The following is a 288358-nucleotide window of genomic DNA, read 5'->3' on the forward strand; positions in this document are numbered from 1 at the left end:
TTTGCAACACCAGCATACTTCTTTGCAAACAAGCTCCTGTGAACAGTACTAGAAAATGCAATTAAAGATGTTGGAACTGTAGCTGAAACAAATCAAAGTTATTCAAATGAATAGTTACAATCTACTTTTTTTGAAACATGTTTTTTGCAGCACACATTAGCTTGCAGCTCTTATGCTGCTATGGGCAAACTGGAATTAAAAATATGGACATTTTCAACTACTAAGATGAAAGAGCAATCCCAATGGAGTATGAATCACACATACTTCAGGAACTATAAGAGCAAATAGGACGAGGTATCCTTACCTGGTATGATTGCTACAACTCCATTGAATTTCCACAGTTTATTCAGAAAGTAGGACCAAGGCAAGAGAAAATTATCAGCTATTGGAAAAGTCAAGGCAGTAACCAGTGTAATGTGAAATCAGTGATTCCACAAATCTGCCTGTAGTGATAAACACAGTTTTAATGCAACTTTACAACTCCTTCCAGCAGCTGAGCTATGCTGCATGACTCACATGACCTGTTTACTAAGAACTAAATCTTCAGGTTATGAAATGCTGAGCAATTTGATGGGACACATTCTTTTAAAAGTTATTGATGAAATTATACGTGTGTATAGCTAGTACACAAGTGAACACTACATTGCATCCTACCCAACAGTGGCTCTGAAACTGAATATATATATGAAAATCATAGAAGTCGTCTGGAGGTTTTCTTAGGAGGTAAAGACTATGGTTGCTTGAACAGTACCAAATGATTACCCACACATGCATACTGCTAAATAGGACTCTTTAACTTTGATAAGACAGCTACAGATGCACTTGAAAAGGTTTTGTGGCAATAGATAGAAAGGGAACTTTGTATGCACTTATATTTATGAAGAATAAAAGTTTCTTCTGCAAGTGGCAGTTACAAATGTAGTCCATGCCTCATAATTACTTAATAGGGTTCCTTTTTCATACATCTCCTCCTGCAATTTTCCTCAATTCCCACTTTTTATAAACTAATTTATTATTACTAATTCATGTTCTTGTGTCATACACTGAGCCCAGTCCCATTTCTCTGAACAGCAGAAGTCATATGTTGAAAAGAACCTTCACAATACGTGTTACCCATGCTTGAAGGCACAAAATGTAAGGAATAAGAGGGACTAAATTGACTTGAAGGGGAAAGTAAAAACTGCATACTGAAAATAAATATTGCATTTACCTTGCTCTGGGAACAAGCTGGAGGGAAGTGAATATCAATCCTGTACACAACAGATGTAAAAATCTGGAAAACTAGATGATAGTGCAGCCTACTACATCCTGAGCTGGAAATGGAGCTCCCTGTTCTGTCCTGAAAGTATTTGACTGTTCACAATGATCAAACTGGAGAAACTTTTGGAGAAAACATTGCCCTAGTGGTGAAATCAGAATGTAGTCTCTGTAAGAGGAGCATGTTGTTCATATACAGTGGTAGCAAAATCTGAAGGTGAGGTTAAGTCTGTTTGGTCTTTTGTCAGAACATTCTTCAGGCTGGCATTAGGATACGTACAGCCTTAATGACCTATAAAATGTTTGGAGATTATTTTTTTTTTTAGTAAGATGTATTTACAGTGGAAAGGCCATTGATAAGTTAAATTCAGCCACCATGGGATCTGAGAGGTATCAAAGAGCCTCCCCAATATATGCTGATGTGCTGCTGTGGTGGACAAGATCAGCTCCTCTCAAGGAGTCAGACTTAGAATGTTTCCTACAAATCAGCTTTTTTAGATGGTCAAAAGTCTTTCAAAGTCTCCTTCCCCACAGGTTTTATATGTGATTGATTTGGGATGAAACTTAGTGAATTTTTAATTCAGTTTTTGAGAAATTAAAAAATGATGAGGAAAATCAACATCTCTATCACTATTAAATCACATGGTCACCTTTGATCAAAGCTAATGTTCTTGTTTTGGTATCAGGTAGGCTGAAACTTGTTGAAAGAAACTGTGAATATAAATCAAATTAAAATTCCACACCAAATACCTTCATTTTTCATGAAATAAAGATTAAAAAATGCTGGGCAAATAGTGTCTATCAGCTTAAAGATGTCACCCAGAGTAAAAGATACATCCATTTGTCCCCCTGTAAGAATTTTATAAAGAATGATGATTTTATAACCAAAGACACATTGCCCTAAACAGAAATGGGTCAGCTGCTCTGCTGCAAATTGGAGAGCTCCAACAGAGATCTCAGAATTTCCCCTGATAAATGTTAAAGCCAGCTCAAAAGAGTCTCTACCAAAGAGTTGGGAGATGTGCACATTGAGGGCTGGAAAATACAGAATAATTAGAAGTCATTTCCAAATACTGAGACCCAAGGTCACCTGTGTGTTAGTCTTCAATACCACAGCAAATGGCTTTGGGTTATCTTAATGCTGGTACTTTTAGTCCACTTGGCTTTCTGAACATACTGCTGTGGTGGTTGAGCAGAATACTAGACTTGTTAAAAAAAAAAATTAAATTGATTCACCTCAAGTATCTAATTTTTCAAGGGTTACTATAAATCCATTAGGATTATGCTGATAATCGCTTGCAGGTGATGCAAATGGAAAATAAAGGCAGGCTCTTATAGAAAAGACTTGCATTAAAAGGACTGAGAATAAACATTGCATCAGACATCTTAGATGTGTTCTGGAAAAATCATGCAGAACAGTAGATTAATGACTTAAAATGAGCTTAATTAATTATTAGGCAGTAGGCTTCAGGAAGGCTCCTATCTCTGAACGGAATATAAATCATAAGAAAACTAGATGCAGGGTCAGCATCATACTGAGAAAGAAAACTAGAATTCATTTATACACAGACAAAAATTGAAAAGGCATTGCTCAGTATCATCATTTCCTTCACGGGGGAAAACAACATAGAGTTAAAGGTGCACAAAAAAAATGAAGCTTAACAATAAAAATGGCAGTAACTCAAGGCTGAAATATTTGCAAAATCTCCCTAGCAGACTATGGCCTCTGTTTCCACAGCTCACATAACAACAGAGAGATGAAAACAAGCACAAATAGAAGAAATGAAAGCTGAGACAAGAATCAAGAAACAAGTTCTTCTTGGCTGATGCTAAGGCCAGACTATTGGGTCAGACAGCTTGCACTGAAACTGTCACTTTGTCATCGATCCTCAGCAGTGCCAGGCTTAGCTGCTAATTGTGGCTATGAAGACATACCTTGCATGTCTGGTTAAGCTGCATACTGTCAGGTGGTGTCCTTAGACTCCGTGGGTCACCTGTCTACCATACAACTGGTGAGTCTGTCAGTGGTTTCAAAGTAATTTTTTGGGGGAAAAAAATGTCAATAAACTAAAAGTGACTCTATTCAAAGCCTGCGAATCCAACCCAAGATTGCCCATCTTGAGAAATAGTTACACACAACTATGAACAACTCAGGGAAGCAGAATTTCTTCTTTAAGCAGTTTGACCAACACAGGAGAAATCAACTCTGAATGCACCGTTAATATCCATCTTTCACCACCGACTCCCCATTCCTGAGCAAGATAACAGAGCTAAATCCTTAATTTCATAGTAAAGTAAAACTATGATGATGTGTATTCCCTTTCATTTCTCATAGGTTTTGTCTGTGCTTAAAGGATTGGCGAGCATATGTGTGGGTGTGTCCCCCTGCTATTTTCTAGGCAGAAGTGAACTCCAGCTGCCTATGCTTCTCTTTGGGCAGATGTGAGACAGCTCCAAAACAGAAGCCATGTTGTTGTGGTTGGTGCAGAGCCCAGGCTATTATATTCCCAAGCACATTTATTCCCAGGCTAACTGCAGCTATATGCTTTCTTCTTTAGAGCAGGCTCGCATCATGTCACTTGCAGGACAGACTGAAAGAAATCATGATTTCCTGTGAAAAAACAGTATTGGCTGTCTGCACAAAAAAACAGAAAAAAATACACCCTTATAAAGACTAAAATCTTACTACAGACAGTCAACAGGGAAAGAAAGTCCTATCGCTAATGTAGGTTATTCTGTTTCGTGTTTAAGTTTGCCTCCTGGCAGCATTACAGCAAGCAAGCCTGGCTTCAGGGGACTTACCCTCAGGGATGGCTGTAGGCAAGCAAGATCAGCACAGCTGTAGTAGGCCCCATGCTCAGTAGGACCCTGGGCTACACACCCTTTCATGTGAGCCCAAGCTTTGGAGGGCTCTGAATTTAGCAAACACTACAAGCCCAGCCCTGACACACATCCCCTTGCTAATTATGGTAAGCGCTCCTCACATGACATACATGCACTGACAGATACCTATTATATCTGTTCAAATGTACTCTAAAAGGCAAATCACATTTATGTCTGTCTGCATGTCCCAGCTTAGGCAGAACAAAGTGAATAAATAATACATAGCATTCAGGGTTAGAGCACAGCTGCTGGGACTTCCCAGGTCTTGTCTGCTGGCTCTTCCTACAGAGCCAGCCAACCCATCTGATTGTAGCGCATGTACTGTGGACATGTTTTATGAATGATGTTTTGTTTGCTTCTCCATCATCAAACCTTGGCAGACTACAATTACCTGCCAGACACAAAGTCCTTTGACTACTGTGAAAGGCTCCAGGAAATAATGTTCAGTGCAGTTCAAACAAAGGCTTTCCACATTGGCCTCTTCTGCCCTTTCTTTAGGTGGCTGTTTACCTACCTATCTACCTACCACCAACCTTCCTTTGTCTCTCTTTCCAGTGCAACCTTTCTTCACAGTAAATCTCTGACAGTGGAAATAATGAAATGAAGTGCATTTGTGTGTTCACACATATTAATGTAATAATTTCAGTTTTGATGCTTGGCTTTTGGACTTTATGAAACAAAATGCCAAAAGGGTGGCAGCTAAAGAGGCAAGAACCTCTTGGATATAAGAGAATGCAAATTTGAACATAGTGCACAGTCCTTATGGAGGAAACCAAGAGAAGTGCTGCTTCATTGCAGCACAAAGCATCCCATGGACTACTGGGGCACATAGGGTATGAGGCCAACAAACTGCCTGTAAGCTGCACTCACTATCAGCACTGGGAATAATTTCCTGTTCAAAGTACTCCACAACCAACTTTCCTATCCAAAGTACTCCAAAACCAAACGTATTTCTGCTTGCGTGTAAAATAGAACTATTGTGGGGAGAATTGTGTTTGTCTGCATGCAAAACACAGCTAATAGAAGGTGGGGGTCATATTTCTTGTTCACAAAGGAAAATAAAATGCTTTTTCATCAAAATCAAAATGCTCTGCAAGAATATTTTCCAGTGAACTATAACCTGTATATTCTCTCATGTCCAGAGCAGAATTTTTGCCAAACGAAGGGAGGAAAGGAACCCTACAGGAGCTTCTCCAACCAGAGAAGCAGAAAATGACAGCACAGCCCATCCAGCATGAGCTCCCTGAGACTGGGAAGATTCCCCAAGTACATACCTACTAGACATGAACTGCCTTCTTACTGAAAAATTTATGTTGGACTGAGAAAGGACAAAGAAGACAAAGCTTAAGTTTTGCAAGATGGAAAAACTGTTTCCAAGCCAGCTCAAGTTCAGGCTAGCGCAATTCCAGCTCCCAGGAGTAAGTTCATCCATTTGCAGGGGCTGCTTGACCATAGCTCTAACTTTGGACAGATATTTGAAAGCAACAATATTGCACTGCCTTTTGTTACTTGCTCTTTCCCTCCAAATATTCAGGGCTCAAGAGGAGAGACAAGACCTTCCATGACTAACCTAATCCTACCTTTGGCTTTATCTGAGCGTGTTGCCTCAATACAATAATTTTCCCTCCCTAATAAGATACATCAATCGGAGTATGCATGTTTCCAGTGGTGGGGAAAGGTCTTTTCTCTGGCTATAAACCCTGATCACAGAAACCACTGGGGCTTGTCCTGAATATAAAAATGAAGACCCCAAACTTCAGTTATAATTAACTCCAAACATCAGTTATTATTAACTCCAGCTTTTGGTTAAGGAGAATAAATATATGTATTTTTGTATTCCTTTCATGATGCTGCCTGGTATGTAACAGCAAAATAATTGCCATAAATATATTTGTATTGGTTTAGTTCTACAGTACGGTAGTTTTGCCAACTGGATAGCTTAAATCTTGATCTTCATATAAGATACATTATGTCAAGCTTGCCATCTGCAAAGTTACAGTGAAATATTTTTAGTATAATAATGAGGGCAGGCTGGAGATCCTGGTCTAATCCATTTAGTCTCCAGTCTAATTCAGAGAATCAAAAAATGGTCATACACATCTTTGTGATTCCCTGATCTTTGCTCATTACACAGCAGGCTGGACCCAATTTTCGACTTAAAGGAACTTCAATACTTTTACTGTACAGCTGACTGCTAAGAGACCATTCCAGCACCTCAGGAGGGAGTGTAGTAGAACAGCAACTCAGATACTGTCTCTTTTCTGTAGGTGCACACAAGGAATCCTGAAAGAGAAGGTTTAAAGCAGCTTCAACATTATTTTGGGGTCTTAAAGAGGGTTAAAAGCAGCTGTCTTGCATGTAATTCCTGCTCTTAATATGCATGCTGCTGTTGTCCTTTTTCTGTGTGTGTGGTGATTTCCAAAGGACTAATAGTGATGAGATGTGTTTCTAGACAGCCCTTGGTTTTGTAGCCTTTGTAGCCTGGAAACATCTTGACAAACACGGTCTTATCTCAGCCAGCCAGGCGGCCCCTGACCCTGCATCAGCACAGAGCTGAGGTGCAGCAGCCACCATACATCCTGCAAATGCCACCAGCTGCCATGAGCCAACTTCATTCTTCACACAGCCACACAGTAGAGATGGAATGTATAACCCAGGCCATAGACAGCCCCATGCTAGTTCTACTACCCACTGTAGGCAGGTGATATCCTAAAAGGGTTACTATGCTTTAAGCACATGAATTGCCATTCCTGCTGGAGCTGGGGCCTGAGGGATGCAAGGATGCTTTGAACAAGATGAAGGAGTTGCTCATACTCAGCTTGATGAAGAACAACTTCTTCAGTTCAAGTGAACAGCCAATTCCTGAGTATTGAAGGCATACGTTTTTCTGACTACCAAAAGCAATGCACAGTAGCCACTTTCTGAAATACAGTGACATTTGAAACAAAGCACAACAGAGTGATTGCACTCCGATTATCACTGACTGTGAGACTCAGTTGCCACACCAAGTATGTCCCTGGATGAAGTGCTACCCCTTTCCCTCAGTTTGAAATCCCTCTTTAAATGCAGCAGGGAGCAGTAGGGGTCCTTCTATTTGCTTGGCAGGTGAGGGTGGGTGGTTCTTAAAAAAAAAAAAAAAAAAAAAAGGAAAGGAAAAAAGAAGGAAAAAAGGAAAAAGCCTCTAGTTAACAGTTCTCAGTAAATCAATGTCAGAGCGTGGGACAGCATTTCATGCTGAGTGCCAGCAGCCCTGGCAGGCTAGGCAGGGAGGCCAGGCCCAGATCGATGCAGGGGGTGGGAAAAGATCAGGCCAGGCTGGGCAGATGATTGGCCAGTCCTGCTTCTTCCCTTTGCTTTGCTTGGGCTTTCACTTAGACATCTCTAATATACTAACCAACCATGCACAAAAACCTCTTATCCAAGGTTAATTTAGTCCTTTCAGACGAAGTTAGTTGGCTTGTATACAGCTACAGGAGAGATTTCCCCTCTGACTGTGAACATTCGCTCTGCTGAGAGGAGTTAGGCTAAATCATGCAAGCGCTGACAGCCGTCAACATTTTTCCATAGTCTCCTTAAGTGCCCTAAAAGTCATTTAACTTCTCCACAGTTCACTTAGGAGGGAGGAATCACAGCGTGTCTGCATGCGGGTCAAGGATCAGGGAGCTCCCTGACCATCACAGGATGGGTGCCCACAGATAGCACCAAATGGCTATGCTAGAGCTGCAGGGTTTTCTCTCTTCTCTCCTGGTCTATGCCTGGGAAACAAGAATTCATGTAAAGCCTGCTTTGGAAAAAGCTACTGCTCCACAGCAAGCTGCCCATAGGAGAGAGTATAACAGTAGAATCAGGATGTGACATGTACAATCCCCAAACCAAAAATCCTTATGTGTGATATATCCTCTGAGATATCTTTGGCAACAGAGGATGTTTATGTGAGTTTCAAAGAAGCTGTTAATTTGCTAGATCTTGTTAATTTCTGATGCACATCAAACTCTGTCCCTACACAGGAATGCCTGGATTCCTTACAAGTTAAATCATTGAAACAGTGGCCACACTTAGCTACTCTGGTTGTCCCTCACAATATGGACTTGTACTTGCAGGTGCAGCTTTTCAGCACTTCGGTTGATACTGGTTTGGAGTCGCCTTTCCCTCCCAAGTACAGTGTGCAGAGTGTGTGGCTGTTCTCACTAATAATATCAGTGGCCCTGATCTGCTCAGGCTTCAACATACTTCCAGTCATTCTTGGCAGCTGCAATCATGTCTGGATTACTTCAAAGTGTGTTAACTTCCTTGCTTAACTTAAAGCAAACACTGTGTAACCCCTTTGGCAATTCTAGGGAAATGTATGGAATGCTACAAAAACTGTGAATAGCACTATAGTTAAGAAGAAAAGGCAACAATGTAAGGTTAACTATCATGGGTGAGAATGAAGATAATCTCAGTTTTCACAATCTATATCAAAACACCAATAATCTTCCCATCTTCATTCTCTGAACTAGAGTTACTTTCCAGGTTCCTTAGGGATTAGAGGAACTACCACAGCCAGGAAATTCTTCAGGACGTTACAATAAATATCCCTACATATCTTCTAATCTAATATAACACACATAATGTGATGAAAAAGAACAAGCAAAATCCTGTCCATGAAACCTCAGTATAGTTGTGGACTTCTGGACACTGTGGACCAGGCATGAGAAGTATTTGAGAGGGATGAAGCAGTAACGTAGGAAATCTCATTCTTCAGAGCAGCAATTTCTGTTGCTCACTGTTCTTACTATAGTATCATAGAAGTTGTACTGAAACCAAATCTACAGAGCTTTCATTTCAAATCACTGACCATAAGCCACCTTTTGTCAAAAGTGGTTCAAAGCTTTGCACACTCTTGATGCAACAAAACTCAGCTTTGCTAGCACACCCTAAAGGTCTTAGGCCACCCTAAGGATGTAATAACTACCAATGAGTAGAGTTATTCATGAGTGAGACACAGCCAAAGCAGGGGAAGGATGCGCCAAATTTCCTATACTCTGAGGGGCATTTGAAAGTCATTTTTCTGCTGTGAAAACACCACAGATCACACTTCAGGCAGGAAAGTTAATCAGGCCATGGTACTGCATGGAAGTCACCATGCTGGGAGCAGGCTACTAGTATGACTCAAAGATAATGATGAATTATTTTGACTACTATATTTAAGTAGTTGGCCAAGTTCAGATCAGTTGAAATGCCAGAGAACAAGCACTCTGGCTGGTCACAAATGACACCCCACACTCTAGGCCTTCACACTGCCATCACGATCACTTCTGCCAGATGGATGCAGAAGGCCAACACTCAGCTGTATTTTCTACTTGAAATTATCTTATACAGCTGCAGAAGGGAAACTACAGGTCAAGCTAAGCAAAGGCATTTCCTTTCCTTTTTGAGACCAGTGATGACTACGCAGTCAGAACATACACATTTAAAATTCCCTGTTAAATAGTCTTTTGCTCATCCAGCCAGAAGCCTCTCAATCTGACATCATAAGGCATGGCTGCAGGGCATGTTTTCCTGTCATAATGGGAAGATTAGAGATGAAAGAGGGCAATACAGAGAAAAATTTGATGTAATGAGGATGAATTTGCTCTGTAAGCTGAGTGATTAGGAGAGATATCTACAAGTGAAACATAGAGACTAGATTTTTTTTTTTTCTTTTGACCAACTGAGCAAATGAGATACAAAAAGTAGGAGACAGGCAGTGACAAAGCAAGACGCATGAGCTTTACAAGAAAGAAGGCCTAGCTTTCCAACTCTTTGCTCACCTGGCACAGTGGAGAGCTGGGAGCACCACCGATCTGAGCTCTGTTTATGCTTCCCACCCCTTCTGCACAAATACTTGAAATAGAGCAGAAGGAGACTGAGCACTAACCTTTCAGACACTGATCAAACTTCATATTCCACAGCCTTGCCTCTGTGCCCTTTTGACTGTGCCTTAGGGAATGCCTCTCCCTGTTCACTCTTCTGTTGTCATGTGAGTAGCCGCTGGACTCAGCTGGTTCATTTAAGTAAATCTTCCTTGCTAGAAAACACATTGCACCTTATTGTTATTCTTGAGATGCTCACATAGACATTGTGTCACTTCTGCAATTACACACCTAAGTAGTTAAGAAGCCTAAATGAGCAGATTGTTCACTGTTATTCTTTTTATAAATCTTTTTATTTCAGTAGTTTTCTTTTTAGTAAGATGATAATATGTGATCTTACTCTAATACAGTACAAGATGCATACTAGGAGAAGCAGTTTATTGACTGTTGTTTTAATAAATATTTTTATTGAGTTGATTTATATTAAAACATTCTCTTCTACCAGCTGGGGAAAAAGAAAAAAAGAAAAAGAAAAAAAAAAGAGAAAAAAAAAAAAAGGTTTCTAGAATGGCTTGTCAACTGCAACAGACATAATAATAGCCATCACATTCACAGCAGTGCCTTCAAGCAATTGCAAATGAAGATGATGTTTTACAAAACAGTACATATTACAAAACATGAAATTGCATCATGTTTAAGGTATTCTGCATACAGTATATGTTAGTGAAGTGAAAGGGCACATCTGTGCTGTACTTACTCAGATGACTGGATGACTGTTTTATTCACTGGATGATGGCAATTTATTCATTGATTTCTGGACCCCAGATTTCCTAGAAGATATCAGATATCTGATTGATGTTAAAACAGTTGGACTTTGTATTTGAATCTCATTGTTTGTAGCTGTTTAAAAACCATAACTGAATGGTAAGCAAATGAAAGAGAACAGCAAAATAGAAATAATATGTCAAATAGCATTCCCTTCTCTCTGATCTCTTAGAGGGAATAACATGCACATATTTACTCACAGGAGGTTTCCCACATACTAAATTGAAGCTTGCTTGCTCTTTGCAGATATTCAAGTTGAAGTCTGGACATAAGGTGAGGATGTTACAAGGGAAGGCTGTAAATAGTATATGTCTGGCTGCGTGATAAGCAGGCTGCCAGAACCTGAAAGAGAGAGAGAAAGAGGGAAGGGAAGGGAAGGGAAGGGAAGGGAAGGGAAGGGAAGGGAAGGGAAGGGAAGGGAAGGGAAGGGAAGGGAAGGGAAGGGAAGGGAAGGGAAGGGAAGGGAAGGGAAGGGAAGGGAAGGGAAGGGAAGGGAAGGGAAGGGAAGGGAAGGGAAGGGAAGGGGAAAATAGAGGTGGCAGAGGGAAATCCATTCTTTCATTTCCATTTGTTACCTGAATCTCAGGGAAGTGGGGAGATTTTCCTTCCTTCCTAAGCTAAGAGCAAGAGAGTTGATTGGTATAATGTTTAGCAAATAGAAGTGCAATACACCACTCTCACACTCTCTAGCATGACAGTAGACAGCATACCAACGTCTTTTCCCTGTTTCACTCACAAACCTGTGGACCTTGAGGTAGCTTTAGTCACTATGCCAGGGTCCTCCACACAGTCTGCTTGATTTCCATATGCGAGTGTCACCGCCCCAGGGACCATACCCAACCATCTACCCTTGCAGCTGGAGAAGGAGTGCTCCCAATGAAAATCACACTTCTCAGGCTTCTTCATTCAGGGTAAAAAAACCCATAGAATACAAAACCCTGCCCAGAAACATGAGAAGATGCCACTTGCCCTCTGATATCCTCTGCTTAACAGATTGCATAGCCTTAATGACATTGAGCTCAGTGGGACAACGCAGAGGGATACATCAAAGCACCATTGGTGCTCTGTAAAATGAAATTAAGATAGGTTCCCTCTTGCTCTCATCACAACATGCAGCCTTTGTAAGCAATCTGCTAAAGCCCACATATCAGAATGTGTCTGGAAATTTTAAAAACAGGAATGAATACTCCCAGCTTTCCTTTCTGTACCTCAGCCTCCAAATATAACAAAGAGAGAAGTATATTGAACAGATATTTAGAGCCAAAAAAGAAAAGTTCACTTCTACTAGCATTCACATATTTTTCTATGCAGAATATTCATTTCATTGTTGCAGAAAGCATCAATGTTTTCTCAAGTTATTTTACTCTTCTCTCCCTTGGGAAAGGAACGTGTAGATATCACAGCTTTTCCACACCAGAATAGTTAGTGATGGAAATATTAACGGTAGAGGAAATAATGTTTCTCTTGAAATATCTCACAATATTATATTTACCTTTGCCTGACGGACTCCACAGAAAATACTATTTATGTTCAAGTAAACTAAGCCAAAATAGAATTTTTCTGGCCTATGTGGTTAAGTCCATCTCAAAGCCATAGAGGATTGTTTCTATTAAGAGGATAGAAGAATGGTATCAATCAGATAATTGTTCTGGAAAACACAGTGCTTCTACCACAGTCTTCCTTCTACTGTGCCAAAACAACCCGTCCAGCACCAGTGTATTTCCAAATATACTCACAGCTGAACAAACACAGAAGAAAACAAGGGGATGCAGGGTATTGCAAGTCATCCCACATCACTCCCATACAGGCCAGTCACGGTGTGGGTGGGCTGCAGAGAGGAGCCCCTGGGACAGCAGTGGGCCTTGGTAGGCTGCTCAGTAGGCACCTGTCTGTTAACCAGATGCTTGTAAGGTTTTCACCATAAGAAGTGGAGAAAAACAAAAAGTCCTCCACCTTATTGCTGATAGATCATCAAAAGTCACAGGATTAAGCAACCACTGCTCTGTTGCCAGTGATGGCTATTGCTTTATTTCCTTCACAATATAGGAATGAGTGTTTAAACTTCTGCTGACAGAAACCCCTGTGGTGCTCTGCTCCCACCTCTGTTTGTAGGTAGATTGTTAGCAGTATGGCCCAGGTCACCGTTGGCAGCACTGAGTCTTGAAAACCACCAAGGACAGAGATTCCACAGTTTCTCTGGCTGCCAAATTCCAGTGTCACACATGCTCCTTGTGAGGACAGTCAACACTTACTGATTTCTTCTTTACATTGAGCAGAAGAAGGGGTGATCACTCTGCTTGGAGCACCATGATTTGCCTCTTCCTGCCACTGCACATTCCCAGTGACCCCTGCTCAGACCTTCCAAAATGGGGAAGGCAGGATGGCACCCCCTCCTCTCCTCTCCTCAATACATCTGTGGGCAGGGCCAGCCCACACAGCAACAGCAATGGGTGCCCTGCAGCTGCACAGTTGTGATCTTGTGAATGCATTTGCAAGAGAGAAAAAAAAAAAAAAGTTGGCATTTGAGAAGGAAGAGTGTGGTAAAAGCCATAATTTGGCTGGGATTAAAGAAACCACTGGAAGTTCCTTAGTTTTAAATGTTGCACAGATGTCAACTATACTTGTTCCTACTGTCTTTAATTTAATGTCTGGAATATTGTGGTAATGTAATTCAGATGACATATGACTGGGAAACAGCCAGACCAACAGATTTGTGAAATTTTCTTTTTATGTTTAGATTTAATAAAAAAAAGATTTCTCATGTGTGGCTTTTCTACACAGTGGTGTAAGAGAATGAATGCTCTCAAAATCTATGAAAATATCAGTGCAGTGCACTTCAAAATGCCTGCAGCCAGGCTGGGGGGGCTGGGATGCCTTGCAGCACTGGTGGCAGCTGCCATTTGACAGGCTTTTCCAGCTCAGAGCACCATAGCTCTCTCCCTTTCCACTAAGAAGAAGAGGCAAATGCAGATATGATTCTCATTTTCTTCAGCCCATCAACCCCTTTTTGTCAGGCATCCAGGTGCAGAAGCCAGCACACCCACACTTAACTCAGGGAAACAAATAAACACTTTGAGCAACTGTACTTAGGTTCTTGGTCCAATGACACAGGCCAGTTGACAAGTGGCCAGGGCCATGTATATCTCACTAGGTGGCATTCAGATCTGTCCATGAAGTATTTCTACAAACAGGATCCAAAATCATCTTGATCTCATAGAGATCCAAGATATTAGGTCGCTTTACATATTATTATACCAAAAGAGCTTCAGAAATTAACAAATAAAGATATATGTTAAAGATCAAATGTTCCCATCTTGCTCTTGTTACGAAACTCCTGGGTCGCCAGAGAGGAGAGCTCAGCATTGCCCCTTGGATTCCTTTGTGAGGCGCTGCAGTCTACCATGAGACTGGGGGAGTTTTGTTCAGGAATTAGTAAGATTCTGCAATAAATTATTTCCTTAAAATTTTCTCACTCTGCGTGTAAGTGAATCACTTTGGAATTTATTTGCATTTGTTGCATTATGCAACTGCAGTAATCCAAACTTCTCCTCAGAAAACACATTAGAGTCATGTTTAAGTGTAACAAAAAGGGTGAACCGTGGTCTCCTGTCTCTTGATGCCTTCACTAGCTTTCCAAGTTAACTGCTTTTTCATGTATTTTAAATATGAGTTTACTTTTGAAATATTGCCAAATTCTCATCTTTGACTATAAAAGGAAAATAACTGTAATAAATATGGACCAAAATTTAGCTACCAAAGGAAAACTACAGCAATCTATATGCATCTTTTTACTGATATCTTTTAAATGAATACAACCAACACAATAGCCTCAGCAGCTTGGAGATCAAAACTGTTACTTCAAGGAATTTATCCCTTCTCCATTTTACTGTATGTCTACAAACACGTGTGTTTTTGTCACTCAAAATGCTGACTGTGGTTTAATTCTAAGCATTCGAATGCCATTCTCTTTTTCCTCAGAGGCACGGATGCAACTGAAGAAAAACATTGAATTTCTGGAGGGAGGCCAAGCTAGAGAGCAGCAGTGTAGGATATACACTACCTCCATTGACATCAGATCTGGAAGCAGATCAGATGTGAATGGAAGACCCTCAATGAGTCAGGTTTGCATGTAAACTTTCACCATGCCTGGATTAGCTCCAAAAGCTGATGTGATATCAATGAAAGCACCACACTGCACACACACTAAGATACTCTTGCTGCAAAATCAGATCAGATCATTTTTTGTTCAAGGATTAAAATTCAGTCAAACTGTTGTATTGCTTGTTGTTTTTTGTTTGTTTGTTTTTTTTAAATAGACTCACTGAAACTTCATTAAAGGACTGTTACACAAAACAATCAGAACACAGGAATGCCTAGTTAAAGGGCACACTGTGACTGTTTATAGACATCTCAAAAGAAGAGAGAGAGATTTTGGAATCTGCAGATTTTACCTTTTCACGTTTGACAAACATTTACTTTCAACAGAGGCCTTCTGCTATTATCTTTCATTTCCTATTGGCAGTTTGGGGTGTTTTTATCCCTTGGTTGCTGATCGATGGATTTATAAGCTCCTGAAGTCCAGGACAATTAGAACAATTAGATTAGAATGATCTTGGGATTGGAACATTTAGAGTGAACAAAACAGTAATTCCTTCAATTATAAATTTGTAGGTTATCAAACAATCCTCTCCTTTTTAGTGCATGTTTACCTTTGTTTTCTGAAATGTATATTTTACAGTTACATCCCTGCAGATCTCCCTTCCGATTCTCTCAACAGGTTTTTGAAAAAGAATAAACCGAACGGAGAACACAGAAAGAAGCAAAAGCAGACCAATTCCCATTAATAAAACACCAGCTTGTCTTTTTCGGATGTCATGTTCTACATGCCAAAGCAAAGTATATACATAGGTCACTCCTAAAGTAATGCTTCCTATTTTTGTCCATGCAAATTACAACAGATAAAAGAATACAATACCACTGTTTTATAGATTACATTCTCAGCTACAAAACACTGTTCTTCAGCATAGTCACACCATGAGCTATGCATCTTCACCAGCCATGAACAAGAGCCTGCATCCTCAGCTCATAAACATCTTTACCAGTGGAGACCCACTGTAGCTGTCACCACTGCTGAAACGCAGCACCCACCACCACCTCACTGTGCTCACATCCACAGTGTCATCTCCATAAATGTTCAGCAAGTGTTGATAAATGTCAGTGGGTGCAATGTTAGAATGAATAGAGAAATTCAGTGACACACCTTTGTTTTATTCAGGCTTCCAAGTCAGACACCTTTCTGTCAGACTGTTCCTTTGCTGCCATCTGCCTCATGCCAATAAAATGTTAATGGAATACCGGTGGGAAATTTCAGCCTCTATAGCCATACCACCAACATCTGCCTCTGACGTCATGGGCCAATACAGTAAATGGGAGGCACAACTTTCAGAGCAGGCCCTATAAGTGTTGCCAGATTCTCAATTCTACTGAAAGGTTAGAGCTCTGACATGTTATAACCTTGTAATCTCAGGACTTTCTACTTGCTGATTTCTTTCTGTTTCTGCTGAGCAGGAAGATAAAAAATATGAATCCATTCTCATTTTAGTGGGTAGGTCTAAAGGTGCTCATATCATTTAGAAGTCAGTCCCTGCTGTGTAGCCCCATCCTAACCCACTGTGTTCATATCTTTCTGGGTCTCTAAAATACCATTTCTTCAAGTACCGCAAACTCAATACTTGCTTTTTTGTATGCTGTGCAGTCAGTTACATAACATCAAAGTATTGCAAGAAATTTTACATTCCACGGCATCAATTCAAAATTAAAAAATTATTTTGCTACCTTCACAAGAACCTACTACAATTTGAATGTGTTTTATCTGAGGTACTCTTGCAGCTAGTAGGTTTGATGTGAACAAACTGGATAAACTCATTTGGCTGTAGGCCAGGGCAGCAGTTAGTTGGTGAACACTAACAGTGCCTGTGTAATTTTGGAAGAGCTCTCTCCATCACTGCTTACAGTTATTAATGCCACAGTGTCAAAGCTCTTAGGCTTACAAATAATTAGCAGGTCAAGCATTGTATTGTGCATACAAGACATTGGAAACTGCAGGAAGGTAAGAGAAACACAGGTCTTTCATTGTGGCCAGAAAGCTCATACGTTACTCTTCTCCCTCTTCTCTCTTTCCAAGTAAATAAGATGGCTACATCATAACCCCTCTACTCTTTTCGCTAGATCCCAGCTACGGAGTTGCCTTTAAAGCTGCCTGATGCCTACGCTGAAAGCAAAGTAGAAGCCCTGAGATGTAGGATTTATTGCATCTCTTTTAGGTGGTGTTGTGTTTTGTTGGTTTTTTTTGTTTTGTTTTGTTTTGTTTATTGTTGATGGTTTTTTTTTGCTGTGGACAAGAATGTATTAACAAATGGAAATGAATACTGTCCTCAGTAGTAGATACTCAGTACCAAGTTCATCCTTTGTTCATTCTATGGCTATGAAACAATACACTCCTGCAAATCAGAAATATGCTAAATGTTAGCTATAGTCATGTTCTTAGGACCATACATATGTAAACTGGTTCCCCAGTTCTGTTGGAACAGCTCAGAAAACCCCTACTTCAAACAGGCTTTCTCTTCTGAGACCACAGTTGGGCCCTTTGCTTTTCCCAGCTCGTGAATATGCCAAGTTTCTTCTTCCCATCCATCTTTCAACTCCTGTTCTACTCTTATGCATGGACAATAGGAATCACTCCTGATGCACCAGATGCATCCAGCCTTCCCTTTCACTCCTTGAGAGGAAACCTTATATGCTTTTCTCACCGGGATTGTTGGGAAGGCTTTTAATGGTGCCTGGAGTTCCAAATTCAGTGCAAATGCCCTGTTTTACCCTTACTGCCTTGGCAAAATTCATCTTGCTGTTTTGGTTTTTTTTTTGTTTTGGTTTGTTGTTGGTTTTTTTGCACTGCAGCAGAGATGGAATCTGACACTAGAGTATTTGCATGTGTGAACTTTTTAGGTAAATGCCAGCTTGACTCATTCTGTAATTAAAACTTGTCAGAGGGAGATCCCAGTTATATATCTGAGCAGCACTACTGTTTAAGGGACAAGAATAAGCAATTTATCTTAATTTGAGATGGCGAGGAAACGAGTGAGAAAGACTAATAGCACTTTGGTTTCCTCTGTGCAGTGCAAAAAGAAAATAGAAACTGAACCTCTGAGTTATTGTTTGTGTAAGCATATTAAAAATATATCAGAATTGAGTCAAGGTTTTATCTCAGCAGTACATTTTTGTGCATTAACCCCCTCATTTTATGCACTGCAGGCTATATGATGTCTCCTTTGTTGTGCAGGAGCACAGGGAAAGGGTAATCTCTTTTTCCTTCTTAATGTGCAGGAGACATAGTTTAAATCCAAGTACAGGAATAAACAACCACTGCTGCTTAACATATTAATGACACAGAGAGGAATTCTTGTTAATAAAAGTCAAGGACTTTTCTAGAGCACCAAAAGCTTTCTTGCACCCACACTCTGGAAATACCCAGCATTTCAAAGCAATAATGCTGTGAGCTTTAAGCTATCAAGTGCTGTGTATGTCCGCTACATGCAAGAGGCTGGCAAGCATGTAAAAACTTTTTGGATTTGGCAGCTTTAGAGTAGGTGTAACTCTAAGAGATGGTACTGAAACACATATTTATTTTGGTGTAGCTACTTGCCTGCCTAAGAATATCGAACTGTTCTTTTGTCTCATGACCCATCGGCTGTAACATGAGGGGAAAAAAAAAAAAAAAAGAAAAAAAAAAGTATTGAAGGCAAATTTTTCTTTTTCTCTCCACAATTAGAATTAGAGTATCTCCACTGAGACCCACAAGCTGTTCTTGATTAGAACTTATGTAAATAAAAAGATTTGACCCCTGGAATCAGACACAACAGAGTTAATCTGCCAAAGATAAAAGGATAATCTTATTCTTTTGTATTACTTTTAAAGTCATATGAAATAGTTTAACAACTGTTATACAATCCCTTCCATTTGAGCTCTCATAGTTTCCAGTTTCACCCTCTGTGCTGATCGTATGCTTTGTGTACATCATCCTGATGTTATCCTCAGTTCTTTTATCCCAGAAAATACCCATAAAGGTGTATGTAGTCTACTTTGTAGGTTTTTCTGAAGACTGTGCCCTTTTCAGAATACATCACAACCTTGCTGTCTCCAATTCAAATGCTCTGTCACATTTTTCACGTCTCTCCAGAGACTCCTCTTCATCTCATTTTTCTTTCAGGGCAGCAGCTGTTGGACTCCTCCTTTGAGGCTGTCAGCAATGTTCAAAGACCAAACAGAATGCACAGAATCCTCTGAACTAGATTTCCAGTTTTCTGTTGGACTCTTGACCTATTGGTCTTCTCAGTCTTAAGGGTCAGTTACCACAAGGACTAGCTCTTACCTTGTGACTTGATATTGGCCCTACTGTAGGCAAGCTACTCTTTGTCACTATTCTTGCCAAGTACACAAAAGCTGATGACTTCATGCTGCTCCTCACCACATCACTGGCCCCCTTTTATCCCAAATACACAACTCTACCCACCTGCACTTGTGTCCAGCGCAGTGGGGTCTGACCATGGCAGGCCAAAACCTCAGGACTCACCATCAAGAGATGCCACACACTGACACCTGTTGTATTAGTAAGTAAGGGTGGAAGAAAGAAAGATTCAGCTTTGTCATATAAAGTTTCCATTTTAGACCTAACATCTAACCTAAGGCCCAATTTAATGAACGAGTAAATTTACCGAAGCATTTTGACATCAGGAAAACCACTTAGGTACCACTTAAGTAAATACTCACCTTCATTGGTGCTTGTTTATGGGAGGAAGGCACTACTCCTGGCTGCAGTGGATGTCCAAAGTCCAGCTCATCACTGCAAAGAATTTGATCCACAAGCAGCCAACAACATTTCCCCTAATTGAGTTGCTTGTACTTCATATAACACCATATAAAAATACATCCAAATATTACCAAGTGCTGCAATTTAAGAAGTCATGAGATAGTTGCAGAAACAATTTAAATGCCAGTTTGCTCAAGCACTGTACTTAATCAACAAGTCATCCAAACACGTGTGTCATTTAACAAATGGATTTTCACAGGTGAAGCAGTATTAGCAAACTTGTAAATGATACTGATGATACCACTGATGATGGTAACATCCTTTGGATTTTCATATGTGAAAGTAACATAGGGTGGTTAAGTGATTACTTCCAAATGGAGGTTTGTGAACACCTACTAAGATGGTTGGGCTGCAATACCAATTGTTGTTATGAGGGATTTCTGGTGAATTCTTCCCCTCCCTCCCCTCAACCCCCACCCCCACAAAAAAAAAAAAAAAAAAAAAGGGAAAAAAAAGAGAGAGAAAGGAGATGGATCCAGACAGCAGCCCTTATAAACACAGTTTAAACAATGTGATTTCACAGTTGCTTAAAAGTCACAGAGCAGCTGCGTTGAAATTGTAAAATCTGCAGTTTTATTATGCCAATGACTTTCTATTGGCCTCAGTCATAAAACAACATACTCGTCACTGAAGTTCTCTGCTAAACAAAAAACACATCCAGACTGACTGAAAATCAAACTCAGACAAGCAAAAAACAATTTGGCCTTCATCTAGCTGGGCTTGATTCGTCCAATAATAAACAATCTTATTTTTCCTCTTTACTGCTACTCCTACCGATAATAGTGATAATAATACTGAAACCTTATTCCCAGTGGAGAAAATAAAGCACTGAAAAGTAACTGTTGCTGAGAGGAATTCACAAATAGTACTTCATCCTCCTGCGGGAGGTAATGGCATGCTGAAATCTTCCTGACTTTTTTCTATTACAGCCTTTGTACAAATTTCAAATTTGCCAACTGCAGAAGAGGATCTGCTGAGGAGGTTTCTCTCCAGCAGAGAAGGAACGCATGTCCCAGTCGTTCACTACTGCTTGGGAATTCAGGCAACAGCTTTCAAACAAATTATTGCTTCTAGAGTAATAACTATTTTTAGCCCCCATATTCAGTGCTGCATCTGTACACTTAGAGGGTACATTAAGGTCTAGTGTACTGTATACTTCAGGCAGAATAAAAGAGGGTTCTAAATATAGCACTTACTTGAACACAAAATAGATGTTTCAGATAATACTTCAGGCACTGAAACTACTACAATACCATACTGCTCATAGGTATAATGTCAAAACATCAGGGGCAACAGCCCTTTTGACAATTTTTGCAATGGCAGGCAACATTTTAATCACATTCATCGAAACAGGGATATAGGTAGGAATATTGCCCTTTGCTCACTTAATGATAATGTTCAATATCTGATTTCTTCATGCTTTTTAAACTCAGTTTTCTAATACTGAATGTCATTTTCTCATGCTTTGTAATCTCTCACAAAAGAGAAGTGCCAAATATTCAAAGGATGGCATGCCAGGATACATGGGGGTACAAAATCTTGAAAAGACTATAAACAATCTAATATAAACAGTATCAAGTTGTACCTGTATACCTATGTCTATTAATTTTGCATTTATAGTGGTATTTATCAGTCACGTGACAGGATAAAAGATAACATGGTATGCCATGGCTAGGAGCAGGGTATCAAATAATGAATCAGCAAGAATCCTCAGAAGACATTCTGATTATCCAGATACATTTATTAGACTTAATTTAATCTTTCATTATGGTTACCTTTAGACTCAGTGAATATTAATCTTCTGAAAGCATAAACAAAATTTATCTCTGTGGACTGATGACTCATCTCTTGGACTATGTAGAAATTCAGTTACTATTATATTTTATTTTTGTTACAACTAAAGCTAATGTAAAGTATATCATTTAACCTTAGGACTTGTATTAATTTCATTGAACTAAAAACATAGACTGTAGTCATTTAGTACACTACCTACGTACACAAGCATAAAACTGAATCTAGATTTCTCTGCATGAGACTGCTCAATTTTTAGGGTTAGTAGCCAGTTGAACTGGAAGGAGCCTTCCATACCTCTCAGAGACAGCATTTCAGAATGGTTGCAGACTCGGTCTGATCCTCTTGAAGTACTTCTCATTTTCTATTTGGATGGAATGGCTAATAGATGAATTCATTCAGGTCAACAGGTACTATTCAGCCTTCTATCTGCACACATCCTTACTCTCCCACTGAAAAACTTGCGCAAGAGAGTGAGAACATCATCCAAGTCCCTACCTTGGGACCCAAGAGGGCCAATGAGGAGTTATACACCTCCAAGTATCATAAACCTGAACTGTGAAAAAACTGACAGATAACAAAACTGACAGATAACAAAATTGACTTTTTAAATATCTGATGCAAGGTCTTTCAGAGTTCCCAAGCAGTTACAGCCTCCTAGAGTTGTTTCATGTATGTGAAAACTCAGCTACGAATGCACTGATTCTCCGAAAATTAGTGACTTACGTATTTCTTAACAAAGCCAGAGATTCAAATACAAAAGAAGGCATCTGGGGACAAATGGTGGCTGGGTGTACCTCATGTCCCTTCATGCAATCTCTGTACAGCTGGAGAATGAAGTGTTCTCAAGGAGTGCTGGGTGATTCCTGGAAATCTGAAATAAATCATCCTGAAGGTGATTCAGAGCTGTCCAATGTTGGAAATTGATGCTTCATCGCATTGAATTATGAACACTCCAATAGAAAATGAAAGTCCTAATTTGAATACCCAAGCTCTCACATCCTGTATTTACATTTCTTATGTACGTAAATTCTCTTGAACAAAAATACCAAGCCCAGGTTACACAGATTGTGATAAAAGTCATATGTTCACCCCATCGGTTTTGTAAACTGTAATCTTCCAAAAATTCTGGATGGTAAAATGTTGTCAATTATGACAACAATAAAAATAAAAACTAATTTTCAGAAAAACTTGATTTTCTGAAATTTCCACAACTTTATCAGAAATACTGCATAACTTCCCATCCTTAAAAGACAGACATCTTTACCAAAACATGCTGTCAGATTCATTTTGATTGTTTCTTCCCTAAAATGTAACAATTCACAGAACTAATCTTTCTCCTGTATTTTATTTTCAGTAATCAAAGAAAGGAAAACATCACTCACAGCTGTACTGAGAAGCAGAATGTTGCAAAACACAATGCATGATCTTTGTTTTCTTTAACTGATTCTAATCACAGCTACATTGCAAATCCCTCCTTGTCAGAAAGAATGTAAAATTTGGTCAGTTCTGGAGTTCTAGCAAACCTGAACACTGACCTTGCACATCCTTTCTTTCCCTTTTTGAAGCCTCATGAACTTAATTTGAGTGTGTTTCAAGGATCAGTCTGAAGCAGTGTTTTTGAACTCAGCTGGGTCATAGGAACTTTCTCAGCACTCTATTCTAATTTGCAGGTTTGCTATAATAAAAGCCCCAAATATATTGCTACTGTCTAGACATTTTATCTGAAACAAGTGTCCTTTGTAGTCTCAGAGGACTTTTCTATTTTATTTCCAGTAAATCAAAGTCTGTGAAGAGCTTTGGTTCTTATTAAGATGTACCCTTCACAGTCCAGCGGTTGCCAACGGAGGCAAGTCATTGACAGTTCATTTACATATAAGTGATGACTTCCATCAGGTAGTTGGCTCAAAAATGCAATGGACATTTAGAGCATATCCAATATTTCTTGTTCTTTGATGAGCATCAAGTGCCAATTTATATATAGAAACTGACTATTGGAAAGCAAAGGCTTCTTTTCATTGACCTTACACTGTCTTTTGCAGACATATTGCAACAAGTTCATTCCCCTAAAAATAAAGAAGTCTATACTAAGAAATAGCAAAACAACTATGAGATTAATAGGAAAACATCTTCCCATATGTGTTGATAGTATGAGTTCCTGTGCTGCTAAGCAATCACTGGGGCAAGATGTGAGGTCCCAGGGGGCATTAACCCCACAGTACCACAGGGCAATACAGAGGTATGGGGCTGCTGCTCTCTCAAGCAGCTGAAGGAACAGTTGCACTGTCAGGCTAGTAGCCCCAGGGTGGAAGGAGCAGGAAGGCAGTGCATTCAAGCATAACCTGGATGTCACCTTTGTACCAAATGCCGATGTAATCATAGCAGATATGAATATAGATTGACACTAGACAGGTGACCGGGCTGCTGTGGAATGCAGCTGGCTAAGGCAAATGCAAAAGGGAGTTCAGTCATTGATACAACCTTATGTTTACGTGATATGGGCTACTAAAAGAATGGAGGAACCATTGGTGACCCACATCCCTATGCTTAGCAGTGGTAACGGATCTTGGATGTGCACCCTCTGCCCAGACAGAATGCACATTACCACTCAGGTAATAAAAGCTACTTTACTTTTTGTGCTCACTACTGGAAAGTTATCCACAAAGTCAAGAACAAAGCACAGGAATTTTTAGAAAATAATAGAAATGTAATACAAATAATAGAACAATCTACTTAATAATAGAAAATAAAAGTAGAAATAATAGAAAAGCAAATATATACATCTTTCCAAAGCCAGGAGCAGGCAAAGGTACCTTCCTTATAGAAGATGGTTGGGGCCAGAGTGATGCAGTAGCATCTACTCAGAATATTAGTATCTCTTACATTTACGTTCAAGACATAAAGAAGCAGAAAAGATGAATCTTTCCAGTCACCCTACTATTTCCACTGAGAGAAAGCCAAAAGAATCCATACAGAAGCATCAGCAAGTGCTGGATTTTCTCTTATCCAAGTTTTTCACTGCCTCCAAGCCTCCCACAAAGCTATAGCAAGAGTTGTGCATATGCAACATGCCTATGCCTTCAGACTACATGAAGTAGGAGGGTGGTTACCTGATAACCTAGCTGGTCATTTCAATTTCAGAAATTATAATTGATTACTTTCCTTCTGCCGGATGTTTCAGCACCATGTTTGGGCTGAAGAGGCAGGAACAGTTGGTGATGGACAGCTAAACTCCTAAATGGAGTCAGCTGGCAGTGGTTAAACACTTCTCCTGGAGCAGCATGTCTGTTTTAGAGGTCGCCATTGCTTCTCACCTCCAGGCGGGCTGCATGCTGAACAAGCTGCTGGTGTGTCTGTGAGGCAATGGAGAAAAAAACCTCTATGAAAATAATAATGAGTTTCTTGCATCAATTGTTGGCTGTGCTTACAGGGCAAAAAAAACAAGCACTACCTTTCCTCCTTGATTCTTCTCTCCACATTACACAACAGATTTATGACAGTGTCAAGAACAAATGTACTACTGCATCCACTGAGAAAAATCAGACATGAAATTGTTTTTTTAGGCCCCAAATTCTGAAATACTTCCTGACTTCTTAGCAAACAAGCTGCCTCTCCTGTTACTGAAAGATGGATAGTATAAAGCCCCATCCCTTATAAATTTGAAAGACAAATAGCCTATTAAAAAAGCAACAATATAATGTTCTGTAAAGATTACCAGTTGGTACAATTTTACATTTTTATTTTCAGTTGTCTAAGTCATGATGCTTTAATATTTGAATTCACTGTGCACACTGCACACTAATTCACCCTATCAAGTGCAAACTGGTAAAAAATTATGCAACATGCTTGATTTTCACATTTATTATGTTTTAGTTGAGGACATCTTCAACGTGAAGGAGCTCTGTGTCCTGCTTGTTCTCAGATGCAATATTCTTTCCCTGTGAGAGAATGTGTCAACTCTGGAGCTTGATCTCTTAAGACTTCACCACCTTTTCATGTAGAAATACCATCAATTCTAATCAGAGAGGTGTGTTTCATTCTGCTCTCTTATTGAAGAAGACACTAATGCAGCTGACACTTGAAAATCAGGCCTTTTTGATTTTCGACGAGGAAATACTGCAATTAAAAACAAACAACAACAAAAAGCCCTTAGAAGTTTGTTAACCAAGGCCAATATTTCAACTTCAAAACAACGAATACCAACATCAACAAAAACTTAGAATAATTTTTCATCTTGTTTCATGGAGATGAAACTCTCATTCTAAATAAACAAATCATTAACTGGATTGACTTGACTTCCCCCTGTTCATAGATCCAGGCCGTATTCGTAAGACAAACTCAGTGTTCAAGTGTGTCCAAGAAAGACATGTTATTACTATATTTATTTCCTACTTTCATTTTCCAGTTACTGGAACTCCTCAGTCAGTAACTTTGCAGGCAATATAAAGAAGTGTTTTCCATTTTGTTCAAGTTTTGGCCTTGCTGTAATACACAATTTTTAAACTTGTTTGAAGAATTGCTAACACAGTTTCTCAGTAAAATGTTGCATTTTTTGAACAAGAAGACGTTGTTTCAGATATTTAAAACACTAACCTCACAAAAAGGTAAAGAACATTGTTTAAAATCTTATGAAGCAAAATACTGGAAAGGAAGATAATTACCACATGGTCCTATAACTCCAGGAATCTTCCTCTTTTATATTTTTCTGCCCTGAAACGGGCCATGTTTTGCTGTGAAGAAGAGGTCTGTGAGAGCTAGTTTAAGACATCATAGCATCATTGGAAGAGACCTCAGTGACTATCCAGTTCTAACTCCCCTGCCACATCAGAATTGTCAAACACTAAATCAGGCACCAGATAGGTCACTCACTGCCCCACCCAACTTATGCTCCTCATCCTAACCAGGTCAAGAAAGAAAAACATCACCAGCACACAATAAAATTAGATTTCCTGGCACCCATCAAAAAAGAAAAATGGGGCCAAACATGCACCAGACAATGATACCTACAGAAGGATCTAACAGTTCACACAGAAATTCTTACGTACTGACACACCGATTCCACAAAGCAAGACACTCTATGGTCATCTTAATGTTCTCTGGAGATACTCACCTAAAATGCAAGAACTTAAGGGAGGCACTATGGAGTCAGGTATGATTGCATTAGCCAAAACGGGACATGCCAAGAATAGCAAAACATGTGTTTTTACAACTAAAAGGAAAGTTCATCATAAGGAGAGGACAAATACTACTATCTGTACTGCATTTGTATAACATCTCCTTACCAACCTGGCTTGTTGCAGAAAAATGCTTCACACAGTAAATACTCATTTGAAAATAGGACCAGCACCCTGAGAGCTGTGTTTTTGGTATGTGTTTTGGCTTGCTCTAAAGTAAAATGAAATAGCATATATTAACTTTAAAATGGCACATATTTGGCACTGTTTTGATGAATAGGAGTTTACCATGTGGCTATTACTTTCTACATAAAATAGACTATTCAAAAGAAATAACAAGAGCAGGATGCTTTCTAATATGTTCCAAAAGTAGAGAAAACAAACACAAACACACAGACAGACAAACAAACAAACAAAGGACTTTGTTCTGCAAATAGTTTCACATGTGAGAAAACAGCACTTTGCTGCCTCCATGTCCATTCTTCTTTTTGCAGGGAGGAAGACTGATTCACAGAATCACAGAATCATAGGGGTTGGAAGGGACCTCCAGAGATCACTGAGTCCAACCCCCACTTCTGACAAGACTAGGATTAATGCCATCTCAGTAACAGATAGGCAAATGACTTCCACAGAGATAAAACAACTTATTTTCTTTTAAAACTACATATTATTAATACCTCAGATGATTGCAAAGAGGCATACAGACAAGCATAAACACATACCCCACTTTTTGTGCATTATCTAGCACCACGCTACTGTAAAAAGTTATGTCAACAAGACAGTCCCACAAATCACTCTTTTGCTGACAGTGCTCTTGCAGGGTGTGATTACCAAGAGGAGGACATTGTGAAATAGGCTAGGGGCTAGGTGGGAAAGGAAGATCTGTTTTAAAAAGGATTCTTTCCTGCATTGCTCCAGTCAAAACAGCCATCGCTGTTTTGGCCAGCATGTTACTCGTGCTGTGCCTCCACCTCCAGAACATTCCTTATGATCCCTGTTAAAAGGTTATTTGTACCTTCAGCATTCAGATTGAACAATGCAAGTCCTCAACTGGAAAATGAAATTGGAATTGCTGGAGAATAATTACAAAGAGTATAGAAAGCAACAATTGCCAAGAACATATTACGATTTCAAAGTCTAACCAAGCCTCTCCTCCATCAGTAGTGAAAACAAGGAGACAGGAGGAGAATAACAACAGAAGGGATAAAAAGGAGAAGCAGCTGTAAGAAATAAGCAGAAAGCTCCAGAATGGAAACTCTCTTGGCAGGATCTGTGGAAAATAGACCATATCCATAGACTAATTATATAAAATCCATTACCAAATAAAGATTTATATAATACACATATTTAAGCTATAGCTTCTCTGCTTCAGTAAAGAAAAAAATGGACATTTGATTGTTCAGAGAACAGTCCAAATAGGAAGAGTCAATCTAAATTCATTTAAAAAATTTTCTTCTTCTGCATGTGATACATTTGGTCTCTTTGCATATGAAGGAGACTGTCTCATCTAAACTCTCCTTGTTGGATAAAGTACATGTGGTTTCTTAAAGCCTCAGCACTGTGATGACACCAGAAGTGAGAATGAGTAGTGGAAGTACACAAAACAAAATTAGGAATATCCCATAAAATAAACAACCCAAAACCAGAGTGCTAAATTTGTTTACAACAAAACCTGACCATAGAAAGTATTCTCATAATTACTCCTCAAGACACTTGAAGATACCTATAAAGCAGAGAAGTAAAAATCTGCTATAAGCCAGATCTCCATAGTTATCTGGTGCTACCCAAAAATTAACTTGCTGTATAAGTATATTGTAAAGCAGAAGAAGCCACTTTACAACATCTTAATGACATGTTGTGATGAGGTACTGACTTCTGTGGGCCAGCCTAAAACAGATCATTTAGCTGAAGAGCTTTTGATTTGCTCATCTCTGCAACTGTTCATGGCTTTTCATAAACATTTCAAACACACTTTGCAAATGTGTTAGTGAACTTACCTTGGTTGTTTGAGTTAGCTTTTTTCATCTTGAAAGATAGAATAGTATGCAACAATTTTGCAACTGTTATCTACTAATGTCTAAAAACTGCAGGAAAAAAGAATGCGTATCTCTAAATATCAAAAGTACAGCAGCAAATATAAATGTTACACCCATCAGCATCAGAGACACGGCAGCCTAATTCCCACTAAACAAATATGCCTTGAACTGACTAAAGACAGAATTGCATGACTTTGTCACGAAGCTGGCAAAAACTCTGAGAACTGCAAGATTTAGTCACAGAGGTAAGATGGAAAACTACAAATGATGCTGATGAAAGAGCACTCTTAGGTAGTATCACAAATACAGATAATCAGCTTTTGTAAAGCCAGCTACCAAAACCTGCTAAAATCAAAGGTAAAATCAAGCATGACCTTGTGCACTGAAAAGTAAAGGGAAAACGGACAGTTTCCATCCTTCTGTGAAAGTGAGGCTATAGGCTGAAATCTTGAGTGACTTTTCTCCTATGGGCCCTAGGAAACTAGTTTTAGTTTGAATGAACTATACTTAAGTTACCTTTCAGTTTTAGAGGCGCATAAGTCACCTTGTCTGTCCAGATGGATGCTACTGCATCAGTTTACTGTTGCTAGTTATTAGAAGTTATAGCAATTAAAAAAGACTGTGAAGACATGACATTTTATTTTTCAACCACTTGTGCCTCTCTAAGGACTTAAGACTGTAACTATTTTGATTACAAAAAGAACAATTTTTGTTTTCTTCTTCTTTTCTTACATCTTTCTATTTTCACTTCAGCTTTTTCCAGAAGTAATAGAGCTGTAAAAACAGTTTTATGCAGGCTGAAGTTAGCAGCAATCTTGTAAAGTAGATTTCTGTTGAAGAAAATTCATTAAAAGCAAAGACAACAGCTTGACTTTCAGATCACACGCAGAGTTACAGGGCTGGCATGTAAAGAAAAGAGTCATATTGTTATTGGATATGGAATTCTCTAGGAGATAAGAAATATGGAAACCTGTAATGAAATTTTTGGTCAGTCTCCTGAGTGTAACTATTAATCAAATATTCTGCTGCTTCACACCCTGGTTTGCAACTTACAGTTACACAGAGGCAGACTTCCCTACTCAAATAAAAAGCAGGAGGTACAGAGGGACTGCAACAACATGAAAAACAAAGAACTCCAGCAGAGAGAGAGGTGAGCATTAGAAAACCTGGGACATTTTTTTCTACGTTTGGTGGCTATATTTGCAGTTTTATAGGGAGGGCTGGGAGGAGTGGGCTGTCTCTCGCTCACCAGGAATGCCATTCCTCTACAAAAGGTCAGAGGAAGGGATGCTGGCCCATGGTTAAGTATCCTTGCCTTGCCTTCAGGGCAGCACCAATGACAAAATATTCAGGATTGTGGCTGTCTCCAACAAAACAGGTTTATCTATCTAAGCACGTCTTTTTAAATTGGAAAATCCAATATAACAGCATTTGGAGAAAGGAAACTGGAGGTAACTGAGTCTCTGAAAGCTCCCAAGGGACAAACACACTCACTTTAAAGGAAATCTGTACTTAATACTATAAGCCCATTTCAAATTTACAAAGTGTGGCTTATACAGTGTATAATCACTGCTATATGCAGTTTTTATACATGCATACAGTATAATGTGTAATGTAATGTCACAAGATCCTCTTAAAACACATGCAGTTGCATAGCAGCTCTCTTACTGTCTAATTCCCTGAAAGGGCCCAGTGGCTCCTTTACAACAAGATTGCATTATGATACAACAGCATGGAACTACTGGTGTCTCAAATCATGTGTTATTATTTCAAATCTAGAAGGACATAAGCTTGGAGAATGTCATTTCTAAAGGAGTAGAAGTAACAAAAGAAACAAACAGTAAAAGACACAAATGTTTTTGAAACATAGCCAATGTACAAACTTTTCTCTACATATAAAATAAGAAACTGCTTCATCATGTCTCTATTAGAGCTTCTCTGTATCAGCTACCATATATTCATGCTGGTAAGGGATTGTGTTCTGTGCATTATGGATGGTTAAATATTTCTCAAAAGTTAATCCTCTTTGAAATTTATTAAGTAGTTAAACTAAAATTCTATTAACCTTAATGGGATTTACACAAGGGAATTCACACATAACATGGATGCAACAGTAATGCTTAAAACTGTTGCCAGGAAAAGAAGACAAGCTTAGGGCAGCTAAAGCCATCACATTTTCTATTTATGTAGTCCTTCACAAGGGTAATCCTCTGCATATTAAGGAGAGAAGAAAATGCAACAGACTGGTTAGTATTTAAGCTTCTCAGATGCCAATAGAGATAGCTTCACTTGCCAATAAAAGGTGGTCTTATTGCTGTGGGACTAATAAACACTGGTAGAAGGATGGGCAGGCATGATCTTTGGTTTTCTTATGAGTCCTGAAAGTGCTATTGCTCACATTTTCTACTGTATGATGCTGTATACGTATAATTACATATATACATTACTATTGGAATACATTCCCTGTAATATTATTATTATATGTAATTTAATGAATACAAATACATATTCTTCTTGTACAAGCTATTCCTCAAAAACAAGCTGAAGTAAAACTCCTCAGATTTTTCTCCAGAGATCATCCATCTTTATGGTTTCCAGCATAAAATTAATTGTTCTGTTGCCTCTAAATCATCTAGTTAACATGTCAGAGATAGTTGACCTCATTTGGGAATGCTGAGTGAGCTCTGTGTATGTGTTTCTGAATTCAATAGTCCTTTTCCAAGAAGAAATTTATCTAGTGTAAATCTCCAAAACGTAAGACTGATGAAGAGCTGAGATTTCAAGAGGAAGCAGCTAGGAGGTCCTAAGTTTCAAAAGGGACCACTTCAAGGTAGGAACATCAGAGTGTGGGATGCACAGAAAAGCATGGGGACCCTGACATTTGGGTCACTGTGCTGTGCCAAGGAGGAGAGGCATTTAGAAAAGATTCTACCACAGCTTCTCCCAGCTGGGAGAAGCGACAGAAGAATCTGGAGAGCATTTTGGCTCCCACAGTTACAACTGCAGGACTCTATCAGCTTCCAGGCTTCATGGAATCAAACACAGCACCTGCAGCAAGCAGTTATATCTGCTGAGGATGGCCACCATTTAAAAGAAACCTCCACCTTTGTGGTGGCTTCATGGGTTCCAGCTGGCATCTTAGACACATTTGGGTGACCCAGGTCACGGAAAGGTGGAATTACTCCTAATGTGGTTATCCTGATACAAAAACAGCAGCCTGAAACAAAGCAACTGAAATTGTGCTGCAATACAAAGTAGCTTGTATTTTAAGAATAAGCCATACTATAATGAGCTTGGATGTACTGACAACTTACAGCCTAAAATCATGAAAAAGAATGACTTTTTTATTTATTCTACCTTCCATTTATTATGAATTAAATATTCAAAATTTAAAAACTTTCTCATGCTGTTAGCATTTTGCCCTTCTCTGACAATGCAATCCTGATACACTCACACTAGCATAAAGCTTTCTAATTTGGATTTAAAGCTAAGAGTCTTGTTTGTTATTCCACTCATGTCTATCTGCCCAGAACTGTTTTGAAGAAAGCTATTTTAAAGCCAGTAAAGATGACTTCCTCTCCGAGAAGCATAATCTGCTGTGGCAACATTCTTCATTAGGTAAGATAAACTACGCAAAAATCTGAAAATGAAATTAGACATTGCAGAGATGAATTTAAGGGTAACTAACTTCTGAACATAGAGATAATTCAATTCTGGTCTTACAGTAAGCTTTCTCATGCATAGACTCGAAGCCAAGCTACATACTCTGAATCTAAGCCTGGTTCCTTTCTTGCTAGGTGGGTAGAGTGCTCATTTGCAAGGGCATTTTGGTGCATTCTCCTTTCCATCACATAATTGTAACAACAGAAGTGGGACAGAAAATGATTCATCTCTACATATGTGTGTCTGGAGTCTTGAAATGCTGATTAACTTTGGTCACAGCAACTGATCTCACCAGCAAAAGAACAGTAAGAAAATCCTGAGCTAATCTTGATAACACATCTGAGATTAGATTGAATAGGTACCCAAACCTTCATTTGATTAATCCAGCATAAAATCTTATTTTTAATAAGCCCACCAAACGTAACAGAGCCTTTCCTCAGTATTTAAAACCACAGCATCAGGCTCATAGCAGCTTGCCAGTGGTGACCTGTCAGCACAGGAGCATTTCAACACGAACTGTAACAGAGATAGGATTGAGCACAAACCCACTAATGGTTTCAGTGCTGTCCCTCAGTGTAAACCATGGCAGCCTCTCAGCAGAGCACAATGCACTTGCTGATGTGTTAAACTGCATGGGCAGGGCAAATGCTTGTGCAGTGAATAAGTTTTCCATTTGTAGATACTCTGACAGATGAGAATCCATATTCCCACCTAAGAAGAGTCTGCCTAAGAACAGTTTATTTTCCAATTCCTCAGTTATCTTCATATATATGTATATATATATTTGTATTCATATTTTTAAATATATATCTGTGCATGCAACATCTGCATATGCATACACACATACATATATATAAGCATATATAGAATCTTTTCATGTTTGTACCTACATTATCCTCATATACACAATTAAATAATTATAAGCTTCACTTATTATCTAAAGTATTAGTTATAAGTTTTGATAGATTTAATTACATCTCTTCTTAAATAAATTCATGAAAGTATTTTTATATATCATTGCTATTAATCTTAGTTGAATATTCAGCCTTAATTAAATTAATATTTAACAGACTTCTGCAATCTGTCCAAGTATTTTTGCTGCAGAACAATTTCTTTCTACTGCAGCAGTTGAAGCAGGCATTTCTTGAAGTTTGAAAAGCTAACAAAATTACACAACAGAATATTAGATCATGTCCTTATAAATCATACCTGAAACATACAAACATACCCACATATCTGGGAAGTTCTTAATGCTGATATCTCTATCTTGTAAATAATCCTTATTCAATCTTTAGTCAAACGTCAATAACTCAACAAAGCTTATAATGTTCTCAAAAATCACAGAATCACCAAGGTTGGAAAAGACCCACACGGTCACCCGGTCCAACCATCCACCCATCACCACTAGTTATCTCTGAACTATGTCCCTCAACATTTCAACATTTTCCATCAGGATGAGTCAGGTGATGAAACACAAGTGCTGAAATAAAGACACGAAGACAAGAATTTTAGAGATAACACATACCATAATGCATTTTTTTTCTATTTTGCCAACACCTATTTTTCAATAATTCAATTCAATATATATTTATATCTAGATGCAAAAAATTTCTCATTAGATAAAAGCCAGCATATTGCAGGCAACAGAAACACCTTTTGTCCTGTAATGACTTATTATTTTACCAGTGTGTATGAATTTTGGAAAAACAGCACTACAGTTTTCTGTCAAAATGGGTTCCATCCAGACCCACATGCTGATTTATGTCCAGTTTGCTTAAGCAGTCTCTGACCTAATCCATACACCAAGTGTATGTCCCTATAATGGTGCCTTGTAGACAATCCCTTGCTTACAGGCAAATTTGGGGTTCCTCTCATTCACATCACACTCAATGCCTGCAGAAGAGTGAAGCAGCACAGCTATGTCTCTTAGCTGTTGCAGCCCTCTCTCTGCTTAAGCCGAGTCAACAGTCCCAAAGCTTCTAGTTCCAAAGACTTTGCCTCATCTAGGTCTCATCCAAAAGAGATGTCTTGCTGCCATATTTCAGAGCTCTATGCTGTTCACAGTAATCACTGAATCTTTGAAATAAAACCTCCTAATGCCCATCTGCGGCAAGCATTTGCTGTTTACATAGCCATTAGCCAATCTTTCCAGAAGATTTCTTTCTAGTATGCCATTTTTTTACTTAGGTTACAAGTGCAAAAAACAGAGGCCTGCAGTAATATGTTTTAATAGGCAAAAACTCAAACATGAAGTCACAGACAATTTTTTTCAGATGTGCTTTCACTATAGTCGTAGGGCAACAGAAAAAGCAATCTTTTTCTGCTTTCACAGTTAGACTTAGTTTAAATTTTCTTATTCTCAGTCTGATTTCTACATTGAAAGATTTAATCAAGAATTACATAGTTAACACAGCTTTGCAGATCTTTGGTCGACTGATTCACACTTCCTTTAGTCCTATGACAAATGAGTAGAAAAAAAGATTTTACAGTGTCCCTGTCCAACCCCTCCATGCACTGCATGCAGTGTTCACACCAGCTTTAGTAAAACTGCTATTTAAGAACAGTCAAAAGGTCAGAGCCTATCGCAACCAAATGTATCAAAGAAATATGCAAATTTTTCCTTGTTCCATATTCTTCTCAGCCTCCCACTGCAATTATTAAATTACAGGGTATTAACGGAAACTAAATAAAGCATGCTGAAAAGATTAATTCTGAAGATGCAAAATTCAAATGCCAGATAGAGAGCATGCAATTAGGTTCTTAAATAATTCTTACCACATTTCATGCTAATATTAGTTCTTCCAAAAAACAATAGAAAACTGCAATATTCCCAGAGACATTCCATTGAGACAGCACAGTTAGGCACAGAGAATGAATCTTGGTGAATTTTCATCTTCTGATGTTATGTACAAATAGCATTTATCTCCAGCTACAATAGTAAAAATCATTTTGCTCTCTAGACAGAATTAATATTTATATGATGATACTGAGAAAAAAAAAATGTGGTTTTGTTTTCTGAACCAATGCAATAGCAAAGGCGATGCTGTTCTGCTCAGATTTTTCAGAGCTCAAATTAGCACAAACTTTTACTTAATTGGGTTCATCAAGTAAGTATGCAGCAATGAGCATTAGTCTCTCCTCATTGCTTTTTAAAATCTTTTTGTCTATCCAGATACCATAGTCTTACAGATTTTAATGGTCTTAATGAAGAAAAACAGCACTGTTATTCAATTTGAGTCAAGAAGATCTCCATTGAGAATGACAATGTCTCCATTCACAATGCTATTGTTAGAGGTAGTACCATCCTTTTTATTTTAAACCTCGTTATCCTTATCCAGGAGTTTTTAACTTGCCAGTAATTTTTCTTCCTTGAAACTGAGGCACGTAAAGTTGATTGGCTGGATGGTCAGTCAGTCAGTCAGTCATTCTGTCTGTTATCTACATGTATAATCTATACTCCTGGCAACACACACTGCTGACTGGCATAATAATCCATTCAATGAGATATGTCTGAGTATCACTTTATACAGCTCAAAATGACCGCTTTTTTAAAAAGTGGAGCTTGCCAAATAATTTATCTAGACAAATTCACTTTGTGTTCCTAGTGACAAAGTAACCTCATTGAATATTTGCAGGACTAAATATTTAAATATTGGCTGCTGATTGCTTACGGCTTTTTGCATGTACTAAATCTCCAGGACATAAATCTCACACAGAATAGGTAGATATAATGACACTGTCACAACTTAAGAGGACTTCTGTTATTATTATTATTATTACTTTTAATTATTTTTAATTGAAGATAAGTGAACAAGGGGCTAAATCTTCATGTTGAGATTGCCATGTTTGATCAAGAAAGCTAATTTTACATTGGTCTCCTTGCTTTTGTTGAGTGAAAGCCATAGCATTCAGAACTTGAGTAATACCTTTCACAGATCATCTTCCTTTAGAGGAAGTTCTTGCAGGCAGCAATAGGAAATAAACTTTTTACTGTAGCAGGTCTGTGCACCCTCTCTGTAGGCATAAACATGCTATTCCCCTCTTTTCATGGTAGAATTGCCCTGATCTCAAAGACAGGGGATCCTCTGTGATTGCAGATGCCTGATTACTTCCCCCAAAAGACACAGCACATCTACAACACAGCTCAGCTTCCCACACTCCCACAGGATTTAGTTCAGCTAACCCAAACAGCCCATCTGCCATTCATGTGATTGGAATGAAAAGATTTTTTACTTTCACAAATCTGATCTCTCTGTTGTTGCTCCTACATACTAATGGTGCTAAAACAGCTGCCTTGGATTTAAATCTCTTTTTCTTCCATGCACTCTAATGGTAAATTTAAAAGTGATTTTCTACTTTCTAAGTGATGTGATCCAAACCAGGAGTTGAACATAACCTTAAGTCAGCATGACAAAAAATATTTGCTGTATGGTACAGAGTTTGCAATAACATAAACAAAGAACTGTCTCGATCAACAATAAAATTTGGGTGTTATCTGAGCATCTTTAGCCATGAAAGTTGCAGAGGAGACATCATTATATTGAGAGTAAAATCACTGCTTTATAAAAACTGGACCAACTGCTTGGAAAAATTGGAAGGTGAGAGGAACAGATGGTTCACTCTCAGATCAGGAAAGACTGAAGGGAGATAGCAGGACTGAGAGCAAGCGAAAAATTAATATCTGAACACTCCTTCCCTTTTCTTCTTTTCCTTCCCCTCCTCTTCTTTCCAAGGAACTAAGTGATGAAAGTTTGAAATAACTAATTTCACTGTAAAAGAAACTGATAGAGCATCAGGAGCTGGAGAAAAAGTTCTTAGCCCTTGAAAAACTGCATTCATGGAGCCATGCCTGAGTGCAAAGTGAGTGAAAATCAATCTCTGGAAGGAAACAATTACACATCAATTAAAGCTCTATCTCTGCTCTGGACCTAACATCAAAGGTCAAATTAGATACAGATTTATGTATTCTCCATTTAAGATGCACATGTCATTGAGATTTAAATAATCTCTTCCCCGAGAAGCATTCTAAATACCAGATAGCAAATACATCAGCTGCTTCAGTATGTTTCAGTACACATAGCCGTGTGCTAACATCTATGAAGACAGATGATTTAATTTTCTAATCGTAAACTTTTAATGCTTTTTCTTGGTCAAAAAGGTGACCATTTTAAGACCACCATTGGAGAAGTGAAAGTTTCCTGTTTGCTAGCTGGCAGTATAGTCAGAATACAATTTGAGCTCTCTAGCTATGTCATCATCTGTCAGCTACTTACATGTTCTGTTAAGTTAGAAGGTGGACCCAAACTGAGTTGGGCAAAACCATATCTGCTTCCAGATATCAAGCTGGTATTTCCTGGAAAGATAATGCCTCACCTGTTCACTGTAGTCCTTGGAGCTGCCAATAGTGCATACAGACACTATTTTCAGGATAACCAAAAGAAAACAGACTAGTGAATATTAAAACTTTGCCACTGCATTTCTAACTTTAGCATGTTAGTCAAGACGGTTAACATTTTTGTTAAATATCATACTTGCTAGAGACTATTCAAGGGAGCAAATGCAGCACAGGATAAGTCCAGCAGCAATGACTCTAGGGAAAAAAAAAATGCCTCAAATAATTGAAATCCTGTCTTCTTAATATTTTTACTAGAAACTCACTAATGCTTAGGACATTCTTTTATTATGGACAGTGTCTTATTAATCTGCATGCCTATTAATCTCAGGGCCTGGCTTTATGTGATGTAGCAATGTAAATAACTACAGGTGTGCAGCTTCCTACATTTCTATGTACAATTTGTCACATGCACCAGATATTACTGAGTCATCATCAGGAACTCAACCAATCGGATCACTAAGATCATTGGTTCAAGCTCCATACTACAAATAATATCTTCTGAAATATCCTTCCTGTTGATAAAGTAAGGAGTTTGCTAAGCAACAGCTTCAGCATTTCTTCTTGTGATTGAAGGCCTGATAAAAGCTACAAACAGCAGAAACTGGGATGTAGAAGATATTCAGAAAACTAATCCCCTTTATGCTCAAAATCTTCATTGGCATCAAGTAAAACAGACAAAGGTAATGTTTTGCCTATAGTATCTAAAAGCAAACACAAGTAGATATTTCAGCAGGATTACAGTATGTAGCCTTCACTTATTTCAAACACAAGTTATTCACTAAATATTCTGTAAATTTTTAAACAATTTAATTATCAAACATTACAGGAAAACAACATAAACATTTATGAAAAGCGGTACACTAAGCAGTTAGAGCAGGCAAAAAGAATATAAATGTGTAATAATAAACAGTAAATGTGTTTCAAGAGCCAAGAAAGTCAGATTTAAAGAATTTCTAGTTTTATGAAACATAACTGACTTGTAGGATTTTAGAAATCCTGCCAATGGATTTCACATTCTAAAGATTGCAAGCATGAATCATAGATTTGACTACTGATTTTTTTTTTTAATTTTACACATAAAGCTGTATTTGTGTTCAGTTAATTAAAAGACTGTTTTTAAAAACAAAAAGCACCTCAGGTACATCATGCAAGTCTCACTTTATGTTAAAATTGCAGGAAAATAACAAGCTATCTACTTAAACATATATAGGAAGGGGAAATGGTAATTGTAATTAAAACAACAACAACAACAAAATAATGTTATTCAGATTGACCATTCTGAATATTGTGGTCTTCATCTGTAACATTAAAATTTTTATTTCCAATGCATTTGATCTTCGAATTGTTCTGACGTAATTCCCACAAGAAATGCAGTTCTTGCTGTGGAATTCCAAAGCTTTTAAGTTACTAAAATTGTAAGTCTGTGTATATTTGCTATACATGTAATACAGAGCACTTATCTCTTTGAGGCAATTATGGTCCCCTGAAGTCAAAGTTTTATTGCAACCACTGAAGTCAAACCTAAGAGACTTTTAGCATTTGCTGAGGATTTTCTTCTGCTCTCTACCTTAGACTGAGAAAAATGTTAGCAAATGAGTTGAATCACTGATTGTATACCTATGCCATTAAACACCAAAATTTTGACTTGAAATTTCCTTTTGCATGTATTCTTTTAGCACAGAGACTAAAGTATTAGATGATCTTCCTATTCTACTCATTCTTCAATAAGAACTGCACACATTCTTTTATTTTCTATGAATTATGAAATCCTCATTCAAGTGGACTCTCAAAGTGCAGGTAAGATATATGATGAAATATAATTATTATTAAGTATTTCTAATGCATAGGGCAAATCCTTCCTGTTCTGGAAATTAACTTAATGCTATATTTCTGAAACTGCAAACCACCTATCCTCATCTATTTTCAAGCAAAAATTATTTTCACTTATTTTTTTATAGCACAAATTTCTGCCTCTAACTTTTGGGACACAAAATATCTCCAGAGCACTTGCAAAGTTGGACAAATATTTATTGTTCTGCCATGAATTCATCAGCAATTTTTCCCAGAAATTTTAATTCCTAGTTTAAGAGCAGAATTCTGGTTAGGTTCATACTAGAATTATTTACAATCGCTTTGTAAGATCCTAGCAGCCATTTAATATACCTTTGGGTTTATAAACTCTCTAACAAAGGGTATCTTGATTCTGTATTGCAATTAAGACTCATGTTCTTAGCCTACCAGGACACATAAGTAAGACAAACTCCACTGTAACCGCAAATAAATATTTCTTTGCGATACTATCTCATTTTAACTCCTTAGAAAGGATTATATCTTGTGTCATGATAAGCAGCTAATGACAATCCAGTAATAAATATTATTTATGATAAGACCAAATGTTTTTGGCTGCTGTCTTTGATATTTCCAAAATGTGTGTTGGTTCACAATGAAAGTGACAGGTTGATTCTTTTTTTTTTTTCTCATCTATTTTGAAAGGTTTGAAATTTGTATTTCAAATACATTGAAGGAAATCTGAGACTAACAAGTATCACTGAAAAATAGTGACATCTTTCACTCAGAAGCTGCAGAAAGAAAGGATGATGACTACTGCAGTAAAAAATAAAAACATTTCCCAAATCCATTTCTGCTCTTTGCCTACTATTCAGTGCAATATAATAAATATTAATAGTTATATATCTACAATGATATATGCCTATATGTGTACATATTCAATTCTATTTCTCATAATAAAATTACCTGTAAAACTTGTTTTTAACACATTACATTGCACTTGTTTTCAAAACCTGAAAGAGAAGTCCTGTACTAAAATTAGTCCTTGCAATCTATAGTGAATTATGCCTTACATTTGTGATATATCAGTTTAATTCAGTAGACGCAGAACAGTTTAGAAATTATCCTGTATCTGCATTTCATGGATTCTGTATTATCCTAACATACTTCAAAATGGTTCAAGCTTGTATTTGAGGACACATCACCAAAATAATTTGAATACACCGTGTCATATTTTTGTAATTCTATCTCAGGCTTCTCTCTGCATCTTTTAAGCAGACTTTCAGATAACCATAATGCAAAGACTATTTGGAAGTCAATATGTAGTTATCATGCACTGTTGTTTGTGTTTCAGGGGGTCTACTTGATCTAGTCAGGAGACAGAAATAGAACCTTGAGATTTAATTGACTAGTCACAAACATACATACAGGTCAAACAGATTTTAAACTCTGACTCTGAAATGTGATAGATGAGATTTTTGAAAGCTGAAACCACTCCTATAATCTCTTAAAAACAAAATTACACCAGAGTTGGCTTTTTTAAAAGTTACTAGATGTATTTCATTATTAAATGATCAACAACCCAAATGCCACATTAAAAATACAGAATCATATATAAAATGGGCTGTAAAGGATCTGACATCTCTTTTGCCTTCTTCTAAAGAAATTTTAAATAATCTCTCTTATTTTTCTTTCTTTCTTTCTTTCTTTCTTTCTTTCTTTCTTTCTTTCTTTCTTTCTTTCTTTCTTTCTTTCTTTCTTTCTTTCTTTCTTTCTTTCTTTCTTTTTTTTCATGAAATAAAAAAAATATATATATTTTTCTCTGAGGAGTCAAGCTGTTATTTTCAGGATTTTTAAAGAATTTTTAGGCTGAATTTTACTTCAGATTCTTTTGATAACTAACAGAGCTACATATTTGCCACACAGCATAACAGCTACAATTATCACCTTAAACGAGACACAAGAAGCCACATATTATGTACAGCTACAGACGCTTATGTTGATGAGTAGCTTTCCTGCCCTGTTGCATACCCTGTAAGTATCTGCAAAACAAAAGGCCTTGCAGAGTAATGCTTGATCTTTCATTTGTGAGGCCGAGGGCTGAATTCCCACATGGTTTTTACAGACAGCTTTACAGTTCCCCAAACTATAGCAACATATACTGCCAGACTAAGGCAGTGGAAGAAAAAGCTTTGCAGAAATGCAAAGAAAAAAAATATAAACATATAGTGGATGTTGCTTGCCTAGCCCACTGGGCATATATTGTTGGTCACAGCATGGATCTAACACTGTGGGGTATGTTTACAGAATGGAATATGGGGAACTACCCTCACAAACAATCGTGAGAACAGTGTATTCATTCTTATGTGAAATGTATTGAAAATTGACCCTGTTGGGATGTAAATGAGGAACTGGATTGTTGTGGAAATTCTAGTCGTTCATGTGCTTTTTAGATGTTGAGTTTTCTTTTAAAGCGATCAAAAGTGTCTTTGAGTCACAACAGTCAAAGATGGCAGAGACCACATATTGCTCTAATTCTGTTCCTCATGACATCTTGCAGAGATTAATGTTAGAAAGATATTAATAGAACTTTTTGTTCCTTTACCCCAAACTGACACCATATGAAAAGCTTGCCATGATAGCTTTTCAGTATCATCTCTTTATTTTCGAAGCTATACCATGTAAATTAAACTGGGAAAATCACATCAAAGCTAAAAGAAAGAGCTAATATGCACTACATACAGACATTTAAACACCTGTCATATTCCCCCTTTCTCAGGTAGTTGAATAATCATTCTACCCTCTGAATGACTAGTGCTTCAGCCTTCCATTTTGCCTTCCTTCCTCGCTGTTTCTGTCCCATGGAACTGCTGAGTCCATGTTTGCAAAACTTCTTAAGTACAGGATAGGAGTGAACACAATATTGCAGCGCTCCTAATTGGTAAGATATGATCCTTTCAGGGCCTTCTTATCACATTTTTGTCTAGCAGTGAAAGGAGTTCAAAAATCTGAATATTGCCAGGAAAGCATCCCTAGCAGAGACTCCTTACACTCATAATAACATTAGCAATGATTAAACAGGCTGCTCTGTTTGGAAGGGACTGATCTGAAATACCACTGAAGGGTCCCACTGACTCCTTGAGGCTGTGTAGGTAAACACTAGGTTTCTAAATCAGTTTTTCAAGGACAAGACTTTCTTCAAAAACCTTTTACAATCTTACTTGAGCCACTCACATTAACCACACTAAGCCCACCAGTATGCTATCAATATTGATATTTTGAAGTTATATTTAAGAAGAAAGCACAGTAATGTTAATTTTTTGTGGTATTGTTTCCTTATTGCAATAAAACTTTGCAAAAATTTTACTTTGCTAAAAATAAACAGCCAAGCAAATAAACAAACAAAAACAATGCAACAACAACTAAAAACCACCACGATGTCTTTGTTTCATAGAGGAATAAGACTTTTGTAGCAGATAAAGTAAAAAAAGAACTGTCCTTCCTTTAAAGGAAATATTGTACCGCAATATTGGCCGCAAAGAGAAAAGCTGACTTTATGTCACCATTAACAGTATTACATTGCTTAGTATTTAATTCAAATTGTTCACAAAGCAAAATGAAAGTAATGCTCAATCATCCATACCATTATTTAAATAAGGAGCTTCTTTCCACCTAAAAGCAATTCAGAATAGTGAGTTTGAAATATTATCCAATTCTCATATATTGAAATTGGGATATACGGAAAGCTGAAATGCTTGAAAAACTTACTGCAGTGACAAAATTGAATTTGAATTAAACCTTGATGCTGTGACTTTTTAATCAGTGAAGCAATCTGAATACAAAAGCTGGCAAATAAATTGAGTGGGAAGATGCATTTTTATATAGTTTTTTTTTCCAGGGGGAAATGAGTATTATCTTCCATTTTCCCGTTAAAAAATACAGTAAAGATTACTCATCCTTTAAAGAGATGTTAGCACACTACTTACTGGAAATGTAGGAGCAATAGTAGTTGATATAAGTGCAGAAATGTTATGAAAACATGCTTTGTATATCAATGATGCGAACAAAACTATTGCATTTCAGAAAGGGTTTTAAAGCTTAATTTCTGCTTATTTATTTAATCATATGTAGAATTTTTATACTTAGATTAGAAATTCACAGCACACTGCACTAGAATCTGTAATTTACATATGTAGCGTAAATATATACCTATGGGAACTTCCATATTTGAATTTAATACAATCACAGTTCAGGGATTATTTCTCTCAGATTAGATTTTTTCCAGTGAGCAAAAGCCCTGCGTACAGATGAGTTGGGAACTGGGTGAAGTGGGTGTTCACTGCTTCTCAGTAACCTGCCAAGAGACTGACATATCTCAGAGGACACAGAAACAGACCCAGTAAGCAAAAAGGAGTATATGAATCTTACAGTGTTTATGAGCATTAATGGTAAAACAATAAATTTGCAGTGCTATCCAGAACTAAAACACTTATTGGTAGAGGAGTCTCTGAGCTGCAGAAAGTCTTCCTTCAATAGACTAATCTCAAGGCAACTACTGCATCTCTCTTGTCAACCACTTTAATAACTGCTGTAACTCAAGAAGATGTAATACACTGGTCATAAAGCAAAAACGCCCTCCAGAGGTAGATCTTACCATATAGATCATAATCTCATTGAAAGATCTATTTCTGTCTCTTCTACTATTCTTGACTGCATTATAACCAAAATCTGAAAGAACAATATGCTACCAAGGAACTGAATGAGCACTTCAAAAGAGAAGCCGTTATCTAGAACACTGATTAACCTGAGAACATTTAAATACTTCAGGTCATGACAGACTAATAATCTCACACAAACGGCATCTGTCTCCAAGTCTCAACCAGCTTTTCTGTATTAAAATCAATGAATTTATAGCAGACAGGGATAGGGCTCAAAGAAAGTATAATTTAGCATTTTTCAATGCCAGTTCAAGGGTTAATGAAACAACGAAAATGGGAAAAGCTTTTGTAAGTTTGCCTTAAAAATACTTGTAAAGGTTAAAATAAATCCTATGTTTCATTCTTAATCTAAGCTTTACAGCTATTAGAGTCATGAATTATTAAGAAAACAGAGTCATAGAAAATCATTTAGTTTAAGAACAGATCCTGCTTGAGGTTTGAGAGACTAAAAATTTTTCTAATTATAAATTTGGGGTTGTTTGTTTGTTTGTTTGCTTTGTTTTTAATAATATTTTTTTCACAGCAGTTGTCATGGAGAACCTTTTGATAAATTTGACAGGAGAAAGAGACCATCTTGTTAAAACATCAAGGATGAGCACAACTGTTTTAATTCCAATTCAACGCTCCTTTTCCAGTGCAAGAACACAGAACTTTGTCCAGGTAAGGGGTGGCTCACATTCATCTCCTCCTGCACTTATTTCTTCTTTCCACCCATCTTCTGATTTCATACACAGTCTGAAAATAAACTGTGCGTGTAGAGCTGGAAACTTTTCCTGTCAGAGCTCTTAAATTCCACTGATCTGTGCAACATACAGAGTGCTGACTTTGGGTCAAAACCCCAGGAATAGGTTCAGAGCCTAAAGATACCACAGGAATGCATAGGAAGAACCAAGAAGACCTGGCCTTCAGTTTCTAACATATAGCTTGGCTTCTGTTACTTATAAAACTAAGGGGAAAGGCCATAATAAGTCTGAAACATAGATATTTCCTATATGGAATTTTAGTCTGATAATTTCTCTGACTCCAAGCCTGTTATGAAGCAAACTCTCCTTATTCTAAGATTAAGGAACCAAAAATAAACAGCCTGCTACATAACTCTTAGTGCTGTGGGGGGTTTTTAATTGTGATGATTTTTTTTTTTCTTTGGCTGTCCTCTTGTTCACACAATTCCTGATTGCAGTCATTGACCCTTTCTCACTTACCTCTCAGTCACATAACACTCTGAGGCACTCTAAGTTTATCTACCTGCTTGGACTTTACAGTGCGGTACAACCTTAACACTAGCATAGACCAGAGGTTCTCTCTAATATTTCCATCTCCCGCCTTCTACACGAGCATCATGGATTCTTACTGCACATCTCGGTTCATTTACTCATGAATGTCTGCCTGCCTTCTTTGCCTTCAGAGGCAAAAACAGCAGAAAATCAGCTTTGTCCTGAATTCAGACCTTCAAAAAGATGACAACTGAACATGCTTTTTATAACATTGATACACAGAAAAAATACTGCAAATTAAGTGTGATGCTGGGTTGCTGAATTAGCAGATTTTGTGTTGGAAACTCCTGAAAATCAGGGATTTTACTTGGTGATGCATAAGATACAACATTATTATGCCTTTCACTATGTTCACAACCTTCTGAGAGGCTGAAATTTTTACCTGATTTCTTGGATCCACCTCTTCCATCTATGAGAGGGTGCAGCCATGGTAGTGGCACTGTAATTATATTCTTCACTTTTGCACCAAGAGGAGGAAACAATGTGAAAGCCATTTCAACTGCTTGATGCTTTTTGATGTTTCTTACAGAAGCAGCAGAAGCTAAAGAAGAGAAAAAGGATAACAATCAACATATTTTCTCTGATAGTTATATGCAATTGACACCCACATTAGTAACTCCTATAGCTAGATTTCTTTTTATTACTTTGAACATATCAGCATAATATGTGGACTTCTGCAAGACAAAATGTTGAGACGTATGCAGATTTATTGGCTGTGCAGCTACTGGATATGATTAAAAGCCAGGAGAAAGATGCCAGTTTGGAAATATACAATTAACTACTGTCTAATACCTCAGCTAGTTCAATACACAGATATATTCTGACACTCACTAAATAATACGGCTCAATCTTTACTGAGTAGAGCCTAGTGACAAGCACAACAAAAATTCTCACAGGCATGCAAATCTTAATGGAAAATGTTTATTGATCATAAACTGTAGCACACCTTAAGTTAGACCAGAAAAGACATGGCAAAAAGCAATACCAACTAACAGTACCCTAGTAAAAAACAGAAAGAGATAAGATTTCATAGATTCCTATCTCTGTTTTGACATTGATCCTCAACAATCCTACAAGTGTGTCTTGTCCATGTACTCGACAATGCATTCAAGAGGTATGAGTCCTCATGAGATAAAGGAGCTCATGTAAGGAGGGCTCACTTTCTTGGAAACTGTAGCCTCATTCCTGCTTGCAGGGACAGCTAAAACAATGCAGATTTATGAATATTGTCTTTTTTGTAGCAACAATTAGTATAGCCTCCCTAGAAGCTTGTTTGAGTGTGGAGGAGGAGTTAGTTTTCCTTCTGGTTAACACCAAATGTAACTTATTTCCAGGATGCAGATGCTGATGCTCAGTTAGAACACCTTTCATATCTTTCAGAAAAGTACAATGAGCCAAATGTCTCATAGTATGGTATTGTTAACAGTCCTGGTTATTAACCATTTGAGCCATATCTGAAGCTGCATCTGTACATGAAGGGATCTATATTACAACAAATTTCAAGGCCAACTCAGCACTGAACTTTCCGTGTTTTTCTGTTACAGTTCAATAAAATCACTTTGTGTTACATTCGTTTCCATATAAAATAAAGTGAATGTCACATTTTTTTTGACATACCATTTTTATTTAACACCTTTTTTTCTATATCCATTAGTTTAAAAAGTTATAACAAGGCAAATCATCTATCAAAATGAAAAATGCTGTACTCCTTGTGCAAGGAAAGGGGAGTCTAAATAGAATGTCCCTGCTCTGAAATTAATGGGACTATTTTACATTTAATATTTTCTTTTAAGGTGTTATGTATGCACTCCAAGATCATTAATGAAGAAGTACAGAATCACAGTTTACAGTTGAAGGGCAAAACTGCCAAAAAAGCATTTCAGAGTCATGTCATTGAGTGATACAATGGAGAAAAATAAATGCAAGGATCATTGATCTCTGATATCATAATTAAACATCCAGAACTCATGACAGAAAGAAAGGATAATAAAGTCCATTAAAACTTGACTTGAACATAAGCTGCAGGACTAATCAAGCAGATATACTAGGGAAAGCTCAAGTTTATAAAAAAAAATAAACCTTTCCTTTTAATTAACAGCATCTTAAAACTAGATTTTCTGTTACAATTTTGGCTTTAAATAAGACTGTTTTTTGTCTATAAAGATAATTCATCCATGCCAGATGAATTCACCCATGCCAGATGAACCAGTCAATTCACCTGTTGGTTTTGTGACATTTTACATTTCTGTCCCCTAGAACCACTACAGCAGTTCAGCTATCCATCCATCATAAATCTGGTTCTCACTTGCCATCCAAACAATACACACATTCTTGGCCTTTTATCTAAAATATCTGATAGAATAGATTTACCACGGCTTTCTTAAGCAATACAGTTACTGACTTTTTAATGAGTAATACTGTCACTGCAACAAAAGAAAATTCACAGAAATCAGAAGGAAATCATCCTAGTGAGCTAATGGATGTGGTGGTTATTCTTTAGAACAAACGGAGAACAGCCAAAGTTCCAGAGCTGGGAAATGACAAACCATACTACCTACCTTCAAGGGATGAAAAATACCACCAGCCTAATAGGGAATTACTGAACAGAGAATTCAAATTTAAGTTGCCTAGTTAGCTAGTGAATTGGTTAAATTCCAGACTATTGCAAAAGTATACTGAAAAGTGAGTAATAGCACAATTAGCAACTGGGAAAGATGCATCCCTATGATATAAATATTGTTGAACGCAGGCATCCTGCTTAGTTCTATGCTACCATTCAACCCAACATACAACCAGTCTGCCATAGACACTTCCATTTGTGCCAACAGTTACAATAGACAAATTTTATCAGACTTCAATATGAAGAATCCTCTAATTGTTTCCCAGTACTTGGGCAGAAAAACTTTATTTTGGCAATGCCCCTTCATACCATTCATTTTTCAACACTGGACTGAATTTGTCAAATAGTAAGCTATAAATTACATGCAGAGCATACTAAAAAGGACATGCCACATACAACAAGATGGAACATAGGTCTAACACACTCTTATAAGAATATTCTGATGTAGAGCTTGAGTCTACAAATTCATCAGTTATTAAAAAAAATGTTTAAGAAACAACTGCCAGGTTTTAATTTATAGTGTTTTAAGAAGGTCATTTCCCTGCCAGTTGCTAAAATTTTCTCATTTTGAAAATCATGTGATAATAAGAGTTTCCTCTTTTTTTTTTTCCCCAAAGGATGTGAAAACTAGAAACCAGCTAACACAGAAACTCTTAGAACAGGCAGGGTTATTGAGAAAGACACACACAGAATGTTTCCCTTTTCAATGTAGCCCTGAAGTACTTTGATAAACAGTGAGCTATTCTTTTCTGGAAGACATCATTAAGTTCCAGACAACAAATATATATATATATTGCATATATATATATAAATCATATTCTACAGGATGGGGAAATGCATATAGCATATAATTTTGCAAACTGCTGGAGGAAACATTTCTGTGCTTCTTAAAAGCAACTGAGGCACGAGAAAGGTCACAAACAAGAAGAATCACAGATACAGCTAAGTTACTGATGAGTACAAATTCAATTAGAATACCTTATGCCGATGCTAACTAGACATCTTTTACTCCATACTACAAACAGAGAGTGAGCATTATCTTCGCAAGAACTAAAGCATTCACTCTGTAATTCTATGCAATAAAATTGCTGCTCACTGCTGGAATCAGGTCTGTATCATCTGCCTATGAAAGTCACATCAGCATGTTTTACTTATTTTTTTCCTTACTACTATTCAGAAATTTCTAAGTTGTTAGGATTCATCTTGAAAACATCACTTTTTAGGTCTTGGGTACTCAAAGAAAATAGCTGAAAATTGTAAAGGTCATCCACTGTCATGACTTATTTTTAATATTAGAGAATAATAGTAATAATAATAATAATTCTTGTTAACATAAGAGAAAATAAAAATCTAGATTGTTTGAAGATGATTGGAATGACCAAAAATGCAATAAAGAAAAGAACATATGCTTGGTTTGTCTACCATTACGACTGTTCGCCTTTTGAAAAATGCAATGAAGTATTCGTAAAAATGTACCTATTGTTCCTTGCTTCTTTTAGTTTCATTGTTTTCTCATTTTACTTTTGTTTAAAACATTATATCTTTGATATTAGAAAATACAGTATTTCTCTCTTTCTTTTGAACTATGATTGCAATTCAATATAGGGTACTGCTATTTTTCACTAATTGCTGCAGTTATTCAACGTGAAATTGGTTTCAGAGGTGAGAAAGTAATCCATATCTGATACCTCACACAGCATATCACATGCCAGCTACCACTTTGTTAGACTGGCCCTCTACTGGTATCTGTCTAACATCAACAAAACAGCATGCTTCAGCCTCTACTGCCATACCACCAACTCTGACATAATTGGACAACATAATAAAATCGGATGCACTATTTTTGGAGCAGCCCATTCATTTAGAATACAGTCACAGGATGAAGGGCCCAAACCCGACAATTTCCAGTTAGGATTTAAACAAAAATCCAAAAATATCCACAGAATTCATGTAGTCCAGCTGCAAATTGTAATAATTAATGATTTTAAAAAAGGAGGGAATGTGGGGGGTGTTAGACTCACACTCAAAATGTGGGGTGTTTTTTTTCCTTACAAAATTACACTTTAAGTCTTTAAATCTTAAACAATGATTGAGCTTCCATTCAATGTGAAATGCCAGGCGCAACTCTAAAATACATTTTCATGTTCCATACAATGAGATAGTTAGAACAGATATACAAAATGACTCTAAATGGATTGTTCTTTTGAAGCTGTGTTAGAACAAACTCTACATTTATTTTCATCAACACTGCAGACTTGTCTCATTATCCAGATTCATATTTGTTTTCCAGAGGATTTCAATTGTAAGAATTTGGTAGCTAGCTCTCAAAATAGAAGAAGTGCATTCATTACTCATTTAATATAGATATATGACAGCCTGAGGTGCAATAAAGCTTGTAGTGCTTACAGTTTAGGATTGCTGTATTAATAATAGATAGCAGACTTATAAGTTTGATATATGTATTTTCTCAGATGTCTCTCAAACAAAATTTTATATGTATATAATATATATACAAAATTATAAACAAAATTATATATATGTATGTAAAAACTGTATTCAGATGTGATTGCAAAAAGTTGCAAATTCAAGTAGTTAAGCATTACAGTCCCTTTTGCATGTGCTCTATGATATGGTCCTTGATTTCATGATCGACATGAGCCCTGTTAATTTCACTGTATCAGGATCACAGTGTTCACCTTTTGAGATATTTTGTTTTCTCCATTTTCAGTGCATTATTCCAGCACTTGATTACCCCATAGTACTCAGATTCTGAACCGAAGATGGAATTAGTGATTTCATTATGAGCTTTTTGACAGGACTCATCATGAGAGTTATCAAATGTTCCTAGATGCTATCAGATTTACTTTTGCAAGGAACCAAGGGAGGAACAGGTTTTATTTATGATCTTTTTAGTACTTAGTAGCTAAGGCACATAGGATCAGACTTTTCACAGCTAAGTAGGTACCCAAAAATGCATGAAAGAGCATAATCATTTTCCCTAATGTGCTAAAACACTGCATTTCCAGTAGGGAGGTTCTTCTGAAATTTCTTCTACAAGACTATCCACATCACTAGCCATGCAAATACATTTTAAAATCTGATCAAAACAGAATATAGAGTATCCATAAATTGCAGGCTTCCAATCTTAGACATGTCGTACCTCATTTTCAGAGAGTTTTGCATTCTATTTGCTTTAAACACAAGCTTTAAGCTGCAGCAGAAATCTAAGTTCTCAGTCCTCAGCATTTTTGCAAATCAGTCATCAAGATCCCAAGTTAGGCATCCAAAAATACCAAATACCTCTGCAAACACTTTTACATAAATGAACCATCAGCAAAATGAAACTCTTGTGAAGCTGCTGTGGGCAAAATTCAAATGCCTTAAACTAGGTATCTGCATAACTTTTAACTTGTGCACAAAAAATAGAGGAGTCTTAATGGCAGTCTTCTTCACCATCAACACTGAATCTCTTGCATATTGAATGGGGCGGCAATTTCATGCAAGTATGTACATGATTGCGCAATGGAAATCCATGATGTCTACATGTAGAGGCCAATTTGCAAATCCAGTGCAACTGATATGTACATTACAAATCACTTGACTTTGCAGATCCAACAGGGTTACTCTAATGTTTTGAGGAGTTATTTTTATGTTTTTGTTCTGTTTTTCCTAGTAGATGCATAACATTTAAGATATTAGAGAGCACAAACAGAAGAGAGGGAAAAAAAAACACAATAAAACAAGAATGTGCAGCTGGCCATTATAATGGTTGCTACAAGAAGGTGGAATTCATGGCCTTGCCTTTTTGTCAGACATAATCAAATCAATTTTAAGGCTCCCACAGTCTTATGAATAAAACTGCCCATAAGCACCAACAAAATTCAATTCTCTATCTAAACAGATAGTGCTTTCTTAAGATGATCAAAAAATATCTGTTTTTTTCTTCTCCTGCTTTCTGTTCTTCAGCATGTACAAGTTATTCTGAAATGAAGTCGTATCTGTAGTAGTGATATAAAGTCAATAGAGCTACATCCATACACGGAACCTAATCTAACATACAATATTTACACTAAGTCTATTGTCTATTTTTGTCTACTCCTGAACAGATCACCTCACCTATCATATAAATTCTTACACTATATCAGACACGAGCTAGCTGGCTTTCTACAATTATATAACTGGCAATAATGAAGTGTATTTCCACTAGCACTTGTAATTATTACAATAAATCATCAATTGTCATATAGGAGGGCTATACAAAACTTGAAAGACATTAGAGGACATTTTTCTTCCTATAAAAGTATTTACTTATCACATCCACTGCAGACATAAATGTACAGGGGAAAAAAAATAAATGAAAAGTCATTGTCAAAAGTAATACACACTCTTGAATGCTCTAATAAATTTCCAGTGTACTGGAAGGACACTTCAGTTGTTGGCTAACACAGAAACAGAGCATAATGATAAGTATATCTTCACCAATACTGAAATATGTGTAAGGACAATAAAACTATATATATTCTTTTGTTCAATATCTTTGACAGTGAACTATCATTTAGAAATAATACATAATAGCTCTATAATGTGTAACGTATAATTATGTAAATAATTAGTATAATCTTGAGATGAGATGAGGGCTATTAGTGGTAGTGGATACTCTGAACCTTGAACATTTAGTCAAAAAGACCAGTGACATCCAATCAAACTTCTTTAAAATGAATTGCAACAAACAATGGCAACACAGCTGCTATTAGAATTATAATTGAGTTTAGGAGGGAAACAGCAGCTGAATGCAACGTAGATAATTAAGGAGCAAGCTTTTGTTAACACTATCAGTAGGGTCATGATTCTGCAGATTGTGAACTTATTATGTCTGAAGAAACTAATCTATTTTTATAACAGAGGTATATTTCTGCTTTTTATGCCAATAAAGTATATTCTGGCTACAAGATAGCTGATCACTTATTTATTTCAAGTACCCATTTAGAGAAATGGTAAGCATTTACAAAACCTAAGATTACCATGGAAACCTTATTCTTTAAAGCTGAGGATTATGGGAACAACTGATTGTACAATTGGGATGAGTAAATAACAAACCTCTGAGTATGACAAAGACCATAGCTAGTAAATTATATTAAATAATTACTCTTTTCTAGGCTACCAGACATTTTACTTCATCACAGCATTGAAAGGGAAGCTATATACATCATGTGAGTGAATAATGAAAACATTCAGAAATACAACACTTAGGCTATGCAGGCATGAACTGCATAAATACATGTACTTGTGGACTTAGAATACTTAAGATGTAGCCCTGGGACTGGGCTTTACAAGTATGATCTAAAATTTCTATTTCCTGTTGTGTGTTGACTAATCTTGAAACAAAAATTGTCCGTGTAAACAAGACAAACAAACAAGAAACACCAAAGTCACAAGCTTGCAGCTAGGCAGTAGTCAGGCAATGCAAGATGCTTGACCACTGATAACCATGAGTCAGGGTTCCAATAATGGAAAAGAGATCGTTAAATTGCCAACAACATTACATCCTCTTAGCAATATTGCTGCTATAATCTCATGTTACCATAATAACTGGTACTATTTAAACAAACTAAAGAGCACAGGTCCGCCAAGTATATTATTATCATCACCATTCCCCTTTAACTCATGTAGCACTGACTCAAGATCTTTGGCTTAAGACAATCCTGCTCATAACATAGGTCATTTCATTGGCAAATCTAAATTTGTTAGGTACAAATGAGTAATCCTGCTTTGGAATCTCATTGACCTCAATGTGTAAATAAAGCAAGGAAAATGTGTCTGACTGGCAGCAAGCCACGACTGTGCTGTGTGCAGTAAAAACACTAATATGTCAAAAGTGATTGTAAAAATATGCTTTGATATTCTGACCTACTGAAAGTTCTAATTTTGACCTACAATCTACTATAACAGTCTAATAAAAATATTTGTAAAATATTTTAACATTATCAATTATTTGCTGGTGGCTAAGCTATTTGCATTTTTTCTATTCCTAATTCTGAATATTCTGAATGTCACTTGAATTTGTAAAAAAGTAAACAAAAGCTTGTCCTAATTTCCACCTGTTTTAACTCTGTTTCTTTGGGAATTCCAAGATAGAGAAAGCTTTATTTGGTCATTATTACAACAGAATTCAAGTATGCTTCAGTTAAGATTCAATACTGGTATTACTTCAGTTCCTTTTAAGGGAATCTGGAAAAGAAAAAGTATCAGCCAAAAATAAAAATTAAAAAAAAATTCCTTCTGCTCATATGCACAGCATGTTCTCACGTCTTTACCTGTAATTCTGGAAAACTTCTTTGAAATGGACATTTTTTTCTAAATTATCTTCAAAAGCATTCTGTATATTAAAGCTAAAGTGCAGCCAAATGAAGAAACCACCAACACATAATCTTAGGAGTCCCGTACTTTGTAAATACAAGGAAGTGTGAAAATAATGAATGGACTAGCAGTTCCTTTCTGAACATTTCAGAGAATCAGTGTGATTCAGAAATGAATGAGGAAGCAGCATATCAAACATGAAACTAGTATTTCTCCAGTAGTCAATAATAAATATATATATATAACATATTTTTATGGAATACTTGAAGGCTTTCCCTGACATGACTAGATTTCTTTAAGAAAACAGCATTGGCAACCATTGTGCATTGTCCATACAAGGCAAGATGTGTTATTCTAATCAGCCACTGTAGCATCATGGCACAATTTGCACAGTAGCTTAAGGGATTTGTGGACAGTATATTCATTTAGCAAGAAAATGCTTCTACTAATTTAAAGACTACTTTTATGATTGTGTATGTTGCTATGATCAACATTAAAGATAATGATGCAAAGCAGCAATCAACCTAGACCTGCACTTCTTTCACAGTCTTTAGATACTGTCCTAATGTAATTCTAATATATCTGAGCACGTGACCTGCCTTGAGATAAATTTACTTTTTTGAGATATTTACTGCAAAACAACTGACCCATTGTTAAATACAGAAGCTTTCTTAATGCAGTTTGACAAGATGACTTTTCAGCTGAAATATATTTTCTCCTCCATTCTCCCTGAACAGAAGTTAACACTCATCTCGGATTGATCAACAGGTCACATATGCACTTACTTTTTCTCTCTAAAAGCTTTCTTTCCATAGGGATGTTTTTGCTACCCCATAAAGCAAATGATTAAGAATAAAGCCTGTAAGCTGAACCTTCCTAATTGTTGTGCCGCTCTGCCACTGAGCCCATGAGGTAAAGCACATTTGGATGAATGCAATTTAGAAAATGACTTTGTGTGAAAGCCTTACAGTACACAACTGAAATTCATTATGTAATGATGTCTAGTATAGTACAATAATATTTGGCACTTCTTTATCACTATTATTTTTAAGCACTTCATGAATATTTATTATGCAACTAAAATGTCTCCCCAGAAGTAGAACAATGTCTACTGTAAATAATAGTATGTTGTTTTGTTATGCAATCTATAACTAAATAGATAATTTATAATTTAATAGGAACTACTAATGACCTTGAATTTCATCTGAACTCTTATCCTAACTTCAACTGCAAGGAGCTTAAGCCTGGAAACTCAAACACAAGCAACTCCCATGAGATGAGGCAGATAAGATTTGAGAATCTGAAGTGAAATGATTTCATGAAATGTATTAAAAAACAGGAATGTCACTGTGACTCCCATTCCTCTTTCTTTTTCTCCAATGGAAAAATTATGTGACAATTTAAAAGTTATTTTTCATTTATTTATGTCTGCTGTGCTTCACATGTTTGATATTGAGACAAGGTTAATGACAGGCAGATTGCATTTGGAATTGAAAGTGGAGATGCTTAAGGTGGTTCCTAGATCCTGTGGGTATACAGTAGATAGTGCCAGAATATACAGTAGATTAAATGATGCTTATCAGAAGTAAATGTTTGCTAATTTTACCTGTCTGTGCAAAGAGACTGGGTTCAAAACACAAGGAATGCAATGTCTGCATTTCATATGTACTAGCTGCTCAAATTCAAGGTCAAATCCTATACTACTTATTAGAGGAAAGACTCCCAGGTAGTTGATTAATGTTTTGACTGTGGTACTATGTTAGATTTTACATTATGCAATGATTATATATGAGCCATCACTGAAGGCTTATATAGGATCAAAGATGCTTGGCTGATTTCTTTATTGCCTTTACAATGCTTCCATGTTAAAATATTTCTAAAAACCTTAGCTGTAATTAAAGACAGAACCAATGGTTACCTACTAATAAAAAATCACTGCAAGATTTGGTTTACATCCTCTATTTTGTTAGGGATTCCTAAAATGAACTTATGCTAGAAAGAAAAATAAGAAAGAAAACCTGTAAACACAAGTAAAATGTCTGAGTAAGCCACAAACAAACCATACTCAGAGTTTGTTGCTATTAGTGACTTCTTGTATTAATGTTTGTAAAATCACCTTCACCAGATTCTCCATGCTTCCGTGTTCTAGTAGTTGAATAGGCATAAACATATGGCTGAATTCAATAGTGTGAGACTATAACAATTAATATGTAGAGGCTGGCCAAAAAGAACTTCCTCAATATTTTTCCCTCTCATGATGGAGAACTAGGCTATCAACTCCAGGCAATTTATTTATGTCTGAAAGCTCACAGAAGGCTTGATTCACTATGTGAGCATGGCCAAGTGCAATGCGTATATCCGTTAGGAAACATATCGTCCTAGGAACCCATTGCAGTTGAAAGAATTAACTGCTCTGTTGTAGAGCTTCATAAACTTGTTTGTTATTACTTCTGCTGCACAGAGCCCCAAATGTCCAGCACAATTTCTTTCTGACTATATTGTCTGCTAGCAAGTAGAAATTTCTGTTACTGAATGGGTCTTGTTTTTTCCTCTATATAATAATCTGCTTAAAACAATATGCTGGGAGTGTTAGGCATTTATTTACCATGGTGGGTTAATCTCATCTAGGGAGGTATAGAAACTCAATCATGAGTGCTACAGTATATAAAGCTAATTGCCAGGATAAAACCAAATGAATAATTACTTAACTTCAGAATGAGGCCTGGGGGAATTTTTCTTTAATAAAGGTTTAATTCACCAGTGATAATGAATGCAATCTCACATACTACTGAACAACACCATTAGCATAATGGCTAAGATACAAAAAGCATAATTAGACCTAAACAGAAATGTTAATTACAGCCATGAAGCTACCAAACAAAAAAGGAGTCTTCCTTTACCTGTGAAATGTGTAGCTAAAGTAATCCCTGTGAATGGGTTATCAATTCTGCTCCAATGACTGACAGGCAGAAATTAAAAAATGAAGCTTCCTTCGCCATTTGATTCCAGAGAGGACTGTGATTCACATAAGAGAATTAGAGTACAGGTGAGGGTAGTAAAATTCTGCACCTCTACTCATAAAGCTTAAAAATTACACTCCCATGCATCTGAACACTACACAACAATTCCTTTTCACAAAAAGGCAGGCTCATCAGATCTGGTCAGGAATATCAGATTTCTTCCAAGCATATTTGCTACCCCCAGACGTGCCTACCGTGCACAGCACTGTGTAGCTGTACAAGGAAGTGTGGCAAGCCTGCTGGCTAGGCAGCTGCTGAGAAGTTTACTGATAACAAGCAGCTTCATTTCCGGCACTAAAAACAACAATAACAAAAGCTCTTTGTACACAAAAATTTGCACAAACTCTTATATCTTGCTTAAATGAAATCTGTGAGATGCCCTCATGGAAGAGCACTCTTTTGTGCCATTTCTGAAGTACATTTCTTTCATCTCATGCTGCACAAATATTAAATTCACAGATTCAAAGAACTCAAAAGTTATAAAATATGAGAACTAATTTTGCATTTTTTCCCCTTGCAAGAACTTATTCAATGTACGAAATGGACACTGACTGAATGGGGAGCTATTCAGATTTTCTTTTATCTTCATCCTTCTGTGTTTGATTCCAGGCCTTATTTAGCACACATCATCAAAACCCTGCACTGCATACAAAATTACTTATTTCTTCATGGGCTTTTTGGTGGTTTTTTCAGCTTTTTTTTTTTTTTTTTTTTTTTTTTATGGAGCTCTCAGCTCTCACTATAATTAATCTATCCTCACAACACCTCTAAGAAATCATATAATTGAAGCAGAGGGAGATGAAGGCCACACCACTAAATATTCAATAACTTGTGTGCCTGCTTTGATTTGACTTTGCTATTCAAGGTGGGGGAAAGCCATTGTTTGTGCTTCTGTTTACATATTTCAAACATAGAATCTGTTTACAGGTACTTTACATATGAGCTTATTTCTTGTTTATGGACATATTAATCTTTCTTTTTAAAATCTGTGAAAACTCTAACTGAAGAGATCTGCTGATGATTCCAGTAGAAAGTGGTGCTGAAACTACAAGAAAAACTTACTGTGTTTTCTAATTTCATTATAAATTGGAGAACTTGGGGTCAGATTTTGGAAAAACAATTCTACTGTTCATATAATACCACTGCCATTGAATCTAATGAAGGATGTCATTTGTTGAAACCTAGCCCAAGTTCACAAGCTTAGCAGGGAACAATCATGCCCTACAGTGGAATGAACCAGTGGGTGTCCTGAGAATGTGGACTGACAGGTATCTACAGCAAGAGCTGAACACTGAGTGGTGAATATGGCCGCTTTCTCGTAAGATGTCCTGAAGAGGGATTAGTAAAAGTGATCTCTGTTCTATAACAGGTAAGTGATGAAGGCATTGATGTTAAAGCACTGGCTAAGCCACTCTAAGGGGAGGAGGCTTAAAGTTCATCTGTTTAAATAGATCTCTCACCACCTGGCCATGATATGATACTACTTTTCCTGTTTGATCTGGGCAACTTTAATAAACAACATTCAAGACTCAAGATATAACTGGAAAAAAAAAAAACAAAACAAACAAAGAAAAAAGCGAAACAAGAAACAAAAACAAAGAAAAAAACAAATCCCAGATCTACTATATGACTTTCTTAAGCAGTAAATAGGATATCCTTCTGGGTGATAAGAAGCCTGGGCTCTGATTCTGTTTAAGTACATTACCTCATGACTATTTAACATGAAATAAATAGGAACAATTATTAGGGTATCAGAAACCAAGTGCTTCTTCTTCCCAGGGCCCGATTCTTAGCTCAAGATAGGACTTCTGCACACCCTGGATCTCTTTCTTTAGTCTAGTGACTAGTAGAGCCCTTTCTGACCATCAGAACAATTAAAACAGTTAATAGAGTCCAGTCCAACCCACTCAGCCAGCATACATTGTAGTGACTAAGAGATTAATGTGAGAGGCTGGAAACATACATTTGAATCTTTTCAGGCTAGATAAAGTGCTAGAACTTTAAATATTCAGGCAAAAACAAACAAACAAACAAACAAAGAAGCATACTGACTTGATAAAAAGAAAAAAGTCATTCACCATAAGAACAGTCAAAGAGAAGAACAACCAGCTGAAGAAGGTTGTGTAGATTCCATTCTTTCTGATTTTCATGATTATATTCCATTAACTCTTGAGCAACCAATTCTGATTTCACAGTTAAGCCTTCTTTCAGCAGAAGGTGGAATCAGAGATCTCCTGATGTTCATTGCAACTTGAATTATTCTACGCAACCACAGGAAAAGTGGGTAGTAACCTTCTTCATCAGCTACTCTGGAAAATTCAGCAGTTGAAGCCATGCCCTGTGAGGACCCCATCTTGCAGTAGACTGTGAATACTTATCAGATAGAGTCTTTCCATCTCACCTATCTGTCTGATTACAGGTGATGTCCATGTATAGTTGTAACAGATTTTTATTCTATTATTTTATGTCTGCAATTCTGGTATTAAAAACACATTAGCCTTACTAGAGAGTAAGCATATTTAAAAGGTTTGAGTTTGTGTTTTGTTGTCTTTTTTTTACCATTTAGAAAAGATTACTTTTTAGTCTTGCACAGAAATGACCTATTTGGCTGTACTGCCCACTCCATCAGAATGCTATGCAACTTAAACAGATTTCAATTCACTCTGCTTAAATTATGATGCACAAAGCTAAACAATTTTTTCATATGAATTTGTCGTTCATGCAAAGTAAGGTTTTCTGAAAAAAAAAAAAAAAAAAAAAAAAAAGCCATAAAACTAACAAAAAAGAACAAAGGAACAGCTGTAAGTCAAGAGTTCTTATGCCAAAACACTGTTCAGCTGGGTTCCACATTCATTTCTATCCTCCACATCATACTGATTATAAACTTAGATGCAGATCTAATGTTTTCATTTAATCCATTTTTTTCCATATTTTAAATTCATTGTATTTAGTGAACATTCAGTTTGAAACATGCAATATCAAAAGAAACCCCAACAGATGCAGGGAATTTGAATAATCAGGTCCTCATAATCCCCAAACTTCAATCTAGTGAAGTCTCCATGGGATCATTTTAAACGTGCAAAGGAAACAAATGACCAAATTACTCTAAACAATTGTGAGATAACAGATGAAATAAGCCATATGATTAAAATATTGATACTTACATTACAGTGGTACCTTGAGTCCCCCATGGAAATATCAGCCTTATTGTGCCAGGCATTGTACAATCACACAATGGTCTACTGTCCAGGAGAATTACAATCAAAAACCTGATGAACTACCATGTTGTAACATCAGGTCAGAGATAGTCAATTTAGAGTGCTGGGAAGTCCATTTTTTCTCTGGCTACTGCTATGTGTCAGAATTACACACATTAGTGGATACTGTACGTTGCTACTCAATTTTAGGGGAGATTTTTTTTATACAGTATGGACATTCACAAATTCATAGGTTGGGCTGATGTCCTCTAAGACACATCTGTGCTCCACAGATTGAGAACAAATGAAAAACAAAAAATGAAGAATGTAGTATACACTCACAAAATTCATCTTTATGCTGAGAATGCAAGGCTCATTTCATGTATTATTGAAATATAGCGACTGACTAAACATAAGAAGTCCAAAGAGCTAAGAAAAGATTTCTTCTGAAAAACAATGTAGCCTAAAAAACAGAGGCATAAACTAAAAGTTGTCATCTAATTTAAGGTTTCAATTCCATTTTTTGATATACTGGATGACATACATGCTTATGCGCTATTGAAGATACAGCACTGGAAAATCAATAGCTAAATGTCTGCAAACATCCATACCAATGCTGTGAACTTAAGTGACATCTTGAAAGTGGCATACTTAGTTGTCTTCTTTTGACTTTTTTATCCATGGGCTTTAAGGTGTTCCCAGTGCTACATCTGTTATAACTGTAGAATCAAATTTGAATATTTTGTGCAACAGCAATTCTTATTTTATCTATGTACCTTTTTCAAAAAGAAAATTCTTCACAGTGAACTGGGTGGAAAAGAGAAAGGCTTTGCTACATGACAATGGATATGATCCTGACTATTCCAAAGTATTAAATCTGGCTAAGGAAAGACTGTTTTATTAAAATGCAGCAATATTTTGCATCCCAGCGTTTCGCTATCAGCTTTACAAGTTAGAATAGCAACTGCAGGTTCATTCAAACCAGATTTGAACAAAAAGTTATCTGCGTAGTGCACATGTCCTTGTCTGCATCCATTTCACAGACAAAAAATACCAAAGTTTTCAGAACAATACCCAATAATAAACCGTGCTCCTTACTTATCATGATTTCTTTACGCATTATTTATTTTAATTTGATGTTGAGGCACATCCAATGACTGATTACAGGGCATGGTCAGTTCTTTCACAATGCAACTTGTAACTCTCGTTTTGGCTGAGTAAGAAACCGAACAGCTAATTTCTTTACTTTCTACCTGTGAATTTCTTTACCTTTCTACCTGGATTGATGTTTAATCAAGTCAGGTCATTTCCATTATTTTCCCTCAACATACCAAACATTTCCATTCATACAATATATTTATCTATTACTTAGCATTTATCAACACTTTTTTGAGGTGTGATTTAAAAGGGAGAGTTGGATGGTAAGCATTTTTGGCTCTGAATTATTTATTAACAACCAAGAACAGGAAAGTATTTTTCATCTCTGTATTTATACTGTTTCGCAAATCACTCTCCTTGACAGGGTATAAAGCACATCTGAAAATCAAGCAGATTCCTAAATATCAATTTATTAGACTAAACTTAGGCTCTTGAATCTGAATTGCATTTACCTACAGGTTCTCAACCTCAAATTCACCCTTTGTATCAGGGAGCACAGTTTCTCTGGCATCCCTTTTACCACCAGTGAATAAATTTATTCAGTCTTGAGAATGCACTTTACCGCCTGTCAACAACATTTTTTGGCTGTGATTTGTTTATAACGAAGCTTTACCAACCTCCACTAATTTGCATGAGAGGCCAACCTTTTCTTAAAACAACCAAAGGCTTTACAATTAGTTGCTGCTAGTTTGTTTCTTTTCAGCAATGCATCTTGCCTCTATGCTGATTGCTGGGCTTTGGAAATAGACTGAACATGTATTTATTGACTAATCAAAAATACAGTAAAAGTAGAAAGACACAGCAATATTTAAAATCTAGCTGATTACCCTTTGGTGGCAGATGACTAACAGCTTACCTCAGCAAAGCAAAAATTGCTGCCAAAGGTTTCTTCATAGAAATAATCCTTATTTATTATCCAAGTTCACAGCTGTATACACTGCAGGCAGTAAGTAAAATCACTTAAAAAGCACGATGCTAAAAAACTAAACCCCAAGCTTACGTGACTGTGATGCTTATTAAAGGTCCAAACCTTCCTCATTAAAGCCAACAGGAGGTGTTCTGCCAATGATTTCAGTAGTAAAGGAAATTATCTCAGGGAAAATATTCAAACAAATTCATGAAGTTGCATTCTGCTCATTAGCAGTAAATGTGCGATTCTCCCTGGCACGAACAAGAAAAGTGCTAAACAACTCCTAAGAATTCTTAGGTTACTCAATAGTCTCCTCTCTTGAAATAACAGGACAACAATAAAAGACCCCTCTTACACACACACACCCCAGCTGATATCTAGTACATTTTCAGGGAGAAAAAAAAAAAAAAAAAAAAAGTAAAAAATAGTGCTTTTATACAGCTGTTGTAATAGCTTGATGGACTAAATCAACAATCTATACATTGAACATTATTTTAATAAGACCTATTAAAATCTCACTTATTAAAAAATAATCACAATTCAGTTTGTTGAATTGTATGAAATAAGACCAGAAGGAAAAAGTAATATTCACTATGCAATTCAGCCATTTAACACTGTTTGCCTGGAGGGAAGAACACAGAGAAATAGCCTACTATATACCACACCTTCTCCCCATGCAGTTTTTATTTGTCCTTCCTGTGCAGCAGTCTGCAGTATTTTCATATACACTGCTGGAGTCAGATATGAATCCATACAAGGTTAGGTGACAAAATATCAACCAGTGATTTGAACCGGATTGAAACAAGGTAGGATCAAAGAGATTCTACCCATCTCCTCTCACATCACTACCACAGAAAATAACTATTTTAGAAAAAAAATAAAAAAAAAATTAAAAAATTAAAAAATCTGATCCCACTTTTATTGATACTGGGTTTGGAATGGACATTGCAGAGGACCCCCCTGGAAGGCCCTTGATGAGCAATTGCCCCTCTACTCCGCTCACTGTCTCAGCCATCACTTCGTGACATCTAAGCCAAAGCATGAAAGCCAGGAACCCTGATGAGTAGCATCCCTGCACCCTGCACAGGGCCTGTACTCCTGTCAGGACTGGAAAGGGGATTCTTCCATTGCAGATCCATCCACTGGGGCCACTGAGAAGGAAAAGAAAGAAAAGCTGAAGTGCCTTGATGAACAAGCAAGTCTCTGACATGAACTGAAGGACTTAAAAGTTAACAGGCTAAGTACGGAAAAAAACCTTAGAATAAAGAGACAGACAAAGTTGTCTAAGATGGCACCCTGAGGTTAAGCCTAGTGAGAACACAAGTGCCTCAGTGCCTTAAGATCACAAAGCAGGAGCAGGTTGGGCTATAGTTGGTGACCCAGTCCACTCAGTAGTCCCCACAAATGAGCTTGCTGACAAAGTACCAGGCAGCAATTCCAGCTCTGCTCCCAGAAGCATGGTGAGAGCAGTGTTATATCTGGACTAATTAGTCACATCTCTCAGCAAGGCTAATTAGGATATGCACATGTGCTGACATGGTGATACTGTCTTGGATCAATAGCTGGTACAGGCAATACTATGAACCATACCTCATCACAAGGCAGAAGCAGCACCCGAAGTAACACAAAGACCAGCCATTTAAAATCTTACAGGTTCCAGTTAACACTACAAACTGTCCTCAGAAAACTACAAAAAAGTGCAGGTTGTGAATGAGAGGTGCTAGATATTCATGAGGAAAACGTGCCATGCAAGTATCACCACCAAAGGAAACCAGTTTATGATGCTTTTGTTTCTAATACTGGCAACTCATCCACAAACCCTCTGTGCAACTAGAATTAGGCAGAGGAATGATGGATTGGTATAAATGTGTGTTATCCTATGCTTACCTATGCCATATCAGCCCAATAATTCAGAAATAAAGAACAAGCTCCCAGCAAAAACCCCTTGATGTTATACCAAAGAACTGATTGGGATCCTTGAGACAGTTGAAGGCTCACACTTTTAAGTGTTATTTCTTTTTATTTTTCCAAGTTGCAAAAGTTTCTATCTTTACTTTCTTGTAGTGATCTCCCTTTCCTTCTCTGTCAGTTCAGTTCTCCTTCCTACAGGTTATCCAGTACAGGTTTTCTTTTAGCCTAGGTTTTCTGCTCTCTTTAATACACAATACACCCACATTTGTAATGGTCACAGTGTCACAGGCATACAACCCCAAATGTTCCACAGTAGCAGCTGCTAAATGCTGTTCAGAGATTCATAGACAGTTTTCAGACCTTCTGGTCATGCCTCTGATGAATCACAAACCTCTTTAGTTTCTTGCACAGGAAACCACTAACAAACCCAGCAAGCCACCGTACTTGCCTACACAGAGGGAGTATACTTCCAGAACAGTGGAAAGGCTAGGAATTTTTAACCTTTTCAATTCCACTTACAATCATTTTGCTTATACTTTTGGCAGTTGTACACCCCCATTGTAGCATACACAATTTGTGTACTCAGTCTTACTGTCACTGAATATACAACAGCTAGCTCAGTTAGAGAACACTTTTTATCCTACAGTAAGCATACAGAAAAAAACTATGCCACAAATTCCTGAAGGGGAAAACCATAATTCTTGAAATCATTCTGAGATGAAAATATGAGAGTTTTTTCAGTAAATTCTACAGAAGAAAACATCTACATAGTAGCTCTAGTGCTTAACAAGCATATGCATTTCAAGTACATATGCTTTCTTAAAACATGGTTATAAACAAAAGGACGCTAGGAGAGCAAATTCATATTTGCTTATTATGTTATTCTAAATGATGTGATCTTTCCAAATAGAAGCAATGGAATAATTAAACTAATTTTCCAGAATTTTTCTAGTATATTCAATTACAGATTTTAATTATTTTGGAGAAATAGTTCAGTGTTAATGAAAGACACGGTAGTTAGAATCATGGCAGAGTATGGGTTTCATGTTTCTGCATTCCATAAACCTTATTAGAAAATGTAAATCAAATATTTGATGAATACTAAGAGCCTATTGGGACATTAGAATGAATATTACCATTGTGACTCTGAGAGTCAGGTTGAAGTATAACAGAAGTCAGTTAAGGTAAGTGGATTTCAGTGCCAAAGGGAACATTAGCTGTTTTAAAGAGGCCTCTGGAGTATTATCCAGCATTAAATAAGGAGGAGAAAAAAAATGAAAAAGGTGTTTAAATAACACTCAGTCTGTGACACAAACCAACAAAAGAATTTCAAAGTTTCAGTTGTTACCTCATATAAGTTTGCCTATTATCACATGTTGATAAAGATTCACTGAGGACATCTTAGCAGTGGAGAACACAGAAGACATATGGATGTTAATAATTTAATTTCGCCATTAATGATATCTTTGCCAGTGCTTCTGGCTGTGTTTTGTATTTTAAAATGTTTTGTATTTCACATTCTGTAAAAGCATCCAAATCTACTGTGCTCCAAAAAAAGGCATTTTGATAGCATAAAAGTTTATATAGTTTACAGTAATTAAGCCAATTTCACATATTTCTTACACTATGTGCTGTTTTTTAAATTGTGGAAGCTAAAATTTATTCTTTCTAGGACATGGCATGCATTAGGAAGTGTTAAATGGAAAACACAGATGAAATATATTTCCTAAGGCAACAAAGAGATATATATGTTATACAAGTTATTCCATCTCAGGTTGTCACCAAAACACCATGACACATTACTTCCTGTGAACACTTAAGATAAGATCCACCTCAACAGTATATTCATCAGAAGGGATGGAAAATATACACCAGCTGAAAAAGTAAAGCCACTGTGTGCTTCAATACCTCCTAGTTGGGGTATATATATAAATATTATCTGTATACTTGGTTTGAAAAAATAATTATATGCTTTCAAGTGTGTTTAGGTCATGTGCATGTGTGAAGTCTGAAGATGAGTTAGGAATCTGTCTGTGTTTGGCAGGTGCTAGATTACAAATGGTGATCCTCCAAAGCTTAATGAAATATCTATCTATAAAGATGTCAGATGATACACTACTATGCAAAGTTTTCACTACTCACATGAAATGTCATTTGGGTGGTATTTCTTGTGAAATTTTAATTATGTACTAGCTGAACTCAGAAGAATAATTTCTTATTGTTCCAAATTGAATTTTGTACTTTTCTGTACCAAAAAGTTAATTTACTTACTACATTCATATTCAGGCAGGTATCTCCATTTTCTACATCTTCCTCTTCCCTTGTTATTTCTATATTTATATCTGTAGCCATTATATATCATAAACTGTTATATTAAGATATCAATGACAATGTATTTAGTAACAGAAAATATGTGATTACATTTCCTCTGCATGAAAAACTGCTTCAACTATACCATATTCAAGTGAAAGAAAGACACAGTGTAATAAGCACTTTTGTTCCTAGTAGTTTCACAAAAGGCAAAGCCCCAGTTGACCCAGAGTCTAAACTTTGAGGAGTAGCACAACAAAATCTGAACACAGATCTATGAGCTTTTGAAAATCCCAGTCCTTCTGTGTACAAATGTTCCATTTGGACATGGAGATCTAAATTTAGATGACACAATTTCAAATGTTTAGATGTCTTAACAGAAAAGACACAATTAAGCCTGTTAAATTCATGCAACGACAGCAGAGTTGTTCTCAGTGTTTCCCCTACAATAGGATTTTTCTTTCTTATTCCTTACTAGAAATAAATTTTTCAAAGAAAGCTGTTCTGAAACTGCCAATAAAATGACTGTCAAAGTACCTTTTCACAACATATTGAACCTTTTTTCTTGACTTAGAAATAATAAAGAAATTGAAAAATCTGTGCAAAATATCAGCATTTTCCATAGACTTCACTGCAATTTACCCTAAGCAAAACTACATAATAAAAAACTCTTTTTTGTTGTTGTTGTTTTTAAACACACCAAAGACACAAATAATAATTTCAAAATCTTTTTTTCTAAACCTAGTCCATTTTTTTTTTATTCAGTACATATAAAACAATAAAAACTCTTTTGATAACTGTATCTATTGTACTAACACAAGCTTAAGTTTTACAGTGATCTATCATGATTAATATCATCAACTGTTTTTAAAAACTGACCTAAGTTTTTCTTAACTACTCCTAAATATTTAACTCGCTGTGACAGTAGTATGCCAGTGCTTGAATGAGAGATATCCATATTTCTCTGAACCTAAAGCCAAACCAAATTACTTCAGTGATAAGCTTAATTTGAATTAGTACTTCTGTTGTTGTCATTGACCTCCAGATTAAATCCTGCAAGTAAGGGCCTGTTTTTATATTTAAAAGAAAATACAATTTGAAATATCTAGAAAGAGTTATAGATATTTCAACCACTACTACATTAAATTGGCATATCAAGCTAATTGCATGTTCTTGGATAAGAAACTAGAAAACTTAGAGAAACAAATTATTTATTTTTATGTTTCTATTGAAATATATATTAAGAGAGAAATGCAGAAGTCCACTTTTTTATCTTACACTTCACTTCTTTCTCTAGAGAAGTCTGTTAATGGGTATTACACAAATATTACACAAAATCATTTTGCTTTAGAATTATTTTTTGCCTTTGAAGAGTGAGTGGTTTTCTAAAGGGTTATTCTTAAAAAACAAACAAACAAAACAAAACATATCCATATCAATCATATGACTTCAGGATTATGCCAGCTAACGTGAGTTGGCTGTAAACCCAAAAAATGGTTTACAGGACTATGCAATGGGGCATTTTATAATAAGAAAACATTTTTAATCAAATAACCTACATAGTGGCAGAAACAAAAGGCTAGTTTTGGAGACAAAAACTGAAGAAAATACTGCAAATTAAGTGGCAAGCAGATGACAGCACAGAATAATCATCCTGAGATCATTATTTTTATGTATGTGTTTGGAGGTGAGATCTAAGTGCCAGTGTGCATGAGTTTCTATATGAAACGCACCTATATTAGATGCACCTTTGAAAATACAACAATTTAGCAACTACAGACGAAAGGAGCTGTTCTCAGACAATTTTAAATAATTCAGGTCAAATTTACATCACACTTCCAATATAAGATAAGAAACAATATAAACTCTTATTTACTAATATACACTTACCTATAATAAAGTAGCATTGGAAAAATTGTTTTGCTTTGAAAATATGGATAAAAATAATGAGAGAAAAAAAAAAAGAGAAACTCATATTCTATATATTAATTCTTAAACTGGATATTAGAATTATTCTCCTTTTGTAATTATTAAATGAGATGTTTGATTACATTCACTTCCTTGTCTAAAGATACTGCCGAATGAATGCAGCAATTATTCAGATTTATTCCAAAAATTATTCCTGTTCACTGTATGTAACTCTTCTGCTCCTTTTCAAGATATACTACAGAAATATATTTTTGCATATTCTGCATACCATTAAACATATCCACACACGTTTATATAGGCATTCTACTATGCATATACTAAAATATAATATGAATACTATAATATACTAATACATTTTAATGGGGTGATAGTTTAGTCAGTTTGTACAATCCATCTCCTAACAAACAGCAGAATGTTCAGAGAACATCTGAAATCTAATATATATTTCAAGGATAGTGCTATGATCTATCTTCCCACGTTTTAGTGGGGAACAAACTTTCTTAAACCATGTAAAAGACATAGTTTTAGCAATAAATGATGAAGAATTAATGTCTCTCCCATATACCATTATTCCGTGCTAGAATTTTTGAAATTCCTAATCTTTAGGATCATATTTTCTAGTAATTCTTTTCTTTTTTAATTAAAGATCAAAAAATCCTACTCAAAATGTTGTTTAATTGTTACCCGTCAAAACTGAGATTAATTACAAAGTGACATCTCAGAGAGATCTGTCCTGAGTTTGGTTCTGTTCAGTATTTCAGTATTTTCATTAACAACTACTAAGGGTAATAGAATAGACACTAATAATGCTTGTAGATGACACCACACTAGAAGCAGTAACAAGCACTTTACAGGAGAGCACTGAAACTCAAAGTGATCTTGATAAATTGGAGAAAAGAGCAGAATCAATAAGACAAAATTCAATACAGACAAGTGCAAAGCACTAAACTTGGAAAGAATAATCAAGTGCTCAAAAATGGGGAAAACTCTCTAGGCAGCAGTAAAGGCTGTTAAGGAAGATGACAACGGGAATAGCAATTAACAAAGCAATTGCAAAGAGAGAAAATGTCATCCAATCTTATTTTATCAGGTACACTGCCATTCAGGCACATGAGGTGATGAAACTGCTCCATCAGAATTGATACTATTGCAAGAAATATATTAACAAACTAAGTCTTAAATATTAAAGTAAAAATGCAAATTTGCTGCAGTGACATCAGTGAAAACTTCCAGGTGGAAAAATACATTGTTTGATAAGAGTGTCTTTCTGGGCTTGAAACAGGCCAAAGTGCTATGATAGCACATGGGCAACTCAATCAAGTCACTCTATTGCAGTGCAGAGCAAGAAAAAAAAAAAAAACCCTAAGCTTCAGTTGAGAGGTAAAGCCCAATAAGTTTGTGATTAAGCACTTACTATGGAAAATGCTGGCCCATAGGAAGTCCCTCTTCCTTCATCTCTAGTTTGTTTGTCCCAGGAACAGTCAGACCAGCATGAGCACTGCTCTGTGTTCAATAACTGGCTATAAGGTGATGAATAACTACTGCAATTGCACTATACTTTCCACACATAACCTACCACTGAATTCACAGTGAAAGGTATCAGTGGGTATCACGTCTGGGGGTGGAGGCTGGCACAGAAAACAAGTAAAATGTGAGTATTGTCTATATCAGCATAGTGAATTTTATCATTCAAATTTTAAAATTTCCCAACTTTTGTTAAAACAAATTTGGAAATGCATCATTATTCATACTGTTTATTTGTATTAGGATAGTGCTCTGGAGCCCTAGTCACAGAGTACAGTCAATCTGAAGTATCAGATTTTAATACAGGTGGAACAAAAAGGTAGTCCAAGATTCTATGACTTGGACATATAAGAGACAGTCATGAGGATACAAGACAGCATTAGTTTGGATACCAGGTAGCAGTATCAGCATACTACTGTTCTCAAATGTTCTGCAGAAATTGCAGGAGAAAAAACTTTAAGAAGAAATTTTGTTTCTCTGGTAGTTGCATTGTTGTTCCAAAGTAGGCTTTTTAGAATAATTCTAAATTCAATGCAAAAAGTGAACAGACATGAAAAAAACACTTTACAGTAGCTAAATAGATCATTAGTTTTATTTAGGTCTCAACTTCATTATCAAGGCATCTAAATAAATCCATAATGATGGACTATTGTTACTGTAAGAAATAAATAACATTTGAATCTTGTTAAAACAAGGCTGGTAGCTGGCCTAGGGTACTCTGGGCTGTGTGGGTAACCCAAACTGAATTTTCTGTTCTAATCTCCCAATTCAGGAGGAGCATAATGATGATATGCTAACAGAAAAATCAAGTTCTGAAAATTAAGTTCTTAAGCACAAAATTTGCCACCTTCTGAAAAAAAAAAGGGTATACAGATTTTATTTCCTTTTGCCACAGCTGATGATGAGGAAACCACATCTTCAAGGTCTAAAGGGACCATTAGGTGCAATTTTTGTTTAAGCCTTGATCCTGCAACCACTACATAAAAAAATCTAAAGTTTTACAATAGCATTTTATAATGCTTTTTATTAATGCATCTGTTCATTATCACTAATTCACTCAAAGCATTCTTCCACTGTGGAATTTCAATTTCTTGATGTTATGTTTGACTTAAATGGCCATAATAGTAGCATATGTCTGTCTCAGGGCTCATTACCAGAAAACTGTGGTAAACATTATTGAAAAAAATAAAATGAAAGAAACGCCAATGTATTATGTTCTGCCAGATCCACAAGGGCTGTTACGACTCTGCTCCTATCACAGTATTCATGAGTTTTTATTGCTTGTCCTGTAAGATTTTGTTTAATGAGAAATAAACAGGTTTAGGAGGCTATTTCCCATCAGTGATTCAGGAAGCATATTTTTCTTCAGAATGTGTACAATACTCGACATGCAAGGGTCCCATTCTATCAATAACACCTTTCTGGCATCATTGTAAAATAAACTGCTATTAGGTGCTGATTATTTTTAACAATTTATTCATAAGATGTCACAAATACGAATCACAGTGGGAAACAGTTGAGAGGGAAAATAACAGCAGAGTGCATTCAGCAAAGTTTCAGTGTCACATAGTGCCATTTCTGAGCTGAACCTCCAAACACAAGAGATTTCCAGAAGCTCCATTAACAGGCAGTAGTTATCATGGATTGGCCAAGTGGGACCAAAAAATGACAAAGTCTCAGCATGAGTCAAGCTCTAAACCAAAGGTTGTGCTGAGGGAGGTCTGAGGTTGCTCTGCTATCTTGTAGCAACCTTATGCAAGGAAGCATTCCCCAAAGACCTCCTCTCTGTCTGCTGATTGAAAAGGAATGGGCATTGACTTTAATGAAGACATAAGACTTTGACACATCTGTTAAAGCTCATTGTTTTGCACTGTCATTAGTTCTTTCAAATACAGTCAGATACAATCTGCAATCTAAAAGTGCCTGTAAAAAGCTTACCTTCTGCTATATGTAAGTTCAAAGAGTATTTGCCAATTAACCATAGAATTATAGAATAGTTTGGGTTGGAAGAGACCTTTAAGATCATTTAGTTACAGCCCCTCTACTATAGGGAGGGACACCTCCCTCTATATCAGGTTGCTCACAGCCCCATCCAGCCTGGCTTTTAATGCTTCCAGGGAAGGGGGCATCCACAACTTCACTGGGCAACCTATTCCAGTGTCTCACCACCCTCACAGTAAAGAATGACTTCCTAATCTAGTTTAAACCTACACACTTCCAGCTTAAAACAATTTGCCCTCATCCTGTCACTATCTGCATTTATTGAAAGTTCTTCCACAGCTTTCATGTAGGCCCCCTTTAGATACTGGAAGGCCACTATAATGCCTCCTGTGAGCCTTCTCCTCTCCAGGCTGAAGAGCTCCAGCCATCTCAGCTTGCCAGTTTCAGTACTCTGGTAACATACATACATATACATATATACACATTCTTTAATTCAGAGCTGGTTTACTTCGTTCCTGTAAACACAGAACTATCAGCCACAATACAAAGCTGATATAAACTATGGTGGCTCGCAGACAATGATTCAAATTCAAGAAGAATATGTGGTATTTCATATCCTTAGCCTAAACACTGAATGCTTTGTATAAACACATGACTAGTTATCAAGATCATAAATATGAAGTGTAAAACTCTGGCTTTTAGTACGGGCTGCTTAGAAGGGCCAATTGCAGAGAAAATCCTTACTGTGTTTGTATTTTATTTGAAAACACACCAATGATCAGGATGCTGCAACTGTGAACAGCTTGCTTCTAACAAAAGGTAGCAGGATCAGCTATCAAGTATGTACCTGACAGACATACTAGTTGAGTATTAATAGCAGTAACACCAGTAACCACAGAATACATTAAAAAAAGAAGATACTGCTGTAGGACTCCTCAGCAAATCTATAGGCAGAATGACTAGAAGACTCAGTATGCAATCTAAATGCTTGCAATGCTTTACTGAATTCCATGTAAAAATTTACCTGACCAGAATATATAGTCAGAGGAAAAAAAAAATGTAAGCTTTCTACTACAGGAAAAATGTCTGTAAATATATATCAGGAATATTCAGTATGATTTCAATGGATACTTCAAATACAAGGCCAAAAATAGACTAGTTAATTATTTTGTTCAAACAAAAAAGCACAGTGGTGTGGGGGTGAGGTTTTCTCTCATCAGAATGAAGCAGCAGAACAAACTGGTTTTAAATATGACAAAATATCATCACTATCTGTATATGAAATCTAAAAAGCACTGCATTATGATGTTAGTTTTAAATGGCCTTTTCTTGAAACTGGGAACTAAACCTCACCACTGATCTAAAACCATTCAATTAATAATCCTGGTCAGTTTCTCAGTGAGCAATGTGCTAGCTAATAACCAAGCCACTCTTCCTCCCACTGCAGAAAGGAAGATATATACAGAAACATCTAGAGAACCATCTTCAATGAAATTAATTTGACCAAAAGAAAACTCAGTTTCTCCTTCAGAAGCTGAAAAGCAAATAGTAAATCACAAACTTGTTTTTCTGTACAAGTCTGTATTCCGCGTCTGCAAGTCCACTCCAGGTACCAGTGCCTTCTTTAGTTCCTAAAAGTGTCATCATTATTGTCATTATGGTCAAATTGTACTAGTTTTTCTTACATTAAGTAGCTATGCAAAACAGTATGTCTAGTGGACATACATATGTTATTTCATTTTATTTTTTTCTCTATTCCACCTGGTATTTTTAATTCACATTGCAGGTATTTTACAATGGATAGTCATCTTTCCTATTCTTATGTTTCTAAATAATAATAACTATTTGTATTTCCCTACAAATATTCTTGCTTTATTCCAATATTTTTTACTATCTTCAGTTTCTAACTTTTACAAAAAATAAACTGTTTCAAATAGGCAGATCCATACTAAATCTGATTTGTAGTTATGTGGGAGTGATGTAATTAAAACTATCATGAGAACACGTAAAATAAAAAGTCTCAAGCTTTTACTGCCTTAATTACTGTTAGCCAAAGATAGTACTCATCTTTTCATTACTGGAAACGGAAAGGTGACAGGACATTTAACAATGAGATATATATGGAGAAAGAAAAAAGAGGGAAGGGAGGGGAGGGAGAAAGGAGAAAATTTAAAAAAAAAAAAAAAAGAGAGAGATACAAAAATTTTAAAGAGAAGATTTGAATTATTTTATACTTCCTGTGTTCACAGTAAATAGCCTCAAGTCAAGGGCATCTTTTCCTCTTTTATAAGTTTCACTGCATCTGCAGCATGGCCATATAAGACACAATCAACACCCCAAAAGCTCCGAACAGTTATTACTAGTAGTTCTCTCCAACACCCTGCCCACACACATACACACCTTATCTTTCCATTCCTAAATAGGCAGTTTGATGGTATTAGATGCTCTGTACAGGCACAGGAGACAGTTGCATCAAATCCATATTAAGAAATTCAAAACACTCAGCCAATTGCAGTCTCTTTCCTAAGGCAATTTAGCAAGGTTATACTCTGTTAATAACTTATCTTCAGAAATAATGACATTTGTATTATAAAATTGAAAAAGAGAGGGCACTTTATAGATAAGTGCCATTTATTCAAAATGCTTTCATGTTAGAAACCATTTTATGGGTGCCCTTTAGACACTAGCACATCTCTACATTTCAGCAATTATTCATCATTTACACATCCATAATTTCAGAGGGTTTAAAACTTGACATGAATAAGAAGCTCATACCCTGCTTCAAATGGGTGAACCAGTCTTGATAACACCTCATATCTAAGAGATTCTAAATAAATTAAATAATGAGTGGGGAAGCATGAACCTTTCCTGGTCTGACTGTTAACACAGCATAAAGTAGCAATAGTCTCCCAAATCTAGGATATAAGACAGAAATCTGTCTTACAGACACAAAATCTCCTGTTACCATAGTGATGGGGACTGAACAAATGACTAAAAATACCTGGTCTTATTCACACTGTCTTAGGAATGTGACCTAAATGACATATAATACATGATTTTCCTTCATAAATTAATTGCATTTACTAGGAGCCAACACTGAGAAGCAGCATAACGTGCAAGTACATGTGGTCAGACACTCAGAGAGATCACCTTCATCTCAAAGATGCAGCCTGAACTTTGAGATACCTAGAAGACAGCAATATATATATAATATATGTACATCATAAGAAGAAAACCTGTGTAGGTCATTAACAAAGCAAAGGCACCAATTAAACATGGATTTCTCTCACTAAAGGAAGTTGTATTTCAAAAGCATTCTTTCAAAAAGCTGATATATGGAATTAATTGTAACATCCAAAGACCACCATCTGCAAGAACGTCCCAGTTGAGGTGGATGTCAATCTTAAGACACAGAAGTAATATAAACCTATGTTTAGGTCATTTGGGTTCACAGCACCTACGTAAGTCATTATAAAACAAAAGCATGCTGCCATAGAGGAGAAATGGGTAATGGCATCTCTCATCTCACCCTGTGAGGTTCTCAAAGAGGCTGCCTCTATAAGTCTTACCCAGGAGATGCTAATCTGCAATAAGAGCAGAGTATTGCAGGTTTCCCAACTGACTGCCCCAGGAAGGAGAAAAAAACAGAAGGAAGATGAAACTCTAGCTTTATTTGAAGGGCTTGATTAATTACTTCTCTTTTATTTTCTATTTTTAAAGGGCAACATTCTCCCTTCTGTTTACAGTACATTATACCTTAACTCATGACATATTATGCTATTTACATTAATCTATTCATTTGTGAACATTTTTAAAATTTAATTGTTCTGTGCTGCTTAAGAGTGATGGAAAGCAAGTACAACTGGCATTACAAAGCAGGGAATAAGGCAAGTCTTTTTCCTGGAGGCTCCTGCAAATGCAGACCTGTTACAAAATTTCTCTACATTCTCTTACAACATTTCAAGATAGTATGGAATTGTAGTCCAGTGTTCTTAGACACAATGCAATTCAACAAAATGTACTTTATTTCAAGTATAAAGATAAAATGATTCCTTTCCAAAAAGAACATCACCTATGCTTTTAACAGCAGTAGCTTCATTACGCAATGAAAACAAATGACCCAAAGTCTACACTTGCATTTGAACTTTTTGTACCATTACAAAGCATTTTTAAATAACTACTTGCCTGGAAAGACCAGCTGAAAGATCTGTTGTATTTTGCTGGCAGGTATAAAATATCCACAGTCTCTAAAAAATTCAGGTAGATGATCTCTGTCCAGATTTTGGCCAAACTGTCTCTTGGAAAACATTGCTTCATAAACTAAGAAGAGAAAATTCCATCAAATATGTATTTACAATATGCTATTAGGCACCAATTTTTCTAGAAATATTTTCCTTAGGATCAAGGTAATCCATTTGATAAACTAAGTATGGAAACATAGGCCTATGTGGAGATCTGATGATTGGGTAGCTTGCTGCTAGCTGAATTTTGCAGTAAAGTGAAACTCACATTACCCTTACCAAACACCAAGGGGAACAGATAGGTTGAAAGAATTCTCTCCCCATATAAGAATCTCTCAGCAGGGAAAACTGATTAGTTAGTCCCTGCAAAACTGGGCTCATAGAAAGAGGCTGAAGCAAGCAGACAGAGTGGTTCATACTCTTTTTTTTTTTTTTTTTTTTTTGGCAAACATGCTTAACCTACCTAAAATACTATATTATATATATTATGTTATATACTATCTAACAATACTAAATTGTTGCCCCTAAAATTAAATGCAGGTGAAAAAATTCCCATTGTAAGACGTTGCCTCTAGTAAAGTCATAATATAGATGCCTGAAGATGCCTTGCCAAGGACAATTAGAAAAAAAACAGAGACATTTACATTAATTTTTTTTTAACAAATTTAATATATTTAAAAATATAGCTTAGACATATACATAAATTCAGAAATAGGTACTGTGTGGTTAGTTTGCACTGCTCAGGGAGAATAAAGTATGAATTAGAAATGGAAATCCTTAATCATCTATACCTTGAGGTCCACAGCTGATCTACCTAGCCCACATATTTTTTTCAGAATTGGTGCAAAAAACCTTCCTCCCTGAGAGAGGAAGGATATCTGTCTAGCTAATTTACTATCTATTAATGGAACCAATAACTTTCCTGTAAGGGTTAACAGTAATAGATCAAATTACATTCTATGCTACGTGTGAGCATCTATAATGTCTGCTTCTGTCTTCATCAAAGAAGAGCAAATTAATGTCACTTTAGCATTCCAGAAAAACAGGATCTGCCTTTTAAGTCAGACTTTGCACTCTAATTTTTGAAGACCATAATCACAAAATGACAACAAAAGAAAATATACTGAGCTGCAATATCCTGTAATATCTACAAAGATGCTTTGAAGGAATAACGTTACGAATTCCTGTTAAAAGCACCAGTGACAACCATTGAAGAGCATTTCATCACAATACGAAGAACAGTACGAATTTTTCAGTCAGCCAACATCACCCAGTGTGTTACGAACTATTAAACCTGGAAAAAAGATCCACATTTCAGGAGGATATAGACTACAGCCTAGGAATTAGTTTTGCTTATTTTTTTCATAACATAGGAGGGGGAAAAAACTCATTAATGTATACAGTATGTAAAGTATGTACATACATATTTCATATGTGGTGATAGGAATACAAGACCTGGTTATGGAATTTTGAAGTAAACACTGAGACTATGTCATCAACCTCCAGAAGCTATTTTTTCCAAAAATACATTAATTACACGATTTGCATCAGGACTGCATTCAGAGGGAACTCAAAACCTACCCACAGAATATGTTCAAATTAAGTATTAAAATCCTCCTTCTCTGTGCTCAAATGTAAAACTTTATGGATGTTGACTCAAAGGAGTTAGTGAAAATTGGAATCAAAATTTAAGCAATTAATACATTTCATGCTCAAAAGGTGTAGGAATCAATCAGAATCAACTTTCAGTTTTTAATGGGTAATATATTTTTGTTTCTCTGTAATGTTTATTTAGAGTAGAGAAAACTAGAGCAGCACATCTAAGTTCAGTGTGAAGTGTTGCTTTGACACATAGTTGAAAATTCAAACTAATTTTTGTTTTCTCAGCTTTTTCCTACCAGCAAAGCTATTCTCTACTGTAAGCTCTCATCTAATCTTAAATCTCCCCTGTAATGCAGCATCCACATCTTCTTCTGGAAGAGAAATTTGAAGGGCAACAGATTACTTAAAAAGGAAATTTAGATTTTATTTTGCAATCTAAACAGTTTTTTCTTTGCTTTAATATCTTCCCAATTCCTTTGGGTAATAAGAATGACATAAATATTAATATTCAAAGAATGCAGAAGGCAGTGAGCAGAGCATCTGGAAACAGGCAGCTTTGGTATTAGTTAAGTATTTCTTTTTCTTTCAACATCATTTTGCTTACTTATCATGAGAACCATAAAAAAAAAGCAGCCTTCAAGCTAGTGACACTTATGCTCCTCCCAGTCAATGAAGTTGTGTCTGTCTATGAGTTTTGTAACATGCAGCTGAACTATAACATGTATCCTTCCCTATTACACTTGCTTGACTGTACAGGAAAGTCATCAGTCAGAAGAAACAAAAACAAGTGTAAAATTAGTCTAATAAAATTTTCTATACATAGATTGCTCCAAAAAAATCTGTGAAGGTACTTTCTTTTCAAGTCTCCCTAAACATACAGGTTATTTGTTTCTTTGTAGGAGAGAATATGAGTACTATTCATTTTCCACATGATCCTTAAAAAATAACATCAATAATACTAGGGAAGGCATAATAGTCAGAATGAATGAAAAGAGTTAAGCATTAAGACAAGTAAGATGGTACTCAGTTTTGCACTTTCTCATATACTATGTCATCAGAAATCCTCCTTCTTGACATTACATGATATTGCCCATCACTTAACAGTTAGTAGTCTGAGACCCACATCATGTTGACACAACAATAATAATTATTAATTTCTTTATGAAGTGACGGGGAGAGTCTCTTTATTCAAACTAAATTCTACAATTCTGAAGTACTAGAATGACATCTTAGAAATGCAGCTGTCCATTAGGGGAAATGAAATCTGCCTTGCACCATTTAAAAATGATTGTGTTGTGGAATATTACTTAAGAAATGCCAGACAACTGGAATTACGATAAAGGTAATTTTGTGTTAAATGCAATTACTTACATTTTTTCTTGTCCATCCACTCCTCTAATTCAAAATAACGAAGTGGCGTAGACAGATCCAAAACACCAGCTCGACTTCTAATGCGTGCCATCATGTTACGGTAGCACTTTACTGCCACTAGTAAGGATAGACCATGACTTGCTGACTGTAATTAAAGATATATTTCACCTTCATTACTGTAAGAAACAAGGAAAAAATGACTAAAAAAAACAAACAGATGAGGAGATGGAACCAAGAGGTGTGCAGCATATAAGAAAATCTTAAAAGAAAACAAGAATAAATTCCAATCCACGGTGCTGATACAAAATAGTAGATTCCAGAGCTGATTAAACTATTGGATAAAACTATTTTTGGATAAACACATTTTATTCCAAATTACAGAATTAGGTCAGGAACTGTGTGAAATAGAAAATACTATCTGCAGAGCCTGGATGGAAGAACAAGGTTCTGTATCTCAGCAGAGGAAAAGTGGAACGGTGAACTTGGCAAGGTGAGAAACTTTATGTTTGACATTTGTTTTTTGATTAAAAGTATGTCACAGGAGGAAAAATACATATTTGCCTCCTGCAGCCCAGAAGTAGATATCAACACATGGAGTTTTACCTCATTGTTAATTATATCAGCAGAAAAACCTACTTCTCCTCCTGTATATGAAGTGAAGGAATATTTTTAAAGGTTGATGATTACCAAATAATATGACCTGATTTTTACCACCTATTTTAGGATTCTGGAAAACTAATAAAATAGATAGTTAATGAATGACTCGGTTCCTACTTGACCCACTTACTTCAATGAGATACAAGTTTTCTTATGGCATGCTTCTCATACAAGGGGCTTAGACATCACTAGAAAAATGATATCTTAACTGAAGTTGCTCACCCTCCACAAGCACCCAACCTGCAATATGCATAAGCTCTTCTAACTTGATATGAACTCTGAGACTGAAATCTGAAGTGTGTATTATGGCATCATTTCTCAGGAAATGACATTTCATTTAACAATACTTGTTGAAAAACAAGAACAGTAACTACACTGTAGAATCCATATTTTTTGTTCAGTAGTTCAAGCATAAAATGGAGCTGGAGGAAGAAGAGTGCAATAACAATCTGCTATCCATAGCTTGTTTACCTTAAAAACTGCAAGCGCTTCAATTAACAATACAATACACATGTATAACAAGAGTATTTAAAAGCAAAAGGATCATAGGTCACACAAGCTATTCTCTTCTAAAAATAATAGAGAGAATTTTTACAGCCAAGTGATAGAAACAGTTTCCAGTAGAGAACTATCACTGAATTAGCTTTGACCTTGAATGTGCAGAACAGCAATGGTAGACAAACTAGCTAAGCAGAGTTGTTTATTTTTTTTTCCATTGCCAAACAGTAATAATTCTTACACTACTAGAATTTAAGCAGTATGTGGATTAAACAATCAAAACATTACCTTGATCTTTATTCTTTTATATGCCCTACGTACAAGCCACCCTCTCACATATCTTTGAATGCAAATGACTGCTTCAAGCTCTTCTCTATTGATAGGATGCTTTCTACTATCACAAACAGCTTCAGATATTTCTGGGTGAGTTACATTCTTCTTTAGCTTCTTTGGGGCTTGAAGGGAAAGGCATTTATCACTAGAAATTAAAGCAGAGAAAATTTATTCTTCAGTTTGGTAGAAAAATGTTTGAACTATGAATCAAAATTCTAGTACACAAATTTCAGTTTGCACTTAAAATAATTACAAAATCACACACAAACTGTTCATTTACATGAATAGCTTGAAAAGACTGAAAAGAAACCAATGGTGATTTACCATTTACAATTACAGAATAACCATTCAAATCTACTTAACAAATGTTTTGTTACAGATATATAGATCTGCCGAATTCCCATGCTTTTCTCAATAAAGATTACGTTACTATTTTATACATCTTTAATATTTTCCATTCTCATTCAATCACAAAGCATTTTCCATCCCACCCAGGACCATGCAAAAATCATACCTAATGTGAAAAGCAATTTTGATTTTTTTAGATATATGTATATATATATTTCTTACAATGGACATAGTATCTCTAGTAGATAGACATTCTGAAACCATTAAGTATCTCAAGTATCCCTTCTATCTGAATGCTAACTTTCATAGCCTTTATTAATGTGTCAGGAAATTAGACAGGAAATTTTCCATTAAATTAAACAAACAAACAAACAAACAAAACATTTTACAAGTACATGGAAATGTATTGAAGTCAATCCTTTTCAGAAGAACATACAAAGAAAGGCTGTATTGGAGTTCTTCCTTTCAAAATAAGACAGCAGAAACACCAGAGCCAACAAGATATTCAATAACCTGAACTGTATATGTTTCTGTTGTGGAAAAACTAATAAAAAATCATTTTTAAACCCAGAAATATATAAATTTTGTCTTAATTATAAAAAATTTTTAAAAATACAACATAAAATGCACTCTCTGAAGTGGTTAATCAAAGCACTAGATTTTGCATTTGAAGCTGTTTAACTGACAGAAATGCAAACTGAAATATAGCTGAGGATTTTATTTTATTTTATTTTTTCCATCTAACACATTTAGAGCTTTCTTTTTCTCTCAAGTAAATAGTAATTTTTATAGTTAAGGTCATGAATGAGTAACTATATGTTGTAAAGTCAGTTGCAGTTTTACTCACTACATCCAGATTATGCCAAGACTAAACCAATCTGCTTGAAATATACTTTGATATGAAAATGTTTTTTGATGCCTTGTCTTAATTAAGCAAGGTGTTAATCAGATAAAAATGCTTGAGATTTGGAGATCTGAGCACTACTCAAAGTCTTGTGATTTTACTTGCTTGACTGGATTTTTATTTTGTTGTGATAATCATTTTTTGAAGATGAAATAGATTAGATTATGAATTTCAAACTAGGTATTTTCTGGTGTTCTACAGCACTTTCTCCTTCTAGCCAAGAGCCTGCAAGACTTTTAATCAGGCCATCTTTTTATAATTAAAAAGTATCATTTGCACTTATTCATCATTTCAGTTTGTGCCACAAAGAAAAATCTGTCCCATAAATCTTGATCTCTCCACTGGCTAAAAAATCTTCAGGTATTTCATATAACTTCCCAGTACAGGACCACAGTCTCACCACTCACAACCTGATATACCCTCGGTATCTTCTCACATGAACAAAAAATTCACCTATTAGCTTAACTCATCTCTATACCGACAGTATTGATTATTTTTCTCAGAACTTATAACAGAGAAAAACATTTCAACTTGCTTGCAGGGTTTTAAAGAAATTGCAGTTTCTTGAATTGCACAGGGGATGCCATGAGAGGACTCATCTCCATGGTCAATTCTAGACAGGTCTAGCCAGTTTGCAGGTAATGCTTATTTACTGTATCAAGCATTAGGATATCCAAGGACTACATTGCAGAACCAATCAGATCCACTGTCTTCAAAGGCCAGGGACATCATTATGTCAGATGCACATGAAGGGAAGTACCTGATTTACTAGATATATGCACATAAAGAATGCACACAATGTTTCTATTGTTGGTTTTTTTTTTCCTTTTTTTCCCCCAATTTTTAGAAAAAGGTTATCAGAGACGATTATCTACACGAGAGAGAACAAATATAAATTGATGCTTTTTTTAGGAAAACATGTTTCAGAACAATTCTGAGTCTGCGACTACTTAATCATTTTAATACCATAATAACAAAAAAATATGGAAGATATGGACAAGCGCTTGTTTGAAATATCAAGCATACAATCAAGTCTTCACTTAGGTACAGCAGCTGCCTGCACTACAAATGTCTCTGTAAAATCAAATTCATTCTGCAGAACTGATGGCAATGCATTGACTGGATCTTCCTACTGAATTATGGATGTGGCAATTTTTCTATCATCTCACAATTTAATTTCATGCAATTTACATATGCTGATTAATAGTGCAGTGTAAAGATGTATTTAATATAATCTGGCACTGGTGTATAAATAATGTCTTGTATTGGTACTTTGTACTTTTCTTAAAGCTTACCTTCAGTTAATGCTGTATACACTTTACACCGTCATGCATATTAAATTCTCACATGCTTAATACCATTTCTATCAGTTACACTACCTCTAAATGAGTTCTTATATGACCAAATTCGTTGTTTTGTTGGAAGATAATAGCTAGAAGGGGGGGGGGGTCGGGGGGGGAGGAGGGAAATGTGTTTTTTTTAATAGTGTTTAGAACATTCTAGGTCAGAACAAATACCAAGCATGATGTTTGAAGAGGAATTTCTATCAAACCATCAATTTCTCTACATTAATATATATTTCCATCACTTATAAATTGCAGTTCAGATATTGCTACTAATTAGTTTTGGCTGATACTGGAGTATTTTGTATGCCCCATTTATAAAAGCTGTTTGCCCATCTGTTAATAGGTTGGAAGTGATTAAAGGACACTTATTTTGGCTGTTGCAAAGGCCAAATCATTTTAAAGCTGCAAATATGTGACAAAATCATCTAAAGGTTTGCCAAGTTCAGGACCTGATTTTCCTAAAGATTTGTGGTGTCTGCTTCTTCCCCCTCCTGCTTGAATTACCTTTGAGTCTTCAGTATACAAATATGAATTTTCAGCCTAGTAATGATAGGCCACACCTGTTTACTGTCTGAGTACCTATGCCTTCTCTTGCCTATTGTTACATCAGTGTGAATAAAATAGCAGGAAAATGAGATATAGGTGAATTCAAGTAATATCAGAGGAAAGAAAAGACAAAAAAAAAAAAGTAAAAAATTGTATAAAAACTACAGTCATGTCTCTGAGGTGGCAATTAAAAGCAAACAAATATCTCTAATAACAAGAAAATGGTGTGCATCATTTTTATGAGACAATTGAAGCCTTCAGTTTGACCTTTGGAAGATTATTTCAGTCACATATTTAACAAACAATTATATGAATAAGACTCATGCAAATAGCTGGAATAACTCTTGCATGCAATTTACATCCTATGGCCTAACTGAAGGTAAATTTCACATACTAAACTACATCCTGCTTTTCCTCCACATAATAACTTGATGCTTTAAAGTATCAGGGTAGAACTCATGCTGACCCTTATTCCAGGAGAAAAGTAACAATGGAGATGTGAAAAGAGTTTTCAAATAGATATTCTAACACTGGTTGGTCTGAAATTCCCTGAATAACTTATTCTTTAACTGGCTTTCAAATGTAATATCAAAGGGAAAAGACCAGTTACTAACTCTAGACTTACTTCATCTGCAAAATTAATTTTATAAATGAGCAACATGAAGTGCTACCGATGTACATTAAAGACACACCACCTTTATTGTATTTCTCTAATGGAAAATCTGTCAAGCACTTTCTTTAATGATTATATGTCTTAAAAATTCAACAAATGAAAGGATTATCGCTGAAATCATATTAATCGGCAGAGGATTAACAGCCTACTGTTGAAAGACTTCATGAACTGCAATAGGAGACGATCTAACATAAAAAAATGCGAAGAGCTCTACACACAAATCGTGCAGAAAGACTGTAGAGGCTGAAGCAGAAAAAGCGAAAAAGGATTGAAACAAAGACTGCTTATGTGAATAAAATCTTTCAGTATCAAAAATAAAACAAAACTGTAAGAAACATGCTAGACACTGTAACATCCTCACACCACCTGTGTACAGCTTACTCATTTCCATTCCAAGATTTTGTAGCCAATTATCCGATCACTCTCACTTGTAATTTCAATCACATTTAGATACATTAGCTGAAATGGTTTCCAAGAATGAAACACATTGTTATTGACCATTCTGGATCTAATGAAAGATGGAGAATGAAGCCTTGATTTCCTCCTGGTACAGCTTTATGTAATGGTTAGGAAGAATTCACAAAAACCGTTAACTGTACACAGCACAGCATTAAAAATCTGGGCTCATAGAAACACGGTTCCACTTTTCCTGTCTGTAGAACTATAATGAAATTGTGGACAGGCATTTCCTGTTACACAATGGCCAGAGTTAATCTCATCAAACCTAATAAAGCAGCTATCTACATTCATTAAAACACTTAAGAATGTATTTTAGCTTTAGTGCAATTTTAGTATATGCCTGAAGTTAGGCACATACTTAAAATGACATGCTGAACTGGAATGGAGGCAACTGAACGCTTACCTGAGCTAAAGTTAAAATTAAGCATATGCTTAAGTGTTTTGCTGAATACAGATGTAATGCTGAATGGGAGCCCAGTGATTACTCACAAGTGTTGGTATGTTCTTAATCCAGAAATTGTCACTATACAAATAAAATCTAAAGATATGCATATACATAATCAATGTACGGCTGAGTAGAATTTTGATGACCAACTAATTACAATTCTTGCAGACATAAATAGGCAAGATTATGAAACACTGCTTAGATTCAAAGACATATCTCGAATTATTCACTCAGGATGTTCACAGAAAACAAAATAAGACAGTAAAACAAAACGAATGCAAAAAGAGAAGCTGTGATGACAGACACAACAGCTTTAACTTTCAGTTGAAGACAGTTTTCAACATTAGTAAGCTCAATTTAGTTGATCTTATTGCTTGGTAATAGAATTTGCCCAGTATTCTGAGGACATAGTGATATTTAAAAAAAAGACCTGGTTCATCAGACCTTGTGAACCAGACCCAGAACTGTCATCCTGAGGTTTTGCAACTTAATGACCTTGAAAATCTATATATTCTATTGGAAATAATGTAAAAGCATGACTAAGATCCATTCATGCTTCCTATTCCTTTGTCAGTTTCAACATTAACTTCAGTAAGAAAAAACACTGGAAAATACATTTGAAAACAAATCAGTTTTAACAAAAGATTAATAGGAAAAAAAGCACCTCAATTTTTTCCTTTCTAGTTTACCACCCAGTGCAGCACATTTCTTTTTCTTGGTTTGGAAGCCTATCTGGAAAGATAGAAGAGAAGAAAGATCTGGTGAATTAGATGATAGGTACTGCTTATCTACCTTTGTTTCTAATTCTATCTTTGTCTCATTTAAACAATATGAAAGCACAAAATACAGAATGTTTTTCCTCATAGAACCACTTGTGTAGATGAGTTTGGTTAATATTTGTTGGCTAGCTTTTAAAAAGGATACATCCCCTAGTAAAAGAAAAAACCAGCATATTATGGAATAACGTTACTATAACCCATCTCAGTTGTCCTTCTCTCACATGAAATATGGCTTTTCTCATATACATTTTCATGCTGTATTTACTGATGATGAATATCATATACTGTTTTTACAGCCCATTGATTCAGTATCATGAGATGTAACTAAAAGATAACTGAGCAGCAGTAAAATCTTAAAAGCAAGGGAAAGGCTGATAAAAACTAATGATCTCTGCCAATCTCACACTTTACCTTTCAGACACCTTTTTTAGGACAGTCTGATTGGCATACAATATGTTAGGATATGCATGCATATAGTATATAGACTATATATATAGTTTTATCAGACCCATTTACTTGTTTGGAAACCCAGCATACACATATGAAGTGTATGATGGCAGGTAGTCTGCCTTTTAGTTGCTGTTGTGTAAAATCAATACAACATCTAATAAAGCCACCATCAATGATTTAATATGAAGATGAAGCTAAACTTCCTGTGCAATTGAGATGTGAACTGATAATTTTATATAGTCTGAGTGTTAACACCAGCAGCTTAGGAGAAAATAGAAGAAAAAAAGTGGACACAGAAGTGAGATACACTTTCTATTTGCACAAGAAATTCAGGAGCCATTCTACAAAAATGAATTTCTGGGCAAAGGTCCAACAATAAAGTGATTCAGAGCAAAATACATACTTGATGACTTTCTAAGTTGCTTCAAATATATCTTAGTAATTAACATTATATTTGCCTAATGCTACAAGACATCACCAGATATTCTTGGGTTCTCCAGCTGCACTTATTGATATGTAATGCTGACAAAGGAAATTTATATACTACTGAACACATGATAAGGATTTACCAGGAGCAGATCTCTAAATATATCTGATAGTAAAAAAATCAAGTATCAAACATATGTAAACACTGCTTAATACAAAAGTGGACAGTTTAAACGATAACCTTTGATCTGCAGTCTGCTACCTACAAAACCTAATGAAGCGGGGAGAAAGCTATTTATCACCTTACTTTCTTAAGTATTCTTTTTAAAGTATGATATATCTTACATTACTTTCTTAAAGTAAGTTGGCCACTTAGTTTGGAGTACGCACCCTTTTAACAGTAAGGAAAATCATGTCATCAATCCCTGAAAAGTAGAAGGTGAAAAATATACACAGATTTGCAATCTGCACTTGCCATGAGATTTGATACACTGCTATAACAAAGGAATCAAATGGCTTTATCTTCTCAAAATCTTCCACAAAAGACAGTGCAGTGAAGCATGTGTTTGAATCGAAGTGAGCTGTTCTCACTTCACATTTTGATGAGTCTCTTGCCAATTAGTTCAGCCTCCTGCCTCCCAGTTGCAGAAGGAATTTAATTGGCTATTGCAGCAGTCTGTACTCTGATAAGGTTGCTGAGTGGAGAGAAAAAGAAAGCTAGTTTCACTTGGAGACCACAAATAGTGTTTTCCTTCCACAATCCTCTGTTGGTGCTGGTCCACCTTCTCAGTGTGCAAACATCCTTCAACCATTACTCCCCCTAGATTTCCTATTTCTTCGTGGGGCCATCCAAAATTTCACAGTTCCTTTCCTTTACTCCCCAGACTATCTCCAGTCTCCAGTATGTGATTGTTGCAAGAGGTTGAGCACCACAAAATCATGTACTCCTCCCTCTTCCCAGTGGGAGAGAGGAGGGAATTAAAATTAAAAAATTAAAATAATAGTAATCATAAAGTAGAACTTGTGTGGTGAGATAAACTATTTACTAAGATAAAGAAAAGGTAAAACTGTTATGAATATATATATATATATATATATATGAACATATAAAAACAAAGAATGCACAAGCAATTTCTCACCACCCACCAACTGATGCCCAGCTATCCCCCCAGTGCGCAAAGAGAACAAGATGAACTCCTGCTCCCTTCAGAACTCATTCTGCATGACGTCATATAGTATGGGATAAACCTTGGGCAAGTTTAAATTAGCTGTCCTCATACCGTGCCCTCCCAGCTCTTTGGGCCCTTCACTGAGAATGGCCTTAGCTCTACATAGCACTGCTTAGCAGCAAACATCAGTTTTTGCTGCAAACATCAATCATTTTTCTCCTAACAAACCAAAACTTAACATCATACCAGACACTGAAGAAAAAAATTCCACCCCAGCTGAAACTGAGACAGTGGCCCAGCAGCTTTTGCATACTTTTATCTGAGGCTGCCTCCCTTCCTTGAATTCAAAGTTTTATTCTGCCTTAGACAAGTGTGGCCTGCAATAAAGACCTTGCTTCCACTTCACAAGCCACCTGTTATCTTCTTCACCAACCTGCCAACTTCTCTGTTGCTTCCCGGTCCCGCTGCTCCCCAGCCCACTGTTCCATCTGCACAGCAGGAATTCGGAGATAAACTTACCAAGTGTTAGAAGTCTCAGCTTTGTCTCAAAGCTGATGCTGTTTTGTGAACAGAATAATTATTCTGGAATAAAAGTAACTTTTATTTACAAACAACGTCTACATGGAAACCTACTCCAGAACTGGAGTAGCAAACTAATTTATTTGACTGAAGCTCTGCTTGTCTTCTTCCTCTTTTACATGGAGATGATGAACTATTTCTAAATATTTACAGTTTTCTTAGTAGAACAGGATAGATATGGACATAATTATTTAATTAAATACAGGGTAATCATTAGCCCAGATAGTTACTAATTGCAGTAAAAATCAAGAGGCAACAGAGAAATACAGACACGTGATGTATCATGAGGAAATAAATAATGATTTTGATTGTCATGATACAGAACTATCACAGTTCAAGAAGAATTTATTTGTTGTAACTATTGAACAGACAGTATGCTTAAGATTAATCTTTAGAATGAAGAGAAAGTACATTAAAGAGGTTGTTTTGGACTACCTACAAAGAGTTTCTGCTAAGCCTACCAGTTAGCACAGGAAAAACACCTACAGCCACATGCTGGATCATTAAATCATTTATCAATAGAAACAGAAATAATTCATCAATAGAAATAATAGAAGCTGATCACTCTATTTTAAATCAGAGATCATAGAGCAGAAAAGGATGTTTCACATTTTATTCAGTTCAGATTACTATGATATCCTGTCTAAACTGGTGAAATTGAACTATGGAACCACTCTGCATGATAAGCAGTAGAACTCTTTGTCATCCATGAATTGCAATTCAGGAAAAGCTAATTCACAGCTAGCTTTGAAAGAGCTTCAGATTTAAATAACTGTCTCTTATTTTAGGTTGAGTGCAATACTGTAGTAAAGTAAAAATCACAAGCAATCCAAGCTATCTCAGTACTTAAGACATCACTGTTATATTCTGCCCCTACCTAAAGAAAACAAATCAGCAATTAAAAAACAGATATTCTGGTGTGATAATACCTTATCTATAACCCTTTCTAACCCTTTCTTCCTCAAATACCTTTTTGGAAAAGATTTTATCAAGAATATCTTAAAGTTTAATGAACAACTCTTACTGGTTTTATTTATCAGAGATACACTTTAAAGAAACAACAAATGCTTGTATATATACAAGCAGAGCTTCAGGCACTTTCAGAGCACTCTCACTGTTTTACCCAGATTCATAGGACATGGTGATCTATGTTGCCTCATTAAACAAAATACAGTCAGACATGCAAATATTCTGAAACATCTTCTTTCATGTGAAATGTTGAGTAACAAACATGTCTATGCATGACGTGCTTTCTACACTTTCTTCCTCACTTCTCGTCTACATTTTAATAGCTTTTCCTCTTGCTAGATTAGGTACTATAGCTGATTTTATCACAAATAAATGCCTTGAAGCATGTAAGTGTACTTGGTAACTCACCTACCAGAAATACAAATATTGTAAATAGGAAAAAGACTAGATGTTAAAAATAATTGAAAGGATGTCCTTCAGAATCAGCTATAAGAACAGCCTAATCGCACTGGCAATAAAGACCTATCATCAAAGGCTCTTTGGAGGAGATATCCTAGCTATGTTATCTACCCAAAAAGAGTACCATCATGTCTTTGGATCATATGCTCACTGCAGGTTCACTCGTGACATCAGAAAATTTCAAGATTTTGTAGCTTAGTTTTGTTCTGCGGTAAAACAAAATCAAGATTGTCTAAGTGCAGGGGCTATGGATTCACTTAAGTTGCTGGAAAGTCATACAAAACAGAATGTCCTGAATGAAGCAGCACAGTGACTTTCAACTTCAGCCTACCCAAATAAACCCTTTGCAAGTTTGGTTTCAAGAGTGAGTAAGCATTTCTGCTTTTCTCATTTTCTCCCCACAGCAGATATTCTAGGTCTTGAGAAATTCTTCTTGACAAAAATGCCATTGAAACTCATTCTGGAGGAAAACACTCCAGCTGGAGAGTTTCAGGGTTTGCCTGAAGGCAGGTTATATTTATCAGTCATTTTCTCCTTGTAGAAGATTTGTTGGCTTACTCTTGCTGGAATAAGAGTTTTTTCAGTAAGTGCTACAGTAAGTCACCCTTGTTTCTTCCTAATGCAATTGTTTTCAGCATAGCTAAAGTGACCTTAACATAAATTTAAGTCATTGTAATTGCTGGAACTCTCATTGTTAGCCTCTTAAAGCTGAACTATAATGTTGATAACCACATATAATTGGCAAACTTTCATTTAGCTTTTAGTCACCATCAATCTAAGCTTTTACCTGAGACTAAATACGGCATCCTTGAGCATGCCATTAATATTGACAACAGACTTCAGAACACAGCATTTTCATTGAATTACCTCTAGATACATGCTGCCACTGTCCCTAGAATCTTGTATCACTCTGTTTAGTGCTGCTTAACAAAATATCTAACGAAATATTAACAAAATAGTCCTCCCAAAGCATATTATCTTCAACAATTCTATTCAATATTGCAAACTAAATTCTAGACTCTGTGCCTTTATGGATCAATATCAACCAAGATATCTTTAGATTACCATACTTCCTAGTAAAGATTTCAAACCAGAAGTAACAATATCAGGCACCATTTTGCAGCTAACTTCTGAAAACTCTTCTGAAAATATGCTTAGAAATCCGTGCTATCATGTGTGGTGTTATATTGTCCATCAGTATGGTCACTCAGCATTCCAGCACTGACTGCAAAGAGTGTGGAGAAATGGCTGTTAGGATAATCAGTGCAATGAAGAGTGTCTCAGATGAGAGGAAACAAGAAGTATTATGACCTTTTTCAGCCCAGAGAGATAGAGTCTGACAGTGTACACAATTGATTCAGGCAGGAGTGGGTGTGACAAGTCAAGAAGGGAGAACTGTAACACCAAATGACAATGTTGGCATGTTACAAAGTCAGTACAAACTAGCCATGCCTAAATTTAGGGTGAAAACTGATTAAGGTTTCTAACCACCAAAGGAGACTAGAGCTGTTTTCCCACAGAGCACTGAGACTTTAAAGAAAAAATAATAACAACTAAGGAAAAAACAGTGCTTAATATCTTGTATACCTAAATGGTACAGTTGCCTTCAGCAGGAAAGTCCTAGGATTATCAGATAAAAATGTATCTGTTCAAAGTCACTCTCTTTTCATGAATTAACTGCGTCTAAGGACAGTTTACAAGTAGAACTGAATTACAGTGAAGAAATAAAAGTTCGTGTTTATACAAAGCCTATGTTCACAGTGCTTACCAAAGAATACAGGGAACAATTATCCAACTGTATTTATCTGAGGATGAATCATTTAAAAGCAGCTATAATTATATGATGCTTTTAGGGATAACATCTCCCAGATCAAGAGGTGATAGAATTTCAACAGCTGCTATCCAGAATCCTGTCTGACTCAATTTAAGTCATCAAACCTCCTCTCATCTTTTATATTCTCTTTATTCACAGACAGAGGTTCCTTTTTATGAACAAAAGAAACATTTAAAGAAAAAGGAAACTTTCCACTTGTTTCTTCCCAGTCTTTCAGACTTCACAAAGGTTTTCCAACAACCTAAAATACATTCCCAACCCAAGCCATTCTATGATTATATGTCCTATTGACTTCTAAGGTCAAAGAGAAAATTTTAAGTATGGAATTTATATCCAACAGCTGCATGATACCTTAAATTATATTTAACATTTAATTTTTGTAACTCAAAACCATACAACGACTGCATGTCACCATACATTAAGAATTAACAAAACTTAAAAACACATTTATTTATTTATGCACATAACCTCATTTGTAATAATAAAAAACTGAGAATCAGTCATCTTTGAAGTGTTAAAACATTTTTAAGAAATACTTGTTAAAATCACTACAAAGGTACAGTAAGCTACAGAGTTACCGCACTACATTTCATGAGGCTGGTTCAAATAATTTTAGCTCTAATAGCCATTGGGAGAAATCTTACACTTTTGGATAGTGCACAGTCAGAATCAAATCTGCAAAATAATGAGAGCCGTGCCATGATGATGTAAATTCTGGAAATCTGTGAAAAACTAGTTTATCCATGGTAATTGGTTGACCATAGTTCTCATAATATTTGAAGGCTACCTACTAAGCTAATAAATGTTTTAGACATAAAAACTTGGTTACTACTCCAACTATGAGCTTTGTTACCATGCTTTCATAACACCATCTAGACTATAAATTCTCATGTGCAAAGTAATTATTATTATTACTGAAATATTTCTAATCTGTAATGTACACAGACTTGATCTACCCTTACCAACACTCAGTCACTTTACATACCTTCTTCAGTCCCACACGTTTTTGACTCATCTGATCAGTCTCCTTCACAGGAATTGATGCAACCATGCCTCTCCAGTCCCAGTATTCTTTACCTGTTGAGCAGATTCATGTGGTCTTGAAAAACATATTTATCTAAATTACTTCACATTATTTATCTGCATTCAAGCTACTGAATTTCTAGTTTCAAATTGTGGAAGTGGAATTGATATCTAACTCCGATGGGGTGAGTCAAGAGATTCCAAAAAACACTTTAAATATTCTCACACTCATTTTGGGGATCAATGAGCATAATCTTAATGTCAGCATCTCATTGCATAGCTTTGAATGCAGTCCTTTCAGTATTTTCAAAGGAAAAACTGAAAGTGTCATTTTATCAGGATAGCCTCCATAGAAAGGCATAAAAGAAGTTATGCATTCTTCCATTCACCTTATCACAGAAAGAATTAGCATGGCTTCCTGTTCCTCTCTTAAACCTGTTGGCTGCTATGTTGGCTGAGAGACCTCCTGTTCTATTGTCTCCTGAAAATTACCTAACTTGTATGCTACTTTCAGATTAAGGCTGAAAACAGGAACAGAGCTGCATTTTAAAGAGCCAGTCTGATTTTTTCTAACTGCAACTCCATCATAGTCAGTGTAATGCATGTATCTTGTGCCAAGTCACAACATAGTTCTTACTCCAATACGATAATATCTTTAAAGTGTTCCTAATGGCAAAATACACATACATTAAATAAAAACTGTCCCTATCAGCTTCAACTCTGCTGAATTCTTTCCTCCAATACAACTTCATTTAATGAAAAAAATGCATGCATTACTTAAGATGAGTTGCCAGATTACATTGTAAAATAAATTACTATATAAAGTATAGTGTATGTACTATAAAGTTCTCAAAAATAAATAATCTTACTTTTTTTTTTTTTTTTGTACAAATGTACAACTGTAGGAAGTTCTTCCATCACATGGTAGTGATTGTTATGTTCTGTACAAAATAACAAATTTGAAATGGTAGAATGCTTAGCCTATATCACAGTAATTTTAATACTGACAGAATGAAAGAATTTTCTGCTTTTTAGAAGAAAATACAACCTTGATTTCAGTGAGTGCACTACAGTATAAGGAATCAAAGATACCTCAGAAGATCAGACTATTTCAGGAAAACCAAATAAAATTTGGCTAGTGAAAAGTAATAGGCAAGTTTTGCCTACCATTCATATCAAAACAGACCAGACATACTGAAAAAGATCCAACATTCTTTTTGTCCAGGTCTCATTCTCCAAAAGTAGTGCACTTTAATCAGTTATGAGAAAATTTTAAATCTAAATAGTTACAGAGATATCTGCAGTCTCGTCCTCCTCTCTTTGTTAGCTGAACTCTTGAAATATGAAGTTTAAGGTAACCTGAAGAATAAAATTGGACAATCTCCTCACTCTCCCTACAGGCTACCTCTCTTGATGCAGACCATGGTGCAGCTGGTTTTCCAGCCTGTAAATGCACGCTGTTGATTTGTGTCAAGCTTTTCATAGAACAGGAGTCCCAAGCCCTTCTCTGTAGGGCTGCTTTTCAATGAGTTCTTTCCCTAGTCTATGGGACTGACCTGACCCAATGTAACACCTTGTAGGTAGAGGAAAATCAATCCTCTCTTTCTCACAGAAGTGGTATCAGTCCCTGCCAGACAAAGGTTATTTGCCAGAACTCATCTGTCATGTAATATAGCCAGGTGCTTTTAAAATGGTTATTTAAAATAAGAATATATTCTTCATTTCCTTTCATTAAAATATCAGGAAACAATCTTCTACAGTCTAAACAAAGGTATGCATTTCACAAACAGTTTACTGTCTTCACAAAAATTATTAATTTGCTTACCAGAAATGTACCAGACAGACTGTAAATAAAAAGGAAAATCTTCTGCAAGTGCAGAAAGCCTGCTTTTCAGAGCTGGTATTACAAATAATTAGCTTGGCATTTAATAAATGACATTTCTAAGAACTGCTAAAGCTGATTTAACAAGTGAAAAGAACAACCCTGTTTTGTTTAGAAAAGGTAGTAGCATTGTTGCATACTTTATGCAAAATATTTTCACCAATGCAGGTTTGAAAATATTTTCATGCATTAAACACTTGAAATAAACATCTGCTCTGTACGCTGAACTTTCTACAATTGTGCTGTCTGCTTCACAAAAACTGATAAAATGTAGTAAAGCTGATATATACCTCAGCTGAATGGGTTCATGCCAAAGTTATAATAAATTCGCTCTTAAAGATGTGGTTTTTTTCCGAAGTATATTTCAATTCATAACCAATCCAGATTGCCTTTTATATTTTGGTAAAAATGAATAAATAAATAATAAAAAAGGAGAGAGTGAGAAAAGATAAAAGAAAAAAGAAAAAGGAAGGTTTTATACATCCTTTCTAAACTTCAGAAACTTCAAAATCAAGCTTGATAGTTGCCATCAACACTAAATATTTTGAAGAATCAAGATTGCACACGCTTGTCTATTTATCCTGTCCACAGCATATTAACTGTTTATACTAAAAGATAGTCTCATCAGCTTTATTTCTATGCATTAGAAATCTTAAAATATCTTTCAAGTACTTATGATATCAGATTATCATTCACCCAGTTCAGCTGCTTAGTTAGCATACCCACATCTCTCCAGGGGCAAGAATGATGCCTCCAGTCTGAATGGCACTTATAAACAGGATTAACATAGAAGATTTGAAAATGGAAAGAGGCAGGTAGGTTTTGCATGCATGCACACACGTGTGTATATGAGATAAAATTTATTTCACTACTTCAGTGCAAGATGATGAAGACCTACAAAGCAATCCAGTTGCTAGGCACTGGACCTGACTCCAGGTGCTTCAGAATGTTTTAGCACGTCACAGAAATATATAGAAAAGATTGAGATCTATTGTAGATTACATTAGATATACAATTTCACAGTGAATAAAATATAAGTTATACCAGCAGTACATATCTGAGTATCCTAGCGGTGCCTCATTAACATCACACTGGCTTAGGAACATTGATGGAAAACATCTCTAAAATTCTGAATTCAGATGCTATTGTGTCTCTATTACCAATTCATAAGATCTCCTTTTGCACCTTGGAGATCTTCTGTTGAACCCCACCATCCTAAACCTACAAGTTAATCTTCCTCTTTAATATCTTTCTCCAACCGCTCATTTCCAAATACTCAGTGATACTTTATTTCATAGCCATTCTTTCCACTAAAGAATTCAGTTTCTGCCCTCAAAGAACTTCCTTAGGCCTAATTTATTGAAGTGAAAATGCAACAGGAAACAGAATCAAGTATACACATGAATGGATTATGTTCCTGTTTAAAAAAAACAAAAAACAAAACAACTTTGAACTACAGTTTCCTTCCCTCCTTCTCCATCTCATCCCCATGGGTTATTTTTCAAATGGACTTTCACAGCAGCTCTTCACTGAAGTGAATGCTCCTACTTTGAGACCTAGGTATTAGTTCAATAATTACAATTGTTCAGCCCTGTATTTAATAGGCATGTGAGAAGACTGCTAAAAATATAGCCCATACTGACTATAAAACCTTTAGAAATACATACAAAGCTGCAATCCCCAAACTGAATCCTGTTCCAATCAGTAAAGCTTTTCTACTAAGCTGTAATGAAAAAAATGAAAAAATGAAAAAAAAAAAAGAAGAAGTAAAAGGAAATAATACTAGGGCAGAAGAAACAGAGGAAAGAATAAAGACTGTAATTCAAACAACCACCACTGTGGTCAGGAGAGCAGAAGTTATTTCATCATTGCTGCAAACTGATCTGATTTTTTCAAATGCTTCAAAATTCTGCTACTTCTAATTTGCTCTTAAAAGCCTTTGATTGTATCAACAAAACATCAAAGTGCCTAAGCAATATATTGTGTATCTTTCATAAAGGTCATGTGAAATCTCCTCACCTTTTTTTATTTTAAGATTCTTTTGAGAATTCACTGCTAATTTGCAGCACTGTGGGTGTTTTTCTCCTTTCCTTCCTTCAAACCTTATTTCCAGCTAACACTCTCCATTATGAAATGAAACAATTTTTCACGCACTTTCCCATGAAAGAAAGCACCATCAAATGTTAGTATCTTTGTTATTAAACAAATATGTTGTGTTTTGTTGGGTTTTTTTTGTTGCTGTTATTCCTGATGTCACCATGAACTCTGTCGAATCAAGAAAGAAAAATAACTAGTTCAGAGTTTCCCATGGTAAGATGGAAGTAACCTGCAATAAAACCTAATGCCCACAAATGGTGCTACATAGCTTAAAACTATACCTCATGTTAATTACCAATAACTCCATCATTTTAGGAGCAAATAATTGAAAAGATAGTCACAATGGAATCTAAAAATGATCTCAACTTCATTGGACACCATTTTTTTTCCCCTTTTTTTGACAGAAAAAATTGTCAGTTTTCCTATACAATAAAAAAAAGAAATAGGCAGATGCACCTGAAGCAGGCAGCAGTAATTTGATTATTTCTTAAAACACTTATATTGAGGACTGAAATTCCATCCCAAATGAATTTTTCTTTACATTCTACCTTGGTGTGACTGTCTACATAATTACCTAAACCTGTGACACACAAAAGGGTGCTGGAGCTAGACATGCTCCTACTGAAGCACAAAAACTAGCCAGTGTCCCTTTAAAGGGAAAAAGGAAAGTGCAGATGTTTTCACTCTGAGCAAAGTTTGGTGTGATTATGCATCAAATCCTGTTTAGAAGTGAGCCCAAGTCACATACTAAGGCCTCCAGCTTTTGGCAGTCCTTCAGCTCTAAAGATCAGATTTTCAGAACTGTTCAGCTGTCACAGATAATGCAGTACCAATCCAACACTTGGCCTTTCAGCTTCTGGCCTTTACTGCATCAAGTATTTTATTCAGAAAACAAATTTCTTATTAGTGTCATCTGTTAAACAAAAAGAGAAAAAATGACTGTTGTTGTAAAAGTTATTTTTCAGCAGTGCATTCAGAAATGCTAATATTAATACATTTTTTTCACTTAGGACCTGTCTGTGGAAAGCAGGTTTGGCAAATACTTAAACATATATGGCTTCCAAGATCCTGCTTTCTATCCACTACCAAATCAGTCATACCCTAACTATGAAGCCATATACATTAACAGTGAATGGGAAAAAGCACACTATTTGAATGCAGTATTAAAAAATAAATAAATAAATAAATAAAATAAAAAGGGTGTGGGGAAAGAGCCTGAATCAGGCTGTGAACCACTGTGGAGGCTGCAGCATTACTTTATTAAGTAAGTCCAAGCATAAAAAAAAAGGTGGTCTTACAGATATTCTGATCACAGTATTACATTTTTTAAGTATAATTCAAGTGCTTTACTTGGAACATATCACTCATAGAATCACAGAATCATAGAATAACTCAGGTTGGAAAAGACCTTAAAGATCATCAAATCCATCTGCAACCTAACCATACTACCCTAACTCTAACAACTCATCATCAAGAATTATGCTAAAATGGGCAAGATCAGCATTCTTACTAGTCCTTCCCAACAAACAGGTCATGTTTCTGTTACTATGACCTGTTTACAGCTACTTAAAGAAACTTCAACTGCCTAAGCTGAATTTCTCTTTGCTGAGCACATTCATCTTTTAAAAAATATATGTATACAGACAAAAGCTGAATTCCAACTTGCCTCCTTGTACTCTGCTAGAAAATCATTATTCCTTATGACAGAAATAGAGGTGGGCAACAGAATGAAAACGCTGAAATAAGTTCAAGCCAATGCTTGACTGTGACTCATCTTTGTTCATGAATAAGGATGAACCAAGTCAGTACAAAGTTTCTGGCACTATTTCCTTATCATCAAATATGTTTGATTTTTCACATATTTGTCATCAGTTCCTTTGGCTTGGATTGTTTTTGGCTGATGGAGATAAGCTAGACCCTTGATTTAACTCAGCCTTTAACTATCTAGGTCATTGAAAGAGAAATATTCAGCATTCAATCATCTTTATATGAGGAACAACTTAAAGCAGTAAATAAATAGAACCAAGAGCCTCAGAGTTTTGTGCAAAAGATTTCAGACTTTTGCTGAGAGAAGGAAAGATGAAAAACTCCATACAAATACTCAAGCCTCTTAGGTGCTTACAAGTCGCCATGGATGTGCAGAAGAAAAGAAAGAGGCCACTCTACAATTTACACTGATTGAATCCAATTTACTGCCCCTGTAACTTATCACTCATATGAGCATCATATGAGTTTGAGGGTTGGTAGAAAACAGTGAAAAAAGCACTTGTATTCCTGTATTCCTCTCCTTTCAATTTCTCCTCACAATGCACACTGCGTGCCTCTCCAGGGTCCTGAGCAAGAAATGCTGACAAAAATATGTCACCTCTCTGTCATGCAAGGTGACAATATGAACTCTAAGAGAGTTATGGAAACAGTGTAAGGAGCTTTACCTGTAAGTTCAGAGAATATCAGAGACTATCACTCTACTTATTATTTGAAAAATAAATAAATCAAAATGGCTGATACTTATCTGGCATAAATAAATGCCAAATAATAAATGGATCATATCAATTGTGAACCATGACCATAGCAGTATCTGTAATCAAAGTGGATCAGTTAATCTCAGTCCAGACATATTTTCATATATGCCTGTGGATACACATGCAAACATGTTCATGTACAAGAATCAATGCCTGGCTATACTCTTAAAGTCCTTGTCTTGATAGCTTTAATTGAATTAATTAGCTTCTACAAGAGGAATGACGGTCACAATTTAATATGCAGTTTAGGCTCAGAGGAATACAACCAAATCTGTACAAACATTTACAGAATTAGTCAGTTTTTGTTCCCAGAAGATGTGGAAAAAGCTCTGGTCCTTTTACTTTGCAAGACAGCTGGACTAATGTAATTTGCTAAAAACATTCTAGAATTAATCTTGACATTTCTCATCAAATAATTTACTGTTTTTACTGAAGACTTAGGTATTCAGCTAGTTTGACAGCTGCTTGAACATGGTTTGAAGAATTTTGGCACTAATCACTAAATAACTTATTAGAATACATATATTCTTTTTATATGCTTAGGCGTTTCCATTACTACCAGTTCCTTGTTCCTCATGACAAAATCCACTAACCTTAAGAAGCACTTTTAGAGGGGGGCAAAACTGCAGTTTGCATTCTTTCAGTAAACAAAAACAAAACAAAACAAAAAAAGTCAAGCCTTGAAAACAATAAACAGCAGCATTTTTAAAATCTTTTCTTTGAAATCAACATTTTTTTGCAGATATTATGAGGGCACAATTAAGGGTTCTCTTATGAAGATGTGCGAACACCATTTTACAGCTGAGCTAATGCTTAGCCTCAACTTTCAGAACTGATAGGAAAAAAGAGTAATACCAATAAAATAATTGCCTATTTTGTTTTCAAATACACTGCTAGATTACATTTCTCTCCCTTTTTATTTATGACTCCCACACTACAATATAACTCCAGCCAACATTCACTTAGGGAAATCAATGATCTTGCACACACCCAGAGCTTACTTACATGTGTCAGTTCAAATAAGCAAATATGAAACTATCAGAAAGTAAAAACCAAAGTCAGAAACTTTTGCAAGATTGTCTCACATTTTTCTGTTCCACAGAATAGCAGTTCAGTTCTCTCACTGACACCACAGAGGTTTTTCCTCATCACTGTATCCCGTGGTTTGCACAGCATGAATGCTGGGAGCTAGTTTTACTAGCCAGCAGATCTGGGCCAGCTAGGAAGGAAAAGTAATCCTGCGCTGAAAATACAGTGACAGATTGCTTCCTCCTTGTAATGGAGGGAGGAGCAAAGCACAAACAGTAAATGAGAGCTACTCCCTGCCTGATCTGATCCAGGGGGACAACTACAGACTGCCATTGAGTTTGGGAGAAATGATCATGCTGCAATTTAGTTCTAAAGAACAATTAAGTAAAGCTTTTCAGAGCCTCTTTGCCATTCTTCACAGTATTGGCAAAAACACTTTGTGGATACATTCTAAACTTTCCCATTCTTTAAGACAGCAGTTTCTTATTGATGGTACCTTAAATCAGCCTTTTCTTGACTGCTTGTATGGAAATTTAGATTTTGAAGTGGGTGACAGTCATAAACAGAAGTCATTAAAAGACAGAATGGACGTTAACTCTTTCTTAGTACCTAACTGTCAGAGAATCTACTGTTTTTGAAAGCTTTGGCTTATAGCAAGACTCTACAATGCAGAGAAAGAGGGAAGATCAGAGCAGACAGATCATTTTACTGCTAGAAACAGATTGCCTAGGGACTTTTAAGTGCAGTAGATTAGCGTTGATGTTCAGTGACTAATATGATCCAATGCTCAGTTAAGTCTTTGAAAGCCTTAAGAGGCATTTATGGAAAACACATTTTTGTTATTGTTTCTGTTTATCAGGGAAAATTCAGGTCATGTGTCTTCACAAGTCAGATCTTTCTACATGATTCTCAGTACCCTTGGAATGAAAGAGACCGAAGATCCTCATGTCAAAGAATCACAGAATGACTCAGGTTGGAAGGGACCTCAAGGATCATGAAGCCTCAACCCTCCTGACTGGCAGGGCCAACAAACTTCCACATTTACTAGATCAGATTGCCCGGGGCCCCATCCAACCTGGCCTTGAACACCTCCAGGGATGGGTCATCCACAACCTCCCTGGGCAGCCTGTTCCAGGACCTCACCACTCTCCTAGTAAAGTACTTCCCAAGACTAGTCTGACAGTCCAGAGATTTATCCTGCAAAATGGAGCATCAAACAAAGAAAGCTAGAGCAGAATTACTATGGCTACGACAACAAGCAGGATAGAGGGGTAAAGATTCAAAATTCAGGATCAAGAACCAAGGATAGAGCAGATAGAAGCACATTAGGTGTCAGGATCACTGACGAGAGCCACAGCCATATGCCATACACTGGAAAAAACATCAGTCAAGCTTTTGGGCCAATAGCTACATACCCCAGGGGCAGACTGCTGTCTGGATTAACAGTGCTTAGATATCTGAATATCCAAGTGAGTTCTGGAAGAGATTTGATGCTTGCCAGAATTGCTCAAGATAGTCAGACAAATTCTTATTACTTTCTCATACGTACAAAGAAATATGTCTAATGGTGCACAACAAAACACTAGAAGACATATTTCCCTTTGAGTTTGAAGGCTAGAGCATAAATGTTTCAAGTAAGCTAGTAAAGCCAGTTCACTGGGAAGGAGTTAGGGGATAAATACTGTGCATTGTCACCGAGTTAAATGAATTTATAAAAAAGACTGAAATTAAAAAAAAAATAAAAAAATAAAGAGGGAAAAAAAAAGGCACATTTGTCTAGCATCAATGTTTTAAACATTTTCAGATTTGAAGAACACTAGGAAAGAATATACTCCACAACTGTCCCTCAAAAAAACTCCAGTTATCTTTTCTAGTACTCTGCATAGACTAATCAGATTATATCTACTCTCTAAACCAGAACAGGTCTTACTCCTCTTTACCTTTGTGTGTGATCTGAAACCCAGGAATATCACCCGGCCCAGGAGAAGAAATAGGTAAATCCAGGGATTTGCTTTAGGAAAACAAAACAAAACAAAACAGAAAAGAAAACAACAACAACGCAAAACTTAATCATCTGTATTTCTACAAGACTTTATTGTAAGCTAAACTCTCATATTGTGTAATATATTACTTTGAAATATGTTTTTAAACACTTAAAATAAAAGACTAAGTGAATGAACAATTGAATGAACAATAGCTTTTGGGCTGGGTACCTGCTAATTCGAGAGACTAATTTCTAAGTTAGCTATTCGTTTCAGATGTGCTTATAAGCCATTGCAATGTAAAAACTGCTTTATAATAATAGAAAATAAATTGACAGTTTTATTCTAGCTCTTCACAGACTGACTTCTGTCATCGTGACTAATTAACTGGCACTCACTGTGATCGCAAATACAGAAGTCAAAGAATGAAAGTAAACAAATACCTCCTACAGTGGCACTGGAAAATACAAAATTTGTCTATATTGGTAAAATGTGGGCAAGTGGCATTGCCTACAGATATGCTGTGTATGATACATTAATAGTAGGCATCATTGAGACAAGGAAAACTTCTGTGAAGCTCCATTCACTTTTGGATGAGTGGGATCTGACTTCCCTGGACCTTGTTTCTTCGTAACCATGCCAATCTGTCTGCTCAGCTGTTCACAGACTGCTCTACAGAATAATTACAGCAGTTCCAGATGTTTCATTTATCCTACCATCAAAACAACATGGTATGTAGTTGGGGTGAATAATTTCAAAGATACTTAGTACTTTCTATCAAAAAATCAATTACTGAAAACTGATACGTGTTCATAAGAACTACTTCATGTTCATGAGTGCCTTTCACTAAATTGCTAAATTTTTGTTTAGTCAGGGAGATTGGGCTTTTGGGCTCCATTAAATATAGAAATGTTATATATACGCTGGGCACAGAAAGCATATTCAGACTAGTGAGTAAGTCTGTTCCCATTGTTAGTTTCTAGAACTGTTGTGAAATAAGAAGCAGCCCAGGAGCTTCCATGGGATAAACACATCTAAGTTTCAGCTCTGGCTTGCAATGAAGTTATCAAGAACTGTCATAGTCAACAGTAATATCAAATGCTTTTAAAACTTCAGTAGAGCTTTTCCATACCTGTTGTGCAACCACAGATCCAGATAGTAGTGAAAGAGGAATAGAAAACTCATGGAAAGGAAATCATTATCATAACGCATGTATGCAGATGGGTTTGGCAATTAAGCATGCTATCATATAAACTTCCTTTTTTAAAATGTATAGCCAAAGTCGCACACCCTATGCCTTGATATTAAGAACGATACACAGAAAAATCTACTTCTAAAGGTTCAAAGCTTTCAGTGGTTTTAAAGGTGTTCAGCTTTTTTTCAATCCCATTCCCTTTTGACAGCCACCAAGAACACTGCTATTAACCAGTAGCATAGTGCCTAATTTTGCTATATCACTGAGATAATGTTACACTTTCAAAAAATAAAGACCACCTCATATGTATCATACAGCACGGATTTTCTTTTATAATGCACTTCAGGAATTATCAGGATGCTGATCAAATAACCACAAACGTGGTTACCTGAGATAATCAGTCTGAAAAGATAGTGTGCTGAAAGCAATACCAAATGAAATCAGAAGTACAGATATAAGTTAATTTTCTTGGGAGTGTAACCACTGGAACCATACATAAATTCAGAAGAACTTTGGGAGACTCATTGAGCTGTCCTACTGTGCAGAAGAATCTTAAGAGCCTCGTGCAAGAGAAGGCAAAAGACAAATTCCAAGTAGAATTACCCATTGATTTTCAGTTCAGAGTTCACATACTACTGATGATGATGGGGCAATACCAATTTTATTTTCTGCCAGTTCTCTACACTTCAATAAATACAACTGCCATGTGTACCTTAAAAGTAGCTAGTTAATGTTACCATCATCACTTAGAAAATACATTAGAAGATGTAAATGTAGCCACAATTATGGAACAAGGTAGCAGGCGTACACAAGAATCTGCAGTAAAGTGACATTGCCTGACACATGTTTTCACAATATAGAGCTACACATGAAGTTGTCAAAAAATGGGAAGTCCAAACATTCAGGATTCAACCTCAGTGTAGTATCCATTTGCTCATGACAATCCTTCCACTTCTTTTTCTGCTTTTTAGTGGCCTTTTTTTATTTATTATTGCCAATCTCCTCTACACACTGTGACATTACTTCTTTCTACCTAGATGCACACAAGAAGTGATTGGGAGCAAAGGAATAGCAGACTGTAGAAATCCTGCAAAATTATCAGATAAACATTTCAGTAACTATATGAGGCTTGTTCCTATAGGATGGAAGTCTTCCAAAAGCTGTAATCCTCTCTCCCTTTGAGATTTGGGGAAAGAAGCAGTCAAAGACCACTGATAAAGCTGAAGTGTTTTCTGTGGGCAGCTATTTCCACTGTGCTCATTCCAAGGCAAACATAATTGCACTGCTAAACAGACAAAATGCTAAGTTTCTAAGACTACCACCAATATTTCAATCTCAAATTGAAACTGAAAATGTTTTGCTAAGAACACTCCTTAAAGTGCTAGAATTCAGATGATAAAAGGAATTGTCAACAATTTTGAGGCATTATTATTAGAAAGGTGTTTGAAATGATAAAAAGGAAGTCTGAGAAATCTTTAAATCATCAAAAGCATAAAGCAACTTTTGAGAAGTTTCAGCTTACAAAGTATCCATCACAAGTGCAAATAAATACCCATAATGGGTGAGAGTGTGCTCCATTATGCGCGTTAGTGAGTGGGTATGTGCTCACACACATTAGAGCACAGGGGCTGCAGCTTTGAGGAGCAAATACTTATCAATGCAGTTACTACCTGTGCAGCCCACGTCTATGCATGTTCAGGAGAGGTGGTGCTGCCACAAGGGAAAAATGTACCATGGAATGATTATGCTGTGCCAATAGATTAGAAGAGAATGAAGAAAAAAGTTCATTTCTGAGAGCAGAGCCAGTTCTTCAGCTGCTGCAAATGTTCACCATTCCACTTAACTGACATTTTAAAAAGGAAATGGCAAAGTCGGTATGCTAAGAATGAGGTGTAAATAAAGTTTAAATATATTTCAGTACAGTTTTGTTACGTGGCCTCATCCTGGACTTTAAGATTTAAATATGAGTTTGATTACTAGAATCCATAAGAAAAAATAATAATAATAAAATCATTTTAGCAAGTATATTTAAAAATTTAAATTTTTTTGAGCATCTCTTACTCTAGCAACTGGAGTTTTAGAAGTGTACCAATGGAAAAAGCTTATCCTACATTTTCTGTGAGATCTTGGAATTCATTATATTCACAAGGCACCATTGAGTTCCTTAAAAATAAACAAAGCAATCAAACTACTGAACATTTTTCTTAGGTCTTACTGAACTCTACAATGTCTCAAAGAATTTATGGTATAAAATTTACATTAAGTGTAACATATAATATGTAAAAAGACAAGGTAAACTTTATTTGTATTTCAGAATGAAGACAATAGTTCAGTCAGTTCTACCAGATCTTACCTGAGATAGGAAAATTTCTCCTTTTTTTCCTCATTCTTCTGAGATCTACACAGCAAGTCAATCCCAGACAACAACTCAGCTACACTTATTTTCTCTGTGAAAAAGGTAAGCAGTATATTAACAATTTTTAATATATGCATTCACATATGTACGAGCATAGAAAGCCCTAGAGAAAAATAACAAATCATTCTGTTTTTTGTTTTGTTTAACAAGAAAGAGTATGAGAAACTTCTCAGGGAAACTACAAACATATGCACATCCTGCAAACAGACATTCTCTCCAGTGTCACTCTGCAATTAATTTTGGGGTCCAAACCATTATGGAAGTGGACCACACACTCCATGAAGCTCTGTTTTATATTCACAAGCCTGGTGAAAGCTAAAACACTTTTAAGCATAAAAACCACTTTAGAAAAGATCTAGTGAGGAATGTATACATATAGCAATTGTTTTAAAAGAGCCAAATAAAGCATAAACATTCAATATACTTCAAATATGTGCATTTTACAAGTATTGTTTCTTTCTCCCTCAGTTGTATTCTCCCTCCAGAAATCTTCCTTTAAATAAAATAAAATAAAAGAATACTTTCCCTAGGCATTTCCTTCCTCAGATTAACAACTCTTTTTCAATATTGTGGACTGCTTTACATTTTGTGCTGTGTTCACTCAAAAGCAGATACATTTGGAAACTTTTTGTTTTATGCACCCACACAAACATACCACGGTGCATTACAGGCAAGATAGAACTGAGGATGCTCACTGCACTATGCTCCACTGTACCAATTCAACACCAGCAAATGGAACTTTTACATCTTTGTTTTGCAAACATCCATAAATTTCAGAGAAATAAAATGCACAAATAAATAATAAAGTGGGATTCAAAAGTCAGTCTATACCGACAGATCCTATGAGCCCTTCTCACCCCACTGCAGAAGATAAAATGCAGCACATGCAGCTTCCACTCAGTAACAACAACTGCAATTAGCCCGGTGACATTCCCCTGCAGACTTCCCATACTAAAGTATGAGAGCAAAATTTACCACCAAATAATGGATCTCCAGTAGGTGGAGTGCCAAATCCAGAGGAATAGCACATACATCTTGAGATGCACCTATTCAGAAGTACAAGTTTCCACCAATCTTTCTGTACTTTATGATGTATCACTCTGATTTCCAAGATCATTCCTTTTCTGCATTTTAAATGTGTGTGTTGATTTAAGAGAGCTATAATGGATCTTTCTGTTTCAGCACTGCAAATTCACATACTCCATGAAGGGATTTAAGCTGTCTCTGTATTTTTGGCCTTCTCTGTATTTTTGGTATTTTCCTAGTTTTGTGTTCAATACAATTATGCATTTTTACAAACTATGTAATGTTTGCCTTAGAATCACTCCTCTTAGTTGTACAACTTTCAGTCTTTTTGTTCTTCTGACTATTAATATATCATTAGTTGCGATAGTTCCACAGAAAATATTAATTTCAAATATAGAACACAAGCAGAAAAATTATCTGCTTGGTATAAAGCTTTCAAGATTTCAATATATGTAAAGTACACAAAAAGGCTTTATAGTACATCTTTCAACTTGCCCAGCATGCAGAACTACTGTTCTGAATGCCAGGTACATATCTTCTATGAGAAGACAATATTAGTGCTTTTTCAACTGATATAGTCTTTCCTCCTTGCACGCAGATTTGCAACATCTTTCTGACACTTTGGCACTTTCATTTCATACTTCACAGTTTTATCAGTGCTTTGAGCTTTGAAAGACAGCTCATTTATTTGCTATACCTAGATGCCACAAAGCTTAGAATACACTATATAAAGATGTAAAGGAAGATGTTGATGGAGTTCCAACAACAGATAATTACCTTGATAGGATTCCAAAAAAATGATCTGGTATAATTGCTGCTTGTCTAGAATACAAAAACAGTCTTGCCAGACTGTAAATTCATGAAATTTCTGAAAAGTTGCTCACTGTATCGTTTGTCCAAAGATCAACTGTGCTGACAGCAGTGCAAAGGATACAGCGTCAAGTGATGACAAGTTATATCAAGACTATGCATAATAGTTATTTTGGATATTTCTCCCATCTAGCCCCTATACAAAACATGTTCACATTAACAAAAGCAGAATGGTTGGATTCTTCCCCTGACTTGGATTCCCTCTCAGCTGTTTCCTAAAGCATTGGTCTTTTAGGTCATTACTGTTCTCTGAATCCACTGTACTTTTTTCACTGAATGACTTCAAGCCAAACTTTTTCTTTACTTCTCTGCCTTCTCCACCTCTGCATCTCTTTTCCCGTCAGCCAGCTATTCTGCTAGATAGCAGGCTAAAATAAATGGGTCTGCAATAACATCCAGAGGTGTTCAAAGCCAGAGTCATTAATGTCCCTTAATTATGGAAGAAAGTAAAAGGAAGGGGCTGTTGGTGACTCAAGGAAAAGAAAATTCATACCAGTTACCTCAGAATACATTTTCTAAACACAAAAGCATAGTTCTGATAAAAACAGATCTGGTTTTGCATCATTACTGTTGTTCTGCTCAATGAAATATTCAATAACGATAATTCTCTTACAATGCACGGGGACTTTCTAAAAGTACAACAATTCAACACTTGGAAACATTGGCTAAGATTAACTCTAAAGCAGTGCATGCATAAACATGCACAGATGTTACTATTTGAAAACATTAAAGAGGTACTGAAGTTCCTAAGCACCTCCCAAGTTGTGTTGATTTCAGCAGTTATGAGTCATAAGGGAAGAAGATAGTACTGAAATTACATGCCTGGGACACTTTCCTTTACCACTTACATTTAGGAAAAAAAACAACAGTGTATTCAAAAATACTTAATGAGGAGAAGAACACTCTGAAAGACTGCAAATACCAGGGACTGAAATGAATAAATCTGCTTACCTCTATTTATGTAGTTTAAAAAGTACAATGCTAATGTGTTACTTGTTTCTGATGATACCATGGGAGGCTCAGGAGATCTAATTTCACAAAAATTAAAAATAAAAATAAAAAAGTGACTTCTGAAGGTTCTGAAAGTTATGAGACTGGTTATTTCAGGGAAAATTTTGTATAAAAAAATTTGGGCAGTTTTATAAACATAGCAAAGAATATGAGACTACTGATACGTGATGTACCAGTCCTTCTCTGATTAATAATTGCATTTAGTCTACTGAACTAGTCACCTATGAGAGCAAATGCACTCAAAAGATCCTATTTATTAGAAGACCAACCTTTTCCTGAGATCATTTTAGTGTCAGCTCAAGACTACAACACATGCAAACAAGGATTTCATGCTGAGAATGGAAGTTTACTACAGTGTGCTACTAGAGTTAAGCTCATGCTACCCTATCTTTGTATCCCAGGCGAAATGGCTCTCAAATGACGAAAATATTGAAAGAGATACAACCCAATAACCCTGCTCACTTTGGCAACTGTAATCTAGTGTCACAAACATATAAATTTAGATAAATAAGTTTGTTTAACCAAATATCTAGGAAGACATTTATTGAGAAGCTGCTTGATTCAGAGCACTTGAAATGAGGTGAAATCTACCCAAATTACTATCTTAATAGGAATTTTATAAGAGTAAACAACAAATCTGAATGTAGAAACCAATTTTTAGGGCATCAGAACTGCCAAGTAGACTTCCTCAACATTCTTATCAAAACAACAAGGAGATTTTTTTCTTCCCCCTCAGAATTTACCAGAGTCCATGATATTGCAAGACTTGGGTAGCCTGCACAGAACACAGATAAAAGTCCAAAGGTTAAGGATGTCAGGAAGCTAGATTTGGTTTATAACTTGCAGTGCTTAGTGGTTTCATCCTTTTATCTCTAAATAAATACTTGACAAGGCCAAAGGAGTAGAGCTTGAAACTATTTTTGCCAAGAGCAGTTTACCCAATGTTGAGCAGCACAAACATAAAAGGAAAAATCAGATGTACAGATATTTTCCTTCAGAGCAGCTCTTTATAGACCTGCATGAGATTTATGGTACCTCAAGTAGAACCAGTGACAGTTGCTAAACTTATCAGCTGGCTAGGTCTGAAAAAGCTGGAAATGTTTCTACATATGCCCATTACAACGTTCTTCACAACACACAAAGCTTCAACCTTCAAAGTAAAAATGAAGGCAAAAGTGTGTGGGAAATACATACCCATCTGACAGAGAGTTTAGGGTTTTACACACACACACACACAAAAGAAAAAAAAAAAACACAAAAAAACCATCAAACTTCACAGGACAGACTTGATTCACTTCACATCTTCCTCATTTTCCTTCCACTTTGGAGTGACTTAAATTATCAGCGTGAGAAAAGAGATGAGGCTTATATTCAATATAAAAAACTGCTGGCTGAAAATATATTATTTTGATGAAAATTGTGGCTTTAAATGAAGGCTGTTCTGAAAGTAAAGCCTCCTATTTTATTATGCCAGCACACAACATCAGAGGCAGATTTTGGTGGTATTGCTGAAGAGACTGAACCTTCCTACCAACATCCTGTAACATGTTGCTGCTGTGTGATAGAGGGCAACAGAGGGGCAGTCTAAATAATCATTTCTGACATGGAAGTGTATGAGGCAAAGGTGAGTAACTGAATTCCACCATGCAGAAAAATGGTACCCACTGACATTCATTTAATCTTCCTGAATGTTTATGGAGACCAAACAGTGGATGCAAGCATGGTAAGGTGGTGCATGGTGTGTTTCAGCAGCTGCAACAGTGATACGAAAGACAAGCCACATTCCAAATAGCCATTTACAACTGTTACACCATGAAGAGCTTCTCAGTAGGCTCATGCTCAGCTAATGGTGGTGACTACACTGAAAAACAGTGTTTCATAGGTGACAATTTGGTCCGTTGATGTTATCATTCCCTTTGAATGTATTTTAGTTTCCATGGAAATAAACAGGAGGTGTTACTTTCATTGTGCCCTATGTATAATTAATATTTTTTACTCAGATATCTGCTTTCTACAGAAGTTTGTGGGTTTTTGTGAGAAACAGAAAACAAACTCTCCAATGTTTTTTTCCCATGGTATACTCTTCTAGAGTATGTAATTTCCAAACCAGTACATATACACTGTGCTCAAATTTTGAAAAGAAGCTTATCAGTCACACAGAAATTAACTAACACAGAAAAATATAAATGTTAGACTTGTTTAAAAAAAAAAAAATAGGGTGGGCAATGGGAAAGCACTGAATTGTTGAACTTCCTCCTGTTTTAAAAATGACATATGAAAGAAAAGACTTCTTACCTTCATCTTCCACAGTGCACCACGGAGATAAGTAGACATAAGCCTTGTAAGTTTTGACAGCCTTCTGAGAAAGCATAGGGTTGGATATCTCATAATGTGGTGTTTTCAGTAACTTATAGAACTGTTCTTCTAACCAAGAATCTTGCTGAAAATTTTTTGGTCTTGCCATTCCAGAAGTTTTGGTGTTACAAGGGTTGGAATTATTTTCCAGAACTGAGTCAGCACTTAGAGGAGTCTGAGTTGAGCCCCGGCAGCAATAAGGTACAATAAGTTTCTGGGAAGATATGGATCCTTTGCATTTCTGTTGATAAAGCAGATATATGTTATTAAGGTGATGATAGTCCTGAACTATTTCTTTTGCTCTGAATTATCTCCAATATCCAATATAAAATAACAATGAAATATTATTATCAGTTATCTCAGAAATGCCACACATGAAACAATATTTCCCTTATAAAGCAAAGCTGTATCATTTCACTTTTTGCGTTTTATTTGCTTTTAAGAGAAACCATTGATTTTTATTTTTTTTTTCAGTGAACATAACTAACTTTTTCTTAAATACAAAATATGAAAGAAAAAAATGAATAAACTGAATAAACTAACATCTCCTGATTCCAAAATCTCTGCAAATAGGTTAAGTGCTGTAATATGAAAACTTTTGGCAAGAGCCCACCCTGTCCCTGAACCAGAACTCTGAGATCAGATTTCACACCTACTTAGCAGCTGGTCACATACCATTGGCCCATTTCATGCAAATAGGCTTTCATTTACATAACAGTCATTTCCATTTATTGTCATTAGAGTAATTTAATTCCTTAAGGACAACTTAATAATACAGCTGCTCCATTATGCCATTCATGAATGTAGTCAAATACTTGTAATTATATTTTTCACATGTTACTGCTGCTTAGTATTCTATCCCATTTAAAAGTATGGTTGGTAGTTCACAGATATGAAATAGAACAATTCCTGTCTTATCTAGAAAAAAAATAAAAATTCAAGTCCCTATTCTAACAAGGATCACTAAATTAGTCTGTTTTCTAATGCTCACATAGGTATAAATCAATGAAGAACTGACATGAACATTACACATTTTTACTAGTTCAGCAAAAGTTAATTACAGTAGTCAGTACATAGTATTTTAGAAAGTTCCTCTTCCATCTAGACTCCAAGTCAGGTTTTACCATAAACTGTAATACTGTGTTAACACAAAAGCGGTGTCATTCATGTTGCCTGATGTTGTCTAGCACTAGGTGAAAATATCCTTCTGCAACCAAGCCTGTTCCTATTGGAATAGTAGTAAAGAGAGGAGAAAGCACAAGACCTGCATGGAGAAGGGCAGCAGCTCTCATTTTAGTCTGACAAAAGCCACATCTGTGATGCTCTATATGGTGGGGCACACTTCTGCAAGCAAATATACCACATCTTTTCTTTCCAAGCTAGGTCTGGAGTACCCCTCGCCTAACACTGAAAGTTATTTAATAGACATGAGCAATGGAAAACTAAGCAGTACATTTTAATAAGTTCTATCGACATTTTATTATCTGTGACTTTCCCCATGAGATCTATCCTTATTCTGAATTTGTTATAGGTCCCTCCAAGCATATGACTACTTCTCCAACCAACAATCTGCCCCAGATGCTACAAGAGAGACTTTCCATTTTCCTGTTGACTTTATCCTTTGGTAACCTTTTTTAATAAAAATCACTATAACTGTTTGGAGAAGGTAGACAACAGTTTTTTGTCTATATGTGCTAAGCACAACAAGCAGTAATATTTTAAGTTTTTTTTACAATTATGATCCATTTTTCATCACACAAAAGAATCCTTTCTAAAAATTACCTGTATCCTGGGCTAGCCATTTTCCTAACTTTTATGCAGATGTGAGATTCCAAATTCAAAACATTTAGAATCCAAGACAGGCACCATTAAATGAGTGGGAAAAAGAATGAAATGCAGCACATTATGAATTAATTATTTCCATGAAAGATTTAGTTTTACACCAGGTTTGGAAGGGATATGTAAAAAGGAGTAGTTTCCTGTACAGTTATCTCAACAGGGATATGATCTTGTCAGCCACTGGAAAGGCAAAAAGAAAAAAAAAAACAAAAAACAAACAAAAAAAACCCAAAAACATTGCTCACTAATTTTCATTAAGGAGATGTAGAGAGTATTTAAGATGTTGTTAGGCAAAAGTATATAAAACAAAAGTAAAGGGAATAAGCTCAAATATAGAGAAAGGAAAGACAATGAACAGAAATAGTGTAATTTACTAATAGAAACATTAATATAATTGAGAGGTTATAATCAGCAACTGAAAGGAGGCATTCAGAGGTAGCAAATCTGAACTATGAAAAGGGGTGATGAAAATCAAGACCTATAGCTGCAGGGGATGGGTCAAAAATAAGTCATCAATATAACAGCAATGGATAGAATGCAGAGAGAAAGATCCTCATGGACAGACAGAAGGTCCCCAGCCATCTTTCATCATGAAAGACATAGTGCTGAAAGATGTTGTAGAATTAAGCGAGGAAGTGGGCATAAAATTAGAAGAAAGTTTCAGCAAATACATTTGAACTATTTTGTAAGCACAAAAAATATACACTCAGAAAAGGTAAGTTGAGTGAGTATCCCAAACACTAGTTCTAACAACAAAGTATAATTATTTCTACATATTGTAGAAGCCCTTCTCCAATTTTTCAGGTACTAAAACACCAAAAAAGGAAAGTAGAAAGAAGCAATTCTGTACATACTAATAAGATGGCCCCCTACAGTAATACACCTATGTGACAAAGGCTTTAAGGAGTGAAAAAAAAACGATGTTAATAATAATATAGAAAACATATTCTCCTATTAAGAAAAAGAATTGTGAAATGCAGTTTTCTCATCTTTCCCAAAAGTTTAGTTGTATTTATGGAAATGGAGGATTGTATCTTGAGCATTCTGCCTACAAGCTTTAGAGTTTTTCATGAGAAGAAAATTAGTTAATATACAGTACTTCAAAAACTTTAAAGCATTTGGCTTGTTTCTACATCTGTCATATTTTTGCTTATTTCTTGGGGTGAGGGATGGATAGTATTAAATACAATAACTCATGCACAACTTACTAGAAATTCTTTTAAAATAATAAGTTACAACTTTTGAAAATATATTCTATGCTCCTACTATTAATGAGGACTGCCTATCAAACTACAGTACTTATAGGCTAGGTAGTATCTACCTCCTTATTCATCAGTATCATTTTCAATGATCTGGAAGAAAATACAAAGCAATTGCTGACAAAACTTGCAGAGCATGCAAAAATTGGTGGAGTGAGGCAAGTGTTCTACAGAATAATCTGTTTCAAATGGTTAGGTGGCTTCATCTGAACAAGACAAATTATAATAAAGAAAAACAAAAAGTCATAAATTCATTCAAAGCGAATGCAGGCCACATTTACAGGAGAGGGAACTGGAAAAAAGTGATTCTGAAAGTGGGTAGGAAACTGTCAGCACAGTGCAAAGCTATTGCTAAATTAATTAATTGGATCCTTACAAAAGTAAAGGAATGTTAAAAAGAAGTTGATGTTTTGCGCTATTTCCATGTTCATACTGATGCCACCAGTGCTGGAATACTTGATTTACTCTGGAATGTACATTTAAAAAGGCTATGTATTAAAAAATGGAAGATTGAGAAGTGAATTAAAAGATTATTTGATACCAGAAAAAAAAAAAAATCTAATTTAAGAGAAGGTTAATATATCTACTTTCATCAAAAGAGCATCAGAAAATTATTTACTCACAATGAGAGAACCTAAAGTAAATCAGCTGAGAGTGTGGAAGCCAGTGTGAAAGTCTCAGCTGCTTAGAGGAATACAAATATGCTGCGTATAAAGAGGTCGTATACATAGATGGTATGTAAACATTGCTGATTGTAAAAGATATCATTGCTGTTGACTGAAAGGGACTGGTAATGTTAATTTCCAGGAAAAAGGGCAAATAGACAATAGCAGAGTTAAGAAAAAGCTGTTGCTTTTCACCACTCATGTTGGGAATGGGTTGAAAAATGAATTTAGTCACCAGCTGAAAACATTGAAGAATCATTTTTTTCTCATCACTAAAAAAAGGGGGGGGGGGGGGGGGGGAAGAATGAGAGGAGAAATAAATTTGGATTAGTCAGTCAAATAAAGAGTGAAACAAATTCAGAGTATGAAGCAGTGCATGAAGACATTAAATTGGGTTAAAGGGAATATTACTTGGGACTGCAGAATGGATGAGGAGTGCTGGTGTGGGGGTTTTTAGGTTGGTTGTTTCTACACTGGGGGGTGGGGGGTAGTGGATTTTGGGGACAGTGTGGGTTGTTTGTCTATTTGTTTAAAACAAATATACCATTAGAAATAAACAAAAATCCAAGGACAAGAAACATGCTCAGCATGCAGACAATATTTCTGAAGAAATCAGTAGAAACTGAATTACTTGCTTGTAAACCAAGAGCACTTACTGTTATGCTCTCCATTAAAAAGAAAAAAGATTCAAACAGTAAACCCTACTGTCCACTATCAACTTTTTATTTTCCTATTTACCACAGGAAGGAAAATATACTGTAATAACAGAAAGTCTGTGCAACAAATCACAGTCTGAATGTACCTGTGTGGTAAGATTTTCAGATACAGACTGACTTTTAAATCAGTGAGAGAGATGCAGCAAAACCCACCATTTTAAAAAGTGCAAGAATTCCTCAGCCATGTTACACAGGAAGCCCGTCTAGATTATTTTAACAGTACCTTCCAGCTTTGAATTCACTGAAAATAATAAAAGAGGCATTCCTGGATTCCAGTGCAACAGAAAAGGTAACTTGCACCAGATATCAATGGTAGCGCATACAGACAGATATAAATCCTAAATGAATCCTCATCTGCTACTGAGGGGCAGATGTTGCAACATTTTCTGTCTCTCTTGAAAATATATTTTATAGGGTAACCAGGCAGAAGGAAGACTCAGAAGGTTAAGCGAGTGACAGAAATTAAAAGAAACATTCATATACATATATTCAAATTTCTCCAACTTGATTTAGTCATTCCTAGGACATTCATAATTACGTAAGGACAATTTTTTTTTTTTTTTTTTTTTGCACATTGTCTAATCATCTAGAAATACTTCTAATTTCTACAGCCTTTAGCATCTTCCTAAGTTACAAAGTTTCGAATGTTGTTTATTATATGGCTGAAGTATTCTATGTGATGTTTCCAAATAACATATTTTTTAAACGATTCTCTGAAATAGCAAGCAATATGAAATACTAAGCCACAGGAACATATTTGAGATTATGCTGAATTCATTTTGCAAAATAGATTTTTGTTTATTGAAATAAATAATAATAATATTAATCATAATTTCTGCTGCAAAGAAAAAATACATGAAGTGACCTACAAATATGTAAATATAAATATATTTATATATGTAATTCCTTGGCAGTAGGTTCCATGATAGATATCTTGTAGGAAGCAAACAGGAGAGAAACAAAAGAGCAAAGAGGATTTTAGCAAGGTATTTAAATGTATGGCATGAGCATTTTCCTCCTAAATATGAATTACTGTAGTATTTGAAGATAAGGTTTTCATCAATATTCTTGTTCCCAAATTTATAGCTTTATGGGTTTTTCCACTTAAAAATAATCTTAGAATTATAGCACAGGTGAAAACAATTTTTCTAAATGTGATAGAGAATGCAGAAATAGTTCACCTTCAACCTATCACACTGAGGCAATTCCAACGAAAACACTACTTTATGTGATTGCAGATCCTGCAGGGCTTTTACTCTCTTTTCTCAAAGATGTCCAGAAATATAACCTGTTCTCTTATCCTTATATCTGAGCAAAAAAGTAATCCCATTTTCTTAAGACATCAATTTTTACCTCTTTTGTGACGATTTATAAGGTTGCAGTTTTCCTATTATTCTATCAGACACACTACTGTATTCTCAATGCAATGCAGCTGACCTCTGAATGCACCACAGGAAGTAGAAAAGTTTGATACTGTCACTGCAGGGTAATTTCTTGGTAGTGAAACTTCTTGTTATTGAAATCTCTTAATTCCAGTCACTGAAAATACTTTTTCAAAATGACCCTGGAGTTCCCAGTATGATTATTGCAAAAGCCAATGCTGAAGTAGCTGTATTCAGCCAAAAGAGAATTTTAAGGTGAGCAGATGCAATAAGCAAGGCCTTCTTCTAGGATGCCTCTGACAAATGGATCTGCAATTCCTTATAAATTCACTGTGCACTCTTTAACTCCAAAATGTTATTGCCAACCTAAACTCATTCTGTCTTTGCTCCCTAGTACATTCATTAAACAGCAAGGAATAATCTTCGAGTGCTGTCACAGAAACCTACTGAACACCACCATTGCTGGAGTTTTCGTAAGCATATAGAAGAGCAGCATAGCTACAGCTGATCCTGCCTCTGGGCCGACAGTTAGAATTATGTAGTTACTCAACTAATGAGCGGATGATGGATTTGAATAAAAGCACCATCTTGTATTTGAGTTAGCTGGCACACTCAGGAAAAATTATTCAAACTATTTAGCTTTTATATTCATTTACAACACTTATTCTTAAAATACTAATTACTGCAATATTATGATCCTTTTCCTCTTTTTTAATGAAGATATCTGAGATTGTGCTTCAGTGGTTCATGCACACAAGGTTTTCAGATTTGAAAGTCATTCTCTAGATCACCTTAAGAAGCTCTAAGAACTACCACAAGTCAGCTGATTGGAAGTTGAATAATACCACTCCAAAATACAACCCTAAGAGTCTTCTCCTGGCTTTATTTTAAATAAATAAATTAAATAATTCCTTATTATCACTCCTTGCTAATGCTGCATTACAGACAATCAAGGCTGAGAAGTTCAGTACTAGGTACTTTTTTGAGTGCGCAACATACACTTTAGAGCCAGAGGAATGTCTATAAAGGTCTCTGTGCTTACAAACAAGTAAATAGTGGTCCAAGATCAAACTCCATCTTTAAGGATGAGTTGTGCTAATTTATCTGGGAGAATGCTGTTTGGAATAGTACAAATCACAGACAGGAAGACTTTGGTGCTTGAGTTGGACTGTCCCTCTTAGTTTGACTTTGGATCAATACAGGTTCAGAGGAAACTGAAGCCAAGTGCCCAGGCAGGTGGGCGTGGTATGATGGTGCTATTTGACTACAGGGACAGAGGACAAGTCCCAGTCTTCATTTTATTGGGTAGTAGAGAAGTGCAATGATTAAAAGCGAATACACCCTTACAGGACAGGAGCTTTTCTCACAGAGATAAAAGACACTAACTGGACAAAAACAGCTCCTATAAGATCAGCATGAGTTAGTGGTAGTAGGTGGGTTAAGTGTCTTGCAAACTGAATCTACTTCCTTTTAAAAGTTCCTTGGCTAACTGGCTGAGGTTGAGCTCATTAGCAAAGAACCTATGCTTTGACTAATTCTCTGAAACGAGAATCAGAGCAGGGCAGACAAAATAGAGCTCTTTATTTTTAAAGCTCAAGAGTTGAGCTTGATTTCATCATCTTATGCATATATGAGTGGGGATATGAACAACAGAGCTGCTGCAAAGCATTCTATAGCTCTTATAATGTTATCAGTACTCCTGATCTTCACTCATAGCACACCTGACTTGAGTCTGCACTGCTTTGGCTTTTTTTTTTTTTTTTTTTTTTTCAAGCTTTTCCAAATATACAAAATCAACTTACTATAGTTTATACGGAATGCTTTGCTAACTAGTATTTACATATAAATAAATAAATATATATATATATATATATATATATATAAAATAAAGATGTTTACCAAAGTTATTTTTCAAAATGATTTGTATTTGGTTTTTTTATTTTTTCTCCCCCAGGGGTGCACCACAAAGGACAGTATTCTGAGCCCATTACAAAACAAAAATAAAGTATCAATGACCTCATGGCAATGCTACACTCTGCAAAGCTGCAGATCAATCCCAAAATGGTATTACTCTATTAGACTCTTGGGAAATAAAAATATCAGGTTGACTCATAACAGCAAATGTTAAAAGCTAAGAAAGAGAAAACTATAGGATCAGCTCCAAGTATCTGGGCTTGCTGGAGAGAAAAACAGCACAAAAATACAGCATGTCAATAAATAAATAAATAAATAAATAGCTAGTGAACATGAAATACCATTCAAGTCAGCTGGATTAAGTGGTTTCCTTCCAAAAATAAAAATGAATGGGTATCAAAAGTTTCATTGTCAAAAGCCTGTCTTCATTTATGGGATATGACTAGTAACAAGCAAATAAATAAATTTACATTTAGAAAGAGTACTATAACTTCCAAAGGAATAACTGAAACTCCCTTGTTATGACAGTATCATTGATAACATAGATAGTAAAACAGAGTTAGTTGAATGCATACCCCATGGGGTGCTATCCTTTTTCTGATAATATATTTTTAGAGGAGCCTCAGGCCTTCAGAATCCCATGTCACTTATTCCTTGTTCCTGAGGATTCAGGAACCTCTACATCCCTCCTGTTATCTCTAGATTCCAATTGATCTACTTTACTTTTCTGTTTCACTTTGAAGTGCTTTGGCACATTTACCTACAGCCATCAGTCCCCAAGTAATCTCAGAATAAATAACTGTTCAAAACAAGTACCAGGAGGTAAATCCTGTTTTGAGAGTTAGGGTGGCTTTTTTCTCCATCAACAGGTACATGTATCTGTTGAAAGGAAAATGTACGATAAAATGCAGTACTGCATGAAAACATCACAACTGAGCAGGTTCCTCAGCCACCACGGATACAGCCGTGATAGAAACCTGTTAGTAACAAGACACATTACCAGAAAAAGATCATCATGGGAAGAGTACATATCAAATATAAATAGAGATATGGCTGAGAAAGGGGGGGAGGGGGGAAAGCAAAGCAAAGGTAATAAAAATACTGAAGTAAAAATAAAGCTTGGAGAGATTTTAGTAGGAGCTCTGAATACATGCAGTTTCACTTTTCAAAGCAGAACTTCCGAAACCATCATACCGAAACAATCATACTCAGAACCTTGCAACACTGGAATTTTCAATACTCAGAGGTGCAAAATTATCTTCACACCAAAACCCCAATATTTAGATACAGTATTGCTTAATTATTTTAATTACTCTGTTCATCTAAACTCTGCAGCAAATGAAACTTTCAATAAGAAAAAACTTGAGATTTACAGATAATCCCAAGAAATATTTAAATCCATACTCCTTTCACCATGGCGTGGATGATCTAGAAGATAGAAAATCTTAAGGAAAATAAGTCCCCCATAGTCTAGCTACTTTACACCTCCACGCAAGGAAACTACTAAATATTTTGTTATTGGCTGTACAAATTGTTAACTACAATTTGCTTGCTCTTCATAGCCAGGGGCACATGGATAACTTATAATCTAAATAATCTAAATAAAAACTGTGCCAATGCAACTATTTTTGGTCAAAAGAGTGACTTCAGTAACCATTCCAGCCTCTACTGCAGAATCTGTCCTCTAGCAAAGTGAAACATTTAGGATCAATCCTCTACAAACCAAGATGTATCTATGAAATCACAATACACAACAACTCATTCTGAATCATCTTACACCACTTGCTGATTTTTTCCTTTAGCCCAACACCATTTAAAGATATCATTGCTCTGATGGGTGTGCTCAAGTACAAAACTGAGTAAAGTCTATAAATTTCTCTATATGCAAGTTTATTTTGATTCTTTACTTTTCTCCATCATTTATAGCAAAAAAACCAAAACAAAACAAAACAAAAACACCACTTTTATCAAAACAGTAAACTCTACAAGATGTTCAAAAAATCAGAAAAGTTACCTTTCTTGAGTTCATTTTTGTGAAAGTGAAACACTGAAGCAGCACAAAAACGTCTTTGTAGTTCTGGAAAGGATTCAGAAAGGATTAAAAATAATACCTTTTCTTCCTTCCTCTCCCCTCTTCCCCCCCACCCCCACAGGTTTAATCATTGCAAATTTTTCACATAGAATTATTCCAAAACAATTTCACTTAACGTATTTTCTCTCTGCATCTCAAACCAAACAAGATTAAAGCCTGAAACATTAATAACTAGCAAAAATATTTCAAAGATTTATTTCCTTTAGAGGATCTATACTACATCTGAGGGCTGAAGCCAAGGGACTTTCACCACTGGAATTTTGTCCTTGATCTCAATCATCACTGAAATAGTACTTTGGCAGCAAAAACTTTAGAAAGCACAATAGATAATGTATATTAGTCAAAGTCATTGATGTTTCATATAGCCTCATAAAACAGTGACATGGACTTATACAGCAAAATAGAAATTTTTTAGCAGTGGCATTTTACATACAGAAATTTTACACCTGCAAGATAGCAGAACAGTTTTTAGCCCAAGATCTCAGTAAAATAAAATAAAAAATAGCAAAAGTAACAATAAAAAGATACCTCTAAATTAGTATTTCATTTTACCCATCTTTTTAGGCTTTCTCTCTACATCTCACTCACTGGGCCACTTACCAGGTTGTTACTCAGAGGGTACGCGTGAGAAGAGAGTAAGCACAGATTGTCAAAATTTTTCACCAAATAAAAAATGCAAGAGAAAGATCAAAGTAACTAGAACATCTGACATCAATCAATGTACAGCTTCTGCCTCCTGAAAGGCTGTGTACGTCTAGAAGGGAACACAGTCAAAAGAGATGGATCTACAAAGAGGTAGAATGCAAGTCCAAGGTAGTATGGGATTTGGGACACAGAAAATATGGACTTGATCTGTTTCAAATATTCTTGCATATTTTTTGCTAACATCTATAAACCAGCAGCTTCCTGTTAGTTTTTAATCCTCCTGCCACCACTATTCTGCACAAAATAAAGAAATATATCATTTACTTACTGCATAAAATCTGAGTAAATGGTTATATATATGTGCATATATATATATATATGGATTTCGTGTGAGAGTCTACTAGTGAGTTTGGGATTTTTTAGTTTATTAGAAGTTTAACGAATAAAATCCTTGAGAGACTGCATGACTGCACTTCAGCAGATATATTAACTGAATCACTGGAGTGGAGATAAGAATTGTCAGATGCAACTGAACATTTGTGAACTGAGTAAGCTAACAATTGTAGCTGCAAGTTGAAGCAATAGTCAGTTGCATTTAATGAGCATTTTAAATGTCCTGTATTGTATACTGCAGTATTCTGCAACCTGATAGCTTACCAATAAAGGAAGATAAAAATCAAAACCACAGATGTGAAATCTGAAAAATCAGGGAGAAAATTCAAATCCAAGGGCATCTTCATTACATAGATGTTGCTTTATCATGCCAAAATCCAGACCTCCTTGTAGTGAGTTTCCCTTTTATCTTCTTGCCTGCAGCTGGAAATACTGCAATCTTGCATGTAAAAAGGATGCAGTGACTTAGCACCCATAGGAATCACCAAAAGAACCTTCACACACAGAGCAGCCTAAGATCTGGCTTCTGAGGTAGCTTTTATGATGTCATGGGGGACTGCACTGTATCTTTGAAGTGCTGTACTACATTTCTAAAATAAAGGGCTGTCTAAATTCTGTTATTACATCAGCAGTTGGCAAGACTGCACAAAAACAGAACATGTCAAAAATGTTAACTTTCCTATAGAAATGTATACTGAAATATACTAATACATCATGCTAACCTTTTACTTCATCTTGATGCTGCGTCTTGAGCAAGGTATGGCAATAGTTGCTTATGATATCAAGCACATCAATGAAACCAGAACCTCCTAGAGTAGGTCCTGGAAGATTTAAGTTATAAGAAGTCAAGAACTAACAGCCTCTTCATCAGTGGTTTTTCTTCTAACAAGTTACTTGAATTAATAAAAGAACAATTACTTTCACTCTCCATCTCCTACTAGATTGTTGTAATCTTGGATAAATAGAATTTAATGAGATCACCTTATGCTAAATTGATTTTTCAATTCTACAGAGCAAAGTGCTTTTCAGTTTAGAACTCAGCAGTACATGCAGCGAAGTTATGATGGTCAAAATAATACATTCAGTATTTGGAATGTGAAGACACGCACAATATATTGATTTGCTGTGAAATTCTTATATAAATGTGGGTAATTTCTGTACTCAGGTTCCTGAAATGAATGTTTCAACCCTTGCAATAAATTATTTTCTTCCCTTTTCAGTGGAGTATTTTTCAGCAAGAGATACATTCTTTTTAGAAATCACATATATCCTCATAAGACAGATAAAGTCATCCTATGCTGAGCTGAAGTCAGGACCTACCAAATCTAATACATCCTTTGAATCAAATTTATGATCTACTAAATCATATCAGTATTATGTATATTGAAAGCTAAACTGATGAATCACCAGCTAAATCAGATTGCAAATACATGACAATACAGTATTTATTAAAATGGCTCAGTGATTTGTTTTAGTTGTCAGAACCTAATACGTCAACTTCTGAAAAACTCTTCAGGGAAAAAAAAAGACACACACACACACACACACACACACACACACACACACACACACACAAATGGCAGGGATTTTTCAGACAGGAAAAAGATACCAGGTCAAAACGAGCTAGGAAAAGTCAATCTCTTCATGCATTTGCAGAACATGGTGCCGTGTGCTGTTGTTTTGTGGAAGTACTTAAGCAGGGCCTTCAAAGAAGTGCATGCACTCTGCTACAGTCACCTCTAAGCAGTTGTGTGGGATTTTACATTTAAAGGCAGTATGGTTTGACCCAGCGGCAGCTCAGCACCACACAGCCATACACTCACTCCCCTCTATACATCTAGATACACGTATACATCTCCTCAATGCAGTTACTCACCTCACACCAACTGACACCCTGCTACCAACTGTCCCACCACCTGCCACCTGAGGCCCAGCCAATCCCAGCACAGCGGCCATCCCATGGCTTTACAGCCTTCCTCATTGTGCCACATGGATGGATGCAGCCCTGTGCCACCATCACAATCAACCCTCCTGTGTCATACAGGTGATTTGTACTTGCATCCGTTCACCTTGCTTCTCAGAGTGAACTGATTGCAAGTAGCTGGACCTGTTTCGTTTCCAGCCCTGCTGCTTGCAGGAGGGACTGCAGCGCATCAAGTTTGGCTCTCTCAACCCTCAGAGTCTTTATAGCATCGCCCCACAACACCTCCCATGCCTGCATGGAGTGCTACATGGAAATCAGAGTGCCTGAAGAGTACAAGGTTAACTAGGGGCAGCCAGGCCTGCCCCATGGCCAAGACCAGCCCACCTGCAGCCACAGTCAGGGCAGCTTCTCCCCCAGGGCAGCTGGCAGAAATGCCTGTGTTGGCAGGAAAGAGCAGTTAAATCATTACCAGTCACACCACCACAGTCTCAAATAGGCCACCAGAGCTAACACCAGGGCCCTGTCCATACCTGAGTATTCATCCTAGTGCTGCTTACACAGATAACAAACAGAGAAAGTCATTTCTCCATCAATGGTTGCAACATCTCCAAAATCTGGTGCAAAATTTATTTCAAACTAAAGCACCAATACAGAGAAAGAGCATTGAAAGATAGGAGATCACCATTTCTCCATGTAGTTGCCAATGTGCCGTACGAATTTGTGGCTCCCATTCATTTTTGAATTTGTCTCCCTAATTTTTCACAACTTCTGCATTCCCTCTTAGAATGAAGCCATTTCTACTATAAGACACTAATTCCCAAGCTGTTAGATTCTCATTAGCTTCCCCTGTGTACAAGAATTTTTGCATTTGAGATATCCTCAGAAATTTGTGCTGCAGATATTGAAGTCCAGTACAGGGTTTAAGAATCTAATACATCATAAAAGGTAGTAGTTATTAATGACTCTCACTGTATTTTGTACCGTTTTCCACAGGTTTATTGGTCAAATGATCTCAGAAAATAATAGCAAGATGATAATTTCTGATTGGGTGGGTGCCACAATAGCAAAATGAGAAAATGGGAACACTGGCCAGCATAATTCTAGGTAGCCATCAATATCTGTCTTTAAAAAATTACTGTTTGAATAATCATTCATATAGGGTCAGCATTGCTGGCATCTTAATTGTGATACATTCCACAGTTTTCTTAATGGCTCTTGCCTACTTGCCAGGTTTTGTCACTTTTACAGAAGTAAAGTAGCACTGTTGGCATGGGGCAGTCTGCAATCAGAGTTTGCCACCTTGTTTGAAAAGGAGGTTGACAAAGTGAACACAACAGACTGCAGTGGTAGTGTGCATGATGCGGTACCAAAAGTCAGTACAGGCCTTAAGAGCAGTATTTTTAAAACTTCTGAAAATTAGAGAATAGAAAAGGAGCTTATCATAGGAAAATATTCAAAGCTGAAGATGTTTCAATTTATATACTGATAACATTTATAAAATAAATAAAATAAAATTGGAAAGGCCTGCAGCATGGATGATACAAGTAATTTTTTTAATCCTCATTTTCTGTGGTTACACTTGAGTATATACTTAGGCATTGCATATATTTTGTGAACATACTTATGTATTAAAATGTCTGCAAATCATTCTTTCCTTCCCACTAGTAATTTACCTAGAATCATAGAATTGTTAAGATTGGAAAAGACCACTAGTCCACTCATGTTCTGCAGCAATGTGCTTAGATATTAGCCTGATATAATACTTTACTAAACAGTTGTGTGTCTTTTAAAAATTCCATTTTATGCCTTGTGGCTCCTTTTTCCTTCTTTTATAATTTGCTGATATCCACCATTTTGCATGTCCTGTTGATTTTGTTTGGAGGGTTCGTTTTGCTTTTCAATTTTTGTTTTGTTAATCTGAGATGCAACTTGCTTTCTGATAACTGAGGGAAAATTCACATTCACATTGCAAAGAAACTGAGTCCCTCTGTCAAAAATGTAGCATGGAACATATTTCATCACACTACTCAGTCATGAAGTGTATCATTCTATTATTCTGAAGACCCTGTATTTTTCAGTTTTATCTCTGTTCAAAAAATTTTTAACACACCATAGGAGTCTGTGTCACATTTTCAGAAGTCAGCTAGGTGTTCCATCAGCTGTCAATATTGTTTGATCTTATTCATCACATTTAATATTGGGGCATATCTCACATATGGAGTAAAATTTTCTTAATTATCCATTCTTATTATATTTACTACCTAACACTTAAGTGAATTGGAATATTTTCTACAAGAGCACTACTCATTTGATATACTTAACTATTTCTGAACTAACATCTACATCCTCAAAAGTAGCATATCCTTGATAAAAACAAACAAGATGCAGGAGAGACAGTAAAGTGATAATACAGTTGCTGTTATTGCATGGTATGATATTCAGTGTATTCAGTGTACAATGTAGTAAAGAATTCATAAAAGTGACAAAAAGACAGTAGTTAGTGTATTTTTCATTGCTCATTTTTTCTCTGCTTGTTTTGTTTTTCTGTTATTTTCTTTTATGCCAGATTAGAGCTTTTTTAAGGTGAAACTGTAAGAAAAAAATTGCATAGGAAATAGCAACTCTAGCTCAAAAGAACTCTAATATAAATCATAATTTGTTATTAGATTACCTTCAGCATAACTCATCAAAGCACCTTTATACGGCGCTGCTTAAGAATTCTATAACATAGCTAAATTAAAACACATTTAGCTGAGATGCAAGCCTGTGTTTGCAAAGGAGTCCTTCTGCGACCTTGCCAAGTTTACAGAGTGTGCCAATAACAGCTCGGATTAGAAAACTGACTGATTAAAATTTTGCTCACTAGGATAAAACACTTGAAATGAATCATCTCATTTTCCAGCATGTCCTCGGGTTGCTGCAGGCACAATAAATTACAGTCATATAATAGCAAACAACTATAAAAAATTAGAGTTAATACATTTCACATATACTGTAACACCTGTCTTTGAAACTCTGAATTGTCTTTAATTTTTACGTTCATAGACAATGAAATATGATCAGTGCTTTTCAAAGTGCAATTGCAGAACCACCGGTTTGTTTGTTGTTCAAAATACACAGAATGTCATTTTTGTTGTCCAAAATACATAGAACTAAACTGAAACCTTTCTACTGACTTAGTCGGCTCCAGAACTACCACTATCTGCACATTTCTAATTAGCATCAAATGCTACCCCTAATATCTCCACAAATAATGCTCTTGCAGAACGTGCTGGGTATAACCTTGTGCTCCAGTGAAATGAGCAGAATATAAATAGAAAACAGCAACACGCCATTGCAGTGGAAAATAATCAGCAAAAGTAGTAATGGAACTAATGGCTGCCAGAGCCTTGCACATCGTGGCAAGAATGCAATCCATCATGCAGCTGTTTGTCATTTTTGCAAGGGGTTCCAAACAGCAAAGGTTCACCTGAGGCAAATCTCCTAGGTGACCCCTCCAGTAAATGCAGAGATGTAGCCTCCTCCACAGGGAGGCTGAGCTTGCCTTCAGAAGAAGCCCATTTACTCCACCTACTGTAAAGACAGCCCAAGCAGACTCACTCATCCCTGGGGTAAAAGCCTATTATTTGCACAGGTGTCACACAGAACTCTGCTTTTCTATCTGAGCAAATAGTTAACATCTATGTTTATGAAACAGCCTTAAACTTTTATCAAGATACTGAAGGAGATAATTTAGCAAGTTCGGTGGTTCACTGAACAAAGTGACCAGCAGACTGCTCTATTTTAATGTCCTTTAAAATAAAATGAAATCCTTTCACCTTGGCAGAAATACCAAAAATATCATGTTTCATTCATCTGTTGTCACTACATGCTGCAGCACTTCCAAAAAGTTTCAAGGAGGATCATTACAGATGCTTTTATAAAGATATCAAAAACCCCACAGTATCTCCTTACATAAGTTGTCTTTTTGTCTTTTTCTATTCATCTCATGCCAGAAGTAAGTGTCCTGCAATTGCTGAAAGGTACAGGAGCTACATTTTGCACTCTGTGCATTAAACAGATTTAAAAACACTTGAGCACACATACATGTCAAAATGCCAGCTATCAGGCAAATTGGGTAAATGCCAAACTTAAAGAGAAAATGTAAAAATGAAAGCACTGCTGTGGTTCTAATTGCTCTCAAAATTTATGTCAGGCGTTTGAACTGGATTTCAAAGCAAATGGGCACTCTTAAAAGGAGTATCATCATTCATCATTGTTTCAACTCCTAAAAGGCAGCTTGCATTCTTCAGGATATCCTACCTTTCCCCTACTCTGAGATCTGGAGATGGTTAAGGTGACTGAGGCAGCAGCATATCATGAAGTATTCCATCACCATTCCCAGACATGACTGTGAAGGAGAGAATTAGATTACACAAGTGATCATGCTGAAAACCAACAAGATACATTCTGAAATAAAAACAGGACAAAATTGAGACAATTGAAATTCCAAACCTCCATTTAATGTGTAGATGTAAACTGCAGTCACTTCTCAATTGTTTTGTTTGTTTTCTAAGCTGCAAACTAGAATTCTTTACATAGACACAAACTGAGATTCACTGGACAGCTATTTCTGAGAGACTTAGTTACAGAGACTCCAAGAATGCAACTCTGTTTTCTTAACTGAAACTGAGATTCAGAAGATATTTATCAGATTATTTTTATATTATCACTACAACATTAATAAATTGTCAATGCATGACCAATTGTTTTAGGATCATGATCACAAAAATATTAGGACATTAAAATTGGCTACTGAAAACATCTCATTTTTCACCCCACAAATATTGTCCTTCATTTTAAAACTGTCTGCCACTGCTAACTGCAGACAAATATGAATATAATCTTTAACAACCATTTATGCAACTACTAATAGGGCAAAAACTTACTGCCTTTAAAATGATACGTTTTCTTTTTCTGAGTTTGCTCTACATAAGCTTTAACTTTTTATGTATGACTGTACAGGTGACAAACAAAAGATTTCCTCAGAAACCAAAAGACAGACAATTATGCTTCTGAAACAGATCTCATTCACTCATAGAAATTAATGAATTCATTGATCAGTGATGAGATGACAGTTCACTTTAAAGAATATTTCTCTATTCCTTTGCTATTACTGCAGCCCTCAAGTTTATTCTAAGAATAATGTGATATGCTTTAACTATACAAAAACTACAAAGTTCAGTCCTTGTGAACCAGTACTCCTTTCTACATCTACTAAAATGATAAATATATTAACAAAAGCTCAGATGTCAGAAAGGATCTGAAGAATGATATGGAAAAAGATGTTTGCTGTGCACATTGACTGCATTCACTTTAATTTCTTATTCAGGAAAGTGTCCTTATTTGAGGAAAATATTTAAGCACTTGCTTGACTTAAAACACATGCTTTGGGCCCAGTGAAGCAAATGAGATTTAATCACATTCCAAATAATAATGGATATAAAGCCAAAAGATATTAACATGAATGGTTTTTGGATCCAGGCTTTACATTTTTCAAGTCTCAAATATACACATACAGACATGTACATACACATATACGTACACCCCCACACAGACACATGCACAGGAAGATCTGTCTCTAAACTAAGCCAAAACATGAGAAACTAGAATTGAAAAGATTATGTGTTAGGAAACCAAAATTAAATTGAAAATGCAGATCAGTGGCTGCTTCATCTTGCTGGATCCTTACAACTCAAATTTATTTCCTCCATGGTAAACAATTGCAGAAGCCTTAGATCCTGTCTAGAATCTTCCCTTCTACATTCCTACCTCAAGTTTCGATCTCACAGAAAAGAAGTGGTTTGATTCTAACAAAAATCCAGTTTACAAAGATTTTTGTCATGTTCTGATGCCTACCCCTCTTCTGAAGAGATTAGTCTCCTGATAAGAAGCTGATGTTGGCACAAGCATGGACTTTGCATCAAAGCTCACTTCATGGGTATTTTTTACATTAGATACAGAAATATCTATTTCAGGTTTAAAACAGTACGACAAAGCTTTCCAGCTAGTTTAACCATAAATTACTCAATTATCATTTATTATGGTAATCACTAATCATTGTTTTTCTGATATTGACAATGGGGATCCCTCCTCATTTTATACCTCAAATAAAGATGATTGTGAGAATCAGTTGCTCAAAAGGATGAACTTTCATTGAAACTTTGTTGCACAATAACATCCTTCTTTAGGAGTTCACCTAAATTTCATTTAATTTTTTTATAAAGCTTAATAGTAACTGAAGCTGCAAGACTTTCCTCCTAAAACACAGGACTCTGGGATGTCAAGGCTAGGCCTGACTAAGCATTCATAGGTGTCAGAAGTACAAACATAAGATTTTTATTCTTATCTGTGGCAGAAGATCCCATCTCCAATATGTAGGATGTTCATGATTCTTCTTTAAAAGTCTTTTTGTATTTTGTTTATGGTTGGTTTTGAGTTGGAATTACCGTATCAGTCATGTTATAAGAGTAGTACGAGGATGAAATGTGTTGAAAGTCACAAGGTCAAGTCTGATATCCTTTCTGTGCTTCCACCAAACAAAAGATGATCTTGTCTCACTGATTAGCTTCTAATTGGAGCACAGATGAAAAGCTGATCCTGCAATCTATTCTAATTTCAGTAAGCTCTGCAACCCACGAGATCTACTTCGTTTTTTTCAGTTCTCTCCCCCATCCCACTGGGAAGGCAGGGAGCGAGCAAAGAAATGTGTTGTACATAGCCACCTACTGGGTTAAACCACAACATTTACATTTTCATCATCATACAAACCCAAGTAAATCATTACTGTCTTATTTGCAAAGCTTCTAAGTTCTGAGAACAGTAAAGCCTTTAAAGTTAGGCACTGAGTATGCAACAAAAACATAGCTGAAAGCTGTCTAAAGGGCATCCTACACAAAACACAGAGAAGATGCAAAGATGTCTGTGCTGCTAAATTCATATATTACATACAACAATATTTTTTTAATCTGGGATTCAGAAGCTGTGCGATTTTCAGTGCTTGAAAGCAGCAATGCTACTCTATGGACTGAGATGGCTTTTGGGGATATAAAAGACTTTCTTGTTTTTACTAGCTATGATAACTCCTAATAGGAGAGATGTATCTAACTTTCACTTGTCAAGGATATTCTGTTAAGATCAATGTTACAAAAATCTTTTGGAAAGAAAAAAAGGATTATACTTGAGAGAAGAGCAAAAAGTAAGAGGAAAGTCAGCACTTCAGACAGAAATTAAAACTGTGTTTTCTGACCACAGTTATTTGAACATTCATATCAATGACTGATATACTTTGCAATCTAAAACCAAATAGTGCTGGAATTTTAGGAATTCATATTTGAAGAGCCAATAATTGTCCAAGTCCAGGACAAAAAAAAGACTAAAGTGCAACATTGATGTTTTTTATAACACCTGGATAAAAGAGGACTGTGCTTTGCATACAGATCTATTGAAACCTGATGTTAATTATCCGTGACTGATGATCTTGATCAAATTATTATTAGTATTTCCTGCCCTCTCTCTCTCTCTCCAGTTTTGAAGCAGCTGATGGTAAAATACATTTCAACTCTTTTTGCTGTATTTATGTACAGCATACATACATTGAATATTTGAGCTCAGTGAATATAAGAACTTGAACACACTGTGAATGCTTTGAAAACTGAGTACCCTGTGCCTACCAGTTGAGCAGTTGTAAGGATAATCAGAAAACCTGAACTCACAATCTCTTAATTACTTTGCTCATTCCAGTATTTGCTAGGAGCCACAGATTCCTGTGAGAGAAAGAAAGAGAAAGTGCTCAGACTTATAGGAAAGAAAATAATTCAGCAACAGCATTTTATTTAAGTCAACGTCCCCAAGGTGTTTTAAATGAGGATAGTCATTAAGGTCTTATAATTAAAGCCTTGCACAATTATAAAATAATTAGGGCCTGATCTTGTAATGTCTTTTCTCTGGAGAACACACACATCAGATTCCCTTGGAATACACATACACTAGGCATGATCACAAGTAGCACCAATATATCCAAGTCAGCATTACACAAACTGGCTTCAGTACTGAGTAGCTGTAAGAGAGCAAAGCTCAGGGAAGACTGCTATATTTACCAGTCTCCCTGAGCACATTTTTGCTGTCCGCACTGCATTCTGCTGCTGCTGCTACCCAGCCAGCAGAAGCCAACCTAGATTATTTAAAACTGCGATGGAGTTCTATATCACCTTGAGTATAGGCTGTAGTAATAAATCAAAGTCCCTAATTTTCCAGGTTGTCCAAGGATGCCAGATATAGGCTCCCATAGTATTAACAAACAAAAACATTTTAATAAAAAGAACTATGTCCAACTAATCTTTAGGGCTTTACTTACAAAATCCAAATCATGTCTAATCAAGTCTAACTCTGTCATCTTTAGTAACCATTTTTCTTACTACAGCGAATGTTAAAACAGGGAAGAAATGTTTATTTTCTTCCATGTCTCTTCTAACAGGTTTTCTTTGTAAAATAAATAATAAAAATCAAATGTCTATCTATAGCTATGCTGTTGGATGTCAGGTATCGTTTGAAAAGCTTCACTGGGCATCGAGTGCATAATCCTTACTCTACACCACAAGAACATTTGTGTGAAAACATGGCAACAACCTGTGAAATAAAATGCATGATCCCCTGAAATGCTGAGGAAATCGACAGTCTTGGCTATGGATTCCAAACAATGATATTAGAATGCAGGTTTTATAACAAAGTAAAAATATTTCTGAAATAATATTAAGGATCATTTATTTAATGTTATTAATAACATGGCTTTGAAGATACAAAATATTGTTCCTAACTAACTATTGTTTTGAACCAACCTTTCTGCAATGCTCTCCCCTCTCAAAAGAGAATAACTACCAAAGATTCAAGCAATTCAAAATGTATGCCAAGCAAAACTACATTTCACTGCCAAAAGTTTTCCCCAAGAGGTGAATAACATTTTCCATAAGTCTGTGGAAATGATTGAATTAAGTTTGGTAATGGAATACTCACAGCTACTTTCTATGTATGATTCAACATTTCATTTCTCTACTGAATTATATGGATTGCATTAATTACATAAAAGGGAAGCTCATATTTATTATTCAATGAAAAGATTAACAGCCTAAAATACAGTATTTTAATACACTAAGGAATATTTATCTCAATGTTTAAAGCATGAAATTTGGTTATCTTAACCTACTTTTCATCCTGGAAGATTATTTATATTGTTACAGTTTAATTTCACAGAATTTCAATTACATATAAAATATATCGAACACATTATGTATTAAATAGTGCTAAGTACACAGTGGATATATTGTAATTAAAATAACTGTGAAAATTAGAGCTAAGCTCTGCATATAGACCAATTCAACAGTCTCCAGTTGAAGAACTATTAATGGGTTCAGGGGCAGAATATTTTTTCAAGTTGTTCTTTTCCCAGCAAGAAATACTTCAGCAAACCCAGTTTGCTTGGTGCCTAGCGTTTCACCAGTGAATCTCTCTTTGACTTTTTGGGTGTTACTTCCTACAAACATAAGCTTCTCTACTGATATTAGCTATTCTATTGTCCCACTAGAATACAGCTCGTCTATGAGAGTCATACAAAGAGGTAGCTTTACAGTTACTGCTCGTTTATCTAACAGGAGCCCATAAGCACAAAAGCTCAACTTCTGAATTTGGCCCAGTGTATTAAGAGAAAAGAGCTATGAGATCAAATGCTCTTGGTGTTCATAGTTGCTGAGAAAAAAAAAAGCACTGTGCTTTTACATTCAACTCAGTTTGGCACTACATACACACCATGTGATTTCTGCAGTAGATACATGGATGTTCACAATGAAGCCTCCAGCTAACAACTGCCCGGTTTATACCAGTAAAAAACTGAAGCCTTCTGATTGCTTCTCCCCAAAAATGGCATTATAAAAATTATTAGTTGTGACTGGCTGGAAGGAAGGAGCAGTCCAGATAATATCAATGCTGGTGTTAATAATCTGAGTAAAAATGACTTCAGCAGTAAGTGATGTTATAAACTGGCAAATTCTTGAACTACCTGAACAACATCAACTCAGATTTTCCATGATTCGCTTCAACCAGATGCTCCCCATCCTGACTGCAGCCAAGTCACTGCATGGCTGGAAAATGATGCTTAGCGTTATGATCATCAGCGTCACTCCTATTGTTGACATTAAAACGCAACCTTCACTTTCTATTAGGAAATATATATTCATTAAAGCAGAGAGCAGGAGAGGACTCTTTCTGTCTGCCTTCTTCAGTATTCTTAGAAACGCAGTCACTGGGGGGGAACAAATTGAGACGACAGTCTGGAGGTTGGGAGTCCTAAGTGTCAACATGATGACATAGTATCCTAAAGAAATCTAACCTTTCTTCCCTCCCATCACACAATCTACATGGATTTTACTTCCAAGCGGCCTCCTTCATAACCCCTAGAAAATCAGAACAAATTGATATCTGTAGAAGTGGAGCTATACATGTGATGCCTTACACCATTACAAAGGTATAAAGTTAGTTAAATGAAGTACTTCCTCACAGGGAAAAAGAAGACCTGGAAGAATAGAGACATGTTAAAGGAACATTACAAGATGTTACAAGATGTTAGGGGCAAGTAATTAGTTCTGCTTTTTCTTTCTTTGGCTCTTAATACAATTGTGTTTACTTAAAAGTAAACCCTTCTGGGAAGATGAGCTAATATTGGCTGTAATTAAGCCGTGCTCCTCTGCCTGATGTAACATCACTGAAGTCAATAAGAAACTTGAAGGCTTCATTCCCGGCCCCATCTGAGAGCTCCATCTTGCACTGTATACTCACTCAAGTATTCCTTCTCCACTCAGTCTTTTACTTAAGATTAATCTGGAAAAACTCATCTAATTAGTTAATCTCTTTTGAAATTAATGTATTATTTATTTCTTAAAAAGAATATATTTATGATATGCACTGAAGGTTTAAAAAAAAATATATGGCAAGATTACGTTACTTAGACTTCACTGAGGATAAAGCTAATGAGCTTCAACATTTAAGTTTTACAGTTTGTAAGAAATTCTACTCATTGGGCACACCTGTATCTGTATACAGGCATCATATTAATTTATAAAAAGTGAACAGTGTCAAAATAGAAATATCAAGAGCAGCACTCTCCTGGTCCAGTTTTCTCTATGAAATATGGAACAGCTAAAGTCTTCAGGCAATTCCTCAAATTTATGTGCTGAAAGCTATTCAAATATAAAATAAGCACTAACAAACAGGCAACCTTGTCAGTTGCAATGTTAATAAATCAAATTCACTGAGGTAAGTTAGCTATATTTTCAGTACAAGTGGATATATCATAAGAGCCTGATAATGATACAACTACCAGAAAAAACAAATGTGCATTCTCTGACCTTGACAATAATTCACTAACAGCTTGCCTCACAATTTTCCTAATGTTAAGCCACTCTTCAGAGGGTATCTAAAAAGCATTTGTATTTCTGTGGATGGAACTTCATCTGTCTCATCAGCACTCTATTAGGAATTTTAGTGCAGTACCAGAACAAATTATTAAAAAAACCCAATACATTGCAAGATAATATTCTATGAAACTAATCAGGGGAAATCTGTGGGATGGGGGTAGGGTACATTATATCTTTTTGTTCTGTTTTGTTTTTCCTTTAGGTAAAGAGTGGCCTGAGGACTGACCTGATGGCCTTCACAGCACTTCTCATTGCTCTAAAACATCCAATTTTCCTGTACTGATTTGTTATTCCTTAAAATGGATAAGTAAGATTGCAGCTGAGTTTGCAAAGAAGATACTCTACACCAGTAGTGACTTCAATGACAAGAAAGCAGGGGAACATGTTTTATTTTAGACCAGTGAAACAATGGCATGTGATCTCCGTTACTGCATTACAGGGCAAGTTACAGACAGTAAAAAAGAACTATCCAAGTTAGAGGAGAGTGTTTAGCTGGCTCAAAAACAAACAGTTGGTCACAAATTGGCCAAGAAAAGACAGACTCAAAACTGTAAACAATATTCTTGTCATTGGAAAAGTACAACCCTCAAACCAAGAAATAATAAGATTGAATCTGATAACTTCATGGAAACAATTAATTGACACAGGCAAGAAATTGCATCTGATATTTCTAGAGGTCCTTACTTAGTTTTCAAAGTTAGCAAGGTTCAATGATGGGTTGAAAGAATAAAGCAGCATCTTTGCATAGTCTTTGAAGCCCATTAGATATAAATGAATACTCCTTAGTTTCACAAATATTTTCTCTCCTTTCTCGCTAAGTCAGTTAAAAAGTCAGTTAAAAAGGTCCAAAAGCTAGCAATCAGGCCTTCCGTACCACAAAGTAGTAACTACCATTTCCACTACCATTTAATGTGGTTGCTCAGTGCTTATTCGCCTGCCCACAATCCTCTGTTACCACAAGATATTTACAGAAAGGAACTTTGAAACTGAACTGTTCCCAAAATCTGTGTTCAGTGCCACATAATGAACCAAAAGAAGAACAAGCAAGTAATCAATATGGCTTACCACACCTCCTTAGGAGCACAAGCCACAGGTTAAGAAACAGTGGGTACAAGGCAAGATGTTGAGAGCGTGCTATGGGATGGTTCTGTACTCATCTCCTCTTGTCTCCACCCACAAAGCAGAGCTCTGTTGAGACTGGGAAAGGCAGTAAAATGTGATATACTGCTACCAGACAAGCCTATCAAGGAAGGATGGGGTTAGATTATCAGCATCAGTATCTCATCCTAATCACCTACAGTAATGGTACCTGATGTTAAAAATAAAACATAACTATTAGTAAATAATGTTCAATACAATTGCATCCACAAAGCAAGAAAAGTGAGAAATTAATCTCTTTTGCGCCTGGAAGAATCCATGCACAGTATATAAAAAAGAAGTTTTTTTTTAAATGTAAAGTTAACTTTGTATAGAAACATTTTTGTCTTTCTATAGAAAGTTAATTTTGCAAAGGCCAGTATCTCTGCCCTGTTTGGAAGTATATCAACACATGCAACCAGCTTCAGGGGTAAAAAATGCAATTACAAGGAAGGCTTGACTCACTTTACTATGATTTTTCCTCTGTCTAAAAATCAAAAAAACAATGGGAGACAGTGAAGAAAATACACTTATTTAATTTTAAGATTAAAAAAAAAAAAAAAAGAAAAAAGAAAGAAAGAAAGAAAAAAGAGTTAAGGAGTATTGCTTTTCAAAGGATGGCATGATTTACTATATTTTTATATACTTTTCAGCAAATACATTTTTCTCTCACAAAGTGCAATGTGTGTAGGAGTCAGCTCACGTAGAAAGTGGTTCCCTGATCAAAACAGATGGCATGCTGGCAGGGTAAGTTTTAAATGGCAGAGTGTTGATGTTGAAAGATTTCAACAGCAGCTTCCATGACAGGGACAGAGACATAAATGACAAATAGAGAATACAAAGACATTTCAATAACTTAGCAGCATATCACTTTTTAAGTTAATATTTCTGTCTTAGTTCTCAAGATGTTAGAGGGAGTCTTCCTAGGTGCAGGAACAAAATCACATTATAGCTCAGTAAATCTCAAAAAAACTAAAGAGGTTAATAATTTTAGTACAAGGAATTATGAAAACAGGTTTTACTAGCATGGGAAAGAACAACCTGGCTATTGGAAAGGTTTTTAGCAAAGCTCTTTGTGAAAGAGAGTGACCAAGTAATTCTTCTGACTTACTGCCCTCATCAAGTACTCCTGGAAAAAGATTTGTATTAGACTCTTTGACCTTTTGTCAAAATGCTTTTTATTTACCATTTGCTAATCTGACAGGCACAGTAAGGCAAATTATTCAAACTGGGGAATACAGCTTCCTCACCCCCCATTAGTATAAATAACATTTTTTATGTTTTCCAAGTTTAGAAAAACATGTAACCAATTATTTTCAATATTCAGATTCTATTAGCCTATCTTTGCTCATCTTCCATATTTTTGTATGTCAGTATTGCTTGCAAGATATTTAGCTTTTCTTCTGTTCAGTCTTTACAAATTTCTTAGCAGTACACTGATGTTTTTGCCCTCCTTCCAAATTCAATTCTGCATCCAGATGGCTGTGAAACATTAAATGTTTTTTTGTTTGTTTGTTTGAAGACAAAAACAGAGCAGTTGAGCTTTGACTTACCTACTTGCTGCAGAGAAGGATGAACAAAACAGAATGATAAGGATACTTGGTGGAAACCCTGGAAAGCAACAGATTATCAAAAGGACATCGAGAATTTTTCTTCTGCAGTGGGAAAGTTCTGCATATATCAGCTCCCTGATGAAAAGAATTAAAGTTTGCCTTGGCTATACATCAAATATTTTATAAAAATATTTATCTTAAAATAATCATGTTGAGAACCTATGAAGAGTCCTGACATAAACAGAAGTATGAAGTAACTCCTTTAACTTACTTAGAGAGGTATTTTGGTAGGAAGGAGAAAGACATGGTAGTTGTTAAATTTGTCATCTTTACCGTAATTGTTATATCTGGCAGTGCTTGTGGCCAAAAACGTATAGTGAGCAGATTCTGTGCAGTCTCTGAGGAACTATTTTTATGCCTCTGATAGATTATAAATGGCTTTTTTACAGTCTGTGCTTCATTGTGAATTACACCAAAGTTAAAAAAAAAAAAAAAAAAAAAGCAAAAAAAAGTTATACTAACTTTATAAGACTTATACTAACTTTTATAAGAAACTCAAACTGCTTTATCAATTAGATGCTAATTAAATTACATGACAAAAGCAAGGTTAAGGAAGAGCAGAATGACAGTTTTTAGTATAGTTCTTTTTCACTTCCCATTCCAAAACTATTTACCTAGTTTACATAAAAGTATGTCTACAAGTAACCTCAATTATTGCTGCCTTGAGCAATCGTTAGCAGTTCTCAAACTCTGGTGTACCCATACTAAATATATAAAGACTAAATGATATATTTATGTAAGGTTGAGTAACCTTGAAGTATCCTTGTGCTTCCCTGAGCAGGATTTACAACTGAAGGAAAAAACAAAAGATTTAGACTTCACAGTTAAATGACTAGCCAGTAATTCCATTTTTAGCAGGAAGCTTTGAATATTTAAGTCACTGTTTCCAGTTTTGCACTATTGTTCAGATGCTGAGATTTCCAAAAAACATGGCATCCTTTGAACTAGAGGGATCTGAGCCCACAAAAATGACATTTACAGTCAAGACAGCTAAAATCAGCCTATAACTTTCCTCTTTAATTTTACATAGAAAAAAAGGAAAAATGAAAAACAAAAGGGGAAAAGGGGGGGGGGGGGGAAGCTTTGCAGATGTCTTCTAGTAGCATGGCATGCAATGGAAAGCTTTATGATGCAGTTTATTTTTCTTTCTACACCAAATAAAAGACTTGTTTTATATAAGAAAAAGAGTAATTACTGACTACTCTGGATGTACTACTACTGAGTGTTTTACAAAAAGGCAAAGTACTTTCTGAGCCTAAGCTGAAGATAGGGAGGGAAATATCAAAGTTTAAAAAAAAAAAAAAAAGCACATTTGCCACAAGTTACTGAGATTTATGGTCACAGTTATACAGTTTGGCAAGGTACCAGAATATTATGAATTCCCCTTCAAAATCTGTGTCAATTAGTGTTCCACTACTCTTCAGGTTTACTGTTTGCTGTCTGCAGACCTTCCAGTACTATGAAAAGCTTAGTGACTCCATTGAGCTTTCTAGCCTCTCCCATCTTCTGCAGATCAGCTGAGTGAAGTGTGACAGTACTGAACTTGATCAAGTGCACAAAATCATGAGACACAGCCCAATGTCCTTTAGGGAACTATATCCTCTTATTTGTCTTCAGGTCTTTGGGACTTAAATGGTATTTTCAGGCATTTCTCTGCAGAACCAAAAAAGCTTGAAACATAGCTTTAAGTAAACAAACAAGCCGATCAAACAGAAATCTTAGATTTAGTTGCTTGACTTTGACAAATGTAGAAATCTGGACATCTCAAGCCTCCCACTTCTCTGTGAGAGAATGAAGAATTAAACAAAAGCAGCTGAGAGCTAACAGTAGGGAACAGCTGAAACAGCCAGTGTGGGAAAAAAAGGGAGGAATACAAGAAAGGAAGCTTGAAGCTGCAAAAGCCCCCAAACAAACCAGAAAATACAGCCCCAATATTTGCTCCTGGTAATAGCTATATATGATCTGGCAAGGTCTGACAGAACAATCCTACAACAATTTTGGGAGACCTAATAGTCCAGGGCATTAACAGAATGATATCCAAATCCCAAGCATTAAGGAATAATGTCAGGAAAAGGACACTATCTCATTAACAGAACACATATTGCTGCTTCTGACATCAACTTGTAGAGAAAGTTGATGGCTGTTTTAAATTGTGCAGCATCATTTGTCTTCCATCTAGCCCCAGATCAGAACTCACATGGGTCAAGAGGAAGGCACACTGAGTTCCTTTACATCCAACCAGAGCTACCTTACTTGACTGATTTTCTGCTACAGAGCCTTTTAAATTATCATAAGCAGCTCAGAAAAATGAGTCACTGCATTCATTTCAGTGGCATACCCCTGTTTGTTTGTCATATCCTTATCCAAAAACTCCATCTACTGAACTCCAACATTTTAATTAGCAGAACTCTGCTGATTTTGCAAGAAAACCAGAAAACTGTAATAGGACAATAGGAGGTGCCCAGACTATGACAAAGGCTAGCAAAGCCATCATCATCAAGCAAGTGTATGGTCAGTCTATTCAGCAATGAATTGAGCAATGGCGCCTGTTGCAAATTTCATCCTTAGATATTTTCCTAACAATTAAACATGATAGCATCCTGACAAACTAATCATACAGAAAAGGGACTAACAAAGTAATACTAACATGAAGAGGGTACAGTGGAGGGCAAAAATGGAATCCTAATCAACACTTGTTGCAGAGAAGTGCACAGAGAGACCTGCCAACCTGGCAGGTGGAAAAAGAATACGTGCAAGGATGTTTGTGAGAAAGTCAGTGTACGATGACAATCAAAGAAACAAATCCACTTATAAATATGCTCCTACATAACATCTTTACATCTTCACAAGAGGCTGAGCAATTCTTTGACTATCTCAAGACCTAAGCCATTTCTAGACTGAAATTCTAGCTGCAGAGTAACCTGATCCCTAGCTCCACAGTATTGTATAGGAGATACCTATACCAGAACAAATGAACTTTTTAAATGGTTCAGCTAGCATGCAACAGTGGGAAAAAAAGTTATCAAAAGAGACCAAGAATTTCTCTTATCATGTTGAATTGAGTAAAGAACATAGAGGAATAACTGCTGAATCATCATCAAGAGAACTTTGATTTTCACCTCCAAGGTGAGTATGTGATGTAAGAGATAAGGGTGCCTTAACTCAAAAATAAAATATTGCACCTGCAACTTACTTGATCAGAAAAGGCCAAAAACATACCTTCCTCTTTACCCTTTAACACATCAGAAAAAGAACTAAAATCAGAGAGCAGCTCAGTTAATACATGTAAATTCAACTAATAACCTAAGTAATCACAAAAACAGTTTTCATAGGAAATGTGATTACATGCTAGATCTACAAAACAGAAATACCTAGACTGTGCCAATGTAAAAGATGACTTTGTTTCTACATCACAGTAAAATCAAAGTTACTTATGATACTCATTAAACTACAACAACTACTTTACAAAGAGATATAAACACCTGTGCTCTGACAATCTTGCAGCATGCTTTGCAGTACTAGTGGTAACTGGATGGGCACATTTAGCATTTCAACAATTGACTCTCCCAACTCTCTTGTACTTTGTCTTAAGTAAGGCTTCCACTGGTAAACTTAGAATTTTCAGATTATTTGTATAAGACGCACTATGATGTTCCTGTTCCCATTTGTCTACCTTAGTAATCCATTCTCAAAATGAAAGATAGTGAATGGTTTGATCTACTATGCAATTTAAATTAAAAAAAAAAATTGTTATTCCACAAATCTTTGAAAAGTTCTTGTAATCCATCCAATTCATACATACAGTTCAACATACATTGACTACTTCACAAGTAGCATGTTATAAAGAATCAGTAACAAAATATGTAGTTTAGATTATAAACAATATCTGAAGAATATCCACAAAAATCTAATGATACACACACGAAACCTAGAGCATGAAAAGTTAGCTGAGGGATGTGGAAAGAAGGTTTTGAACTATAATTAATTTTAAATATATGACACTACTGGTGGACTTGATTCCTGCTGGAATTTAATTTTAAAACTTAACTACTACATGCTGATTAGAATAGAGCTCCAAGGCCAACAGACTGCTTTTAAATTAATACAGATCTTTAATACAAACCCAGCTCGGGCAGAAAGAAATAGGCAAATCAGATTTTCAAGAGCTTAGTGAATGAAAGTTACTCATGATGAACTCCTATGTCAAGTCTGCAAAATGCTTCTGAACTACCATCTTTGAGAAGTCTGGAACAAGAAGCGGTATACAATGTGATTTGGGAAATTTACAGCAGAAATGGGTAACAGACTGATCTTGTCACTCATGCTGATTTAACAACAAAATTGAAGTACTCTATCCAGATTGCCACAATCTTCTACTTGTGCCTGTGTTAACATGGAGTACCTGAAGTGTTAATTTTTCTGTTTACCAGGACTACAGCATCAGAATTCCATTACTTGATCTTGACCATGACCTCACATCAGTAACAACAAAAAGAACAAGCTTAGTACAGTACAGCACACAGATTGTTAAATACACTATTCAACAGGTAGACCAGCTCTATCTATTCAGTGACAGTAAAGAAAGAGAACATTATCATAACATAGAGTATCATGGGGACAATAAGAGACATTTGCCTGGATAATCTCTCCCTTCCCATCAGGAATGAAGAATAGAATAGCATACAAGAAGGAGAACAAATACTCAGGTTGCCAAGGCATGGGCTTGTTTTTAACCTGAAGCACTGTAGAGTCAAATCTATAAAATTTTGTGACAAGACTGTCATTGACATAATGAGTGAGCACTAAAATCTCAACAGAATGCAAGCAGGAAAAATCCAATCCTTTGCTCTCTAGGGTAGGCTTCAAGATCTCAATGTATGCATATAAAATTATATCTATTTTCTTATCAACAGGAGCTACACACGTAGATAGAGATATATTTTGATTATATGAAAAAATGCAAAGGCACAGAAGTATCAAAGTGAGGATGCAAAAATCTGAGCAAAAAACTGGAAACAGCAAAAGAAAGATCAAATGAAAAAGTAAAGAAACTTATCTGTGAATTCTGATAACCCAGCATGTTAAAATTGAAGGTGGTTTCAGAAAGAGAAAAAGGTATAGTGAAACTGATAGATGATATGTACAAAATCTTGTCATAGTATACTTTAGTCTTTAAGAATTGCTTTAGAGCAGTTTTTTTTTGGAAAACTGTTGAAGACAGGAATTGCCAAGACAGGTACAAGCAATGAGCATGGTATGAGTGAGAACAAAATCACACTGCCTTCCTGTCGTGGTAATCTGAAGATTTGCAAAGAAAAAAGAACAGGCAATTTTAAACTGTTTTTAACTGCCCCTTCTCTTCTACATTCTGTTTTTCTTTCTTATCACCCTATTATCACTTACCACCCAATGTTATAAGTAAAATATAATTTAGATATTTTAATGAGATCCAATATAGAGAATCAAAAAGAGCCAAAGCTGTGAGAGAGCAGGTAAGAAGCTAAAGAACTAACTGTCACACTGATGAAGTCTAATTCTCCTTTTAATTGCATGGTTGTGTTTCTGTGATGTTACAAGAATGAAAATGCCAAAGAATATAGCCTATGATAGGCAAGGCTGAAACCTCACAGAGAAAGAATAGAAATTCTGATTGTTTTGCTTATGATGGGAAAGAATAAAGTAAAATACACACAAAATTAATAAAAGGAACATCCAAGCAAACAGAAAATGCTAGCCTCAGTTGTGGGAGACTTCTTAATGAACAAGCTGCACTACCAAGAAAGAGAAGAAAGGACAGTAACACACAATTCTATATCATCTAAGGACAGCAAACAAAGTGAACAAATCAAAAGCATAATGTAAGTACACAGTAGCTGCATGCACTCACTTCATCATTTCTTGAGTTTGACTTCTTCAGTTTATCTTCCAAGTGACAAGTGCTAGTAGTCCTCAACATTTTGCAGACGTTAGCCTTCAATGAATCTCCTTAAAAAGTCACACCACAAAAAGCATAGCCTCAACCATAAAAATAGAAAAACAGATGCAATGAAGTAAAGAACTTCCTCCGTTATATGCATTTCTTGTACATGAGGACAAAGAGTCATTGCTCTCCGGCAAACAAACATTTCCTTAACCATCTTATGCTGGCATTAACATCACATTTAAAACAAAAACAAAGAAAACAAACAAAAAACACCACAAAAACAAGAGCAGAGAAGAGCACAGGACAGATACCACCAAGCTGGCTCAACAACATAGCCAGTTCATTCAGTGCTTTGCAGATGGAGTATGCTGCCAGTTGTGTGTAATGGATTTGCAGACTTGGAGGGGGAAAATTAAACTCATTCTGCTAGTTTGGTTTTTTTGGTAGATTGTATTTTTTTTTTTTACTTTTCCAGAAGCAGTTGTTTTTTGTTTAGTTTCTTGGTTCTGATGCATCTGCTGTATGCTTGATTTCACTGTCTCAAGCAGTTGCTTGAATCCATGGGTTTTTTCAGGTCACTGAGTGAGGATTTTTATTTAAAAAAAAATAACACAACCTTGAGCTACCTATCTGCAAATTTTGGAAGTGAGCGTACTGCCTGTTACTCCCAATTAGTTAGACTCTTTCAGAACAATAAAAGCAAAATTATTGTTATCATCTTTCTTTAAGACAAATTTGTGCTTGAAATACATATGCCTGAAGGCCACGCTCTCTACCTACCTCACTCACAAATGCAAAGACTTCATTGTTCCAAGATGCCAAAGAGAGAATTAAATACTATACTCTCCCTAGTAGACAAGTGCACATTGTGTACCTGCATGTTGTTCACATGCAAATCTGCACTGAGTAGGCTTGAGCTAGCAAGCGGACCCTTCTACAATCTCTGCACTAGACTGAAGCTTTCCAGGATTTAGTATTGACAAATCAGTCATCAATAAAATCAAACAAACCACAGCTCAGAAATGGGAAACATGAGGCTTTTTACCCACAATTTAAGCTGGCTACAATGAAATTACAGAGTAGATTTGTTCTATAGGAACAAATTCAAGTTGCAAACAGCAGGCTTGAGCACTCAGAGGTCTAACCATAGCCTACATGAAGAAATTAACTTCAATCCAAAAGAAGTTGAAAAAGTCTGCTTGACACAATCATAATATTAGTAACTGAATTCACCAGGAATATATTGAGTGTGCTGCAAATATTCTATTACACTTTTTTATTCAAAGTTAAAAAAACAACAAAAACAAACAAACAAACAAACAAAAAAAACAAACAGGAAAAGAAAAAAAGAAACAAACCATTACATACATTTAATGTATAATTTCAGCTTGTTTCCTTCGTCAATGCCGCCACCTTCTGGTAGTCATAAGTTTCATCAAGTGAACCAACGGCAAAGTTCTGGGGACAGTTTTGTAGCTGCTCCGTCCTCGGCCTTCAGGGTCGTGAACGCCAGACTCCTCCCTCCTAGCCCCACTACTTCCCGTGGGATTTTTACACATAGACACAAGTGAGGATTTGCAAGATAAGTACCAACCACTGCAACACAGCATATGAAGCATAACTGAGCTTTTTTGGGCTGGCCACATTTTTGTTCGGTCTGTCAAGGTCAGGGCTATTCAGGTTTAGGCACTGGTTCATACAGACAGAGCTAATCCCTTGCAAGATGTTAACTACTGACCTACAACATAGAAAGAAATGAATTCTCATCAGTAGAAAACCTGCCAATATGATGTGCACTCATATCTTTAAAGATTTTCAACAAAAATTATTTAATAAATTCACAGGCATTGAATGAAGCTTGAAGAGTTATAATCGAATAGAACTTTAGAAATCCAGAGTTTAATGGAAATATTAATTTGCTGGACATAACACAGAACCATGTTTGGATAGTATAAAAAGCATAGCAGTATTCAACTAAGGATAAAGAAAATAACCTTAATTATTATTATTTTTTTAAGTTATAATAGAAGACATGTCTACATCTAAAGCATGCAAGCAAACTTTATAGAAAATACTCTGACATAGCGCCTTATGTAAGTTCCCATATCCACATGAAAGAACAGGACAGGTACAAATTTCATACTTTGCAGACAAAACACAGGCAAACAAGTTACAGAAACTGCAAGATGATCTTACCCTGAATTCTTTTACTGCATTAAGAACCTAACCATAATTTTCTCATATCACTGTTAAAGGCCCCAGCCTCTGGCAGAAATAGAATCATTCTGTCTCCCTTTTTCACTCAGGGGCCTGATGAACACTTAATGCAAAGTGGAACTGCTCTGATCTGCTGGACCAAACAGATATTTTAAACTGCAGTCTCTCACATCCCAGACAAGTAGACTGATCACTAAACCATTCCTAAATGACGCAACCCATAAACCTGCCTGTGTTGTGCGTAGGCTTCAGAGAGCATTGGCCTCTAAGTGAAAAAGGCAGAGAAACTTGTCATTCTTCACAAAGCACAAGATTCAAGTAACAAAATGCCCAGGCTCATAAGGATTTTACTTCCCAAGCACCACCAGAAGCAAAAGTGTTTCTGACACAGACTTAAACTAATTCTTTGGACAAAGGTACCCAAAGTAACAACAACCAGGCTGTACCACATGATAGTGTCATATAAAGAAGGCTTCTCTATGCCATCTGCAAATCCAGAAGCAGCATTGCTGTGTCTGATGGAACTGCACCCAACAAGGGGCTGCTGAAAGGAAGGACTTCCTATTTGGGGCACAGTACTGTAATAGTACATATACTACTTCCCAGACTTGCTCTCTACACAGTGCTGTGCAGCACCCGAAATTACCTCAGCTCGATATTACCTTGGGAAGAGAGCTATTTGCATCCATTTTTCAACTTAAACATGCCTAAAGCATACTAGTGAGACTTCAGCCCGTGTTCTAATACGTTCATTTAATCACTTCTGACAACTCTATGTATCACAGGTAAGGATGTTCTATTTCATACAGGATATCTTTCTTTACAATCACTGCAACCTAGTTACATGATAAAATTTTGTCCATTCTAAAATGTCCAGTCTAATTTTTTCAATTTTGTATCAGTTTGTTGTTGACACTGTACACCTAAGCAGTCTCATAGTATAACATGGTCCACATCTTTGGGCCTAATACACAGCTGTAATGCAAAAGGATAGTTTTCTATGTTCTGCTGAAAGTAGTTTGTGGCACAGAAATCATCTTAGTTGAGTGCAGTTCAATACTCATTGATCATCTTTACAGGAAAACTTTTGGAAAAGACACAAGTCAACATGAGTGTCCTATCAATGGTGCCAGCTGGCTCACGATACAGAGAAATGAAAAATAAAACATCTATAGATTTTTAGGTCATTTAAGACACAGTGAGGGAAAACCTATATTTGCTGCATAACCAAAATTTCTCTGATGGAGAATACAGGTGCAGAGTCAACTGCTAAAAATGCTTATACTATAACAAACCTCCAAGATGAGTCATATTCCTTTTAGAAATGAGGAGTAACACCAGTTCTAATGAGATGTTTCCACAGTAGTTCTGTGCTATTGGCTGTTATTCAAGCAGTTCAAAAATGTAACCCTGAGAATTTAAATTACTGCCCAGATTCATTAAAGCTATTTACAAATGGCAGATTTTTTATTTTTTTTTTTTTGAACAAAGCCTTTCCCTTTAAATACTTTCAGAACAATTAGCTGGAGTGCTACCAAATAAAGGTACTCCATCGCCTCCATAATAGTTACAGAAAAAATAATTCTACATCCATAGAAGAAAAGCGAATGCTTCACCTTATGAGGCCAGTAGCATGACAAGTTCTTTTAAAGAAAAAAAAAAAAAAAGAGAGAGACATATACAGTATGCTCATTCGACTCACAGATGTTAATGTCTGCTGAATTAGGTCTAAAATATGTCAAACGAAGGAAAGCCAAGAGAGGCATCTCTCATTCTTGAGAACAAGTTCTCCACAATGTTCCTTAATAAAGGATTTTTAATACATTAAATTGGTATTTTTTCACTTGAGCTCTTCAGTGATACCAAGTTTTATGTCCCTATTTCAGTAAGTGTAATTAAAATGTAACGGTAATTCAGTTAAAGGAATCAACTTCAATACTAAGGTTTTATAAATCCATAGGAAAATACATCTTTGCTTCTTTAATGGTATTTTAAATTTATATTAATTATATTGTGTCCTTTAAACATTTTTCAGCACTTCACATGTGTTTTGCTTCAAGTAAAGACACGAGTTTCAAAAAAAAACTTCAGGAATTAGAGTTGACTGCCATAGCTCTAGGAGGGAGATGAATAAACCTGACAACTAGGCAATGAACCTAAGTATTGCTTCTATAGAAAAGGAACTAGGGTTTTCCAAGACTTACATATCTAATTTATCTTTTCATGTGTAATCATATATACAGAGAAAAAGGATTGTGCAGAGACAGGATTTTATATGTGATAAAGAATGGTGAGGAGTTCAGAAAACTGAAGGGAAAAGAAACTTCATTCATAAACAGAGATGGCAAAAACAGACAAAAAGAAATTGAGGTTTTGGAGACAATAAATAAATAAATAAAGGACAGACTGAAAATTTATATTTTATCAGTGCAGTCAATGGTGATGTCAAATCTTGAGTGCAGACTGTGAGCTCTCTCTCACGCTGGTGAGAAGCATCTTACAGAAATGAAACCCATAGATGTATGTGTGTGCATAACTGCTCATTGCTGCAAGGAGATCACAAGGCAGTACCAAACAAAGTTGCCCTGTGAAGACTGCTGTACTGGCAAACATATTCAGGTGCAGGACTTGGGGTTGCATTTCCTTTCTAGTAATATACTTTGAGAGATCTCCATTAGAAATGCTGTATGAAGCTAAAGAGGAAACCGCACAAGCTGTTGCTGAGCTGGAAGAGGAGTCTGGACATGTAAATGAAAATATTTGATGTAACTTTTATCTATATAGCATAGATGTCACTAGCAACTGCAGCACACATCAAGAGCCAGGCTGCATTCTCTAGAATAACTCATATTTGTGAACTACTGCAGTTACCCAAACTACTTGTGGTAAAGCCATCGCAAATAAGCCCGTCCACTTTTGAGTCATTCACACAATCATTTGTTTCTGCAAATAACTTAGCTACATACATTAGCCTCATTAATGATAAGGAAACAGAAAATTTCAGATGAGCATCTTCCTCCATCTCTAAAACAGAAATCAAATCAGCACATCCACGGGAAACAGTCTAAAAAATCTAATCATTGTTTCTGCATTGTCTGATCAAGAACAGACGTGAAGACTTTCTTACACTCTTAAGGAAGCTTTTCTATCTGTATCTGCAGCACTTGTGATAACAAGAAAAATAAGTGAGATACGCAGATGATGTTACATCATCTGCCTGGAATAGCAGGTAACAAGGCACTGAGCACACGGACCCAGCAGTTTTAACCAGTGCCACTATTGCCTCAGGACAATAGCTATTTATTGAAACTAGTACAGCTCTCATTTTTTGCAAGATGTAACAGTAGAAAATACTTCTGAAGGGTGAATGGAGAGTAAAATATACAGTGGAAGACTAACACAAAATCCTGAGAAAGAGGAAATGACTGGAAAATTAGGAAGAAAAGATTTGTAATAAACAACTTACTGATAATACTTCTGGATCAGCAAACCGAACGGAACTGCAGTGCCACTAGGTGCATTAAAAAACACAGATCCTTCCAGACCTTGAACATTTTGTCTTTATTTCTCCTCACAGCCCTTCCTTCTGTTGTGTTGTCTTCTGGTGTATCCAAGTAACACTCTCGTCTCACTCTTTGGTTTTTTTTCTTCAGCAACTATTTGTTCTTTTCAGGCCTTATGCTACTCCCCAAATTTGTTGCTTCAGCTGTTTGCTAAACCTCTGGAATAAGGAACAGCAACATTCATTATTACCAAGCAACCACCAGTTTCTGCCAGGCTTGGTTGTGATAAGACACAGGGTCCCACCTCCACTCTGGCTCCAAGGGATTCACTCGGCAAATCTGGAGCTGGCAGACAATGGCTGCACTTTGTTCTGTGAGTTGTTTTGTAATTTAACCAGGTAACAGAAATCAGGCTGCAGAACGTTGCTAAGCAAAATTTACAGCAGCAGACTAGACAAAACATCCAAGCATCGTTTTAGTAAAGTTGTTGGGTTAATAAGAATTACGTGAACAAAGCAGTACCCAAGTAATATCTCTCCTTTCAGCATGCAACCTGATCGCTTTCAGCATCATATTCAGCATATACTACTTGTTCCTTTCACTCTGTTTTTTTCAACCAGGTGTGTTGTCATCTACTTCTGCTTCAACAGTCTAGCAAGTAAGGCTGGACAGGCTGCAGTCCGCCCAGACAAATAGCGAGTTCATGGTAGTCACCATCTTTCAAGCCTCTAGTACTGCCTGTGAAAGTATTATTCAGCACTCACCATTCTCCATTCTTCTGAGTGAACAGAATTCAACTTTTTGTGAAACCATGAAGCGTAGGCTTCAGAGCACCTGTCACAGAATACTTCTTTCCTTCTTTTTAAACACTTTATCCAGTTTGTATGGGCTTAGAAAGTTGAAGAGAGTGACTGTGCTGATACAATTGTACAGCCAGTAGACATATCTGAGCCCACTGTAAGCTAATAATGCTACAGCAGCAGTCTCAACCTCCAGCACAGCCTAATTTACCCACTTTCTCATGTACTGCAGTAAAGGCAAGCCTTAACAATCCCAAATGACATAGCGTATCTTAAATTCCCATGTGCACAACTCTTTACAATCTGAAAATATCTCACTGCTTACAGAGATGATAACATATCTGCAGCACAGAAACAAGACTTCATCCTCTAGTTAAATTGTTCCCCTCCCTCATACCCCTTTGTATAAATTGCACCAGATATATTCGGCCTGTTTCTGAACATAGGCTGCAAATACTAATCAGATTTCCAAAGAGGCCTTCAGGATGATTGACAGGAAAGCTCTTAATAAAGGCTTTCTGGTTTTGGCATGCAAGCAGGAGAGCAAGCAAGAAAGGAAGCAGCTTGAGTTACTTGAAATGCTGAGGTGGAGGCGTTTGAGAAGCTGTGAAGGGAGAGGTGTTTTATGAGCCTGAATAGAGAGCAGCTGCAGAAATTCTGATGAACCTGCTGAAGTAGCCATGAAAAGTGGTTGTTAAATCCTGATTTTCCACTTTTGCCACTGGTAGAGAAGACAGTACAGAACACAGTCAACAACACACAGGTGAGTGAACTCATCGTAATTTTCAGTTGCCTGTGAAATAAAGGGACCGGAAGCCTCCCTGTGTTTTAAAGGTCATTGTGAAATTCTTGCTCTGCAAAGGTCCTGGAGACAGATCTATTTTCAAAGCTGCCACTGAATTCAGTGATAGGTTTCTAAAGAGAAGAGAGGAAAAGAACTTAGAGTCTTGCACATTGGTGCTTCAATTACTCTGCTGTATCTCTAAAACATTATTCAAATTGAAACTTAACTAGATTTCCCAATGAGCGCTGTAACTACAGCACAGAGGTTAGAACCTGATCCTGGAGAACTCATCTCAAAAGAACTTTCAGAAACATCCATGGCCTGAGTGAAAGCAAAAGAGCAGCTTCTCTAACCTATTGATTTCGTCATATAAAATCAACTTAATTGCTATTGTGAACTATCCTATCTCAAAAAAATAAAACAAGCATTTCTAGCATAGTAAGCAGAAGATAATGATTTCATTTGATATTCTTTGTTTTGTACCGAGAATTCTCACATTTGATTTTTGACAAAACTGATCTCTCACCACTTCACAAGCATATGATATTTATAAGGATTTAGTTTTCTCCTTCTTTGCTCTGTTTTTAATGTTCATATTGTTTTGAAAATTCATCCCAGTTTCTTCAGAGTAAGATGGCTACAGCTCTGTTCTATGAAAATTGAAGAGGTTAATGCTCTTGACTAGCCATTGCTAGCAAATTAAATGGTCACGCCTTTAAAAACATTGCTCTACATAAAGAACTTGAAGAACAACAAGTGAAATGAACAGCTCCCTATGTTTCCCCCCAACACACATGAGGTGTATAAATGTTTACACTGATTCCAGTTTTGCAACATTAATTAGCTGTGCCCTGGAGTGACCATGCATTTTTGTCAGTAGCTGGACTTTATGCATCACCAAACAGTAGTTTGCTTAACCAGCTTTGCAGTGAAGATAACTGATGTTTAACAAGTGAAGTTTTATTCAGACTTCATTATGCAAAAACAGATGGAATTTGGTTTTCTCACAATCAGTATGAGCTGAGAATAGCTAAATTGTTGCTATGGAAGTGGAAAGGTACAACAACAAAGTAACACACAAATGTCTAACAGTCATTACGGATCAGTCTAAGCTGATCCATAAAAACACAGTTTTCATATAGATTCACCATAAATGGCATTCTATAGTAATTCATAGGATGATTACTTATAATTATATAATGAGAATAGGCTACCAAGGCTATTCGACTGTTTTTTTCCTCCTTAGCTCCATTTTCCAAGATAAGAGTGGTAAAGCGTACATGACATAGCATTTATATCCCATGTAAAAGACATGCAGCTGTCGCTAATTGTATGCAATAAGTAACCAGTCAAGATTTTCCTCAACCTTAGCCTCTTTGCTATATCTCAGTAGTGCATTTATGAGTCTTTCCAAGTTTACTATCGGATTTCTTTGCAGCCATCATTTATGCATCAATTATAAATTATGCTGTCTGACTTAGACACTTTCTAGGCTAACTTGCTTCTTTTCAACAAAAGAAAAAGGAAAAAAATTGTAATTTCCATGGACTTTCTCAAAAACTGTTGTGTTCAGTCTCTAATTTAACTCCCAATGCAGATCCATACGCACTGCCCCAAGAAGCTCAGCCTTCAGTACATGGGATTTTTCTACTGACTTCAGTGGGGTTTGGCCTGAAGGATAGCACAATTGCTACTACTTTCACCAGAAGATAGTGAGATGAAAAGGGTAAAACAACTCATTGAAAATCAAGCAGAATCATCACTTCCAGATGTCAAATCATCACTTCCATCACAGTCAAATTAGCCCAGATACCCTCAAGCTTGCCCTCCTTTATGAGCGAGTTTAAGCAAATCTCAAGTAGAAGTCCACCTCAAAACACTCAAAATTCAGGACTTACAGAGAGGGTACTTCTTATGTCAGGGAATATATCTTACGGGTAAGAAAAGGTAGGACTTTTTCTGCTTCGACAACTAAATTATTTGGAACTTGATATTAAAACTTGCTAAGAGATGGAAAGCTTTAGCCAGTATCTAAGCTGCCTAAGCAGTATTAACTTTTTTTCTTTAGTGGTGTACAAAGGAATCATTATGAAGAGATGAATCACAGCTTGGGATCCCATTATCACTTAAAAAATATGTTTTGACTGACATTTCCAAATGCTGATTTCTTCAGCTAACAAGGGAAGTAAAAAAAAAAAAAAAGAAGAAGAAAAAAAAAAAGAAAAGAAAAAGAACAGAAAGAAAAAAAAGAAAAAAAAGAAAAAAAAAAAGGAGAGATTAAGAATCTAACATGAATTTTATGAACAGATATTTCTTCTGGAAATATCAGTTGTTAGTTAAGGTTTGCCAAGCACCATAAATCACAGTTCCAAGAAATACTGAAATATGGGTAATATTTCCAGAAAAAAAAAAGAAAAAAAAGAAAAAAAAGAAAAAAAAATTCCCCAAATCTCTATTAATCTAATTTTTTCTGAGTACATGGAAATTTTTCAGCTGAAAACTATTCTCCTCACAAAAGCATTTTCTCCTTTGCTTTTTGCTTTAAAAAAACAAAAAAAAAAAAACAAAACAAAAAAAAAAAAACCAAACTATTTTAGTGTTTATATTGGGTATAAATGTATCTTCTCTTATTCCCAATCCAGACACCAAGATTCTGACACTATAGTGTAATTCTTACTTACTTCACAATAGAACTTAGTTTATCTTTTGTACTATGTTTGTGTACATATTATCATATATATATATTAATAGTTCATACATATAAAAAATTAGGCATATATTTTATGAATGAATTTTATGAAGAGTGTAAGGATGAAAAAGAATGGAATTTGGAAAACCTGCAATACTACTCTAGAACAGAAAAAGAATGAAGGGGTTATATGGAACTGCATTTCAAGGCAATAACACATTAAATATGCTTTCAAGTGATATTAATTTTTTCTTGATTTAATATTTTGCATGTTTTTAAAAGTTTACTTTAGGAATACTCCATGGGGTTCCTGGCAGAGCTGCTCTGCCACAACAGTTTATATCAACCATCTGTAGTGTGCCAGAAGCTTCCTGAATGTTCTGCCACCTGACTCAAAATTCTGAATTTTCATGCTCTTCTGCCAATTTTCATCCATACTATGTCTGTTTCCAACACTGAAAACCTAAAAAAGCAAAATATATATCTAAAAGATGCACAAGGCAGTAAATTCAGCTATAATATCATGGCCAAAAAAAGACCAAAGATGACGTGAATCTTCATCTGTGGGCTTTAATCATCAGCAACAGTCACATACTCTGAAAATAAAGTCAAAGAACAAGAAAGGGCTTCTTATCCGAAGATGCAAAATAGACAAAACTCGCTACCATTTCCTTTTAGCGCTTAATAATGACATAAAAAGATAATTTTCCATTTTGGTAGTAACCAAAAGCTTTTTTGCTTTTTTTTTTTTTTTTGCTTTTTTTTTTTTTTTTTTTTTGGTTAGTATTGACAACTCTCTTGTTAATTATTTAATTCCTGTGTATAAATCAGAGATAATAGAACTATACTTTGACAGTGTTTCATCAGTTAGCAAAAACAGTCTCTTCTGGAATACACGCAGTAGAGTATGACATGCAAGACCAAGGCAAGCAACAGGGAAAAAAGGGATACTAAAATAATAGTACATTATGCTCACCAATAACAGCAAAGGGCATGATTTAAGAAATATGTATTTATACAGCATGGGAACAGATAACCAGGAAAACAGATCAGCAACACATGTTAAGCTTAGTTCATGGACGGGTTTCTACAGAGAAACAGACTCATCTTGAAAATGAAGTTAAGTTTTGTTTTCCTGGAGGCTAGCAATAAATTATTTAATTCATATCAACATAGGGAACACAAACAATGAACATTGTGCAGTGTGAAGAAGTTGTGCAGTTTTTAATGGTGTGGAATTATCATGCTGGTAATATGGTTGTGCATATGAGCTTTGCATTTACATTCTGACTTAAGAACTTTGAAATTCTGTGTTCAGTAAACTAACAAAAACTGCCTTGTTTGTAAAGATCACCACTTTGTTTCTGAGAAAAACATCTGCTCTCCACACTGTCCCAAAATAAATTCCCTAAAAAGGTCAATCTTCATGAAATCTGTCTCAGCAATAATTAATACCCTCATTCAAGAAAGTATGAAGACCTAGGACTACAGGCTAAAGGAGTACATAGGAGATGGATAGTATAGGAAGGGAAAACCAGTTTGCTTCTGGATGCATGAGAGAAACTCTATAAAAAGCTCTTCAGAATTGAGCCAGCCCCACCCCTACAAAAGCTAAGAACAAACAAGGATTTGGTTCAGTTATTTCTCTACAGTTTCTATGAGATTAGGCTAAAATTCATAAGTTTCTAGATTTAATTTTTTATAGCCATCACATTTTAAAGGAGATGAAAAACACTTCTTGGTTACCCTCTATTATTACCTCAAAACAGTTAATTATAATGTATCAATATCATCTAAATCTACCTGATATTTGTGCAATAATACTCGCTATTATGAGTAGCTGCACAGTAATCATTCATAAGCCAGTTCCACAAACCCTGCCCATATCACGGTGGTTTGAACAAAATCTCTGAAGTCCCTTCCAACTTAAGCCAACTTATGCTAAGATTCACTTTTGTTTTACAAATGAAGATGCTGTAAAATGCTGAATCTTGCTCACTTCAATCACAGAAAACATTTCTACAGCCCAAAATAACTCCATAATTGTGATCGCCACAACACCGACTTCAGCAGACAACTTCCAGCTGGGTGTACAAGTACAGATGCTGAGATTTCGCAGAGCCCTGACCACACTTTCCAAATCCCAGCTAATGCTAGCAACTCAAGAAACATAGTTTAAAATAAATGTGTTCTCCATGTTCACTGGAATAATTCTCTTCTAAGTATGAGTAGAGAAGGGCCACGTTATATATTTGCTTTGCCGTAGTACAGACCAAATCATCATTCCTTCCTAACCAGAATATTGGAATCTCAGGATTCATATTATGATCTCTTAATGGGTGCTGCAGAAACTTTCCAAACATGCTTTTCAGTTAATATATTTAATCAAAACAAAGATACGAATGTATATATTGGACATGTAGTTGGAGCTTATATAGTTGTTTGGTTTTTGTTTGTTTGTTTGCCTTCTGCTTTGTCTATCTCAGTTAAAGGATTGTCATTTTTCTTGGAAACCATACCTTGAGTAAGTTAAATTCTCCAGCCCTTTAGATATGCTCAGCATGTATTCTTATGCAAGACTGTAAAACTCCCAAAGCTTTTCTGGAAGATGTGAGTATTCAAAAGCTAAAGTCCTTCTTGAACTCTCCTCACATTCCCTTTGAACTTTTAAAAATGGATAATGAATTTTCTCAGCTACATGCTTCAGCTGGTTTCCTTGGATTTGATGCTGATATTAAGAACACCACCAGCTGTCATTTGCTTTTCCAGACTCTAGACAGTGAGTAAGAAATGTGTTGGCCTTCACATAAACTTTCTATCTTTTGCCAACATAGTGGTCCTAAGCCTGCACTATCTCCACGCTACAAGATTAAGCGAATCTTGAAATAACATGCAGACAATGTTCCATACTTTCCATAGGCCTTTTTCACCTATATTCTCTGTTATCATGTTTTCCCTTTTACCATTGCTTTTGTAAAATTTACTGTGGTGTCTTCGATTTTATCAAGAATTTAGATATTGTTCTACAAAAGGCTATGAGGAGCTGTAGGTCAACGCAAACAGAAAGAAAAACAACCACATTCTGCTTTTAAGCCAATATTCACTGTATGTTCCACAAAAGGAAAGAAACGAAACTAACAAACAAAGAAAAAACAACCAATCCACACCTACACATGTTCTCACTGTACAAACACTCGAGTTGCCCTTCTTTCACATAATCTTTTGTCAAAAGCAAGAAATCTTCTGCATCCAGTACAGGTTACTTAGTCCAAGATGGAAGCTACTACTGATTCTCTCCTCCACATACAAACAGCTCTTTTCTTTTTCTCTCCGGATGTCTCTCAAATATTTTCTCCTCCTCCCCCCCCCCCTTCTCCTTTTCCACCTCTGAAGAAAGGCTTCAAATGTGTACATTCCTCAATTGAATTTGTGGGAAAATTAAGGCTGACTGAACTTTGCCTTGCATTCAACCAACTAACTAGAAAGAATTTCAAATTTAAGTGAGACATTAGAAACTTACAGCACTAAATGATATTCTATGGTATAGCAAATGCTTATCAAGATATCATTAATGATATTTGTAATTGTTTCTTGTAATTTGAGCAATACAGAAGACTTTAGTAATAACGGATGTTTTGTTGCATTTCTTTCCAAAGTACTGCCTGAAACCCTGTTTAAAGAGGGTACTATAATTAGACTTGTCTGGAAACATCTTGATTAAACACTTTTCTTTTGAAAAAATTCTGATTTGTCAGAACAGCAACTTTGTGTAGAAATGTGTGTTCTAATGAAATTTTCATGAGAAAATTTTCTCAAGTCAAAGTGGGAGAGACAAAGAAAATAAACAGTCAGCGCACAGAAGTAATACCTTCTTCTGCTCTCTTGCAACAGTGGCATAACTACAAAGCTGATAGGGTTTGTGTTCCCTTGTATTTGATGCAGAATAAACTGCTATGATATTTTATATTAACTCATGGCTTATATTTCCTTCCACAACTGATCTTCTCACTTACTTCCTCCATAGCCACCTACTGATTCCTTACTGTAGAAACCTTGCCACTTTAGCCTTATCAGATTGTCCTGACTGTTACTACATTACTTAGCTATGCCTGCACTTGTTGTACTAAAAATTGAATTTTTTTCTTTCTACCAGGTCACAATCCACACAGCACCTAAATTAAGGAGAACATTTTTAGCTGATTGGTTAGCTTTGCCTAGTACATCAGAATCAATGCAATTTGATCAATTTAAATCCTACATTGCTTAGGAGTTTATGAAGACCACCTTAAAACTTAATCTGTAATAAGGAATACAGTAAAACAGTCAGTCAGTTAATTAAGACTGAAACACTATTGTGACCTTTTCAATATACTTATGAATTTCACAAAGAATTGCTCTCCAGAATGAGTAGGATTGCATGATATACTGTAGCAGCCTGAAGCCAAAACGAACATGATCTTTGAAGGTCTTGAATAGTCTGCTTCCAGTGAAGTCTAGAGTCTCCCAGACTTGTTACCTGGCACATGAGCTGTATCATCAGTTCTCATGAACAGATTGTGAAATTTGCAATTTCCTAGGAAAAATTTTGTACTGCAATCTACCCTGATATTTTTTTCTGTTGTCAGGCTGCTCACTTCTCATGCCAGCTGCTCCACCCACCTGTTCCCCTGTGTATAACTTAATAATCTACATTTTATATAAACTAGAGCAGACCGAGGAAGTGTAAACTTTCAGTGTAGGATGATTGTGCGGGGCGACTCTGGGGGAGTAGAATGTCTGGCAGCATACAAACCACAAGTACACGATTTCAATCAGCAGTAATGAATAGATCAGTTCAGCAATAACGCTCATTAAATTGGTTGGTGTTAGCAGTGTTAGATTGACTCTGCAAGGTTTTGTTCATCTTTAAGGCACAAAAGCATTTCTAAGCAAGTGGAATGCTTTTCCTTGCTTTCTTGTCTTCCAGCATTTCTCAAAAGTTACATTGAGGATTCCAGATCCGGGCAGAAATTCCAGTTTTCAGTCAGAAGGACATACATATTTTCAAGTCCTTGATTTAACAAAAGGAATTTAAAAACCTATTTGTACACCACACGTCTTCTTTAGAACTTCCCACAGTCTCATGTTGTAGTTACAGTGAGGATTTCTTACAGAATTTTAATAACTTGTGGTTTCAATCTCACAGTGTGAATTTTGTGTTTGGGAAGATAATGACAGTGTTATAGAAGAGAGAGGCCCTTCTTAAGCCATCAGTTGCTGAAAAGCAAAGAACCAAGGATAGCAACCAAGCTGCCCTGACTCCCTTACATAGACAACAGAAGGAAGAGAATGCAAATTTTGGTTCATTCCATCTTTCATATAGTGGAAAGAAACACATCTTGGAATTGCTTTTTGCCTCATTAGTCAATGGAAACATGTAACTTCAGAGTTCAGCATTTGATGTTGAAGCATGGCAAGCTTACCCTAAAAGATTATCTTGCACTCATCAGTACATACACTTACAAGTGTCCTCCTAACATTACATTAGAAATGCTGGTGTACTTTTCTATTACCTCTCTAAAATATCAAAATTTTTAATATAAACTGTAAGTATGCTGATTTTCAATATTATCTTTGAATAATTTATTGAGGAAAATGTTTTCACTTTTTAAGCTGGTGGCAAATTTTCTCCCCCTTTAGAAGCAGGAAATGCGGACTAATTAGTTTTCTAATTTTAGATTAAATGTCTTGGTTTTGATTGTACATTCATTTAATTGCCTTTTTTTTTTTTTTTTCCTTTAAGTATTGGTAAGGTTTTAGAAACTGAATAAAGTTAGTTTAGCCAACAGACAACTTTTTCTAATTGAATGCTATCAGCCTGCATCTGAAGACTTGATCTTTCTTAGTCAAGCAGCACCACTGCTTTTACTAGATTACTTAAGTAAAATGAGCAGAAGTTGCCTGAAAGATTCTTAATTAGATGGGTAACTCATCATTGAAATCTGTGGGGAAATCAGAGGTTGCGTCTGGACCATTAAATACCCTTCATGGACCTGAGCCTTCAAGTGCTGAGCCTGCTCTTTTACTGATTACATGTAGCTAATCATCTCACATCTCTGTCTGGATGCTGAACTCCATTTAAAAGCTGGTGGTGGCTCTAAGTACCCATTATCAGGAACACAGATACATGAAGGGGAGCAGAGTCCATTCAGACTGTAACAGTTGAAGCAGGAAATGACCCTTGGGGTCAAGAAAATGCATCTCAGCTAACAAGTGGAAGTAAGATACAAAGAGCAGATGAGCAGAATCTCACTGTGGAACTTTGTAGTTAGAAATTAAAAATTAAAGCCTAGAGTACACAGACAAAAAACAGGGAGAAAAAAAAAATAAGCTTATGCACAATAGGCTTAAGTGTAATATTCCAGACAGAGGTGTATTCACACTGCTGTGAAAACAACAAACTAAAGTTAACAGAGATTTCAGAGAAAAGGGACAGGAGGTTCTGACCCCTTTTAGAGGCAATGACAGACTCATGGTTTCCCTCATTTAGGATCAGGATCCATTAGAATTGTAGGTACTTGTATCTAATTTAGTGCTTCATTGTGTAGAAATACAAGAAATATTTCAACTTGTTTTTCTTAAACATTATAGATGCATTGTGCCCATGCCCTTCTCTTCCTAAGCTTCCTAAAATTCCGTTGAGTACTTTACCAAGGGAAACTACCCTTCAGTGATATTAAGATACAGCACTTATTCATAAAAACAGATAACCACTGCTACTGGTTTTCCTCTAAGCATCTAGTTCTGTATTTTAGACATTTTTACACAAGGTGGCAGACAGGAGCACTTCTTTATTTTCATAGACCTGGAAGAATTATTTCTGTAACTGAGGCATGATGCAGTGCTGAAGTCCCAAAACTTTAACCACAAACTAACGCACAAGCAGTATATTCTAATTCATTTGATAATACAACACTGGCTTGGTACATCCAAAATCCTTTACCTGTCACTTACAGCCACACTTAAATGCATATATTGGCACAGATACATTTTATGTATTACAGTTCTAATGCACCAGCAGCTGCTCTGTGTGGGCCCGATAAACACTCATTACATATATGACATACTTTGTTAAATTATTACAGTGTTATGTTTAGGAAAGAGCAAATCCTGCCAACATTTCTGTATGTGCTTGACTTCACCAGGCTGACTCCTTCTGGCATCAAGTATAATGTTCGTAAGATCAAGGCCTAAGATATCATATGCCTTCAGAAAAAATAACACTTGCCTTAGCTGAAAGTACTGAGATTTCATTACGATTATCATCAGCAGCCTGGTGAATAAACATGAGACACTTGGGGATTAACTCTGGTCAAGCATAAGGAAGAAGAATAACATGAAACAAAGAGGGGGAGAGAAACAAGGCAGAAGAGCAGGAGTTAATACTTTATAGCTTCCAAGTGCAGTAATTTATTTTGAAAGGTCTGATTATTCTTACTGAAAAGTCACACAGGCCTACAAATGAGCAAAATGCTCTTGCTGGGATAGAATTCAATGCTTAACAGATTTTCAAAGTAAAGGTTTGGAATCACTATAGATTTGCCTCTAAATTCCACACTTGGTTACAACATAAAAGTTTAAGATATCTAAAAGGAAAAGCAGATCTGAGGCTAAAGGCTCTTTCTCTGTCATTAGCATGGTGGAACACAAGGTGAAACAGGATATAAGTAATTAACAGAAAACCTTAAACTGCCCCATGCTTCCCTATCTTTGGGAAAAGCCTGTATTTAATAAAATGAACTATTTAGTACAGCAGTGGCTATATGACAGTTGTGTCAATAACTAGCTTGGAAATGCATTCAGCTTATGTTACGATTTCTTAAGTTTAGAGTACCTAAAAATTACATTAAAAGTATTCTATCTTTGCTACTTTTCATTGGCTAGTTCCAAGAACTAGTGTAGTATAGCTCACTAGCAGATTTTTTTCATACTAAATAACTCCCATTTTCTGTGAAACCCTGATTTCCATAATTTCCATAAGCAATTTGTTATTTATTTGCTGTGCTAGAGTGAAAGGACCTGAGGAAGGAACCCCATACATTTTGTCTAAATATCAAATTACTGAGGTAAGTTTTAATAGTGCTTCAGACAAACTACAACGTTATCTAGTATTTCTGCTGAAATAAACTTTTGTATCTGTTTAAGAACACCAGTAACTGTCATGTTCCTTGTACATGCTTCTAGCAGCAACATCATAATGTCTCCTGTTTTATTGTGCTGGCCCACAACATCAGATGCAGATGTCAGTAGTATGGCTGAAGAGGTTTGACCTTCCCACCAATATTTCTTGCCATGTAACAGATGGCAGCAGTGGGGCAATCCAACAAAATGTCTGACGTGAAAGCACATATAAAGCAAAGGTGTCATTGAATTCCTCTATGCAAAAAAAAAAAACTAAAAAAAAAAACAACTGAGACCCACTGTCTTTCATTGATGCTTGCACAGAGACCAAACAGTGGAAGTGAGAACAGAGAGGCAGCAGGTGGTGGATTACAGCAGTGATGACAGCAACCCGGAAGACAAGCCATATATAACTGCCACACCACAAAATGAAATGCTTCTTGATCAGCACATCCACCACATAGTGGTAACTATGTTGGAAGAAAAAAAAAAAAAGTGTTTTGTAGCTGAGAATTTGTTCTAATATGTGGTACTGTACTCTACATAACTGATGTGGTTTACATGAAAACAAACAAGGCATTATTTTCAGTGTGACCTATGCATTTTCTCACATTCAGCATTTTCCATAGCTAAACTGTGGAATTGAGGAGCCCTTCCCAGCTCATTGCTCTAGCTGCAGGCTCTAACTGTATTCTGACCCTGCATCAAGACAGGTTTTCACAAACTTTTCTGGCTCCCTCCACACTTCTTCCCACACTTCACTTCCCATAGGAAGAAAAATGGTGTGAAGGTTGGAAGAAAGCTTTGGTATGCTGCAGCCAAATCTTCAGATTGGACCATTAGACCTCTGGGTGCAGTCTAGTGCTTACATATCATCATTATTAATTCAGCATTAATTCAATACAGTCACTTTCCCCAGCAATTTAATCATTCATTTAAAAGATTTATCAATAGTATATTTGAAAGATGGATCACAAGCAAAGTAATTAACATCACTTAGACTTGCATGGAAGACATTATTTCTCGTTGATAATTTCTTTATTAACCACATTGGAATCAAACTCTAATTTCTAGTTATACACAAATGAGATGAACGAATAAGGATTAAGAGACATGGAGGAGCTCCAACAGTTATCTGCCAGGGCAACTTGGAAGGGCTAAAGATACTGCAGAAAACACCTAGCCACAGTCCTGGCTCTGAAGGAACTTATAAAGTAAAATTTAATCAACAATAAAGCTTTTCATTTTTAGATCAGAAATAATACATTTTATTCCTTCTTCTACCTTATATAACATACACAATAACTGACCAGAATTTGTGAAACTATTGAACTACTTGTTTGTTTGGTTTTTCTTTGTTCTTTGTTTCTCCATTACCATTCAGAAGGGTTTCTAGAAACTATACCACTGTTAGAGTTTTTAACTTCTTGTTATGATTTATAGATAGCAAGACCGTTGCACTCATACTTTTGCAGTGAAGAATGAAGAAAAAGACTGGAGGTTTCTTTCTGGGACATTACAGGTAGAAACAGTACAGAAGGAATTGCCTTGCAAGGAGAAACTGCAAATCCTTTTCAAACATTGATCCAAAAAAAGCAAATATAGTAAGATGAATTAATTCAAGTTGCCTTAAACTGTTAGGAAAGACAATCACAGAGAACATTACAGTTCTTAAAATGTTGATAGAATGCAGCATTACTGCAAGGAGAGGATCTGGTTTGGAAGGAGACAAAACTATCAAAAGAGTGAGCAATAGTATCAAGCCTGCTAATGAACATAAACTGAAGGCTGCTTCTTCTGACATTTGTTCGTGAAAGCAAAGAAGCCCACTGTAGTAGGCTTTAGAGACATAAAGGAATAATAGTTTTCCTTGAGTCTTTTTTTTCCCCTGCAGATACAAGATCATAAGCAGGAATTCAGGAAATTCTAACCTTATCCTAAGAGCAAAAATTTGAGAGAGGTTGTAGCAAGAACTGATAAATGTAATGCAAAAATCCCAGTATTGCTGACTTTTATTTAGGATTGTGCGTAGGATTTTCTAAACTCTTTCTTACAGAGTCGTGGCTTTTTTGAGCCACGTTAGAAGCCTTTTAAGAAGAAATCTTGCAAACAAGAGCAGAGTTCCTAATGTACTTCTTGAACTGGATTCATCTCACACTGTTCTGATGGTATTCCAAAAGAACAACCTCAGAAACTGGACAAACAGCCTGCTCTCATCCACCCCATTCAGTCAAGTACAAAGCAGGACAGATTCATTCATGAATCTGCCACTGAACAAGCTTTAGAAAGCCCAGCGTTCAAGAAGATTTGTTCCTCTTGGTCTCTCAAGTTATTTCAGCTTCACCTAGCAGTCACACCATACTACCTCCACAGTGATCTGAAATGAGGCAAGTTCCCCATTTCTACCAAAGCAACAGTACATCACCCACCTTCCTCTCTTCCTAGAGAGACAGAAAAACCTGCCTATTTCTGCAGTAAAAGCCTCATGGAAGCATGTTTTATCTGGGTCCAAAGAGCAGGGTGAAGAGCCATGCGGAATTTTACAGCTGCTTAATATAGGAAAAAGAATATGATTTGTATATTGGAGTAAAGGGAAGTTCTCATTTTAAAGAAAACACAGTTGAGTCCCTGAAGAATTCTCTTTCTCAGTAAAAAGCTGCTGAGGCAGATAGCTTGCTGTCTTATTTTAATTCAAATAGGGCAAGTAAAAATGAACAAATACAGAAATGAGATGAAAGCACAGTTATTCACATTAAAACTAGTTGAAATTGAACTTACAAGCAAATAGTGCGCTTGTGTCAAAAAGCATCCCTAGATTATCCTAAGTAGTAAAAGGCTGTCTTTGCTTTGAAAGAAAACAGTTTAAGATATTAAAAGCAAATAATTGGGCCAAATTCATTATCACAGCTCATCGTTATGACACGAGGCTCTAGTTTGCTATGCACATCCAAGAGCAGAAGCAGTTTCTTTCACATTGACCTGCCTCCTTAATCCTTGAACTTCTATCAGGCAAGTGTTCATGGGCTTGCCAAATTCAATGAAATAGGAATTTCCAAATAAGTAAGGAAGCATGAGGGCATACCTGCTGCTCCACACACACTGCAATCCCTTTCCCTTCCTTTCACTGCAATAGTGTGAATCTCAAGTTTTCAGAAATAATCAGAGACCACATCTCTTTAAAGTAGAAAGGACAACTTCACAGAAGCAGGACTAAATAAAAATAACGCTCTGCTGAAATGGACAGAGTTGGGACTTGTTTCTTGTTACTCATCTTTTACAGTACATTGTTCCAAGTTCTCTTAAGAAACCATTATTTCACTACAGACTTGAAAATTAATGGCAGATATTATTATCTGTAATTCGTTAGTTCCTGGAGATGTTTATAAGAGACATTAGGTATCTTCATACCCCTTCTTGCATTCAGAGCCAGTACATAAATGTTTTCCTTCTTCCTGCTTTCCTCAGAACACCTTAGAATTCACAACTCAACTGGAGCCAAAAAACACTGAAGAAAAAAAATTGGCCAGACATCTTTGCTAATTAAGGGCAATCAACAAAACAGTTAGAAACAGTTTCTAAATGCACTTCCCATCTACATTGCTTTGTAACATACAATTAGAAATGTATACTTTCAGTGAAGTATCAGCATACGCACAAGATTCACATTATGAAGATGCACACATTCAGACGGAGGATGGTATTAACTGCTAAGGAGGAGAAAGGAAAAAAAAAGGCATAGAAGGAGCTGTAGCCAATGACTATTAAAAGAAGCATACAACAAAAATTAGACTCATATTCCATGCAGATGACATAACGTGCTTACAATATCCAAATATACAAAGTCCATTTGCAATTGGAAAGGTTTATTCCAGTATCCTTTGCTCTGGAAGAACAACTCTATGTTACTAGGATACCTCTTGAAATATATCCAAAATGGAGTTTAAATATGATATGAAAACCTGAAATCAGAATAAGTAATCTGTTCTTCCTGAACTTTATGTACTATAAGTAACACAGAACTGTATTTTCCTTCAGTTTAAGCCACAAAAAATTCCTCCAGCTAGCCCCACTAGTTGGTAAGTTGATCAACTCCTCACGCTGAAACTTCTGTTGATACCAAGAGCAGGTTGGCCAGTACTTTTCACATGCAGAAAGAAGCCAGCCTGCTTGCACATAGCTTTCTGATTGCATCTGGGGGCCTTTTCAGCTTCCTCAAGCATGGTCAGAGTTCTCTCTGTGCCATACATAACTGTTAGAACCATACTTTGACAAATCAACAAGTTTCCTGAAACAGCATTGTCAGAGGAGCCGTAACAAGAAACATAGCTTAGCAACAAGGAAAATAATTCCTTTTGTCATTTAAAAGAAATGGTGCTATCAATTCTGCTTCTGTACCTTTTCTTGTATATGTGCATTTCTTGCCAGTTAATGCAGAAACTAGCTGAGTGAGTTGAACTCCACAGGAGATGCAGATGGCTGTGTGATTTAGTTACTGGTGAAATAAAAGGAAACTCTGCCCATGGAAAGAAGAGTGATTTGTTCTATTTATTTGTTTTTATTATTTTTGCTGAAGATGAAAGCTGCCATATAAGAAACACACATATCCAATGCATTTTTAGCTTATGCAGTCAGCAGTGACCTAGTAAGCACATGACTGTCAAATCTAGATTAGACATTGTAAATGACCATAGCATTTTCCTCCTGGAGCTAAAGCCATGATGTGATCTACTGCCTTTTTTTCCTTCTTTGGCAAGTGCAGAGTTCATTCTCCGGACACAGAGAAAACACAACACAGAGCTATCAAGCAAAAGTAATCCTCTTTATTTCAAAACAGATGACTAGCTATTTGCGTGGTTAAAAATAACCGAGTATTCCCTGGGTAATCCGCTAGCCAGTCTGGTCTACTTCTCCCTACATCCCTAGGTCATTCTTGGATTAAAAAAAAAAAAAGTCATCCTGACTGGTTTTCTCTTTAATACTTTCATATCAAACAGACTCCCAAAACAATCACCTATACTGTAAGAACTCATTTACAATTTTTCTTTCATTATTAAAAAAAAACAACAAAAACATGCAAGAAACATCCAGAAATGAACATTCAATACTGTGAACTTATTTTCTTCATCAGTTTAACTTTTGCAGTAGTGTTATTAGGCTGTTCTGACAGAAAGCACAAAAATGAAGGTTTCAGCAAGCATAAACTTAACAGAAAGATGTCTGATACTGAAACTTCAAGAAAGAAGATGAAGCCCTCCCATTCCTTTGTGAACTGTAGAGAGCTCATACCAACTACAAGAGCTGGTCCCACTGGCTATTAAAGAGCTGTCCACATACCACACCTCCTAGCAGTGCCCTAATCAATGGTTATATCTCCTGTCTACTAAAAAAATAAAATAAAGCAAGCTCCTATGGACATGGTGACAGGCACTGATTACTGTGCTTGTAGCACACAGAGCAAAGATCTGGCACAGAAGTCCAGCTTTCACTGTATTGAATGAGAACCAGTGAATCTAACTGTGAATATTCAAGTGCTCCGGTTGGGACAGTTTAGATAGTCACTGCAGGAAGAGATGGATCAGGACAGGTAAAATAAACCCTCTTCACAGTTTTACAAGTTTTGATTTTGCATATCAGAAATGAAAAAGGAAGATTGGAGGTGGGTTCAGAAGTCAGTTTTTAGGATCCAAGCCATCAGATGGATGGCTCAAAATAAATGGATACTTAGGGAAATGACAAGAGAATTTTTCCATCAGTACTGCACAAAGACTTATCTTCCCCCACCCCCTACGCTCTAAGAAATAACAAGACAAAAGAGAAAGGAAAAAATTTCAGCCAGCATCCAAATGTATCTAAAGTAAAATGGAAGAGAAAAGCATTCTTTGAAAACTCAAAAGGCACTCAACATTAGCTTTCTGAGAAATTTCATGCTTACTAGCAGCATCACTCTTTTTAAAGAAAATAAGTATATACAACTTTCATCCCCATTTTAAGACATAACCACCACTGAGAAATTACTGGCAAGCTATCTTTTCTAACACTGCACTAATATAGATCTCTGGTAGCAGCCTTACACAGGCTGTCACTGCGTTTCTGTGATGTAGGAGGGAGACAAGTATGTGAGGCAGCACAGACTGGCAGCGCAGGCTATACACACAGTGGTTGCCAAGAAGTGCAGAGCAGAACTGTGCCATTCAGCCAAACATGGAGCCTGGGGAAGCCTAGCAGCGATAAATAGCGACACCAGGTGGGAACAATGAGACAGAAGAAAAAGCAGTATCCAAGCAAATCCCATCAAAATTACCATTTGTCCTCTGTGTAGAGTTGCAAAACTTCCTGCTACCCAAGACATTTTTCCAATTCCAAGAACATTATAAAAACAGGTTCATTTCCCCTATGGAAGAAATTATATTTTCCTCTGGACAAATACACTTCTAACTTCATATGGTTCAGAAACAATGCCTGCACATTCCCTAGACGGTCTTGTTGATAGAAGGGATACAAGGGAATAAGCCTGCACTCCTATTCTGCTGTCCTACAATCTTTACTTTCTCAAGAACATGCATCTTAATTTTCTCCTATATCTTATTAGGAACAGACACCCAGATTTGTCCCACTTGGCAACCGTAATGCTTAAAGATGCTGACATCTAAAAACAGAAAACTGTAATGACAAAAGATGTATATAGGCTTACCAGGATAGGAGAGAAATCTCCCTTTCCTTTCTTGCTTTAATACTTCTGGGCTTAAGTTTAGCTCAAGCAAGTACCTACCAATACCAGTAAAATAATTTAACTGAGAGCGAGACCTCAGAGATTGCAGGAATTCAACTTTTAAGTCACAGCTCCACCATTCCGACACGTATTCCATACTGTACTGTCATGTTCTTGTTTGTCCATGCCCCGCAATATAGCATCTGTGTGTTTCTCTAGCTTAATGTCACCAAATGCTAGTTTACACAGAAGGGCTTGCTGAGGTTCTAGTTAGTTGTATTCTGTACAAACACAAATTAGCAGCTTACAGAATTTATTGTGCAGGCTTCAATATCTATGAATATAAAACCCACCAGCTTACTGTCTCTAATATATGCTTAGGGAAGAGCGTAAGAACAGAAAAAACACAATTATATGAATCTCATTACTCCTCCAGCTTCCATCAGCCTGTGCCTTGGGAAATTATCTTCCTTACATGACTTCAAACCCATGCAGCATCTTGGCATCTACAACATTTTTTGACACTGAACTTTACAGTTGATGCATACTACGCAACAACTTATCTCCTTCTGCTTCTTCTGAAATTCATGATTATTTCTTCTTACAGCCTCCACACACTGGGAAACACAAAGATCAATTGGGCCACACCTGTATTCTGAATATTGTTATTTTATAGATCCATTTATATCCCTCCCATCTGCAAACTCTCATGGACTGGAGAACCGTTATGTCATTAGCCACTTCTCACAAGGAAGTCATTCTGCAACTTCCATCTTCCTTGCTACTGTTTCTGCTCTCAGTTTCTTTTAACACAAACGTTGTGGTATTTATTTTATTCTCTGTTCCACCTTGATCTATCTTCACACCCATCTGCATTTTTTGCAGTCACCACAGATCTGACATTTCCATAGAAATGCCCCTAACTACAGCATATCTTTCCTGACTAGCGATAGGTAATTCAGAACTCTCTATCACATATACATGGGAAAAAGTATTTTCCTCTTCTGTGTTGATTTCACCTACCATAGCAGTGAATTTCATTTTATACACAATCATTCACTGTCATGAGATTCTTCTTCAGGTCCTTGTAGCAAGCTCTTGTTTAACTACTCTACATAGCTTAAGGCCACCAGCAAGTTTTGTTGCCTTCCTATCATTACTCTCTTCCCTAGATCGCTTATAATAGTGTCCTCATGAAAGAAAGTGAAATTTGCCTGGTGAAAATCCCACAACTGAGAAAACTGAATATTTGTTCCTACCTTCTGATTTCTGTCTTTTCAGCTGTACTTATTCTATTTTGGCTTCTTCAAGCAGGAGGGAGGAGGGAGGAAAGAAGGGAATCTGAGGGTTTTTTAAAGTCAGCATGAATTACATCACCTTTATTGAATACACCAGAGTCATTCCTTCAGGGAACGACAAGAAAGTTGTGAGACATGACTCCCTCACAGAAGCTGCACAGTGTCTTCCTGATTATATTTATCTACAGCTTTGCTTCCCCATGGAGACATAAGAATTACCAGTCAGGAATTTTCCACATCTTGTCTAAAGTCCTTTCAAAAATTGGTGACATATTTGCTACCCTCTGTGGTACTGAGGCATTTTTAAGTGATAGCTTGTATAACACAAGCAATGGCTCAGCAGTATCTAAATATAACTTCAACTGTTCACTCATCTCTGTTTCACATATAACCTTTCTCAAAATGTCACAGTAACCTTCACTTTGCATCCTCTAAGGAATAGACCAAATTTACATTACCAACAATTTCACTTTAAAAGTTTTTAATTTGGTTTTGGGTTTGTTTTTATTTGGTTTGGAAAAAGATCTCCAACATGAAGTGTTTGCTAACACAAGTTTCTGTCCTGAACAAAGCAGTGGATTACAAAGGAAAAATAATTAGGAATGATCAGATATGATCAGCTATAAATTGCATGTCTTCCCTGCTTTTTATTGTTGTTTAGGGTTTTTTTTTTAAGAAAATCTGAGGGAAGAAGAGAAAATTTTCAATGGTGTAACTTTTATTGGTGCTGAGGCATCAAACTGCGATCCTGTGTACATGAAAGCTCCCTCCTTTCAGTAATCTCCACCATTGCATATAACATAAACAAAAGTGAAAAAAGACTTGCTTGCACATATACGCTTCTTACAAGACACAGCACACAGAACCAACAGATTTACAGTTATGCAACAGAAGTAGCAATCAGATCACATTGCTACACTAGGTTAAATGATTTGGTTCTTTTGTGGTATTACTAAGAAATACCTACTGATTAATTCAAATACCTGAATGCCAAAAATACTGAACAATTGAGAAACAGGAATTTTTAAGACCTTACAGAACATAGACCAATAAATAAATAAATAAATCAGTCATAGTCATCTTTTCAATTCTTCTGTAGCATAGTATTATTTGAAATAGGTTTATTTTGAAGTCAAACTTTAAAGTATAATAGAAAATAATAATTATTAAGTTAATGCTAATTCATTTCACTAGGCTACCTCCAAGAAAATCAGTACAAGAAATGCTTCCTATTGAAGTTCTAGAGTTCTTTTACAACACACTTAGGAACCAGTCCAATGGAAACATGCCAGAAATAAATCTGTTCTTCAGTGTTCTTAAAGACAATGCAGCAGCTCAAAAAAAGAAAAAAAAAAAAAGAAAAAAAAATTTTTAAATAGATATATAAGCTGTTATGTATCCCAGCCAAATGGTAAGTCAAATGACTATCTTCTGCTAATAATCCAGAGCAGTTCCAGCAAGAATTTGTTCTTAGGACACATGCATAGTAGAGCACATTGATCACTGCCTACTCCACAGCAAATGGCTGTGGTCCACATTTGGTATGAGCACATGCAGATGATTTCCATCCAGCTCATGGAATTCTTACGTGTTTTACCACCTTATGTAATCTTTGCCAACTAACCTATCTCTAGAGTGCCTTGTTGTAGCAGTTTGACCCACACAGTTTTTCTAGCTAAGTGTTTCCAGATTTCCTTTCCCCAGGCATCTTCCTGGGAGCCTGTTTATCCAAGGTATAACTTATGCTGCCAGTACAAGACCAGCAACAGTATCCTGGAGAAAGGAAAAGAGAACTGTGCTACATTGGAAAGACAGGAAAGTTCACATTTAACAGGTCTAAGAAAGCTGTTTCCTTCCTTACTGTAAAGCACCTTACTTAAAAGCTACCCTCCTATAGAATATAGCAGTTATCAAATTAATTTGTTTGCTAGAGTATAAATACTGCACAATGACACTTTAAATGATAACAAATTTTATTAACCCAGTCTATTTATATAATTTCATTATATAAATTTCCTGTAATCAACAAGATTATAAAGTATAGTAGAAAGTTATATACTAGTCTTAAATGATTAAGAAAGTCTGTTTCTATAAATAAGAACTCAAACAGTTGTAGAGCCGCATTTTTTCATACTTATTCAAACCTACTGTTTTTTCTTCAAGGTGTAAGAAGACAACAATACAAACCTTTTCATAATTTGTCAGTTTTTAAGGTCATGTCCCTTTCTGTAGAAATGTTAGAAGCATAAATAGAACCTCTTTAGAAAGGTCTCCCTCTGGTAAAGTCCCCCATATTCCTGTTTCTCATGTCCTTTAACTTCTGGTAACAGCTGAAAACAGGCGTGTGACTCTCCAGTAGCTACCTAAAATGTAATCAAATACCCTATCCTGGGATGCATATAACTACTTCCTTTTGCCTGTGAATTGCCAGATACAAAGCTAAAGCAACCTGACTTTACAGGACAGAGATGCTAAAGTATTTTCCTTTAAAATAGTAAACACATGCTGGCCAAGTCCTCTTTAATTGGAAGTTCTGTGAAATGAAACTCAAGGAAGCCTAAGCTAAGCATGTTCATTCGAACAGAATTTCAGGGGCTCCCTTTTCATCTATACTGCTAATTTATATTCAACTTTCATTGTCATTCTTCACACACAAAAAAAACAATCTTTGGAGGAAAAAAATAAACCTTCCAAGTTGTTATTGGTTATCTTTGACTTTCTTAAACTCTAAATCCAAAATCTTTCCAATCCAAGAGCACAAAATCCTCTCAGACAGAAAAAATACAGATGTTAAAACAAATCCAGTAAAGAGGCTCAAACATACTACAAGTGCCTCTCCAACACAAACATAAATGCTAAGTTGATCTCAAGAATCTTACTACTTTCTGTTTTGCAATAAGCCACACTACTAATGCTTCTCCTTATGTTACCCTCAAGCATACCAGCTTCCAAGAGAGGCTTTCCTGAATTCTTGACTCACATGCTTGTGATAGTCCCTTGCCTTTCAGTTTTACATTGCCTTATCCCCTCTACTCAACATGTCACGAGAACCCGTCCATTGAACTGATACAACAAATTAAAGTTTCAGTATGCAAAAACAACCACACCTCTCCTAACAACCCACAGGCCTGACTCACCTTACACCTTAATAATTATTACTGATAAAGCAGTCTCGACAAAGAGTATCCCCATGGAATTCTAAGATCTGATCAGTCTGGAATCAAACATCATGAGCAATCTCAGATCTCCCAGCCAGTCATTACACCTTTTCTGAAGCTATAGGAATGTTAATTCTTGCTAACCTAACCACTGTGCTACTGCCTGGAACAATCATGCAAGAAACAAAGTAGAAAAACAGGATTAAGGAGGAAGGAAAGAAAATATGGAAGAATTAGAAAACAAAATGCAGTCTCACTGGGAGAAGATTAACAGTTGCTGTTAGATCAGTGAAAGTCAACTCATAACTCCTGTTAGGTTTTAGGATCAGCTGGAGACAAACTGTTCCCAGCTTCATTATTTATCACAGCATAGACAGTTCATCTAAAGGAAAACCTAATTCTCACCGTAGACAGGTAGTCTTGATCTGAAGAGCAAAATCTTCTCTTATATGTGATAAAACACGTGGAAAGAAGCATGGTAGGTTCACCTTTATGAAGGTGAACACTGGTTGCAGAGTAACTGCCCATCTGCTCTGTTAATACTACCTATGTTTCAGTTGCATACAAGGATGCTAAAGCTGTTTAGTATCAAGCAATGTGAAGCTTACCTAATTTAACACATAATGCAAAAAGCAGCAAGATATCATTACAAGTGGTAAATGCATTGGGATGCATTTCAAGGAAAAACAAAGTAATGGTTAATAGGCTAACTGCAGTGCATCTAGTCAAGTATTAGCATCTTCCCATTTCACTTGAGTTTTAAACACAAAACACTGATTTTTATTAACCTCTATTCAGTCTGATTAGAGTAACTTCTACTCAGAGTGTTCACCATTTGGAATTATTGACTCCTATTAACTTGTCAAAAATTATCATTTCTATAACTTCTCATTTAAGTCATACAAAAGAATGAAATATTCTGTGAGTATTCCTTTTCAAGCAGAGATAATATCAGCTGTATAGACACATTTCTGGAAAAGAATGAAAGGAATTAAAAACAATCGGGGACTAATTGTGCCTCTAAGAGTAAAAGAAAATGAAGTACTGGAAGCAATAGAATAAATACACAGAGTACATTACTGCAGCAAAGAGAAAGGCAGCCAATACACAGACTAAATTAGTGCCATCAAATCAGTTAGAGAAAATTGAAGGGATTTTAACAAATCATGAAAAGAATAAAACTGGAGACAATGAAGGACTTTTATTAAATGAGGAGGCCGCTGAAATTAACGAGGCACATCTAATAGCTGAGATACCACATTGCTCTCTTCTGAGAGGCAAGTAATCAAGTGGTAGAGAATGTAACGCACTGTATTGACTGTAGGTAAGAGCGGACTTTTAAACAGAACAGTATGTACCTAAGAAAAAAACTATAGAGGAAATAAAAAAATAATACAAGAATTCAATTTGTGTTGGTTAAAATGGTAATTATTATCAGTAAACCCAGCTTCAGATACTGAATGAATAATGGAACTGAACCATAAAAACTTCTGTTTATTGAGCTGAGGACATCTATCAGGAAATGTGTTAAATCTACACTTAAACACTTGCTTTACTGTAGGAAGCATAAACCTGACATTCCTGACAATTGTGACTTATTCTGCACACCTTACCCTAAAAGAGTTGCCAAATAAAAAAAAAACAAACAATTGAAACTACGAGAAGAAAATGAATTAGGAAATACTGATAACAGAAAGAACAAAAATACCAAGGCAGAAAACAAACAGAATAAAGGCAAGAGGGAGAAATGGAAAAATCCAGAAAGGAAATTTAAAGTATCTTCCAGAACTCTGATTTGTCACAAATGAATTGCTGCTGAGCAAAACTGACAGCGAGTAGAAGATCACAGAAACATAGAATTGCTCAGATTGGAGAAGACCTTAAAGCTCATTAAGTCCAACCACAACATAACCATACTCCCCTAACTCCAACAACCCTCTGCTAAATCATGTCCCTTAACACCACATCCAAACTGTTTTTAAACACATCCAGGGGTTTTACAAAATTCCCCCGCCCCAATAGTCATGGAAGTGGGCCAAATCAGCCCGTAAACTGTTGACAGTAGTGCTTGCCTGTTTTCCTAGTATTTTCTCTTTGGGGTTCAAAAATCTGTCTGAACACAAAAATAAAACAAAAAACCACCTCTGAGAGAATGAAGAAGCAGTTTAGGATTGGTGGAGTACTTCCCCATTTACAGCTGACCATGAATTGCAGGTCATCATTCCTTCTAGTCTATGATCTTTAGGACTGGAGCACATTTAATTAAGCAATCATAATCCCCTACCATTTCCTGCCTGAGATAACCCCGCCCATAGTAATCCAGGCAAGAAAATCCACAATACTCTTCAAGTGTCACAGCTTCCTTTGGGAAGGGAAACAAGGCACAGATCTTTCTCACACAACATATCTCTAACATCTCTCCAATAGCAGCTACCTTGAGCTACTGCCTATACACTACTGTTCAAGAGAAACCATAACACACCATGCACTTCTGTAGTATACACTTTCAGTTTTCCACCAGAGAAAAATTATCCCAAGGAACAGTAGCCTGCAAGGCTAAGCTAACATGCTTGTAAGGCTCAACAATCAGAGAAGGTTACTGTTGGTTTTAAACTGTATTTCAGAGCTAAGTTTCTGACATTCCAAGGAAAACCTTGCAGTTCTTTTATTCTTAAAGTTCATTCAAGGGACAAAATTAACAAGAAGGAAAGTATTGTGGGAACAAGCTGCCTGTAGTAGATGTTATGAAAACTCTTTCTGCACATATTCACAACCAAATGAGGGCACTACTCCTTGCATTAATTGCTCCTTGCATTAATTCCAAAGCAACTGCTTTGGAATATCTGGACAAAGGATCCATAGATAGGACATATGCAGAACATCAGCTACAGTTAAACTGTACTAGGTTGACTCAATTACAACAGCGGTGACCAAAACTGTATACAGGAATCCATAATGCTTTAACATGATAGAAAGTGCAGCAAAGTCCAAGGCTGAGGCAAGTCAGGACTCACTCACACACACAAAAAAAAAAAATCTGCTTACCTTCAGAAGGCCTCAAGTTCACAGGGATCTCCAGAAAAGCACCCTTGCCTCTACTGCCAACCCTTAAATGAGGTTTGGGAAGTGGTGGATCCTAGCTTCTCCCCTTCTGGTCACTTAAGTACATTGCATGCACCTGAGCTCTCCTGGGTTGGCCTTGTTTTCCCACCAGGTGCTCAATCACCATTTCAAGTCATAATTTAGCATTTTCACTGCAGTGACCTCTACTACTTTTTTCTAAGAGATTCAATCTTCATTAAAAACCTGGCAATAAATAATAAACAATACCAATCTGACATTTATTCAATAAAATATTTGCACATTGCTAAGTTACAGGCTTATTTCATCTCCTGTACCTCAAGTTCTGGGGGCTAGGATGTCCTTTGCTTTCACTATCTACCTTATTCTTTTTCAAAACTACAATTTAGTTTACCTCAGCTTTTTTTTGTTCTATTTTCCCGTCTCAGATCTAAAAAAGCACTGTGATATATTCAACAGCAACAGTAAAGTGCTCGACACCTGCAGTAAAGTATGAGCGCTTAAGATGTCTGAAATTTATTGTTCCCATTCTTCACATTCATTATTATATTCAGGCATATATTATTCATAAAAATACTGCAAAACCAACACACTCCTAACAGTTTGAACCTGTAAAATAGCTCTACTGTAATGACTAGAAACCACAATACTCTCAAGAACTTCACCTTGTCGTGCAGCTTTCTCTTCAGTGGTGCAAATTGGTAACTTCTTTTTTTTTTTTTTTTTTTTTTTTGTAACCATGCTTAACCACTATTTTCATTCAATTGTTCAACTACCTTGCTGTACAACATAAGGTTTCTAAATAAGGATCAAATCACAGGTTTTATTTTCTTGTTGGTCTGCTTTCATTGTAAATAGTTCGCAGTATGTAAAAGTGTGAATATGAAAGGGGGCTGGGAGAAAGGCTATACAATTGATTTGTAGCTCTAGGAGTTTTCTCACATGATATTGCTATACTCCTCCTTTTCTCATAAGGTGACGTCCTTTCTACTTCTTATGTCTAGGCTGCTCTAAAAGTAAACTCTCTAGATACTGCACATGTTTTGAAACTACCTATTACAGTCCATTACTCCCAGCATAATTGTACTGTGTTATAGCAAGAGAAAGTCACCGGACATCTTCCAAATGCTATTTTTCTGAGTTGTACAAAGAAATACATCTACATTATTAAGGTTTAGAAAGCTATATTGATGTCTGTATAACCAAATATCTTTTTCACATGCCTCTTTTTGGAGGAATGAGCATGATCAGCAGACTTGCACAAAACAGAGCAGTGCATAGACTGAGATACAGCTAGCAAGAGCTGTGCAGCTGCTTAACAGAAATTTGTGAGCTTCAAATGCCTACAACAGTGATTAGTCTCTTCCTAGATCCCTGTTAGATAATATCCAGTAATTTGTTGTGAACTAGTCTAGTTAACAATAGGACTGATACCAGGCACGTCAACAATAGCTCAAAGTACTCCTCTGTGATGGAAATACAATGAAACAGTAGTTAAGCAGTCTGTTATAAAAGGATTCATGAAGACACTGTGTTGTTGTTTTTTCTTCCATTCCTCCCCCCTTCACCCATTCTTTGCACTACTAAAGAAAAGAATGGTGCTCCATTATGAGTGATTTAAGATTCCCTTTTGTTACTCTAAAATGCCATAGGCAGCAAACATGTTCCTTTGCTTACAAAAAGCAACAAGAGGAAGAAGAAACCAAGCTTTATAACACAATAAAAACACATAATTAACTAAAGAATAACACATTTCGTCCACTAGCCTCAGAAATTAAGTTCTGTTCACATGTTCCTTAAGGACAATGTTAATGTTAATATGTAACAATACTAAAACTTACTTTCTGCAAGCATAACAAATGTTAAAAAATCCAAAATTAAGTAAATACACTTAGAAATTTTCCCATCATTTTAGAAAGTTTTACGTATATTATATAAATAGCCCAGAATTCTCCACATCCTCAGATCATCCACACGATGGCAGTGCTTGCACCATACGGAGCAATATGACCTAAACGACTGTCAGTACAGTCTTTTCCTGACTGTGCACAGCTCTCAGATGGCATTTTCCTCATATCCAGGCAAAATCCTCGCCAATTTTCAACTGGCTCAGCATTATTTAACATGCTGTAATAACACATTTTATGGACTAACAGTTGGGTGACAGCAAGTTTGGAAAAGCTATCACAGCACTGGCTCTCCTGTGAGTGTACTGGCCTCTGCATCTTATTACACAATAAGTAAGGAATTACAGGCTTCAGCTCTAGTGCAGTGAGTAATGCAAGGGCTGCTAAATGGGTTGGTTTATCTCCTCCAGACAGCTGGCCAGGTGTCCAAGAACCACTCAACATCTTAGTCCAAACTGGGGATGAACTGTAATAATCAGTTATCATCCTGCGTATGCCTATGCAGCAAAATAAAGTCACAGTTGTGTAGGTGTTACAATGCACATACTAGCTTTATATAGCTATTACAGTGGACAGCAGTAATGAATACAAAATAGCATACTCTTTTAACTTAAGTATGAACTCCTCACACAGCCTTAGTTCCTATTCATCTTGCTGCTGTCACTCATGTTAATAGTAAATGTATACAGAACACCTGCACATCCTACACTTGTATTTGCATTTAGCTGCACAGATTTTCACTGTTTATATTAAATCACATCAAAAGGCAGGGAATCATCATTGTTTCAGACATGAGAGCAAAACATGAAGAATATTTCTGCTATTGTGAAACAATCACCACTCTGAAGACAGATAGGCAGGTAACAGAAAAAAAATCTAATGCAAAGACGATAATACCATTTTCAACCCTAACTTTTCAAAGAGCTCCCTTTAAAAAAAGAAAAGTTTAGTCAAGGAAGAATGAGACCACTACCTTTTATCTGCAAAAGTTTTCACATAAGATATACTCTACAACCTAGACAACAATATGCCATTCTCCTGGTTTCATCCACAACATATTCTTAAAATAGGTATTTAAAGGCCAAACAATATTACCTACAAGGTAGGTAATTAGGAAGTTACTACAACTGAAAATTTCCTCTTCTACAATAAATGAGCATCAGAGGAATAAAATTTCTATCATGTCCGCAGCACAATTCTTTTCCTGCTATTCAAAACAACACAAGAAAATCAGCATGCTATATAATAGTTCAATTTAAAATATGTATGATAAATCCAAACTATAAATATTTTCATAATATGGCAACAGCAGATTCTCATTATTAATTTGCTAGAAAAAGACCAGACAATAGAACAGAAAAACAGATGGAATATCCTTCAACATATGTAGGTTATTACACCAATCAAATATATATCATATCCTAGCTTGTATTCATCCATAAATTTGCATATGAAAAACTAAAACAATGAAATGGGACAGTTACTGCATTTGGATTTGGACTTTGAATGAACTTGCATGCTTATACTCTTTTCACCCCTGTATGTCTCGCTAAATTAGAATTCCTCTTATGTAAGAACAGAATTACAAACCAGCACAATTTAAACTACTTTGGCATATGTCCTTGTTAAGCAGTTTAATAGCTTAATCCCCTGTTATCTGCTCTGGCTAACTACTAGTTTCCAGGTGTTACTATTTTCTGTTCTATTAAGTAGTACGCTTGCTGAAACTACATCACTTTTTACTTATTTTTTATGTGTAAGAATTATCCTTCCTAAAATTTCTCTATGCATGATTTAGAACTAATCCTGGCATCTGACCTTTCTACAAAAAAGAAAACAACAACAAAAACCAACCAACCTTATAACTCTTGCTTTTTTTTTTTCTCCAAACTCAGACCTCAGCAAATACCCTGAAGACAGTAACAGCCCAAGGTTACTTCATGCCTATTGTCAAGCTTGTTCTTATGTCAGCAGCTAGCTTCTCCTGCCCTTCAGCTAGAAATTTAACTGAGAGTTATTCCTAATTGATTCACAGCTGACCTTGAAATCATTTAGTTCAAAATTTTGGCTTCTCAAAACTAATAGTTCATATTATTTCTAACTCTTTGTAAAGCAGCACAGACCACTACCGCTTCTAGAAGAAACATTATTATCTTTGCAGAAAATTATTCACTTCCTAGCCCATTCACACTACTAGAACTTTAAACACACACACACCAAATTTCCCTCAGTTATCTTAAATGATTTCTTTATTTATTTGATAAATCAGACTTTTCTCCTCTCAGCTGTGTCAGAATGAGTGAAACTAAAGGCAACAGTCAACAATTAAGCCCTAAAGGAACACATTATTGTTTCACCGAGGCCAAAAGTTCAGTTTGGCAAAGCACTGGTGTAAGCTTTGACCATTTTGGCTTTAGCAGTTGCAAGATGTGACTCTGCTCCAATGTAAATGGCTTTGCTAGTAGCAAACAGTCAGATGTATGGATTTGTTCTCAAAGATGCAAAGAATGCCAAAACGTACAAGCTAAAGAATCGCATGTACAGAAAACTTGAAGACCTATTTCACAGAATGATATCTGGTTTTTTTTTAAAAAATTAAGGCAAGATTCTTCTAAAAATGAACGCTAAATGTCTATCTTCTTTTCTGTACAGTACCTGTTGTCACTGACCAGACTTCATTTTGTATTGTGCTTCAGAACAGACAAAACAGTTTTGTTAAATTTAACCGAAACTTCTGCTTTGATTTAAAAACAAAATAACAGCATGGCATTCTACAATAAATCTGACAGCACACATCAGAACATCTACATCATAATTACTAGAGCACTCACATAAACTTAGACATTCAGGAGTGGGTTTCACCTCTCAGCTCCAAAATAACATTTCTCTTTAAATGGAAGAGTTCTCTAACAAAAGCTGCAAGAGCTCTAAGCTGAAACCAGTCTCCAGTAGGAGATGCTACACATAAGCATATGTTAACACGAAAGTGTGAAGCCACTGTCCTATGAAGATATAATCACAGTCTCCCTCCATAATCATCCAGATGATAAAAATAATGCTAGAATGTTATCTTCAGTGATTTTCACAACTCTTCTTGATTGTTTCCATCACTATATTGTTAGAGTACAAGTCCATCATAACCAGTTATAGCACTACAACCAAGCAAGAATGGTAAGGGTCACATAGAGACTTCCAAAATGAGATGTGTACATACACAACCCAGATCACCTTAGAAATAACAACGCATGTTAGCAACAGTGATTTGTCTCCTCTCAATGAATAACTACACCTTCATTCTTCACAACAATCTCTTTTATACTCAGACACTGTGTGCTTGGAAAGAGGCTCACCTATCTTTTTTTTAATCCAAAATTAAGTACCCCACCTGCTATTCCCAACTACATTTGTCTTTCTCACAGCTGCATCTTGTGAGCAGCTCAGAGAACACTTCTGATCAACAGTTTATTCCACTTTCTTCATTTTTGTTATTTTCAAGTGATGCACTCATATTATGAAGTAGAATATAATCTCTAAACGTATGACTTTAGAATTCTACATTTCATCCCACTCCTCCAACATTCAAGGTATTCAAGGCACCATCATTATGTGCATTAATTATGTCTTTGAGAATCCTCAAGAGAGTTAAAAAATTCCTCTGGAGAATAAACCTGAGAAGTAAAATTCCTGATTCTACTAGACATTAAAATTCATACATTCAATAAAGGTTACTTTTTTACTCACTCTGTTCTTCCTGATGTCAGTTCCTCATTATGAGTCTGACTCCTAAAAGAAATAGTTTTACTCCTTGTACCACAAGGCTAGAAAGCTTACTACCTTTTCTCCTGCTAATAAGCCAGTCTGATCTTAAGTTTGATTAAAGTAATTAAAGCTTGGCACTTTATTTATTTATTTATTTTTCTTTGAAAAGGCACCTATTGCTTCTCTTCTGAATGTGAGTAAGGTTGTGGCTTAAAAGCTCACCCTTTGTAACAGATTTGGCAACTGTTGCAAAATAGATTCTGTTCCATGCTGTTTTCCTCCTCTAGTTTCCCCAACTGATCAGACAGGAGTCAGCAACAAGCTCCAGTCTTCTTTGCTGAAGTAGCCATGCCAGCACAATTAATTTTTAATTTTAAAGTATACTGATAATTCATTACAACAAATAAAAATACGACAACAGCAACTGGGTAGCATAATTGCGTAGCTCAGTTCTACACAGGACTGCACATCACACATGATAATTTACTCATGCATAACAGCAAATGTAACTCAGCTCCAAAGTGTACTGTTTTGGAATTCTGTCCCTCACCTCTGAAAGCCTTTCCAAACATCTGTTCAAGTACATAAAACTCTTTAATGAAAATGAGATGGCAAAGAAAAGGCAAAAGCATACTTAAGAATGGTGCTTCTATTCATATATGGAAATGATAGAATTTATTAAAAAATCCAAACAATACCTGCAGAGAACCAAAATGGAAGAAAAATGTGGAGGAATACACTTTAGGCGTCACCAAGAATTTCTTCAGCAATTATACTAATGTATACTAATGTATAATTGCAACCTCTCTGTAGAGCTTTTTTATGTAAGAGTAGTTGAGACTTACAGGCTAGAAGTCAACTAACCTTTTAGCTTTACTTTACTAAAGAATTAAAAATTCTTTCCCCCATCTACAGAGAGAAGAAGTCAGAGCAAGTCCAGCACATAACACACAGCACCAGCCAACAAAACAACATGAAACCTTATATGGTGTCTATCCTGATCAAATAATTCTTTAACATAAATTCAGTCACCATTAATATATTAAATTCATACCAACATTTCATTTATTACTCCACATGAGTCCTCTATGCACACTCAAGCATTGTACCAGAGGAAATTATTTCATCACCTGAACCTCACCAACACACCAACAATAGTTAGCAGCTGGAAGGACAAAAGTCTGTAGTGGGGGAAGGTCAAATGATCCTGACCTTTGTGACCTGCCTCAGGGCACCCTGAAAAAAAGAATAAAAATAAAAATATTGGCACAAATATCACCCAGCTGAGGCTTAAGCTGAGTAATTTGATTGGTTCTGCAAAGATGAAACATGCCCATGCAATCTGGTGCCATTAAACTACATTTGGAAAGCTGGAGCCTCACAGTGGTCACCGGTCTATTTTGGAGCAAAGTTAAGTTACAAAGGTGGGTTTTTATTAAGAGGTCTAGAAGCCACACATCAGAAGCAGTCTAGAAAGGAGGGTCTGACTGTTTTATGGCTTCTAGGCAAGACTTGTATTTCTACTCTAAGTTGTGCATTTGTGCCCTGTAACAAAACTCCTTTGTTTTGTTGACACAACCTCTAACGTTTCCCTCTACACATAAACCAAGTATCATTTTTTAACATCTACAGAATTACAGAATTGTAGGGGTTGGAAGGGCCCTCCAGAGATCATGGAGTCCAACCCCCCTGCCAAAGGAGGTTTCCTACACCAGGTCACGCAGGTAGGTGTCCAGTTGGGTCTTGAATATCTTCAGAGAAGGAGACTCCACCACCTCCCTGGGCAGCCTATTCCAGTGCTCTGTTACCCTCAGTGTAAAGAAGTTCTTGTGCACATTCGAGCGGAACTTTCTATGCTCCAGTTTCTGGCTATTTCCCCTTGTCCTGTCAATGAATGTCATCCTACTAAATGCAATTCTGTCCTAAGCATGGAAAGGACTTTCATAAATCTATCTTTTATGTCTCCTGGTTCCCAAATTAATTTTTGCATAGAGCATCTCCATGTGCGTCAGAGAATCAAACCAATTGCCTCCCTCTGACATGTAATGAGTAAGCAGTGGTGAAAAGAACATACAAAGGTTTATATGTGCCTTGGACAGAAGAGTGGAAATGGTGATCATCTCTAATGATCTCCAAAAACTGGAATTTCTCAAAGCAAGATAAACATCTGAAAAAAAAAAAAAAAAAAGACATGAAAACTCATGACCAGGTGCAAATGCTGTTTGTTTGTTTTTTAAATATTATGTTAAGAAAGGATATTCTGTGTTGCTTGAAAATGTTTATAAAAGGTGAAGCTGAGTCTGCTTCAGTGCAAATGCAGGCCATGTCTGCCTGCAGAAACCTTGAGCAACCTAGGTAATATATAAAGGTCACTTGGAGAGCGTGTGGGTTACAGCCAGTGTAGGAGGTGAGGGTGGCGAGAGCCGGGCTACTGCTGATGTGGTTCCTCTGAGAGTGGGAAACCTGCTGGGTAAGTGAGTGATGTTGGGGTGGTATCCTATGTAATCTACTGTAGGGATCCTGCTTTAGGTTCCTTCCAAACCCTACAAATATGTGGTCCACAAATGGAAAACGGATGATTTATTTATTTATTTATCTGGGAGGGGAGGGGGTAGATTTATGTCCTGAGGAACCTTTTGGAGAGACTCCTATAGAAAGAATCCCCGAAGGCAGCCTGAGGGTTTCTGCCGAATAACGGAGTGCAGCAAGGCTAGGGCTGGGCAACGGCATCACTGCTGCACCTGAGGCACGGAGCCAGCTAGAGCCCGGGGGACACAGCTGCGCCCAAGGGGCAACCAACCTCCCTGCGACCACTCCGCTTCCTAGAAGAACCACTCTCCTCGGTTTCACCTCCTGATCCCCCCTCCACACCCGTTCCTGCAGCCACTGCGGACCCGCAGCCACCGGCGCCCGCCCCCACGCTCTCAGCAGTGGCGCACGCCCGGCGCTAGGGCCCTGCAGCCGCCGCCCCGCAGCTCGCTCCTCCCGCCGGGCCGCCGCCGGTTGTTGTCTCTCCGAGGCGCGAGCCGGAGGCGCCCTTGCTCGCCCGCGGAGGAGCCGAGAAGCCGCGCCGCTCCCCGCGCTGACCGGCAGCCGAATAGACGCTCCGTCCCCACCCCATTCTCCGCGGCTGGGAACGGGCCGAGGAGGGAGCGGCGTGCGGCATCCTCCGCATTGTGCGAGCTGCGGGGGAACGGCGCGGAGGTGCGGCCGCGGGGCTCCCCGGCGCCGCCGTTAGCCGCGAGCCGCCGAGCAGCGAGGGATGCTTTTGTGTGCAACGGCGGGCAGCGGCGGAGCCGGCGGGTGCCATCGCGGGGCGAGCGGGCGCAGCCCTCCCGGAGCGAGCGGCCGGGTGCGATGCTGAATTAGGCTCGTGTAGCCCGAGGGCGGGCAGCGGTCCCCATGGCGAGCAGCCGGAGCATCGAGCTGGAGCACTTCGACGAGCGGGACAAGAGGCAGCAGCGCGCCGGGCCGCGGCGCGGCGGATCGGGCTCGGGCGGCGGCGCGGGGCCGCGGGGCAACGGGCTGATCCCCAGCCCCGCGCACAGCGCCCACTGCAGCCTCTACCGCACGCGGACTCTGCAGGCGCTCAGCTCGGAGAAGAAAGCGCGCAAAGCCCGATTCTACCGCAATGGGGACAAGTACTTCAAGGGCTTGGTGTATGCCATCTCCAGCGACCGCTTTCGCTCCTTTGACGCTCTCCTCGCTGAGCTGACCCGCTCCCTGTCGGATAACGTGAACCTGCCCCAGGGCGTTCGCACCATCTACACCATCGACGGCAGCAAGAAGCTCACCAGCCTGGACGAGCTGCTGGAAGGTGAGGGGATGTGGGGGGGTCTGCTGGCACGCCAAGAAGCTGAGGGAGACCACAAGGGCGAGTGGGCTGCAGCATCTGCTGCTAAGGCCTTGCTTTGGCAGCAGGGCATGTCCACTCGTCCCATCAGAGGTGGGCTGGCAGTAACAGTGGGTAAGCAAAAGGTGCTTCTCATCTTTAAGAACCTCAAGGAAGTTCTCGGCTGCCCTGCAGTCAAAACCGTTTGTAGGAAAGGGAAATGTTTTAATTTAGTTCCCTAACTGTTACTATGCTGTCACTGGTGCCTCACAGCAGATTGAGCTTTCCTGGGTGCTGTGAAAAGGGATGTTTATAGCTTCCCACTTACTAAAACAAACCAGTGTAAAGCCCCACGTTCAAATACAGCTGGTGTCCATGCTCTTAAAGGAAGATAGCTACCTAAATCCCAAAGCATTTAAGGAATTGAATGCGATTCAGAATTGTCTCTTAGTAACCTTTGATAGTGAGAGTTGCTGCAGTGGTTGCATAGACCTTGAGAATCTGAGTAGAGCAGGGCTTCACTACTTCTCACAATCATACAGTACCCCAAATTGGAAGGGTCCAGAAGTACTTCTACTGAATGAAATATACACCTCTTGTTTGTATGGAATGATAATTGCTAGGACAAGGAAGAGATAAGCCCGTAAGTGCTTTCTATAGCTTAACTTACTGTCAGGTAAGCATGTTCTGTAGCTTCCATTTTAGCCTACACCATCTTTTTGAGTTTGAAAATGTAAACAATTGTCAGGTGTATTTTGTCATAAGCCCAAATCTGGGTACGTGAAAAGGCACCCCAAGTTAGATGTACAGATACGCTACCATACAATCATTACAGAGTTTGAACTCACCTGTGGTGTCAGCTGGGAGGCTCCAGCTTTCCAAATACGGTTTAATGGCACCAGATTGCATGGGCCTGTTTCATCTTTGCAGGACCAATCAAATTACTCAGCTTAAGCCTCAGCTGGGTGTTACTTGTACCAACTTTTTCTGTTTGCCCTGAGGCAGGCCACAAAGGTCAGGATCATTTGACGACCCCCCCCCCCCCCCCCCCCCAACAGACTTTTGTCCTCCCAGCTGCTAACTGTTGTTGGTGAGGTTCAGGTGATGAAATAATTTCTGTGGTAGAATACTCAAGTGTGCATAGAGGATTCATGTGGAGTAGTAAGTGAAACATAGGTATGAATTTAATATATGAATGGTGACTGAATTTATGTTGAAGAATTCTTTGATCAGGATAGAGACCATTGGCTGGTGCTGTGTGCTACGTCCTGGACTTGCTCTGACTTCTTCGCTCTGTAGATGGAGCAGGGATGGGGGAAAGATTTTTATTTCTGCAGTATAATAAGAGGGAATTCTCATACATTTGATTCAGCAACTTCCCTCAAAGGGGATCCCCCACTGCTACAAAGATTTTGACAGAATCAAAGGTTTGAAGAAATCTCTAAGAGGTTTCAATCAAGGTTTCAAAGAGGTCCAGTTGTCAACTCATCACCCACCCTGTCCACTAAACCATGCCCTTAAATGCCACACCTTCACATCTGTTGAACCACCACCAGAGAGGGTGACTCCACCACATCCCTGTGTAGTCTGTTCCAATGCCTCACCACTCTTTCTGAGAAAGTTTTTCCTAATATTCTACCTACATCTCCCCTGCAGCAACACAAGGCCAATGCCTCTTGTTGCTTTGATTGCAGAGTGCACACACCTGCAGAATCTGTAAATACATGCACATTCCAGTTAAGACAAACTTCCTCATGATCTCTTGAGATGTCTTACAGTGTTACAAATGCTAAATTTAAACACTATTATAATGTGATGGAAAGCACAGCAATAGTAGAGTAGCAAAGTCCTAGACTACATCAAGTGAGGGGCTAAGCCCACATGCAGCAACTGTAGACAATAGAAATGGGGGTGGGGGGAAGAAAGAAGAAAAAAATAAAACTGTTTGCCCTTGGAAGGCCTCTGGTACACAGGGATCTCCAGCAAAATATTCTTGTCACCTCTGCCAACCCTTTAATGATGTGTGGGAAGGGGTGGATCCTAGTGGTTAATTTAGAAATAACTTTAAAAAAAAAAAAGAAAGAAAGGAAAAGAAAAGGAAAAATAGGAGCTGGAGTGTGGATGTGGATGGTGGGAAAGCAGATAAATGAAATCCTGGATAATCTAATGGTAAGTTTGAGTGACTTTTGAAAAGTTGGAGAAAGAATGAATCTTAAGCATCCATGCTTAAAAAACATAAAGAACAACAACAAAAACCTTGCTGTATAATCATGTAAATTCAGCTTATTGTCTCATAACTACATTTAAGTTAATAACTGAAAGCAAAAACTGACTTCCTGTCTCTTCAAATACTCATTGAAAGCATGACCTTTGTCATTGCACTTCACTGGAAGAATAAAGCAAAGCAAGTATCACAATGAAAATGCCACTTCCTTGCTTGCTCTGTAAAATGAAAGGGAAAAGAGTTTCCCAATTGCTTTGTCATCTATCCGTGACCAACACAATTCTCAGGAATCTTAAGAAAACCCTGTAACATCATAATTGGATTAGTAAGTTCTCCAATAAGCCTGCCAAAAACTTTACCAGTATAAGTCTAATCACAATACAGAAATAGGGAGCAACATACAGTGATGGGGAAAAAAGAAAAGTAGTAGTGAATTCATCATTCCTTGAATTTCTCTGAACTCTTCTCCAGCTGGTTTTTGTTTTTAAGAGGCTTGGGAGATTATTTATTTATTTATTTTCCATCTTGCGTTTCTCTTTTTCTAGCAGAGCAGACTTGATCTTTTTGAATAAGCAAAGATTGGTAATACACTGAATCTTGAATTGCAATATACCACAAATAGTTTTGTATGGTGTTTGGTAGTATTACATTTTTAATCTTTGGAAAATTAAAATGCCACTGTTCATACCAGCTACAGGCTGAACATCAGCTCAAACATAGCTACTTAATGTAATGCCTAATTATTTGACTAGCTTGTTTGCATACCATCAGTGTCACTGAAATACTGCATGGAGTCGCAGCAGTTGAGGTTCACTAGTGATAGCTCTCTGAGTTCAGTAGAACTTGAGGCCATGGTCACCCTTACCAAGTCAGAAAGATGTGCGTTAAGCTTCCTTTGACTCCAGCCTGTACATTTAGCTCTTGGACGCTGACCTACCCCAAAGCAAGCTCTTTGTGGCCTAATTGCTGTTTATCAGGTTAGTGCCTATTTTGGATAAAAGCTGACAACATCAAATTCTGTGCTGCAAGAGTCCAGATTGGCTGAATTGAGTCATCAATGCATGTTCTTCAGGATTTGGGTGTATTTGGTTGTCTGTTTTGAACGAAAAACAGCTAAAGCACAGGCATACTGTCAAATTCAAATATTATGGTCACAGGTTGAGTCACCTTAATAAATGTGATCTTGGCACAATTTTATTGAAATCTGACAAGCTCTATTTTCAGCATATTGCTTTTCTTAACTGGATCTGACAGGCAAAAACAGCAAAAAAACCATGCTTTGCAGGACCAATCCTCAGCAAATTTCATTTATATTTCCAGCCCCTGTAGATTAGGAAACATTATGGATCATGAGTTTGACAGCTTTCAATGCTTTCTTAAGCTGAGAGGAGAGAAAGATTTCAGTGTCTGCTGATCTCGTTTGAGTATAGAAATCCAGAGAGATGATGGATTAGGGAGTGTTATGAATTTCATTTGGCTTTGTATGTACCTTTACTACCTGATGCCACTCTGCTTTACTTTTGATTAGTAGATTCAATGTACAATTTTTAAATTATCATTAACAATAATGTTAGTTTTGTTTCTGTTCTCTTCCCAAATTAGCTGATTAAACATTCATCTAAACCCTTTGTTGTCTTTAGAAAAGCAACTTCTCTAAAGCATAACACAATGGTAGTAGAAAGTGCCGTGCAATTCTTTATCACTGAAGCTTCTGTTTGACATCAGTACTGGTTATGCCCTGTCTTTTCTCTCCTGTGCTTTGATGTGTGGAGAGGTGGAGAATCAGTGTGTTTCAAAAGCAGACATTGCACAAAGTACTTTCTGCCTGCGACTGTTATTGCATATTACATAAGAAGTAACACATAGTAACCTAAGTTGTAAAAAGATGTCAACTGTTTACAGGTTTGTTGTAAACCTGCAAACCCACATCCCAGGAGATGGAGGAAGGGGAGATGGGGAAAGGGAAGGGAGATGGGCCTAAAAAACAAAACAGCAGCAACAATCTGAAGGGGAAAGTTAATTTACTAACTATAATATCAGAATGCAAGATAACAATACAATATAATTGGAATTGAGGCTGATAAATCAAATAAAATGGGATACAGTGTCCAAAACCAAAGGCCTTACTCTAATGCTGAAGGTGAGACAGCTAGGGAGCACACATACAGAGATGAGCAGAAAGGGAAAAGGGAATGTCTTGTAACTTGAGAAATTTTATCTTTCCCTCTGAACAGAAAATGGAAATGCAACGTCCCCTGGGGTATGCAGTTGTTCTTTTCTCATAACCAGGTACCCAGAACTACTGGCAGTTCATGGAACTGGAGTGTTAACTCTTTAACTCGCAGTGCACTACATTATGTTATGATATGGATTATCAATAACAAACAACAACAAAAAAATCATAAAACCATGACATTCTACCTCTTATTCCACATCACTATATCATGCTTAATATATATACAAACAATAATTAACATGCATTTATATACACATATATATACACATGGAATTACTGACTGCACTCCTCCAACATCAAATTCCCTTGTAGTACACACTGAATGTCCCCATTTTTCTGCATTTTACCCACCAATTGGATCCAGGTACCTGGGCAAAACAGTTCCATGGAGAGATTTGCCCTTTCTAGAAGCTAGAAGGACCCAAACTGCTTTTTCCTAGCACGCTCTCTGCATGTACAACAGGGTTCATATCTCTCTGTATGGTACATAGGGAGCTGGATTGGATAGGACCATCTCAGTTTATAAATAAATACTTGAGTACTGACCAACCAGGCGTCTTCTGCAAAATGCTTATCCCAATGCTTAAATGTTCTGCCACCCACTGCTTTTATCATGGTCTTTAACAACCCATTGTATTGCTTATTTTTCCAGAAGCTGGTGCATGATAGGGGATATGATAAATCCACTCAATGCCATGATTTCCGGCCCATGTATTTACAAGGGAACTTTTGGAGTCCCATTATCTGACTCAGTTCTTTCTGGAGAGCCATGTTGCCACAGGACTTGTTTCTCAAGACATAATATGGTGTTTCAGGTGGTAGAGTGGAGTACTGCTTATGTTTTAAGCCACCCAGTAGTTGCCTCCACCATAGTAAGCACATAACATGTACCATTGTAAGTTTGGTGCAAGGTGATATAAGCCTGCCAACTTCCCCATATTTCTACTTTTGCCATCACCCTTCCTCCCAGAGAGGTTTCATCCTCTTGGCTTGTTTAATTCTGGCATATATTTCACAGTCATAAATAACCTGTGCAATAGTGTCCATATAGTTAAGTCCACCCCTTGGTCTCCAGCCCCTTTATATGTTGTATCTCTTCCTTCATGGCCCAAGGTTTCACGGACCCACCAAGCTTGAATAATTCACTCTCATTTTGCCCGACCAAATCTATTTGAACCATCTCAATTTCTGCAGCTCAATCTATCTGATGATTATTGGTTATTTTGTTCTTCATTAGCCTGACTCTTGGGTACACGAGCATCTACATGATGCAGCCTTACAACCATATTCTTTATTTAGACAGCAATGTCTTTCCACAGTTCAGCAGCCTAAATCCGATTTAAGTTTCTGTGACTACTCAGTGAACTGATTAGACCAAGAATATATTTTCTTGTCAGGGCAAATAGATGAAACGAGTTACAAACTAATTGCCTAATTGTTGTTACCAAAAGGTATAATTACCTTCCTGTGCTAAAGTCCAAAGCTATAACACTTAAAAGAGGCAGGAAATCTCTAAAAGGTGTAACAAAGAATGATAAAATGGAGGAATAAAAGGATTTTAAAAGTAAAAAGAATTTATTGAGTTTATGTAGTTCCACAGTCTTGAGGCAGTGTGTTGTGGATACAAAATACTGACATAATTGTTATTTCCAAGCAAAATAAGTTAGTCCCACCACTGTAAACCAACTCATTTCCGCAAGAGAAGTGTAATCTGCCTACAACTTATTTACTTACTGCAGAGGAAGCAGTCAGTACTACGTAGGGTTTATACCAAGATCCCTCAGCTATTTTCCTAAAGCTTTTTAGAAAGCTTGGTCTGGCAGTTGAGGCCAGAAGATGTTCAGAGGTCCCTTCCAACTTGAACAGCTCTGTGATTCTAAGATACCTTGTAGGAAGCTATTACTTGTACCTTCTGGCTAAATAAAGTCAAAAGAGAACTATAAGCAGTTAGCCGTCTGCTATAATTCTTGTCATTGCACCAGGTTTTAAACATTGCAAGGGGAATATAAGCGCTTTATACAGCAAATGCTGGTAACTCATACAGGATTACTGGAGGTGACATGAAAGAACTGTTAAAAAAAAAAAAAAGTATGAGGAAGGAAGTTCTGTGAAAGAAAGGAAGCAAAAAAAAAAAAAAAAAAGAAATCTAAATAAAATGTAACTTTACATAAAAGGATTGGTTTTACTTTTTTATACATGCTGTAAATACACTCAACTTTGTCACAGAGGATGCTCTGTCACAGTCCTTACATTGGAAGGTTAGTTGTTTTAACTGCCACACTATACTGAAAAAGTGCCTTTTGACACTCTTAAAGTTAACGAGTTCCACCAAAAGAAGATGGATGTGAAATGCATACAAAGCATACCAAGAACCCTGATTTGTCCTACCTGCTTCAAAGTGGAATGTGCTTTCAAAAATGTGGAGAACAATGCGGTGCTGGTGTTTTTTTCTTCCCCTGTAGACATGCTACTGCTTGTGTCAGCTGTATCATTCTCTGTTACACATTGTGTCATTTAAAATGCAGTGCTCTATGTGACATGCAGAAGATAACAGTGCTTGTTAACACTTTGCAAAACCTAACCAGAAAATCTTGTCCAGGCACTTTAGTTTCAAATATCCTGACTCAGATTTTTGAGTGTTATGTATTTCATTTCTTCTTCATCTCTTTTCCTATGCATATCTAAAGATGTATGGCTGAATTTTGGAGAATTTGTGTATGCTCCAATTCCTCACTCATGCAGTTTTGTTTTAAGAGAAGCTAAATACTTTCCCCATTAATAGTAGTATTGAATAAACTGATGGCAAAAGAACTCTTTCATTAAATGAGTTTTTGAGCAGACTAAACAGTATTTAGACAACTAATGTCTTCAGCTATTTATCAATCGGATTGATCAATATGATCTTGTTTCCTCTTTTCATCAGTTCTCTCTTTACCATGGTGGGAGAGTGGTGAATATTTAGTTCAGTCTGTGCTCTCAGTAACCGAAATCCTGCAGTGTGCTTGAACACGCTACCAACATGTGGGTCTTCACGAACAGAGTACCTGATTACTAATGCAGAACAAGTTATTGAGAGGCAGGTAGCATTTCCTGAGTAATAGGCAATATTTCACATCATCTATTTGTGGCTTTTTTTTTTTTTTTTGGTTTTAATAAGACATAGAGAATCAGCAAACTTACTCTATTTGTTGATTATATTGTGACTCAAAATGTCAACAGATGTTATTCATTTTATGCTAGCATATGGCCCATTTGAAGAATTTCTGGTGGTAGCAGAATTTCTTCCTTGAAGAAGTGTCACTTTTAGATTGCTCTGGGTACCGTTGTGAAGTGTTGGATGGATGACACATATGTTCTGTTGAAATTATCATGCCAGCTTATAAGGAAGTTGCATACTTCTGCCAAAACTGCTCTGCAGGCTGGCTAGGCTTCCCACTGAACAGTTTGGCTGCGTTTAGGGCCCCAGCTTTAACCTGTGCTGGTGATTCTTGCTTTTCGTTTTCACACATACATACATAACAGTATAAAGATGTAAAACCACTATTAACACTATATTTCATATCTTTACCTACAAATTCCTGTGTGGTATTGGTGAGTAACTTCACAGTCAGGTTGAAAAACTAGGGAGCTGTCTGACTCTTGTTAATGTTGTAAGTCAATGACACTCTATTAACAGTAGTGTAACTGCTATGAGTACACACTGGTTAAGACTAGCATGTATTCACTTCAAAATATTTTAAGATGGTTTCAAGTGGAAAGTGAGCCTTCAAATCTTAAAACTCACAGTATTTAATTCAATAATGAAAATATATGAAGCATTGTTTATGCATGCGTTTGAGTTATGTCAACTTTATGTGGTAGATTTACAACTTAGTTTAAAAGCAACAGCACAATCAAAATGCCTACTGAAGTCTCAGAAAACGATTTTCTTAGTGAGTGTAACACTATAACACAATGGAAAGCAAGGCAGTAATAGCAAGGTAGCAAAGTCCATGGCTGCCACAAGTAAGGATAAGCCCCAGTGCAGTGGCCATAAAACAAAGGAGGGGGACATAGAGAAACAAAGGGAAAAAAAATCTGATTAGCCTTGGGAGGCAACAGGTACACAGGGGTGCACCCAAGCTTTAGTTTTGTTAGGATGTCAGCCAGCATCCAGGAAAAGAGGCTTGCTTCCTCTTCTCTGAAAGAACAACTTGGTAAAGAAGCAGTATGGAATAGAGCTGTTGTTGTTTTTAATTTAGCTGTGTTTTCATGATTATCTCATTTGCCTTTTAGCAAGGACAGTGTATCTTATGATTTGTCGAACATCAGGGGTTTTGCTGATCATGCTTAGCATCAACATTCTTGTTTAATTGCTGCTTTCTCTGCAACATTTGCAAGAGGTACTCTAATCCCTGCAACTGTAGCTTTTTAATTATTATTTTAGTTGCCCCACCTCCATCCAAAGGCACTTTATGAAACTTAACATAAATTGTACTGTGTTTAGCAAGTAGTAGTGACATTTCCTAGGAACCAGATAGTTGCTTAATTGTTTTGCATCTTTGCTTTTTTAAAACCTACTAGTGACAAGATGGCAAGGCAAGGGATAGCCTGTTTGGGTGTAATAGCAGTAGGTGCAAAACAGAAGGGAAAGCATCTGCCTATCTTAGAAAGGTCAGCGAGGTCCTTGGGTAGGCAGTGGTCTCCAGACAAGACACTTTTATCCCCACTGCCAACCCTTAATTGAGGTTGGGGAAGGGGTGGAGCCAAGATCCACCCCTTCTCTGGCAGCTCAGGTACTTTGCATGCTGCTGAGCTCCCCTGGCTTGGCCCTGCCTTCCCACCAGGTGCTCCATCACTGATTCAAGCTATGACCTAGTGTTTCCTACACACTAATATTTTAGTAGTGCTTGCTTCACTTCCTTGTATTTTCTCTTAGGGGTTCAAAAAGTTGTTTGAATGCAAAACTAAACCACAAAACCCACTTCTGAGAGAATGAAAAAGTAGTTTAGGATCCGTAGAGTATTTCCCTATTTACAAGTGAATATGAATTGCAGGTCATTACGCCCTCTAGTCTATGAACTTTTGAACTGGAAGGCATTTGATTAAGCAGTTACCATCACCTACCATTTCGTGCCTATAAGATTTTCACCCCCCCCCCCCCCCCCAGTTAACCAGTACTGGGTTGACTCAGTTGCAACAATGGCGACCAAAATTGTATACAGGAGCCCATAACACTGTAACATGATAGAAAGTGCAGCAACAACAGCAGAATAGCAAAGTCCAAGCAAGCGAGGACTCACTCAGATGTAACAGGTGAGGGCACAGCAACAAAAGAAAGAATTTGCTTACCCCACAGAAGGACACAGATAGCCAGGAACCTCCAGAGAAACTCCTTTGCCTCCACTACCAACCCTTAAATGAGGTCTGGGAAGAGGTGGATCCTGTCTCACCTCTACATGCACCTGAGCTCTCCTGGGTTGGCCCTGTCTTCCCACCAGGTGCTCAATCACTGGTTCAAGCTGTGACTTAGCATTTCCTCTACACTGTGGCTATATGTTAAGGTTACACATGTGAAAATGTCATAAAAGGCACATAGAAAAATAGCAAAACTTATCTATACATGTGATTTGATTTATAAAATTATCTGATTCATTGTTAACAATGTTGGACTTGGTTTGACTGATTTAAACAACAGCAATCAGACAAATTAGAAACAGCCACCAATTAAAAGAAATAATTGGCTTTGTGTGTGTGAATATCATCTGAATTAATCCCAAGAAGATTTAAAATCGGTCCACATGTGAAAGCTATAGACAAATATTATATACAACGTTACAGTTCTACGTTTCTCTACCTACAAAATAAAATGAGGTAGTATTTTCACAAATGTCTTGACAATTCTTGCAAATAGATTTGTGCAATGCATTGTTTACTTAGAAGGATGGCTAAAACAACAATTCAAACAATATCACAGTGTTCCAAAACTAATGGTGATTTTTATAGGCTTACTTCCAAGAATACCGTTTTCTAGGAAAGTTGCCTATAGTGAACTTTATACCTGTGATTTAACTTACCCCTGCCATTTTTTATTTCTTTGTTAAGTATGTAATACAGCTGTATAATCAATTGGATGCCCTGTTAAGCCAATCACATTGACAGTTAATTCCTAGAATGGCCAATGTATCAGTCTTTTTGCAGAATGTAACAAGCAATTTGTTTGCAAAAGTCTCAGTAGAACTTAGAAACTATGGGTGAAGTCCTGGCTGCAGTGAAATATTAGAAGCTTAAGCACTAACTTTAGTAAAATAAAAACATCCTTTGTCTTGTCTTTCAAATTATGAACAAAGGAAGTCCGTGCATGCATTTTTCTCTCTTGTGCTATTGTGCCATATATACTACATAGTATACATATACTATGCCTTGCAGGTGTAGTAAAATTTGTTTTTCATGTAAAAACCTTAATTACCAATTTTAGTTTGTATGACTGAAACGAGAAAGCAGCATGCAGTTTAAAACACTTAATGAATAATCTGTGACATGCTACAATTCTCAAGTGATTATTTTGTTTCTCTATCTGCCATGTATAGGAAATCCTGCAATTAGCTTTGTCAGATACACTTTTTGGAAAGTTAGAACAATTTTGCTTCACATTAAGACTTGTTTGGATGCAGGTGAAACAAGTTATTTGAAATTCATTGTCATAAGAGATGAAATTTTTTTTGTTGTTGTTAAAAGCACTTCCTATTTTTTTCATCTAAAGAGGAAAACTAATGTGTAAGGACCAACAATAAGAAATCGTTAATAAACGAGTATTGAAGCCAGTTCAGATCACTAGGGAGTAAACTGGTATGAACCACCAGGTTTTACACTGCTGTTATAAGTGGATGAAGATCTGTTTTGTGTATACTGAGTGAAGGATTTTAACAGGATGAATTCCCCTCTTCTGATGCAGTATGACTACACAGGTAGCATAGGTCATGTTCTGTGACAGTGTAAGGAAGATAATCTGTTAAGGAATCTGAAAGTTAGAATAGGCTATTGAGACTTCTCTATGGTAAATCTAGCAAAGGGACCTGTGTTCTCTACTTCTGCTTCCGTGTGTGTAACAATTTATTTCAAGTTGCAGATCCTGCTTCTGATAAGTCTTCAGTTTCTTTTCCAGATTTGTTAACTTAAGTTTAAATCAGACTTATCTTGTAAGCATTCATTTTTGTGTGTGTGTGGTTTTTTTTTTTGTTTTTTTGTTTTTTTTTGTTTTTTTTAAACCTTCAGAACAGAGTAACTGTAGAGATAAAAATGTGGTGTTATTTTGAGACAGGGTGTTACAGGAAAAGGCTTTTCCTGCTTTCCCATTGTAATGACAACTGCTTATTTGTTGAGTGTTAAGGTTTTTTTTATGTGTTTATTTCAGTCTTTTCTATTTGTTTTCTGAGGAGAGGAGGCAGCAGTATTTTCTTTTAATGTTAATGATTTAGGGTGTGCCTTCTTTTCTAGCTTGAAAGGATAATTGTTAACATGTTCAGTGATATTGAGTTTTGAGCTATCTTGTAGTAATTTTTGCGAGAACTCTAAACTTCTACATATGGTTGCACAGGCTGTACTTCAGAGATTACTCTGAGGTAGGAGGTATCTTTGTGTACTGATGCTTATTTAGAAACTTTGAGATGCTAGGGGCACTTGGTGTGCTTAGAAAATTATCCTTGTCCATAGAGTGTTGTCAGGTTTATTTATACATAAAGATTGTTACTTGATGTTGATTAAACTTTACCAAAGACTTATACAAATCAACTTGAAATCAAAAGGTCAGGGACTGTCCAAAGTTTAATGCCTGGTATTATGAACCTAGTATAACAACTAAGTTCTGTTTATATGTTGTTTTCAGAGGAAATAATAGTTAGCATTCTTAAATGTCTTAAAAACCTGTGAGTATGCACACACACATTTGGAAGACAGAAAAAAAACCAACCCAAAGCTAATTCCTAGGTGCACTGATAGAAAGTTTAGCATATAATATAATAGTGGAAAAATGTCATCCCAAGGGTTCTGTATCACACAATAAGCTAACAGCAGAGAGGAGAATAACAAAATGATTTGAGGTTTTCTTTTCTCACACAATACATACTATCAGAATCTAATATCCGATTATCATCTTGCATGTAGATTCTGCATCAGCAATATGAGGAGGTTTGTTCCTGTTAACTCCCTGTAAAGTAAAAAATAGATGTCTGTAAGAATTAAAACTTATAACTTAAATGAAAACAAGAGCATACTGCTATTGTCTGTGCAACTCCGTAGCATTTATGATATTAATAACAGTATTTGCATGAATGAGAACTACCAGCTTCTTTGAGATACCTTGTATGTGGTAGCTCTGTGTTTAGAACTAGAGAGCTCATTAGAAATCTCATTAGAAATTGTTTAGAAAGTAACCATGGTCTTTCAGAATTTAGTATTATTGGATGTAGTGCTATTTCAGGCTAACAGGACACACTAATGAGATATCTCTGGAGGCTCAGACTACCAAAAAAAAAAGCAGTTGACCCATGTAGAATTGTAGGGTAATTCAGTTTGGAAGGGACTTCTTAAAGGTCACCAAATCAAGCATCTTGCTCAAAACCAGTCTGATTAAATCAAATTTCTCGAGCCTTGTTGCAACTTAGCATGTGGTTCTGTGGCAATGCAAACTTCTTAGCCACCCCAGTTCTTCCTAAGCTGTGCATCTGTAGATTGGTTTTGTTTGTTCATTTTTTGTGTGTGTGTGTGTTTACCTACCACAAGTGTGCATGCAGCTACATGGGTATTCCATTCCAGAAGCTTGTGGGCTGAAAACAGCTCATTTTCCTCTGTTTATTTTTTGGAAGAAGAGATCTTTATATCAGTTGCTGTTTTGTGCATATTTTCATCTATGAATATAAGGAAATATAAATATCTAATAAGTGGGAGCAAGTGGATGGGGCCAGGCTCTTTCCAACGGTGTAATGGGCTCAAACTGGAACATAGGAATTTCAATATGAACATAAGAAAAAAAATCACTTCATTTTGAGAGTGACAGAACTGGAATAGGTTGTCCAGAGAGGCTGTGGAGTCTTCTCTGGAGATACTTAAACCCCACTTACCTGTGTAACCTACCATAGAGAGCCTCCTTTACTAGAGAGTTTGGACCAGATGTTCTCCAGAGGTCTCTTCCAACCCCTATAATTCTGTGATTCTTCAAGTTCATATTGCTGTTTACAGAAACATCCAACATGCACAAGAAAACTAAGACTCCTTAGAACCGCATCATGGCTGGTTTCAAGTACTTTGATGTAGTTGTCCTTTTATTATTCCTATAGTCTCAGTCTTGTTTTTAGACCAACAACCTCCACTGAATCCAAAAAGAGTTGACTACATTTCAACAGCATATCCTTGGTGTGAAGTCCATGTATACCTTCTGATGGTCAGGTCAGGGATCTTAAGATGCTCACATTTTGCTCACTCTGAAAAGAAATGGGAAATATTTTCAACATCCTTGTTACCCGTCATTGTATTGCATTGCTTAAACAGAGGTCTTTTGAAACCTACTGAAACCACTGCTGTTGGAATACAGGAAAACCACTGTTTCTGACAAATCTGTCATTATTTAAATTGATAAAAATAACTGCAAAATCTAAATTAAGAAAATGTCATCTTTTTTTTTTTTTTTTTTCAGGTGAAAGTTATGTATGTGCATCAAACGAACCATATCGGAAAGTTGATTATACCAAGAATGTCAATCCAAACTGGTGTGTGAACATAAGGACCGGGTCCACTCGATCCCTGACATCATTGTCCTCCACAAAGAGTGAAGTGAAGGAGAGTAAAGATTTCATTAAACCCAAATTGGTGACTGTTATTAGGAGTGGAGTAAAACCACGAAAAGCTGTGAGAATTCTGTTGAATAAGAAGACTGCTCACTCCTTTGAACAGGTCTTGACTGACATCACTGAAGCCATTAAGTTAGATTCAGGTGTAGTCAAGAGACTCTGTACGCTGGATGGAAAGCAGGTAGGAGATTAAATTGCTGTGAAAATCTAATAATTATGAATTACTCTAATTAAGTTTGTTTTTATAACTAAAGCTCTTATTACTATATAGGCTTTAACTTGCTTCTGAATAAGGACAATTAAGTAAACAGCATGTTTTTTTTAATTTCTATTCAAGAGATTGACTACTTTAAGTAGAAGAAAAAATAGTTTTTCATACACTGTGTTGTATTGCTAAACTAAGTGTTTATTATTTTCAGTAATTTAGTTTCACTTGAAATTTTTGAAAGTAAACTTGTTTAAAATACACGTTTTCAGAAGCAGTCATATTTTTAGACTACTGCATGGTGTCATGTTATATGAAAAACATTGCGGTCCTCTTCCATTTCACCTCTGCAGTTTGTTATTTAATAAACAAAAATACTGGAATGTCATCCTCAAAAGAGTAACTGAGATTGCAAAGGTCAAGAATTTTATCTGAAATAGCATTTCACAGGCAGTGTTTGTAACTTGCCTTACTTTTAGTTTTCAAATGGCAAAAACATGCTGTTGAGATTAATGATACAGTAGGTCTTTTATTCTAACCCAGAAATACAAAGGAGTGACCCAAAAGAACATTGTGCTGCACATGATAAAAGTGCCAGTAATGCATTTGCTGTTGATTAGTCTGGCTAGTGAGTCAGCTTTTTGTGTAGCAGGACATTGACACCTAATGCCATTATTTGACACTGATAGGAATTTTGACTGCTTTACAAGTCTAGTAATGCAGAGCAACATAGGCTGAAAAGTAGATCATGTTTGATACCTGATACATGGACTATGGTACTGTTGATTAAATATTGGAATCCTTGCTCATTCAAAAGATATTTATGCATATCTACATACCTATCTGTTTGCACATGCTACTTCTAAAGGTTTAAGTTTTGTTTAAGGAGAGCAGGAAGCTTGTTTTCCTCAGGCTTTTTATAATAGTAGTGGTCCTACAGACCACTGAAAAGCACCTGCTTCATGTTGCAAGTTGCTAGATAATGCACTGCAGGAAAAGTGCACTGATTCAAATGATCTGGCTGTGGGGTCTGTCTCTCTGGTTACGTTCTGTGTACTACAGATAAACTTTCTATAATCAAATGCTTGTAGAGAAGTACTTTTATGTATTTGTCTCACTATTAATACCAAAGAACAACTGAGTCTCTGATATTCAAGGGCACTACATATTTTTAGTTCTTGAATAGTTGTATATTGTGCGTTTTTTATTTGTTTGTTTGTTGTTGTTGTTGTTTTTTAAACGAGATTTGTTAATGAGATTTATTACAGGAGAATCCTTTCTAAGGATGTGCTTTGCTTTTTAAAAGTCCTGAAATGTGATTTAGTCATGTTTAATTTAATTCACTGCAAAATGGCTTTGAGGATATTTATTCTACAATAATTATTTTATGCCTATGAAGCCTTCTGTTACTGTCCCACATAAAAGTAATGTTATTTTCACAGGAAAATAGTTCAAAAAGATTCGGAAGAATTGGAAAGGCAACTGCTACAGTTTGGAGACACAGATCAGATTATATTCTCCTATGATTCATTGACACAATAGAAACTCACTAACCTGCATTTATGTGGTAGTTGCAGTGGTTCATCAGGGAGCAATAAAATTAACCAACTTGCAGTCAAACATTAAATTTCACATATGTTGCTTTCATATCAGTGTTAACTCATGGTGGACAATGACTGCCTTCAATGTGCAGTCAGAACAACTAATCATAAGTAATGCTTCAAAATAAGTGTAAGATTTCTCAGTGCTATGGAATCTCTCCTCCTGCCTTTCCCTGGTAGCCAGATTTAGACTGCAGATGTAGTTATTTTCAAGCAGAATAGAGATATTTCTATGTCCTGCAGGAAGCAGGCTGCACATATCCTTATTGCATGCTTGTTACTACTTCATCTCCACATAATCTGTGTGCATTTGGAAGAAAGGACTTCTTCTCTTCCAGCTGAGCTTTGGGAAGGAGCCTTTCCTTGCACAGCCACAGTACAATTATGATTTAAGGGATTATGCGATATAGTGACTCAGGTGGAATACCTGTGACTTTAGACACCAGGGTAATAAAAACCACCTTCTGTTTCTCTAGGCAGATAGAGATGTCTGGGGGGCTGTTTTTGGGAAAACAACAATGACAAAGCAAAGGGCTGACCCTGGTTTGAGGCAAAGAGAATTTCTTTCTTTCTTTGTTTAATACTGGTATACAAAGAGGTTGGTGCCCAAGGACTTTGTAGGGTTTGGCAAATAAAGAGTTGCTTTGCTGCCAATTGGTGGAAATTTCTGAGCCTATTTTCTCTAATGTAGTAATTGCTTATTCTTCTAAATCTGCAACAGAGGCAGATCTTTTATGTCCTTCCTATTGTTGGCACAGCTTGAAAGGCAACCATTAAAAAAAAAAAAAAAAGACTCTGTAAATGGCTACTTTCTTATAAATGTAGCTTTTGTGATTCTCAAGGTTCTCTCCCCACCCCCCTCTTATTTTAACTCTGAGGAAATACCATTTTTCTTCCTTTTTTTTTTTTTTTTTCCCCATCTTTAAGAGGCAGTAGGTAGTATGTGGAACTGATGCTGAAATTCAAGAGTTCAAAACATACATGTATAAAATTTGTATCCTTTTGAAAGGGATTGTGCGGTTCTCATTAACTATGGGACAGTTTTGTTTTCTGTCAATATATGGGTAGTAAGAAATGGAAATAAAAACCAGTGATCTATGAAGGAACCTTGTTTTTAATTTTGAACAGTATGATGGAAATATCTACAACACAAGTTTTGTGTACTCATCTGACTTCATTAATTTTTGCTACAGCAAGGCCTGATAATAACAGAGAACAACATTCATCTCACTTATTTTCCTTGATTACTTTGTAGGAAGGCAATTACCTAGTTTTAAATTGTAAGATTTTATAATATCTGGAAGGATTTCCTTTTGTCATCAGATGTGTAATAAATGCGTGATGTGATTTGGAGTATTAACACTGGGTAGTCTTAAGTACAGAATTTAGTCTACCTACATTTGTGCAAAACTTGTCATTTCATTTTTGTTAAGTAGCTAACATATAAAAAATTAATTTACAGAACTTCTGTGATTGGTTTTGAGGAAAAATAATCACATGAAATAACTAGGCTTTTACTTTGGTGTGCTGGCTTCTGCCATTCCACTTTTTGTCCTTCCGACATGCAGGTTTTCCTAATATATTTGTCTGAGCAGAGTGCTTTCCTTATTTGGCTGGGTTTTCCTTTCTCTATTCTCTGCTGGAATCTGTCACTTTCCTACTGTGAAGCAAGGACAGTCACACTGAAGCTTCTGCAGTTGGGAAGTTAACCCTTTGATATCTCTAAAGGCAGTGGAGCATTTCCACCTTGCCTTGGAAGCTTCAAGTAACAATTCTTGCAAAGTAGAAGGTAGCAACATAATAACATACAAAACATGGAAACATTATTTGCCACCAAAAAGAAAATGGAAAACTTTACTCCCAGAAGTCAATAATTTTTCAAGTTTGCATTGTATTTCAGTTTCATGGGTGAAAGTCTATATGCGAATTGAAAAGGTGGACGAGACATCTATACTATACTCCATTCTTAAAAATATTGAGAACATACCGCAAGTAAAACACACAAGTACACACACCTGCACGTCAGAGTAAAATCCATAGAGCAAGGTTTACCCAGTGCAAGAGTAAACCCAGTGCTAACCAACTTCATCTAACATTTGAAATAAAATATGACTTTGGGGAAAGATGGTCTTATACTAGAGTCTAGTATTGCTTCAGAGAACAAACATAGAGAGATGTCTGTCTATTGGGTGTAGAATAAAAATCATGTGAGTGTAAGAAAAATAATTAAAGTAGCCCAGTTGTTGAGGAAGTCATATGACAGGAAAGGAGTTCATCTAGGGATACTGCAAGGAAGTTTAATTTTTATTTTTATTATTTATTTATTTATTTTTTGTGCTCTTGTGTTTCTTTTTCTCTTCAGATTTTCAGTTGGTAGGCTCAGAACCGAAATCAGTGGTAATTTATTGCTAGAGGGAAGGAGGAAATTGTGTACTCAAACAGGAGATAATCTTGGCCTCTATCCATGGATATAGAAGTTTTCCTATCTGTGATTATTTATGGAAGGTGGCATTATATGAAACTATCTCAAGATTAACTGTGCCCTGATATAGATGCAGAGATCCGAAAAACACCCTAAATTTGAAAATGCACCTATACCACTTTTCCACCTAGAGATCTTCTAAAGGAACACTTTCTAAAGTAATTCCATTTAATATTGTCATACAAATGCCACGGGTAGGTAGTGTGTTCAGGATTTACCTCAAATAAGTATTTACAGCTTTTACCTCAGTGGTCATAGACTCATTACCATTCTGAGGAGAAATGAAAGTAAAATGAATTGAAAATGCAAGTACTAAGGATTTTGCTTAAAAGTATCAAAGTTATGACACTGAAAGTATTAAAGAAGGGGAAAAAAAATAAAAAAAAATAACCATCTAATGAGTCATCTAAGATGAGAGTCTTAAACTGTCAGTAAACAATCATGCTGAGAAAGCTCATTAGCTTTGTTCCATCTGCAAAAAAAAAAAAAAAAAAAAAAAAATTGAGGTCATGGCTTTCTGAAACAAAAGTATTTGTAATTTATTTGGAGGAAGAAGGTAGATAGGAAGGAACCTGTGTATCCTTTCTTTCTGCAAATAAAAAACCTAAAATAGAGTGCAGATAAATGGAGAACATATACCTCCTTCCTTTTCTTACTCCCACAGGGATACATAATTCTAGCTTTGGGGATGTGATGTATCTGTACTCAAAACATCATGGCTAGGGTCCTGTGAGTGCAGATTTAATCTTTTCCAGCAAGGTAAGGCTTAGATAAATAATCAGTAATACCAACTGCGATCAAAACAACAGATTAGTGAAGAAGGATGTTAAAATAACAGAGTATTTGTCAAAAAGAATATAAAAATCAGACTCTGATAGGAAGTCAGCACTTCTAAAGTAGAGAATGGTAACTGGACAAAAAAACCCAATAAACTGGTATTTTAACTAAAAGCAAGCATATGTGTACTGCTACAACTGGCATCCAACTTGCCAGTCTTTCTGGATCCACAGAGAGGATAAATCCTGTCGGGTTTTCAGTTTTTGTCTGCGCGCTCTGAGAGCTGACAGCACTTAATACAAATGACAGACTGCAAAGTGTGGGAAACAATCACTGCAAAGACAGTGGTGTCACCAACAGAAACACTGAATCTTTGCTGATGTATGATTACAATAATTTCAACACTGGTTTACAGTGTGTAGATGTTAGAATAAATGAAGGGTATGCAGTCATTGTCTGCCATCTGCCACACTAAGATGAAATCACATGACTTGGAAACTAAACCTTGGGAATTTGTTGTGTCCCGCTGAGCCTGGCCATTAACAGATAATTAGTCTGGTTTCAAAAAAAAAATCTTTTGAATTCATTCTGCAGCTGTCATATGCTAAACTAGAATTTGTTTCACAGGTCTGTTCTTACTTGGAGATCATGAATTCTTTTCCTTTAGCTAAATTATCTTTTTTTTTTTTTTTTTTTCTAATTCAGAAAATAGTTTATGGATTATCAGATCTAAATATGCAGACTTTTCTTAAAGAAGCCTGTGACACCTCACACTACAACTGCATTTGAAAGATTTAAGACTGATTTTTCCCTGTTCCTCTTCCTGGTAGCCTATGATCAGACTTTCTAGTTTTGAGATGCGTCTTTCAGGTTGTCACACTGATGGATCTGTTCTACTAGCTGCTGCTTAGTTGGCTGGAATCAGATTATCAGTCTCTTTAAGTTTTCTAAAGCAGTAATAACAGAATGCTAAAATAAAGACTTTCCTACTAGATTTATACCAGCCTTCAATAAAAACTCTATTCTCACCCATACAAAACTAATGGCAGGAAGCATGGGACAGACAGAAAGGAGAATATTCATCTTTAATTTTCAAAATATTAGTACCTGTTTAATTTGCGGCAAACCTCTAAGCACAGTAATCTGAAAACTGGTGGGAATGTGATGTTGAAGTAAGCAATACTGGCCAACCTTTTAAATAAAAGAGCTTTCCAGAACTTAAATGGAGCAATAACCCTATTTGTATCTTGAAATCTGTAAGCCTTACAAAGGATGATAGTATCTTTCTGTGGAGGCAGTGAAGTTTAGTGTTCTCATAGCACCTGTGACACAAAGTTGGCCACAATCATCTTCTGTTTTTTGAAAGCATACCATTTATCTTACGTTTTTAAATACTTGTTTGGTCTATGTTGAAGTCTAGTTTATTGATATATGGCACAGGGACTGTGCAATTGTAAGAGACTTTTAATGCTAAAGAATTTCAGAAGAAAACAAAGGATATAAAAAAAAAAAACAAACAAAACCCTGTAAGCTACTGAACTAAACTAGAATATGTTTAGAATGTTTCCAAAGAACATCCACTGCGTCTTTATCATTTACGCTGCTTGCCACAAATCTACCCTCAACACCTATATCAGATGGAAGACAGCCTACCAGCCATTAAGATTTTGTGACTTTGTGTATTACAGAGAAAGAGCAATCAAGAGTGTTGATGAAATTCTTGCCCCCTTCGATGCCACAGTTTTATATGGTACAATACCATAACACGATAGGATAACTAATCACATTAAATTAGGCACACTAATAGGATAGTGGGGTAACAATGCCCTAAGGTACAACAAATGAGGATAAACCCAAACACAGCAGCCAAGAACACAGAATCAAATGGAAAAAAAAAAAAAAAAGAAGAAGAAGAAAACAAACAAAAAAGCTACTTACCCTTAGAAGGCCTCAGGATCACAGGAATATCCAGCAAAATACCCATGCCTCCACTGCCAGTCCTTAACTGAAGTCTGGGAAGGTGTGGGTCCTGGCTCCTCCCTTGCTGGTTACTCGGGTACATTGCATGCACCTGAGCTCCCCTAGGTTGGCCCTGCCTTCCTGCCAGGTGCTCCATCAGTGGTTCAGGCCATGACTTAGCATTTCTGCTACAGGTGGACTTTTCCAAAATAATCCTGGAAAATGGGTGATGCTCTAGCTTTCTGAGCAAAGAGAATGCTGTACCTGATGTGCCTCAGGAAAAACTAGATCATGTTCACATACTACACTTGGCTTGATGCTTGATGAGTGTGTGAAGAAGCATAGTGCTAAGAAGTTTCCTGCTGCAATTAAGTGTCCCTGAAGCTCTAGGGCTTATGTAGGCAAATGTGTCTGTCCTTTGCTGATGCTCATGAAAGCTCTGATACATTATTGTGTAAATACAGTAGAGCAAATTTGTAATATTTGTGTAATTGGATATTTGAAAACTTCATATAATTATACTTTTTATTATTTACAGCATAATACAGTAAAATCAGTTCTATAAGCAGGGGAATTCTAAGAGTAAAAAGATGAACAGCTGATGAAGTCTGATTCATAAAGTGTCACTTGCAGTTCTGTATTCATTTTTCACTTTGTTTTCACACGGAAACAAAAAAAAAAAAAAATCCATGCAGTTTCAACATCAAGGAGGCTGCTGGTATAAACAGACAACTTATTTCTTTCAGCCCTGGAGTCTTTACTAAAAGGATTTGTTCTTAGTTATTTGAGGGTTGAGAATCTCACCATAGTCTCCATTCATGTACTATCAGAAAAACCACCATGGGAAATGGTGCAGACCAAGATGCAAAGGTGGTGTTGAGAAGTTTTGAGGGGGCTTCATTTACTATTTTAACTAGAAGCCTTGCTATAGATTTATTGACATTTTTTTTTAATTTAGAACTTTATTTGCCATTGCAGTAGATGAACCTATTTTAACTATGTCATTGATATATGTATATTTTAATGTCTAGGAGATATAAAATAAATGCTAATAGTAGGAGTGTGCCTTAGTCATTATACTGTGGGAAAATTTTCATGGTTAAAAAGTGTATGAAGAGATGTGCAGATGATAGGTAGGCAAGGCAGATGAACATTTAAATCTATTTTTGTTGGGTTTTGGTTTTTTTTTAGGAAATTTTTCATGCTCATTGAATACCTATGTATTTCTCTTAAGAGAAGGAAAGAGATGTCCATGATATCATTGTATGTAGGATGTACAAACTATTTTCTACCAACTGTCCTAGTTACAAAAGATAACATTATAATTAAAATTTTCAACTAGTAAGCTAAGGAAAACAAGAAGCATACATGCTCTGTTTTTTCTCAAGTACTTGGACACAAGTACTCAAGGAACAGTGAGGTATATTTACAGGACAAACTCTTGAGAATAAACTTTTGAATATCTCTATTAAATATGATTCCCTGTTCCCCTACTGCTTTCAGGTATGGAGCACGTATTTGTAATAATTTCAAAATCTTTTAGTATTTTTTTCCTCCTATTTATTCCCCTTCATCTGTAACAGCGTATATTGATGACAGTATCTTGAAATCACATCTGCATTAGAGGAAGAATATGCCTTAGACTCATTACACAAAAGAGGTTGAAAGTGGATCTTCCTCTCAACTGGAATCTTTTCCCAAAACTTTTCCAAAGTGGTAGTCACTGTGTTTCCATCTTGTCTCAAAAGCCAGTGGCTATTGGTTGTTTCCTGCTAACAGCAACTATTGCTGCTCGTTGCTCTGAGTTTACAGTTTTTGTTGCTGTAAATATCAGGAAAGCAAGGATGGAAAGCTGGAGTCCAATATTTTCACATTTGGTCTCTACCAAGAATCCTTGTTAGGACACTGGGTAAGAACTGCAACATTTCTTCATTTGCTTAAAGGAAAAATGTGCTCTGTGGAGATCAAAATGACTTGAAGTAAAAAAGCCATGGCAGGTGTGCAATGAGATATTAATTTCAGCTGTGTAAATTGACTTTGCTAGGGGTGAATCTGAAGTCAGATGCTCTATGTGACCTTTATTTTTTTCTTTAGTGTATTATTTATCTGTATATAATTATTCTCAAAATGATTTAAATGATTCACCCATTCATACTATGAGTCATTTTTAGACTAACTAGCCTACTTAAAAATATTTTTTACTAAGGGCTAAATAATGAGTGTGTGATTCCTAGATGTTTCCGAGAGATCCTTATCTGTAAACTATCCTCAGTTGTCAGGAAACAAGTTATAGTTTTGTCTTATTCTATAAAATCATAATTTTTAATCATAATTTACTATAACAGAAAATGTAGGTTTTCTGTGAAGTGGAATATTTAGGATTTAGTGAGAAAAGTGACCTTTAACAATTACGTTCTTTATCATATACATACACTTGTGTTTGTCTGTATATTTTGTAAAACACATTAAAAACTGTTTTATGATTTGTACACTCAAAACAACAAAAAAAGTTAGATATACTTTAATAGGATTTAAGCAGATTGTTCACTTCCAATATCCAACTGCAGTAGATTCTTTGATGGTTAAATCTGGCTGCTAGTTCTTATATATTAAGCTGTACTTAAAATCTCAATATTCACAAACACATACCCAGCTATTTTAAAGACTCAATTCTCACATCAGAATTTCTACTCTGAGAAATTCATTTCCAAAAATACCAGCACTTATGCCAAGATAAAGTTCTTGGTAGCATCTGGGCCATCTCCAGCTGCGTTGTTACAGGGAATAAGTTGAAGGTTATACAGCACTAGACAAACTAGTCATTTTTGAAACAGCTATTATAAAAGCTCTGGTTGCACACTGCTAATTCTGCCTCACTTCTGTAGCATAAATGGGATGTCTGCCTTCCCCTAATTAACTGTGACCTTTCTCCATCACCTTATAGATGGAACTAAGAAGTCATAAAAATTAGTTTTAGACCTCAGTACAGGACTTTGGAGAAAGTTCCTTTCAGTCCATACATAATAGTAATCAGATTTCAGGATGACTGATGTTATTAATAGTTCTCACTCCTTTAAAGGCACCATTGTGTAACCATCACATACAGAATGTAAATATTTGTATAATAACTATACAAAGGATTGTTTTAAATTGATCCTTTGAAATTCAAACAAGTTCAAAGGATTGTTTTGACTACAAAGTAGACTTCTAGTGCTTTAGTCCCCTTTCAACAAAGGAAAACCTGTCAGGAAAACATGCATGGAATATGCAGCAGATGCAGTTTGAACCATGTATTTCTGGACAGCTGCAGTTGGCTTTTCCATACAGTACCTGAATCAGCAGTTTCAGCACAGTGTTCATGGAAATCAGATGGTTTCTACAAACCTAACCAGGAACAGTAAAATAATACGTGATCACTTTAAATTCAGGTTCAAATTTCGCTTCACTTATTAGGTGTCTGTACCTCCACCAGAAATAGTTCTGGTGTCTCAGGAAAGTAAAAGAAAGAAAAAAGAACCAAAAAAACCAAACTTCACTTCCCTGATCCATGTGTGCTTTCTAGAAAACTTTTAGGATTGTGCCTTTATCTTGAGAATAAGTGAGCCATGCTGCCTCTTGTTCTTGAGATCTTCCACTTGCAATTAAATTAAAATGATTTGTTAATGAGACTCCTTGTATCAATATAAACCATGTTGCTAGACATCTTCCTTAAGGCAATTTCTATGAGTGTTTCTTCTTTGGGAAGGCTTTGCAAGCCAGACAGGTATCTGCCAGCCCATTTTAATGTACCAGTACAGGAAATGTCAGGGTAAGTAAAATCAATTAACTATGATCTGATATGCTCGTGTAGATAAGAATTAGGACTCCTGCAGTGAATTTGCCTAAAGTAGCTGGGCTTGTGTTCTAATTTCGAATACTAAGTCAGTCGATCACTGACAGGGCCCCACAGAGACCTGATTGGCACACGCAGTGAAACTTTACCCAGAGCTAGTAACAACAACATATGTTCCCAGAAGCTGCTTAGGAAGCTCTTTAAGCACTGGCGAGTATCTGTGAAAGCTTTAGACCTTGAGAGTAGAAATAAGGACAGCAGTAACCTCCCAATGGAGGAGTAGTGGCAGAACTATATGCCTGCTTTAGCAATAGCTACTAAATGGATTAAGGCTAATACTTCTGTATACAAACGTAGGAGTGGTTGACATTCAGACCAGAACTCCAGTGCATACAGGAATTCTCTTAATGGGAGAAACTGTAAGGGGAATGAGTGTAAAGGGAATCTACACTAATATGTACCACACATAACTAATATGTGAGATTCAGTGATAGTATCCTGACATGTCTTTGTGAAATGCCCACTTTCCGCTTTTATGGTCTGTATTCTTTCAAGACTGTGGTGCAATAGCTGAAATATCAGCATTTGAAAGGAATGTCAGAAATCATCACCGAAGAAGCATTTCTGCTTTTGCAGAGCATCAGATGCTCATGGCCAGAGGAGGAAGAAAATGACAAATTTTATGCTAAATATTTGTCAAAGGAGAATTATTATTATTATTATTATTATTATTATTATTATTATTATTATTATTATTAATATTAATATTGATATTTGTAATGCTTTTTTATGATCAGAGAGCTGGTAAGTTGAACCATGCATGTAATGAAAGTTAGCAGAAAGCAAAAAGATTAATTGTGTTATATGCCTCTTAAATTAGGACGCTGCTTACCTTTTGGAGATGAGAGGAATAAAATCTTGACCTGACTACAGAAAACTGTAGGAATGGAATTAGTGCCACATTGTTGCATGTGGGATAGGCAGTAGTTGGTAATGACAGCCTTGCCACAGTGTTACTTAAGTAATTTCTCTTCAGAGCAGATGTGGTATCTGCTCCTGATGTGCTGCTAAGTAGCACTTCCTGGCACTGCTGCTAGTTGCAAAGTGTGTTTGTGCTCTTGAGACAGCCTGTTCTTTTATACCAAGGTACTGCAAGGTGAGTCTAGCGTATGATGTGCATTTCTGTACAGTCGCATACCCAGATGCAAGCTGTGCATTGGTTTTGTACTACATGCCTCCTTTCTGTGTGGAGCAGGCATGAACTTACAGTACATTTCAGTTCCAGAAGGATCACTTTAGAGAAGAGATGCAATTGCAGCATGACTTTAAGTTGGCTGTGTTACAAACAGCAGTGAACTGGCAGCAGCCCAGTCTCAGTTGCTGATGGTGGGACCCAGAATACTGATATTTTGGCTTATGTAAAGGTTTATGCTAGATCACTGCTACCTTGGATTTGAGCAGAATCCCATTTAGAAATTGCTTGTAGATTTATATTTTTGGAAAGCAGATTCTTGTTTCAGGTGAAGTACCAGTGAAACAAATAGATCTTTATAAGCATACAGATAGAGCTTTTTGAAATTCTTGCATTTCTTTCCTCAGACTGATAACTACTCGCACTACAGTTTTATATTGGTTCTGCTGGTGACTGAACTGGAAGATGTTTAAGCAGGCAGAAACAAGGAAGGGAAGGGGAAGTTGTGTGTGATGCTTTCTTCTTAGTCATCACTGGAATATAAAATTTATCAGCATTGTGTGCACCTCTGTCTATATGGATAAATGAGTGCACCTGTATCTTAGTATTTATTTAACTAATTTACGTATTATTTTTTAAGTGTGGACGGGGGTACCATGCTGTTAATTATATATTATTTATTATCAGTATTATATATTCTTCTTCTTATTATTATATATTATCTATTTTAAATAATAAAAGAAATCTTCTGTAAGAAGAAATCTGAGGAGGAGAAAAAGTGGCTGATCATCAGCTGCAGCAATAGGTGCTTTTTGAGCCAAACTGAGCATCTTGATGCCAGCCTCTTTAAACCAGAGCAGAGGAAAGAACAAAGTCATGTAGCACTGTAGTTCAGATTCAGGCAGACTGAGTTGAACCTTGATTAATTCTGCATGTTGGAAGCTGTAATAGGAACATCACGAGAAATGCCAGAGAGGTGCTGCAGCCAGAGTAGCTCTCTCAGTTCTGTGCAAAATAAAATGGTTGAGTTTCACTGTGGTTGATTATAGGACCTGCTCACAAACAGCAGAAGCCTGGGATTGCAGCAGATTATAGCTGTGTGCCCCAGCAGCACTTCTCAGCTGAAAAGTCAAAGGAATGAAAGTGAATTTCATTCTTCTAAATCCTCTGCAGTACATAGGACATGAATTCCATGTTTGTCAAGTAAGGTGATCCTAGCTAAAGGTGCTGATTTCTTCAGTAGTGCAGAGGAGCTAGTATTGTGGAAAAAAAACCAATATAGCTTATAATTTAACGACATTTGCATCACTGAATCCATATTTTACTGAACTAAGCCAGCTGTCTGTTCTTAGGTCTGCTTTTTCTTTTAAAATTATTTCTCAATACAAGTTGCTTTTATTTTTAGACTAGCTACTCGGGACTAAGATGGAAGGTTAGCTATATGAAGTCAGGTACTATTTTTGGTTCCGCATTAGTCTTCCCAGTTGTGCCACTAAAGGAAAGAATCTGTTATGCTGACTTATTTGAGCTGCTGTGATTAATGCCTCTGTGTGCAAAGATATAATTCTGGTAACTGAAAATGCTGTGTTTTCCTCTTCAGACAGACTGGATTATGGTCATGAGTTTAACATCAGTTAATTCTGCTTCCAGTTTCCAGTTATTTCCAAGTTTGGTAGGGCTGTTGTTTGTATTTCTCTTTGAATTGAGAAGTGTGGTTTGGAACTTCACTGTCATATAATACACTGAAACAATCAATTCCTTTTTCAAGTAGTGGATAATACTGGTTGTGCCGGGGTATTTTTTGTTACAGAGAATGATGGCATGTTTTGAATAGTGTGAGTGAAAATTATTAAAAATTTACAGAATTTTAATCCCTCTCAACTGTAATTGTTCCTATATCTAAATATCTGCACATAATTAGTGCAGTATCTGAAATACTTCTTTGCAGAAAGAGGTCAGGTCTTCCCTTTGGAAGACTAATGAGTGGGCCTTGCCAAAAAGTCCTACAGTACTGGAAGATACATGATAGGAGCACACATATTGTGCATATTTCTAGAGCTTATTTTTCTGGCAGTCATTTCCGTTGCAGTGAAGCTGATCCATCTGTTTGAAATGCACCCAACTGCAATCTCCCATTTCCACATGTATTCATTTTCTGAATAAAACTCTAGAGATATTGAAAAATAGATGCAAAAACCTGTTTACATTTAAAATTAAACTTAAATGTGGTATGTGCTGTATTCTGTCATCTGTTCCACATAGCTGCATGAGCTCTGGTGCCCTGACCAGTCTGTTCACGCAGTCTTTCTGCACTGTCATACTGTATTAGGCGTTTCCTGGGCTTACTGCCAAACTTTTTCCATTTACAAGGCAGCAGGCAAATACTTAACATTTGTTTTCTTTTTTACTCTTCAGATTCCCTGTAGGACAGAAGGATTTTGTCTCCTTCATTTTCACTGCTGTTCCTCATCACAGGGTATCTGTGAAAGAAGGTTCATTTTCTGATTACGACTTTAAGAATGTGTCACAGTCCATGATTAAATAGTTATTTAGGATGCTGGCCTAGGAGCATTATTCTTCTTTTCTTACAGTCTTTGTTTCAATATCTTTTTTTTTTTCTTTTTTTCCCCCACTCAATATTTACAAATTCTTTTAAACACATATTCAAGAAACTTAATTATTTTCTCACTGTCTATTGAACTTAGTGACAGAAAAGGCAATCAGACAATGCCTTCTGGATACTGTAACCTAGAAATCAGATTATAACATATAGCTTTATGGCAATGTCCAGCAGCTTAGTGAGGGGACGCTGCTTGATCCATCCATACAGAGAAAGAAGATGTTTTCACAAACCAGCTAATTGAGGTTGTTAGGTTGGTATTAGAGCATCTGTGTAATTGATAAAAATAAATAATTTTTAAAATACTCTTTCTTTGGTACAGAAACATAAGAGATTAGTATAAAGGAAAGTCTTTCAATTGTAAAGTAAATTTGCTGGTCTCAAAGTCACCAGCATGCACAGGCATATAATAAATCAGGTAATGAACTTTCTCGTTTTGTAACAGTTGTTAGTTTTGCATTCTTTCTGTGTGACCTGACCTAGTTAAGCCTCAAAGATGCCAAGTGCTTCTTCTTTGCCTTATTATTATTTATTCTCTGCCTTATTATTTATTATTCTGCCTTAGATTCCAGATTTACCACATGTTCAGTCTAGCAGTGTTTTTGTTGCTATTCCTGTGTACTCTAATGTGGGCTTCCATGCTTGCCTGGGTCTTGCACAGTTTATTTTTCACCTGTTTCTAATTCACTTAGCATGGTTGCCCTTGACACTGTAATTTCTGCCAAGTGAACATGTTATTAATTAGAAAGAATACTGGCAATTCCAGTACTTTTTTTTTTTTTTTTTTTTTTTTTTTTTTTTTTTTTTTTAAGAAGGGTATATCAAGGATTCACTGGTTTATGACTTTTCTTTGTATGTGTCTTCTTCCAGGATGTATCCTGGCTACTGGTTTGGCTGTTCTTTCACAGTTTACTGAAGACCTGTCAGGAAATGTATTTCAGTATAAACAGGCAAACATCTGCCTTAAGCTAGTGCTGAACCTCTTTTGTTCTGTTCTCAGTTTCAGTAGTGAAGGACACTAATGGTTTAGTTACTAGTTAAGAACAGTGGTTAAACACCTTTATCTCTTTTGGCTTGGTCAAGTTGTTCGGTGGAAATGCAGAGACTCAGGGGAAGTTCCAAGGTATGAAAAGCTGTGTTAAAAACACAGTGCTCAGTAGGAAGGGGTGGAACTGCCCTTTTCACCTTCCCCTTTGAGTTCCTGAGGATGCTCGGAGGAAGTACTTCCTTTTGAAAGTTAGGTCTGCCCTGGTGAGCCCTGGTGATGAAACTGAAATAGAAAATGGACAACTGCCCTATTCCTGCAGGACTGCTTTGCTTGTACTTTGCTCTTTAGAACATACACAAACCCTTGAACTGTGGCAATGCTAACTTAGTTTGAAAAAGTGAAACAAAAATGCTGATTAGAAAGCTAGCCTGTAAAAATAGACAAATATTTTACTTTTGCTTACTCAGAAAGAAAAGTTGATGCAAAAGGCAAAACTGTCAGGACAGTACAGCTGTGATCTGGTCCAGTCAAATAGGAGTTGCATTTCTCAGGAGAAAATCACACACACAGAATCACACAGAATTACCCGGGTTGGAAGGGACCTCAAGGATCATGTAGTTCCAACCCCCCTGCCTATCAGGGCCACCAAACATACACCTTTACTAGATCAGGTTGCCCAGGGCCCCGTCCAACCTGGCCTTGAACACCTCCAAGGACGGGGCATCCACAACCTCACTGGGCAGCCTGTTCCAGGACCTAACCACTCTTCTAGTAAAGAACTTTCCCCTAACATCCAACCTAAATCTTCCCTCCTTCAACTTAAAACCATTTCCCCTAGTCCTGCTATTATCAGCCCTTTCGAAGAGTTTACTCCCTTCCTGGGAGTAAGTTCCCTTCAGGTATTGAAAGGCTGCAATGAGGTCACCCCGCAACCTTCTCTTCTCCAGGCTGAACAAACCCAACTCCCTCAACCTGTCCTCATAGGGGAGGTGCTCCAGCCCCCTGATCATCTTTGTGGCCCTCCTCTGGACCCTTTCCAAAATCTCCATATCTTTTTTGTACTGAGGGCTCCACACCTGGACACAGTACTCCAGATGGGGCCTCACAAGAGCAGAGTAGAGAAGTCGAGACCTGTCAGACTGAAGGTAGTAGCCTGGAGGTTATATCTAGTTCTGTCATGCTGACATTTAATATGCTTTTTTTGGTATCAATTCCTGTGGGGAAAAAACAAACAAAACAAAACAAACAAACAAAACCAAAACTACACTGCATTTCTTTAAGAGCTTCAGCCTTTAATGCTTGTTACTGCCACTGAGCTGAAAACACATCCACAAATCCAGCTGCTTCTCTTAGCTTTTCCTTTGCCTCATATCTTAAGCACTTCCTTTTTCAAATATTTATACCATATCCATACATACTTCTTTTCCTGGAGTAAGTAAGTATAATTTTTTCTTTACTGTTTAAAAAGAAATGAAAATAATCTTGTCTATCTTTTCCAGTTTGGATGTTGTAGTTCAATTTCCATCTGATGTGGGGATTTTGCCATCCAGAGCAGATTTCCCCTGATGCAGGGTGTGGCTCTGCAGGCTTAAACTGAACAGTCCTGTTGCTGATGCTTCAATTGAATCAGCCATGCTAAATTGAACCAGGCCATTTGACTTTACAGCTTATTGTTCTATGTTTAGAATGAAACATAGCTGTGCAGCTGCAATAAATAACAATTTATTCAGTGAACTCTTGGCTGGAGGGTGTTGATACTGATCTGCTGTGTGGTGTTTTCTTAATTTGTCACCAATTGTATTATCTGTGTTTCAAAGTTACATCACAAGTGCATGTGTTAAAAGCTTGAATTTTGTCATATTAGAGCTTGAAAATAGTTAAAGTCCCAGGTAATAGTTAAGGAACACAATACTATTTACTTCAATGTGTAAAATTCTTTCCATTCCACATATATGTGTCTGGGACAACAGGATACCTTAAGGATATCTTTTCTTTGTGAGCTGTTGCACTGTTATTTGGCATGAATAAAGTAAAAACAGCATTGTCATAATCTGCAGATGAAGAGGTCAAATACTGTTATGCTTTTTATCCAGTTTTGCTACGTCAAGAGCAGTATTGTTGGCTGGGCCTTGCGCTCTGGTTGCCAGTCATTGCTTTCTGCCCATTACTTGTCCTTCTTCTGGCTCACAGTGTGACACTGGATGCTCTGACTTGGCTTGAATGTTACTGGTATAACATTATTTCTCCCATGGAAATATATACCATTTCTTTATGAAATAGACAGGGGAAAAAAATAGATAGATGATAATTATTTTTTCAATTTCTACTATGTATTCTTGTGCGAGGAAACTATGCATAAATCTATGGAAATAAATACCTTTTTTCTTTTTTCTTTTTTTTTTTTTTTTTAATTCCTTTATTCCTTGACATTTAGAAAAGGTTTTAAAGCACACTTCCAAGGCTATTCCAGTCATCTTTTGTGCAGATATTTGTAGATTCATTGGTATGCAGAACTGCTCTATAAGCAGCAAAAGGATGCTACCACACATGATATCATACATCCCCATGTACTTTCCACAATCTGACATAAGAGGGAGAAGCTTTATATTAGAACCAGATTCATTTTAGCACAGCATTTAAGTGTGACCAGCTCAAAACAGCTAATACAGGGGCAATAGAGGCACATGCAAAAAAGTGATGGGTGTACAGAGCTTGTGGGAATGGCCCCTACTTTGGGACTTCATATGTGAGCTTGTGCTTCACAGAGTGCTTCCTTCTGTTTCCAGTGGTGCATCCAGGATGACTATTTTGAACGCTTTCTCATAGCTTTTCTTATATTGGTGGGTTTGAGTTGGCTGTTGAGTTTTCTGCCCTCCTGCTCCTTTCAGGTGGGAAGGATGTCTGGTCTTCTTTTTCTAAAGCTTGCTTCTGCTTCAGTGGTAATGCATCTGGCAAAAGGAAGAAAAAATTCTGAAATCTCTGGAAATGGCAGAGTTCAGTTATTAGTAGAGAGGCTTATTAAGTAGAGGGGAACACATCCCATGTTAGCAAAACTCTTAAATTTGTGCAGCCTTTTGAATCAAGCTGACTGCCTCTTTGGTAGCAATTTCAAGTGTAGCTCAAAATGTCTCTAGGCAATGTGAGTAGATCATTGTCGAGAAGATAAGATAAAAATAAAAGGATTTTGTCAGTGGCTGGAATCCTTTGTCTCCTTAACACAGTGAAAGAAATACTCAGTACTGCAAGTGGCACAGCATGAGGATGGTACTGGAGGGGCACCTGCTGCTGTTCTGGGTAAGCTGCCATGACAACTGTGCTGCTTCTGGCTGCCTGGTCTCTTCTTGCAGAGCACACAGGGTCATTGGTATTCTGAGTGCTGCCTGCTGCAGGCAGCAGCAAACCCTCCCTCCAGATCTGCCAGCATTTGCCATTATCACCCCGAGTAAAATATGCAAATGGTGCTGACAGGTAGCTGGAAAGGAGAAATACCCGTTTCCATAGAAACAGTTATTTGTTTCACCTGTTTAATTAAATGGTTTTGCCAAATAGTTCCATCTTTCTTAGCTCCTGCCTGTCTTTTATTCCCAAATCTCATTCACGGTATGCAATGTTAAAAATAATGTTAAAAATAACAGAGAAGGGGTGGGGAAGACTGGGAGAGGATGTAAAGCAATTACACAAGAAAATATTGATCAGATTAGTTTTAAGAATTATCTTGCTACTTGTAATCATTTTTTTATTTTTATTTTTTCTAAGAGTATATTAAAAGCAGTTCAGTGGGATTCATTTTGTGGCATTATTGGTTTTAATTTGTTCTAAAGTAGATATTTACTCCTACACAAACTGACTTCTTGAGGGTTGGTTGTTTTTTATTTTTATTTTTATTTTTTCTGTGATCTTTTCTTTTGTTCCCTCAAAGAAACTAAAGCATTTATCTTTTTTAAAGCCTCATCCTTCTTGAAATAGATTTAACATTATTACTTTAACAGTTAAAAACAGAATGAGCTGTAAAGGGCATGGAAGGAACTCTGCATTTTGTTTTTTCTTGAACACTTTTAATAGAAGGGACAAGTAGTGGTTTGGTTTGTTTTTATGTGACATTTAAAGATGAAAATTAAATGCCTTAAAGCGTTAAAAAAAAATATTACAGAAGCAAAAATTTTATCAGTTTGCCCACAAGCCACTAATGCAAGAATACCAGAAGCTTCAGTGCTACCACTAGGGTTTCTAGCTGCAAAGCTATCACCATGCACATGTAGGGAAAAGTACAGGTATACGTGGAAGAGAAGGTTGTCTTGGAGGTAAGGAGCAGTAGTGTTTACATTCTTGACTGTGAGTTTTCCTGAATATGAGGAATAGCTGAAGTACATGAGAACTACAATGACTGTTATTATAGAAGAACATTACAGTGAAAAGGAGTACACAAACTTATTAAGAGTTGCTGACTACTGGAAGATTTAGCATTTGAAAATACTATGTTTGTTTATTTTACTCTATGTTTTTTGCCATTAAGGTTACGTGCTTGCAGGACTTCTTTGGAGATGATGATGTCTTCATTGCATGTGGACCTGAAAAATATCGGTACGCTCAGGATGACTTCGTTTTGGATCACAGTGGTAAGACTGCGTTTCCTTAACCCATTAGAATCAGTCAAATTCATTCACACCTCCTCCCCTAACCTCTGGTCACTTTTCAAGAGCTATGTGATATAACAGAATTGCATTTTAAAAGGTTCACTTACATTTCTAATTTTTCTAAAATGAGTTATAAACATTTTCTTTTGACAACTGTGGTCTACAAGATGGTCTCCGTGTTATTGTCTTCATGTGAGTTTTGAAAAATCATATACGTCACTGCTAATTTCATGTCTCAGATTGTCCTAATAAACAATTCATATTTAGTTCTTGAATGCTGTAGACCAAATGTGGAGCTTGTTTATACTGTGAGAGTTTTGTGGGTAACAGTAATTGCCCTGGCAAGAATCGTCAGATTATCTGAGGGTGGTTTTGGATTTTGTATTTATGCTGTTTTTTCCAATTGTTATAAACACTGTAATTTCATTACAAAATCTTCTGTTATATTAAATAGTGCAGTTACATGTCTAACCACAGTGTTTTGTACACTTGAATGTGTTGGCAAAATCAGCTCTTTCCCATTTTGCTGTTATTGCCAGCATGCTGTTCTTCTAGAACTACCTAAGTACCTTGATTCAAATAAATAGTATTTTTTACATAAAATTTTAAACTAGCTGAGATCTTGTGCAGACAGAGGAGAACATGACTGTACCACCTCACACTGCAAATTCTAGTCTGGGCAAAAATATAAATACTTTTGTAGATCTTGTGGGTATAAGTTTGCTTTTCCCATTCTAACATGCACTAACTCAGTATACTGATTTCCTTACTGAGAAACTAGCGACTGGGGGTTTCTTACTCACTTGGTCTCTTCACCTTCAATGGTCCTTGTTTTCTATAATACTCTGGAGGTCTTAACAGATAAAAGTAATTTCAGTAAAGAGTGGATCATGGATTGGGCATACTGCTTTATGTGTCTTTTTTGATGATGACTTGATAGCATAGTAATGGCATTGCCATCATAGTGATGAATAACAGAGACAAAATTAAGAGGTAAAATGATAAGATTAGATGGGGCGAGATTTGCAGTAGATGCTAACTGTAGGAATTTAAAATTTTCAAATATGTCAATACATATATGATTATTTACTCCTTTCCTATTTGGGTTCTTTTATTTCACGATATATAGTTGATGGTAAATTACAGTAATCTGTTGTCTCAGCATTTTGGAACCAATAGGCATTTTTCACCTCTTCAAAAACTGTTCAGAACATCAGTTTCTTGCAAGAAAAGGTAAAATAAGCTTGCTGCGCACTTACCCTATATGAAGCAGCCATTACAGCACACAGGATTTACTGAACTATCAGAGGAACATTGTCATTGGCTAACTGCCATCATTCAGCCGTGCGTAGGTACAAACTTGAATAATGGTCATAACCCAAGTTCAAGACTTCGAATATGACATGCAGAATGTTACATAAAGCATTTGGCTCAGAAATATTTTTATGACAGGTGGGTCAATCCTGAGATTGACTGTCTCGTTTAGTTTGGCAAGCATATTTGGAAAATACTGATATTCTTTTTCTGGATAATAATCAGAAACTGCAGGGTTTGCAGGAAGCTGGTACATTTAATTTTGTTTGAAATTCATCTGCTTGGTTTGCAGAATGCCGTGTTATGAAATCATCTTACTCCCGATCATCTGGCATGAGGTATTCTGGGTCCAAAAGTCCAGGACCTTCACGTCGAAGCAAATCACCTGCATCAGGTACAACTTCTAGGATGAGCACATAAAATACTCTAGCAGTTGCTTAAAGGGTTGAAAAAGCTACTGGCTCTTTGCAAAGTACAAGTGCTGTGCTTTGTTTCCTGATAAAAATATTTTATCTGTTTCTCACATAGATGTAATCATAGAATCACAGAATCATAGAATGGCCTGGGTTGAAAAGAACTTCAGTGATCATCCAATTTCAACCCCCCTGCTATGTGCAGGGTTGCAAACTACCAGACCAGGCTGCCCAGAGCCACATCCAGCCTGGCCTTGAATGCCTCCAGGGATGGGGCATCCACAACATCCTTGGGCAACCTGTTCCAGTGTGTCACCACCCTCTCTGTGAAAAACTTCCTCCTAATATCTAACCCAAATCTCAGCTGTCTTAGTTTAAGACCATTCTCCCTTGTCCTGTAACTATCCACCCTTGTAAACATCCATTCCCCCTCTGGTCTATATGCTCCTTTCAAATACTGGAAGGCCACAATGAGGTCTCCCCAGAGTCTTCTCTTTTGCAAGCTAAACAAGCCCAATTCCCTCAGCCTTTCCTCATAGGAGAGGTGCTCCAGCCCTTTGATTATCTTAGTGACACTCTTCTGGACCCACATCCTTTCTGTACTGGCGGCCCCAGGCCTGGACGCAGTACTGCAGATGGGGTCTCACAAGAGCTTAGCAGTGGAGGACAATCACCTCCCTCTCCCTGCTGGCCACCACTTTTTTAATGCATCCCAGAACACAGTTGGCCTTCCAGGCTGCAAGCGCACACTCCTGGCTCATGTCCAGCTTCTTGTCCACCAGGACCCCAAGTCCTTCTAATAATACTGGTTTATAATAAAATACAAATTTATTTTTTAATCCTGATAAGAAATGTTATTTCTATTTATTAATTAACAGGCACAAAAAATTCCATTTTAAGAAGATTGGAATAATTTGTGCCAACAGTTTGCCTAGGACATGCTTTCAGCACAGCAGTCGATTTGCTTGAAAACTTAACTGTAGAATGGCTATGTGTTTGAATTGATGTTTATAGGTGTGTTAATATAATTCAAAAGCTTTTTCCTATATAAACCAAATAATGTCAAAATACAGGATTTTGTTATTTGAAGCAAGTTTAGGAGCTATTCTGGAATACAATCACCTATTGACAGAGATTTTTTTTCCTGTACTCTGTATAATTTCAAAGTAAGGTTTGTGTTGTGTATTTGACAGAAGTTTGACTGACCCCCATCCGTTCCAAACACTGAGTCTTTTATACAAATAAATAGAAGGGAGAATCTTGTTTTTCCTATTTTAGTTCTGCATTTAATTTCTAAATATAATAAAACTTAATCGATTTCCTTCTCTCAGACCTGGAGAAGTAGCCCTGAAATCAAACCACTGAATATGTAAATATACTGTGCTCTGTTTCAATTGTAATTTTATGTGCATAAGTTCCTGTGTGTGTATTCAAAACTGCAATATGTTTCATATTCTCACATCCATATCAGTATTTATTGCTTAACTAATGCTGGTTAAAGTCATTTTATGTCTCTGAGATCTTTAAAAGTGGAATATTTGTCATCTATTTACAAAGTTGGGATATTAATTGAAAAGCCTCAAACAGTGTTTTTCACAAATGATTTGTATTTCATGTAATGCTGTTAACTGTGATGAGATTACACGGAATATATAAGAATATATAGAATGTATATATAGAATATATTCATTATCAACAGGGAATTTTAGGCAAAATATTTAGAAATCAGCACTGTCATTTCCTTACTTATTTCTCCATTGGCCTCCATTAATTAACCTCCATTTCAGGTTAATCTGAAAATTTATCAAAAGTGTCTCCTGTTTATCCTTCTATTTACTTGCTTTATTTTTTCTCATGTAGATTTTAGTTATCTTTTTTTCCCTTCTTTCTTTCATGCATGTTCAGGGCTGTTTAATAACTTCTCTCCTTAATGTCTTTTTCCTTTGTGTCAAACATATGAGTACAGTTAAGAGGGGTGGCCACTACTCCAGTGCTCATTCTTCAGCAAAATCCCCAGGTGAGCCATTACTGTTATGGCTGTCTATCACTAGCGTGTCTCCTTCCTCTCCATTTCCACTTTCCTCTGCATCTGTGCGTATTTTTAAGGTTGAAATGCACATTTTGCATTTACTGAGCCAGAGCCATAATGCATCCAGTGTTTTTGTGAAAAGTTGGTCTTTGACTGGGATAATCTAAATGAATCTTTATAGTTGTTTGTTGGACATCTACTAATGGTGTCAGTGTTAAAATTATAAAGGTATAATCTAACTACAAGTAGACAAGCATTCTGAGAAACAGAATGTATGTGTATATCACAATAGAAATGTTCAGCTAGTGCAAAAATACAGGGGTAAGATCTGCTGACAAGAGAGGTGCAGAAATGCATATGACACCTTTTATTTGCAGTCTCTTTCTCTCCTTTTTTTCTTGTGGTGTTTTAGAACTTAGGCTGGAATGACAAGAAACCTCTTTCAACCTTCAGTTCCAAGTGAAAGTTTCACCAGTATTGCGCTAAAACACTAGACTTCTTACAAGTAATACATGCTTTCATTAGCAAATAAGTTGTGACTTTGGACCATATTAAAAGTTAACAATTTGAAAGTTATTCATAGGCTTCACAGTTTTCAGCATCCCAGTACAGTAAATTGTCACCTAACATGTACTATTTAAGGAAAAAAAGAAGATCTTTTTTTTTCTGTATATTCAGGCTGCTTTATATGTAGAAATACCCAGAAGTACTTATACTTAGAAAATAGTTAAGAAAGGTAAGTTTTCTATATACATGAAATAAGTAGCAAATCAACTTAGCAAAGAAGCTAATTGTTGAAAATAAATACAGGTTGCTTGTGTTTTCTAAGTTAAATTAAAAGAAAAAAAGAAGAAAAAAAAGAAGAAAAAAAGTACAGCTGTCTGCAGGGGGGTTGGACTTGATCTATAGAGGTCCCTTCCAGCCCCTACAATTCTTTGATTGTGTGTTGTATAATCACAGAAGGAAAATAGTTGGAAGGAACCTCAGTAGGTCATCTAATCAGACCTCTGGCTCACACTTGTCCAGCATGCACAGCTAAGATACTAGTACAGAGATGTATTACTGCAAGTGTATGGTGGGATATTGTTCCATAGAAGAGGGAAGATTGTTAACCAGCCAAACTCACAAGTACAGTTTAGTGGTGGTTCTGCCCTTGCTTAAAAGGATGACAGTGACATAGAGACATTTAGAGATGACTTATAGTGTAGGCTTCAATTGTTATGTTCAGGGAAGACTGTCTTATCTGTGAGTTTCATATAAAAGAATTTGTGAAGAAACAAAAATTGTTTTGCTTCTGTGGTAATAGTTGGTCAGTTTGTTGTTCACATACTTTACAGCTTGGAACTATTTCTAACAGCATTTACTAGCCCTTCGCATTTTCCTGCTTGCAAATTCCTTACAAAACAAGGAGGTGCTGACATGCCCAGTTCAAAGAAGTTTATGTAAAACGAACTGATAAAAAGTACCAGATTTACAGATCTGCGGGAGGGACATATGCTTCTAAATTCATTTTACTTCTTTAAAAATGCACTTAAGCTGAACTTACTAATCTATTGCTCTTGTGTGCAGCTCTTGTGTGCAACCTGTGTCAAGCTCAAAACTATATACTAAATATTGATAATTTAGTATTGAAATACTATAATATCTATTGCAGAAAAAAAAATAAACTTAGTCCTGCAAATGGTTTGGGAATCAAATGAAAAGATTTCGAGGCAGACTTATTCCGTAGCTAAATAGTTGTACCTTAACATCGCACTTGAGAGAGAGATATGGTTATGAACAAAAGGAATTTCTGGAAGTTGCAGTGCAGTCAGCCTGGTCTACCAAGTAGTAGACTGCTGAAGTTGAAAAAATAGTACTGAGATATGCTCAAAAAACCAGCAAAAACAAACAAACAAAAACCCAGCAAAAATGTTCTGCGTTCTGCTAAATGTTACATCTGAAAAGGGAGAAACAGACAGCCACGTGTTTCCACTTATGAACACGTTTTCTCCCCATATTTTGTGCTATTTCACAGTAAATTATGGAATGTAAAGGGATTATGTCTATTAAAAAAGCTCTCACGCTTGCAAAGTACAGAGCTGACTTTTTAAAATCCTGGAAGAGCAATGTGATATTTGTGTATTCTCTTAAACCCATATCTAGCCGCATGAGTTTTGGGCAAATAGTTGTGCGGCATGTGATCACGTAATTTATTCCTAAATGCTGATGAGTCTGTTTTGATCTTTGTGTACAGATTTTAGTGATACCTAGTCAGAAAGAGATATTATGTTTTAAAGCTAGTTAGGTGGGTTGGTTTGTTTGTTTTTAATCTTCTTCCACTTGTTTGCGTGGCAGTTAATGGAACCCCAAGCAGCCAATTATCCACTCCAAAATCTACAAAGTCCTCCAGTTCTTCACCAACAAGCCCAGGCAGCTTTCGTGGACTCAAGGTAAGTACCAGAACGATAAAAATACTCTATTCTCTATTAATTGATGTATTAAAATAACACTGAATAATAGTATAAATAAATAAATAAATAAATAAATAGAAGCTATAATTTTATAGAGCAGTCTTGCTAGTATGAGATTAAAGTTGAGGTCAGAGTGGAAAAGGGAGCTGAAGAAAGATTCTTGTATTTTGTCTTTGGTTTGCAGGATGGAGAAAGCTTAAGGAAGACTGAGGGTGGTGACAGTGGTTTGAATATGCCTATTTATCCTTCAGTTTTTGCACTGTTTTATAGATGGCATAATTTGTCTGAGTAACTTATATCTCCCTACCATGTATTAATGTAGTAGCCTCTTCTGATAGCTTATCATCCTGCAGCACTGCTCAAAATTTCATCAGAAGCACCCTTCCTTCACCTGTGGCACACAATTTCACTACTTAATGTGATCTCCTGCCAGAAAGCATGAGAGCGATTCCTTTGAGAGCTGCCTAAAGTCTGGCAGATTTTTCTCTGTGCTGCACCAAGAGAATTCTCTGCCTCTCGTATTTAAAAACAGAAAAATATACAGTTCTTAGAGGCTGCCTGCAGCCTTTTTCTAGGTAAAATAAAAGGAATGGTCTGGAGCACACAGCAGAGAATCATACTGCTGCATGTGTGCAGCTGTCCTTTCAAGGAGAATTTTCTTATGGAATTGTGAATTGCAGCTTTTGTGAAAACACACTAGATGGCTTTGTCTCTGATTATTATGATCAAGAAATAACTCCCTTTGGTGAACACAAGAGTTGTGAAGAGGCTGCATAATTCTGTGGAGAACTGTTGTCTGAATTAAGGGTCTGGCAAAAGAAAGTCATTTGAATAGTATTTAGATCTGTTTTTTGACATGCTAATTGTTACCATGTCTTTGTTTTGCAAGGAGTAATCTTTTCTCTAGATACTTGAGAAAAGACTTTGATTTCCATGTTAAATTTCAACTGTTTGGTTCATTGAGACAATTCATGTTGACGAGCTGTACCATTCCATAACGGCTTTTTGTCCAATGCAACATAGATTGATCCTTGTTCATAAAGCAGTTTCAAGAGCTGCAATAATTCAGATACTGAAAATTGTAGCTGTGGTGTTAAATTTGTCTTGAAAGCTCTTACCATAAATCTATGGTAAAGGATGCCAAAACTAGCAGACATGAGGCTCTCAGCCGGTCAGTGCAATACTTAACAAATGCTCATTACTGAAATTACAAGTTTAGAAACTGGATAATTAGGCTTTTTTGTTTTTTTCTTTTTTTCTTTTTTTCTCCTCCCAGTAAGTTGTTCAATAGATTAAAGCTCTATTGAGAAGGAGATAATTCTGTTAGTGGCAAGCGTTTTTCTGTGACGTGGACATGTCTTGTTTTCCCTTCACTGTCAATTTCAATGAAGTAGGTTGCTATACCTTTTCATCTAGGAATTTAATTGATGCTATATATTAATGAGTTTTCCTGTCATGTAAGTCATTCCTATGTCTCCATAGAAAACAGCAACTATAAATGAATAATCTCAGACCTTATGTATTACTGAAGTAACACATTAGTGGGTAACCCTTGTTTTATCCCATCGAGATGTACCTGTTCAGTAGAGATTCCAGCTGTGTTCCTGAGACTAAAGATAGAAAAAATTAGGGGGTGGATCTCTGGATAATTTCCAAAAGGATCAAGAATGCTGTGCAATTTCCCAGTTATGTTCTAGTATTAATGACAGTTTCAGTGGTAAATATCAACATAAAACCAGTAACAGGGAAGCATTTTTAATACAAAACAAGATTATTTTAAGAAACCCATTGCTATTATTCTAAGATTGATCTTGGCCAATCCAATGACGAAAACAGCAGGAAAGCACAGACAAATTTTAGTATTTTGAGATTACTGATGCACCTTATTATTGAAGAATTCATTCTTGCTACGACTGCATCACTGCACAGACAAGTAATCTGGTTTCCTGCATGTATTTAAAGGCACCGTGACTGCAGCAGAAGAAAAAATGAGGATGTAAACAAATACTTTGGCAGACAGTGAAGGTATAAAGAATATTTCCAAGGATTTCTTGCCTTTGGAAATGCAGTATTAAAGATGCCTTTTCCTTTAAAATGAAACCTTCCCAGTCAACAAGGATTCCTTCTTCTTTGCAGTGCTTGATTAGCAGAAGTGCAGAATCTCCTTGCAGGAAACACAGCTTATCTTTTAAGGGAAAGTTTTTACTTCTGTTCCTTTTCATCTCTCCAAATAAAGCGCCCATAAGCTATCAATTGTTCACTGCATACATTTAGCCAGTGTGCTCTACAGTGTTCCAATTTTGCAAAAGTGTTTAAAAAATTTTCCTGGACTGTGAGATGACACTGAAATCACAGGAATGTCTGCTATGGTAGCAGAATAATAAACACTACACAATTTTCCCACAGCCTTAAAAGCCTTTAGTCTAGTAAGTGAAAAATAAAGATACTGCACTGTTGCCTTTCGACTACAGCTGCATGAATAAATAAGAGCAAACGTTAAAGACGCACACAAAGTTGTGTACTACTGTCCTTTTGTTATTATCTATTTTTAACCTCACAGTTTTATCCCATTACTAAGCATTTTACTTTGTAGAGGGTTTGAGTCCTGTTCTGTAGACAGGTCATATTTGATTTCTTTAGCTCTTGTCTTTGGCTCTCAATGTGTGTTTATAGATTCAGATGTGTAATGCCATAAAGGGTACTTTGACTCCTAGCTCATCTGGTACATGTGTTAATAAACATGACACGTATCATAAAAATCTCCAGAGAATAGAATAAGAACAGTAGTGTTGTAATGTCCTTACTTGGATGTGTTTTGTTGTTTCCTATTGGAATTAAGTACCATGAAGTCTTACCTTTTTATTATTATTATTATTATTATTATTATTATTGTTATTATTATTATTATTGTTATTATTATTATTATTAAATTAAAATTATACTTTGCAGTTGAATTAGATTTAGAATTGCAGGTATTCTAAATAGTAGTGTCTGAATTTGTATATTACTTCTTTGACTTACTGAGCAAATGATCAAAGAGAAAGGGCATTAAAACCCAATCCAGAAAATAAGTTAAGCACTTGCTTAACTTTAAGCTATTGATTAGTCCCTTTTACTTCAGTGGGAGAGTTAATTTACTTAAAGTTAAACATGTGCTTAAGTGATTTGAGAGATTAGTACCTATCTTCATCAAGGCAGTAATCTTTCGTATTGTACATGTTTATCTGTTAGCAATTGCATATTAAGGATATATGCAAGGAAGTATACAGCCTAGACAACAGCAGTTCTGAGAGAAGTTCTTTAACTGTTCCTTTTGGTAAACTTACAACTAAGCTTCTTTCTTGTTCACAAAGTAGACTGGACTAGTAGATAGACTTGGCTATTCTGCTCTGGGAGGAAAACCAATGTTATCAGCTCCATTCCTCTCATCTCTGCCTCAGCTTCTCTAAAAGCTTTATATAATGTGGCCTAAGTCAGAATCTCTTTAAGAGAAACAATGTTGCCAGAGCAGTGCAACAAAATGTATTTATATTGTTTTTATCTTAGATATTTTTTATAGTATTGAGCACTGTAATAAAGCACTAGCACATGCATGTACAGCCATGCCCACCAGACCAGGCAATTTGGAGACATAAGTTTTCCTTTTCTATCCAGACAAGTAAAAGACAGACACAAAGGCACCTTTAGGTGGGAAGCTGTAACACTGCAGAAAAAAAAGCCCCATACTCTAGGAGGCACTATCTCATGTAGCTACCAAGAAGTTAGTTATTGAATATGGAGAAAAAACACCAAAACATTTCCACAAACATCTGTATCGTAGACAGTTCATCCTACCTGCGTGCAAAGGTTAGTCAATTAAGGTACCATTCTACTTCAATCAAATATGAAATTCAATCTGTGGATCCTTCCTGAGACTCTTGTTAGATGAAAAGTAAAATCCCATCAGTTGTACAGTTATCTCAGATTACCTTTTTGTTCTTTCCACCTTTACCTTCTAAATACAAACACAAAGTTTACATAAATCTTACAGTACTGTATTGGCCATTTGTCTGTTATATGGTAGAAAACAGGTGTTTTACCATCAATGAAGTAATAATATTACCAGGGTCTGAATTTTCTGGGACTTGCATATGAGTGAGAAGGTGGATTTATATCCCATGCACACTCTGCATGGTGTAAGGGGAGCAGTACTGAAAGAAAGCAGTAGTGTTGTGTGGAGTAGAATACAAATGGAGGAGTTGCTGCAAAGTCTAATCTGCATGGTGATCATAGATTCCATTTGTATTCACTAGTGTATCAGTGTGCATCCTTTTCTTTGTGCAAATACAGTCATGACTAGTGAACCAGTCAAGTGGGATATCAGTGGTGCAGCATACTCAAAATACCACGCATCACTGGGAAGCTTAAATGATTAGAAAATATCTTATTAATAATTGTTACTTAACCGTGAGTCACTTGTTATTAACTCGCACCTCTTTCCCACCTTTTTTGGCTGATCTGATGTACTTGTACATCATAGACAGCTGAAGGATTTATGTCTACCCTGACACAGCAGGGAAAGTCTAGACTAGTTTTGCTGCTGAGGAACTGAGACCCATAGACCCAGTTCACAAAAATGGATAGAATGGGTTTGACATCATCTCTAGAGCCACGAGGTAAATTATTATTGGCAGATCTATGGTTAAGTTGCTGTTTCAGGATCTGATCAATCAGCTCAGCCACAATAGCAGCATTAGACTTCTTCCTTTTCCTATTCTCTTAGCTTTTTTTCCTGCTCCTATTTGTTTCCTTCTTGTAAATATGGTGGTAGGAAGGCATATGCCTAGTCATGCTCTGACCTGATTATAAGGATGAAGGAAGGTGGAAATGTGAGCTAGGTATTCATTTGTATTTTCACTCATTCAAAAGCCCAAATGGATTACTGATGTTCTAGTTTGACTGATGTCTATGATTTTGTAGGGATCTCTTCTGTTACCCATTTCATACTTGAAGATGTGACTGATGGGATAAGAGACTGACTCATGATTTTGCATCAGGGTCAATTAAACCAAGTGTCCTTGTTCCTAATCCTTGTTAAACAAACAGCTCAGAAATACAGCTGCATTAACACAATCTCACTTTAAGTTATTAGCAGTGAGTAGTAGTAGTAGTAGCTGCCTCATTGCTGTTTGATGCTACTGCTATGCCAAATGCTAGTAACCAGAATTGTTTTAGAGGCTCTGCAAAATTAACTTGTACAGCTGTACAGTCATACAGCTACTGTACCTTTAGCTGATCTGGCAGCTCAGCTGCCACTAGAAACTTAAGCATTCATTAGCATTTCATGAGCCTTTAGACAATATCCCTATCTGTCAGTTCAGTTTTTTCATTGACAATAGTGTTAATGATTTAAAATATTCTGCAGTGTAACCAGACAATGTCAGCTAAATGGAAAATGCTGCATTTGGATTCCTGGTGTCATGCAAAGCCATTTCCACAGACACTGAGCTTAAGGCAGGGAAGCATTTTAATCCTTGATGTGGTGAGCAGTGAGAACTATTGTAATAACCCACGAAGAAAACAAGGTATTGGAAATTCACAGAACAGCAAGAAATACTACATAGAGTGGGACAATGTAATAATTTTATATTTAGATTAATTTTATTTTATACTTAATAATATTTACTAAATTAAAAAACTACATTTATCTGTAATGGGAGCAGTTAGTACACAGAACAGATCAGTAGCTTTTACTGTTCACTGCATTTGTTCATACACCGCCCTATTTTAAAGTAGAAGTTGATTGCTGATTATGGCAGGACAACTGCAAGTGGAATTGTGAGGGTTCAGATCAAGTACCAGTTAAGTTGTTAGTACAGCAAAAGCTGTTTTCATCATACACTGTCCTTCAAAACCTGTTAGATGATTGTTTTTACAAAGACATCTAACTTTTATTGTTAGTAGAGGTCCCCAGTCTTCACATCCATAATTAACTAAAGTACAAACTTTTAAACTGTCATGGAAATCTGACTATTGTAGAGGTTCTAGGCACCCTATGCCAAAATTATGTTCTTTAAATGTAAACTTGTAGGGTCATGAGAGCATTTCTATATTACCTTCATAGCATACTTCAGTGCTAGTCTAATGAGGGCACAGGCTGACAGAGTTCAGCTGGGGAAACTTCTGGCAGTGCCAGCTGTGAAGTAGATGTGTTAGAATATACTGATCACTGAACAGTTGTCTGGAGATGGCTGTCTTTGGGTTTGAATCTCTAGCTGACATGAGAATTTATGTTACTAAGCAAGCGGAGTGTATTATTCCATAGAATGAAGAGAGAATGTTTGTGCAGTGGGAGAGAATTTTCTTTGCTGCTAGCAGTTTTGCTAAAATCTGCTCAACTATGCCTATAAAGAGTAATATCAAGCTTATGTATGTCTCAAGTTTGGTGAAAGACAGTATTTTATGTTAATGAAGATTAACTGTGAGAAAGCAAGAGTAAAAATAAAATGAGAGTGGAAAATAAGCTGATTCTTTATAGGTGTTTTTAGAGTTTTTTGTAAATTTTCTGTTGTTTTCTCTACATTTCTTCCTGACTCCTCCTTGCAATTACTTTATTGTGATAAATAACAAGATGTCATGTGCTTTCACAGATCTCTCCTCATGGTGGATCTTCGTCCAATGTGAATGGTGTACCTGAATCACTCCGTTGCCAGAGTCCTGAAGGTAGGCAATTACAATTACTAAATGCCCTTGTAAAAATTTTGCTGTAATTAAAAATTAGTTTTGCAATGTTAGATGTTTGCCTGCTGGTTTGTCAGTCAGTCCTCCCAAATTTGTATCATCAGTAAACTTGCTGATAGTGAATTGTATCCCTTCATCCAATTAATTGGTGAAGATTTTGAACAAGGGCAGACATGACAATGGCACAGCCTGGATTAGGCTAAACAAACAAACAAACAAAACCTTGAAGCAATTGGAATGCATGCTGCTTTGTATCATATAAGGAAAATGTGCGTTTTTACTTGCTGCTGTGGTTTTTACATGCACTTGTAGATCAAGATGATACTTTAGAAAAAGTATTTGGAGTTCAGAAAGCATTCTAGCTGCATTCCTCACTTTTAGAATACATCCAAACTAAAGGTAATATTTGATTTGTATGGAAGAAAGGTCAAACAATTGTCTTATGCTGTTCATTCTTACGTTTGAGTTAAAAAATAAGGGAATAAGCAGAGAGGAAAACGGCTTACACTTCTGTTTTGTATTTGTGGCTGTCTTAATTCTGTATTCACCTATGGGGGATATATTACACCCTGCTGACACCTCTCTTCAGTTTGTGTTACTGACCTTGCTTTTCTGCAGGTGTGAATGGAAACAAGTGCTCAGGGTCATCCACCATTCTTGAGAAGTATAAAGTCGGAAAGGTGATTGGTGATGGCAATTTTGCTGTTGTGAAGGAGTGCATAGAACGGTGAGCAAGGAGAACATTCAGTTGTGATAACTGTTATTTCACTGGATAGAACCCTGTGCATTAGAAAGATTGCATAGAAAATGTGATGAGATGAAAGCAAAGGGCAGTCACAAAGATACGCCTACACTTTGGGAGAACTAAACAAAGCAAAACACTCAGAGTTTCCTATGTGTTATTTCAGCAAAGGTACATGAGAGAAGCAGAGGAATGTAGCTTTTTAATCCCCAAAGCTAAAAGAGATATCACCTTTTTATGGAGGCTCTTTAGGAACCACTGCAGATCTTCAAGAAACCCCTTTATACCACATGAGACTGTTGGGGCTGACATGAGATTTTCTGTGGTACCTAAGCGGTCTTTCAGGAAGCCTGAGCAGTTTTGCTGCTGTGGGATCCTACTGCCTGCTACTGAAGCCATTTTTCACACCTTTTGGCATACTGTGAACAAAGTATTCTTAAAAGCATACAATTAGTGGCAGATGATAGCCTGTGCAACCAACTCCTTTCTGCTTGCTTGTTCAGAGGGCTGGCACAGAACATGCAGTGTAGAGCCAGAAATCTTAAGTCAGTCTTTTAATATTCCAGACTCTGAAATATTCTCATGCACAACTTTCCTGAAGGTAAACAGGATACCTTTACAGACCTGTGCTGTGTTACTGCTCATTCTCTGCAAGCTTTGTGTCATGCTTTGCTGCTGTTGTAAACAGAACAGACAATTCAACTGTTATTTTTTATATGTTGACTGATATTTTCTCAGTTTATGTTTTAGAACCACCTTCTTCATTAATCTGAGAATTACATCAGCTTCTTAAACATTATGAAGAATCTCCAACCTGACTATAAACACTAAGCAGATTCAGCAAACATCTGTAAAATCCATAGCAGTTATCAGAGTACTTGATCCACATCTGCCAGTTTACCTTAAATAAACATCATTTTTAATAGGAACATCTCATTCCAATCTTAGCAGGTCATATATTCACACACTGGCATTCTTGCTGAGTCATACAAACGAGCCAAAAGGGTTATGCAGAGAGGCTGAACATGCTGAACATATATGTATAAATTACAATCCCTACCTTTGTGCAGCCATAACTTTGTTGTTGGTTTTTCCCTCAAGAGAAAGGTTCCTTGATACTGTATCTGTGTTATTTCTTTACTGAAAATAATATTGGTGGGTTGTATGCAATACAACATCTAGTACTCTCTTTTGATTTATAGCAGAACACATTGTTCATTATTTTTAATACTTGATGACGTAGTAGCAACTAAGGTTTATAAATTAAGGAATAAAGACTTAGGTGACAGCTTCTAGAGATACTACCAGATTACAGAACTGATAAAGGGAAAAAAATGGCTGAGTGATCTGAGTACACCCTAAATAACTTCCTGTTGTAAGTGCAGGGATTAGATAATGCTTCTATCAGTGTTAACATCTAGACTCCATGGGTTTGATGTTTCCACCAAGAAACTCTGTTCCTGACAAGCAGTACCACATTAAAGTGAAAGCATTTCCCCAGTGCTTTAAACACTGCAGGTATGTTACAAAAATTATGAAAAGGCAACACAACCAGCTGTGCTGAAAAAAGAATTCAAAATCCACTTCAACCTGCAAGAAGCCACACAAGAGGCTTGAGAGAAACTAAATGAATTGTGCTTCACAGCATCTTCCCACATGCTCTAAACCTGGCCGCAAATCTTTTGTTAGTGGTAGAGCAAATGAAGTTCATGAAAGAAAGGTTGAACGCGTAAGATTGCATAATTTAATATTTTCAGAAATAACTACTGTGCATTTTGTAAACTGTGCGATTTCCGCTGAAAATGGGATAAGGGCTGCTATGTCACTTTGGTTTCTAAATGTCTTCTATGTTTTTGGAATGGGATAAAAAAACAACCTTCATGTTAATTAACAAAAATATGAAAATAAAAAGTCAAATTTAAACTCAAAGACCTACCTTTGCATATGGCTCCATCTTTATATTTAGTGAAGTGTTATTAAATGAATATTACAAAAAATAAATATAATTCAATTGCTACTAATAATTAGGAGAGAGGAATTGCCAACTATAAATGCTTTTCCTTTAATTTCTATTAATTATTACACTTAATTTCTCATCATGTTGTGTTTGAAAGCTTCAGTTGTGGAGCCAGGAGGCCATTGTATCAGCTACTCTACAAAATAAAATGGCCTCTTTCTCAAAGGGTGCCTATATATATATATATATATGAATACACGAGTCAACAGATGGATACTGACAGCTAGACAGAATGCCAGCAACCTGTCAGACAATACTGGTCAATATGACAGGCAGTGATACCAACACACAAACTGTTTGTCTGCTATCTTTTGTATTTTCTCAAGTACTATAGTATAGCATTTGCAGGAGGGATTTGAAGTTGGTTAATGAATTGGCATTATGAATGTTAGCTCCTCTTTCAACACAGCACGAATGCTGAAGGTTTCCTAAGTGGGTTTTGCTGATCAGTTATTTGCAGACTTTCAGATAATGCACTTAATTTAGAATAAAATAAATTGTGATTTTGAATTACACTTTGTGTTCATAGTAGATTCTACATCTTCTCTATAAGAGGATAGCATTTCACAGATACTATTTAGATAGCACTTCTATCTAAAGACTGGATCAGGTTGTAACTATGACAACCTAGCAGATACAGCTGCACTTTGAGAGCAGAGGTTCTCTGCTGCATTTTTTCAATAATGGATCATTTGAATGTGAAATGTTAACTCAGTTCCTTTTTTGTGAGGTAGCAATTTTGATTTGCTGTATCTAATGCAAAGAGTATATTGAGAATTAATTTGTTAACTTAAAAATGTACCTAATTTTTTCTTTTGGATCCTCCTGCAGTGTTTTTATTACATATGCTAGTGGTGTTCTGAGACACACTTAAGTCTCTTGGTACTAACACAAAAACAGGATAGTAGCAATAGGATGTAATGACACTTAGTTTTCATTTTTAAGTCCTCCTTACTACAATTAGTAATGTCATCTTTGATTACAGGAAATAAAAAAGAAGTTAATTTATTTGTATTGCTTTTTTTCTCTCATTTTTTTTTTCTCCTTCTGAATAAAGGTAGAAGATTTTTATTATTGCTTAGAGGTATAAAAAGCAAAATGGAGCTCCTTCTTTTGGAGGGAGTATCTACCAAAAATAGTCATGCTTTCTACTTTGGATATAACGACCCTCTTAAATGCCCTGGTACTACAAATGATAGCTATAAAGTTCTGTACACTCCTGGGGAGGGGAAAAAATAAAAAAGAATGAATGAAATACAAAATTATCTCCTAATAAATTCAGCAGGATTTTGGACTAGTACATAATGAATTACAGGGTCCTAGCTCTACTGAATCCTATCTTTTTTTCTATAAAGCTTTTTTTCCTCTCTCCCCTTACATGAAAATGAGGATGATTCTATCTTTAAAGTCTACCAGTTGAACAAAGCAAAGTGGAGGGCCCAAGACAAATTCAGCACATTGCAGTAAGGAGGTGAGAGGCAGTTGTGGTAGGTCACAGAAGAATGAATTGCAGCTGGAGCCTAGGAATAACACACCAAGTAAGTGAGCAGGGCTGCGGTAGTCAGGGAAACAGCAGGCACAAATGTTGCTGAGAATATGAAAAACAAAATGAAGCCTGTTCTGTGCATTTTTTTTTTTTTTCAGTAGCCTCCGTGGGTGAAGGCATTCCACTGTGTATATTCTTACAGATAATGCCACACAATGTTGACTGTTTTCTGATTAACATTTTCATATTTTTCTCACTAGATCCACAGGAAAGGAGTTTGCGCTGAAGATTATAGACAAGGCTAAATGCTGTGGAAAGGTAGAGTGCACTAATTTACATGTTTAAGAAAAACAGCAGCAGTAGCATGAGCAGCTGCTCATTAGTCATAAATGGTGGGCGTGTTTGGGTTTTCTGACTGCTTTCAGAATATCTGTTTAACTGGGTGATATTCCGTCCAAGAAGCAAATACTAAAAGTTGTGAGTGTTAGCCTGCTAGATTATAGGGTAAAAAACAAACTGTCATCCTTTTTATTGAACTAACAAACACCAGTACTTGTTCAAAACGAAATCAGACAAAATATAGCCTAATTATTTTGATTTGTATAATATGAGAGAGGAAGTTTCCTGTTTTCCCTTCCCTCTCTACCTCTTATCCCTGTCTATGGCTGTACATACTCCTTTTATATACAAAACTGTGATTTGGGAAGAAATTTTATCAACCATTTACTTCTGTTTATATAGTTAAATGTCCTGTAGAACAAACATCTCTTAATGAGAGAGTTCTGAATACTTTATTTCTAATACATGAAAAACAAAATAAAACAAAAAACAACAAAAAAGCCTTCTACAGAAGAGTACGTTACATAAGAGAAGCAGGTATCCTAGAGTGCCACAGACCTCCTCCATTTAAAAACAAGGGGAAAAAAATAACAATAGGTGAAACATAGTCAAGAATGGAGACTAAATGTTAAAACAAATGACAAAAAAAAAAAAAAAAAAAAAAAAAAAAAAAGGCTTCTATTTTCACTGCTTTGCAAGACCTTAAAAACAAAGGGCTCTTGAGGAACTTATGAATCAAATGGATCATAGTTTATTGTTAGCAAAAGCAACACTGAAGGCACAGTATTAAACGGCAGTCAAATTTTGTTTTAAATAGTCTGAGATAGGAAATAACTGCCTTTCTTTCAAGTATAACTTGAAAATAAATAATGCCTTTTTGATGCATATATCCAGTTTTATAAGTAACTGCAGTGAAATGATTCTGGAGTTATCTTTGCAACTAAATTAGGGTTTAAAATTACTTCTTATCAATTGCATAGAGTAAATGCTCTGCAGAGTAGAATTCAGAGTTATAAATGATAGAAGTGACCTTGTATGAAGATGCTGAAAGTCCACGTGATGTTCTTTGTATAGTAAGGAGCTGTATACTGCTCTGCACTGACACCCTACCTGCTATGATGACTTGCTCTGGAGTAGAGGTCCTCTGCCAGGAATGGTCTGTTCGTACAGATTTTAAGTTGTGTAAGGAGATGAATATCTCATATCTATAGGTTTATTTAATGGAAAATTAGGAAAGGAATCTTAAAAAAGATATAACCCCAAGAAAACCAGTGCTAGAATTGCATTTCTGAGATTAAAATGTGGTGAAATCTTTGGCTGTTGGAAAGTTGAACCAGTGTGTTTTACTGAAAAAGAGATCTTTTTTTATTTTTTAATCCTTTCAACTTCAGCTGTTTCTATCGCATGTCTGAGAGCCTCCTAAGAGCCATAAATTGGAATAGTCCAGAGACCATTCTGTACTGTAGAGTTCAGACACATTTTCTACTTATCACTCTTGCTGCTTTAAAACAAATGAACAAAACCAGAAAAATATATAGAATTATTGCATGGTTACATAATTGTCTGTTTTGAAGGGATCTGTGTCAATACATCTGCATCCAGATGTATGTGTATGTACAAGCAAAGACCATACTTAACAAAGTAAATAGTTTAATTTTGCTGCAAGTTAGTCCTTCACCCTCTTTCCTTGCCAAGATAAGTCCTGTGTTAAAAACAACCAGCTGGACCAAATATGTGTGATTTGTATGTTGCTCACTGCTCTCTACCAGTTTATCTTGGATTGACTAATGTGTTTTCTACAAGCAACCTAAATACCGATCATACAACAGTTTTTCTTTAAATAATTCCTATGAACGTAGACTGAAATCTATGTTGCACTAAAAAGGAAAACATTAAAAAAAAAGTTGGAAAACTATTTTCTTTTAATGACAAAATATAGGAAAAACAGTGGGATATATATATATATATATATGAGCCAGTGCTTTGAAGATAAGTATCACTACAACAGCTAAACAATGTTTTGGAACCTTTTAAAAATGAATGTTATTGTCACTAGCTTTAGATAAAAATAACTTCCACCTGGGTTTTGTTTAAAGCCATTAACAATTTAGTCAAATTAAATAGAGAAAACATAGGTTAAACCATCGAGTCTCAGTCAGAATTGATGGATATAATGAATATATGCTATTTGTTCTTTGGGTAGAAAAATATATTAAAATATTCTAGTTTTTCTTTGGATTCCTAACACTAGTTTTGAATTTGCAGGCTTCCATCCATAAGGCTTAATATGCTGTGGCTGTTCACTTTTGTCTGTTGATGAGATTGAGCATTGTGTTTAACAAAATTCTTCATGTTTATTTGTTTTCTTCCTCCAGAGCACCTTTGCTTGGAGCAGACATATGTTTGTTCAGAATGACAATTGATGCTCTTTCAAATTGAATTTCAAAGGTGTGACTGTTGAACCCATATATGCCACACCACGCTCACAAAATGAGATGCACACACGGCATGTGGTTTCTGAGTTACACAGCCACATAAAGCTTTGCAAAAACACAATGCATCCATAAGTAAACCTGAAAATAGAAGCTAAAGTAGCGTAAGATGTTTAATCACTGCACAATAGATCACATCTACTTCTCATGCTCTGCTCACAAATGCATGAACTGCATGCTGCTTATCAGTGCATTAAACATGAATAAGTTCAGACTCCGGTGAGATGAGGTCTTACATGCCAAAGGAAAGAAAACTTATGTTTTTGGCAGGCGGTGTTACTTACTTTGCAGGGAATCTAAATGCAATGACTGTATTCCAATATTTATAAAGAAAAATGCCAATCGTTATTCCAGTGGAAGAGGCATGCAATTTTCTTGACTCCATAGCATTAACCAAATGTGAGGATACTCTAGAAAGCCAAACATTCTGAAGCTAATTGTTCTGTAAACCCATTACTTTCTCAGCAATATACAGAAGGACAAATTAAATGCAATCTGTGCACTGTTAAGCTGCTTGGAGCCACAGCGAGTTGACTGAGCTGGTACATATTTTGCAGACTGTAAATCTGAAGATACATATAAAATAAACTGAGGTCCAATTACCAAAGCAGTTATCATTTTTCTATTTATAATCCATGTCCTTTTTTAAATTGCCAGTCCTTGAAAAATAAATCCTAGGTAATCTGTCCTTGAATACTGTACACTAAATGAGAACTGAAGGCTGTAGAGGATCAAGAACATGTTAGCTATTGTTGGGAGGTGGCAGCTTACAAAGATCCAAGTCCAGAGAGGTTCTCAACCTGTTAATATCAACATAAGAAATGCAACCTGCACTTCCTGAACTGCTGTCTTCTTCCAGGATCTTTTTTAGTGATAATCCATGGGTTATGCGTTTGAAATATCTTAAATTAAATTACGGGTCACTGATGAAGTACAAGTGGGCTGAAATACAAGTTAAAATCCAGTATGTGACAGTAGCCTTTACTACATAAATGAAATAAACAGAAAAATGGGTGCTCCCTGAAAAGCTGATCAAAAGAAAACTGAATGGGCTACTTTATTCATGTATATCTCTGTACCCTCTACTGACAGGAACACCTGATTGAAAATGAAGTGTCTATTCTACGTCGAGTGAAGCATCCAAATATCATTATGCTGATAGAGGAAATGGACACTCCAACAGAACTCTATCTGGTGATGGAGCTGGTCAAGGTAAAACCTTGAGAGATTTTTTTTTCAAAGAACAATTCTCTGTGTTGGTCAAGGATGTAATGCCTAGGAGACACAATCAGATAAGATTTTAGTGGCAATCTCCATTTTAATCATGCAAATACTCTTATCAATCAGTTCCATTAGTGGCATTTACATCTCTTCTTTTTTTAATTAGAGTATCAGACACAGATTTGAGGTAATCTTGCTAAGTAAGTGTGCAGCCTAGAAAAAAGTGGATGGTGGTTTTATATCATTTACAACATGCAGAGGCTAGCTGTGATATGCATATAGTAATGGAAAATTTGCATTTATTTTACCAATATATTTAATTATTTGCTTTAAAGGGAAAAGCTCTATTTAATTAATTTATCTTAGAAGACCATACGTACAAGAAGTCCAGACTTCAGCGATTGTGTTCCAGCAACATTAAAACCTTTCACTTCCTTTCCTTGTATGAAACATCCCTTCACTTCCAGCTGGCCAAAGATGGTGCTACTGTACGTGTACAGAGGAAAAATATCTCACATTCCATTCTGCTGCCACCTTGTGAATACAGGATACAAGTTGCATTGAGTTTTATTTCTGCATTCTCAATTATCTGTGTTTTGTACATTCACTGCATCACTGCCCATTGGTTTCAGCATGTCAGATCAGCGCAACTCATCACTGTTTTTTCTGCCTGAAACATTGTTTCATCCAGTAACGACCCCTACAGCTGTTTCCCGCTTGGGAAACTCTAAAGAAAGTCTAGTTGTTGAAGTCAGAATTTTTGTAACCTACCCATTTATCTCCCATTCTAGAAGCTATAAGAGGCGTTGTAAGTTATTTTATTAATATTTTAATATTCCACCAGCTTGGCTGCTTCTTTTCCACATGTATTGAAATGCTTGGAATGCCACCCACTGCTCAGATAAATCACCAGGGTAATCATCATACAGACACCCACATAAAACTCATGGCGATGATTGGAAATGCTGCGTCAGAAACTCATTTACACGTTGTTATGTATTCCAAGATAAACGGGGTATCCTAATCAGAGACTACACAATGGGCCTACTCTGAAATGACCTGCAAGTTCTGTACTTCAAACTCATCCTGTTCAGCTTTAGTAACTAACTTCACATTTTCACAGTATCTGCAGCATTTCTACTTTGCAGTTCATTACAATTGCAAACTGTGATGTTAGGCTTTTTACTGCTGGATGGATTTTCTTTAGGCTTTACTCAAAATCAGAGAAAGAATTAAGTTGGTAAGATGAAGAAAATAGAAACTGTATGGGGGTATCTCTGTATATCATACAAATGAGCAATCAGAGGTAGAAAGATCAGTCAAATGAAATCAAGCCAAAAAAAGACTCTGATTTGTAAATGACCCAGGTTCCCATTCTACAATCTCAGTGAGAAGTTTTATTCTTGTGGGATTTTTATTTGTTGTGTTTTGTTGTGGTGTGTTGTGTTGTTTTTTTTTTAAACATTTTAACAGGCTTCTGAGGATGCCTTTTGTGCAGGAAGATTTTACATTGTATGTTCCAAATTGTCTTCATTATTTTTCTTGGACTGACCTACTAATCTCTCCTTACTCTAGGGAGGGGATCTATTTGATGCCATCACTTCTTCTACAAAATACACAGAGCGGGATGGGAGTGCAATGGTCTACAATCTGGCCAGCGCACTCAAGTACCTTCATGGTCTCAACATTGTGCACAGAGACATCAAGCCAGAAAATCTCTTGGTACGTCTCATTTATTTTCTAATATTTTCTTTCTTACTTTCTGCTCATGAATGCAAATGCTCATATATAAGCATCAAAAAACTGAGCAGGGAACAGAAGGATTATTAATTTGGAATATGTATGTATAAAATAAATCTTCTACCATGAGATAGCAATCACCATAACCCAAATGAGCTATGCTCAAACATGTCCTTAGACCTGTCTTTATTTACATTTTGATTGTCTGCCATTTGGATGAGTAGGAATATTGTCTCACAGAACAAGGAATTTTAAAGCTGTGTTGATGAATTATTTATGACATTTTGCAAGTGGGGGTGAGGGTGGGCTGAGAGACACTTCTTCCAGAGATCATATGGTTATTGAAAGCTTTTTTTAATTTTACTGTCATAGCAGGAATGAACATCTTTCTAATGACTTACCAGTATTTTAGCTGAGAATTAACTCTGTACGTACATTTGTTTTGTCATGGGTGACTGATGACATTTTGTTCTCAGCCAACATATAAAGTAACTGAGTCTGTTGGTAAGAATGACCACGAAGTCTGCTCTGAGAACTGCTTAGAGTACAGTGCACAGAATGGGAGCAGTGTGCTGCCTTGCTTACACATAGAGGTGATACACAGGAATTACCTATTGGGTGTAGATACTAGATGTGATGCAATGAACAAGCAGGGCCATAACCTTCCCTTATCTGAGTCTCTGTCATCAGGAATGCCTGGAGCTTTTGTTAACACTTGATGGGCATTTCTGAAAGCCTTCTGTGATACTTGCCCATCCTTTTTAATAAGGAGTCCCAGCTTTTCCCAGAATAGATTTTGATTTATTACAAGGATGGCGTTATGAGCTGAAAATAATTTCTAATTAATAGTTACTTCCTTCCCAACCAATTCCACTGGCAGTCTTCAGCAACTGACATAAACCCACAAATAAATTAGAATGTTTAGCAAAAGAAAGAGGGGGGAAAGCTTCTCCTGGAAAACATAGCAACCCAGCACATAAAAGAGAAAATTTATCGCTTAATTATCAGCACGTCTTCAAATACAACCAATCTAAATACACTTTAAACTCTCATTGGTATTCAAATCAATTATAAAAAGGCACAAATGTCCTTTCTGCCTAGAAAGCCCAAAGAGATTACTCAACGGATGCAAGTCCTATTCATAGTGATTGACAATACCAGCATGCTGAGACAGCAGATCAGTACTGAGTGCAAATGCAAATAATGCCCATCAGTTGCAATCTGTGCTTGGAAGTAGCTGGTTCTTTTGCACAGGTTCATCCAGCTCTCTGAAATACATTCTCTTTACCATCACGGAATCAAAAATATAAGCTATTATTCTTATAGGCTGTATCTGTTCATCAAGGAAAAAACAAACGTTTCAATTAATGATATGAATTATATAGAGAAAGGAACAAAGGCCTCACTACCCAAGTGCTATTCAATTATCTGAAAAAAGCTAAATTATTTCAACCATTCTAGAGATGCAGGAATGCTGTGTTCCAGATTCCACTGAAATCGTGATAACATCATAAATATTTCACTTTAGGGAAAAAAAAAACCAACAACTATTAATTTATATGGGATGTGTGCTTATGGTTTCCTTTGCTGTTGATCCAGTTGCTTGTGTGTTTTTTTCCTGTTATCACTGTTGTATAATATTTTACTTTCTACCATAAGCTGCCTTATTTCCTCTGCAAAGTAACTCAGAACAAGATGAGATATATTCTTATAGGGCTTTTGAGTCAGGGGCATTTGGGTCTGCACAGAAATCTAAGTACTTCTCAGTCATGTTTCTTATTACTGAACTTTCCTAGTGTGACTGCAACAGTGAGACTAAGCTTAGGAAGACATTTCCTACAAAATATTTGGCTAGCAAGAGATTTTAAACCAATCTGATGTTAGCTGCCAATCTCTAGGTCCCCATCAGTTACAAGTATGTTGTTACATTTTTTAATATGTCTAAAACTTATCAGCATTCTAGGTTTGGTTTTCTCCCTGCTTTAATTGCTTCAGGCTATATCATGGGCTGACCTACATAGCTGGCAGACAGCTCAGTTGAACACTAGCTCCAGCTGCACTGTGGCAAGAAATTGCCATACCATTTTTCTCCTCTTTCCCTAGAGCAAGCAACCAGAAACTTAACCCCAATCCATAATTTAACAGTCAGCATAGCCATGGTGTAACAAAGGAGCTAATCTGTTGCCTTGCAGTGGAACAAAGAGAGCACAGAAACATCACTGCTGCTGTGCTGATCTGACAGCACTGCACCTAACTCAGAGCAAGCTGTGTGGCCAAATACAGTTATTTTAAGGGTTATTACATGTGTCTTTATCCTCAGGCTATAGTCCTCTTTTTCATTTATTTCAGGGTATCTTTTTGGAAGGCACTGGTAGTTGGTGGACTTGGCTACTCCTATAGAAGTGCCATGTTTAACTTTGAAATCTATTGTTACTTTTGTTAATCTTCTCTGATTGTGGTGAACAAGTATTTATTCTTTCATGCTCATCTGGTGCGTTGTGTGGTGGATAGTAAACAGGTGGAGAGAGCAGCACCATCAGGTAACAAACCACACTGAACTAAGCTGTTATCAGAACAAAATGCTAATGCAGATATTTCACCGCAAGTTTGTTCTTCATTCCTCAAGGCAGAAGAAAAATATGTAAGAATGGAGATCATAGGGCATAATGTAAATCTGACAATTACAAGAACCATCCACAGCTGAAAGTTTCATATCACTGTTCAGATAAATTGTTTTCGTACAGTTGTTATCCGGGGCAGAGCAGATGAGTGTTTATGGATATGAATGTGATTATTCATTACAGTGTTGGCACTCCACTTCTAAATCTGTTGATCTCATTTCAGACTTCATCCAAATAGCCTGCTGCTCTCATGTGGGCATAGTCTGTCAATAAATGAGAGTAAATATATATTGGGTTCAGGAAGCAATCAATTGATTCAACCATTGCCAGCTGTGAAATCTTAGGATCAGAAAAGATCAGCCTGGTGACAGCCTGATTCCAAATATATCATTGTTTGTTTTCATTTTTCAAACCGCTACAGCTGTAGAGCGATACAAATAAGGTTATCTGTACTCCTGCTTCCCTGGCAAAATCTGTTATCTGACACACGCTTTTCTCAGATGCTTCACTGTACTTAGAAGTAGCAGAACAGATGTATTTTGCTCAGATTTTTGTGAAAAAGAAGAAAAAAAAAAAAAAAAAAAGCTGGAAAAAACGACAGTAATTGATATTGTCCAAAACAAACACTCCCAGTTGTAGTCTCTTACCAAGTGTTTCCGGATGGTGGCTCTAACCCTACAGATATTCTTACACTGAATTCTATGATGAAAAGCAAATACATATGAGGATTAATTGGTGAAGGTGACATCACTCAATGGAACACAAAAAATAATGGGTAGGGAAAGGTGACATAACAGTATTTTACTGAGGTAGCTGTAGAGCTAGTAACAAGAAGTACTTTAGCATCTTATAATTTTGTCTGTCTCCTTGGAAAAACAGAATTGGAAGACACATTAGAAACAGCAGAAATCTCCATGCATAGGATTTATCAGATAGCACAAGTATCACTGGATAACTTCAGCATCGGTATTTCAGCCAATGCTTTCTCTTATAGCATGCCTATTCCTATTCCAGTCTAGGCACTCATAGAGAAACCTGGATTCCCTCCCTTTATGACAAAGGAGATGCAGTGTTTTCACAGAAGTGCAAAGGCATGGCTTAACTGGAGCCTATTTTCATCCTGAGGAGTGATATAATTTCCTCGTGTGGTTTTTTTTTTTCCTAATATATTTTTACATCAGACACATTAAGAAATTTCTCTGAGAGTGTCCAGACAGCAACTAACATTTCAAACTTAGAACTTACACAGAGATGGCTATGTAAGTAAGTTACAAAATATTAGGGAGAGGAATGCTGACTTTTTGGCTTTTTATGGGAGCTTACAAAGACAGGAAAAACTGAGTAAATTACAGCATGAAAGTATCTTCATGAATTTTCTTCCTTTTTTTTTTTCCATTTTTTAATTAACATTATTCATGTCTGGACTTTCAAGTGAAACTTGGTATTTCAAAAGTCTGTAGCTTAGAACACATTCAAAATTCGTGGACCCATCCCAATTTTAATACATGGCTGTGGAAATTACCTCCTTTATCCTACATTCTGCATGTGATGCTGATTATTTATAGAACAGTAATAATAAAATTAAAATCCCAATATCCTCCTCATTGTTTTGTTTCTATTTTGCTGATTCTAGGTATGTGAGTATGCAGATGGAACCAAATCTTTGAAGCTAGGAGACTTCGGACTGGCAACTGTGGTTGAAGGACCTTTATATACTGTCTGTGGTACACCCACATACGTGGCTCCAGAAATCATTGCAGAAACAGGGTGAGGATAAGTAACTAAGACATAGGTCTTGTAACCTGTCATTTTTGTAAGGTAGCTCCTAACTGTTGTAAGAACTACAATGCTCTGGCAGGATGGTCCTCAGTCTCTTTCAACCAGAATAATTATGAGAAACAGGCATCATTCAGTTTCTTAGTGAGGCCAGTTTCCTCGCTTGCTCTCACGGCACACATTCACCTCCTTACCATCTCCCAAGGACCCCCATTGGGTGTTTGTTTAAACCTGTGCTCTGAGCAGGTCTAGTTAGATCATGTTCAAGCGACCTCGTTTGGGTGATGCATAATGTTTGTTGACACAGTTCAATTAAATAACCCAATTTTTCTGTATTTAACAGTTGGTTGCCCAAATACAAAACATTTTTTGTAAGTCTTGCTATCTAGTAGACAAGAGATCTCCCTTCCGTATTAGCTGCCTCATGCCTTAACTGTGAATTTGGTCCTCCAAATGGAGGAAGGTTTGTTGGGTTGATTTGAGCATCTTTCATTGTATTTGTGATATTGGGAAATATTTCAGAGCTGCAGCAAGCTCAAACGTCACAGGGCACTTCATTGGCACGTTTTAAACTTGGACAAACTGAAGGTAGTGGATAGGAAAAGAAATGGGAAAAAAAAAGGACCTCTTTCTGACCTCTAGCATTTTCATTTATGTGCTTTAAAAAGAAAGGCGCAGTTCTTTATCCCTTTGTTACTTATTCATTTAGGAGACTGGAGAATCAGTATCTTTCTTGTTGCTTAGCAACACATGATAACGTTAGAGACAGTTACTGCAGCACTAAGAAAGCACATCCTTGTCTTCTATCATCAGGGATTCTGGATTGGGGAAGTGTATTTGGAAGACCCTGGATAGCCTTGAGGCTTATAGTGGTGGGAGGAGGTGGGAAGTTCCACGGAAGTGGTGCCACGAAGGCTTCCAAGACTGTGAAGGATCCCAAGTAGAATCCACATATCCAAATAACATACGTCTGTTTAATGTAATTGTGCAAGTCACTCCAAGAAACAATCATTTTTCAATCCAATACAAGTGATGCAATCTTGTTTCCTCAGATACGGCTTAAAGGTGGATATTTGGGCCGCAGGCGTGATCACATACATACTGTTATGTGGATTTCCACCTTTTCGCAGGTGAGCATCTCTATAAGTCAGAAAGAAAAATAGTGAACACCCAAATCATTTCTGTTTGTAAGCCCCATCTATCTTCCTGGAAAAGGCATTGTGGAAAAAATATACAATAGACCGATGCTTTTTAAAGTTGGTTTCAGTTGTCCATCTCATCAGACTTTGGGGTCAGTTTTACATGCTCAGTTTTCTATGGGAGCAACTGGCTTGTGCCACCGTGTCCAGGGCTGGGGCATGGCGAGAGCAGTTTATTTTCCTTTTGTCCGCTACCTGGGACCCAATTCAACGAATGTGCACGCTTTGCCCTCTAGTGTTTCTGTTTGGACACAGCAACTTAGTGGTTTAGAGTCAAGGGGAAAGTTAATGGCATTCAGAGCTGAGGAGAAGAATTTGCTTTCGATGAATTTTTAATCTTGTTAATCACTTTTGGTAAGTGTCATATGGTTGATAGGGTTTGTGAATATGATTCTCAATGTCACAGTATGAATAAAGCCTAAAAATAAGACAGATGTGTTTCGCTCATTATTTTGTTTTGGAGAGAAAGGAATTAACATATTTTAATAAGGAATTCTTCCCTTTGCATTATTTATACAAATAGTTTGCTTAAAAAGGAAAACATGTTTTGAAAGCCATACACTAATAAATTGTAACTGCTTCTAACAGAGTTTGGGGTGAGGAGGCAATGTGTTCATACCATGACATCAGAATCAGGTCTTAACAAATTATTAGCAATTATTTGTTGAAAAACCAACAGAAAAGGTTCATTTTCTCTTAATAGTGAGAGGCGGAGTGGATATTCACAGTGGGTAAGGCCAACAGAAGTTTTGGTTAGTTTGTTTAAATAAAAAGCAGCACTGCCTGATTCTTGAATATTTATGATACCATGTTTTTGATGCAAACATAATTATCCAGTTAGTAGCCTGCCAGTACCCAGTCTACTGCACATTTTCCATATCTTCTCTGTGGAATACATTCAAAATCCAGTTGCTTACAAGAAGAGGCTCATTTCACTGCTATTCTTGCCCCATTACATGCCTTTTGTTTGGCAGGTCCTTTGGAGCTAGGCTGGGCAAATGACTTATTTTTGAATCACATTCCTCTCACTGCATCGTGTGCTAGCTCTGTAGTCTCCATTCCAGTGGAAACCCTTTCACCTCAATATTATTCTTCCGTTCTCATCACTCCTTAAAGCATAACTGTGGCAAAGAACTCAGAGGTGCCATCACTACATAAGCCTGCAAATTAGGCACTTACAATAACTGATATAACATCATTTCTGTTCCATTTCAAATATCAAATTTAAAACTCGTGTGATGATTTTCATTGTCCTGATTTCTTTCATTGTTGCTGTTCCACAGTGAAAACAACCTTCAGGAAGACCTATTCGATCAGATACTTGTTGGGAAGCTGGAATTTCCTTCACCCTACTGGGATAACATCACAGATTCAGCAAAGGTACTGATATATCTTCTAACTCTAAAGAGCTTTTCTGACAAATTACTGAGAAGACTGTGCCCTGTTGGAAACACGGGATAGAACATTCACATCAGAATGTTAACCACCCTTCCAGGGGCTGTGCCTTTTCAGTTGGCTTAATGGCGCTTGATGAAAGCTCAGGTTTGCAGACCTACCCTACCATCATGGTATTGTCCAAGTGAAAAAGTGCAGCAGAATGCCTCTTGTATTCACTGAGCATCACATGTAATTTGGTTTATTTGATGATGGACTATTTATAGCAGATTCAGCACTACCACTGTTATGTAAATGAATTTTCCCCTCCTGTCTTTCCTTTAAAAGAACAATTATTACTATGTGGAATTAATGCAACTGATATTATTTGTTTCTGTTTCACTCTTGACAACTTCCCAGGAGGTACAGCCAGCTTGATTTGCCATTGTTAGTAGTTCTTACCATTGCCATTTGTGTTTAAAATGATCGGATCTGTAGAGTAAAAGTTCCAAATTTTAAACCCCACTTCTTCATTCAGTAATGTGCTCTGAATAGCTGAGGATTCTCATTAGCAAGTGGCAGTTTCCTATTATTCAGATAATGAGAAGTTGAAATTTTTTTTCTTGAGCTTCCCAATGGCTGTTACCTGAAAGCAGTTCTTTTTTCATTTGCCAGTGTTTCCCAGTGATCTCCTCACTCTTACAGATTTGCACTGTGAATAAAAGCCCTTCAATCTTAGCACTAGAAGCAGCTTTTTCATTTCAGACTTACATTGATAATGATTTGGGTGGTTGATAAACCTCTCCCTTTAGTACGTCACCTGCTTGAAGAGGCCTTTTCTCAATCTCTTGAACATAAAGCCAGACAACTTAAGAGGCTATAAAAAGCTTTCCAAGGCAGGTAATTGACTCTGCATGAGCTTGTTCATTAAAGAGAGGGAAACATTTGTCTTGAATCATACCTGCAAATTTGTTGTTAGTTACGTAATTAGTTGAACTGAAGGAAGTTTTGGGACTTTTGTTTTGTTTTTAACTTTACTGACTGCTTTGCATCAGCAACCTCTTTAAGAGTTATCATTTCTGTAAGCAGTGAAGTCATATCATTAACAAAAGGTCCATGAAGCTATCTGATAAAGCTGAAGACATTTGCACTAGTGCCTCTAAGCTGTGATGAAAGCCAGAAAGCCACAACTTCAGATTGTTTGGGATCTGAGCATACAATTAGAATTAAGCAGTTTTCCCCATCAATATTCTTTTTCCTACGGAAGGTGATTCTAAGCTGGTGAAGTGATTTGAATGTCCTTTTATGCTGGAGGAATACATGAAGGAAGATGATTTTCAAAGAATTTCAGCAGTTTTCATACTTCCGATTTGTGCTCTTTACATACTGTGACTGTGCACTGCCCATTCAGGATCATGTCTACCCTAGGTTTTGTTTTGTTCTGGTCACCTGTATGAGTACAGAGAACAAACTGGACCTTTATAACTGATGTTTGGAAGAGCAGTTTTTTGTCTGGTTAGATGAATTTGTGAACGCGCATGTCATTAGAATGTTGCACTGAAAAGAACTCAGTGAAGGACTTTCCACTGTAGTTTTCTTTCCCATTCTCATTGTCCTTTTTTCTTTATAAAGGAGTTAATTAGCCTGATGCTACATGTGAATACTGAAGCCCGATACACAGCAGCACAGATCTTAAGCCATCCCTGGGTGTCAGTGAGTAAATTACATTGTACTTGTCTCTAACTTGATATTGCATCTATAAATCTAACTATTACAATGTAATCCTCAGAAGCAGCAACCTAATTCTGCTATACCCATTTCTGTTTATTCAATCACTATTCCCATTTACACATATGAGAGACTAGCAGGAGCCTGAAATAAGCTTCAGCTGTTGCTAACTCTGTTAATAACCATATAAAATGCTGACAAATGACAAATACACTTTTAACAAAGCATAACTATACTGTTAAAAGGTAAAAGGTTGTTGTGGGACAAATTCATGGACTGAGTTACACAGTGTCACGTGGCATTTTAAGAAGCAGAAGGTCAGACACAAAAGAGCACTTGCTAGGTTCCTTTCCTACATAGTTTATCTCAAATGGTTTGAACCATATCTCAAATAATAGAGGGCATTCATTTTTGGGCTGCTCACCTGAATGGTTACTATGCAGGTAGTACCTCTGTCTAATAGAACATTTCTCTTTTGCTCAGTTACTTTATCCAACCTTATTTTTTCCTTACCTTCAGTACTGTGTTTGTTCTAATACAGGATGACACATCCCAGGAGAATAATATGCAAGCTGAAGTAACAGGTAAACTGAAGCAGCACTTTAACAACACCCTACCCAAGCAAAATAATACATCTGCTGGGGTTTCTGTCATCATGGTAAGAGAAATAAAGTTTTTATACATTCATATTGTACTTAACATATTTTTCTAAGTACTCTATGAGCATGTGTGGTGCAAGAATAGCAAAAGCAAAGCTAGAATAGTCCCTAATTCTAGTTGTGTATTGTATGGATTGTCCCGCTGTTGCTTGAGAGCAGCCAAGTCTATCACAGTGTGCTAGCTAAGCTACAAAAGCAAGCTTTCAGATACACGTAAACACTAAGTAGTAGTATGTTGAGATGGAATTACTTTATTAATAACTCAATATCCTTCATTAAAAAAGCTGTAACTTTAATCATACTGATCAGCTAGTTGCTGACGTAGACTCCTGCATTCTGCCCAGCCAATGCTCCATCTTGAGCATTCTGTTGTTCAATACTGTGTTTGTGGGAAAACCAGATTCCTGTTCAGAAATTCTTTTCATATTATTGAACATTTAACACATTGATTTTGTCCCACTGCAACTCTAGCTATGTATTTTATGTATGTTCCTCATGGGGAACATTAATCAAAGCATACAAAGGGAACTGAATGATGTACAGCTTAACTTACGTAAGTGGTGCACCTGCCCAGTAGAAGTATGTAGGAGAAATGCAGTAGAGTTCCCTGTTATCAGTGCTCAGAACTGCACTTCTAATTGATGGGTCACCTTTTCAGAGAAAAATACAAAATTTCATGAGTTTGAGCTGCCATTCCTGTATCAGGGCCCACTGATGTCTAATGTGAAAACATGCTCTGCATACAAATAGTATCTTTCATCACCGGAAGAAAAATAAAACTATCACTGATAGTAAAGCACCAGTGATTTTTTTTCCTTGCTAGAAGTAACTACTCTGAATATCCAGCCTACTTATATTGCCAAACAGTTGTTCTTATAGTTTGAAAGTAGGTGAACTTAAATAACATGTGTACATATGTATATGCTTTTGCAAATACACTGACATGAATTAAATAGCCAGTAGAAAGAGTGGAAACACAAAAATGAGAGAAGTCAGAAAATGGATTTCAGGTTCATGCTGTTGTCTGCATTTCATTTGACAGTTTGACTTGACAGTTTGAGAGGGACTTCAGAGCTTCATTCTTTATTCTGTTGAGACTATGGATAAGCCTGAAGCTGAAAACTGGTATAAAATGCAATATATGTAACAAAAGCAATTTTAATTCTAACTCTCAGCCCCTCTCCAACTTGCATGTGACTTAAGCTTATTTCAGATCTCTGTCACAGCGTAGCTTCTGGCTTCTTATTGGTGTGATTTTTCCCCCTCAATTCTGTTACTACTGCCAACACTTCAGCCAAGAAAGTACACGTTATTAAATCTTTCGATTTTTCCTTTTTTTCCTGCCTTATTTCCTCCTAACAGTTATGGAAGGATGGAAATGGTTCAATATTTAGTTTTGAAAGCAGCTTCAAGTTAGTGACGAAGGGAAAAGAAACTGTTCAAAACAGTGTTATTTAATGAGAGCTAAGCCCCAAGCTTGTTACTCTTGCCCTGGTTTATTTAGAGCATTAAAACGTAGTTATTTTCCTGTTCTTCACATACATCAACACTTAAAAACATTCAGACAAGCACAGTATTGTAACTGTTGTGAATTGCAGTGCATTGTGATTGCTAGATCAGTCCACCTGCATATTTAATGGAATCCCTTTTAGCATCACTTCTTTCAAATATTGTCATCTGGACAATGCAGATAATACCATCACGTGGCAGATAAGTAAAACTGCACATATCTACTGCAGTGCTCTTGGATAGGAGACTTTTTCTGCCCCTTAAAAGGATATTGCTGTTAACTCATTATTTATTTATTTTTTGTCAGTTTAAAACTGTTCTGCTAATCTAAATTTGTTGCAATTGTGTTAGTTCTGCTTAAAGTAAGTCTAGTTTCTGTCCCTTGCTTCCTTCCTTTTTCCTCCTTTCCCCATGCCTGCATTGCTTTCCTCTGAATAGGTCCAAGGCAATGGTACGTACTAACTGCAGTGCTTTGTTCTGCTGCACAAAAATACATGTGCTCCGTCTGTCTCAAGGAGAAAGGAGAAATAATTCAGCCAGTCTGAAGTGGAAAGAGCTTTAAAGCCACACAAAAACACTAAAGTAAAAATCTTAAACACCTGCAAAGAAGTCTTCTGTGTTAAGCTGTATTATGCTGTCCCTCTAAGTCCTCGAAAGCAATTCTGAAACTTCTGACACAGAAACTGCCAGATTTCCCTCTTGCTCACTTCAGATGTTCTACTAGAAATGAAACATTAGCCCACAGTGTAATGTATTCGTAATAGCTTTTAGAGGATATTTTCAGAGGTTGTACGATTTAGCAGACACACCACATTTTTCAACACAATCTACCTGATGCACCACAGAGTTCTCAGTTTCCAGGTTAATCTACTTCTCTTTCTCTCACTTGCATTTTTAGTTACAGTATTCAGAGATGATGAGCTTTTGTCACTGCGTTCTGTTAACTTTTTAAAAACAAGCAGTAAGGGACTCTACTCTGAGATAAAAAAAACCTCCCTAGGCTTCCAGCTGTTACCTTCACACACCAATAGTTCTGGTCTTTACAGAAGCACATATTATGTTCAAATTAAAAGGTATCTAGTTAACCCTTTGTGTCTGCATAAATGCAGGTACATGCGTTTTGCTGACATAAAAAGAGTTCAGACAACACCACAATTGCTTGTTGTTGGTTTTTCCTCCACGTCAGACTTGCAAAAAAAAACTTGTCAATTTGGACCACCACGGCAAACCTTGAAGAAAGCCAAGTTGGCTTTTCCAAAGCCAACACTTTAAAATACCAACCATTTTATAAGTTTTCTAATGTTATTTCTCCTTTTTTTTCTGGCTCTATTGCATGCACTTAATGTCTTGTAGATTGTTTTAACCCTGAATTTAACACAGAGCTTTGATGTAACTGCTGTTTTTTGTATTCTTTTGCCTTGTTTTTTTTTTTGTCTGTTTTTAGAACACAGCTCTAGATAAAGAGAGTCAGATTTTCTGCAGCAAGCGCTGTCAGGACTCCAGTACAGCTGGAATGGAGAAAACTTCTGCAATTACTGCTGCAGCTGCTGACCCACGTGCAGCCGGGTCTGAGACCCTCCTCCCTGCTGCTTCTGAGCCAGTCAGATCCCCCACGCTCCCCACCTCAGCGTCTCCTGAGTTAGCTGGGGAGCAGCCTGGTGCGTAGGACTGACTAAACCAAATCCACCCGAACGCCCCTGCGCTCTTCCCACGGTTTCTCTTCATTTCACATGACAGTTTGTTTTCAGTTTTCTTGCACCCTCCTGTGGCGAGCCCAGAGCAGGCTCTGCCACAAGAGACTGAACTTCTAAAGCGGGTGAGTAAATGTGGTGTTTTGAGTGACTTTGCCATCAGCAGTAGGGGGAAAAGATTCTGGTAATGTTAGATGATTTTTAACTTATCTGTGTTAGTTTCATTTCCTGCATTCGCACAGTCTTGGGCTCTAAGTAGACTAACTTAATGTGTAGCTAAACGCAGAGGCACCTGGGATGATGAAGGACTGCCTGGCCTGGCTTCTACATGAGGGCCCCAATGTGTTCAGATGAGGGTACTCAGAAAATCAGGAGAGGAAGACAAGGAAAGAAAAGTTCAATTCACATTCTATTCTGATGCCTCCATTTTTAGGCAAGTGTCTACCAGACTTGAGGAGGCATATTTTCACACACACGCGTAAAAATAAACAAACACATAAAATGTAGTGAACTAACTGTAAAATACTGTGAGGAGATACAAGGAAGAATGATTTTTTTTTTTGCATAAAGTTTGTTATCAGACTTGCAGGCTGCAGGGTAGTGTTTTAGCTAATTTGAATTTAAATAAAGGGACTTTGGATGTAAACACGAGCATTGGACATTTATTTGTAATGAAAACCAGAGTTGAGGAAGGCCATTTTCTATCCTCATCACAAATATCACATCCGCACCTTTCTCCAGAGTCAGTCTACATATTAGATACAATAAAATGACTTCAGGCCTGCAAACAGAACGCCTGCTGCGTGCTAAGCTAGGATGGCCAGAGCAGCTTTTAGTTCTAGTGAGAGCTGACAGGAGCTACTCCAAGCAGCTGCCATCAGTAGCTAGCAGCAGTCTGTCAGCACTATTGCCCCCATTCACCTGGTGCAGGCACTGGAAACATGGACTGGGGAGCAGACATCCTTAATCTGCCGTCATGGATAGAGGAGGTTTTATCTTTACCATACTGCTTAGTTCAATATTGTATGTATTCGGCTTATTCTTTTCCTTTGCTCGTTCTTTTGAATTGGACATAGCTCATTTTCTTTCTTAGCTATACTTTCTACTAGAATTGTAAAAAAAAGACCTGCAATAAACTTTCTTCATTAAAAAAAAACAACAACAAAAAACAGCTCTCTATCATTTATTTCTTAGAGAATTCAGTCACCTTGTCTCTGAAGAGTCTGAACATTCAGGTGCACAGCAAGAAGATTTCATAAAATAAATCTGAGTATTTCTCATACTCTTTTCAAGTCCCTTGATTTCAATGGAGGACCAAGGTAATACACAACCGAGTATAAATGAAAATACTTTGCCTTTCAAAGAGGCAGTAAAGTGCACAAAATGCCAATCACTAATCTAAGCTCATGGAATAGCTGAGAGTGATGAAAAACAAACAAAAAAAGCAGTTGTGGACATCTGAAATGATATTACAGGTTTGAAAAGGTGTTTCAGGTCTTAATGAAAAATTGTTGGGCTTGATTGAGACCAAAAAATCCAAATTGCAACTATGGTTATCATGAATTAACTCTTTTTACAGGCTTACTGGAATGAGGTCAAAATTACTTGAAAATATGTAAATGAACATTGTATAAAATTAAGTACATTTATATTTTCACATAGTGTAAAAATATGAAGATAGTAATCTAACCTTACACAGAAACTGGTGAGACTCACATTAGGTAGATGCATACACAGTTAGCAAGTTCTGTAGTAAATCACAGACTAAACTGAAGGGATGCAAAATTTTCAGATGGGATGGGCTAACCCAATCACCTACAGCAAGGAAAGGGAGCCCTCAACAGAGATGACTGATAAATTATTGAATTAAGAGATGAGTACAGAGGAAGTAGCAGCAAAATGATCAACAATGGGTCATTTTGAGGGTTTTTTTTTTTTTCCCCTAAGAGGATGAATATTCAGCTGTGCACTGCTGTGTAGGCCTAGGTACTGATTTTACAAAGGAAAAACAAACAAGGATTAATAGAGATAGCTAACAATTTGTCTTCCACAAAGCCTCATGCACTTATGAAAGACAAAAATCTGATAGGTAACTAACTGCAAGTTATATACCTTTTCTTTCTTCTTCTATGAAGAGCTAAATATCTAGTACTCATCCCTAAGTTTATGACTGACCAACACGTAAATATTCATAGACAAGTACCAAGGTTTGCAGAGGAGACAGCAGATAGGCTATATCAAAATTACCTACTTAATGTTGACCATGTGTTAAACGTACCAGATAAAAACATAGTATATCTAGACTAGTTCTTAATTCAGTCTTTGACCTTAGGAAAGCCATATCACTTCTCTATGCCTTAATTTGGCACCAAAGACAACAAAGCTATGGTTGCACAGGTGGTACGGTAACGCTACTCAAAGCATCACAGTTTAACATCAAAAAAGAGACATGCTGGTTAATAATAAAACACTTGATGAAGGCTCCATAGTAGTATGTAGTTTGTTATCTACTGCGCTTTCATTTAACCTGTCACTCTGTCAACCCATCACTTGCACAAAGAAGGCAAAAATATAAAAAGATATGGTAAACTAGTACCATGTGCTGCTTTAAAGGGAAAGAATCAACCAAAACTTTAAACTCAAGTATCCTTTCATCTGGAGGATTGTCATGTTTTCCAATTTATAAAAACGACTGGAAGTCATGTATTGTTTTGATAGATATTGATTAAATGCCAGCATTTGCAAATACTCAGCACAACTACCACCATGCCTATGTTCTAAAAAATGGAACTACAAAAATGAATCTTTTTTAAAAGCCCCCATTTTTAGCTCCTTTGAGTGCGATTAGCAGTTCACGTATAGCTCAGCAGATCAAGTTCACAGGTTATAGATCTGAAATGTCCTTAATGGAACCGAGTCCATCCCAGCTGCAAATCAACATAGCGCTAAGTTCACTGTGGTTGCTGTCAAAATTTACCCTTACTATTACCCCTATTCTTGGTTCTTAAAATTAATTACAATCATTGTCATTAAATACATTAAGGAAGAAGATACCTTCTGAAATTACTATCACCTGGCATTGGCTCATGCTTACAGCTAGTCATTAACAGTATCTGCATAGGTCAGTAAATCTCACCTTGTACTACATCAGCAAGCAGATATCTTTTGCTTTTATGCGCAGACAGTCTTCCCCCCACCCCTCCCCTTTCACTAAATATGTGATAAGGAAAACTCACTTATATGTGATAAGGACTCATTTTCTCAAATTAAAGATATATATTATGTTTAAAAACATAATTATCTATACAGAATCACACACAGAATCACACAGAATTACCCGGGTTGGAAGGGACCTCAAGGATCATGTAGTTCCAACCCCCCTGCCTAGCAGGGCCACCAAACATACACATTTACTAGATCAGGTTGCCCAGGGCCCCGTCCAACCTGGTCTTGAACACCTCCAAGGACGGGGCATCCACAACCTCACTGGGCAGCCTGTTCCAGGACCTAACCACCCTTCTAGTAAAGAACTTACCCCTAACATCCAACCTAAATCTTCCCTCCTTCAACTTAAAACCATTTCCCCTAGTCCTGCTATTATCAGCCCTTTCGAAGAGTTTACTCCCCTCCTGGGAGTAAGTTCCCTTCAGGTACTGAAAGGCTGCAATGAGGTCACCCCGCAACCTTCTCTTCTCCAGGCTGAACAAACCCAACTCCCTCAGCCTGTCCTCATAGGGGAGGTGCTCCAGCCCCCTGATCATCTTTGTGGCCCTCCTCTGGACCCTTTCCAAAATCTCCATATCTTTTTTGTACTGAGGGCTCCACACCTGGACACAGTACTCCAGATGGGGCCTCACAAGAGCAGAGTAGAGAGGGACGATCACCTCCCTATCCCTGCTGACCACCCCTCTCCTGATGGAGCCCAGGATCCCATTTGCTTTCTGGGCTGCCAGAGCGCACTGCTGGCTCATGTTAAGTTTCTCATCTATCAGGACCCCTAGGTCTTTTTCAGCCGAGCTGCTCTCAAGGACAACTCCTCCCAGCCTGTACAGGTGCCTGGGGTTCTTCCGGCCCAAGTGCAAAACCTTGCACTTTGCCGTGTTGAACCTCATTAGGTTCACCCGAGCCCAGCTTTCCAGCCTGTCAAGGTCCCTCTGAATGGCATCTGTTCCCTCCACCGTATCAACTGCACCACTCAGCTTGGTGTCATCAGCAAACACTCCAGCACCCTGGAGATCAGAAGCAAGACACTGTCTGTAATTTCAACAGGGATCACAGCTTTGAACTCTAAAGATGCTATTTCCCTTATCTAATTGAAATTAAAAGAACATTAGTGTTAGGAAGCATTAACTTGACCTAATGCTGTCTGTACCCTCCTCAAAACAGGTTTCAAATTCCTGTTTACAGAAGTGTATCTGATCATCTCAGTATAAACCACTATGTTTACACAGCAAGCATATTATAAACCAAGTACACATACCGAAGTAATTATCTGCTTTTATATAAGTATTTCAAACTAACAGAGGGAAGATTTAGGTTGGATATAAGGAAAAAGTCTCTTACAGTGAGGTTGGTGAGGCACTGGAACAGACTGCCCAGTCCATCCACAGAGACTATTAAGGCCAGGCTGGATAGAGCCTTGAGAAACCTGATCTAGCTGTGGTGTCCCTGTTCATTGCAGGAGAGTTGGACTAGATAACCTTTAAAGGTCCCTTACAACTCTAAGGATTCTATGATTCTGTTTATCAGTTGTTACCACTTGAAAATGGAGAAGTGTATTTGACATTTACGCAGATTTCTTTCAACCTACATTCAAATGGCAGTTGGAAAGCAAGAGAGATATACAGAACTATCCCAACAGTGATTTTTTATGAGACTGAATAGAGCAAGGTAATCCAGCACTCCTCCTGACATCCCTTTCCAAGTCTAATGCAAGTGTTAAGTACAACTAGGGAAATGACAGATTGCTTCTATTCACTGTGGCATCTATCTGGTCTTTGAAAACAAACAAACAAAGGAGACAAAAAGCCACATTCGGCTATCGAAAGCACTTGTCATTAGCAAGAACACAAATGAAGAGTGAAAACCAACGGAAGCAGCAGAGAGGGTGGCAGCAACCTTTGTGAATGCCTGAGGGCACTGCTGTGTTGGGACTTAACAGCTACACCTGTGCAACTGCTTTGGGGCTGGGTTTGCCTTTTAGTGCCCTTTGAGCACTTCTGTCAGAAGGAAGGTGATCCTTTGCGAGGGGGTCTTTCATTATTATTGTTAAACTAAATCAGCACTGTAAAAATACACACGGGCAGGGCCTGAAGAAGAAAGCTGCCATGCATCCATCCACCGAGTTTTCCTCCAACTGTTCCTTCTGATTTTCTTTCTGAATGACACTGGATTTAAATTACTTTGTCATATTTGGAAATGGAAACAAAAGAGTGAGAAGCATGAAAAATGCAGCTTGCAGAGAAGCAAAGCCTTGCAACTATTCCTTTTACCCCAGACTTACATTTGCCAGAGGGTTTGAGGGCTTAAACACTTCAAACATTTAAACACAGTTTAAATATTCTGCTTGCAACGACACTAGTTCTATTGTTCTATCTGCTGTTTAGAACAGTCACATTTTGGTTTTGCAGCTAGCTTGCTCACATACAGACTGCTAACACATAGGATGATAAACACAATAAAATGCAAAGGAATAAAAAAAAAGACAATCTGCAAATCCTTCTGTCCATTGCTGGACAGATCTTGCCGGACACGGTTTGTTCTAAACACAAAAACAAACTCGGCTGCATTAGTTGCATTTCATGATTTTGCAGCTCAGGACTCATGGCGCATATTGAACAAAGTAATAGTCAAATACAAATCTATAACTTGAAGAAAATAGAAATGATCATATATCAAACTCTTACCACTTAGTAAATAGCAATGCTTTTTTTTTCCCCAATGCAGTTCATACTCCACAACCTTCAAAGCACTTATCTAGATGTCTTCCATTAGTTGAGTACACGACACAGCTCGAAGTACAAGTTCATGTCTGATTTTGCTAAATAAACAAGTAATTCTCCATTTCAATAATATGCTCCCTAATAGCATCACAATTCATTTACAAGAGTCATTGGATTTCCCATGACTTCTAAAAAGTTGTAAAATCTCACATGACTCTACATAACCATCCTAACTCCATCCAGGAAAGCTCACACTGGTCTAGAGCAGCACACACAGAAGGGCTCATCTCTGCTTTTGTTTTGCTAGGATGCAGTAAGCTACTTAGAAACAATACAGCCATCTTCTATTCCCTTTGACACAGTGTGCCCTAGCAGCAGCACTCACCACTCACATGTTGATGAAAATGAAACTTGGCGTGTAAAGCAGAAAAGCTATAATCCAAACAGACACCATACCTGGTCTAATACTCAACATACCTAATAGCATTTATGTCCTCACTGAAGTTGCAATAAAAGTCAGTACCCACACAAGTCCCAGTTTTGGCTTTCATGTTATAGGACAGGAAAACAAGAACAATTTTTGTTCCACAATGCCAGCCCTCTATGAAGCACACAGGGTTTTTTTGTTGTTGTTCTCTGAGTATCAACTGAAGAAACTCTGCTATTGCTTAAAAATGCCCAGCCCGACCACGCACATTAACAGCACCAAGGCAGGAAAACATCTCGAAACAGAAATTCACACCATCTCACATCAGATCCTGTACAACTCACATCAGCAATTTCCACAAGCCTAGAAACGATTTCAAGCTACTTGAGTTCAGTATTTCCCCACAAACCAAACTTCCAACAACAATAAGTGCTGCTTTCCAGAATACCAGCCATATGCCCAATTGAAAAAAGAAAAAAAAAAAGCCATTTGAACTCACCAGAACAAAAGGAGGCCCAGACTGCCAGGTAAAAAACACTGTTTGTCTTCACAAACAGCTCCTTGTCCATTTTGAGGAAATAAAGAACTGGAAGAAGAAAAGCAGTTCTGCTCTACTCCCTCTTCCAGAACATTCTGCAAGTAACTGCCAGCTCAGCTGTAGGTTATTGACTGGCACCTGTTGATGTCTCCCAGTGCAGGCAGGAACCTGACACAGGTGCTGCTCTGATTAGCTGCAAAATTAACCTTTTTTTTTGCTGCTCCAGCACAAATTTCATGACATGAACTAGCACAAGCAGAGCTGATGTTCCAGGTAGGAACCCCACCACCAAACACTGTGCTCGAGGTATGTGCTTACCATGGAAAGAGAGGCTTCTCCTGCCTTCTGCTGCCTCCAGCCAAGCAGCCTAGTCATGGAAGGTTTTTTCAGTCTCACTTCTGGAGATGTAGGTGAAGATTTCCTTGTCCACAGTGCTTGTGATGTGAAGAACCTCATGCTGCAAAGGAAAACAGTCTGCTTCCCAAAGAAGTACTTTCTGCCATGGCACAGCTGCTATCAGTATGCACTCACCAATTGGTTTCAGCTCAGGATGGCACTGGAGCTCTCACAGATGCAGTCACCTTTGCACTTTGGAAAGGCAGTTAATGGAGCCTTTTCTACAACATCTAAGCTCACACAGGCGCTCGCTGCCATGCTTACCAAACCAGCTCCCCACGAAACATCTTGGATTTGAGATCACAGACTATCACTTGTATCAATAACTAAATGTTTCCTTGGTCAGAAGATTATAAAGAGAACATTTTCAGTACTTCCGCTTGATAAGATACATCTGGCCACACGAACATTTTAACATGTCCTTTTTTTTGCTTCCACTTGGTATACCAAACGCACTCATGGCTTGAGAAAAATTCAAATTGCACTTCAATTTCTTCTCAAACTCCTCGGATACACAGGGAATTACAGTTGCTGAATTTAAGGAATTGTGCAGTACAATTTTTTTGGTAACAAATCTTACTGCTTGGTATACCAGGTACTTACCGCAGATGGTACTTATCACAGCATAACTACAGCCTTTGCTAAATTAGATCATCTTTATGCTACACAAAACACATAAAAGTAACTTTACTGATACCACTACAATCATATCAGTTTAAAAATGCAGAACACAGAAAGCTTAATCACCACTTTAATGTGTGTCAGCCATAGCACCTGTTTTCTCTCTTGTGAACAAACATTGAGCCACAAGAACACAATACGTCCCAATCGAGCTCTCAATTACAAATGCAATTTTATTTAATTTCTTCACTCAAACTGAATTTCCTCATTCCAAATCTTTACTTAAAGAGATAGAAGCTAAATGCTTAGAAAAACAGGAACTGCACTAGTAGGCAGCTAAAGAAATGTATGTATGTATCGATACAGATAGGGAATGTAAATTTCAACTGATAGATCACAACATACAAAGAAGATACTTTTATGCAATACAGACTTACAAAACAATAACAGTTCTTTTCACAAATATTTTCACAGAGTTCTGCACAGCAATCTTGTAGAAAAGTAGATTTGTGCAACACCAAAATAACTTATTGTTCCTTAATATAAATTATTTTTCATTTCCTAAAAGAAAGAGAGCATTTCACAAGATTGGACAGGACTTGACTAGTTTTGGTGATAGCAAAATATAAAAGATGTTCCTGCCATATACAGAAAAGGAACATGGTGTGTGCTACAGTACTGCAGGGGTCAGTTCTGGACAAACAAGAAGAGCAACCTGCAAGTCTAGTGCTTCTGCTGCTGTAGAGAGGCTGTGCACCAGCAAACATTTTGCCTTTTGAGTGCTTTCACAGTCAGACAGCAGAAGTGTGCTTTGGTAAATGCACCTATTAAGAAAAAAAACAAAAAAACACACACAAAAAAACCCCACTTCTGTGGGTTTCTGATTTGAGCTTAAGGCTTTCAAACAGCCTTCCTGATTTTGAGGAACAATCTACATTTTGGTGTGCTTTGAAGGAGATGTCAGGTAAAAACTGGAAGGATTCATACTTGATGCAACACAAACTCTATTGCTCTCTTAACTGCACGTTAACAAACAACTAAAAATAACTAATTGTCTAGGCATAGGAACATGCCTGAATATTGACATTGATGGAAACCATTTGCAAAGTTTAACATTACATTAACCATAATTTAAATATTACTATTGATTTTCAGAAATGTCAGTGCTGATGTAGTACAATCATTTGGAAAAGTACAAGACAAAGTATAGTATAGATAGCACAGATTAAAAGACCCCAAGTGACATAATTCATTTCCATTATGTTAAAATCATATATTCTTTAAAGGCATAGATAAAGCTTCAGGTGGAAAAATCTGTTTCTTCATGACACATCTAGAATGTGAGTTTTAACTGACTTTATTTTAGGTTTCTTTTACATACAGGGATCAAAATAGACTTCTCATTATGACTAAAAATATAGATTTTTAACTAAAGAACCCAGCAGCCATTTTTCTGCTTCACAGCCCTTCCCCCAAAAATGTCAAGCAAAGTCTACAAAAATAGCGATTAACTTTAAAAAATAGGTTGCTTCTCCCAGCAAATTTAAGTTACATTCAGATAGGATATAGCTATTTATAAGGAGCAATGTTGTGACAGGACACCAAGGGAGGTGTGCTATGGCCAGTCTCATTCTGACAACAGCCGCCCATATTAATGGTAACTGTGGTCTCCATGAAGATCAGTATCTGGTTTGATATTCATGATGCCAACGATTGAAGTCATTGTAGAAAACCACTATGCTCCCTGATGCCATCCCGGTCAGTATGCACCTGAGGAAAGCACAATACCATGTTAGTCAGTGAACCACCGTGTGATCAGGTGTGAGTCAGCACACCAAAGGAGTACACCAAGACAGGTACAGGAAGGCAGCTGGAGCTGGAAGGGCTTACCAGGCTGACAAGATGGGCTTTCCAAGGACTTCAGCTCGGTGAATTTAGCTAATGCTGACATCTGCACTGGCTCTGACAGAAGATTTATGGATCTCAAAGCATACAAAACACTATGCAACAGTTTTGTATGGGTAGCCTGAGGCTGCTATTCACTCAAAAGTCAAACAACAGGATTGTTTACCAGTGCCACTGTCCTGCAAGGCTTCCTGAGATTACTGTCTGGCTTATTTGTTTTTTTGTGGAGCATGGGAGTAGGATGAAGTAGTGGTGAAAAAGCAAAGTGCGGAAGGGCTGGGAGACACATTTCATTCAGTCTAGCCTTCCCCATTTAATCCATGAAGAAACTGGATATGGTCTTCTGCTGGACATGTAAGTGTTCAATTTTGAAAGCAATTTCAATGCTCTGGTGGTTTTGAACATTCCTGCAATCACTCCTTATTTCATTTCAATATAGCCCTTTTGATTGTTTATGTATTAGATTAAAACTTTTCATACATACTACCTATCAAACATTCTATCTTCATGCACACCAAAGAAATTAAACCCTCTTCTACATTTCTGTGTCTTCAAACCCAAAGTAAATGGGTTAAATTTATACACGCTCACATTAAATTTCAGTTTACTGACATACAAATATTATGATACCATGCCATTTTAGTTATGGCTTACAGATTCTCTAACTGCAAAACTGCATAGAACTTCAGAAGTCTAAAATTCAACAGCTGCACATCAAGTTTTTTATATACTTTTATCAGCAGTTTATTTTGAATGGAATAGTAGTGTTGTGTTTGTTTTTTTAGTGAACCACCTATAGTCTCTAATTATGCTTAACAAGAAGAAGTTTAATGTTTATTTGAAGTCCACAGCTTCTGCTGGCTTGTGTTTTTTCAGAGTTCATTTTATATTATGTGTTACAAATATGGTCCAGGAAAACAAATATTCAAATATTCACTATGGAATATTTCATTCAGTATGGACTTCTGCTTCAGTAGAAGGTTAAAAGCCTCATCTATATGCTTTACTGTACAATGTAGACACTCTTGAGTGATTTAGATCAAGCTTTCTTGAAAAGCACACAGAAATTCCAGTAAGCAAACAAATGAGAGACAACAAAAATCTCACCCATCAGCTAGATGTACAAATGAAATTATAAACATCCTATAAACAAAGAGCACTTTTGTAATAAAAACAACATATTTAAGTATAGCAGCATTGGCAAATGTGATGTAAAAATACAGTTAAAACCTAATTTGATTTTCTTAAATAGAAGGAAACTTTGAGGAAAGTTGTGATTTAGATAGATAAAATCACTTTCCTAGAAATGAAAATTAGTATTTACCAAACTGGGGATGTGTAGGAGGAATCTTACTGTGCAACTGCTTTAACTGTTTTATTTTTAAAAAGAAGATCTGGAATTAGGAATGTGGTTTCTATCACAAGTGCAAGAAGAAACATACAAAGCACATGTGTAACCTTCCACCTTCAACTGACCCATACCATACAAGCACAGGCCAACACTCCAAACCGTTTAGAAAGTCTGCCTTTCTTAAGCCTTCTTCATTCTCAGTGAGAGCTGAAATCCTCAAAAAGATTACCTGACCTACATACAACACTCTAGAAAGAAACTGACGTAAGTACAGAACTTTCAATATAATCATCAGGACCTGAGATGCACAGAAAATCAGAAGCAAAAAATAATTTCACAGTAAAAATGTAGTCTCTGAAATTCTTGTAAAGACCAGACTTTGCTCTAACCTTTGGTCATATGACAGGGCCATGGATCGGATTCCAGCATCACAGCCTGGGTAAGCAAAAAGCTTCTTCAGGTCCCACATCTGCCATACCATGACAACTCCATTGTCTCCACCTGTAAGCAGATACTGTCCATCTCTACTCAGCTGGATTGCCTAAGGGAAAACCACATGGATATCTATCAGGTAAATATAAGTTTACTTTCTTCCTTCTCTAACTTTTCATAAAAGGTTTTAATATTGACAGCTGAAAGTCTAAGGAGATGTGATACCAAAACAAGCTTTTGGGAAACAAGATGTTATTCTAGGCAGCCCTAGTTAAGTTTTACCTTACCTGTGATTTTTTCCATATTCCAAAGATTTAATATGAGCTTAATTAAGGAAATTTACTTTTTTAAATTAGCTAGATGTACAAGATTCAGCAGCACTGGCATTAAAATACAGTATCCCATGTTCCCCCAAGTGCCTTTAATACTAATGCAAGTAGACGCTGCTCTGACTGGCAAAAGGCTGAATGATAGAGGGAAGTGAAATGGTAGAAAACTTACAAGAACTATTTTTGACTGACATTGATAGATTCCTGCTCTGGATTAGGAGGATAATGATTTGCCCTTGATAATGAAGACTGTGTCTCTTTGGTTCCATCCTTGATTCCTTTCTTCTCTGCTTCCCCTCCCTCTCCTTGCCTCATTCAGGTTCACTTCATATTTTATAATGGAAATTTTGTGCTGCTCACTGTTGGGTTGATTGCTGTGGGGAAAAATCTGCATTGCCTGCTTTGCTGGACTGCATGTGTTCAGTATCAAACATATATGCTATGTGTTACCTCCTGAGGCTTTTCCGAGATGTGTGAATTGGCCAAGATTGGGCAGCTTTTAAAAAAAACACAAGTCCTTCACACCAGAACTAATTCTGGATAAATTTCAACTTCCTTGACACAAGGCAGAGAGCCACAAAACTTTTCAACAGAACAATGTAAGCTTTGAAATTCTAAACAAACCTATCTGTACAAAAGTGTACTACAGATTGGTCAACTTGAACTGAACCACTGTTAGTAGAATGCAACGAAATGCCTGAATGCAAGCAAAATTCCAGCTCAGAAGTTCAAAGGTAGGAAACAGAGAAAGAATTTAAGTCAGTGCCTTGAAAACACACCTCAAGAGGAGGAAGTTGTTGGCTTTTTTAATATACAGGATATACAATGCCCATACCAGAAACATGAAGAAATTAAATCACAAAACAATTACATTAATGTAACATTAAAGTGTTTATACAGACTGCTGACAAGCCTAGAAATCATAATAAACAGTCAATGCAAGATACTGCTTAATGAACAGCAATAACTGAAGTCAGACACAGTGCCTATCTGTATTTTTGGTACTGCTGTACTGTATTACTATGTTGCTGAATATGTCCTTTAAGAATTACATGATGTACAACACTTAGGCTAAGATAGAGTTTCTCTAGGTGACTTATATTATCAGTTTTGAATGTTCACTGCAACAACACCCAACTAATCATAATGAATAACACTGCTAAGATGTTATTCCACACAATTACTTTAAGATGGATGTAATTGACATAGTAACATACACTGTAAACAAAACGTGGGGATAACACTGAAATAAACAGATGATAAACCTATTCCATCTGTGTTTTGAATTAAAGTGACAACACATACCCATGCACTTAGAAACAGTAAAGCAGAATATGGTTTTTATTTAACCACGTCTACCTACGAGAAACTGATTGCTAACGCAGGTGGGAGCTCAATAGCATAACTGGAACCTTTTCCCACAAAAACAGAAGTTCCTACCACAAATTATTTCTGTGATTATTTCTACCAGCATACAAAAAATGTATAACAACTCAATGAGAAAGGTGTAGAAAACAAACTTGGGATAAGACAGTAAAAATTATCTATAACTTGTATGCTCTGAGTAGATGATCATGAGATCTAGCATACCACACACGATTATTAAAAAGATTATTCATTAGAAGGAAAAGTCAATATAGAGTGGGTTTTGCTTTATAGCAATGGCAATCTCCTAAGGGTATTTTCAAACTGAAATGAAGACCATGACAAATAATTATTTGCTACACTTATAAAATTCAGCTGATGAAAATCCATTAACCTTCTGGTCATGGTTCACTTGGATTTTATACTTGAGGCTTTTACTGAAGAAATGCTATATTAAAAGGCAAATTAAAGCCATTAATCTTTAACTCTTCCACTACCTGTATAATGCAGTGGTTTCTTGTGATCTTTTGATTAAATAAAGCATAAGCTTTGAACCTTTACTAATACCTATGCAATGTTACTAAGTCATTGGCTTGTCAGGAGGACAAGATGTTGAATTATTTATTTTTATTGTTTATAAATAATTATCTCAGCCACTTGCCAGCCTCAGAATATATATGAATGAAGGAATGAATGAAAGAAAAAGGTCACCCTGTCCACATTTCAGTTTCATGGCATGCCCTTCAAGATTTAACATACGAAAGGATGCTTTTACTCCTAAGTACTCCAACTGGCATAGAAGAAGGCATGAATCAATTTTACTGTTCTGCTTTTCCCTAGCGCCGTTTAACTGGGGTTCTGCTAGGTATGAAACTGAAACACCTCTGCAACTAATCACTCTTACAATATGAGGTTCAGACTCTCAAACAATCCCCAAAGCACACAATCTCAGCAATGTTCTAAAAGCAGCATTTCTCACTTATATTTCCTTGGAAAGTCTCAAAACTTTGCACAAATCCTTTAACATCTCAGATTTTTTGAAAGGCAGTGCTTTGTGAAAAGGCAGAGCTGACACAGTGACAGCACTGGCTTACAGCAGCAAAAGTCTTGTGGGCACTTCCACATTTCAAAACAGACTCAGGAAAAGAAAATAAATTGGTTCCTCTGGGTGAAACAGCACACGGCCTTTGTTTAAGGTAAAATAACTTTACCTCTCAGAACAAGCAGACTATTTAGAGTTAAGTTATTCATTAAGATATCTAAACATTACATGGTAGATGTACTGCGATATGCCTAAGCTCCACTGAGCAATACAGTATTTAAAACAAAAACAGGTGGAAGGCATTGATTAGACCCAAATTTCCCCAGAGCATCTGAAATTTTTCTAGCAGTTTCCTGGCACAGGAATATGAGAAAATTAGAATGTTGTTCCAACATCTTTATTGAATGCTGCTATTTTGTCAATAACATTCTGAAATGCAAGTCCATAATGACACAGGCAGATATAAATAAGAATTTTACTTTACAGATTCAACACTTGTGACCTTTTCCTTCCCTTTTGTATCCTTTTTAAGAAAAAGAAAGAAAGAAAAAAAAGTGTTTCATAGCAGCCCATGGTTAGGGACTATTCATTTTAAATGCCCCTACGTTAATTATGCTGTTGCCACTTGCCTTCTAACATGATATAGCGCAGAAGCATGGGGAAGAAAGGCTTTAGATTGTTTGAGTATAAAGCTCAAGTGGGACCACTGGGAGAGAGAGAAAACAAAACAAAAACAACCCACTGTACATATGTAACTCTGGCCAACAGAGAGCAGAACTTCCATTGCCTGCAGCAACGTTCCCAAAGCTGTGGGTACTGACTGAAACACTACAGAAATTGTTTTAGGCAGCAAGGGATTCTGAGATATTTTACAGATTTCCTTCCCTGACTGACAACATAATCACAAACTAAAGTGGCAGATTATCAACGTTACTATTGTAAAAGGAGAAAACATTGTGATATGTACTCGCTTCATGGAAGAACTAAGGTGAAGAGTAGGCTTAACATTTCAGAAGCGTTTGAGCAAGAACAGCCAAAGGCACAATAACAGAGAAAGGAACAAAGATTAAAAATTGAAGCAAGAATTGACATTAATTTGGAGAAATGGCCTGGGGCAGAAATATGCACATTCCTACTTCATCTCCCTAGCCTCACATCTACACTTGCGGCTGCCACAGCATTCAAAGACTGTACACCCCCTCACCCACTGCAGGCCTCTCTCTGGAAAAGAGACCCTATGCAGAGATTTATTTTGGCTTATACCAGCACCACTGTACCTGACATTTTGAAAACATGGTGTTGTTGGATTAACTGAAAACAGTATGCAACAGAATTTTAGGTTTTAAGTGGAATACAATACAAGAGGCATTTTCTCCCTTAAACAACTAATACAGATAAGGGAGGAGAAACCTTTGTGAGGGCAATACTGGAAATCCCAGCAGCTGAGTAGCTGGCCTCCTCCATCAGATTTGGTAAACTAGCTTGGAGGCACAGTAGGAGGCTACAGGAACAGAAGTCTTCTTTGGCAGAAGGACTGTGGGAGTCTCCTCCCTGGAGATTGCCCAGAGCCACATGGACATGGGCCTGCGCAGCTGCTCTGGGTTGCCCAGCTGAAGGCTAGACCTGATGGAGCGGTGGTCCCTTTCTACCTCAGCCATTCTGTGATAGATTCTGTGCCCCTCAGATCACAACTAATGGCATACAAACCACAACTTCAGATAATTCAGGTAGCCTGAATGCTGACCCTCCAATGTTGCCTTGCTTCATGTCTTTGTTACATTTCTACTAGATTTGAAAATGCTTATCCATTTTCTTTTCCATTTCCTCTCCTCTTCCTTTCTATTTGCTTTTGTTCACATTCAAGGAAAAAACTGTGAATAAGTAAAACACGCTTGATACTTCTGCTTCACTGCAGGACAGCTGCCAGGTTCTGCTCTGCTTCATAGGCACTATGTCACAGGAACTGTCAAAAGACCTACATTTTGTATTAGCAAATAATGTCCATAACACCATAAGCTTAACATAACTCCTGCATAGTTTTGGACTTGCTCCATGTCTTGTACTTAGCTGCCTGGTCAGTAAATGCCAAAGACACTTCTAAGGGCTAAAGAGCTGAAATACAGACATATGACTATAAATTTCCTACAGCTCAACACAACACACTCTCTCAAACTAAAATGAAGGAATGTGGACAGAGATGTCAAAAAAAGGAAAGCCAACTTTGAAAACAGCATGTCCAACAGCCTCCTGTCTTCAGACTCAAAAGTAAAGAAATAGTCTGACTTCAGTTGACTTGCAATTAGAAGTATTTGTAGTCTTCCCTTCAAGAAAATGCCTACAGGCTATTCCTCATCACATGAACAGAGATTTTCTAAAATAAAAATAGTACATAAGTGTGTTTTCTTCCCTTAACTATGAATGCTGCTATTATGGTGTAATACCATATACTTTTGTGGTCTGCCTACAGAAAGAAGCTCCACACAATTCCAAAATGGACAGCTTTTTCTGATACCAGAAATGAAAGTTCTTTGCACACATTTGAATACACTTACCTTGATCTTATCTTCTGTTTCCATAGTGGCTTGAAGTCTCCCATTCACACTGAATACACAAAAAAGGCCGTTTTCATAATATATGACACATTGTCCTTCCCTTGAAGCTTGAATAAGTTTTGGTCTCAGGCAATTTTCAGGACCTTCTAATGTTTCAGGACCTTCTAATGTCCTCAGCAAATCTCCATTCATAGAATGTATGAGACATGGTCCTTCTGTGAGAAAGAATACACACTTCAGATATTGATTTAAATGATGACTTAATCACTGTATATTAAAAAATAAACAATGGCCACAAGTTAAGTAATTAGGATTATATATATATAATAGTAGTCAATATTTGTGTATATATTTATATATGTAAAATATGATACTATATACACTTATGTATATAATTATACACAATACATAACTGGGGGTTTGGACTTGATGGTCTCCACAGGTCTCTTCTGATCCCTATGATTTTCTGATAATATGTTGTAATGAATTGTACCATGTTTAAGTGGAAAACCTACGACTGTAAAAGTGCCAGAGTACAATCAGTAGTTATCCCTTAAAGAGCATAGTTTTAAAGTATTTTAGAACACCTGAAAGATTTTGTCGTGTTGATTTCTGTTTAAATTTGGTAGTAATGAATCCTAATACAAGACTTCAGAATGTGAAGGTAAGGGTAACAAACTTTCATACATACTCATGCCAAAAGCGTACTGTCTCATACTATGATTTTAACCCATACATGATTCACTAAATATATGCTTGTTAATACATTCAGAAAAAATAACTGATTTTCTCTTAGGCCACAAGTGTTCATATGCATAAAACTGCAGCTTATACAGATGCATATAGTAAATACAGCCAACTTACTCTAAAAAGGTGCCTCAAAGTAAGAGCATTAGTAAGTACTAAAGCAGAAAGATCCAAATTCTAAGAAATTTCAAATTAAAAAATGAGAGAAGAATTACTACAATTTTTTCTTGGTTGTTTATAAAAATATTAATGCTTCATCTAACATACAAGACAGCAATTTCTCTTCCTTCTGAAACTAACTTTTGCTTTTCTTTATCCACAATAAAAAGAAATCCAACTACAACATTGCATTTTTCACTATCATGACAATCAAGAGCTGGATCCAACTGTATGCTATATGCAATCACATTGAATAAGCAAACAAAAATAAATGTAATCAGTATGCTAGAATAGGGAAACTGATGTGGTTGCCTCATAGATGTCAGAATAACTTAGTTCTAAGATGTGTACAAAGGTGGTTTTAAGTTGATTCAAATTCTGTAGCAACTGAAACAAGGCTAAAAATAAAAACACCATGAAGCTGATCAAATATGTCACCTGAAACTATTTTCCCTTTTGCATTAGGACTATGGTTTTATGAACAGAAAGAAATGGACAACAGCTTCCTTACCTTTTGAACCACTTATTACTAAGCCGAGTTCAGCACATATGGTAGCACAGGTGATCTCATAGTCATGTCCTGTCAAAATGGCTCGAGGAGTTGCAAAATCACCTTCAGTGGAAAAACAATAAAAGCGAACTGTGGTTACAATCTGTTTCCAAAATCACCACTTTCAATCTCTGAAGCATCTTTAGTTTTCTTGCTCTTGGAATTCATGTTCCCTGCAAATCATTTCTATTGCACTGTTTACACTCGCTTGTTTCGTACCCATATCTATATAGTACAGCAGAAGTATAGTACAGAAATTCAGCCTTGCTTAACACACATCCACGTTCGTAGTTAAAAACTAGCACATATTGGAGCACACAGACTAGTGTTTTCCTCTCTGTCTCTCCTTCTCCTCTACCTTCTTGTGGAGAAAGAGACCCAACTCAGTCACTACTTCTTCTGATAGCAGGCATAAGTAAACTCAATCATTCTGGCTAGTACTGAGAGGATACACCAACAGTGAATGTGCCGTGAAGAATTAAAACATCCACTAACTGGTTTTATTTTAAGCTAGAAACAGTGGAGAAACCTCAGCCTGATGTTTGACTTGCATGTAAGATGTCAATCTTGCAATACAGTCAGTATGAATTTCAGATGAACTTGCAAAATCAAAATTGTCAGGTCCAATATTTACTATCACTGTTCCTGTTAGAGATTTCCCTGCAACAAGAACAAGCAAATAAAACTTCCTTCTTTTCTGAGATTCTCTGTGTCATCAAATATATATGGATACCATGAAGAAAAAGAAATAGTATAAACGGCACATATGAACAAATAAAATATTGCATTCTCCAGGACAAGACAAAGAAGAAGTAAGCAAATGTTATAAGCACTTTAAATAGTTTTATACTTTTGACCCACAGGTCGTTCTCTGGATCACCCTCTTTTAGTGTGCTGGCATTTCATGGAAATTGCAATGTTATTTTTGTATTACCATATAATCAGTTCATTCAAAGCATTTTATGAAACATTTAAACCCTAAAGAATGTCTCCTTGGAAACATTATCAGTTTATTTCAGTAAGGATTATGCCAGTTTTGAAACTGCAGGAACTGCTCCACAGTAAATGATGATACAACTTCTGTGAGATGCCAACTAGGAAGACAGGTAGTAGTAAAAATACAACTTTTTTTTAAATTTCAAAGACAGGTGATAGATTTGCAAAGGCTGAGAGTAGTAACAGGGCCAAACCACTTTATTTGGCATCAATCAAATTGTATTTGAGGCTATAACTTTTTAAAAGATAAAAAGATCACAATATCATTAATGAGTCCATATAGAGCCTTAACAGTACCAGCAATAGCTCTTTCTCTTACCCAAAATTTTGTAAAATGTTTCAACAAATAGCTATCAAGACCCTGATTGCGTACAGAGAGAAGTGGCACAGATCTGTGGGCGCACACATAGAGGCGAGGTTTATCTCAGCAGTTTACATCATTAGTCAGGCCATTTGCAACTATCCTCAGAGCATCCAAGCATCTGCCACATTCAAATTACTTTTCAGAAAAGGTCATAATCTACAACCAAGTACCAATTCAAGGATTTTAACATTTAAAAATCATATTTATTCTCCAGTTGCTTTTAAAATTTATACCTACAACACAAGCTTTGGAAAAGTAATAAATCTGTTTTTCCTTAGAAATATATATACAAAATAAATATATATATGTGCATGCACATACACATTCAAATCTATGTCATCAGCATTTAAAATCTGTAAGCACTTTGGAGCAACTGGCTGAATCATCACTAATTTCTTAATAAATAATTACTAAAAGCTATTGATTCTGCTGTATGTGATGTTTTGCAAAACACACTCAAACCCAGTAACTATGCCAGAGTTTAGAAGCAAAGGAAAAACTCCCAACAAATTAGAAGCATAAGGGTAGACTTAACAACCTTTACTTATTTCTCATGTGACTGATGACAAAAGATTAAAACCCTTAAGAGAAAGTTTGCACTACAGAAGTCTAGAACACCTAGACATGTGACAGACACCTCAGGAGGTTCATAAAAGAACATTTACAACTTTACACCAGTTTAGGGGGAAAATGTAACAGTAACCATTATAGTAACAATTCAATCTTTTTGATCCAATTATTTCTCCCCATTGACCCCATGATATAAGGCCGTAGGAAGCTTTATGCATTTAAATCTTTGTTAGTTTTGTTTAAGAAAACCACCTACAAAGCTTTAGAGTTCCAGGTTTTTTACTTTACTTTATATTCAGAAATCACATTTAACAAATACATACACAGATCAGCAAGGAATTAATCTAATTATATATTCCATATATTACTTAAAAACTCTGATTTTAAAACTCCTGAAATCAGAAAACGTGCAACACTGTAGTGAAGATAATGTAAATAAGACATTGGAATTTGAAGGACTTACTAGAAGCAATTTATCACAATTCACAGAACAGAACAATTAAGTAAAACTGCAGCTCCATTTAGAATTTGGATTTGGCTTCAAACATAAAAGAGTACAAAATCTATAGGTGGCATTTCATAAATGGTATCAGCAGTTTACTAAATTACATTTAAGAAATAATTTAATGCAAAGTAAAAGAAGAAGAAATACTAGAAATTGCAACAGCATCTTTAAATAAATTAGGAATTGAATAAATACTGTAAACCAGGAATCCTGTGAAAAGTCAGGCTGACTCCTTTGATAAGAATGTCAAGCATTCAGGGGTTTCCAAGCCTCTGATTTTCCAAATAATGGGGTCAACTTAAAAGCTGGTCGTAGAGCAGAACAGATTTCTTTAAAAGCTTTTAAACTGTTACTGCTTCAGAAGATTGTCATGGTTTTCAATAATGCAAAGAGAAAATTTTATTTTGTTGCTGGTTTAAGGGGCACCACTTCAAACTTTTCCAAATTGTTTTAGGGGAACAGGCTCGCAGACCTTTTGAAAAGCTGGGGAAGTGACTTCAAAGGGAAGAGAGTCTTTGTCCGTTAAGCAGGTTTACGACCACTGATGCAAACCCTAACTAAGGACTGAAAAGATTACTCAGTGCATCTTTATGGAGATCCTTAAGGAAGATGAACAAGTCAAACGAGATTAAAGATAGTTCAAATCCTAGCGCTAATATCCAAGACACAACAGTTGTACAGATGTGCTTTTCTCAGCATAGTATATAATAATATCCCTAATCTATACCATTGCTGGCTTGCTACTTGCAGCTGAATGCTGCAAGGATCTTAATGCCACACTCACAACAAATGTCATCAGTGATTTATTTTAAGCCACAGGAAGCATACATGGAGTTATTTCCCAGTAATGGACAAAATACAGTAACCATTCAAATTATTTCAAAAGGGTTCTCATACATTTCAATAAATAATTTCTACAGAGCTGCTTTGCCGTAGAAAATAACAAGAAATACCACTCCTTCCTTCGGTGATTAAAGTATATTTTAAATCATAAAACACAAGCATCAGTAGATAAAAGAAAAGCACATTATATCATGTCAGCTAATGGCGACATTCCACTGAATAAATGTTAGGTGCTTTCAGCCTCTGTTTGCAAAGGAACAGCGGGCAAAGTCAAAACTTTCTGCTGTTTAATGACATCCCGAAATGCTTTACCAAGGAACAAGAAATTGGTGAGTGTTGCTGAGTTTCTCTTCAGCATTTTTTCACCTTTGGTGATGTTATGTAAGAAATCAGAAATATGACACTTTATATCCATCAGCAGATTCCTACAAAGACTGCTTTCTATGTTTTCAGTGCTAAGTCATAAAAGCTGAGTCAAATATATGAAAGCATCCAAAGAAAAATTTCCCCATTAAAACAACAACAACAACCCACCCCAAAATCATATCTAACTGAAAAACTTACCTCATGATGAAATACAAGGTACTCTTTCTGGGTGAGACAATATTGTGCTTTAGAATAAAATGTAAAATATTTGACTACATTCCTTTTTATGTTTAATGCTGAGAAGACAGCTGATTAGAAGTCACTGACAACCAAGCAGTAATTTTTAAAATACAATTCCATGATTGTAGAGTTTGTAGGGCACTTTTAAATGGCAAATTAATTAAGTGATTTTATGTCAATATAAAATCTTAATTAAATGAAGCATCAGTTAACCAAACTACATTCTTGCTAAAATAAATTATTGAATACTTTATCAGAAGGATAAATCACCCAAACTCAATTACCTGTGCAAGAAAAGTCTTCAAAAAGTATTTTATAAACGTTGCATTTTTTTTGAAATATAGGAAATAAAAGGTTTGAATTACATTTGAAAGTACAAAGGTACTTACAGAATAGATGACATTTGGACACAAGTGGTTTCAAACAAAATGTAAGGTAACAAAGAAAACGCCTTTTCTGCTACACTTCTGTGCTGATTATATAGCAAGTTTTTGAGATTAATTACATAAGTGATGACTATCAACTATTATATAAACTTTCTATATCAGCATTATTTATAGATTCCACACAGTAAACTTACATAACAGACAAATGATCAAAAATCATTTCACTGCCACAGAAAGGCCAGCACTCTGATGGATGTGAGACCCTACTGAAGTGTTATCATACAATACTACTGAAGTATTCCTAAAACTTCACTCTGAATATTCTTTCCTTTGAAATTTGGATTTTATGTAAGTATGCTTTTTTTTCATATTATGCAAGAGCTTTATTGTCATCTTGTTCCTCACATGATACTCCATCAGCACTTCCTCTCATTCCTTTAATGTTTTTTGCAAACTATTTCCCACCTGTTCAAACTTCTTAAGCCAAAAAGTACAACCTCATGACTCAATGCAAGTTTGTTCTTGAAAAATAACAACAATTCAACCATATATTATCTGACAAAAAGATCGGTGTATTTCAATAACATATTGATGTGTCCTGAAAATGAGTCTAAGAACATAAACAGAATAAACTCTACTGTATACTGTTGCTTAGTTAAGTGGAAAACATTAGATTTACCTTGTAGAATTAATTTCAATGAATAAAACACAAAGAAGGTTCGTTGCACTATTTGTCACATAGTGTAACAAGTGACTAATACTTATTTGGTACTAATACAAGAATCTTCTATACACACTCTGTCAAAAGTGCAAGCTTACTATGTTTCCAAAATAAACACAGCAAAGCAACAGACGTAACGGGTCTTCATGAACTGAGTATTCTAATTCTGATTTCTAAAAGTCAATAATCCGCAGCCTCTCAATTCCTATACGATGTGCACTGCAAAGCTTTCTGGAACTAGTTCACTCTTCCTAAGGATTCATCTGCTGGAAGAGCTGGAAGTCATTCAGCAGCACTCCTCCCACCGCCTACAGACCTTTTTGAAGCCCTGTGAAAATATCTGCAGGTGAATATTCAGGGTCAGTCTACACTAATATATTAATATTTGCACCGTCCCAACTTCATAAACTGCTACTTAAATATCAGCTTTGAAGTTTTAAGGCACTGTCATTTTTGTTTGAAAATGCTCTAAAACAGCTTTATGAAGGAGCTTTTTTTTTTTTTTTTTTGCTTATCCTTAAGAAAATATTTTTCTTCATATTTCTCTCTTGTGGTTTACATTTATGACTACTTCACTAGTAAGTCCAAATAATAACAATAATAATAATAATGAAATAAAGCAAGATATCAATAGATAAGGCAAAAAAACCCTATTAGCAGGTATTTCACACCTCCTGCAGAACAGACATGGGATAAAAGAGATTACATGCAGAAATCGACTGATAGTTTGAAACATATATAGTATTTAATAGTTTGATAAGAAAATAATCTGAGACATGAAGTTTCATATGAGAATTCAGCTCAATTAATTTTTGCCTCTCAAAGATATTAAAATAATTTATTTTGGTTTGAAAGAAGAAAAACGTATTGCTTCATTGCTTTTGTAAGTTATATTTCATACCAATGCACCATTTGCGTAGCGCATGGATGCTTACTACCTTTTTATATTGATGTACCAAAGAATACTTAGTGTATGCCATCAGTTCAGAGCAGACATTAGAAGTCTTTTAAGAGTAAATATTTTAAAACAGATACTTTTTCAAAGAAGCAGGCCGTAATTCTAATTACATACAGCATTCTTGCATTTAGTGGAGCAATCCTTACCTGTGTGGTGCAAGTGTAAATAGGCATTCATTCCAGAAATGCTTACAAATTATTTTCCTACTCAAGTCAGAATTACTGAACAGACCAAACAATTTTTAAAAACATTTAAGCTGGTCATAAAGATTCTAAAATATGATAGACTAGACTACAAATTATTATTTCTTCTGCATTACTCTGCTTTGACTTAGAATTGAACAGCCATTTTTCAGAGCAACCAAACAAGGTAAATAAATATGATATATTAGTACATCACTCCACCACCATGCATATGGTGCACATTAAGTTTGTATTCATTTACCATATGAATATAATTCCTTTTACCACATCAACTATTAGTTACAAGTTGTAAATATAGCATTGTTTTTCCTGGAACGTGAAGGTCTGCATTACATCATGAAGCACTAAATATCCTTATCCTTCTGGAGAATTTCACGTATATAGTTTTAGTGACACCTGAAGCTGGATACTGCCAAAAAAGCAACATCAAAACTCTCCCTGTTTTGAGTTGCGCTGTATACACTGTCTTCACATGTGCCTGAATTGTGCCTAATAACTTGCTCTGTAATACCATCTGCAATTACCTTGATTGACAAATCTGGGAGCACATTGTCCCTTAACTAGTTGAAAACAAGGATAATACAGATGCTGTGCACACTGTGAGAAATGCTTTTACCCAGTACAAATATTTACAGCACAAAAACTCACATGTTCTTAAGTGCCTAATCCATACAACTGTTAAAATACCTTCTGAACAATCACAAAGCTCAACTGCAAGTCACTTTCAATGAAGACCTTGCTTTTCATATCTGTCTGAAAAATGACTTTCTTGGCATTATATAAACACACAATTACAATGCTTACACAGCATTATTACAGGTTCCCAGATATGTTCATCCACCTGTTTTAAGTCATCTTTTTTTTTTTTTCAGTAAAGATTTCGAGGTTTGAACCATCAATTATATATGATTTATAGAGTATGTGAGGAATGAGTTCTCAGTCTCTTTGAGATCAATGTGCTACAGTTCAAAGAAAGAAATGACAGTGACCTTTCATAGCTGTATAATTTAAGGCTCTTTTCTAGGTTCATGCAGATAGTCCCAGGGCTTCCTGCACAGGTTACAATGGTGCCCTGTGGAAATACAGGGAGCAGCAGGCCCAATTGCAACATCAGGGCCTCTGTCCACTATGCTCTTGTGGAACATTCATAAACAATATCGAATAACACAATAAATATTAGGTATAAGAATATTTTGTGATTATTATCCTTCTAAAAACATGCTTTCATATTCTTTGCCTTGTGGGTCTTCTCTGTAAACTAAATTTTATTAAGTTTGACTTGGAAGAACGAAAAAATGTATCACTGCAATTGCTGAAGTTCAAATACAAAAACTAAAACTGTTCCCTTTCTTTTTACAGCCACACTTAACAAAGCACTCCAGACATGTTTCCACTTCAGTTAATAAATTAATCATAATTCATGTATTTTCTCATTATGATGTTAATAAAAAGGGGAAAAATTATATACAAAAAAGTTTTTTGTTTTTTTGCACCATGTATGTCAAAATACATATAATATAAATATTTTACTAAGCAGAGCTTTGGAGAGAATTAGTCTCAAATGCACCTTTCAACTCAAAGCCAGCAGATGGTGCTACAGGATTCTTGCTTTACGCACAGTGTTGAGCTACTCTGTCCACCCATTTTTGAGAAACAAAGAATATTTGTTACGTCTCCAGTTAAACAGTGTTAAAATATTACTGAATTATTTAGTGGGTTTTTTTTTGTATTTTTTTTTTTATGAAGGAGGACACACACAATAATACAACATATACAAGTCAGAACATAAATGTATGGCTGAACACTGAAGAGCACACCGGCTGTTTTTAGATGCTCAGTGTTATACTACCACAGAGCAACTCTTTTCTTAACAGACTGACCACAGTGAATGGCATTGACAGACTTATTAGCCATAGAAACTTCAAGAATATTTTAATGTTTGGAGGCTCTGCAGATTTTTAGCTCTTATGGCAAACCATTCAACAGAAATTAACAATATTAATAGCAGAATTTCTGCAATTACAGATTTAAGGACATTATGATATGCAGAAAAGATACTGACAAGGGTAGTCTTTTTAACTACTTTTTCTCTTTTTGTGAGAACATAAACTCTTATGTAAATAACTTGCAAAAATGGTTTTGTTTGGGAAGTAATCATTATATTATAAATAATTATTTGTGCTATAAACATTCAGAATGTAGAATGTTGTTGGCACTGTTAGTATGTGTTTTGAAACAGAAAACAAAGGTCCAAATCATGAAGAAATTTGGGAACAAAGATGTAGGTAAATTCAGAATGAGAATAAAGATAAGTAAAGAGGCAAAGAGCATTTTTTCTACCTGGTTAACATCAGGCATATGATCTACTTGAAATGAGTGTGACTATTCACTGCGTGGAAAGGCAAGCATGTACGTAAATCTTCATAGATTCAGGTTTACGTGATAATTGTTTCTGTGTACACAGAAAACATCGCCTATAGCAGTACTTTTGTATCAACGAGCACAGAAATATCAATCACGCCATATTTTCAAAGTTTAAATCACTTGCATTACTGACATAAATAATTATCAAGACTTCATTTATTAAAAGTTTGCATTTTCCAACTGAGAAGTGTGTATAGCCATTCATGAAAGCAGATTTATCTGAATTTGCTATACTCAATACAATTTCAACTAATGAATTCTTTCATCTTCAGACTGTAGCTCTCATTTAACAACCATGCTAATCGAAAACCAGTCTTTCAGAAATTCAAATGCAGACTTAGGAATTGTAGCAATATTACAACAATACAGCTTCTACAAGAAGTCAAATAGAAAGTACCTAGACAGCTATGTGACAAGACAGGAAACTAGTGACTGAATGTTGAGTCCTTTGGAAGATTTTGTATTTTATAAATTGAAAAGATAATGTATTTTACATATTTAAAGAATACTGATATGATGATAAATGTTCAATTAATCTTCTCAATTAAATCTCAGTTAAATCCTGTAATTCTCTAAGTATGAAAACACGTGTTTACATTTCCATATTTGCCCTGCTACACAGCTACACTACTAAAAGCACTAATTTCTCTAAGACAATTCAGAAAACCTGAACAGAATACCCTCTAAAAAATATAAAACTATGCAATGAAAGCACCACCGCCACTCTCACAATGCAAATGTGATACACACAGAGAGTAACATTTTCCAACTTTATGGGCTAACATAAAAGAGGTAATATAATTTGTTTTATTCACATATGTGTGGAAGATCAATGCAATAACTCAGAAGAGATTGCATTAGTATTAGTGGTAGTAATACAGTTATACACCAGCTCTGTATTTCACTAGTACTGGACACTCTTATTGGTTAAGTATTAATTTCATTAAGTAAAACAAATTTCAAAATTAAATCTTTTTCTTTTTTAAAAAATGAAAATTGAAAATAATAAGATCAAATCTGCGTAATTTTTAAAATTAACAGAACTGCCTCATTGTAGTCTATGAATATAGTGCAAAGACAATAGAATAACACTTCATGTTTACCTCAACTATGGAGATGCCTACTTTTTTTACAAGCATAAAGAAAATGTAAATGATTAAATTAACTACTGTATACCTCCCCTTTGACAAAGCACAGCTAAATAAGAGAACTACAATAAAAACAAAAGAAATTAAGCAACAAAAAAATTTAAAGGTAGACTGAAATTCACTATTCTGACTGACTTCTATCTAGCAGGTAGAGGTGAGGAACCATTAGGATAGAAGGAAATGGGATATAAGAAGCTACTTCAGATGACTTACAAAATACAATTAGAATCAATATAGAAAAACAAATAAAAACTCGATGAAAGGAACTGGTATGAATGTTAAGAAGATATGAGAGTGCTCCAGATGCTTTCTAAGATGGAAAAAACCAAGAAGATAGCTTTTTGAATTATTTGTGTAAGAAAGGTTTCAACATACATAGGCCACTGTTCTGTAGGATCTCACGGGAAGTTAGTCTACAGGAAAAAAAATTTTAAAAAGGTAAAATAAATAAATACTAGCAAAAGCTGCTGTAATGCAAAAGAGCGATAAAATAGACATCAAGACACCAACACCAGCTGGCACAACTGAAAGTTCTTCAGTGACTGCAAATACAGGAAAACGTCAGGCAGAAAGATTTTTCTCTATCATTATAGGCAATTATGTATGACCAGGGAAGGATAAAAACAGGAAAGGCAAGCATGGAAGAGATGCAACCAGCAAAGAAATCAGGAGCAACAAGCATTCTGTAAACATAAGAATATGTTAACAACTTCACATGAAGTTGTTCTGCTATTCATTAAGCAGCAAGCAATATCAGTAAATGGCAGGCATTTTGAAATATTTCAAGTAAAATCCTTGATAACAAGACAAGCTGCAGTCAGATGTGTAAGTAAAAGCAGCAATGAGAGCTACTGTATCAAACAGAGAGTACCTAAATAAAGTAAATGTTTGGAACTCAGTTGGCCTGGTAATTGTAATGTGAAGACACTCTGAAAATGAACCTAAATAATTCGAATCATATCTGGTGTTTTACAGGGATTAAGTAAGGTTCTGCAAGGCTAAGAATAATCTTTAAGAATTAGGAAAAAGAAGAACTCAAATTAGAAAGTTGTCCACTTAAATCCAATCAACAGAAAAACACTAGAATAATATTTGTATATATAAGCACACAGAGTTTCCTCAAAGCAAAAAAATAGAGTAGAAGCTGATCAGGATTTGTCATGAATAAATCATGTCAAATAAATTTGTTTTGCTTGCACTGGCAAAGTAAGAGGATGTCTGATCAGGGATATGCTACATAATGTGACTTCAGTAACGACACCAGCAGTTTCACACCATCAATTTCATATAGAAAACAGGTAAGCAGAATAGGTTGGAAGATGTTAATAAGGTTCAGATAACAGACCAGTTGGAATGCTGCATTCCAAAAGTTCTTCACAGTCAATATAGAAAATGTATCAGTGGACATTCTAATGTCTAGCATTTTCTTCAATGACCAATTCGACCAAAATATACAAACTAAAACCACTAGAATGTAAAGCCCCAATATATATCAAAGTTTTTTATTGCAGGTTGAACAAACATCAGTCAAGAATGGTGTTAGCGTAGCTAAGACTTCTGTGAAAAAAAGGGAATGGATCAGGTGACAAAAGTTCCTGCTAAGCCCTGTTTCCTAAGAATCTGTTATTACAAAGTACAAAGCAATCTCTCAACCTAGGAAATACCTAAACACCAATGGTTGCTGCTTGAGCTTCAAAGTGGGAGTAGAATCTGAAAGTGATGCAGACCATTTATATGCAAATTACTTCCTTAGTCTGTTTCCCTGAGCTATCTTGTCCAGTTCCTCTCTCCCACTCCCACTTCTCACCTCCCCTCTCTTCCCACTGCACTCCAAGCAGCATGCTTCTGCAAGAACACCGCCCTGTCCAAGCAGCCTCTGCAAGAAGTACATCCCCTATTCAGGAGCTCCGAGTCCTGAAGCAGTATGTCACATCTTTATGTGGTACTTTGCAATTAGATCAGGGGCTCTCGATATGCAAAAAACAGCCTTGTAATGGAGATCACACATTGGCTTCAAGGGGTACTTAGGTGAGAGCTGCATCCTCTTGCTCCTTCCTCCCACCACCTCCCAAAGCCAGCCACATGCCAAGCAAAGAAATGTAAAAGCCCCTTATGCTATCTGAAGTGACTTTACATCTCCACAGTAAATTATGCTAATTAATGTGAATTCAACATGGCTTTGGGCTTTTCTAAAGGAAAACTTTGTTCTTAAGTTATTTCTGGGCTTGATCAGAAATTGTGCACAGAAACGTTACTGCATTGCAAAATGCCTGTGCACCAAACTGAAATACTGCCATGTTTCCATATTTTCCAAAACTATTTATTTAGAAAGAATAAACCCTACATTTGTGCTTGGTGGAATATTTATTGAATTTCAGGTTTTAATTTGAGAAGAAGGAAAAAAAATGACTTAACATAAATGTAATCAAGCTGTTTGGTAAAGAATAAAAATTGTCTTCAACAGATGTATCCCATGCAGGATTTAATTTAAATTAATCAAATTTGGTTTATACTGATAAGTGCACTTGAGAGTTATATAAAGTATGCAGACAGTGTGACTGTGCAGATACCATTTCTATAAAAAATCAATTTAAAAGTTAAAAATTGAAGAATGCAAATAATTTATATTTTGCTAACATATTTCTTTTGTTAAACCAAAAATCTAAAGAATTTTTCCATTCAGTCCAGTTGGCCAGAAATATTGTCCTTGATAAAGACTATAAAACAAAACACTTATTTATCACATATGCCGCAGCCCACCTGGCTTGTCATCTTGTGTTAAGTACCATTCTAAAACATGAATACATGCAGCCAGAGATCAAGAGCACAGAGCTTCCTAAAGTAATAAAACCAGATAAAGGAACTGAAATAAAATGTAACTGGTGAACTAGTAGGTGCCCAACACAGTAATATTGACTGTAACTTGGCCATACTTGTCTGCTGACTGATATACATCAGAGCAACAAGGAGCTAGGAAAGAAGGAAAACAATATTCCTGGTTGAGATTATTTTTGCTGAAACTTCTCTTATCGTGACTTGGCTATGATCATGGATGATTGTTTCTGTTAAGTCATTCTTAAGATGGAAACTAGAGATAAATAAATAGAGGAAAAAAAATAGAAAACTACCTAAAATCATAATGAATAAAATATACTTTGAGTTAAAATATCATAAGCTTCAGATACTAACATCAAGCAAGTTAAATATCTAGTGTCCCACTAACAGATGGAAGATACAGTTGCAGTAACAGGGCTCCAAATCTAACAGACCTGGTGGTGCTTTCAATTTCTGACAAAAACAGAACTAAACAGAAACAGTTCTTTTTATTTCTCTCATTTAAA

General features: G+C 36.6%; 3 protein-coding genes across 19 annotated transcripts in view; 1 reads left to right on the forward strand and 2 right to left on the reverse strand.

The window, feature by feature from the left end:
• Positions 1-25362: 25362 nt before the first annotated feature.
• IQCM (IQ motif containing M) lies at positions 25363-151004 on the reverse strand. Of its 8 annotated transcripts, XM_015861182.3 has the most exons (13): positions 150627-150995; positions 129069-129156; positions 121727-121789; positions 111878-112178; positions 106613-106706; positions 103023-103093; positions 93515-93606; positions 86529-86596; positions 81099-81288; positions 79656-79800; positions 76627-76761; positions 45947-46105; positions 25363-25632 (listed from the first exon to the last, which is right to left on the reverse strand). In XM_015861182.3, exons 3-13 carry the CDS (start codon positions 121739-121741, stop codon positions 25532-25534), a joined length of 1371 nt encoding a protein of 456 aa, XP_015716668.2. In that variant the 5' UTR covers positions 121742-121789; positions 129069-129156; positions 150627-150995; the 3' UTR covers positions 25363-25531. The 8 variants fall into 8 exon arrangements, 6 of the variants coding, with proteins under 6 accessions (XP_015716668.2, XP_085401114.1, XP_085401115.1 ...); XM_085544988.1 differs by lacking the exon at positions 76627-76761 and having other exon boundaries at positions 150627-151004; XM_085544989.1 differs by lacking the exon at positions 103023-103093 and having other exon boundaries at positions 150627-150983.
• A 35406-nt stretch (positions 151005-186410) lies between these two features.
• DCLK2 (doublecortin like kinase 2) lies at positions 186411-258106 on the forward strand. 5 transcript variants are annotated; one of them, XR_001554836.3, is made up of 18 exons: positions 186411-186825; positions 200971-201305; positions 221294-221396; positions 223021-223122; positions 225108-225158; positions 227508-227602; positions 234253-234325; positions 234962-235070; positions 238849-238906; positions 242512-242631; positions 244216-244362; positions 248635-248768; positions 249830-249907; positions 251260-251356; positions 252983-253063; positions 253620-253736; positions 254780-254862; positions 256691-258106. XR_001554836.3 is itself a non-coding variant. In XM_015861113.3 (18 exons), the coding sequence occupies exons 1-18, from the start codon at positions 186411-186413 to the stop codon at positions 256705-256707; spliced, it is 2145 nt and encodes a 714-aa protein (XP_015716599.2). In that variant the 3' UTR covers positions 256708-256853. The 5 variants fall into 5 exon arrangements, 3 of the variants coding, with proteins under 3 accessions (XP_015716599.2, XP_015716597.2, XP_015716598.2); XM_015861113.3 differs by lacking the exon at positions 254780-254862 and adding an exon at positions 255685-255697 and having other exon boundaries at positions 256691-256853; XR_001554837.3 differs by lacking the exon at positions 225108-225158.
• Positions 258107-265076: 6970 nt separating this feature from the next.
• LRBA (LPS responsive beige-like anchor protein) overlaps positions 265077-288358 on the reverse strand; it is a 344265-nt gene continuing 320983 nt past the window's right edge. For all 6 annotated transcript variants that reach the window (XM_085546513.1, XM_085546512.1, XM_085546511.1 and 3 more), the window contains 4 exons: positions 275255-275356; positions 273838-274052; positions 268507-268658; positions 265077-266631 (listed from right to left, as the gene is read on the reverse strand). In XM_085546513.1, the coding sequence (XP_085402639.1) occupies positions 266541-266631; positions 268507-268658; positions 273838-274052; positions 275255-275356 (560 nt within the window). In that variant the 3' untranslated portion in view covers positions 265077-266540. The remainder of the gene's footprint in view (positions 266632-268506; positions 268659-273837; positions 274053-275254; positions 275357-288358) is intronic.

This window comes from Coturnix japonica, chromosome 4, assembly GCF_054131305.1.
Source record: "Coturnix japonica strain WE chromosome 4, WE-NBRP24, whole genome shotgun sequence".
NCBI lineage: Eukaryota > Metazoa > Chordata > Aves > Galliformes > Phasianidae > Coturnix > Coturnix japonica.

What these genes read in the sequence shown, in the direction of transcription:
- IQCM (XM_015861182.3), bottom strand. An exon ending in GTTTCAGATCACACACAAAG is followed by an intron (nt 93,607 to 103,022) that starts GTAAAGAGGAGT and finishes TCTGCTCAACAG; the next exon opens with GTAAAGAATACTGGGACTGG. An exon ending in AACGTGTGGGACTGAAGAAG is followed by an intron (nt 86,597 to 93,514) that starts GTATGTAAAGTG and finishes CTATCTTTCCAG; the next exon opens with ATAGGCTTCCAAACCAAGAA.
- DCLK2 (XM_015861111.3), top strand. Translation starts at nt 186,411, where the DNA reads ATGGCGAGCAGCCGGAGCATCGAGCTGGAGCACTTCGACGAGCGGGAC. An exon ending in AGGCTAAATGCTGTGGAAAG is followed by an intron (nt 238,907 to 242,511) that starts GTAGAGTGCACT and finishes CTCTACTGACAG; the next exon opens with GAACACCTGATTGAAAATGA. An exon ending in TAAGCCATCCCTGGGTGTCA is followed by an intron (nt 253,064 to 253,619) that starts GTGAGTAAATTA and finishes GTTCTAATACAG; the next exon opens with GATGACACATCCCAGGAGAA.